At 46.2% G+C, this 244,509-nt stretch overlaps 6 protein-coding genes, 1 long non-coding RNA gene and 1 other non-coding gene across 21 annotated transcripts; 1 reads left to right on the top strand and 7 right to left on the bottom strand.

The window, feature by feature from the left end:
• Positions 1-12,986: 12,986 nt before the first annotated feature.
• Tpx2 (TPX2 microtubule nucleation factor) lies at positions 12,987-63,444 on the bottom strand. 7 transcript variants are annotated; one of them, XM_046433819.1, is made up of 18 exons: positions 63,321-63,444; positions 60,021-60,129; positions 50,361-50,536; positions 45,146-45,265; positions 42,239-42,365; positions 39,526-39,651; positions 38,336-38,461; positions 36,053-36,174; positions 34,587-34,738; positions 32,645-32,816; positions 30,266-30,407; positions 29,250-29,466; positions 22,407-22,502; positions 21,117-21,293; positions 20,424-20,570; positions 18,031-18,142; positions 17,191-17,378; positions 12,987-15,453 (listed from the first exon to the last, which is right to left on the bottom strand). In XM_046433819.1, the coding sequence occupies exons 3-18, from the start codon at positions 50,464-50,466 to the stop codon at positions 15,343-15,345; spliced, it is 2,241 nt and encodes a 746-aa protein (XP_046289775.1). In that variant the 5' UTR covers positions 50,467-50,536; positions 60,021-60,129; positions 63,321-63,444; the 3' UTR covers positions 12,987-15,342. The 7 variants fall into 7 exon arrangements, with proteins under 7 accessions (XP_046289775.1, XP_046289780.1, XP_046289778.1 ...); XM_046433824.1 differs by having other exon boundaries at positions 17,191-17,357; XM_046433822.1 differs by having other exon boundaries at positions 50,361-50,533.
• A 7,401-nt stretch (positions 63,445-70,845) lies between these two features.
• Positions 70,846-70,918, bottom strand: Trnag-acc (transfer RNA glycine (anticodon ACC)). The gene has a single exon. It is a non-coding gene; the product is annotated as a tRNA-Gly (tRNA).
• Positions 70,919-74,510: 3,592 nt separating this feature from the next.
• On the top strand, positions 74,511-127,265 carry Bcl2l1 (BCL2 like 1). 5 transcript variants are annotated; one of them, XM_046433170.2, is made up of 3 exons: positions 74,511-74,648; positions 76,061-76,736; positions 125,639-127,265. In XM_046433170.2, the coding sequence occupies exons 2-3, from the start codon at positions 76,173-76,175 to the stop codon at positions 125,774-125,776; spliced, it is 702 nt and encodes a 233-aa protein (XP_046289126.1). In that variant the 5' UTR covers positions 74,511-74,648; positions 76,061-76,172; the 3' UTR covers positions 125,777-127,265. The 5 variants fall into 5 exon arrangements, with proteins under 5 accessions (XP_046289126.1, XP_046289127.1, XP_046289125.1 ...); XM_046433171.2 differs by having other exon boundaries at positions 74,517-74,535; XM_046433169.2 differs by having other exon boundaries at positions 74,520-74,648; positions 76,043-76,736.
• LOC131423800 (uncharacterized) lies at positions 115,348-119,274 on the bottom strand. The gene is made up of 2 exons (XR_009225856.1): positions 119,120-119,274; positions 115,348-116,804 (listed from the first exon to the last, which is right to left on the bottom strand). It is a non-coding gene; the product is annotated as an uncharacterized LOC131423800 (long non-coding RNA).
• Positions 127,266-141,834: 14,569 nt separating the features above from the next.
• LOC124085278 (cytochrome c oxidase subunit 4 isoform 2, mitochondrial) lies at positions 141,835-150,095 on the bottom strand. Of its 2 annotated transcripts, none has more exons than XM_046432832.2 (5): positions 149,978-150,095; positions 148,845-148,979; positions 146,506-146,670; positions 144,020-144,151; positions 141,835-142,086 (listed from the first exon to the last, which is right to left on the bottom strand). In XM_046432832.2, the coding sequence occupies exons 2-5, from the start codon at positions 148,924-148,926 to the stop codon at positions 141,950-141,952; spliced, it is 516 nt and encodes a 171-aa protein (XP_046288788.1). In that variant the 5' UTR covers positions 148,927-148,979; positions 149,978-150,095; the 3' UTR covers positions 141,835-141,949. The 2 variants fall into 2 exon arrangements, with proteins under 2 accessions (XP_046288788.1, XP_046288786.1); XM_046432830.2 differs by having other exon boundaries at positions 148,845-148,926; positions 149,978-150,086.
• Positions 150,096-167,196: 17,101 nt separating this feature from the next.
• On the bottom strand, positions 167,197-168,383 carry Id1 (inhibitor of DNA binding 1). The gene is made up of 2 exons (XM_046433538.2): positions 167,858-168,383; positions 167,197-167,653 (listed from the first exon to the last, which is right to left on the bottom strand). The coding sequence occupies exons 1-2, from the start codon at positions 168,278-168,280 to the stop codon at positions 167,612-167,614; spliced, it is 465 nt and encodes a 154-aa protein (XP_046289494.1). The 5' UTR covers positions 168,281-168,383; the 3' UTR covers positions 167,197-167,611.
• A 26,152-nt stretch (positions 168,384-194,535) lies between these two features.
• Positions 194,536-238,806, bottom strand: Hm13 (histocompatibility minor 13). 3 transcript variants are annotated; one of them, XM_046433995.2, is made up of 13 exons: positions 238,512-238,806; positions 229,966-230,064; positions 223,814-223,896; positions 218,185-218,273; positions 215,244-215,329; positions 215,037-215,162; positions 214,275-214,332; positions 210,894-210,977; positions 205,407-205,443; positions 202,520-202,622; positions 198,001-198,086; positions 195,718-195,917; positions 194,536-194,952 (listed from the first exon to the last, which is right to left on the bottom strand). In XM_046433995.2, the coding sequence occupies exons 1-12, from the start codon at positions 238,692-238,694 to the stop codon at positions 195,767-195,769; spliced, it is 1,185 nt and encodes a 394-aa protein (XP_046289951.1). In that variant the 5' UTR covers positions 238,695-238,806; the 3' UTR covers positions 194,536-194,952; positions 195,718-195,766. The 3 variants fall into 3 exon arrangements, with proteins under 3 accessions (XP_046289951.1, XP_046289953.1, XP_046289952.1); XM_046433997.2 differs by having other exon boundaries at positions 195,771-195,917; XM_046433996.2 differs by lacking the exon at positions 195,718-195,917 and having other exon boundaries at positions 238,512-238,804.
• Mcts2 (MCTS family member 2) lies at positions 215,336-218,178 on the bottom strand. Its single transcript, XM_046433998.1, has one exon. It carries the CDS (start codon positions 216,818-216,820, stop codon positions 216,275-216,277), a length of 546 nt encoding a protein of 181 aa, XP_046289954.1. The 5' UTR covers positions 216,821-218,178; the 3' UTR covers positions 215,336-216,274.
• Positions 238,807-244,509: the final 5,703 nt, after the last annotated feature.

The raw sequence follows: 244,509 nt of genomic DNA, 5'->3' as shown, positions 1-244,509 counted from the left end.
AGGCAGGGGCACGGGCAGTGGAGGCGGGGACGGAGAAGAGGATCTCTTACACCAGGGGCCATGTAGCCCAGGCTGCCACCACCTGTCACTCTTGGCCCCCGTTCAGAGGACACGGCATTCTTCCCACGGCCTGGCTGGGGGGAGAATGGTGTGGAATAAGCAGGAAGAGAAAAGGGAGGGGGCCCCAGGGGGAGCAGCCCTTTCCCAGGCCTTGCCCAGTACCCCTGACTTGGTCAAGACCAGAGGGGGACCCTGGCAGGAAAGGGCAAAGGGCAAAACTACACCCAGGCCCAGCCCGACTCTGCCACCTGCCTGCTACAACTCCTAGGTCCCCCAGAATCTGAGGAAAGCCCGCAGGTCCAGGGACAATCACCCTGACCCAAGTACCACGCTCTGTGCCTCTGGCTCTGGACCTACTCGGACCATCTTTGGGTAAGAATTGTCTCGGGGTACCTGCTCGACATGTCCACAGGCCAGAAAGCTTTTTCCTTAGATAAAAGGGATGGTGAAGGCTGGCTGAGCGGCCATGGGAGCTGGTCAGTGCCCTGGGCCCCTCTCCTGTGCAGGTCCAGTTCTCTCTGATGCCCCACCTGAAAGAAGGAAGCTGGCAGAGTCTTTTCAAGGATGCTTTACTTCGGTGGGGACCTGAGGGACAGCCTGGTCTGAGGTGTTGGAGCTGGACAGGGAGAGCTGTGCTCTGAGGAGCCTTCCCTCGCCTGGGGGCTGCTACCCAGACTTCCTCTGCGGCACCCTGATCCCCAGGGTGGCAAACTGTCTGGCCACCCCACCCACACCGTGGCCTCGGCTCCCCCATCCAACAAAGGCAACAGCCACTGCCCCAGGTGGGAGAGGGAGGGAGAGCCAGGAGGGAGAAGGCCTGGCTCCTAGGCGGGGAGGAAATCCATGCCTGTGCAGGGGGTGGAGGAAGCCGTTCCTGAACCTCCATGTTTTGTTTCCGAGGTAGCACCGAGAGCAAGGTGCAGAGTGGCAGCAGGAGTGAGCCATGGCATGTGCAGAACGGCCGGGGGATGATACATGAGGTTTCCTTTATTTATTTTTTGGTACTTGGGATTGAACCCGGAGTGGGGGGACTTACCACTGAGCCACATCCTTTTTTTTATTTGCAGACAGGGTCTAAGTTGCTTAGAGCCTTGCTAAGTTCTGAGGCTGGCTTTGAACTTGCCGTCCTCCTGCCTCCGCCTCCTGAACCTCTGGGATTACAGGTGTGCGCCACTGCGCCAGCTTGTCAAAGGTTCTCGACATAAACTAGCAAAAACCAGAACTGGAGCCCCCTCTGCAGTGTCGACTCAGTGTGACCCTCCATTCCAGGCCTGGCCTCTGCTCCCACCCTTCTCTGTTCAGTTGACAGCCTGCCTCTTCCAGGAAGCCAAGTCACTAATGCCCACATAGCACCTGTCACAGGCCAGGCCACAGTGCTCTTGTGTAGATGAGCTTACGCGATCTTCATAACAACCCCATGAGGTAGGTGCTCTTACAGATGGGGAAATCGAGGCACATCTGTCTTTACGCATCATCTTGATAATAACTGGCAGTATTTGTTCCATTTTTCGGATGAGAACAAGGAGAGTTAAAGGAATGAGTGGCTCACCTAAAAAATCACTCAAAGAAGGGATGGCAGGGAGGTAGCTCCGTGGTAAAGCACTCACCTAGCACATGTGCAAGGTCCTGGGTTCAATGCCAGCTCTGCAAACACACACACACACACACACACACGGAGTTGAGGCAGGAATGTCTTATTTCAAAGCCTAAAGTCCTCTTTCCTCCCTAAACTTTCCCAGAATGTGCCTCCACCCCTCTCCCTGCTGGTCACCCGTGTGGAACTCATAGCTTTCTGAGGATGGAAATGCTTCCTGTCTGTGACTATGAGGGGACCTCCTAGCCTTCTGTTTGGTTGTTTCCACAGCAAGTTCTAGTTTAGCTCAAAATGTTGGATATGTCCCTGCAACCAACCCCTGTCAGTGCCCCAGGCTGATCCAGCGTGGGCTGACAATCTGGGCAGGGATGCTCACGTGTGTCCCCAGCACAGAGTGTGCCTGCCAATCACTGTTTGATAACTGTTAAATAACTGAGTGACCAGCGAGAAGCGGCCTTGGGTGGGATTACTGGGATTACTGTGCCGGCCACTGCTGATATCCCCTTGTTATTATTGTGGTTATCAATACCAGTCATGTACTGAGTGAGGACCACTAAGGGCCAGGCTGGACCGACTGCCAGATCCTCCTGAGGGACACTAGGGGCCAAGTGTCAAGAGCATTATCTATCTATCTATCTATCTATCTATCTTTCTCTCTCTCTCTCTATCTATCAGTACTAGGGATTGAACCCAGCAGTGCTCTACCACTGAGCTACATTCCTGGTCCTTTTTATTTATTTTTAATTTTTTGGTGCCAGGTAGCGAACCCAGGGGTGCTTAACCACTGAGCCACATCCCCAGCCCTTTTTATTTTTTTATTTTGAGACAGGGTCTCAGACACTGCTGAGGCTGGCTTTGAACTCTCGAGCCTCCTGCCTCAGTTTTCCGAGCTGCTGGGATTACAGGCATGCGCCACTATGTCTGACCTATTTTAATTTTCATTTTGAGGTGGGATCCCATTAAGTCACCCAGGCTGGCCTCAATCAAACTTGTGATCCTCCTGCCTCAACCCCCCTAGGAGCTTGGGTTGCAGGCAGGCGCCACCGCAGCCAGCTAGGAGCATTTTGAAGATGCTGAGACTGATGGATGCTAGAGAGGATAAATAGTTTGTCTCCAGAGTCACAGAGCTCAGTGAGTGACTTCAAATGACCCAGATTCAAATCCAGAGCTGCCTCTAAACAAGACCAAAAATCCAGGCTTAGATAACATAAGTGACTTTTTAAAAATTATTATTGTTTCTGTTTTGGTTCCCAAATGAAATTTAATTGAACTTTTACTAATATGGGCCAGATACTGGGGTAACAAGTGTCCTTTTAATCCTTACAAAACTGCTGAGTAGGGGTGAGTGGTGCTGTCCATGAAGCTCTGTGACCTGTAACTGTGATCTTGGACAAGGGCTTTTGAGGGTGTCCAGGTCTCTAGATGAGCATCTGCCCCAGGGGAAGGTTATAAAGCATTCTGAGCAGTGCAGGGGAGCATAGTATGTGCTTTATCAACATGAGCCATTTCATTCCCATTTCATAGATGCAGCAGGAAAACTGAGTCATAGTGCAAAGCCACAGTCAGGATTGAAACCATCTAACTAACCCAAGACTTGGCTCTGAACTGCTGTGCCCCATGGCCTCCTACTCACTAGGCAGCTGGGAGTGTTTAGCCAGCACGTGTGTGGAGTGCTGGGCATGGTGCCACAGGTACTAGGGGCTTGATAATGCTGTAGACGCCTCAGGTAGAGGGCTCAGCTGTGCCTGCCCGCTTCGCCCCAGTGCCTGCTGCTGGGATGGGAGGCCAGCCTGGCTCCCGATCCCCTGGATTGCCTGCTCCAGCCAGCTGCTCCATGGGAGTCCCCAAGCTGCTTCTCAGCACTCCCTTGGAGGCACAGGGGTGGGGCACCGGGAAACCTCCTCCACCCGGCTAGGGGCTGCCAGAGCCCCTGCCCACCCTTAGAAGGGGCTTCCCCGCCCTACACCAGCTGTGCAGACACTCTCTGCCTCTACAGGGGCAGGACAGGAAGTGGGGCAATGCCAGGACCAATTAAACCAGCCAGGGGAATTAAGGTCAGCAGGATGCAATTATGCCTGTTAGATTTAACAAGGCCAGAGGGAAGGTTTCTCCAGCCAGAGTTCGCGGCTCCTTAGGCCTCTTGCCCTGGGTAGCTCTGCCTTCCAAGAGCCCAGGCTCCCAGGCCCGTCCACCTCTGAGAATTAATCCGCAGCGGAGGGGTTAACTCCACCCGGGCACTGTTTCCTGGCTCCTAGGAGGAAATTGGTCCAGCCAAGAGGCTTTAAAAGGACCTGCTCAGAGGAGACATTCCCCCCCCCCTTTCCCTGCTCCCCTGTGATGGAAAATCCAAGGAGTTGAGCAACGACCTCTCGGACTCCAAAGAGAGCAGCCAACTCCCCTGCAACTTCCAGCCTGGTCCTGACCTGAGAGCCACTCGTGGGTGTCGTTGGCAAGTTCTGTTCTCTGGCCCTCTCCCACCTTGGGTCCCTGAGTGCAAAGTCCTGGCAGTACCTCTAGGGTCTCTGGAAAAGCCCTAGGTGAGGCTGTCGTCCCCTGGAGCAGCCCTGTCCTTGCTGCTAAGGCTGGTGGGCAGAGATCTGTGGACACTCTCTGTGGCACACTGGACACAGAATTCTCTGGAAGTCCAATGGACACACTGTCCTGTTCTAAAATTGTAGGATTTTATTTACTGAGTACTCTGGCCAGGACTAAACCAGCCACCTTGGAGACACAGAAATGAAGTTGGGGGAGGGCGACAGGATCACCATCTATTGCATTTTAGGTAAAAAAAAAAAAAAAAAAAAAAAAAAGATTGTGAAGTCCTTCATGGAATAGGGACTTCTCATTATTCAAAATATTTATAGAGGGGCTGGGGATGTGGCTCAAGCGGTAGCGCGCTCGCCTGGCATGTGTGCGGCGCGGGTTCGATCCTCAGCACCACATACAAACAATGATGTTGTATCTCTCGAAAACTAAAAAATAAATATTAAAAAAAATATCTCTCTTAAAAAAGATAATAATATATTTATAGAGATGTCTGGAGAGATGTAGGTACATATTAAGAAGTGTGGCAATGGAGAGGATTCCTATTCTTTATTTGCCTGGATTTTCCAGCTTATAAAAAATGACCCTTTATAACTATGATCAGATTAATAAATCAAAACATCAACAGGGACACATCAACAGGCAGAAAGATAAGAAGATATGAAATGCCAGGGGATTTCGGAAGCTGTCTTTGGAAGTGAGGGTCTGGAATGACTTCCCAGAGGAAGGTGAGGCCCAGGCCCCCAGAGAACTCAAATTCTCCCCCGAGGGCCACGTGCCTGAGCCCCACAGATCTTCTTTAAATGAAGACTGCTTGGAACGGGGCCCAGTATTATCTTTGTGGTCAGCATTTCAGGTGGTTTTCATGCAGGCCCAAATTTGAGAACTGCCAGGCCAGTGGCTGGAAAACCTCATGAGAGCCTTTGAAGAGGATCGGTTTTGAGGCAGTCTAGATAAGCCACAAGGGCGCAGCCTGTGGAGAGCTCCGAGGACACATATCCTAGTCAGGGCTGCCCTCCTCAGCCCAGGTGATACTGGAAACATCTGAGAGCATTTGCAGCTCCTGTAATCTGAACCCCTCCTGATCAGACCAATTAAGTCAGAGCATCTAGAGGTTGGTACAGATTTTTTAAAAGTTCCCCAGAGGATTCTGATATGTCTTCAGGGTTGAGAGCCACTGCTGAGCCTTTCCCAAGAGGGAAACCATGTTTTAGATTTCCCTTGAATACCCCCCTTGAGTCAGGATAAAGCGATGCCTATGGCAGGTGTTGCTTCTGACTGGTGTGGGCTATGTGCACCCTCCGGATAACTGACACTCTGCGAGCCCAGATGTCAACTCTGAACAGACAGGCCAGGTGTCATTTAGCTCTGTACCTCACAAAACTACGTGGTGCTACCGTAGTTGGTAGTTAAAACTGCTGACGTTATTGTGTATTTATTGTGCCAGTCACAGGTATGAGCTCCTTTAATCTTATGAGGCAGGTACCATAACCATTTCCATTTCCAAGGGGAAATCGAGGAGAAACTTACCCAAGGTTTCAGAAGTAAATAGGGTGGGGGGCAGAATTTCAACACAAACTGTCTGGCGCCAGAGCCCTCATGCTTAATTTCCACTCTAATACACAAAATATTGCCCACCAAAAAATAAATTCAAGGGGCTGGGTTGTGGCTCAGTGGTAAAGCGCTTGCCTAGAATGTGTGAGGCACTGGGTTCAAGTCTCAGCACAACATATAAATAAATAAAGGTCCAAAAACAACTAATAAAATATTTTAAAAAGAAAAAGAAATTCAAGAGTGAAGAATATTTAGACTATTGTCATCAACTTGGCTGCTCCAGGGCCTGACATTCAGTAGGTGCTTTGTAAATGTCGAAGAATTAATGTTCCTACTTTGGTAGAGCCTGGGACAAGGGAAAGCCAAGCCCAGCCCCTCCTTCACTCCCCCTGCTCCCCCACCCCAGCCCAACTTTGGTGGCACAAACAGCAAAGCTAAAAATAGCTCCCTAATGACGTCAGAGGAACAAGGTCATTTGAAAATTACCCAGAGCCACTGGACACCTCCCTATAGGATCAAGTAGCAGGAGGGTACCCCAGGCTGGTGCAGCTGTTCCAAGAACAGGAAACGTCCCAGGAGCAGACTTGGAAGCCCTGCTGAGCAAAGGCAGGGCAGCGGAGGGACACTCACATGCCCAAGAGTGGAAGCGAGACCAAGTGGGCAGCCCTGACACAGAAGTGAGAGCCATTTGACTTTATCTGCACTAAAGTCATTTCCATCCCAGGATCCTAGGAAATGGCTCCAGAAGCAGGGAAGGCCTGTTCTGTCTTGTTGCACAGGACACTTCCCGGCGTGCCATTCAGCTATTTATAAAACTCTGGGCCTGTTTGCTAAACTGGGTTACCATAGAACTAGGGGCTGCATGGTGAGCTAGGCGGTTGCTGGGAGGAAAGGGCCCTCCTGGGATGGTGAGGGGCATCCAAATAAAGGGCAAGGAGGGGGCTGGGGAATCTCCTCCGCCTGCAGTCTGCTTGGCACCCTGACCACCTCGGCTACCATTCAGGCCTGCCGAGGCTGTGGCTTAATTGACTGGCAGCTGCCACATCCCTGACAGGAACCTAAGCATCCGGCAGAGTAGAGGAGACGCCTGCTGTGCTGATGGCAGGTGACAGTGAGGAGAGGACCTGCAGCCTCGGGAGGCTTAGCTGGAGGCTCCCCCAGCAAGTTCAAGAGTTCAGAGAAGGCTCTAGCTCCCAGAGGCAGGCCCTACCCTCCTGGTGCTCCTGAGGATGCCCATCCCCTCCAGGGTACAAGCTGGTGTGGGAAAAGGGCTCTTGGTGCAGACAGACCTGGTCCAAATTCTGACCCTGTCACTTCTATCAGCGTGACTTTGGGAACTCTGAGCCTCAGTTTCCTCCTCATATGGCTTATTGCAAAGATATATGGAAAAACATCCTTCCTTCCACCTTCCTCCTGGGCAGTCTTGGCTGAAGAGACAAATACCTTCTCAGTGAACCCAGCAACAGGAAAAGACTGCACAAAGGTGATTTCCAGGGGGCCATCGTGGGGAGCAACATGCTGTCACTCTAGGTAGGCTCCTGACTGGTCCTGACACCATAGGCCACAGGAGAGAGTGGCTGCTGGCTCCTCAGCCCACGGGAACCTGAGTCAGGATTTGCAGATCCCTCTCCTGGCACAGTGGTCCCCACACTTGGCCATGCACGGCCATCCCCTGGAAGGTGTATTAAAACACACTGCTAAGCCCCACCCAAAGTGTCTGACTCAACAGGTCCAGATTAGGGGAGGGAATCTGATGCTCATGCTGTTGGCCCGTGGACCACTGAGGACCACTGTCCCAGAGAAAAGTCCCATTGCCCAAGATGCTGAGCTTCCATTTAGCTAATTTCCGAGGCCTCTGGACAGTAGACAGCAGCAGTGCTCAGGAACACTCAGAGCCAGTACAGCTGACATCCCAAGGCAAGAGATGCACACAAAGAGATGCCCCTGCCAACTCCTGCCCCACTCTGCCTGGCCAGCCGTGCCCCGTGCTGCTTTGTGCATTTGTGTTCTGTCACTGCAGGACACACCACCGCCTGAGAGAAAAGGGCCAGTGTGCTAATTAGAAAAGGGAGGCTGTCCTAAGCTCGGTGAGGTACAGCGTAGACATCGACCAGCAACCAACAGCAATGACATTTCTACAGGTTCAACTCAAAGCCATCCCTGTTTTTCTTCCTTGCTGGAACCCCCCTACAAAGTTATCCCTGTTCCTTTCAGCTGGCTGTGAACTAGCAGCTGCTGACCCTGTCCTGTCAGGTTGTTGGCTATGGGTAAACAGCAGGGGCTTCTGGCAACGCTTGGTGACACATACCCACTGATAATTAATACTGAATATGTGACTCAAGCATAGTCACACTGTTACACCAGCCAACAGAGGTGGTAAGTTACTATTGCCACCCACAGTTGGGGTCATTTTATAGCTGGGGAAAACTCCACCTAGCTGGAGGGTCCTTTCCAGAAACATTCGAGCCTGGCACAGTAACCCCAGCAATTCGGGAGACTTAGGACGGTCACAAGTTCACAGTCAGCCCGGGAAGCTTAGCAAGACCATTTCAAAATAAAAAATAAAAAAGGACTTGGGGTATGGCTCAGTATAGTAAAGCACCCCTGGGTTCAATGACCAGTAAGCCCCACCCCCCCCCAAAAAAAAGAAAAAAACACCATTCTAATCATTTTAACTTCTAACATGAGAAGATTTAAGCCCAGAGAATGCAACTGTCACACCCAAGGCCATAAAGCCAGAAGCAGCTCTCCCAATTCCCAGTCTAGGGTTTATTCCACTAAATCAGTCTGTGTTCCTCCTGAACTCTGTGCCAGTTATTCAAAAGCAATCCAGATCTCCTTGACCACGGACACTGTAGAAACTGAAAGGCAGCAGAGAGAAATAGAAAATGAGCTAGGAAAGGTTATCAGTTTTACTGTGACATCCTTCCAACAATAGAAAGACCACTTCAAAAAAAAAAAATCAATCTTAGAAAAAACTGCATCTTGGATGGAGAGGGGTATTTCTTTCTGCTAGTCTGTAAGAATTCATTGAACATTCTGTGCAGTCTTTAACCAGTTCCAAGGTCAAGAGAAACATAAGAAAATATGTGTGTGTGTCAGAGGACATTATTCAGGGATTAGTCCCCTGGAGTGATCTGGGCTAGATTTCCGCTTCCAGAACAACCCTTGGAAAATCCTCAACAAGATAGCACACTGGTTTCCAACATATTTGGTTGAAGTTCACATGGGAAAGAAGGGGCAGAACTTGCTAGAGGTGCCCTCTTGCAGGGATCGAGCAGCTGGCTATAGATGAAATATAAATATGAAAGTAAGGCTGCTGGGATTTAAACAAATTGCCTAGAAAAAAATGGAAGATGAAAAGAGCTTTATTAATTGTTCTGATTCAATCTTGCTTGACAGATGTGGAAACTGAGGCCCAGGAAAGGGGGATAACTTGTTCAAGTTTACCCAGCCTGTCAGCGACATGTGAGACTGTAGACTCCCACCCTCACTTTTCTGTATTTTTTTTTTTTTTGGCAGCACTGGGGATTGAACCCAAGGATGCTCTACCACTGAGCTACATCCCCAGCGCTTTTTTTTTTTTTCTTTTTTTTTTTTTTTTCATTTTAAGACATAGTCTTCCTAAGTGACTCAGGCTGGCCCCAAACTTGTGATCCTCCTGCTTCAGCCTAAGACTGACTGGGATTATAGGCCTGCATCACCATACCAGCCCCACCCTTGCTCTTCCCAAGACACACACAAGCCCAGCTAGAGTAAGTGGGACAACATACTTTCTCCTTTCAAATCTGACCTGGAGGGCCAAGGATATGGCTCAGTAGTAGAGTTTGCCTAGCAAGGATGAGGCCCTGAATTCGGTCCCCAGCACCCCCCACCCAAAAAAATTGGACATGAAGGTTCAGAGATAACAAATCCACTGGGTGAGCCTATTTGAAAATGTAGACTTGGAAGACTTTAAAATAACAGAACTACAATTTTCTCCAGAAAGGTTTTGCTAAGTGCCAATGTATTTTTTCACTGGGCACAGGTGCCAGTAATGCTAACATCACATCAGCCAGAAGGAACTCTCCATTTTGCAAGAGCATATGCCAGAATAATGTCATTGACTATGCTTTAGGGAGGGGTTTGTATTTCCTTTTGAGCATATATTTTAATTACAAAGCTGAACTGGTAATGGTTAGAACACAGCCATTTAAAATTTAGATACAGACATGACACATCAGGGGGATGCAAATACAGACAACTCTGCCCTATAAATAGGACCTAGAACAATCCTTTGCAAAACAAACATCTTCACAGGGGAGAAGTAAACTCAGAACAGAACAGTAGGCTGCTATTAAAATTGGCATTTACAAAGTATGCAATAATACAGGAAAAACGTGGTACTAAGTGAAAGAAAGCAGTACACAAATACATGTGTGTGTGTGTGTGTGTGTGTGTGTACAGAAGAGACACACAATGCATACAAACACAAGTTTTACATCAAACACCAGGCCATCTGTGTAATGCATGCGTGCCTGTGACAGAAGAACAGACTCCTCATCTTGCCTTGGCACCAGGGAAGTTTAAACAATGGGCCCCGAACTACATTTCTAGAAGTTAATGACCACTATTAAGTATTCTGACCCACTGAAATCTATTTCTCCCACCCTTTGCTCCTGAAAGAAGGCCGGAGATAACAATCATCACAAAAACAAGTTGGGCAGCAGTACATGGCCAAGACTCGTAGCACATTCACACACCTGCCTATAATGTTGCAGGTCAGCAGCCCCATAACTACATAGGCCTCTGTAGATCAGAGAGGCCAGATTTTATTTCCTTTGTCCAATTAAAAACATTTTAAGGGAGAAGGGCAATTGATGTCTTTAGAACAGGCTGTCTGCAAAATTATTCTTTCTAGCATTTCCTTAAGCAGATTAACCTGACTCTTCAACTACGTTTCTCTGTGAGAAAAGTCAGCATTTATGAAGCCTTTCAGGAAGCTGACGCCTTCAGCACAAAAGAGCCATGGTTTGACCTAAGCCCAGCCCTTTATTCTCTTACAAGAGAATGATAAAAACAAGCAGACATTTCCAATGTCAACAGCCTTCTCCACAGAGCTAGAAAAGAGTAGGTAGGCAAGAAGGCAAAGGAAATGAGGGGAGATGGGCTGGCCGCAGGCTTCTTTGTAGCAACTGCGCTGGCTTTAACTGGATAACAAATTGTCCTGGAATTCTTGGCATCAGAGCAAACATGTCGGCTCCCTGGTTACGCCTTCGTCACTGCTGAAAAGTACCACACACTTTAACCTTCCTGCTCTTTCCATAGGCCTGGGTTTGTCCCATCTCCAGGAAACTTTATATGTTGTCTAAACTGAGCATCCCAGCAGGCTGCAAGGCAGACAGCAACTCAAGATTCAGAATGCTGACCAATTCCTACCTGGATCCACACCATGCTGAAACTCAGCCTGCCTGTGTAGAAATCAGAGCCTGGCCACATGACTAACAGCTTTTTTAACTGCCACTCTCAGCAATGAGGAAGTTCCCCAGCAGACAAGATAACTCTGAGATGGCTTTCTTCAAGGGAACTGAAAAGAAAAATGACATCAGGATCTAACAGGATCCCAGGTTCAACCAGATACTCAAAATAAGCAAATGCCCACAGCTCAACTAAGCCAGGAGGGGTTGCTGACCTACCCTTGAGTCATTAGGGCTGCAAGTCACTAGCCTAGGACATCATGCAGAGGTCTACCTCCATGTCACTAGGTTCACATAAGAGGCTTCACACTTCAGTAAGGAGGCAGATACAAGCTTGAGGTAGCACCTGAACTACATCATTCAGATACATCACAAGTTGAAAAAAGGTAGAGAATAGAGTATAACACTATTTGCATATAGTAATAAAAGCAGAGGAGGTAGGAACACGTATATATAGAAACTGCAAGAGAACACAAGGATATGACAACTATCTCTGGGAAAGGCAATTGAACTGGGAGAAAAGGCTTTGGCTTCTTCTTCTTACCTATAGATGGACAGTATGCCTTTGTTTATTTTTATGTGGTGCTAAGGATAGAATCCAATGCCTCACACATCCAGGCAAGTGCTCTGCCACTGAGCTACAGCCTCAGGCCCTGCTTTATATCTTCTAAATTTTCAATCATGTGAATGTACAGAACCTTTCCAAGAACCAATTTTTAAAACATTTTAATGCAGAAGGCTATAATTCTCCCCACCCCAACCCTCCTGGAGACTAACTCCAAGAGTATTCAATCACTGAGCTCCATCCCCAGCCGTTTTTTTTGAGACAGGGTCTTGCTAACTTGCCCAGGCTGAACTCAAACTTGTGATCATTCTGCCTCAGCCTCCAGAGTTGCTGGAGTTATGGGTGTACATATACCTAGCTATAATCTTATTTTTCTCAAGGCAGGGGAAATTCTCTATAAATGTGTGTGCATGTAAACATTCTTGAATACAGAACTGTGAACAAGGGGTTACTTCCAGAGGATGGGAGTAGGTGAAGAAAGGAGACTTGCAGGTTTTATTTTATGTCTACTGGTGTGTTTCCAAGAGGCAGTACTACTTTTTTTTTTTTTAATTTTTTTTTTTAAAGAGAGAGAGAGAGAGAATTTTAATATTTAATTTATCAGCGGACACAACATCCTTGTTTGTATGTGGTGCTGAGGATCGAACCTGGGCCGCACGCATGCCAGGCGAGCGTGCTACCGCTTGAGCCACATCCCCAGCCCAGCAGTACTACTTTTGTAATATTTATTTAAAAAAAAAGAAAACCAAGCTGGTTGTGGTGGTGCACTCCTGTAATCCCAGCGGCTCAGGAGGCTGAGGCAGGAGGATTGCAAGCCTCAGCAAAAGCGAGGTGCTAATCAACTCAGTGATACCCTGTCTCTAAATAAAATACAGAATAGGGTTGGGGATGTGACTCAGTGGTCGAGTGCCCCTGAGTTCAATCCCTGGTACCAAAAAAGAGAAAACATTTTATGAAACACAACCTTGCTTCCAATGAGACTCCCTTAGCTCCCACATCACTCAGTTACTGAAGCACATGCCATCTGTGTTACAAGTACCTGTCCAGGTCTCCTTTCTATTAAAACATTGGAGCAATTGTAGTCTGTCCACCCCTCTGGCTCTACATAGTTACCACTCTGATGTGACTGTGCAGAGGAGATAATATAGAATGAAGCAAATGGGGTGGAAGGATCCCTTAAGTTAATCATTCTCAATAACACTTTTCCCAAAACTCTCAATTGAGGGCTGGATTTATTGTTACACCTGAAACAATCAAAATCAAAAAATGATTTTATATGAATAAAATATCAGATGGAAATACATGAATGACAGTGAATGGTTACAGGAGAACTGCAATTACAAGTAGAGAAAAAAAGTCAGGGTAGGATGGAACAGAAACAGGATCAAGAGATGGTTTCTCAAGTGAAGAAACGACAGAGGTGCCAGGAAAAAAGAAAGCTCCGAGAATCCCCCCCCCGCCGCCCCCAAATATAAGGACTGAGGTAGAACCAGATTTCTCACAGTTCAAGGGATGGAGGAGCTGCATTTGGGCTGATACCTGCATGCTCTCCTTAACTCCCTTCTCATTCTCCACATCCAGTCTGTTAGCAAAACTCAGCAGTTACAACCTCAAAATGCATCCAAGATCCAACCATTTCTGAAGAGCTTTCTACTGTCATGTGTAACTCATTAGAATAAAAAAAATAAAAGAAGAATCCAACCATTTCTTACCATCTTCACTGCTATCACCAGCTCTCACTCTCTCAGTTACAACCTCCCATGCTCCCCTCACCACCCCAGTTCATTCTCACATAGCAGAATGGGAACACCTCTCACCAGACAAAAGGGCCCAGTTATTCCCTTACTCTCTCCCTCCCATTTAAAATGTAAGCTCCATGTAGGCAAGATCTTTGTTTTTGCTCATTGCTATATTCAATGCCATGGTATATAGCACCCAATATTTGTTAAATGGACTAAGTAGTCATGCAACTGTATACTGCATATTTCTAGGAAATGAATCCAGGAATTGCATTTTGTACCAGTTTGTGGATATTCAGGTGGATGAGAGACCTGCAAATCACACTGTGAAAAACACTCTTGTTCAGTCACCCACTGCTGAATCTACAATGGCCTGCACAATAGGTTTACAAAAGTTCACTGAGAGAATAAAATGATGAATATAAAATAGGGCTAATATCACAAAGTGCTGAGGAACTGGTCTACACAGAACACTAATGTTTCTATATCTAATGGTGTGGAAGATAACTGACAGAGTAGATGCTCAAAAATAAATGAAATCTAAAAGAAAATGTATTATTTAACACAGACCCAAGCCAACTCTGTGAAAGCCACAAAAAAACATGGAAATGGAGAGATGGGGCTGGGTATGTGGCTCAGCGGTAGAGGAGGGCCTAACATGTGTGAGGCCCTGGGTTCTATCCCCAGCAGCGTGCACACACACAGAGAGTTCAAGGAACTGACATCTCTATTATAATAGTTTGTGAACAATAGTAACTCATATGTAATATAATTGCTCTCTTAGATTTTATACAAGTAACATTTTGGAGACACTAAGAAAGAAGGACCCTCCTTATCTGAGAAGGCCAAATGGTTAACAAAAAATTTCTAAAAGATTTTACTTGAGCTAAGTTTTAAAAGGAGGAATTTACAAGAGGAGAAGCAGCTCATTTAGGGAAAAAGGCACAGACTATGCAAAGGCATAACACACATGACTGGGTGATTACTGGGAGGGAGGTAGTAAAATGTGGAGGATATTCTGACATTAAGATAGAAAAAAGTTACAAAGCATTTTCCTTTAAGGACAGAGTCTATGTTCTTAAAAGTTCCTGGACCCACCTCTCCAATTACCCATTCCTCAGTAAGATTTGACCTCTAAAGGGACCTGACAGACTTAACATTAAATAACAAAATCAGGAAGGGTAGAACAAAACAGAATACGCTAGGCTAGGTCTTAAAATGCATGCGGCACCATTCCCTGTTATAATCAGCACTGATGAGAGAGACTGTGCCTATAGCAGCTCTGCTAGAAGCTTGCAAATGGTGCCATGTGGTTCCCTATGAATCCATGTGTTGTTCTACCTGCTCACTGGTGCATGACTCCTAAACTATAAATTCATTTTCATGCAGAGATGATGAAAAAAAATCTGATATAGATTATTCCTCATTTAAACCATGACTTAAACCCTATCTGAGGATTTAACTACTTTATTTTCTGATTAAAACACACACACACACACACACACACATATTTATATAAAAAGGAAGGGGATAAAGGGAAATAGAAATTGCACTGTGCTGACACAGACACCTAAAATCCTAGTCAGAGTTAAGTCCAATATTAAAGGTCAACTGATGGTTTAAAGGAAATAACTATAAGGAGTATGATGGAGACACAGATGAACCACGTCTCAGTGTTAGCCTCAAAAATGAATGAGAACAATTCTCAACAAAACTGGAGTCCACCGTTGTCAGGTATGCTCTGCTAGGCATGGGTAGGTAGGTCCATGCCTGGTGTGATATAAGGAGCAGCTCCTGTTGCCAAGCAGCATCTGCAGCTCACAGCAGAGTTCAGCAGTGGAATCGAGTGGAGAACTTAGGAGATACAGGCACTGTCAGAGGCTGGTCACTTGACTTTACCTCCACAGCCTGGTACTTGCGTATTGGATTTGCCTTGTGCACCTGCAGAGAAGAGAAAATAAGTTACCACTGAGAGAGATGTCAGAGAACTATGCTCACAGTTGTTTTTATTTTTCCTTTTAGAGAAAATGTTTGTACAGTCCTATAGATCCCAGTCATGAATTTAAAGGCACAGGGGGCAACACAGTAAAATGGAAAAGCGTATGAGCTTTGGAGCTTCTACAGGTCTTTCTTGGGTTCCCTTGCTTTCACTAACAATGTCAAATATATCTCCAGTATGATCTACAGGGTGTTATGGGGCTATAACTCAACTGCAACAGAAAAAAAGAGTCACAAATTAGAAATTTGCTATAATCTTAGGCTTACTTACTCATATTCACCAAAATGGACCAAAACAAAATACAAAAAGTAAAGAAAAAAACAATAATCAGAAAGGGCCACTGTAAAGGACATGGTCCCATCCATTCTTTTGGATATTCTACAATCAATCCTGATTCAAGCCAGATTAGCAGAGAGAGAACTGGCACTAACTGTGTTTAGAATGCAGTCTTCAACCTATTTTGAGAACTGCTGTAAGAAACAGTTCTGTAGTGGGGACAAACATAAGATGCAGGTACCAAGTATTGAAGAAAATCAAAGAAGTTGAGGGTGATTTTATGAGTGCATTGGGACTGAGAACTTGTTTTCTCATTCAATCAGCAAATAGTAATTTGGATGTCCCACGAGGCTATAGTCTCTTGAAGTTGTCCTTAGAGCCTTCCCATGGGCATAGTCATCTATGGGTATCTATTTCAACAGTTAGACATGTACTTGGTTTGGGGATACTGGATAGGGACTGTACCCAGGGCCTCACTCATGCCACAGTAAAGACACTGCAACTAAACTACACCACCAACGCTTTTTAAAAAAATCTTTGAGACAGACTCATTGAGTTGCCCAGGCTGGCCTTGAATTTGCAATCCTCTGCCTTAGCCTCCAGAGTAGCTGGGATTACAGAAATGTACCAATGAGTCTGGCTGACAATGGGATCCTTAAGGTGAATTATGATTTTTTGGTGGGGGAGATAATGAATATCTAAATCATTATGCTAGTGCGATTACCTACACCATGAGGATTACTTAGACCAACAAACACTGTAACTCCAAAAAGTCTGAGCCAAATATTAAGAGGAAAGAAAAATATATAGTTGCTACACAGTTTCCACATCCTTCCCTAAGTATTCTGGTCTGATTGTAAAATGTATTGTTTCTTGTTAAGCACAGAATAATAAAATAAATTAAAAAGTAAACAAAAAAGAATCCTAGGAAATACATCACTGTGTATGACTATATCATATGATGTCTTCTTCATGAAGCTCCCTGGAAGAAATTCTGTCTAATTACTATATGAAGGATAAATGTTTTTGCTTTTTTTTAATAAATATACTTCTTAATATATTCAATATATTCAAGTATGTTGAATATATATTTTTTATAAATATATTTTTGAATATATTTTTATATTTCAAAAAATTGGTTTTATATTAGTGTCATAACTAACAGGTTGGTTCCTAAAAAGGGCCAAAATTGTGGCTCATATTTAGACTACAATGTATACATCTTTTGCCTCATTCACACCTCAACCTCCTCCCCCCACCCTAAGTCTGGATGATTTCTCTTTTTTTTTACTTGTCTTTGAGATAGCCTTGCAGGCCACTGTAGATCCTGTTTAGAACAAGGTGAGGTAAGGTAAAACAAAACAGAGACAACCTTGGGTTAGTCAGTACTCATGCCCAGTTACCAATTCTTTCCGTAGCCTGGCCAGCTCCTCCTTCCTATGCTCTTCTTCCTGTTGCCTGGCCTCCTCCAGCTGCTGGATTTTCTGGGCTTCTACCTCAGCCATTCTCTTTTCCAGCTCCTGACGCTCCTTGGCTCTCTTCTCAGTGGCCAGCTGAAAAGGTTCCTGAACTAGAGAACCAGAAAGGCCCTCTGAGTACAGAAACAGAAAGAATATTGATGCATAAGAAGTACTTGCATGAACCCAGCCCCCCAGGATTGAGCCAAGTAGCAGAGACTCTAAGGAAGCCCTGCTAAAAGAAAGGCAGAGTAAACCACTTATATAAAAGTCTTAGAATTTTAAGAGTTGTAAGAGCCCCTGGAAATCATCTAGTGTAAATGGAATAAAAACAAGACCCACAAGGGTGAAGTAAGCTCAAAACTATATAGTGATTTTAAGATGGTGGTAGAAGAATCCCAATTTTCTAACACACCACCTAGTGCTTAAGAAATCAAATATTCTGTACCTAAGGCTTGGCTTCACCTAGAACTCCAGAAGGACACCCTAGACTCCCTCTCTCATTTACTTGCTACTCTTTGGTAGAGAGGGCCTGTAACTTACTAAAAGGCCAGCGGTTTCTAACAAGGCTCATGTTATACCAATCTGTCCCCAGCACATTCTGAAACTCAACAAGGTACTAGATTCAATAGAGGCAAAAGACTGGGTCTAAGGGAAGAAAAACCACCATCCTCTAAAACCCAACACTCTGGGTGAACCAAGTATTGTCTGATACAACTGAGTCTCACTTCCCCCAGGAAATCTTATAATTCTGCCCCAAACCCCCAAAAGTTCATAGAACACTACCAGCAACTGATTTTTTCTCTTTCTTGGGAACAAAGGGCTCCTGGGAGGTGATGGTATTCGGACGAGCCTTGAAGCAAGCTGCTTCTTTCTGTTGTTTCAGTTCTTCCTCCAGCTATTAGGAATAAAGACTGTCAGACAGGCAAGTGCACAACTTCCATGACCAACACATTAACTCAAGATCTAGTGTTTCTGAACTGCTTTGGCATTCCAGATAGAAGATGATGTGATCTAACCTCTAGTTATCTTCTCCCACCACCCAGAATCTAGAGTCCACTCAGAGAACTAGAAAATATCTTTAAGATATTTTTAAGGCCTATTTTAACATCACAAAAACTCTAAAAAACTAGATATTATATGCCTTCCGATGTGATTCATTAGATACCATGCAATAGCACTATAAAACATTCTCCTGGTCTGGGGATGTGACTCAGCAGTAAAGCACATGCCTGGTATATATGTGCAAAGCCCCGATTCAATCCCCAGCACCACACACACACACACACACAAAAAAAAAAAAAAAAACCACCAAAAAACAAACAAACCCTAGCCAGAATTAATCAAGCCTCTAGATCTATAGGAAACAGAGGAATACTTTAAATGCAATATATGAGCAAAATCCAGATTGTGGAAAAATCTACACAATCTAGTTCACTCAACAAATAAAATACAAAGAGACAAGTTCACCGATTGAGACGTAGAGATTTATCAAACAAGGGCTGGAGATGTGGCTCAAGCGGTAGCGTGCTCGCCTAGCATGCACGGGGCACTGGGTTCGATCCTCAGCACCACATAAAAATAAAATAAAGATGTGTCCACCGAAAAACTAAAAAATAAATACTAAAAAAATTCTCTCTCTGTGGTTGGGGTTGTGGCTCAGTGGTAACTCGCTTGCCTAGCATTCGTGACGCACTGGGTTCGATTCTCAGCAGCACATACAAATAAATAAAATAAAGGTCCATCAACAACTAAAAAATATTAAAAAAAAAAAAAAATTCTCTCTCTTTAAAAAAAAAAAAAAGGAGGGAGATTTATCAAACAAATACGTAATGTGGACCTTATTTTGATCTTGATTTGAACAAGTCAACTGTTTCAATTATGAAAAATTTAAGGATATTTGATTACTGACTATTTGTCTCTATATAGGAATCACTGTTAATCTTTTTTGATATTATTGTGTTTGTTTTAAGTAAGTCTTTATTTTTTTGTGTGATGCTGAATATCAAATCCAGGGGTTTGCACATGTTAGGCAAATACCCTATACAAATAAAGTCACACCCTTAACCCAGTCTTTATATTTTAAATATAAGCTCAAGTATTTTTGATGAACAGAGATTCAGTTCAAAGTAATGTTGTGTAGGTAACATATACAATGGAGGAGTAAATGGTAGAAGTACAGGTGAAATAAGATTTTCCATGTTTTAATCATTACAGAAGGTGTTAGGTTCATGAAAGTTTATTATATCATTATCACTTTACTTTTGTTAAGTATTTGAGAAACTTAAAAAAAAAAAATGATAGAAAATGCCCCACAAGACATCCTATGTCTTGGTCCTTAAGAAAGGGAGAGTTACTACTATTGCCAAAGCAGCAGTCCTTAGGTTTTCTACAAAACAATGCCAAAAGGTGGCCTGCACTCAGTCACAGAGCAATCAGATCTCTTGGGCTTCAAGAGGAGCGATTCCTACAAATAATGACTAGCCTAGAGCTCCTTTGGGGCAGAGTCCAGGATAAGTGATGGCATAAAAATACTGACGAACACAAAAATTTTTAAAAATGTTTTTCAACTGGGTAGAAATACATCCCAATTAAACAAGCCAATAACCAATCAATTGCTTTTAATTATTTTGTTATCTATAAAGAGCAAGTTTATCACACACCATGCTGAGAAAATAGCATATCATATTGAGAACTTTTTCTTGCATCCTGTTTCTTACCAAAGCAGTCAATAGAACAGAGTGAATACTTAATGAATGAGTCTAACAGATGGAGCTCTCAGACTCCTGACTCAAAAGAAGCCTGAGTTCTCACATTCCCAAGATGATCACTTAAAGCAGGGGTCAGAAAACTTCAGCCTAAAGGCCAAATCCAGCTTGCAAATGGTTTTGATCCAGCCCTTGAGCTAAGAATGTTTTTTACATTTTTCAAAGGATTGAAAACACAGGCACACAGTATGTGGTAGAGGCTCTTCTAACCCATAAAACCTAAAATAATTTCTATCTGGTCCTTTACAGAAAACGTGCTGAACCTTGATTTAGACAGAGTACACAGAAATAATCAAGTATGTTTTCCCAGATGATTTTCAGTATAGTTGGTCTGCCAGTCAAACCAACCAAACAGCCAACCAACCACCCATCAACCAACCAACATTTTGGCTGCTCTCCCCAGGCTCCCACCTGGTGCTTCCATATCTGTGCCTTAAGAGCACCTCTTTTGTCAGTCTCCAAGCAGAAAGGCTCAATCTGGGTCACGTTCTTCACCTTCTTTTCTGGCAGGCTAACGGTGTCAAAATGAGGCACAGGAAGTGCCTTAAACTTGGGCACCTAATGCAAAATAAAACATAAAATTTAAGATGAAGACCTCTTCGGTTAGAAGGCAAGAGCTCCTCCAAAATATGTGGAAGAACCTGAAAAGTTTGGATGGCTAGCCAGTTTTCTAAACAGCACATGGTCTTTCAGAGAAGAGTAATGAACCCAAAAGGAAATCTAGGTTTTCCTCCCAATATTGCCAATAACTGGCAGTATGCTCCCAATAACTAGGAGGAAGTCATTTAACCTCCTTCTGCCAAAAGGATTACTTAAGGGGCTGGGATTGTGGCTCAGTGGTAGAGCGCTCGCTTAGCATGGGCAGGACCTGGGTTCGATCTTCAGCACCACATAAAAATAAAGGCATTATGTTATGTCCATCTACACCAAGAAATTTTAAAAAAAAAGGATTACTTAAAATCATTTGCCCTGTTTTATTTCATAAAATTCTTAAGAGGGATCAAAGGAAAGTAGTGATTTTACAGTTAAAAGTACTACATAAGAGGTTATATTTGAGGGCTCAAAGAAAAGCAGTATCCTACTTGCAGAAAAGGAAACACCTACCTCCCCTTTCTGCAGTTCTTTTATTTTCTTCTCCTTCTGCAACTGTCGTTCTTTGTCCCGAGAATCAAAGGAGAAAGGGCACATTTCCACAGTTCTTGCCTCTGGGATTTGGGGCTTAAAAGGCACCCCATAATGTGGCACAGGTTGAGCTCTTATCACTGCCTGTTCATTCTCTTCCTAAGAGAAACTGCAGTTTAGAAACAAGACTCCTCATTCTCTCCTACCTCCTCAGCATGCAGTCAGAAGATACTATAGGGGTAAGCCATTAATGAAGGCAAGTCCCTCAACCTTAGATGTTTTAGCTTCCTATTTCTTTCCTTTCCTGTCTTTCTTTTTTTTAAATCTGAAGTTTTTCACAGGAATGTTATAAAAATTAAATGAGGTCAGACAGTATGAATAAAATGAAGATAAGAAATACATTAACCAGGTATGTACCTTAGCCTCTTCTTTGACCCAGCCTCCAGACTCCAATAAAACATGTGACTGGAGTTAATGTGACTGGGTTGCCAAACCCAGAATAGGACCAGTAAGTTGTTTGGGTTCAAGCTGGTAACATAAGATAACTGTGTATTTTAGTTTCAAATGAACTATAAAAAGGCTTATGCTTGAGATCTGCTATAAAATTACCCTAACTCTGGATATTTATAGATAAATGGGAGATGTAATAAGATACTAGTATGATCAATGACAGTTTATATATTACAATTTCATGAAACATCACTAAACAGTCACCTTTGTGACCCTTGGGTTAACAGAGATAGGACGAGGTGGATGTAACTGCAAGGCCAATGTGACTATTTAATATGAATTTAAAAGTCCCTCACTGAATAATGACTATAACTCAGGCAAATAAAATGCAGAGGTTGGCAATTTTTGATCCACTTTACAAAGACTGACTGACTTCAAAACTATAGAAGCAGACAAGCCTCCAATACCTAATTCTTCCCCACAGTTTCCATAAACTGTAACCTATTATCAGTGACAGTCAGAAGATTCATACATTACCAACTACTTTACTCTTGGATGAGCAAAAAAGATGATCAAATGTTAATACCATATTTAAAGATAACTTCAGACAAAAGTGGTTGTGTTATATCTCTTTTAGAATTAAGAAATGGTAAGGCTTAGGGGCTGAGGTTGTGGTAGAGCGCTTGCCTTGCATGTGTGAGGCACTGGGTTCGATCCTCAGTACCTCATAAATAAATAAAATAAAGATCTATTAAAAAAAATGGTAAGGCTTAGATTGACTATGCAGAAGGAAAAAGAATCCCCCTACTCCCAGGGAATTACCTCTTCCTCTTTGGTGGGTATTCGAATTCTGTTTTTCAATGCAAAAGCTGGTGACTTGGGGACAGTGATTGGAAGTACCTTCTTTTCAGGAACACCCTGGAAGGAACACATAACTCAGTTAAACATCCTGCAACAACCTCCGCTATGAAAGATTAAATCACTTTCTTAAAGAGAAGTTTATGTATCATGACAACAGATCTCTGCTCCTAGAACCTGTAGAAGTAAACACCGCCCCCAAAATCCACAGATGCTCAAATCCCGTATAAAAATGGTGTAGATTTGCATAAAACTTATACTTTCCTGTACTGTTTTTCTCTAGTTACTTATAATACCTAATATAATGTAAATGCTACGGAAAGTTGTTAGTCTGAATTGTTTAGGGAATAATGACAAGAAAACAAGTCTGTACATGTTTAGTACAAATGTAATTTTCCCCCCAATATTTTCCAACCACATTTGGTTGAATCTGCATAGGAACAAGGAGAGATGACTATATCTACAAAACTTCACTGCACTTATTTGTTTAGATGTTCATCCGCCTCAGCTAGACTATAAGTGCTTTCAAAGGTAAGGACTATTTTATTCCATCAACCCCTAGCATTTAACACAGACCTTGGCAAGGATAAGGCATTCAGTAAATATTTGTTAAATGAATGCTCTAAGAATGAATGCATGAGAATTTGTATGTTGGACTCTATGAAGATACCTTGGGAGACTTCTCCTTAATCCCAACAATGCTGCACCTGCTCAAAACATGTTTGGAATGTCTTTCTTGGAGTGGTTTTGAAAGCCACTTTTTGGACCATGCCAGACAGTTAGTTGCTCAATCTTTTATCTTTCATTTAACAAAATTATTTCTGCCTCTATTATCTTGGGCTACTCAGAGGTTTTTATTTAAAAAAAAAAAAAATTCTTTCTTATAGTTCTAAACACCTTTAGATTAGAACAGATTTATAAACCCTCTAGGTGACCACTGTGAAGGAATGCTCACTCTGCTATGAAATTTCTTATGTTTTCTAAAGAGTGCTATCACTAGCATAGTGAAATCCAGTTCAGCAGTCTTGTAATGAGAGTGGCAAGAATCCAAGAAATAATTTACATACAACAAAACCTGCTGTTACAATATCCAGCACAGGTGGACATGAGCACATCTTGACTGAATGCACCAAGGGCATGTGGAAGTAGAAAGAACAATGAGCCAGGCCCAGTTCTGCTTCCAGCCCATAAAACCAGGCACATCAAATAGCCTTCTAGGCCTGGAGAGGAGCAGGGCGAGGGGGTTCATAAAATAATTTAACTGAAATAAATATCCAAGGACTCCTTTAGTTCTAAAATAATCCCCCCTTTCCTGTTTCCTCCCTCTAATCCAACCAGTAGAGATCTACATTTTAAAAGAGGAGCAATGGAAATCTCTAATAGGTAGGCCATGACAGAGACATTATGAGTGAGATCAATCCTCACTAGTTGAGGGGAGGACATGGCTAAGAAAATCATCTTTGTAGCAACTATCCACCCACACCCCTTCTCTACTACAATAAAAACCAACTGGAGACTTGATTTGAAATAAAAGGAAATCAGACTTCCAGAAAAAAATGAAGATTTCTTGTTATTTTAAGTTTAAATCATAAGCTCCTTGAGGACTAGGATATTGCCATTTCCATTCCTTTGCACTTACAAGAAGACCTGGTAGTAACTGAACATATGTTGATTACTATTACTCTACATATTTGTTTACATGTTAGTCCACTCTACCAGTCTGCACAAGCTTTAAGAACAAGAAGGTCATGTCTTGAAATTCCCAGTATCTATGTCAGCTTGTACTGTACACATCTGGTTATCCTGTATTTGTAGGAGTTACTGATGGTCCTTGTTCTCAAGGGTTTCACACTTTAATGGAAAAAACACAATCAATAAGTAATAAATTAGCCAGGCTGGGTGACAGACATCTGTAATCCCAGCAACTTGGGTGGCTGAGGTAGGACGATCCCAAGTTCAAAGCCAGCCTCAGTAATTTAGCAAGGCCCTAAGCAATTTAGTGAGACCCTGTCTCAAAATAAAAAAGTAAAAAACAAAAAAACGACTGGAACTTGGCTCAGTGGTTATGCGCCCCTTGGTTAAATCCCCAATACCAAAAAAAAAAAAAGTCATAAAGTGAATATTTTCTAATTTTCACAAATGTTCTAAAGAAACCCAGCAGAATGTGGGGCTAAAGGCTACTCGGGGAACACACTCCCTCAATGGGAAGTTTGGGGAGGGTATCTCTTAAGAGGTGATGTGAGGTTAGAAGTGGGCAATGTAGGGGCTGGGGATGTGGCTCAAGCGGTAGCGCGCTCGCCTGGCATGTGTGTGCCCCGGGTTCGAGCCTCAGCACCACATACAAACAAAGATGTTGTGTCCGCCGAAAACTAAAAAAAAAAAATAAAATAAAAAAAAAAAAAAAAAAAAGAAGTGGGCAATGTAGGTGGACAGATGACACATTTAGGAAAAACAGCAAGGAAGGAGTTGGGGATGAACACTTGAAATGCAGGAAATGCCCCCAATTGCCCTGGAATAAGCTCTCAAGCCTGTCCCAAAGCAGTTAGGAAATTACTACAAAGCAACGTTATCCCAAGGAGTACACAAAGAAAGAAAGAAAAAACAAACAAACAAACAAACAAAAAAACCCTGCTAGTCTCCCTAAGTCATCCCTTAAATATCTCTGCTAAAATTACTCACTGGCCTCACTGATACCACATGTACCTCAGGAGCCCCAGCCCCCCATTAGATACAGGCACCAAGTTCCCATTTCACACCCTCATGCGCAAGGTTTTCATCACTCTGCCTCTGCCCCAAGAGCCCTTTCTTCATCTCTGCCTCAGGCCCACTGCTGCTCAAGCCCATCTCTCATCAGTCCTGTTGTCCTCTTGCCACCTTCAACCACAAGTGGAAAGCACAAGAAGCAGTGTTAAGGACACATGGAAATAGGACTTCAGCACTAGGGGCACATGGATGGGGCATGACAGCAGCAGGCAGACATGCTGAATCAGTCTCTTGAGAGGCAGATTTCTTCAGTTCTGTTCTAAGTCCAAGACCAGAAGTTAAGAGAGTTAATCTCAATTCTGCCACCAGCTTTTTAAAATGTTTCTCTGGGTGCAATCCCTTTGAAAGCCTCCCTTTCTGAAAAAATGAAGAGGATAGAAGAAAATACATCTCCTTCTATGCTTTGATTCTCTAGAAACAAAGACTTGAAATGAAATTCCTTAAATTTTAGAAGGGAGAGCAACAAGCAGCAAGTGTCAACCTGAAACCTGCATGTGCCAAAGTAAACAATGATAACAGTAAGTATTATAGAATAGAATAATATAGCATTTAAGGAAGTGATAGGCTTAAATCCTGGTACTGCTTATTAGACCCCTCTTACTGTTTTATCACTTTAAAAATAGAGATAAAAAGTCCACTTCTTAAAGCTATTATAAGAAATAAATAAGATAATCTACATTAAGCACTCGGGACAATATAAGCACTCAATAAAATGACAGCTATTACTATTAACACCTGACTGCTTACTGCAAGTCAGGCACACAGCTTGTCACCGCGGCTGCCTCTACACAGCATACAACAAATCAAAACTACAGGGCTGGGGCCCAGAAATCTGTTTCTGTAATAAGAGCCCCAGAGGGATTCTGAGAACCAGTTGAATTTGGTGAACATTTTCCTTCAGCACACATTAATTCAGTGCCACCTTATTGACTTACCTACTGCTTCACAGATCAGTTTATTCAGAATTCTCAAAATACATAACCTGGAGCAGTGCTACTCTCAGACTGCAATCAACATTTAATGAGCTTTAGTCACGCTTCCCCACTTACCACTCTGTCTTAGCTTCTCCAGAGCACAACAAACTTACAATAATCTCCTAATCAGAGTTTTCAAAAATGGATTTCAGGTACAACTGGTGATACAGACTGTAGGTAGGATGCAAACATTTTTGTTAAATAATCACATATGTCCTAAGAATTTTCTGTTTTAAAAGATATCATCAGGCTGGGGGTGTAGCTCAGTGGTACAGCACTTGCCTAGTATGTATGAGACTCTGGGTTTGATCCATAGCATGGTGGGGGAGGGGGTCTGAAAAACAAATAAAAGGTATCTTCCATTTTAAGACAAGAGGACTCTGGGGCCATACTATCTATCCTAGTTCTGCCACTGGCTAGTTATTTTATCTCTGCTTCCTCACTGCAAAATGGACTAACGCAAGTACCTACAGTATTCATCTCATAGGGTGACTGTGAGAAAATAAGTTATTATATAAAAGTAAAGAGCTTAGAAGGTCACCTTGCTAGAGCTATTTTTACTTATGTATTTATTGTTCTTGATCATAAACCATTTATTTATATCATGTCTATCTTTAAGAACCTAAAAGCACTTTATATAGTTTTTAATTAATATTAAAATCTAATTAAATGACAAATTAGATGCCTGTCTCTCCAAATTCGGTTGTGGAAATAAGGCACAGATATAAATTGATGTTTAGAAGCCCCACTTTCCAATTCACTAGGTGGGACTGCTGAAATTTAGGCCAAATCCTAGTTGGTATTTTGGGTCCAGGACAGCAAGGGCTTAGGGAGCCCCAATGATTTGGGAAGTCGGGGGAGGGGGAGCAGTGGGGCCTTTGATTTACAGGGAGAAGTGGCACATGTCTAAGTGCTAACTGGCTGCATAGTTCAGGCAAATCCTCCAAAATGGAAATGGGAGGGGCTACTTGGAAAGATGGCTCCCCCAGAACTTCTGTTTGTCTTATGCTTCTCTCAGGGAAAAACATGCAATCTTCTAGTGTTGTCCACATACATTCTATCAGCAGGGCGAACACCCTGGTTCTGGATAAACAGCCAATGTTTTCAGCAACTATTCCAAAAAGGGTTAGGACCAACTACAAATCAATGTGAGGTGCAAAATGTAGTATTTCCCGAATTTCCTGTTTTTCCTGAGGAAAAAATTATATTTTTTTCATATGTAAAAACAAAGTAAAGAGCTTAGAATAAAATCCTGTTATATAGTAAGCTTTATATTAAGTGTTAACTATTATTATGTTATTCAAGGGGAAAGGGGTAGGTTTTCCACTTATGTATTTGCTTAAAAGTTTCCTTTAAATTTACTTTAAAATGTTGGGGGCAGTGGCACATGCCTGTAATCCCAGCAACTTGGGAGGTTGAGGCAGGAGGATGGCAAGCAACTCAGCAAGACTGTCTCAAAATAAAAAAATAAAGGCGGGGGATGTAGCTCAGTTGTAAAGTACCCCGAGGTTCAACCTCCAGTACACAAATAAATAAATAAACATATACAAACACATACATATATACAAACATTGAAGCTACAAAGTGAATTGATTTTTAAAATATATAAAGCCAGTGTTGATATGTAAGGAACCAGGGTAAAGTAAAAACTGAGAACATGGCATGGGAATTAAAGAACAAAGCACACAGGAAAGGAAAGGCCAGGAGTTTGGAGGAGAAAAAGATGCCCCCCGCTCCCCCCGTACTGGGGATTAAACCCAGGGGCATTTACCACTGCGGCTTCACCCCCAGCCCCTATTTATTTATTTGTTTATTTGTTTGTTTGTTTGTTTAGAAATAAGGTCTATTAAATTTCTGAGGCTGACCTTAAAATTTAAATCCTCCTGCCTCAGAGTTGCTGGGATTACAGGTATACACCACCATGCCCAGCAAAAAAAGATGCTATTAAAAGCAAGGTACCAGATGACTGTCATGAAAGATTTGAGGATACAGTTTCTCTTTTCTGGGTCTCAATTTTCTAGTGTATAAAACAAATATGTTGAGCCCTTCAGGCTTAAGGTCCTGAGGTGTGCAGTCAACCTACCTTTGTCCTGTCATATTCAGGATCTTGTTTTCTAAGAAGTTAATGACAAAGAATGCACAACTCTTAGTGACTAATCACTATATGTAAGAGTTTGGCCTATGGTGTATGAGTTCATAACAAAGAAGCGGGGAAGACACTATAAATAGAAAAGAAGTCTCACATTTAAAAAGCTTTCAACTAAAAGAGGATATGGGGGATAGAACCATTTGTAAGCATAAACATAATTCTTGTAAGCCCTGGAAAACATAATCTCAGGTTGTTTTTGACTTAGTGCTAAGAAAATAGAATAAACAAAATTAGGTACCCAATGAAAGGTATAATACTTGTAGTTTCACTGAAAACCATGGTGACTCTAAAGCAAGTAAGAGAGAACAGTAAGCTAGGAGTGACGGCATGTGCCCCGCCCCTAGTTCCACCCTCTCAGGAGGTTGAAGCAAGATCACTTGAGCCAGGAATTCAAGCCTGGCTTAAGCAACATAGTAAGACCCAGTCTCAAAAAAAATAAATAATAGGATACATGTGGTTTATATGAAAATACTACACTATTCTATATGAGACTTTAGCATCTGCAGACCTGAGAATCTGTGGGGGTCCTGTAACCAATCCCCCATGGATACTGAGGGATGACTGTATATGAGAAGGGCAGAGAGCAGTGCCTGGCATATAGCACAAGCATTAACTATCACGGCAAACATAGCATTCCCTGAGCCTTCTGAATGAAAAAATTCTCTCCTCTGAATTCCTATAGTACTTTAAACTGTCATCTCTCTGAACACTTCTGCATTTTATATCATTTAAGTGCATATCGCTTCCTTTACTGGACTTTAAGTACTAAGAGCAAATTCTACTTCTGCTGCGTCTCTTTAAATTCCCAGCTCCTAATACAATGTCCTGCTCTCAGTACTCACTAGTACATTTGTGAATGGTTAGATATTCAGCTACAGGCAGAACACTTCGGCCAGCACACAAAGCCTCAACTGTTCTTACCACAACATCTTCCAAGATCTTGGTAGGACAAGGTCTGGAATGAAATTCAAAGCATTCATCCTCTGATTTTTTCTTTGGCTCTCGCTCCTGGATTCTTTTCTCAATTTCCAAATCAAAGCCAACAGGCTGAGTGGGTGGTTTCACAGGTGGTTTCTTGGGCAAGATAGGCCCACCTTCAAGAATTCTGGGATCTAGTTCACGTGCTTTGAATTTGTACCTGTGAGAGTTTAATGACAACCACAAATAAATAAACTACACAAACAACAAAGTGAAGCAAAAACAAAAAATAATCATCACTAAGATGACCAATCATACATGATAAAATTTCCATTCTCTCTCTAAAGTCATTATCTTTACTTCTCAAGTATAGAACAATGAGACAGTCTCAACATTTCCACTTTTAAGATTGGACTTCTCTTCAGAGAGGAGCTTCTCCTCCCTTAAAAAAGGCACAAATAGGAATAAAACAAATATATAGAAGATAAGTTCCAATGCTAACCTTATTAAGTTCCAGTTTGCTCCACTAATAATTGTAAAAATCTCTTAAGTAGCCACAAACAGGACATTTCTTAATTAGAATTGTAAGAAGCTCTCCCATTCCAACCTATGCATTAGATTTTTATCAGGACATCTGCATATTCCCACTTTCAGGACATTAATCATAGAGGCAGATACACAGCCTACAGAGCCTACAAAAGTTTCATGAAAAGAAAACAGCAACTATCACTCTTATAGAACAAAGAGAAAGCCAGGCGCAGTGGCGCAAGCCTGCAATTCCAGCAACTCAGGAGGGCAAAGCAGGAGGATCACAATTTACTGAGATCCTCAGCAACTTAATGAGACGCTTTCTCAAAAATAAAAATGAATAGGGATGTAGTTAAGTGTTTGTAAAGCACCCCTGGGTTCAATCCCTAGTATTAAAAAAGTTTTTTGTTTTTTTCCTTAATTTTTTAAGAACTGAGAGGAAAGCAGGCAGTCCTTGGAAGCTTTCCTCAGATACTGCCAGTGAGACTTACTGCTGCAGTTTCTCAAGCTCCTCAGCTTCCTGTTCCGCTGCACTTTTGCAGGTAACAGGCCTTGCCCGGTATTTGGTTTGTAGTAAGGGAGTTTGTGGGTCTCTGGACATCTTGGTCACAGATGATTTGGAGGGTAACACACCTATAAAGCAAGATTAGATATTCACTCGTTTCCTAAGATCTACTGTACCTACAAGTGCTGACTCAACTAGGAAGCCCAAAGATGAATAAAATCAGAGTGGCTAACCCTCCCCACTCAGCTCTGCTCTGTCAGACTATTTAACAAATACTCCCTTCTTACTATCACTATTTATTGAGGGGTAGCCTTTTGGTAAATTAAATTCCTGTCATCTTCTAAATCTAATATCCATTCAAATCTGATGGGTTTATTGGCAATCCACCAGGCTGCATTTTCTATTTCTGTCATTGACAATTAAGATTTCTTTAATCTAGCTTTAAAAATAAGACCTTTACAAAGCTCAAGAAATTAATCTCAATTTTATAAATTTCCCAAAACCATATATCAAAGCATCAGTAAAAAAAGAAGTGGAGAAAAAAAAAAAAAAAAAACTATGTCAAAGCATAACTACTAAGACAATCACCACCACTCATAGAAAATACTAATTTACCTGGCCAGAGACAATGCTGGCAATTCTCATAATTATTTAGAATGAGTCCTCTAATTTAGTTCTTATCACATAACAGGAGAAAATCAAAACCAAATCTATTTATTTTGGAAATAAGTCATGCTTCAATTATATATACAAGGAGGCCAGGGTTGTGGCTCAGTGGTAGAGCACTTGCCTAGCATGCATGAAGCACTGGGTTAAATAAAATAAAGGTCTTGTGCCCATCTACAACTTAAAAAAAAAAATTAAATACATATATTTTTCTAATTTATTTTTTAGTACAAGCATAATTATATCTGTATAAAGTAAAATGTGTATAAAATAGATTTTTGTTTCCATTTGCCACAACTAGAATTTTAAGAACAGGACATATCAGATTAAATCTTACAGTCATATATTATTTGAGAAGCCAAGTTTTATATTTAAATTTCCATGAGGATAAAAAAAAAATGATATTTTGCTGGGCGCAGTGGCATATGCCTATAACCCTACTCAGGAAACTGAGGCAAGAGGATCCCAATTTATTTTTTTTATGGGAAGGGAGGTACTGGGGATTGAACTGAGGAGCACTTAACTGAGCCACATCCCCAATCCTACTCTGTATTTTATTTACAGAGAGGGTCTCACTGAGTTGCTTTGCACCTCGCCGTTTCTGAAGCTGGTTTTGAAGTCGCTATCCTCCTGCCTCAGCCTCTCTCCACTGGGATTATAGGGGTGTGCCACCATGACAAGCGAGGATCTCAATTTCAAGGCTAGCCATAGCAACTTAATGAGACCCTGTCTCAAAACAAACAACAAAAAAAGGCTGGGTATATAACTTTGCGATAGAGCACTTGCCCAGCATAAGCAAGGATACATCCTCAGTAACAAACCCCCCAAAATCTTTTTTCATTATTCCTATAATATAAAATCTGACAAAATGAAAACATTAAGAAATGCTGTATGGTAAGGCACAGTGGAGCATGCCTGTAATCCCAGCAATTTGGGAGGGTGAGGCAGGAAGACTGCAAGTTCAAAGCCAGCCTTAGCAATTTAGCAAGGCCCTAAGCAATTTAGCAAGACCTTGTCTCAAAATAAAAAATAAAAAGAGACAGGAATGTAGCTCAGGGGTAAGGTGCTCCTGGGTTCAATCTCAAGTACCTCCTTAAAAAAAAGAAAGAAAAGAAACACTGTATGTACATAGCCAGATGTACAGACACATGCCTGTAATATCCAAGCAGCTCAGGAGGTTGAGGCAAGAGGATCACAAGTTCAAAGCCAGCCTTAGCAACTTAATGAGACCCTGTCTCAAATAAATAAATAAATAAATAAACTGGGGATGTGGCTCTGAGGATAAGTACCCTTTGGGTTGAATCCCTGGTACCAAAGAAGAAATGTTATATTTTATAAAGGAACTTTTGTGGTTACCTAATACAGTGCTAAACAATGCCTATGCAAGGATATAAAAATTTTAGAGAGCTCAAAAACAAAATGATCACATTCTGTTTTATCTAGAACACTAGCCCTAGTCTCTCATTGACAACTATTTTATAATACCTCCACTCTTCAGGCTTAGTTTAGAAATTATTTTCATAAAGATAGAAACTATTAGATTAGAACCCATTCATCAGTTCACCATCAAACCCAGAAACCCACCAGCATTTGAACTCACACTATTCACTCTTCATCCTCCTTTTAAAGAACAATCACTCCACTTATGTGAAGAATTCTAGGAGAAGGCTCCAGCCAGTTTTATTAGTAGAAAACTTACTAAAATCTTCCTTCTTGCTCCTCAAATGATATCTGTTAGGAGTTCGTTTATGGAAGGCTTCAACTTGCTGTGCAAGGGGCACATATGTAGAAGCTGCTTCATCAAATGTTCTCTTCTTTCCTTGGGAGAGGTTAAAAGGCTTTGTAATGGTACATCCCTTAAGCACATGAGCCTATGAAAAGAAAAGTTGTTCCACAAACAAAATGTTATAATAAAAGAGCACAGATCTACTATAAGGCATATATTCTGCACAAATAATAAAAGTATAAGCCTGACATGGTGGTGAACACCTGAAATCTCAGCAAACTCAGGAGGCTGAGGTAAGAAGGTTCCAAGTTTGAGGTGAACCTCGGCAACTTAGCAAGAACCTATCTCAAAACAAAAGGGCTAGGAAGGTAGCTCAGTATAGAGTGCCCCTGGGTTCGATCCCCAGAACTGCAAGAATGAATGAATAAATAAACTGTGTAATACCATTGAGCTACATTCCCAGCTCCCTTTTTGTTTTTTGGCTTTTTAAATTCGGGACAGGGTCTTACTAAGTTATGGAAGCTGGCCTTAAAACTGCAATCCTTCTCCTTAGTCTCCCAAGTAGCTGGCATTACACCCATGCACCACTGCACTAATCTCCCATTATTTAAAAAAAAAAAAAAAAAAAAAAAAAATCTAGCATTTAACAAATTATTATTATTATTATTATTATTATTATTATTATTATTGTGCAATAGTACTTAGTTTTCCCAAGCATGTGAGTATTTTGATTTAATCAAGACCAAACTTTCTTAGAATTCAATGGGGGAAAAAATGCTGCAAAGGCATCCTACCCAAACCCTTTAAAGTCAATTGACCAGGCTGTGGGTCTGCATCAGGTCAGGCAAATGACTGATGAAAAAGCCTACTCCTTAAATCATTAATTTTAATAAAACTAGTCTCTGACAGGAAGGAAAAATTAAGGATGTATCTTAAAAGGAACACAAATTCAGGGTTTAAGACTGCAAAAGACTGGTCTGGGGCTGTAGCGCTTGCCTAGCATGTGTGAGGCACTGAATTTGATCCTCAGCACCACATAAAAATAAACAAATAAAGGCATTCTGTCCATCTACAACTACCAAAAAAAAAAAACTGACCGACTTTAAAAACTGATGATGCTCTGGAGTGGTGGCTCAGTGGTAGAGCACTTGCCTGGCATGTGTGAGGCCGTGGGTTCAATCCTCAGCACCGCATATAAATAAAATTTTAAAATATCCATTTACAACTAAAAAATATTAAAACAACAACAACAACAACAACAAAAAAAAAAACTTATAATGCCAGGGGCTGGGGTTATAGCTCAGTGGTAGAGCGCTTGCCTTGCACTTGTGAGGTACTGGGTACGATCCTCAGCACCATATACAAATAAATAAATAAAGGCCCATCAATAACTAATAAAAATATTTAAAATAAATAACTAAAGATATTGTGTCCATCTTTAAAAAAAAGAGATAATTAATAATAATGATGCCAAGTACAAATGAGACTAGATTAGTTCTAGAATTTTTTGAATTATTATTATTTAACAAATATTTAATAAATAATTTTAATAAATAATAAATAATTTTATTTAATAGAATTTGAGTGATCTGCCCCAACCTCATTTTTTCCCATAACCTCTCTTATATTTTGTATAAAATTTTGCAAACGTAAGAGTCTGTCAAGAATTTTATGACAGTAAAAATGCCTATACCTTCAGTTTCTCAAACTGAATGTGCTTTATGCATCTTCTCAATTAAATTTTTAGAGCAACTTAGTAAGATAGTTCCCAGGAAGGAATGATTTATCCAAGGCCACACAGTTTACAAAAGATTTACTTAAATTCAAAATATATAATTCTCTGAATTGTACTACTGTAAAAAGTGACCACAAATGCTACACTTGAAGTCTGAACTGAATTAGTTTATCAACATACAGGAGATGAAGGATGCTTTCGAAGTTCAGATACAAAGTTTACTTCCTTATACTCCTCCTGGTTCTTAGGGTGCTGTTTGATTCGCTCATCTGTGCGGAAGTGGAAGTCAACTGATTTAGTTACTTGGCTCACTGATTTCTTCACAGGTTGCCCTAAGTGAGAAGCAGAGCAAAACAGAGATAACATTAAGAATAGAGAACATCGGGCTGGGGATGTGGCTCAAGCAGTAGCGCGCACGCCTGGCATGCGTGCGGCCCGGGTTCCATCCTCAGCACCACATACAAAGATGTTGTGTCCGCCAAAAAAAATAAAAAATAAAAAATAAATAAATATTAAAATTCTCTCTCTCTCTCTCTCTCTCTCTCTCTTTTAAAAAGAAAAAGAATAGAGAACATCAGTTGAGTGCAGTAGCTCCTGCTTATAATCCCAGCAACTCAGGAGACTGAGGCAAGAGAATCACAAAGCTGAGGACAGCCTTGGCAACTCAGCAAGAAACTGTCTCAAAATAAAAAATAAAAAGGGACTGGAGATATAGTTCAGTAGTAAAGCACTGCTGGGCTCGATCCCCATTACCCACCTCCCCTAACACAAAAAGAACAGAGAACATCATTAAATCCTCTTTTACTCTAACCCTTTTGGTATTCCTATTACCATGGATCTAACTGTTTACTATCTACATGTAACCTGGAACTGAAAACAGTCCTCAGGGACACTAACACATGTCATGTTTATTAAGTCCTACTGGGTTTCAAGCCCTTTGGTCAGATACAAGCAAAGGGAAGAATCCCATTTCCTAGGTATAATCATTACTCTGGAGAAAAAATTACTAGAATACTTTTGATAGGAAAAGCTATGGACTGATCTTTTTTGTGTGTGGGGTGCTAGAGACTGAACCTAGAACCCCACATATGCTAGTCAAGTGCTCTGCTACTAAGCTACACTATCACTCCCTATACAATGACTTTAAACGCAAACTTAGCATCCCTAAGAAGTAAACCTTATAAACTCCATGGGTGCTTTTTCAACCCAGTAAGCCGACTCATTAGTTTTGACTTAATAAATCTATGTCAAAATAAAGCAAAACTGTAACCTTTTCCCTCAGTTATACTTTTCCTCCACAGCTACAAGTGAAGTTGACTCAGCTCTTTTTGCCTTTACGATAAAAGGAAGAAACAACAAACTGGCCTGTATAGTTATTTTGCCTGTATAGTTATTTTGTCTCAATCCTAGTTCCTACTTTTTCTAATACAAAGAGGACTAGCACACCTAAGGAAGGGCCAATGCAGATAAAATGTTTTAGGGAATAATCATTGGGATATAAATGGAATTCATGTCCAGTCTTTTAATACACCCAGCCTTTAGTGATGACTACCAAGAACGCCTTTTTTTGCTTTAGAGACCTCAGAAAACCCTCAGATTATAAAAAGCACCCCTCAAAAATTAGTCTCAACCAGAGCCAAGCTGACCTGCTCCTGCAAGAGCAAGTTTCTTGTATTCTTCATTCTTTTTCCGCATCTCCACCACTTCCTGCTGCATTTTCATTCTCTTCTCCAACTCTTGCTCCTCAGTACTTTTTAAAACCTTCTGCCTAAAGGGAAATCATTAAAAGAGATGAGAGGAGAAAGAGGCCCAATGATTCACAAGAATTTAAAGGTATTATATAGACTGTTTTTAATCTATGATAAGTAAGTATCAAAATCCAAAAATATTATCTAATAAGCAGATATTGGCTTAATTAGATAACACTATAAAAAATATGCATACTTTTTCGGAAAAAATATAGCTAAAACAGACTATAAAAGATACTACAAAAGACTCACAAATCTGTGCAATGATTAGCTTTTATGCCATATAAAAAATTAAATTTAAAAATCCAGGGACGAGGTTGTGGCTCAGTGGTAGAGCGCTTGCCTAGCATGCATGAGGTACTGGGTTCGATCCCGGGTACCACATTAAAAAAATAAATAAATAAATAAATTAAATTAAATAAAGGTAGTGTGTCCATCTACAACTAAAAAAAAAAAAAAATTAAAAAAAAAAAATCCAGTAGAACAGTGAGGCTGTAGAGCATTTTGCATAGCACATGTGAGGCACGGGTTTGAACCTCAGTACCACATAAAAATAAATAAAACAGGGCTGGGGATATGGCTCAAGTGGTAGCGCGCTTGCCTGGCATGCGTGCAGCCCGGTTTCGATCCTCAGCACCACATACAAACAAAGATGTTGTGCCTGCCGAAAACTAAAAGATAAATATTAAAAAAAATAATAAAATAAAGGTATTGTGTCCATCTACAACTAAAAAAAAAACAAAAACAAAAAACAGTAGAATGGGAAAAAAAGAGGACTGGGGATGTAGCTCAGAGGTATAGTGCTTGCCTAGTATCTGCAAGATCTTGGGCTTGATTCCTAATACTGAAGAAAAAAAACAAGAATAGGGAAAATATTTACCAACAAATATAACAAAGAATATGTAAGTGTAATAGAGAAGACAGAAGTAAAGTCAACCGGGGTTCAAATCTCAACCCTGTCATTTCATTTCTTACCTATATGAATTAAAAAAAAACTATTTAGCCAGGTGCAGTGCCACATGCCTATAATCCCAGAGACTCAGGAGGCTGAGACAGTAGGATTAAAAGTCTAAGGCCAGGGGCTGGGGTTGTAGCTCAATGGTAGAGCGCTTGCCTTGTACATTTAGCATCACATAAAAATAAATAAATCAAACAAAGTTATTGTGTCCATCTACAACTAAGAAAAAATTTTTTAAAAAAGAAAGTCTGAGGCCAGCCTGGGCAACTTAGTGAGACTCTGTCTAAAAATAAAAAAATTAAAAGGACTAGGACTGGAAAATAGTGGTAGAGAGTGTCCCTGGGTTCAATTCCCAATAAAAGGAAGTAAGGAGCTGGGGATATAGCTCAGTTGGTAGAGTGCTTGCCTTGCATGCACAAAACCCTGGGTTCAATCCCCAGTATCCCAGTACCACCAAAAAAAAAAAAAAAAGGAAGTAAGGAAAAAAGAAAGGAAGGGAAAGGAGAGGGAGGACTAGAGGAAGGGAGGAAAAGAGGGGAGGGAAACAAGGCAAGCAGGCATGATTGAACTATGTCACAGCAAGTGAATAAAACAGAACCCAAGGGCTGGGGATGTGGCTCAGGCGGTAGCGCACTCGCTTGGCATGCGTGCGGCCCGGGTTCGATCCTAGGCACCACATACAAAGATGTTGTATCTGCCGAAAACTAAAAAAATTAATATTTAAAAAATTCTCTCTTTCTCTCTCTCTTTCTCTTTAAAAAAAAAAAAAAAAACGGAACCCAAAAGTTCTTTATTAACAGTTGTGAAAGTATGTGTATCTACTTAAAGGCCAAAGGGAGCTTTTAAAAATGAAAATTGTTGGGCTGGGGTTGTAGCTCAGTGATAAAGGACTTGCCTCACATGCGTGAGGCCCAGGGTTCGATTCTCAGCACCAAATAAAAATAAACATATTGTGTCCATCTACAACTTAAAAAAATTAAAACTGTTCAATGTATGTAGTCTGAATCTTTACCTTTTCCTTCTACATTTTAAATTTACTTTAATAGCATATTTTTCTCATTATTTAAAGTATAAGTACCCTCCAGAACACTAGTAACAATTCACTTTGCCCTGGTCACAACTTTAGAGGAGTTTCCTAAGCTCCAGGAGCACCAAATGGAATGAGGATGTACCTTTTTGTAAATGGAATCTATTTGCTCTAAAATTTAAATAGGGAAACTTACTTTATGAGTGGTGTGCAAGTCATAGTATGTCTGCCCTTGACTTTCTCTGGGGAAGATTCAGTCTTTTGAGAAGTATCTTGAGAACTGCCTCCTTCCTCTTCCTCTGGTTTCTTTTTGTTGATAGAACTTAAGTTCAGAAGGACACAAAATATATTCTCAATGTCCTAAAGCATATGCCACACCATCCTCCTCTCCAAATCTACCACGTGGCTTAAATTTTCTCATTTTTAAGATGGTAAGCATGTATCAACCACATAATTCTTTCAACTGTATCATCTGAACATATATACCAAAGGTTCCAGGGAATAAACTTTGAAAAAAATCAACAGAGGTCAAGGTAAAGGTTGACCAGCGGTGATTCAGTAGAGTAAGATGGGATTCTTTCTATCAGCTCATCATCAAATGAACAAATGGCAGACACCTAATCCCCTTCCTAATATCTATTCCATCTCTTTCTTATTAATAAAATCCCAATTTGGGAGGAATCACCAATATACCAAAGCTACTACAAGTAAGTGCTGAACTTGCTTTAATAGACTCCACTGCAACTAAGGGGTCAAGGTAGTAGTCTGGCAACTAAAATACAATTCAAAGGCTTCTGGGAAAGATTTCATTTTCCTTCCATTACTGTACTCCTTCTCTTGAAAATGGATGTGATACAGCAGCTACCTTGTGATAATGTGGCAAGAAGCAAAAGGAAAAAGCTGAGAAACAGAGCAGCCACCTTGAGCCACAAGTATGAAAAAAAAAAAAATGCTAAGAATCAGAGATGCTAGCCCTGGCATTATTTACCCACTAAACCAAAGCCAGAAGCAAACTACTTTGTAAAGCAAATAAATCACTATTATTTAAACATTTCAGCAGAATAGACCATGACTTGCAGCAAAATACATTCCTAACTGGTAAAAATAAGAACCAACACTATATATTCAGCTTGCTCTTAGATAGGGAATCAAACAGAAATAAAATCTGTGCCAAGGCAGATTTGAAATCCTCCAGAATGCAGATAACAATTTACCTCATCATGGTCACAGCTTTAAGCTTCCCCAGATCCAGGTGCACCAAACATATTGCGGATGTACATATTTTACTTGTACCCTATTCCCTCGGAAAGAAATTAACCTTACAGGTGGTAAACAAGGCACACACAGTATGTCTGTTCTCAGCAGTTAGACGCTCAGGCTACTTACACTTTCATTCTTTTGGAAGGTGGTATTTCACTGATTACGGGAGTGGCACATCTCTTTGCTTTCATTTGAACATGGCGTTTTTCTTTTTGCTCCAAATCCTTCTGAGCAGAGAGTCTAAGAGATCTTCTATGGTAGAGGAATTGACAAAATTTATAATGAATACAGCTGCTACAGACATAATGTTCTTCAGAAACATGAAAATTGTAAAAACTACAAAAGATTATAAAAAGCTTAGAATTATTATCTACATTCCAAAAATCTAACCTCTCTTAAGTTGCTGACAATTTTTGAAATTTAACAATAAGATTTTGGTACTTAAATAAATTTGTATTTATAAATTAAATCTCAATAAACCTGATTTTAAAAAAAAAATAGAGCAGGTACAGTTGAATGCACTGTTAAGTTTCTTAGGAGTCTGAGAGAGGGGGGCCATGGAACTCAGGAGTTCAAGACCAGCCAGGGTATATAGCAAGATTCTACTTCCTTTAAAAAAAATAAATAACTTGCCAGCAATCACGTATAATTCCCTCCTTTTATAGGTCAGAGTCAAAAGAAATGAAAAGGCTTGACTCTTTTAGTCAACATGTTAGTAATTTGCCATAGCTTGTTACCATAAGACTTAAAATTAGAGTAGAGCTTCTGGAAATTGACTAAGGTGTTTATTTTCTCCTTTTTCTTTTAGTAGACCAAACTAAACAGTGAACAAAACACAAATAAATACTTAAATAATTACAAAGTGAAGACTCATGAAATCACCACCTAGGATAAAAAACAGAACACTGACAATAGCTGCCATCTTGATTTTTACAGTAATCATCACTTCTTCTTTATCATGTTACCAAATAAGCATGCATTCCATAAATATGATATATTAGTTCTTAGGGAAAACAATAAACTTCATAAAATATAAAAATCAGACTACTACAAGTATAATTTTGTGTTTAATTTCACTCAGTGTTGTAGAATTCCATATATATATTAAGAGAAGTTAGATTTTTGGAATGTAGATAATAATTCTAAGTTTTTTATAATCTTTTGTAGTTTTTACAATTTTCATGTTTCTGAAGAACATTATGTCTTCAGCAGCTGTGCTCATTATAAATTTTGTCATACACACACACACACACACACACACACACACTTCAAAAGCCAATAGATGAATTAAAATACAAAACTAAAAATTATTTGAATGATGGCTAGGGTTGAGCTGAGTGGTAGACACTTGCCAACATGTGCAAGGCCCTGGGTTGAATCTCTGGCACAATAAATAAATAAGCAAACAAACAAATAATATTTGAATGATACAAATATAGGAAAGGAAAATCAGAACAACAACAAAAGATGAGATGTATAGAAAACAATAAGTACAAAGGCAGATCTAATTTAATTAAATTCATGATTATAATACAGAAATGGTAAAAGCAAATATAAACATTTAAAACAAAATGCGATTATCAGACTGGATTAAAAAGCAAGATCTCACTAAGTATTATCTATAAAAGATAAGCTTTAAAATCAAAATCAGGGGTGGGCATCAATGGTAGAGTGTTCACTTAGCATACATAAGGTCCTCAGTTTGATCCCAAACACCACAAATAAAAGTGACGATAATAAAATAAAAGTCAAAAACAGGTCAAAAGTTAAAGGATAGCAAGAAATCTACAAGCTAGGTGAAATAGCACATGACTAATCCCAGCTACTCAGGAGACTGAGGTAAGAGATTGCAAGTTCAAGGCCAGCCTTGGCAACTAAGTAAGACCTGTCTCAGAACAAAGAGAAACAGGCTAGGAATGTAACTCAGTACTAGAGCACTCGCCTAGCATGTGCACTCAAAGTTTTTCAATCCCAGTGGGGGGGCGGGGGGTATAAAGAAAAAGATACTATGCAAATATAACCATGAGAAAGCTTGAGAAACACTGAGGAATAAAAAAGAAACAGGGGCTGGGACTGATGCTCAGTGGTAGAGTGCTTGCCTAGCACATGTGAGATAATAGGTTTGATTCTCAGTACTGAATAAAAATAAATAAAGTTATAAAAAAGAGAGATAAAATAAATAAAAATGAAACCTTTAAAAAATATGACATCAGGAAGATGTAACAATTAAATGCATACAAAGCTTTTGGAACCAGATTGATCAGGATCTGAATTCTAGCTCTGAAATGACTTGCCTTGGGCAAGCAACTTAGTATGACTGAGCTCTATAAACTAAGCTTACAAGCTACAATTCATGTGTTAAATGAGGTAACATAAAGAGTGTAACACAGAGCTGGGGCCGTGGCTCAGCAGCAGAGTGCTTACATGTGAGGCACTGGGTTCAATCCTTAGCACTGCATACAAAAATAAACACATAAAATAAAGGCATGCTGTTCATCTACAACTATTAATTTAAAAAAAAAAAAAAAAGATTGTAACACAGTGGACACATAGGAAGTGATCTGCAGGGTTATTACTTTTTTGAAAATGATTATAAGCACAACTTTTTTTCTTTTTGGTACCAGGTATTGAACCCAGTGGTGCTTTACCACCAAACCACATCTCCAATCCTTCTTTTTTTAAATTTGAAGACAGTGTCTCCCTAAATTGCTTAGGGCCTTGCTAAGTTGCTGAGTGCCGAGGCTGGCCTTGAACTTGCAATCCTCTGCCTCAGCCTCCCAAGTTGCTGGGAAGTGCACCACCAGCAAAACCATAATTTTGAGCCCTAATACAGACTTACCTCTGAGGCTGGGTTGGAGTATTTCTTGATACGGCTCTCTCAGTTTCCAGGGAAGAACAAGCATTTGAAGGAATGGAATATTCCATAAGATTTTCCTTTTCAGCTTCTTTGTAATAAATGTTGTCAACTGTGGAAAACCAAAAAAATAGTTGGCACTCAAATCCAAAAGGCAATAGATTAGAAAAGATATAGACATATATAAGTATAGATATATATGACTTAATACAGAATTCTAGGTTGAAATCATACACACACACACACACACACACACACACACACACACCCTTCCTAAGCAACGGAACCCTTAGTTCTAGTGATATCTTATGTAGCAGTCTGTTTATAAAAGCTATTTTGCTGCCGGAAGTGGTAGCACATGCCGATAATTCCTGCAACTCCGGAGGCTGAGGTAGAAGAATTTCAAATTCTAGGTCAACCTCAGCAATTTAGCGAGACTCTGTCTCAAAATAAAAATTTTTAAAAAAATTTTTTTTCTAGTTATTGACAGACCTCCATTTCAATTCTGTGGTGCTGAGAATTGAACCCAGTGCCTCACACATGCCAGGCAAGTGCGCCACTGCTGAGCCACAGCCCCAGCCCATCAAAATAAAACATTTTTTAAAAGCTACTATTGTTAAAGCAGAAATAAAGTATGCAAGTTGGGTGCAGTGGCACAACTCTGTAATTCCAGGACCTCAGGAGGTTGAAAAAGGAGGACCAAAACTTTGATCTTGCTAAGCCAGCCACAATAACTTAGTAAGAACCTGCCTCAAAATACAAAGTTAGAAGGACTAGGGATATAATTCATTGGTAAAGCACCCTTGGATTCTTTTTTTAAAATATTTATTTATTCATTTATCTTAGTTTTAGGTAGACACAATATCTTCATTTTATTTTTATGTGGTGCTGAGGATCAAACCCAGTGCCTCGCACATGCTAGTTGAGTGCTCTATCTCTGAGCCAGAACCACAGCCTAGCACCCTTGGATTCTATTCCCAGTATTGAAAGGAAGGAAGGGAGGAAAGGAAGGAAGGAGGGAGGGAGGAAGGCAAGCAGGCAGGCAAAAGAGAAAAAGCAAAAGACACATGAATACCAGGCTGGGGTTGTGGCTCAGTGGTAGAGTATTTGCCTAGCATTGTGAAGCACAGGGTTCGATTCTTAGCACTGCATATAAATAAATAAAGATCCATTGACAACTAAAAAAATATAAAAAAAAAAACAAAACAGATGGATACCAAAGTTCAGGGTCCTTGTTCCTGAACTCAACAGATACCATCTATACCCACAATCAATTATTTGAAAGTCAGCCTAGCAGCACAGACTATGAACTAATCAAGTTCACTGAAAATATGGTTATATCTCTGATACAGCCCCTCTAGTTACAAAGTGACTGAGATCAGTTTCAGATTTACCCACAGGATAATTTTCAGATGTTCTAAATTGATTAAGTTGATAGGTGCACAGCTCTGAGTATGCTAAAAAACACTGAAATGTATTATTTTAAGTAGATGAATTACACGATAAGTGAACTATATCTCAACCGAGCCATTACTTTTTTTAAAAAATCATTTTCAAGAGGTTTTAGGGACTGGGGTTGTAGCTCAGTGGTAGAGCACTTGCTTAACACATGTGAGGCACTGGGTTCAATCCTACCACCACATAAAAATAAATTTTAAAAAAATAGACAGGTGCAGTGGCACACACCTGTAATCCCAGCAGCTTGGGAGGCTGAGACAGGAGGATAGCAAGTTCAAAGCCAGCCTCAGCAAAGGCAAGGCATTAAGCAACTCAGTGAGACCCTGTCTCTAAATAAAATATAAAATAGTGCTGGGGATGTGGCTCAGTGGTTGAGTGCCTCTGAGTTCAATCCCTACTACCCTAGAAAATAAATAAATAAATAAAGGTACTGTGTCCATCTACAACTAAAAAGAAAAACAGGTTTTAGGACCTCTGAATGCATGCTGCTCCTGTTCTGATCAAAGAGACAATATTGTATAGAGTTAGTAACCACCAGTTTAAATGTCAATCATCTTTTTTTTCCCCTTGGAATAGGTGATTGAACCCAGGGGCACTTTGCCTCTAAGCTACATCCCTAATCCTTTCTTTCTTTTCTCTTTTTTTTTTTAAATTTGGAGTCAGGATCTTGTTGTTACTAAGGCTGACCTCAAGCCTCAGCCTCCCAAATCACTGGGGTTACAGACATGTGCCACCACACCCAGCTCAATCATCTTTTAAAATCAATATGTAAGTCCAAGAATTCACATATAATGGTAAGCAGTACACTCTTCTCTTCTGCTGTTTTGTTTCCCAACCAGACCCAAGTTAGGTTTTGTCATAAAACAACAATATTTAGGCACATAGCAATAAAATTTTATATTAGCTCAAGTTCCAAGAAATAAAAAAAATAATAATTAGAACAAGATTAGTTTTATGATCATCAAGAAATTAACTAGCTCAGGGGCTGGGATTGTGGCTCAGTAGTAGAGTACTCGCCTAGCATGCATGAGGCACCGGGTTCAATCCCCGGAACCACATAAAAAAATAAAATAAAGGTATTGTGTCCATCAACAACCAAAAAAAATTTAAAAAAAATAAAAAAGAAGGGCTGGGATTGTGGCTCAGTGGTAGAGTGCTCACTTTGCATGTGTGAGACCCTGGGTTTGATCCTCAGCATCACATAAAAATAAATCAGTGAAATAAAGGTATTGTGTCAAACTACAACTAAAAAATAAATATTAAAAAAAAAAAAAAGAAAAAGAAAAAGAAAGAAAGAAAAGAAATTAACTAGCCCAGTTCACCAATAATAAATCAAGAGATATAGCATTTAGGTAATTTCCCAGGTCCTCAGGTTCCTAATACACTGTCCCACATTCTGTCAAAAAACTTTTTTCTAAAAATGTTCTTTATTACCTGGTCTCAAAGGTGTGTCATTAGCTTGCTGAAGATTAGCCTTTTTCACAGAAGTTTTGCTCTGAAAAAGCCCTCCTGTCCCATTCCCAGGATACTTGTTTTCCAAATTGGCCTTCTCATCTGCAAAAAAGCAAAGTCATCATCATCCAAACAATGAATAAAAGCAAAACAAATTTGCACCAGGTACTTAAAATAGGGAATAAAGCCCCTTCCAGTATCTTTCCAATTTGTTTAGGAAGAACAAGCAAAGTTCTAGCAATCAAAAGGAAGAGGAGGACTGGAAGAGTTAGGAGTACCTGGGCAAGTGGGCTACCACTGAGTTCAATCTCCAGAAGAAGGGAAAAAGAAAAAGGAAATGAATACACATTATATCAGAAACTCTGAAAACTATCACTAAAGAAGTGGCAACACTGAACAATGTACAATGAACAAAAGCAAAAGTGTGGAATCTGCGAATGTAAATAGCTCCTTATCTTTTGCTTGTTACACAGTCAGGGCCATACAAACATGACCTGGCCTTGTCTACTATCTAAATACATTATGTTCCTCTTAAAGTAAACTGTAGCCACCAGGAACTGTAGGACTTACAAGGGATATTGTATAGTCAGACCTGCTTCTACAACTGACAAGATGAGACATGCATGTGCAATGCATGCAAGTGAAGCAGAGCTAGCTTCTCTCTTAACTAAGATAGTTTTATCTTAGGTTCTGCTGTGCAAAATAGTGAAAAGTCTATTCTACCAACACCACACTGATAAAGCTGCAGGAATGCAGTGATCCCCAGCAATAACATCTCTGTGCCTGTATGCTCTGATTGCAAGTGTATAAAAAGACATGATTATCTGAAAGAAAAGTGGAAAGTAATATATTAAAATAAGAAAGTTCTGAAAGATTGTGGGATTAAGTTTTTTTCTGCCAAGTTGTATGTAATAGTATTGTTATGCTAGTATTTCTTTCATTCTTTTGTTTGTTTGTTTGTTTAAAGACAATCTTGGAAAAAGAAATCCTCAGGGGCTGGGGATATAGCTCAGGTGGTAGAGTACTTGCCTAGTAAACACAAGCCCCTGGGTTCAATCCCTAGCCCACCAAACAAAGAAAAAAGAAATCCTCAGACAGCCCAGGCATTTCCTCCAGGTTCCAGAGAAGCAAGGACATGGGGAAGACCCCTCTAGGATAGCTAGCCCTCTTATATACCCCTTCCTCCCAAAACATTTCCAACAGACCACTCCTCTCAGGATTCCCAATGGATACCACTAAAATCCTTTCCCAAGAGAATGGCAGATGCCATCACATTGGGACACTATACTTAATTGCCAAGTATGGCTGCAAAGGATTCATTTTTGTCCCTACCACATATTGATTTCTCCTTCAAGGAGGATGACGACATGAGAAAGAATAAAATGAAGGGGCCTCATCAACCACTGATCTCACATTATTATTTCAAAGTTAAGTAAAAACATAACCATGGGGCCAGGGCTGGGGCTGAATGTCAGAGTGCTTGCCTAGCATGTGTGAGGCACTGGGTTTAAAAAACTAAAAAAATAAAAGCATGTTGTCCATCTATGACTATTAAAAAAAATAAACATACTGTGGCCTGGCTTCAGACTATATGCCACATCACAGAACCAAATCAGGTAATTCTGTTATTGAGGACTGGGTCTTTAGGAGCAAAATCTTTCCACTTAAAAATGAATTGGGGGGCTGGGGATGTGGCTCAAGGGGTAGCGCTCGCCTGGCATGCGTGCGTCCCGGGTTCGATTCTCAGCAACACATACAAAGATGTTGTGTCCGCCGAAAAACTAAAAAATAAATATTAAAAAAAAAAAATTCTTAAAAAAAAAATGAATTGGGGGGTTGGGGTTGCGGCTCAGTGGTAGAGCACTTGCCTAGCATATGTGAGGCACTAGGTTCGATTCTCAGCACCACATATAAATAAATGAATAACATAAAGGTCCGTCAACATCCAAAAAAAATTTTTTTGTAAATGAATTGGGGGCTAGGGCTTGGGCTTAGTGGTAGAGCATTCGCCTGGAATGAGGTACTGGGTTTGATCCTCAGCACCACATAAAAACAGAATAAAGATATTGTGTCGGGCTGGGGATATGGCTCAAGGGGTAGCGCGCTTGCCTGGCATGCGTGCGTCCCGGGTTCGATCCTCAGCACCACAAACAAACAAAGATGTTGGGTCCGCTGAAAACTAAAAAATAAATATTAAAAAATTTAAAAAAAAAAAAAAAAAAAGATATTGTGTCCATCTACAAATTAAAAAAATACATATTTAAAAGAAAATGAATTAGGGCGGGCAGAGGGAATGTAATTATAAAAGGGCAACACCAGGCACAGTGGTACACACCTATAGTCCCGGCTACTCAGGAGGCTAAAATAGGGGGTTATCTCTTGAGCCCAAAAGTGTGAGGCTAGCCTGGGAAATAGTGAAATTCCATCTCAAAAAGTAAGTAAATAAACAAAGATAAAATAAGATAATAAAAAATAGCTGGGCATAGTGGCACATGTCTGCAATCTCCACAGCTTGGGAGGCTGAAGCAGGAGGATCTCAAATTCAAAGCCAGCCTCAGTAACTTAGTGAGGCCCTAAGTAACCCAATGAGACCGTCTCTAAATAAAATACAAAAAAAAGGGCTGGGGACATGGCTCAGCGGTTAAGCACCCCTTAGTTCACCCCCCAATACCCACCCCCAAAATGATAATGAAAAATAAAACAGGGCCAGGAATGAAGCTCAGTAATATAGTGTCCCTGGGTTTAATCCCCAATATTATAATCCCAATAACTTGAGAGGCTAAGGCACAAATCAATCATCACAAATTTTAACTCATCCCAATACAGCAAAAGAGGCGGGTACCGAGGGTGGGGGCAGGGGAGGGTGGGGGACTTGTGCAAAGGGTTGGGTGTAGTTTAATTGGTAGAGTGCTTGCTTGCATGGCATGCAAGAGGCCCTGGGTCCAATCCCCAGCATTGGTAAGAAAAAAATAAATAAAACATTTGGATCTTGACGACTGAGGTAGCAGAAACATGAACCTACACAAGTGATAAAATTGAAGAGAATTTAATACATATACACACACAAAAATGAAATAAAGTAAAATCGGGGAAATCTGAGTAAAATTGGCATATTATATCAATGTCAATATCCAAGTTGTAATATTATAGTCTATGTCAAATGATACAGAGCAAAATTTCTTTTCTTTTGGTACAGGGGATTGAACTTGGGCACCAAAACACTGAATCACATCCCCAGCCCTTTTTTGTATTTTTATTTAGAGACTTAGTGCCTTGCTTTTTGTTGAGGCTGGCTCTGAACCGGAGATCCTCCTGCCTCAGCCTCCCAGGCCACTGGGATTACAGGTATGTGCCACCGCGCCCTGCTTATAAGATTTCTTGTGGCTATCATCATTTCAGACATGTATGCCTCCTGGAGACTTACTGAACATTGTTTCCTCTGGATTTTCCTATACATCCTCAAAGCCTGAATATCTGTCATTTTTAATTACAAAATAACATTCATTTGTACTTACAGTCCATTCCCCAAATATTGGGCATTTTAATTACAGACAACCATTAAACAGTTTGATAATTAGGGGTGCACTCTCTCACAGTCAAAACTCTACAGAGAGGGCTAGAGTTGTAGCTCAGTGGTAAAGTGCTTGCCTCACATGCGTGAGGCACTGGTTTGAACTCCAGCACCACATATAAAATAAATAAATAAAATTATGCCCATCTACTATTAAAACAATATTAAAAAAAAATTGCAGAGAATTTTAGGTTCCCTGCAATGAGGGTAATTACAAAATTGTAACAATAATATAGTATTACTACAGTTAATTTTATGCAATTATGATTTTTAGTAGTTATAGATGGACAGAATGCTTTTGTTTATTTTTATGTGGTGCTAAGGATCAAACCCAGTGCCTTACTCACACATGCTAGGCAAGCGCTCTACAACTGAGCTACAGCCCCAGCCCCCTGCAGTTATAATTTAATGTCACATCTTTACATTTGTTTACATTTCTCTCAGCATATGGCACCATACATAGTCCATAAGAGTCTGTGTATGCTAAGTTTTGATACATTTTAACTTTTCATAATTGATTTGTACATATTTTATGGTACTAAATGACAAAATAAAATATTGTTTAAACAAATTTTAGGCATGCACAAGGAAGAGCAGGACTGGAAGAGTAGGAGTAGGGGCAAATGGGCTACCACTGAGTTCAATCTCCAGAAGAAGGGAAAAAGAAAAAGGAAATGAATACACATTATATCAGAAACTCTGAAAACTATCACTAAACAAGTGGCAACACTGAACAATGTACAATGAACAAAAGCAAAAGTGCGGAATCTGCAAGTGTGAATAGCTCCTTAGAAAAGCAGTGATACATGCTTGTAATCCCAACAATTCAGAAGGCTTGGGCAGGAGGACCTCAAGCTCAAGGGCAGCTTCAGCAACTTAGTAAGACCCCATCTCAAAATAAAAAAGGGCTTGGGATGTAGCTCAATGGTAGGATGACTTTCAGTTCATCCTCCCATGCCAAAATAAAATTTGTGCATTCATGGCATACTGAACTTTCTGAAACTTCTAAGCTCTGCAATTGGCAAGTTTTTTAAAATTATCACAAATCTTAAAAAAAAAAAAAAAAAAAAAACATGTATGACTGGATCCATACAGTTCAAACCCATGTAGGTCAAAAGTCAAATATATTTCTATCAAGTAAGGGATGACAAAGTATCTTGGTGCATAAAGGGGTTTGTATATTAAAATTGTCTTCTAATTCCTCTTTGTTTTTTCATTTTGTTTTGTTTTACCTTTTGCAGTACTAGGGACTGAACCCAGGGGAGCTCTCTACCACTGAGAAACATTTCCAGCCTCTTTTCTTTTGAGATAGGATCTCGCTAAATTGGTTAAGGCCTTGCTAAATTGTTAAGGCTGGCCTCAAACTTGCAATTCTCCTGCGTTAGCCTCCCTAGTCATTGGGATTACAGGTGTGTGCCACCATGCCTGGCTGGATATTATTTTGAGGCAAAGTCTTGCTAAATTGCCCAGCCAGGCTATCCTCAAACTTGCAATCATCCTGCCTCAGCCTCCTGAGTAGCTGGGATTATAGATGTACACCACTGCCCAGATAAATAACTCTATGTTTGAAAGGGACTCAGAGAAAATCAAGCCACTAATTGTAAAATGGCCAGAGAAAGCACTTACCAAACCATGAATCTATGTTTTCGGAATCTTCCTCATCATCCAAAGATGTAAAATTAATGAAGTCCGTAGGAGCATCAAAAGAATAAGTTGTTGTAACTTGTGACATTGTCCACCCTTAACGCAGAAGAGCAGGGTTTTTTTCAGTATTTGTATCACTTTTCTCAACAGGTCACCTTCTGAGGAAAGAAATGATTCAGAAATTTGGTTGCAACCAGAAGCAGTGGCACACGCCTGTAATCCCAGCGGCTCAGGAGGCTGAGATAGGAGGATCACGAGTTCGAAGTCAGCCTCAGCAATGGCGAGGCACAAAGCAACTGTGACACCCTGCCTCTAAATAAAATACAAAATAGGGCTGGGGATGTGGCTCAGTGTTTGAGTGCCCCAGAGTTCAATCCCTGTTACCCACCACCGCCAAAAAAAAAAAATTTGATTGCACATTAAACTAAGGCACTGATTCCCCAACAACTACTTTGGTTTTACTATTCAATTTTGCAATTCAGAAAATCATCTGGACAATATGCATTACTTTGTCAAATCAACCTAAAAATTAGTTGTTCTGGTTTTTGCTTTAGTAATTTGAACACACTCTTTTTTTTTTGGTTTTGTTTTTATTAAGGATTGAATCCAGGGGCACTCTGCCACTGAGCTATATTCCCTAACCCTTTTTATTTCTATTTTGGTTGCTGAGGTCTCACTAAGTTGCTGAGTCTGGCCTTGAACTTACAATCTTCCTGCCTCAGCCTCCCAAGTCACTGGGATTATAGTTGTATACCACTGTGCCTGGCTATGCCAGGTTGCTGAGAGCCACAGCAGGGTCGGAATGGCATGGCATTTTTGCCAGAATGGAGTGGCTGAGAGGTGATGCCAGCGAGCCATTGAGATAATGATGGTTATGTTAAGCTGTGTATTCAATTGTATATTAGACCCCTGCTGTCCCCCACTTTGGAGTTCTCCTTTGGAGTTCTCGCAGGATTCCTGGAGCGTTGAGTTGGTTGGGGAAGTGCCAGAGGAGGGATTTCCGGTTGGTGTGTGGTGTGTCAAGGGAGAAGGCCACGTGGGTGGCATTCGCAGGAGTTCAGAAATAAAGTTTGTTCCTGCTTGAGTGGCTCATGATTTGTGCCCAGCCAGACTGCGGCACCAGGTGTTTTATATATTTATTATTTTATTATTTTCCCTCAACCTTAACTTTTATATCTACCAAAAAAAAATCTTACCAAAGACCAATTCAAATCTCTGACATCTTTCCAAAATTTAAGCTTTGTTTTATATCTCTGATATAATACACACCACTCAATTTTTTTTAACACATTTATTTCTTTAGCTACTGGGGATTGAACCCAAGGGTTCTTTACTACTGAGCTATATTTTCATCCCTTTTAAATTTTGAGACAAGGTCTTGCTAAATTGCTAAGGGTCTGGCTAAATTGCTGAGGTTGGCCTCAAACTTGTGGTCCTCCTGCCTCAGCCTCCTGAGTCACTGGGATTACAGGTGTACACCACAATACCCTGCACATAACATTCAATTTTATATTAGTTAACCATGCAAATGTCTCTCCCAATAGACTGAAGTTCTTAAACACAGGAACAGATTTTATTTATTTATACCTCATCCATTTGTTAAGTAGCTTAACACAGTACTTTATACACAGTAAAAGCTAGATGCAGTTTCGCCAAATACAGATTTTCTTTCCTTAAAAATACATTCAAAAAATGTTCAGGCATTGTGGTGCACACCTATAATCCCAGCAACTTGGGAGGCTGAGGCAGAAGGATTGCAAGTTCAAGGGTAGCATGGTCAACTTAGTGAGATCCTGTCTCAAAATAAAAAATAAAAAGGGCTGAGGGTGTAGCTCAGCAGAAGAGTAGCCCTAGATTCAACCTCCAGTACTGCCACCACACACACACACACACACACACACACACAAACTTTCAAAAACAAGTAGGCCTCTCTAGTATTTTCTACATTTACATGCCAGTCATTATCACCCTGCCCACCTATTTCCAATAAATAAATGAGACGATATTTCAAATACTATGAAATATACTATCCTCAGATATTATCAGTGCCATCTGACCTACTGATACCTTTCCTTTTCTTGAGCACTTATTCTATTCAAAAGACCCTCAATGAAGAATTTCTCAGTGACTACAGTGGTTAAAACTGCCTTGCTACAAGAAGGACGTTTTCATGTTCTTGTGAACACGCTGGAAGACATGGGAAAATCTTGGATTCCCATGATCTTAATGCCTAATTGAGGTCACTGGGAACACTTCCCAGGCAGGAATGTAATGAACACAACTAAAGCTGGGGGAGGGAAGAAGCAGGAATGTAACAAGCAGCAATCCCACTTAGCCTTCTAAAATTCATGATTCCACCAAAGCATGCTGCTGAAAAACACCTGGAAAAATGTTCAAGTTTAACCCCTCACATCCTTTTATTCTCTCTTTTCTTTTAAAATTATGAAGCTATTCAGTTAGCTTCTTTAGAGGGCAGTTTCCATGTTTTTTCTTGATAGGTCTTGCCAAATACAGAAATTTATCTTATAAATACTTATGCATGTATAAGAAAGTTAATATAGCATTGTTCAAAAAGTTAAAAAAAAAAAAATACCAAATCCCACCAATAGGAGATTGGTAGAATAAATTATGACACAACTATATTATGAAGTATTAAATAACTTTAATATTAGGTAACTGCAGATGTGGCAATATGTATAGAATAGTTCTAAGAACAATTAAGTGAGAAATACAAGTGAAAAAGAGTGTGCCCTGAGGGCTGGGGTTGTAGCTCAGCCTGCCTCATACATGTGAGGCACTGGGTTTGATCCTCAGCATCACATAAAAATATTGTATCCATCTACAACTAAAAAAATATTTAAAAAGAGTGCGTCCCCATTGTTTTAAAGAGGAAAAAGGCAATCTATAATCATATAATACTTTTATATGTGGAAGAAGACAATGTTAATGGTAGTTGGGTCTGTGAAGAGAGCTGGGATATATGAATTTGGGAAAAAATTTCACTATATGAAAAGTTTCTTTGAATATGTTTCATTCGTGTAGTCAAATATTCAATATGCTTATTCATGCTCTTTGAATATGTTTTGTTATCAAATAAATGCATCATTTTTAGGGCTGGGGATACAGCTCAATTGGGAGAGTGTTTTCCTCCCATGCACAAGGCCCTGGGTTCAATCCCCAGCACCACAATAAATAAACGTATCATTTTCAGTTTAAAAAAAAGTTAAGTAGTATTTATTTACCCTTAAATCTACATTTGCAGTCCAGAAGGCATTGGACACTATTAGCAGTGTTTTACACTTATTAACTAACTAAATCCTCACAAAAATTCTACAAAGTAGGTACTATTATTATCTTCCATTTTGAACATTACCACAAAAGGTAAGGAAATTGAGACCCAGAGATTTACTACTTATTCAGTCACAGAACTAAGAAGTAGCAGAGCCAAGGTTTGAACCCCGATAGGCATTAAGGTTCTATTCTTATCCACTGCCTCACAAATTTATTTAAAAATAGATATTTAAGCTGGGTGCGGTGCTGCACACCTGTAATCCCAGCCAACATGGGAGGCTGATGCAAGAGGATTACAAATTCAAGGCCAGCCTCAGCAATTAGTAATGCCCTCAGCAATTTAATGAAGCCTATCTCAAAAAAAGATACTGGGGTTCAATCTCTAGTACCAAAAAAAAAAAAAAAAGATGAGTTCTAAAAAATTCTAAAATCTGGAGTCTCTTTCATGCACAGGGTTTTCCTATAATCATCCCTTCAGAAGAAGATAACCAAATCACACTAAACCATTAGAGAAAAACAAGGGCTAGGGATGTAGCTCAGTGGTAGAGCCCCTGCCTAGAATGCATAAGGCCCTGCGTTTGATATTTAGTGCTGCAAAAAAACAACAAACAAGCTGGGCATGGTGATACACTGAGGCAAGATGATGGCAAAGTTCAGAGCCAGCCTCAGCAACGTAGTGAAACCCTCTCTCAAAATAAAAAGGTCTAGAAACATGGCTCAGTGGTTAAGCACCTCTGGGTTCAATCTCTGGTACCAAAAAAACCAAAAACAAAGGCAAATAAATTCTGCTACATAAAAAAACTACACATCCCCAACAAATTATTCATAAGGAAAACTTTGGTAAACTACAAATTCTTTTCTAAATATACTAGGAAAGCTCTGAGTTGAAATCTTCCCACAGACAAAACATTATCCTTTAATTTCTCTTTATTCTAAGTGTATGCTTTTGCATAAAGTTTTTGCTCTATATAAGATGTAAGTTAGCCAGGTACAGTGGTGTTCACCTATAATTCCAGCTACTCAGGAGACTGAGGCAGGAGGATCAGCTAGGGAACTTAGCAAGGTCCTAGCTCAAAATAAAAAATAAAAAGAGATAAAGGTATAACTCAGAGGCATAAAGCTTGCTCTTTTTTTTTTTTAATTTTTTAATGTTTATTTTTTAGTTTTCGGTGGACACAACATCTTTGTTTGTATGTGGTGCTGAGGATCGAACCCGGGCTGCACGCATGCCAGGCGAGCGCGCTACCGCTTGAGGCACATCCCCAGTCCCATAAAGCTTGCTCTTGAGTTTGATCTCCAGTATGGCACAGAGGTGAGAACCTCTGAGTAGACATTGTAGAGTAAAAGGGACTATGGAGCTGGGCACAATGGCACACGCCTGTAATCCCAGTGGCGCAGGAGGATCGAAAATTCGAAGCCAGCCTCAGCGAAAGTGAGCCACTAAACAACTCAGTAAGACCCTGTCTCTAGGGCTGGGGATGTGGCTCAAGCGGTAGCGCGCTCGCCTGGCATGCGTGCGGCCCGGGTTCGATCCTCAACTAAAAAATAAATATAAAAAGTTCTCTCTTTAAAAAAAAAAAAAAAAAAGACCCTGTCTCTAAATAAAATACAAAACAGGGCTGGGGATGTGGATGTGGTTCAGAGGTGAGTGCCCCTGAGTTCAATCCCTAATACCAAAAAAGAGAGGGAAACCATTTAAGCAGGTTTTTCAAGCATCACAAAGGTTCTCCTCTGAGGTCTAGGACTGCACTTTATTAGTGGGGGATAAAGGGCGAGAGGTACAAACCCAAGTGTACTTAATCTTCAGTTAGGTGAAATTTTAAAACCAAAATATTATTTTCTTAACATGACCTCTTCTTTAAAAAGCTGCTTTTAGGGCTAGAGTTGTGGCTCAGCAGTAGAGCGCTCACTAGCACATGTGAGGCCCTGGGTTCGATCCTCAGCACCACATAAAAACAAATAAACAAAATAAAGGTATTGTGTACAACTAAAAAAATAAATATTAAAAAAAAAAAAAAAGCTGCTTTTAGCTGGGTGCAATTGCACACACATGTAAGTGACCAGGAATACTGAGGCGGAAGATTCCAAGTTCAAGGCCAGCCTCAGCAACTCATCAAGACCCTGCCTCAAAATAAAATTAAAAAAAAAAAAAAAAAAGGATTGGGGATATATAGCTCAGCAGTAAAGGGCCCCTGGCTTCAATCCCCAGTACTAAAAAAACAAAAACAAAAAAAAACAACAACACTTTGTTTAAACTATCTTTTGGTTTTGTGTAACCAATGAGTAAGACAATCCCTACTCCCTGAAAAATAGGAATAAACAAACATGAATTAAGAACCCTGATTCTCTTCAGTGACAACAAACAGCACAAATACATAAAGAAAACCAGCAGTAACTGCTGGGTCATGCCAGTTTCACCACACTACCTCTCCCATAAATAGTAAATATTAGAAGGTTAAAAACTTCAAATATTAAAGTCCTTAAGATCTAGCAGAAAATGGAACTAGCTGGAGCTAAAGACAACCATTTAAATGAGCCAAAAGCATGGTGGGAACTGGATGCCTTCCTGCACCCCTTAATCAAGATTGAATTTCTGTCAACAGGTCCCACTGAAAAAAAAAAAGAGAGACATGCGTCAACCACATTCCCCCAAACAAGCCAAGCTGCCAAGCAAGAGAAGAGAATTAGCTTCATATTTCAAAATTATCTGAATCTGCCACAGCTAAGACTCCTGCAAAACTAGAAATATTCTGAGTGGAGAAATAGTTATTAATGATGAATAATCCTGCAATTCACCTGAGGAAAAAAGCCCTATCCCACATGTTATGATCTAGTTAAGTTGTTTTAAAAACTGCCTACTAAATGCCAATCCATCATATCATACAGCTCACTTTTTCTTTCCAAAAAACAGACTTTAAGGAACTCACAGCCAAATGAGAAATAAAGACAAACAGGATACAGGATGATCCTTGTAATAACAGGGCAAAAATAGAGCACACTCAGGGAGTACAGAGAACAAGGTGAAGGAGGGTCAGTGAAGGCTTCCTGATGGAAGTGATACCTAAAGGACAAAGAGACCTGCAGAGTTCTACAGATTAAAAATGAATGTTGAGCCAAGCAAGGTAGTACACAGCTATAAACAAGGCTGAGGCAGGAGGATCTCAAGTTAATGGCCAAGGTAATCCCAGCTATAAAGAAGGCTAAGGCAAAAGGATCTCAAGTTCATGGCCAACTCATGCAACTTAACAAGACCCTGCCTCAAAATTTAAAAATTTTTAAAAAGGTGAGTAGGTTGAGGAGGTAGCTCAGTGAAACAATACTCCTGGATTCAAACCCCAGTGCTGTGAAAATAAATAAATAAATGTTTGACTTTTTCTGGGAGAAGAAATGGAAAGGAAAAACAAATAGGGACAAATACACGTGAAGAAGACTGCAGAAGAAGCAATTGTAACCTATTTCCATATTCATCTGAAATTAACCTCCCATTGCCTCCTGCCTCTCTTCACTCTCAAACCAAAAATAACTAGACTTGACAAGCTCTATAAATCAAAAAGTGCAGGACCAGAGGGGGTGGGGGAAAGCTGCAGAGGGTACATTCTAAGCAGGGCTGAAATAGTGGACTAGCAGCTCCTAGCAAAACAAAGACTTTTGGTATGACAGATGCTCCCAAACTATCCAGTTTGTGAGATGTGTCTCGCCTATTTCTATTAGAGGGAAAAGCATGAGGTAAGCAATTGGTAATGTAACAGAATAAACACAGTTAAGCCAAGACTTCGTTAGAAGTATAGTTAGTTAAGATAGTCCCATCCAGGCAGTGCCATTTCCCCAGGAACACCCTCTCCTACTTTCACAAGGGATAAGAGATCCTGTTACATTACTGCAAGCAAAAGAGAGCTGAGTTACATTCATTTTAACAAGAGAAAACACCTACATTTTTTTCCTTTACATAAAGAATTAACAAGAGTCAGTAAATTACAAGATAATCCAGCGTGCAATTTTAACTGCTATTCAAAGTCACAAACTAAGTCTGAAGAAAATTTAATGGACTCTGTGTTTCCACATTTATGTTTGCTAACCTCTATGTTGAAATCGGATCTGTTTACAGAAACAGATCTATGAAGCTTCCAAAATTGGGTCAATTTAAAATCCAATGACAATCCCTCACTGTCCAAACACTCAGAAGTCAGAACAGGACACATGGACACTTGTTCTAATTCATCACTGTCCAAAAACCTAAAGCAAATATATTTTTATATCATTTCTCTTTCAAAATTGTGAAATTCATATTATCCATTTTAAAGATTAGAAACTCAGTACTGCATTAATTTATGCATAGAACTCAACAATCTCAAACCACTCCTGAGCTGTAGGACCTATACAAAAATCAATGATGCTGTTTCATTTAGGTCAAATAATGACACTGATCTTTGCAGATACCAAAGGAAATCTTTGTAGCATTCCAAAGTATTGTAATAATTCTTTTTTTTTTTTTAATTTTTTTTTTTTAATATTTTATTTTTTAGTTATCGGCAGACACAACATCTTTGTTTGTATGTGGTGCTGAGGATCGAACCTGGGCCGCACGCATGCCAGGCGAGCGCGCTACCGCTTGAGCCACATCCCCAGCCCCGTATTGTAATAATTCAACAGTAAGAAGTTTCAAAAGTTTACAAGGGTTGACTGAGGGAGGCTGTAGGATGTTACAAGCATCAACAAATGTCAATATTATACTTAGCCTTGTAGAGATTTATATACTTCAAATAATATCTGGTTTAGGAAATACCCACAAGCAAAAAAAAAAAAAAAAAATCCAAGAATCTAACAAACATGTTTAACCTGGAGTAGCAGGGAGAAGTAAACTGATAGGACTGATTTTTTTTTTCCCCCTATTATAGTACTGGGGATTGAGCACAGGGGTACTTTACCACTGAGATATACCCCTAGCCCTTGCATTTATTTTTTGAGTTAGGATCTCAACTCAATTGCTAAGGCTGACCTCAAACTTGCTATCCTCCTGCCTCAGCTTCCTGAGTAGCTGGGATTACAGGCCTGTGCTATCACATAAATATAATTTCAATGTATTTTCAATTATATACATATATATAATATAGTTTCAATTATAGTTTGCAATTATAATTTTTATATTGTTTTGCTTTTTGTGCCATGCAAATGTCTTACCTATTTTAAAAATATATATGTATGCCTATATCAATATATACTGTTTTAGTAGATATGTAAATGAACATAATCTCATAAGGCAACTTGGTGTTATCATGAGTATAACTTGATTATACATTTGATATAGCAAAAGTCTTAAAAATAGCATTCTTAGTTGGGTGTTGTAGTACACGCCTATAATCCCAGAGGCTCAGGAGGCTTAGGCAGAAGGATCACAAGTTCACCTCAGTAAAAGCAAAGTGCTAAGCAACTCATGAGACCCTGTCTCTAAATAAAATTTAAAAATAGCATTCTTAGTGCTTGCCTAGCAATGGGCAAAACTCTGGGCTCAATCCCTAGTACTGAAAATAAAACAAAACCCAGCATTCTTATGTTGAATTTTGTTTTGGCATTTCTTTTTTTTTTTTGGTACCAGGGATTAAACTCAGGGGCACGAACAGTGAGTCATTTCCCCAGTCCTATTTTGTATTTTATTTAGAGACAGGGTCTCACAGAGTTGCTTTGCAACTCACCATTGCTGAGGCTGGCTTTGAATTTGCGATCTTCCTGCCTTAGCCTCCTGAGCCACTGGGATCATAGACGTGTGCCACTGAGCCAGGTTTGTTTTGGCTTTTTTGTTTGTTTGTTTTTTTAGTTGTAATTGGACACAATAGCTTTATTTTATTATTTTTATGTGGTGCTGAGGATTGAACCCAGTGCCTCGCACTAGCTAGGCGTGTGCTCTACTGCTGAACCCCAGCTCCAGCCACTTGTTTTGGCGTCTCTGAAAATTAAAAATAATTTGACCAGCAATTTCAGTGGGTGAATTACTATAGTAGAATCATATAATGGAATACCATATAACCATTAAAATTAGATTACAGAAAAATTTAGCATGGGTAAATAAAAATTCATGACCTAATTACTATGTAAATAAAAAGCAACAAAGGTTTTTAGTTTTTTATTATTTTCTAATTTTTAAAACAAAATATAGGCACAGGAAAAAAAATGAAATCTATCAAAATGATAGCTTTATTTTATCTAAGAGGTAGGAAAACGGGTGATTTTTCTTTGTTTTTACATATGACATAAGTTTCCTTTCAAAATGTTACCTTGTAAAGGCACCTATTTAAACATTATATATTAATGTTTCCCTTCTTTTTTAATGTTAACTCACTGTAAACACAACCTTACCTGTGGTTTAATGGGTCTGTCAATCCACTTGCCTACAGGCTTAACTCAAAAGTTGCAATATACTCTTTCCTGAAATCTTGAAGTCAGGAAGATATTTCTTGTTAAAAACCTGGAAGTAGTAGAAAGGTGATGAAAAAGACTCAAATTCTTTGTAGTAAAAAAGGTTAATGAACAATAGTAGGGGTCCATAAATAAAAGAACATGAATCATAACCAAAGGATGAGCCAGGTGCAATAACTTAACACACAGTAATCCCAGTGACTCTGGAGGCTGAGACAAGTGGGATCACAAGTTCAAGGCCAGACTCAGCAAGTTAAAGAGGCCCTAAGCAACTGAATGAGGCCCTGTCTCAAAAATAAAAAATAAATAAATAAAAAGGGCTAGGGAATGTAGCTCAATGTGAGTGCCCCTCAGTTAAATACCCAGTACCCTGCCCCCCACCAGAAAAGGTTGCTTCTGATCATGGACCTCCTAACATGCCAAACTGCTTAACAGATTGTTGTTGCATCACTGTAAAAGTATCCTTAGACTGCTTAGTGTATATTTGCTGTCTTCTGGTGTCTTTGTATTCCATAGTCTCACATTAAAGCAATATTTCCAAAGCCTGCCATTTAGGAACACTAACACCTAAAGGTGGTAGTGTGTGTACTTCTATTCAAACATCAGGCTCACTTAAAATATAAACAAACTTTTACTACCTTTCCTATTTATAATTTTATACCTTTTTCATTAATCTTTTAATTTCTTTCTACTTTACCAAGTTTTCCTTGACAAACAATATCAGAATCCCTTCCCAGTTATCTATCCCTTTTTTCACAAAATATTTAGGGCTGCTCATCTGTATGTCTCTGTATTAAATACAGATTTCTCCACAGAACTGCTTGGGCTGTTCAATTGCCCTATGGTCAATTCTGTTTCCCAACTTCAGCCATGGCAAAGAAAATGAAGTTTTTCAAAGGACATTTAAATTCCATTCCTTTCTTCTTCCCCAGCATGTCAAAAAAAGAGGGGGTGGGTAGGAAGGGAGATAGGGAGTAGAGAAGCCCAGAAAAAGTTGAAGGAAAAAATATATAGGCAACATAGAACTCTGAAATTCTTTCAGTATCTAAATGAAGAACTTTCCTGATAATACTTTCTCCTGGACAAGTTTAATTGCAACTGCAGGATAAATTACTTTTATGAAGGTTGGATTGTACACATTTAAGGATAATCGTGATCAAAATAATCCCATTTTATGTGATTAATTTGAAGGTTTAAACAAAACAACAACCCTATTTGAATACAATTCAGTTTTTCATATCTGTAATTTTGTAGTGATTTAGGCAGATCTTTCCTTTGTATTCAACAGATATTTAGTGGGTTATTCCTATGCACCAGTACTGCTCCAGTCCCTCAGTGCTGCTCTAGTCCCTGTCTAATCAAACTCCCTCTCAATGAGCCAATCTGCATCCCAGCTACTTCACAAAGCCACCCTTACCTGTTTTAAGCCTCACTGATCTCCCTCACCTCTAAACTGCCAGAACACTTATAATAACAAACAGTAGAGCACTCAGATGCTGTCTTGTCTTGTTGTCACTTGGCAATATGAATTAAATCTATTTGTCTCCGAGCATACCAGAAAGCTCTTGAATACACCAATCTAAGCACATAGTACACCCTCAATTAATTGGCTAAGTAGTAGCAGGGAGCCAAAAATAATTTGAACCAAAAATGACAAGTTAGGGATGGAGTTGCGGCTCAGTCATAGAGCTCTTGCCTTGTGTGAGGCACTGGGTTCAATCCTCAACAACACATAAAAATAAATAGATAAAAGAAAGGTATTGTGTCCATCTACAAATGGGGGGAAAAAAAAAAAAGAATGACAATACTGAGACACCCAAACCAACCAAAGGTACTCAAATTTAATTTGGGGGTGGCATGACATGTTGTGTAATACACTGAGGCCAATACACACAAGAATATTCTTATTGCAGCAGCAAATGTACCCCCCCCCAAAAAAAGCACTTCTATTTATTTTTAACATCTGATGAGTGAGAAAAATTCAATTCAAAGGCCATGGGATGTCAAAACAAGCTAAGCCTGAACCAGGAAGTACACCAATAGATGAACTTAAAAATCCTCTTCTAAGCAGGAATGGTTTGGGGAGTCTCTGCTACTAAACTACTTAGAAATTTTCACATCAGAAAAAGAAACCATATATCAAGAAACAGAGGTTAAGGTAGGAGGATCGCTAATTCAAGGCCAACCTCGGTAACACAAAGACCCTGCCTCAAAATAAAAAAATTAAAAAAAAAAAAAGTTTGGGGGTGTAAGCTCGAAAAAAAGCACCCCTGGGCTGAATCCCAGTACAAAGGAACGAGAGAGAAAGAAATAGAAAATAAAGGTTACGTCAATTCTTCAATATTATAACCTGGTTCCGGTTCCCTTTCCCCCTATACATTTATAAATGTTCTAACAAAGGAAATTAGAAAGGCAAAACTAGTAACTCGATACCAAGGAGGAGGGATAAGCAAATATGGATAACTTTAAGTTCCCAACAAGACGAATTCAAGTGACATTACACTCTCCCTCGATTATGTTTGCACACCCTTTTATCTTACACAATCTTTTTTTTTTTAGTTGCAGTTGGACACAACACCTTTATTCATTTTTATGTAGTGCCGAGGATCGAACCCAGGTCCTAGAACGTCCTAGGCGAGCGCTCAGCCGCGGAGCCAGAGCCAGAGCCAGAGCCAGAGGCCCAGCCAGAGCCCCAGCCCCAGCCCCAGCCCCAGCCCAATCGTCCTGAAATGTAGTGGCGTGCGACCACCTTTGTTTTCCTTCACCAAACACCTCATTTTTTGAGGGCGGAGCCGCTATTTCATCCGCTTCCCGAAACTTATACAGATCGTAGGCCTCGGTTTCCGTCTCTGTAAAGTGAAAAATAGCACCTAACTCACTGGTGCAAAAGTCAAGTGAAAAATCGCACGCGGATGGCTCGGTCCGCAAAACGCTTCCCACCCGTTGGCGCCGCAAGAACAATATCAGTGGTCGTTAACTTTGTGGTTGGCCGACAGCCTCCCGCAAATTCTTCTCCACCCGGTTTCCCAGGCCGCCTTCACCACAAAACCCTGTCACCAAAAGAAGGATGGCCCGAAGCCCCCGCCTAGGCGGCGCCCCAACCCCGCAACCGCCTCAGAGGCCGGCCCAGAGACGCGCACAGGGCTAAGGGTAGGGGGGCGACCTCTCAGACGTTCGAAAGTCGGGGAGAAGGGAAGCCCCCGCGCCCCAGCCGCTCGCAGTTCCCTTCCCACCGCTCACCTCGCTTCGCCTCCCCACGGTTCTGACAATCAAGCGCCGCCAGCCCGCCGCGGGGATCATTCAGTACCGTTGAAAATTTGAACCCAGGCAGCCTGGTCGAATGCACCAATCAGAGCTCCAAGAACGAGCCATCCCAGTCTCTCGATTGGCCCTTGAGAACGCAGCGACGCCGGAAGTCAGGAGGAGGGATGAGCAAACAACCGGCCTGAGAGGCTTCTGGGAAATATAGTCTCCAGCGCCCTTGTGAGCCCATAGGAACAACTCCTCTACTACAAAACCCGGAATGCTCTGCTCTAGCTACTTAGGAAAGGTGGTACCAACTAAGAAGTAGGGAGTCTGTTAAGATCACAGAAGGACGCTCATTCTGGACTTCCCCAACGTATTCAAGAAGAAAATGTTTTCCAATTTTATTTTTTAAAATTATTCGCTGTATTTGTGCGTTGTTTTGAGTATTTATGGGAATTCACTTCATTTCATTAGGCAGTTTCCTAAATGCAACATAAAATTTTCCCCAGCTTCCTTCCTCATCATGAAAGCATTTCTCAGCCTGTTTCTCCATTCCTACCCCTGATCTTAACTGGCTGAAAGTCGTGGTTTATTTGGTGATTCGTCTTCATTATCCAAATGCATCCTTGGCTTTGTTATTCCCGTGTTGTAAAGGAACAAACACAGGCCAAGAAATGTTGGGTAAATCTATCTAAAACCGCCATAAATGGAGATGGGATTTGAGTGGAGAATGTCTGTTCTTTTTATACATCATCAATTACAAAATAATGAGAACAACAAAAAGACCTATTTATAATAGCAACAAAAGCTACAATTTACCAAATTAACCTGAATTAAAACTATAAAACATGGTTGAATAGCCATTAAAAATTAAATGAAGGGGCTGGGTTTGTAGCTCAGTGGTAGAGCGCTCGTCTAGCACGTTGGAGGCCCTGGGTTCCATCTTCAGCACCACATAACAACAAATAAATAAAATAAAGATGTTGTGTCCAGTTATAACTAAAAAATAAATATTTAAAAAATTATAAAAATTAAATGAAGTTACATAATGGATGGAGAGATACTATTTTAAAGATGTTAAATCTCCAAATTAAAATTTCAAGGCAATTCTAATATAAATCCCAAGAAGTTTTGGCATGGAACTTTTTTGGGGAGGGGGGGTTGGGGGGGGGGTACTGCGTTTTGAACTCAGTGGCACACGACCACTGAACCACATCTCCAGCCCTATTTTGTAGTATTTTATTTACAGACAGGGTCTCACTGAGTTGCTTAGCTCCTTGCTGTTGCTGAGGCTAGCTTTGAACTCACCATCCTCCTACTTCAGCCTCCTGAGCCGCTAGAATTATAGGCGTGTCCACCAGGCCCAGCTGGAACTTCTTAATGATTATAAAGTAAATTTATATAGAGGAGGAAATGCACAAGAAGTGACATCTGAGCAGGGTATGTGAGCACACACCTGTAATCCCAGCAACTCCTGAGGCTTAGACATGAGGATGGCAAATTCAAGGCCAGCCTCAACAATTTAGCAAGACCCAATTTCAAAATTTAAAAATAACAATTATAAAAAGGTCTGGAGGTGCAGCTTAGTGGTAAAGCACCCCTGGGTTCAACCCCCAAATAAATAAAGTGGCATTTGAGTGTTGAAAAATGATAGGGGTACTAAATTAAATATGGCCTGAGGATGGCTCAGCACTGAAGTCTTTACATATGGAACTGGGACCTAGATAGTAGGTAAAGGAACTTAGGAGTACACTGTACTCTTAGAACAAACAGCTGTCTCAGTCAATGACAGCATCGGAACTTCAATAATTTGCAGGCATCCAACTGACTCAAATAAAGCAAAATATGACCTATAATCAATTAAACTATCTCTGTACCTCACTTTTTTGTTTTCAGTCCATAAATGCTTCCTGATCATGTTGCATGCTGGAGTTTTAAAACCTGTTCTGGTTCTGACAGCTACCCTTTCAAGAATCGCTTCCAGGGCATTACCACAAGCCCGTAATCCCAGCAGCTCAGGAGATTGAGGCAGAAGGATCGAGAGTTCAAAGGCACACTCAGCAGTTTAACAAGACCCTGTCTCTAAATAAAAAAATAGAAAGGGATGGGAATGTAACTCAGTGGTTAAGTGCCACTTGGTTCAATCCCAAATAACCCAAAAGAAAGAATGGTTCTTTGCTCAACTAAACTATTAAATTTGTCTAGGACTTTTCCTTTTAACAGGGGGAATTTTTTAAAATTTTTATTATTTGTATATTTATTTACAGCGCTAGAGATGGAACCCAGGGTCTTGCACATGCTAGGCAAGCACTTTATCACTGAACAACATTCTTAATCCTGACAAAGAGAGTTGACATACCAGATTTCACCATATTAATATATAAAAGTAGGGGCTGGGGTTGTGGCTCAGTGGTGGAGCACTCACCTAGCATGTGCAGGGCCCTGGGTTCAATACTCAGCACGACATAAAGATGAATAAATAAAATAAAGGTTAAAAAAAATAAAATATATATATATATACATACATACACATAGTCATTTTTATATGGTTTGTTTCATTCGGACCATGGAGGTGCAATCAACAAAAATTAGACAGGAAAATTCAACAGGAAAAAATATCTGAATTGGAGCTGGGGTTGTGGGGTTGTGGTAGAGTGCCTGCCTAGCATGCAGGAGGCACTGGGTTCAATCCTCCTAAATGTAAAGATATTGTGTCCACCTAAAACTTAAGAATAAATATTTAAAAATAAAAATTAAAAAAATAATAAATAAAAATATAGAATTGCTCTTAGTTTTTTGCTTTTTATGGCACTGTGGATCAAACCCAAGTGCTCACATATGCTAAGCGGATGCTCTACCACTAAGCAATAGCCCCAGCACTCGGGTTTGCTTAAGTGTCCTTGTGTTGTAGACATACTATACAGAGCTGGAGATGTAATTCAGTGGTAGAGTTCTTGCCTATCATGTGTGAAGCCCTGAGTTTAATCCCTAGCACATAATATATAGAAATGGTAGAGGTGAAATGTTTCTAGAATTTGCTTTCAGATAATTGGTAGAATGCAGTAGAAGGAAGTAGATGGGAGTTTAGATGAAAGAAGATGAGCCACAGTTGATAACTGCTGAAGCTAAGAGATAGGTTCATGATACAAAAGTATATTCATATACCCATGTATGTGTTTGAAATTTTCTTTTTTTAAATATTTTTTAGTTATAGTTGACACAATACCTTTATTTTACTTATTTATTTTATATGTGGTGCTGAGGATCGAACCCAGGGCCTCGCACATGCTAGGTGAGCACTCTACCGCTGAGCCAAAACCCCAGCCTCTTGAAATTTTCTACAATTAAAAAAATTTTTAAACCATTGTATTGCTATAGAAATTAAAGGGAAAAAAATCAGTAGAAGAGTTTAAGTGTCCAGAAATAGCCAGGGCCAGTGGCACACACTTGTAAGCCCGGCTACTCAGGAGGCTGAGGCAAGAGGATGGCCAGTTCAAGACCAACCTGGAAAACTTAGCTAAAATCAGTCTCAAAATAAAATTTTAAATTGTGTTGGGGATATGGCTTTGAAATAGAAAAATTGTTTAGCATGTAAAGGCTCTGGGTTCAGTCCCCATTACTGAAAAAATAAAAATCAAATGTATATGCCCTATGACCTAGGATTTCCAGGAGAGACTCATCCACACCCACACACAGGCACAGTTGCTGCAGCATTTACTGGGTGCCTACCAAGTGCCAGTCATTGTGCTAAAATCAGGGATCTGCAATGAAAAGAGACAAAATCCTGCTGGGCATGGTGGTGCATGCCTATGATCCCAGTTGCTTGGGAGGCTGAGGCAGGAGGATCATGAGTTCAAAGCCAGCCTCAGCAAAATCAAGGTGCTAAGCAAATCAGTGAGACCCTGTCTCTAAATAAAATACAAAATAGGGCTGGGGATGGGGCTCAGTGGTCAAGTGCCCCTGAGTTCAATTCCCGGTACCGAGAGAGAGAGAGAGAGAGAGAGAGAGAGAGAGAGAGAGAGAATCCTATCTTCATGGAGCTGATATCCTAGTGGAGAAGAAAAATATTAAACAAGGTAAATAAGTAAATAATGCTAGGTGCAGTGGTGCACCCTTGCAATCCCAGCAACTCAAGAAGCTGAGGCAGGAGAATCCCAAGTTCAAGGCCAGCCCCAGCAATTTAGTGAGACCTTGTCTCAAAATAAATAAATAAATAAATAAATAAATTAAACTAAAAAGGACTGAGGAATGTAGCTCAATGGTAGAACACCCCTGGGTTCAATCCCTGGTGTCTCAAAGATACCTCCCTGTCAGCCCAAATCCCTGGAACTCTTTAACTGCTGCTTAGTATTCCATTCTATGGCAGTCTTATGAAATATTCTCCTATTTATGAAAGCTTAGGGGATTTAGAGTTTTTCACAACAACTCCACGACACAACAAACTATTTTAATGGACTTCTCTTTTTTTAACATTTTTTTAGTTGTAGATGGACATGATATCTTTGTTTTATTTATTTTTTTATGTGGCACTGAGGATTGAACCCAGTGCCTCACACACGTGAGGCAAGCACTCAACCACTGAACTACAACCCCAGCCCCTTATTTCTACTCTTGTCCCCTCCCTCAGTCATGGTTGAAATTGCAACCGACTGGACCAGATGAGTCTGCTTTCTTCCAGCACTAAAATTTCTACTTTAGGGATTTGAGACCTCCTAGTGTGCTCCTGCAGACTGGGAACTTGAGCCTCAGCCTAGAATGTAATGGATGCAGAAGGAATGACAGGAGAGGAAGCTCTTGCCCAGGCCAACTTGTTGATTTGGAAGGACCTGGGAGTTCTTGCACACATCCTGGTTTCTTGGCATTACCTCATTCATTCATTTATTCATTCAGTTAACCATTCACTGAGGACCTTCTGCCTCACAGGCCCTATAAGCACAGCTCTGCTGCCCCTTCCTTCCTCGTATAAAACAATGTACCCCCCATCCCTGACTGAGCCTGCCTGCTATGTGGCCATGGTTGTATGATATATGTGTTCTGAAATTGGGGTACCCATAGCCTAGGAAGTCCCCTGCCCTCCCTTTGCCTCACTATTCTGTCTTCCTTCTCTTCTTGCCATTCATACTTTGGGGACTGGTCAGCAAATAGTTCTTCATTTATCACCTCCTAATCTGCTACATCATTTACTGTTTTTATTGTTTTGTAAAGCTAGGGATTGAACTCAGCACCTTGCACATGATATAGGTAAGTGGTGTACCACTGAGCTACATGCCCAGTCCTTATGGATTGTTTTCTAGTTAAAAAATGAATTGTTGATTGATATAAATTCATTATAAAATCACTTTTTAAATATGCAAGATAATACTCCATTTTTCCCGTGTGTATATGTGTGTGTGTGTGTGTATGTGTGTGTGAGTAATAATAGCTGCTACACCATGTACTGGGCACTTATTCGAAGTACTTTAAAACTATTAACTGGTTTTATTAAAATAACCCTGCAAGTAGGTAATGTCACCATAACCGTTTTATAGTTTGGGGAAATTGAGGCTCAGGAAGGTGGATAGCTTCTCCAAGATTATACAGTTTGTGTGTGACAAAATCAGAATTTGAACTCAAGAAAGCAAACTACAGAGGCCAACATCTATTACAATGTCACGTATGCAAGGTATGGTGGCACATGCCTATAATGCTAGCTACTGGGGAAGGATAGAAAGTTCAAGACCAGTGGTGGCAACTTAGTGAGACTCTTTCTCAAAATAAAAAAATAAAAAAGGATTGGAGGTGTAGTTCAGTGATAGAGTGCTTACCTAGCATTTGTGAGGCCCAGGGTTCAATCCCCAGCACCAATTAAGAAAAGAAAAGCAATTACCAATCCTTTAGTAACAACATTTCCACTATTGGCGTTTTACCATATTTCCTTCTGTTTTTATTTTTATTTTCTTTCTTTCTTTTCTTTTTTTTTTAATGTGGTGCTGGGGATTGATCCCAACGGTGATCTACCACTTAGCTACATCCGTAGCCCTTTCAACCCATTTTGCTTTTTTATTTTGAAACACAGTCTTTACCAGTCATTACCCAGGCTAGCCTCAAACTGTGGTTCTCTGCCTCAGTCTCTTGAGTAGCTGGAATTACAGACATTGCACCACCATGCTCAGTTCTTTCTAGTCTTCTAAAAACTGATTTTATTAGTTATAATACAAATATATATATGCTTATATATGCATAAATATATATACATAGACATGAAATGTATGAGATAAATAATAATGAGGCAAAAACGTGTACATATATACAATTCAATGTAATAAAAACATTCTACTCTTTCAAGATGGCAATTTCATCCTGTTACCTAGGTTCATACTGCACCCTCCCCTGTTAATATGCAATGGTTGTCTTAAATTTTTGAAGCTTTTCAATATCTGTCTTTTTTAGGGGGTTAGCATTATGGAGGCTTCATGGTATAAATATGATTGATTAAATCATTGGCCACTGAAGATCAACTTCACCTTCAGCCCACTCCTCCAGGGAGGCTAGGGGATGGGGCTACAAGTCCCAACCCTCTATTCCTGCCTTGGCCTGTCCTGGACAGACCCCATCCTAAAGCTATCAAGGGGCTGTCAACCATCAGTCAGCTCATTAGTATACGGAAAGACACCACTTTGAAAATTCCAAGGATGTTAGGAAACAGAGATGAAGACCCAAAATAAATTTTTGCAGTATTGGGCTGGGGATGTAGCTCAGCTGGTAGAGTGCTTGCCTCTCACACCACACACAAGGCCCCGAGTTCTAATCCCAGCACCACACAAAAACAAAACAAACAAACAACATTTATATATATATTATATATATATATGTGTGTGTGTGTGTGTGTGTATATATATATATATATGTATATGTGTGTGTGCGTGTGTGTATGTATATATATATATATATGGAAGAATCACAAGTCTATGATCTCTGGACAGAATTTATCTGCCCTCTGCTGGGCTCCAAAAGCACACTTAAGACTTACATAATCCTACTTCTCATTGAAATAATTGCCACACCACAGGTTTTAAAAATGTAAATCAGATCACATTCTACGCCAGTTTAAACCCTACCATGGAACAAAATAGCCTCTTTTTTTTTTTTTTTTTACCATGCTGGGAACAAATCAGGGCCTCATGCATGTTAGGCAAGGACTCTACCACTGAGCTATATACTCCCAACCTATGGAATAAAATAGAAAGTTCAAAATTGACCCAATATACTTAGGAATGTAGTTTCTGACAATGAAGGTATTTCAAGTCAGTAGGGAAAAGACGATGACAATATGATCATAACTTGATAGTCAGTTGGAAAAAAGTTTTTGATTTCTACCTCACATTTCATATTAAGAGAGTGTTCAGTGGATTTAAACGTAAAAGATGAAACCACATAAAAACTAGAAGAAACCGAGAGTGTTTTTTTATAATATTGAACTGGAGAATTTTTTTAATATTATTTTTTAGTTTTAGGTGGACAATATCTTTATTTTACATTTATGTGGTGCTGAGGATCGAACCCAGTGCCTCCCGCATGGTAGGCGAGCGCTCTACCACTGAGCCACAATCACAGCCCCGAGAATGTTTTTTGTTTTTTTTAAGTATGACGTAAAACCTAGAAAAACTGATAAATTAAGATACATAGAAAATAAAAGCTTTTTCCATGATAATAAATTGGGAAAGTATCTATTATTCATATGTAAAAAAATAAGTAATGAGAAAAAAGTTGAATAGGAAGACGAACTGAAAAAGGAGCAAACAATAAAAAATATAAATGAAGAATTCAAGATCCACCCTTCCAGAAGAACTAAAACATATGATATATTGCTTAAGCTCACTCGCAATAATAAAAGAAATGAAAAATAAAGGTGCCTCTCAGTTTTCACCTGATAGCAAGGATAAAAAAGTTTGATAACACAATGTATAGCTCAAGATGTGAGTTAATAAGCACTCTTATTTAATGATGAGAGAATAAATGGATACAGCTGGGTGTGGTGGCACAGGCTTACAATCCCAATAGCTTGGGAGGCTGAGGCAGGAGGATTGCAAGTTCTAAACCAGCCTCAGCAACAGCAAGGTACTAAGCAACTCAGTGAGACCCTGTCTCTAAAGAAAATACAAAATAGGGCTGGGGATGTGGTTCAGAGGCTGAGTGCTCCTGAGTTCAATCCCCAGTACCAATCAAAACAAGAAAAAAGCTACATGGAGTACTTTGTCAATATTCATCAAAATAAAACAAAAGCAACTAATGTTGGGCCATGATGGCCCATGACTATAATTTTAGCTACTCAGAAGGCTGAGGCAGGAGGATCGAAAGTTCAAGGCCAGCCTCAGCAATTTAGCAAGATCCTGTCTCAAAATAAAAAAAAATAAAAAGTACTGAAAATGTAACTCAGTGGTAAAGCACACCTGGGTTCAATCCTAGTACCTATAACACTACACATTGTGTTATCAACCTTTTTTATCCTTGCCAATCAGGTGAAAACTGACGTTCTCTAGTACAGGAATGGGCAATTAGATCACAATGTGTCCTTATAAAGTTATTATTTTTTGTGGTGCTGTGAATCAAACCCAGGGCCTTTCACATGCTAGGTATTCCCTCTGCCACAGAGCTACACTTCCAGTGCTAAAGCTAATTTTTATGAGGATCTGGGGGTATAGCACAGTAGCAAAAGAGCATGGTTGGGCTGGGGATATAGCTCAGTTGGTAAAGTGCTTGCCTGGCATGCACTAGGCCCTTGGTTCAATCCCCAGCACCACCAAAAAAAAAAAAAAAAAAAAGCTTAACATGCCTGAGATCCCTCGGGTTCAATCACCAACACCATAAACACACACACACAATTCTGAGGGGGTGGGGAGTGCATGCCTGTAATCCCAGCAGGAGGCTGAGGCAGGAGGATCATATGTTTGAAACAAGCCTCAGCAACTTAGCAAGACCCTAATCAACTTAGCAAAACCCATCTCAAAAAATAAAAGAAGGGTCAGGGATGTGGCTGTGTTGAGAACCCCTGCGTTCACTCCCTGGTACTAAAAAAGAAAAAAAAAAAAAAAAAGTTAAGCCATCTTCAAAATGTAGAGCCCAGTGTAAAAAGCAAAGTACAGAAGTGTTTATACCAGGCCACTGCTTGAATACAACTTTTATACACATGAATATTCTCTTGAACACACCTTGGGAATGCAAACCAAGAAATAGGATATGAGTGATGACCTATACCTATGTGATGGAAACTGGGGACTGAAAAGCAGGTGGAAGAGGACTTAATTTCCATTCCATGCTCTTTTTTATTTAGGTTTCTGTACTCTTCCTTTCCCAGGGCCTTGTGAATACTAAGCTGATACTCTGTTACTAAACTACACCCTGAGGATATATATTTAGAAAAAGGAAAAAGAAAGAAAGCTTATTGCTTTGCTGGCAAAGAAACACAGGAGACTCCAGTCCCAAAGGCTGTGTGATTTTGCCTATCCGCAGGAACAGGATATATCTTTTTTTTTTATCCTGTTCCTGCGGATAGGCAGAATCACAATATATCTTTTTCTTTTAGTTGTTGATGGACCTTTACTTATTTATATGCAGTGCTGAGAATCGAACCCAGTGCTTCATCGAACCCAGTACCTCGCACATACTAGGCACACATTCTACCACTCAGCTACAATCCCAGCCCCAGGATATATCTATTTTTAATCAACTAAATTAACATAAAATATTTTCACTGGGCAAGGTGGTGCACACCTGTAATCCCAGCTATCCAGGAGGCTGAGGCACGAGATTCACAATTTTGAGGCTAGACAGCAATTTAGGGAGACTCTGTTTCAAAATTTAAAATTTAAAATGAGTCCACACTCTTTTATATGATTTCTTTAGCACATGAGGTGATGCCAGCTATATCCTCTTTAAAAGTAATTTGAACCAGGTGCAGTGGTGCATGCCTATAATTCTAGTCATCTTGAAGCTGAGACAGGAGGATCACAAGTTCAAGCCAGCCTGGATAACTTAGTGAGAACATATCTCTAAAAAATAAAAAGATCTCAGGGTGTAGTTCAGTGGTAGGTTCAATCCCCAGTATTGTTAGAGAGAGAGAGAGAGAGAGAGAGAGAACGAACTGAACAAAACAAACAACAATAACAACAAAGCTTCAATTTTTAGAATCAATTTCAGTGCATTTCCAAGGTCAATTTTCCAACTTCTTCCCCACTATACTTGACCTCATTCTAGCCACACTGCTTCTGTTTCAGGTTTTGGAACAAGCCAACATCTTCCTAACTCACAATATTTGCACATGTGCTTCCCTCTGCCTAAATTGATGTTGCCTAGGCGCTTAACCATCCGTTGCATTTTCAACCTTGGGTTCAGGACTGGGGATGTAGCTCAGTGGTAGAATACTTGCCTAGCATCACAAGGAAACAAACAAATTCCTGGATTCAATCATCTTTGCAAAGAGGCCAGCCCTGGCCACCCTACATAAAAATTATTGAAAATGCCTCTCTCGGCAAGAAAAGTGGGGCTTACATCTTAGACCATCCACTCTAAAGAAGAGAAGACCCTCTCTCTTCACCATTTTCATTACAATACCCTAATTTACTTTTTTCATAGCATTAGTCACTATTTGCGATTATTCTACCTCTAGACAAGTTTTAGTGAAAGCGAGACCATGCCTTGATCCTAAAGCTCTATCTTCAGCAACCCAAACAATAACCATTTGCTGAATGAATTGATGCAGCATAGATTACGGACCATACACTGTTCTGCGGGATTTACTTAATCTTTGCAATCAGTAAAAGAGGCTGGTTCTATTACCCATTTATAGTTGAGGAAATAAAGATACAGTGCAGCTAAGAAACTTGCCCAATTAGCAGAGCTGGACTTCAGAGAAAAAAGTGTTTAGGCACAACGTGACCTTTTTTTTTTTTCTTTTGTATACAAACTATGGATGGATGAATTTGAACGAATGAATGGAAATGTGAATATAAACATTGATTCTTTGCGTCTCGGATTCCTTAGGCCTTCCGCAAGGGGGTGCTCTATCCCAGGTCTTGACGCCAATCATTTAAGGCGCGCGCTCCCTTTGCGTCTCGGGCTCGCGCGCGCCGCCTCGGCACCGGAAGTGACTGAGCTTGCAAGTTCCCCCCGGTCTCTTCAGGGGAAACTGAGGCCGGCTTGTTCGAGACAGACGGCGTGAGCAGTCCGCCAGGTAGGCCGACCGGGGTCCGCGGCTCGGAACTCGGCTGTGAAGAGCCCTCCCGTTTGGAAACCACCCGGCCGATGAAGGGGGATGTGGCCCCCCACGGCCCGCTGGGCTCGCAGGTGAGAGCGCCGCCTCCCCTGTGCGTGACAGGCGCTGCGCCCAATGGGAACTTTCGCCGTCCCGCTTCCGTGCCGACTGGACTCGCTGATTGGTTCTGATGGGGCGGGCCGCCGGGGGCGAGACCCCTCCTCCCAGAAAGGTCTAGGGGGCGCCCCTGAGGGAGGGCGGTTGCCTAGCAACGGGGCGGTGGCTCGGCGGGTACCCGGCCTAGCAAGCGCGAGAAGCCGCAAGGCGGTAGCCCACCCACCCTGGGCTCGGGAGAGGTGCTTCCCCCAGCCCCTGAGCCCTCCCTGGGGCTCCAGAAAGCCGCGTTGGGCCTGTCCCCAGGAAAACGTGGTCTCAGCTGTGGGGGGCCTAGAGCAGGCCTCGACCCCTCTTCCTGACCGGAGGAGAGGCCCAGCGCCTCCTCTTCACCCCGTCTTTGTGCAGGGCGCCGGCGGCCATTGTGTCCTGGCGGGGAATGGAGGACCTGGCAATCCCCCACCGCCACATCCAGGGCCTTTGGGGAATTCAAAGAAAACCAGCGACGTGTGGGGGGCGTCTCTGGCCTTCAGCCTCCCGGAAAGGCGCGGGGGTGGCCTTTCCAAAGTCAGATCGTAGATCCGAGGCAGATTTCCTCCCCCTGCGTCGTTCATCGAAACCTTGAGACCCATTGAGACGTCCCTTCAGGGTTTCGGAAGCCTCACCCAGGGCTGGTACTTAAATAGGAGGGGGAAAAAAAAAAAAAAAACTCCACCGAACCCATACCAGCCACCTCCGGGAGAGTTCTCCTGACTCCCAGTAGGAGGCGGAGAGCCAAGGGGCGTGCAAGAGCGAGGGGGCTGGGCTCCTGGGTGGCTGGAGGCCGCGGTTGCCGAGCGGAGAGGCTGTCCTCGATCCTGGCGATGCGAGGAGGAAGCCAGCGAGGGGGCAGGTTCCTGAGCTTCGCAATTCCTGTGTCGCCTTTTGGGCTCCCAGCCTACCAGGTCGCATGATCCCTCTGGCTGGAGCTGGTTTTTTTGCCAGCCGCCGTGAGGCCGGCTGAGTTACCGGCAACCCGGCCGCCACCTCCTCTCCCGACCTATGATACAAAAGATCTTCCGGGGGCTGCACCTGCCTGCTGTCGCCTGAGACGGATTTGAATGTAGGTGGTGCGGGAGGAGGGGGGTGCAGACTGCCCATGGGGGTGACTTTCCGAGGAAGGTATTTCGGAGAAAAGGGGGTGGCCGGGGTGAAAGAGACCGATGGGATGATTCAGAGCCTGCTGGTCCTTTCAATTTGACTTCATTGAAGTCTCTTGGAACCTGGACCCAGACCTTCACAAGAGCCACAAAGAAACCAGTTCGGGTACCTGGAGGGGGAATGAGATGTTGTAGGATAAATGACATGCATATTAATTTTTTTTTTCCTGAAGCTCTTTCTTTCTCTTCAGAACCTTATCTTGGCTTTGGATCTTAGAAGAGAATCACTAAGCTGAGACCAGACTCAGTGAGTGAGCAGGTGTTTTGGACAATGGACTGGTTGAGCCCATCTCTATTATAAAAATGTCTCAGAGCAACCGGGAGCTGGTGGTTGACTTTCTCTCCTACAAGCTTTCCCAGAAAGGATACAGCTGGAGTCAGTTTAGCGATGTGGAAGAGAACAGGACTGAAGCCCCAGAAGGGACTGAATCAGAGGTGGAGACCCCCAGTGCCATCAATGGCAACCCATCCTGGCATCTGGCGGACAGCCCTGCGGTAAATGGAGCCACTGGTCACAGCAGCAGTTTGGATGCCCGGGAGGTGATCCCCATGGCAGCAGTGAAGCAAGCATTGAGGGAGGCAGGCGACGAGTTTGAACTGCGGTACCGGCGGGCATTCAGTGACCTGACGTCCCAGCTCCACATCACCCCGGGGACAGCATATCAGAGCTTTGAACAGGTAGTGAACGAACTCTTCCGGGATGGGGTAAACTGGGGTCGCATTGTGGCCTTTTTCTCCTTCGGCGGGGCACTGTGCGTGGAAAGCGTAGACAAGGAGATGCAGGTATTGGTGAGTCGGATCGCAAGTTGGATGGCCACTTACCTGAATGACCACCTAGAGCCTTGGATCCAGGAGAACGGCGGCTGGGTAAGAACCACGCCCCTTGTGTGTCCCTTTTCTTTGAAGACCTCCAACAACCCTTTCCTCTATCTCTTTCTGCTTGTGTTGGTGATTGTGGGAGATGTTGATTGTTAGGAGAACTGCCTGGCTTCATTTCACCACAAGAGGTGAACTGTTTGGAAATCTGGATAACCCAGTTCCTGAAGGAACCGCACCTTTTCATTCTGGTCACCCATATGACCCCACTCTTTTATACTTGTGTTCCAGTTTCTTAGCAAAGACTAACATAGCCTATGTGTTCATTTGGCTCAAAAGCTTTGAGACTGAGGAGTTCATTTGGTGTTTCCTTCCCCTTGATCCAATGGTTCACCATGCAGAGGGGTGGTGAACATAGTGCCTAGAGGATCTGATGGCCCACAAGCCCCGTCATCCTTTATCCTGCAATGGTGTCAGTCCTATCCTGGCTTCCCTTCCCCAAATCAGGTTCCCTTTATTTCAGAGTTTGCATGCACAGTCCTCTTCTCAGACCACTTGACCAGGCAGGAGTTCCCGCTGGCTTGGATGGCTGAGGATCTTCTGATTTTAGGGCAGGGTAGACTGTGCCAGTTGTGTTTGTGCTGTGTCCCCGAGTTCATTTTACCTAAAGTGTGCAACTTTCTGCATGGTTGGCCTATTTGTAAAGCTCTTGCTGTGTCACACATAAGCCCCGGGACTTTGCACCTCACTGCTCAGGGTCGGTTGGGGAGCTCCAGCTGCTCTGCATTTACTTTCCGGCCAGAACCCAGAGGCCTCTTCATCAAGCACTATTTGCTGGCAAAGCAAGAACCTGGTTTGTGGGGCTCTGAAGAACATTAAGATGTGGTAACAGACTGGACCAGGGGTATAAGTCCTGGCCCTGTCACTTAACTGTGTTAACTGTGTGACTTTGGACAGGCTGGTTCACTTTTTTTTTTTTTTAAGTTATAGGTGGACACAATGTCTTTATTTTACTTTGTGTGGTGCTGAGGTTCTAACCCACTGCCTCACGCATGCTAGGCAAGCGCTTTACCTTTGAGCCACAAACCCAGCCCCTGGTTTACCTTCTTAAGCCTTAGTTTCTTCCACAGAAAATGTGGCAAGCTCTTCTTGTCTTGCAGAGTATTGTAAATCTTGGAGATAACATGAACACAGTAACTGATACCAGCAAGCTTCTTTTGGAATCCCCCTGCCCATCACCAAGTCAGCATGACACAGATGAGAGCTTCTTTTCTGGTGATCCCATGGGTGATTTTTACTCTTCTCTAGTGAACTCTGTCCTGTTTCCTTGCTTAAGCCCCCAGGCCCCCTAGGCCGGGAGATATGAGAGGTATTCTGTTCCTTTAGAATATTCAGAAAATCGACAGGCTGTAGAAAATAAGTCATCTATTGAAGGAGCTGAGGTGGAAGGGGCCTTGCACCCTGGACTCAGGAATGTCAAGAATGCGATTGTCCTAGGCCCTGCCTAGGGCGTGGCAGCACTTCACTTTACCACTGAGCAGGAGAACTCCTGGGTTTGCCCTGGAATCCACACCCTCTCTCATTTCCCATTTCTTTTCAACTTTATCAACTCTTCCCCACTGCCAGCTCTTGTAAAAGGCTAGGGGGGTGAAGTCAATGGAGGTCAGATGACTGTGGGTGGAGTTGGGGGAGATAAAATGGTGGGAGGCGGTGGTCTCTTTAAAGCTAAGGGTGACCAGACTTGAAAGCCAATCTGTAAATGAACTCCCTGGGAGGATAAATGATTAAATAGTTTGTGTAGTGACGTCCTCTCTTCCCTCCTGCTTTGATTCTCTTTTGGGGCAAATATTTGTTCAGCTGATTACAGGAGGGACAGGATTACAGCATTTCAGACACACCCTCTGAGGCATCTCCAGGTAGGGACTTGAGCCCTTTGCCCACTTTGCCTGGCTATTGTCTTTGGCCCCTGGTCCTAATACCAGGTGGGTTATCAGCTATCAACAAAAGGCAGTCTGGTAGAGGTGCCTGATCTGCCAGCCTGCCTCTGCAGAGGGCTACCCTAACAAGAGAATTGCCAGCTGCCCAGTGTTGCATGTGAAAGGAGGCTTAGACACAGCAGCTCTGGGCAAGTTCGTTAGGTTTCCACTGGATTGAAATTCCATCTTCCATCTCTGCTCAAGAATTATCAGAGCCCGTTGGACAACATACCACATGTCACTTCCTCTTGGTGAACAGAGGGGATGTGTGCAGAAGAGCCAGTTATGTCAGAACCATTTCTGGGCATGCCTTCCTCCCCTGAGGCTAGGGGGTGGAGAGAATATTTGACTCAGGATCCTTTGAGCCTGGGTAGAAGAGACCTGCCCACTTCCCTCTCAGGTGTTGTCCTGCTCCGAGCCGCACAGACTCCGCTGCTGCAGTGGCATCTCAGAACCTTCCTGGAGGCTGCAGCTGTGAGAGCCTTGAGTGTAGGAGTTACTGGGCCGTTCCACCCAGGGATATGCTCTAAATTTAGCATCCCTACAGGAAAAGGGGAAGGAAATTGGCCTTTATTGAGTACCTCTTATGCATTGTGTTAAATCCTTTACTTACGCAACCTATTTTTTGAGCATCTACTATAAGGCAGGCAGTGTGCTAGGTGCTGGCCATAAGCCAGACACGATTATCTTCTGTCATGGAAATGACATGCTCTTTTATATATTCCACACAGGAAACTTCCAAGATAGGTGTGTTCATTCCGGTTTACACACAAATCTCCTAGTGGCTTAGTGGCTGACCTCAGGTAGTCTCTCAGCCAGTCAACTATCTGAGACTTTATATCAAAATTGGCCTAACTCTGAAGCCTAAACACTTTCCATCCATCTCAGGTCCAGAGAGTAATAAAGTAACCTGGACAGATGGGCATAGAGAGCCAGAGATGCTGTTGGGTCAAAACATTTTTATGAAAGTGCTTATGCTGGGCTGTGGTCCTTGTATTGTTCAGGTAGCTGTGGGAAGGACAGTGCCTTTGTCACCAGTAGCAGGTTCCTACAAAGGTGTGGGTAGCCTCAGATTCCGGCACCAGTAAAACTCAGACATGGCAGGTGTCAAGTGGATATCAGTGTTTTCCCCCATCAAAATGGGCTTCTTGTTGGTTTTTTCATCCTTAAAGCCTTCACAGGCCCTGCCAATAGATGACAGTGGTGCATGTGCAGGGAGGTAGGTGGCTTAATTGCAGGGTGATGCTCCAAGGATTGGAATTTCAGCCTCTAGCCACCCTACCACCTGCCTGAGTCACTTGGAGAAATGCTAAACCTGTTGGTCTCTCTTGTCTGTCTCTCCCACCTGTAAAATGCAATAATGATAGCCAGCTGCCATAGCTTGACTCTAGTAAAGGATCTAGAATAAAAGCCCTTCCCCTACCTTAATTGAAGGGTAGAAGCACTTCTTTTAATGAATGGGCTTCCTCCCTCAGGGAACTGAACTTTGTCCCTGGAGTTATTCCTTAAGAAAAATAACCAGTTCCGGAAATATTCACTAGAATGTTGTATGGGCTTTCCATTGGGAAGGTGGGTGAGGATGGAAGTGGTCCAGGGTATTTTGGATAGCTGTCCTTGGAGAAACTCTTGAGTCTGATGGAAGCACCATGGCTAAGAGCATTAAGCACAGGTATGTGGGCAGAAAACATAACTTGGCCTTTCCCAGACTGCATGGCTGTGTGGTCTAGTTCTGTCTCTTCTTGCCTATTTGTTCTTCTTTGGCATGGATTTATGCTTCGTTGAAGCACCTCAGCTCCCTTTGCAAGTGTTGGCAATTCTGTGGTTTTCTTGGGGGAAACCCTATTAAGAAACCCCAAACATGGAAATTTTTAGTAATCTCATTCAGGTACCAAAATGAGGTACAAGTAACTTAGGGGCTCCCCCTTGGAACACCCACTTCTTCTGGGTGTACACTGTAGGTTGCTCTATGCCATCACAGGATTTTCCAGACTTCCTAGGAATAATTTCCCCAGTAGCCCAAAGGAGCCCTTCAGCTTCTGGTTGAAAATTACCCAGGTATTTTTTCATGGGGCCCCAGTAGAACCTGGAGGGTTTTCTTGGCTTTCTTAGGGGGCATCAACAGATTTGTTTGTGCTGCATGAAGCAGCAGTTGTTAGCTGACCCTTCCCTAGCAGATATCTGTCCTGAGGCCAGTGTGCTCAAGGTTCACCTCTATGCCCAACCTTCCTGGTTTTTCCAGCATCCCCAGCCTTCTGTCATGGGACTGTCTTTTTTAGCAATTGTGGTTTTGTCTGGGTTTAGTACTGCTTAAATAGATATGGGATAATTCCCAGTGTGCTGCTCTTCTACAGTAGCAGAATCTTCTACTGTCTTAATTTACCAAGGATTCTGTGCCCCACCTCAACCTCTACCCTAAGTTCATGGAGTCCTTCCCAATTCCCTCCATTTTCTTTGAGAGTCACACTGTCCTGGACCACCTTCTCAGCTGTCCCTGCAGCTCATAGTCTGTACCATTCCCACTTAGCCAACCTGAATCAGACAGTTCCACTGGATCTTTTTGTTTAGCCTGGGCAAGAGAAGACCCAGGAAAATATGTTGCTAGCTTCGCACACCTGTAATCCCAGCAAATTGGGTTGCTGAAGCAGGAGGATCACAAGTTCAAAGCAAGGCCCTACGCAACTTAGTAATAAGACCCTGTCTTAAAATTAAAAACAGTCTGGGGATATGGATCAGTGGTTAAGATCTCCTGGGTTCAATCCCAGGTACACACAAAAAAAGGGACTCCTCCTTTTTTTATTGGTATGATCCCCTGCAAAACTGGCATAAATGGAAAGAGGCTAATAATGGTAGAGTTTTTAAGTTAGCACAGAGAAGATATTTCTCACAACTCCTATCTCAGGGTTAGGAGCTTCCTAAGGGTGGAGTCCACATCTTGTCCATACTTGTTTCCTTAGTTCTGAGCACAGGTCTTGGGCATAGCAGGCACCTAATGAGATACTCAATTTCCAAAGATACAGATTTGTTGGATCAGAGTAACAGTTATGGCAAGGGCCCTTTTCCTAATCCTTCATTTGTTATTTGTTGTATACCAGGTTATCCTAAGTACTGGGGTATAGCAGTAAATAAAACTAAATTTCTATCCTCATGGAGCTCACAGTTTAGTGGGGAGAGACACAAAAAAATGCATAATTACATAACAATATTTCTGTCAATGATAGATTGTGTATACCATAGTAGCCCCATAAAATTATAAGGTGTAGTGACACTGAATTCATCTTAGTTTGTGTAAGTATACCCTGGTGTTCACACAGCAACCAAAGCTCCCATCCTTGTTAAGTGATGCATGACTATACATATATGTATCAGGTGATGGTTAAGTGCTCTGAAGCAAATAAGGCAGGTTGGGGCATAGGGTGTGCCTGACAAGGAAGGGTGGTGCTTCAAGTTTAAGTGACCAGGGCTAGGGTTTGTGGCTCAATGGTGGAATGCTTGAATAGCATGCCCAAGACCCTGGGTTTAATCCCCAGTAATGTCTAAAAAAATGACCAAAGAAGGTATAGGGGAATGAGAAATGGCTTTCCTCCACCCATCTAGGTTTGGCTGGGCTGTGAATTAAATTGATGTAAGAGAGATTAATAGGAAGGGAAAAACATGTTAATTAATTGCAATATGCATGGGAGTCTCACAAAATATGAGACTCAAAAGAAGGGCTAGATGATCGAAGCTTGCATAGTGTGCCCATCTACTGAGAGGAAGGAATAGGGTCTTGGGATTTGAGGTGGGCAGGGTGGCAATGGTGGGGAGAGTGGCAAGCCAAATTATGAGAAGGTGAGGGGGAAGGTCTACTGAGTAAAGGTTGTCTTGTGCGGACTCAAGGCTCGGGTAATAAACTGTTGTCTGAAGTGGCCCTCTTCCTGATATAGATACTTTTATTAACATAGATTTTTCTTGATAGATGTCAATGTCTTTGACAAAAGGACAATATTTCAGAACTACTCCTGTGCCTGCAGTTTCTCAAAATAACCAACTCAAAGTATGCCAAAGCTGGGTGGGTGGCACATGCCTGTAATCCCAGCTACTCAGGAGGCTAAGACAGGAGAATCACAAGTTAACACTAGCCTCAGCAACTTAATGAAGTCCTATAAGCAACTTAGCAAGACTCTATTTCAAAATAAAACTTAAAAAGAGCTGGGGATGAGGATGTAGCTCAGTGGTAAAGCCCCCCTAGTTTCAATTCAATCCCTAATATATGCATATGTATGAAGTATACTTTTCAGTTGGCATATTGTTGTTTCCCTACTGTTGTACTTGAGTAGTATGTGGGGTCCTAACAAAGGTATTATCTACAGGTGTTATTTAAACCTAGACTTGAAGGAAATGAAGTGGATGGCGTGGGTCCCTAGAGAAAGAGTATTTCAACAGAGGGAATGGTTTCAGGAGGGAATGTGCTTGTCATTTTCAAGAATGGGCAAAGAGAACAATGTCACTGGAGAAGAAACACCCAGAGGCTCTATGGTAGGAGGTGAGTTGAGGGTGGGGGAGGAGAGGGAGGTAGCAGGGAGTCAGGACACCCAGGACATTACAAGCCACAATGAAGCTTTGGCTTTGGCAGGAGAGAAAGGCAAAAGGTTTGGAGCAGGGGAGATAATGCTCTGAATTCTGCAAGGGTGACAACAAGCAGCCTAGTGAAGAGGCCCATGCAACTGCCAAGAAAAAAAAAACACCTAGTGGCTTTGACAGAGGAGGTAGAGGTGATAAGGAGGCACATAAAACAAGACTAGGCTTGCATGTGGTGTATTGATGGGTCCACCCAGCCATCTTGGAAGTTGTGTTTTTCAACCACTTGAAGATCCTAAAATCAGGGCTACATAAGCTAACTATTTTTCAGGAATACTTCTCTCAAATTTGACATCCTGATGAATGTTCCTTCGTCATTCTAGCGGTATTTCTGTCTGATAACTGTGGTTTGTCTGGGGCCAGGTTCCAGATCATCCGTGTCTAGCTAGCTGGGCAAACTCTTTTGACCTCCCTGAACTTTGGGGCCAGTAATAATACCTGCTTCACCGGGTGGTAATGAGGACCCAAAGAGATGTGCCAGAGATGTGTAGAGCCTGGTACCATGCTAGTGTCATAATTTTTATTATTTTTATCACAGAACTCTTATCAGAGACTGTTAACCAAATTTTTTTGTGGGGGAGGGGTAGTACTGGGAATTGAACCCAGAACCCAGGTGCACTTTCACTGAGCTACATCTCCAACCTTTTTTTTTTTTAATTACTTTTTTAGTTGTCAATAGATCTTTATTATTTATTTATTTATATGTGGTGCTAAGGATTGAACCCAGTGCCTCACACATGCTAGGCAAGCGCTGTACTACTGAGCCCCAGCCCCAGCCCTCCAACCTTTTTATTTAGAGCACAGGGCCTGGATAAGTTGCTGAGACTGACCTCAAACTTATCTTCCTGCCTTAGTCTCAAGTTGCTGGGATTACAGGAGTACAACACCATGCTTCACGCTGGATCTTGAACATCCATTCTTTTTTTAGTCATTGTGACACACAAACACATCCTCAGAACACACCTGACATGGGAGGAGGTGCATAGTGTTTATGTGCCATGGTGGTCCAGGCACTCTCTGGTCTTGGAGTTCAAATCCAAGTTCTGCTCTCAACTTTTCACTTCAGCCTCTAGGCACTAGTTTCCCCTCTGCAAGATGGAGGTCTTGAAGCGGATAGCCTAGGAATCCTGTTTCTCACTAGCCTCTGGCCTTGTGGCAGATTTCACTTAACATTAAGGCACTTTTCACATGAGTTATGTTTTAGGATGGTTGTTTCCTGCCAATAGATGCAGCATCTTCATTAACCCCATTGTGAGCTCCGCCTCAGCCTTGCACATTACCGCTTACAAAGCACTTGCATATCCACCTTGCCTTTTTAAGCCCTATAACTACCCCAAGAAATGAGCAGGAAGGATGTTACACCCATTTCACAGGAGGTGAGAGGGATGAAGTGAAAGGGAGTCCAACTGGTGTAAGGGATGAAGTAACTTCGCTATTCAGTTGCTCTGTGACCTGGACAAGTCTTTTAACTTATAAATGGCTATAACAGTAGCACAGTAGTACCTCCTCCTGAAGAGTCAGTGGGTTAATTCATGTCCAAAGGCTCTCAGAAAATAATTGTTGCTAGCAGCAGCACCATCATCTTCCCAGGCCGCTTCAGTCACTTGTCTGCCCTACCACTTCTAACATTGATTTTTGCAAATAGTGTTTCCATAGAAAGAAACTGCCTTTGGGACCTTCTGCTACTTGGTTTCATCCCTGATGAGACTCTCAGGCCAAACTTCCAGTGAGCTCCAAGCTACAGGGCTTTTTGGGCAGACTCCAGAGCTCCCCTCGGAACTAGAGGTTTTCTCTTGCTCTTCAGGAAATGCCATTGCAATGACTTCCATGGACTGCTTCCTGTCCCAGCCCAGCAGCCGAATTCCTGCCTTCAGGAGTGTGGAAACTGGAATAATGTCCCTAGAGGCTTCTCCAACTACTTTTTTTGGACACGGCCCTCCCTTTCCTCTTGTCATTTACTTTCTTTGCTCCCACCTCCTTCCCCCTCCACCTAGCTTCTCCCCTCTAGCCTATGATTCTCCCTTTAAGATCTGGAAAATGCCTTTCTGTTCAGTTTCGCTAGACTGTTCCCTTACCCCACCATAGGCAGTGGGGGTCAGTTGGAACTCCTGAGTTCCCTCCATGGCTTCATCATTCAAAAGCAGTGTCAGTCATGGACTCCCCATAGAGGGCATTAAACGTGTTACTTGGAGTGCCCTGTGTCATCCATTAACTGAGTTCCCCCAGGAGTTCCCACCCCACCTCTGCATAGGACAGAGATTGCTAGGAGTGATCTCTGAAGTTTGGTGGAGTAAGATGGAGCCTGCCACCCCTCCCCCAGCCACCTTTCTGGAGGAAGCTAGAAGGTTGAAACCTTGTTGGACAATCATCTGAGGAATGGAAGCTGGCCTGGGAGGGGATTGGAATGTACTCAACTATGCTTCAGATCCTTTGTTCCACTCTTGAAAGGGAAACATTCCCCTCCCTCCTCCCTGGCCACACACACGTGCCTTTGTTCCCCAAGTCAGAGTCAGGCAGGGCCAGGAACACGGTGTCCCTTTCAAGGAGCCTGACTCGCCTCCCTAGAGGCTAGCCACTGGTCAGTGTGACTGGGATTTTTGCCCAAGAGCCCCCAGCCTCATGTCCTTTGCACAGAGAGGCTGAAAATTTGGCTACAAACAGCTGCCCAGGCACTTCTGGAATTATTCCCTGGGATGCCCAGGTCCCAGGATTCAACAGTCCCTCCCTCTTATTCCTCTTGGTGATGAATATTATTGTTAACATTGCTATTAATAGCACCTAACTTTTATTGAGTGCTTAACTTTTATGCCATGCATTGTTCAAAGTGCTTTACATGTATTAATTGATTCCATTCTCACAGCGACACTCTGAAGTAAGGACTATTATTATCCCCTTCTCAAACATAAAGAAACTGCTGGTGGCAGTGGTACATGCCATAATCCCAGCCACTGGGGAGGCTGAGGCAGGAAGATCACACGTTCAAGGCCAGTTTAGAAGTCTCTGTCTCAAAATTTAAATAAAAAAAAAAAAAGTGGTATCTCATGTGAGCCCCTGGGTTCAATCCCCAGCACTGCCCAAAAAAACCCCTGAAGTACAGAGAAGTTAAGAATCACAACATAGTAGTATAGTTATTAGTGGCAAAGCCCAGGAGGGTAGCATCCAAGCTCCCACTTTTTTTCTTCCTTTATGGTACTGAGGATCAAACCAGACCTTGAATGTTCTATCAAGTATTGTAAACACCGAGTCACATCCCCAGCCTTTTTTTTTTTTTTTTTTTGAGACTGGAGTCTGTCCCTGAACTTTTGATCCTCCTGCCTCAGCCTCCAAGTTGCTGGAATTACAGGCATGCCCCACCATGCCTGGCTCCAAGCTTTCACTTTTAAACACTGCACTGTGTTCCCTCTGTCAGTTCACCAGTTTCTAGATGATTGTTGGCACATATCCAGTGTTCAGTACAGGACAGGCCTTTATTGACGTCATCTCTGTGCTATCCCAACAACCTTATCGTTACAAGACGCTGAGATTTGGGAGGGCTTGCAGTTAGCAGCAGGCAGAATCAGAATTTGAAACCAGACCTGTCTTACTCTAAAGCCTGTGCTTTTTATCTCTAATCATTAAAAATCTTATAGGGTAAGTGGTTATCTTCATTCCGTTGAGAAAACTGAGGCTCAGAAAAAGACCATATGCCCAGGCTTCAAGGCTAGTACTAAGAAGAACTGGGATTCAAACTTGGGATGTGTGGCTTCACAACTCTCTACCTCGTTAGTAGTCTTAGCATAGTGACAATTCCTTTTATGTGAATTGTAATGCTTTATAATTTACCAAATGCCTGTATATCCGTCATTTTCCAGCGAGGTAGGTGAGGATTCTGAAATGTTCACCCTCATTTCCAAGGAGGAAATCAAGGCAAGCGAGCTCGTCCACAATAAGTGGCAGCCTCAGAATCTGTGTTCTCTCTTTTTATCTGGTTGAACCAATGTTGCTTGCCTCCCTTAAGGGTTTTTTGTTTTTGTTTTTTTTGTACCAGGGATTGAACTTGGGGGTATTGAGTCACTGAGCCACACCCCAGCCCTATTTTGTATTTTATTTAGAGACAGGGTATCCCAGAGTTGCTTAGCACCTTGCTTTTGCTGAGGCTGGCTTTGAGCTCATGATCCTCCTACCTCAGCCTCTGGAGCTGCTGGGATTACAGGTGTGTGCCACCATGTCCTGGGAATTTTGGTTTTTTGATTACATCAGCAAATAATGACAAATGCCTTAAATCGTTAAATGATGTGATATCTTGGCTGTGGTGGTGAGTGGGACTGAATGCCATATCCCAGTGGTCTGTGTCAGTGCTACACACCTTGGGCCTGGCTAATGTCCCTTTGCCATCCAAATAAGTCTCTGTATTACCCATCTGCCCTCTTCATGTCCCAGGCATGCCAGGCAGGGTTTGTTGTAGTTATTGTGTGTGTGGTCAGCTTTCCATTGCTGTGACAAAAATACCTGAGGGAAACAATTTCAAAGGAGGAAAAATTCATGTTGGCTCATGGTTTCAGAGGTTTCAGTCCATTTGGCTCCATTGTTTCTGGGCCTGTGGTGAGGCAGAGCATCGTGGCCGGGAGCATATGGTAGAAAAAAGCTACTCATCTCATTGCCGCCTAGAAGCATAGAGCATATGAGAGAGGAAGGGGCCTGGGACAAAAAGTACCCTTCAAGAACACCTCCCACTGACCTACTTCCTCCAAGGAAGCTCCACCTCCTGAAGTTTGCACCACCTCCAAGTAGCCCTGTAAGTATGAATCAGTCTAGGGATCATTCCTATGATGAAGTTAGAGCCCTCATGATCAAGTCTCAAAGTCTCCGCCTCTGAACACTGCTACATTGGGGACCAGGTTTTTAACCTGTGAGTTTTGGGTGGACATTTCAGATCCAAACCATTAACAGTATGTATTCTTCACTATCGATACACACCTAGACAAAACCCTGGACTCTTAGTTGAAACAGCTTGACTTCTTCCTGGTGACATAAAACTAGGCAACTTAGTTTCCAGTTCTCATCCATAAGCCTAAGATGAGAGTGCCAACCTACCAGGGAAACAAGGCATAAATGAAAACATGAAATGCAGGGGGTTTTTTAGTAATAATAACAGGTATTATGTATTGAGTGCTTGCTTGCTTTGTGCCAGGGGCTGTGTTTATGCCCTTGATATAATCTTATTTGGTCCCCACGATTGCTCTGGTGTAAAGAAGGAGAATCCAGGGCTCAAAGAGGTAGAGCAGAGTATACACAAAGATGTGTCTGGTGTCAAAACATAGCTTTTTTTTTTTTAAAATAAAATTTTTTTAGTTGTAGATGGATGCAATACTTTTATTTATTTTTGTGTAGTGCTAAGGATGAAACCCAGTGCCTCACACATGCTAGACAAGTTCTTTTTTTTTTTAAAGAGAGAATTTTTTAATATTTATTTTTTAGTTTTCGGCGGACACAACATCTTTGTATGTGGTGCTGAGGACCGAACCCAGGCCACGTGCATGCCAGGTGAGCGCGCTACCGCTTGAGCCACATCCCCAGCCCGCTAGGCAGGTTCTCTACTGCTGAGGTACAACCCCAGCCCATCAAAACATATCTTTAAACCACTCTGTCCTTGCTTTTTGTGCAGGCCGGGACTAGATTATTTTTTACCCTGAGTACCTGACATGGGGCCCAGAGTTGGACAAGGGCTGGGCCAAGGTCTGCTCAGTAAACATGAGGAGTTGTTGCTATTAGATGCAGGCGAGGCTACAAAAATGAATCTCAGCCCCTAAGGAATCAAACTCATCTGAAGCAGTCGGAATAAACCTAAAAACTCTTGGTGAATGGCTTGTGCCATGTCTGTGGTATAGGCTCTAAAAGAAGAAGAGGTCAGACCCACTGGCTTATCCCACAGTGCCCTGGGCCCCTGCCAAATGGGCCCACTTCCACTTACCCTCTGAAGCCCGGGGCCTAAACCCTCAGCCTACATCATGTCCCTGAACCTTTTCCCTGGCCAGCTGCACTGCCACTCCAGATGCAGATGCTCTTCTGCACCAACAGTGGTAAGGGGGGGGAGGGTGTTGACTAATCCCAGCTTTCTCCGCAATGTAGCTTTGTACAATTCACACTGACACTTCAGTTTCCTCATCTGTAAAATGAAGATAATGGCAATTAATCTATTTTTCCTCTGCCCAGATCTCTCTTCCCCTAGATCCGATTAGGGCTGTCTCATCATTCAGGTCTCAAATATCACTTCCCCAGAGGCCACTCATGTTTACATGTTTACTGTCTGTCTCTTCCAGGAAAACATGAGCTCCCAGAGTAGAGGGGTTTTGTCTTGTTTTTCCCTTCATTCCCGGCGTCTAGCAGAGTGCTTGTCACAAATATTTGTTGATGTTATCTACATAGTCATTCACTCATCTAGGCTGCCACCTGGCATACAGTAGGCTCAGTCAGTGTTGGGCACCATCACCTGTTAGGAGGATGTGGAGTATGAAGGCTGTAAGGAGAAAGAAAGGATGCGAGGGCAGGCTTGTTGGGTGAAACCACCCAGACAGATCTGGAGGGTGGGTGTGTAGGAAGCACTTGTGAGATGGTGAGGAGGCACACTGACTGGAGATGAAGAGGATCTGGGCCTGCCGTAAAGCTGGTCAGGCAAAAGGGATGGCAGAGGAAGGGGAATGGGATGGCTAGTGGTAGAAGTAGGTCCAATAGGGAGAGGCCCAGAGCACCCACTGATGCAGTCAGGTCAGCAGTAACCCCTGGGAAGAAGAATCCCTTGTCAGCTGAGTTCCCCAGACTGAGCTGCAGGGAGATGAAAGCCAGAGGCACCTGTGACCTGCAGATCAGGAAGACTGCCCTAGTTGTTATCCTGGGGCTCAGAACCAGGTGCAGATTCAAAGGATTGATTGAAGCCTTTTGGTAACTCTGGCCTCAGCAGGATAAACATCACCTGTCTCCTGCCACCTGCTGTGATGATGCCAGGAAGGTGCCCTGGGCAGGCCCAAAGGGTCCTGACTTTCTAAGTGTCCTGGTGGACTGAGAAAATACCCTCCAAGAGGGGCCACTTCTTTCCTGCCCTACCACGCCCCCTCTGAAGGGCTCAGTTGACAATAAAGTATCTCCTGCCCAAGAGTTCCCACATGGTTTCTGCCCAAGTAAGGCAGAGGTGGAGTCGTTGACAGCTGGACTCAGCTGGGGGGGAGGGGTCAGTTTGGGAGCAGGTGCAGATTTCGGGGAGGGAGGAGCCTGAAGGGAAGTAGGGATCTTGGTAGGCTGCAAAATTTCCCTCCCCATCCCCCAGCCACAGCTGGCTTCTCCAGGAACCTGATGACCTAGTTACAATGCTTAGAAAAAGTTAGCTTAGCTTGCAGTTCAGGGCTATGCCAGTGTCTCCCCTCTGAAGCTTCTTGGGTCCAGAAGGTGCCCTGGCATTTCCCAAAGGGGGTTCCATGTGAAGGTCGTGTACCCTATCACATGTACAGGCTTCTTGCCTCCTTCTTTGGATCGCCTCCTCACCAATCCTAGGGAGAGAGGACTTCCCTAGTCCCCACTGTCTTCTGTTTCTCTCTGGGGGACTAGTGGGTGGCAAAGGAAGGCCACCAACTTCTTCCCTTTGGGTCATCAGAGAGGGAGAAACTTTCTTCTAGTATTTTTTTTTTTAGTGCATACCTTGCCACTCCCTCCTTGGGAGAAATTTTATCACTGTTAGAGTCAGGTACAGGGGCTGGGGTTGTGGCTCAGCGGTAGAGCGCTCGCGTCTCATGTGCGAGGCCCTGGGCAATCCTCAGCACCACATAAAAACAAATAAATAAAAAGTTGTGTCCAACTACAACAAAAAAATAAATATTAAAAAAAAAAAAAGTCAGGTACAAAATTTGACAAATTCCTTGGCAAATTGCTTAATCTCTCCTAGTCTTAGTTTCCTCATCTATAAAAAGCAAATAACATATAGTGCTTTTCTTGAAACACCAGTGAACATGAAAATCCCTTATAAGATGCATGGAGCATTGAGCATGGGCCCTAGTAATGCCTTAACCCTTACTGTTGTTACTATTATTACCAGATTGCAATCATAGGTGATCAGGTTGCTGTGTTACTGGAGTTACTCTCCAAGAACAAATTTTCAGACTGACAGAATATATGGACATCCTTTGGACCAGAGTATAGGGATCTGAAGACTCCTAAAGCTGGTGGTCTTAGCTCACAACCTTGTCCCCCAGCTCCTCCCCTAGGGCCTCAAGTCATAACTTATACAGTTTGACCAGTGTTATTGACTTCATTGTTTGTTTGTTGCCCAGTTGGAAGACTTAGTTAAATATTTAACATTTATAGAAACATGCCTAGCCATGGTAGGTAGCATATAGTAAGTGTTGGACACATTCAAGTAATTTAACAGGGCATATGAGAACTCGGGTTTTCTAAGATGGCCCCACTCCTTGTTTGCTGGAGTCTGTGAGCCTCTTGCCAAGCTCTGCCTGTTGCCTCATGTGTTGAGGAAAGATAACACCCGCCTTGCTCCATCGTGGGCTAGCAGGGAGGCGATAGATGAAAAAGCACTTTGAGAACCAGCAACCTTGGTCTTGCTGCTGTTCTTTCTTGATTAAGATCACAGCCGTGACTGTGTAATTCATTCATTCATATTCATTGAACCAACAAGCATTTTTAAAATATAAGCAACATCTTGGGCTGGGCTTGTGGCTCGGTGGTAGCTCCGAGAGCCCTTTCCTAGCATTTGTGAGGCACTGGGTTCAATCCTCAGCACAAAGCACCACGTAAAATAAATAAAGGCATTGTGTTCATCTACAACTAAAAAAAAATTCTTAAAAAAAAAAAAAAAAGCAATATCTTGTCCTGCTTCCTGAATGTGGACAATTTACTTCTCTCATTTGGCCTGGACATCTATAAAAGTGGGAATATTTTATGGATGGGTTGCTTCACAGGTTGTTGAGAGAAAACAAAGCAAGGGGCTGAGTTTATGGAGGATAGAAAGTGTCTTATTTACCATGATCAGCTACTGTTGGGCCTAGCACATGGTGACTGAGTGTTTAATGACCAAGTTAACAAACATTCCTAATGATGAATGGAGTATGTAAAGTGTCCTGTCAGTACCTAGTGCAGAGTGCTCACCAGATTCTTTCCTTTCTTCTCACTGTGAGACTCATTATTCACTGATTCAGCCATTGGTTGCCTTCTGCTTTGGATTAGTAAACAAAGTAGGACTCCAAATGTGACTCAAATAGGAAGTAGAAATGAGTATCACTCCTAATCCCAGGACATTCATGCCCACCTAGGCTGGACTCCAGAGTGGGCGCTCTGACCTACAAGGCTCTCCTTGACTTCCATTTTAACACTCTGGTTGGCCTCAGTGTTGCTTAAACATAAAACCCAGAGCACAGCAGGCCTCACCCTCTGATTCAGAACAAGAACAACCACACCTTGTTCTACCCATTCTCCATCGGCTAATCTGTGAGAAGAATTTTCCTTTGCTCACAGCACCCACATTCAGATGGAACCCTAGGGACTACCATGTCAGGGAAATTCCCAGGGAGTCACTCAGAAATGGCTCTTTCCTTTGGGGCAGAGTGCAGGGATGGAGCCCAAATCTAAGGCCCTTGGTCTCCTGGGACTGAGTCAAGCAGCAGGTGCAGGTATGAGGGTCGGGGCTAGTGGCTGAGTGGTGAAACTGAGAGGTTTGTAGGGTCAGAGGAGAGGTCAATACAGAGGAAACTGCCTGCTTGTCCATGCAGGTGGCTGGGCACCTGGGTTGAGAGGGATTCTGGGTCTGATTAGTGGTGGAAGGTGGCATTGCATATTAGCACCCCAAGCCTTAGAGAAACCTGTGGAACCCCAGAGCAGAGTCTGCAGTTGGCACCCAAGCCAGTCCTTTGAACCCTTCTCAGAGCCCTTCAGTGTGACAGGCTCCTCATGAGCTTCACAATACCTACTGCTGGAAAATATCCATGGACAGTGGCATAATAACCTGGTTTCATTTTGGGGGCCTCTGCTGTGTACTGGACGCTGTGCTGGAACTCTTTATGAGAAGGGGATGGTTTCATCATAGGAAGCATGGGCTCTGGGATCTGACGGTGTTGGGTTTGACCGGACATCATCACATACTCACTGTTGGCCTCTGGGCACTTATCTTCCCATCTCTGAGCCTCAGGGATGATACTATTACCTGCCTCCGGGTGTCTTGTTTTGTATGTGGTGCTGGGGATTGAACCCAGGGCCTTGAAAGCACTCTACCAACTGAGCTATATCCCCAGCCCTAATAGACAACTTTTATTGAGCATTTCTACTTCAATTTTATAGGTGTTAATTCATTAAATTCTCAAAATAGTATCATTGAAGTGAGTGCTTGTATTCCCATTTCACAGAGAAGTGAGACAGAGAGAAATTAACGAAGTTAATCAAAGATGAACCCAGATTGTCTGACTCCAATGCCTTTGTCCTGTCTGTGCATAGGAGGGGCCTAATACCTCTTGCTGCTATAACTGTTGTATTTAGTATTGTAGTTGTCTGTGGTTTGGGTCTCTCTGCTGAATTCTGAGCTCAGTGAGAACCAGAGACCCATCTTATTCACCTTGCATCCCCAGAGACCAACATAGTACTCATAGTACTCATAAATAATTGCTTAATAGCTGGGAATATTCCCTCTCTTCATTAATCAATCAGTAGCTCTCTATCGACCATTTCCTGTAGGCTAGCTTTGAGCTAAGTCCTGGGAGGAATGCAAAATACAACCGTGGCTCTGTAACCGGAAGATTGGGTGTGTGGGGGGGACCACATTCCAGAGCTCTGTGTCATTGGCAGAAACTTCCACACTGGAGGCAGAAACAATACAGGTGGCTTGGGGATGTTTTCCAAGCTGGGATTCTCACCCCTCCCAGAGTGGGCCACTCCCTCCCACTGCAGAACAGGTACCACCACACAAGTTTCCTACTCCTGCCTAGGGTAGGAATCACTCCAGTCTCATCCACTACATCCTCATCTTTCTTGCTCAGACCCAGTTCATAGGAGCTGGGAATGATCTTAGAAAACCACTCCTATCCCATTACTGGGCCAGAGTGGTCTTTTAAAGACCAACTTCAGATCTTATAACATTCTTGCTTACAACCCCACCTGTGGCCTCCTCCTGCACTTGGAATAAAAGCCAGAGTCCTTATCTAGGCCTACATGATCTGTTCTTTCCATCATGCTCTCCTTCACTCTGCCCAAGCTGCATAGGCTCCTTGCCTTTCCTGGATCCTGGCATTCTTGACCCTGTCTGAGGGATGTCTCTTTGAGATGTTCTCTCCACGTGGAATGTTCTGCTTCTGGTGTTTCCCTTCTTAGCCCACAGGGTACACCCTCTATGAGGCTCTCCTTGACTTCCATTTTAACACTCTGGTCTTTTACTTTTTATTTTTGTCATAGCAACAACTTCTATCTGAAATTTTAGTTTTGTTTTCTTGTTTTTCTTCTGTGTCTTGTATTGGAATATAAGCCCCATGATTTGTGTGTGTGTGTGTGTGTGTGTGTGTGTGCGCGCTGATTGAACCCAGGGCCTTGCACATGCTGAGCATGTGCTCTAGCCACACCCCCAGCAAACCCCATGGTCATAGGGGATTTGAATCTTTAGTGCCTACAGCTGTTCCTTGCAGGTAGTAAATATTCACTGAATAGTTTTGGAATGAATGATTTAATCAAATGAACAAAAATAAGACATGAGAAAACAGACCCAGAGCACAAAAGCTACTGAGAATTAATAGAGTTCCTTCAGATCTGCCTTTTGAACACTCATTAAATGCCAAACACTGTACTCAGTGATTTACATGTATTACTTTTGCCACTCATCCTTAACTGTTACAATGAGTTGTTCGGAATATCATTTCTTTATACCCACAACTATAGCATTAAGAAGAAAATTGGCCGGGTGCCTGCATGCTTGTAATCTGAGCAGTTTGGGAGTCTGAGGCAGGAGCATCCCAAGTTCTAATCCAGTCTCAGTGATTTAGTGAGGTCTGAAGCAATTTAGTGAGACCCTGTCTCAAAGTAAAAATTAAAAAGGGTTATGGATGTGGCTCAATGGTAAAGCACCCCTGGTCCAACCCCAGTACCAAAAAAAAAGGAAAAAAGAAAACTGGACCAACTCATTTTTTATTGGACCCTCACTTTGTTTTATAAAGAATTGGAAGTAATTTAGGAAAATTCATACAATCTAAACCATAAAATGGCCAAGGGAGTCAAGTACAAGGAAAATATGGATAAGAAGAACTGAGAATAAAGATTAAGTCACACAGTTGTACACCTCCTAGGACCTTTTGAATTGAGCAACGTTTTCCTACCATCCTGTATGATAACTAGCTACTGCGCAGGTTTGTTTGTTTAGGTACCAGGGATTGAACCCAGGGGCACTCAACCACTGAGCCACATCCCCAGCCCTTTTTATTTTTTATTTTGAAACAGGGTCTTGCTGAGTTGCTTGGGGCCTCATGATTTGTTTGGGTTTGATGGTACTAGAGATTGAACTCAGGGGTGCTCTACCATTGAGCTATATCCCCAGCCTTTTTATTTTGAGACAGGGTCTTATTAAGTTCCTGAGGCTGACTTTTAATTTGCAATCCTCCTGCCTCAGTCTCCCAAACCACTGGGATTATAGGTGTGCACCACCGCACCCAGCCTTTTATTTTCCAATTTTTTATGAGGCAGGCTTTTACTGTGTTAGGCAGGCTGATCTTGAACCTCTGAGCTCACATGATACTCTCACCTCAGCCTCCCAAATAGCTGGTATTACAGGAATGCGCCATCATGCTTAGCTTGCCCAGATTCTTGGAAAATGATGGATTTTGGCCAGGCATAGTGGCCCATGCCTATAATCCCAGTGCTCCTAGGGAGGCTAAGATAGGAAGATAACAAGTTCAAGGACCGCCTCAGCAACTTAGTGACTCAAAATTAATAAAAAATAAAGGTGTAGCTCTGTCCCGTCTGGCAGGACACATCAACGTGGGCAGCGAACCTAGATGAGGAGGAATGAAGGGACAAGAGACACGAAAGGTGACAGCAAGACAGGGGTCTGATCAAGCTGCAAACTTTTATTGTTCACACGGGGGTATTTATATGCTGGGGATGGGGAAGCTCTCTAATCAGCAATTGCTGGATGTGGGTGGTAAAACTGCCAGGTGCAAGATGTCTGATGATCCTGATAAAGATGTCTGATGATCCTGATAACCGCAGGATGTTCCAGGGAGATAGGTGGCTGCAGGATGTCTCCCAGGGGGCTGTCAGGCTATTTTTTGAAGGAGAATTTCCTTCTAGTCCCTGACATAGCTCAGTCATAGAGCTCCCCTAGGTTCAATCCCCAGTACCAAAATAAAAAGAAAATGGTGGGTTTTAGAAAATCTAATCATGTGACCTTGCGGTTGTCAAGGATTTGCTGGCTCCCTGCCTCATCAACTGGGTTCCTAGATTGTGACAGAATGATCTCCTCTTCCTATCTGCTTACAGAGAGGCCAATCCAGCAGGAAAGAGCCTAGATTCCCTCCTTAGTCCTTTCTGGACCCAAACAACATTGTTTCAAGGAAACTTTTCCCAGGTTTTTGTTTTGTTTTGTTTGGGTTTGATGGTACTAGGGTGCTCTACCATTGAGCTATATCCCCAGCCTTTTTATTTTGAGACAGGTCTTATTAAGTTGCCCAGGCTGGCCTCAAACTTGTGGTCCTCTTGCCTCAGTCTCCCAAATTGTTGGGATTATAGGCATTTGCCACCCGACCTCAGGTTTATTAATTTAGGTAGTGCCATTGAAGCCCCAATTCTGGTCTTCACATAGTTCCATTGAATTAGAGACAAAAGATGTAAGACTCATAGAAGGACATCTTGTGAAAGCTAACAAGAAATGATAAATGCCAAGTGAGCAGAGGTAAGATTTGCACTGAGACTTACAGAAGGGCTGGTGCACCCATCATAGAGGACCATGTAAACTAAGATGTGAGCATGGGCACAGAATCTCATGAAGAAACTCAGGGGTGGTCCAGTTTTGAGCATGTGTTGAAGAGTCTCTCTTACTAGGATAAAGCTAGAAGAGTTGGCTATAGTCAGATTTTAGTTAAGAGAAAGAGCCAGCTGGGAATTTGTGAAGCAAAGATTTTGCAGGTAGAGGAAAGGCAGGATTGACTTGACTTGGGTACAGGTGCTCAGCTCTGACACTGGTGGGCCCAGTCTGTGCCTTATTTCCCTTTGTATCATAGATAAAGATGATCTTTTAAATCCCTTATAGCTGGGCATGGTGGTGCATGCCTGTAATCCCAGCATCTCAGGAGGCTAAGGCAGGAGGATCGCAAATTAAGGGCCAGCCTCAGTAACTTAGCAAGACCTTGTCTCAAAATAAAAAATAAGAGGCTGGGGTGGTACCTCAGAGGTAGAACGCTTGCCTAGCATGTATGACCCTGGTGTCAATCCTTATAAAACTAAATAAACAGAAATATTGTGCCCATCTACAGCTAAAAATAAAAGAAAAAAAGAAAAAGGACTGGGGATGTAGCTCAGTGGTAAAGCACCCCTGAATTGAATCCCCAATACAAAAAAATAAAAAATAAAAATCTCCTGCAAAGATCCTAATGGAATAGTGATAACTACCATTTATTGAGCACCACTCCCATTCCATGCTTTCTGCATGCATTTTCTCATTGACTTCTTCTAACTAACCTGAGTGGTATGTGGTCAGTTGACCCTATTTTATTTTGCAGTGAGGAAACTAAGGTTCAGAGAGATGAAATTGCATGCTTAGAGTCCTGAAGTTTGTACATAGTAAAACCTGGGTTCAGACTGAAATTGGTCTGGCTCCAAAGCCAGTTTTCTTTCCAGTGCTCCATCTCTGGAATAAATGAAACATCATTAATTTTGGATGTGTTGAAAGCTGCTTAGCAAAACGATGTTGGGAAACACTTGGAATGAGGGTCTTGAAGGACACTTAATATCATCCTAAGTGAGAGAGCTCTTTCTGCTCAGCTGCAGGAGAATGCCTCCAGAGCCTAGGGTTACTGCAGGCCTTTGCCAGAGGCATGTTTGGACGTAGCCAGATGAGTATCCCCCAGTTTCCTGCTTTTACCATCTCAGCTGCTGGTCAGGAGGTTTGGGAAGGTGACATCATCTAGCTGAATCAGCTGCTGCTTCTAGACGTTACGGGAACTGAAAGTCATTGCCCCTTCCTTCCTACTCTTTAAGGCTTTTCAGAATGAGGCTGGGGTAGGGGTGTTTCACCTGTCTGCAGGGTTGTGGCTAGAAGGAGCAATGCTCCTGTCGTATGTGTGTGTGTGTGTGTGTGTGTGTGTGTGTGTGTGTGTGTGTTTGAACTGGAGATTGAACCCAGGACTTTGCTCATTCTTAGAGAAGTGCTCTGCTACCAGGCATGGTGGCACACACCTTTAATCCTAGCAACTCAAGAGGCTGAGGCAAGAGGATCCCAAGTTTGAGTGCAGTCTCAGCAACTTAGTGAGGCCCTAAGCAACTTAGTGAGACGCTGTCTCAAAATAAAAAATGAAAGGTTGGGAATATAGCTAATAGTAAAGTATGCTGGGTTCAAGATCTTAGTACCAAAAAAAAAAAAAAGGAAAAAAAGGAGGAAGAAATGCTCTGCCATGGAGGTACACCCCCAGCCCTTTTAAAAAATTTTGTTTTGAAACAGGATCTTGATAAGTTGCTCCGACTGGCCTTGAACTTGCTATCCTCCTGCCTCAGTCTGCCCCATAGCTGGGATTATAAGCATGTTCCACATACATGGCCTCACTGCTTTTAAAGACCTAAAAGATTCATTTTCATGGGAAAAGCTGTCCTCATGCCTTCTCAAGCTAATGGATCACTGTCCCTGAAGGGCTGGACGATTCACAGGAAAGTCCCCTGTCCCTCTCCTCCATCTTGCCATCTTCATTTAGCTCTGTGACCTTGGCAAGAACTCCTGACTCTCCTGATCTCCTGCCCAAGTTCTAGATTCAAACCCAGCACTGTAGAATGGGCAAAGAAAATGTTATTTGTGGACTTTCACCTTAAAACTTTCAGAGTCTGGTCCAGAAGCCAAAAAAACTGCTTACATTTCCGAGCAGAGCAGACCCCACACTGTGATCAATTGGAGATTCCCCCTTGACCCCGTGACCAAGGGGTGGGGAGAGTAAAGGAAGTAAGTTTTTTAAAAGAAAGTAGTAAAAAGATGGCTGAGTGCCCTAGAGGTAGGGACAACATACAATTGTCTTGCCTGTGACTTTGCCTTTCTTAACTACGCTATTTTCATGTGTAAAATATATGTCACAGGGTATATGACTCTGGTCACTGAAGTATATCATGAGATAACATGAAAAGCATGCATAGCTGGGCCTGGTGGCCTGCATGTGCCTGTACAATCAGCCTCTTGAGAGTATGAGACGAGAGGATCACTCAAGCTCATATGAGTTTTAAGACCAGCCTGGCAACGAGTCCAAATAAATAAATAAATACATAGGCATTCTGCAGAACACCCAATACCTTGGGAGTGCACCCAATACCCTGGGAGTACTCAGCATGGTAGCCCTGTTGATAGGTTCTCAAAAGAGGGACCAGCCATTGGATAAGCTTGGGCAAGGCCTGCTGAAAGACTGGCTTGGACCTGAACTTTGGAGCCTGTGTAGAATGATGCTGCTTTGGAAGCAGCCTATTCAAGCGGAAAGAGGGCAGACTTTGGAGGGTGGCAGTTTGCTGTGTCTTTTTTTTTTTTTTTTTTTTAAGTTGTAGATGGACACAATTTATTTATTTGTTTGTTTGTTTATTTATTCATTTTATGTGGTATTGAGAATCAAACCTAGTGCCTCACATGCTAGGCCAGTACTCTACCATTGAGCCACAACCCCAGCTCTTGCTGTATCATCTTTAACATGTGACTTTACCTCTTAGAACCTTGGTTTTCTTCTGTAAAATGTGGTTATTGCTAGAACTCACTTCACTAGCTTTTGGGAGGACTGAGGAGGTATTCTATTGATAAAACGGAAGCCACTCAAGAGAGTCCCCAGAACGTGCTGTTGCCATTTCAGGTCTGGTTTGGGCAACGGCTGGAAAACAGGATCTGAGAGGGCAGCATCTGCCATTGTGACTCACCTGGACAAGGAAACCACCTGCTCCCTGGTCTCCCTGCTCTGCCCTGGCCCCCCTGTGATTGGTTATCCGTATAGCAATCCGTGATCCTTCTCAAATGTAGGTCAGATCCTATCATTGCTTTGTTCAAAACCCTCTAAAGACTCTGTTTGTGGGAATAAAAGTCAAATTGTACAAAGTGCAGGGACCTCGTGGGGCAGCAGTGGCAAGGACAAAGACTTAGAAATAAGTGCCCTAGAGTTTGCTGAACCTGGACTTCAACTGCCCAGCTCATTCCCTCTTTCAGCACCGCCCTGCTCCAAGTCCCATGCTCCTGTGTGTGCGCTTATGTGTAGACACAGTGGATGACACAGTGATGATGCTGTGTGCTCAGGTCATTTCATAATAGAGAAGGACATTGACTACTGCCTTGGGGCTACCAAAGGACATCCAGGCTGAGAAAGCCAAGGACACTCCTTCCCCCACTGAGTCTGAGTCATTTCCTAAGGGATGTTGGCCATTCATTCATTTGTTCATTAACAAATATTTATTGAGTTCCTGCCATTTGTCAGGCTCTAAGCTAAATAGAGGTTGGGCATACTGTCTGAACAAACTGAAGTCCCACTTCTCAACAAATGGATATTCCAGGGAGGGAGAAGGATTCTAAGTAAATTAACATGTCAGGTAGTAGTTAATGCTATAGGAATAATACAGCAGGGTGGGGGCACAGCGATGGGAAAGGTTTCCTTTTTATTAGCTAGGGTAGTCAGGAAGGCTTCTTGATAAGGTGACATTGGATCTGATTGCAGTGGTGGCATGATTCATACAGATATCTGGGGAGGAGTGTTGCAGGTAGAGGGGGAAAAAGACTCCCAGACGTATTCAAGTACATCAAGGAGGCCAGGATGGCTGGAGTACAGGCTAAGCAAGAGGAGAATATGGAAATAAGTCTGAGAGGTGGCCATGGGACAGCCCTATAGAGCCATATCCAACCTTCTTTTATTCTAGCAGCAGTGGAAAGGAATAGAGGATTTTTAAAATAATATATATATATATGTGTATATGTGTATATATATATATATATATATATGTATATATATATATATATATATATAGTTGTAGTTGGACATAATACCTTTATTTTATTTATTTATTTTTATGTGGTGCTGAGGATCGAACCCAGGGCCTCACACGTGCGAGGTGAGCGTTCTACTGCTGAGCCATAACCCCAGCCCAGGAATAGAGGATTTTTGAGCCAAGAAATGGCAGACTTTGACTTAGGTTTTAGAAAAATCTCTCTGGTCACTGGAGAACAAATTATACAGGCAAGAGCAAGAGCAAGATACCAGTGAGAGGCTGGACAGATCACAGTGGAGGTTTATCCCAAGGTGGAGGTGTGATGGGAGGGGTGAGCAGTGGTCACAGTTTGATAGGCTGGATTTGTTGATGACTGCATGTGGGAGAAGGGGAAGAGAGAGAAAGAGAGATCCAGGTTTGTTTGTTTGTTTTTAATATTTATTTTGTAGTTTTCGGTGGACACAACATCTTTGTTTGTATGTGGTGCTGAGGATCGAACCCGGGCCGCACGCATGCCAGGCGAGCGCGCTACCGCTTGAGCCACATCCCCAGCCCCCCTTTTTTTTTTTTTTTTTTAATACCTTTATTTAATTTATTTATTTTTATGTAGTGCTGGGGGATTGAACCCAGAGCCTCCCATGTGCTAGGTGAGTGCTCCACCCCTGAGCTACTACCCCAGCACCAAGATCCAAGTTTTTGACTGGACCACCTGGAAGGAGCTAGCCACCATTTAATGAGAAAGAAAGACCAATAGCCAATGATGGTTAAAGTTCTGGTTTGCTTGTTGATTGACTTTGGGCAAATTTCAGTTTCCCCAAACATAAACCTTGTCTAGGCCATAGGCATTTGGGTGCTGTGAAAACTAAATGAGGGTAATTTGTGTGAAGAGCCTTGAGTAAGAGTTAACTCAAGCCATTCTTATTTTCACTGGAAGTCAGTGAGTCCCAGGGACTAACAGGCCTCTGAAAACAGGCAGCAGGTCGCACCCCACCTCCACCATCCCCTCAAGGATCCCACCTTCCAAGAGGCAGCTCAGACACCATCTGTCCAGCAGAGAAAAGCCACTGGGAGACAGCTTTCAGGAGCATTAGATAGATGAGCCCTTCCCAAGAAACCTAATCTTACTCTCAGCAGGTGCTAATCCCACCAGCCTCCCCTGGTATCTGCTCCCAGCCCACCCACTTCCTTCTCCACCCCCATCTTGCTAGGAGAACCCCTTTCCCTTCTCACCAGCTCTAAGCTGTCACCAGCAAGCTTCTTTACCAGAGGCCACCATCTATCTGATTGGGCCCAGCCCTTCACATGTATCAAGTCACCAAGGACTGCAGGTGCCACCTGTCCAGAGGGCACCCCACACACACACAGGTGCCAGTTCCTGGGCGTGTAGCTGGAGCCAGGCTGGAGCCAGCTGGAGCCAGGAACTCCCACTGTGCCCCAGCTGCTGCCTGCCCTCCCACCCACAGGCAGAGAAACAGGCTTAACCCTTCAGGTACCGCATGTGTAGTCAGTTACTGGTTGCAGTTCTGGCTCAGAGTATTGCATTGTTCCAATGCACCTTCTGCCCCTCTCCCATATACACACACACTGGGGATTGAACCCAGGACACTTTACCACTGAGCTACTCCCCAGCCCTTTTTTCTTTCTTTTTCCCTTTTTTGAGACAGACTCTCTCTCAGTTGCCAAGGCTGACCTGAGACTGGCATTCCTCCTGCCTCAGCCTCCCCAGTATCTGGGATTTTAGATGTGTGCCAGCATGCCCAGCTGCTTCTTCATCATCATCTTCTTTTTTAAAATAATTTTATCATGAATACAATGGAAAATATCTAATGCAAGTGTACAGTTTCAAGAATAGGAAAATAACTGTAAAGGCATCACTTAGTTTAAGAAATCAAACGTGAGTACCACAGAGCCCCCTTTGTGCCCCTCCCTAATCCCAGCCACCTCCGTACTCATTCTCCTGGGGAAAAAAAATTGAGGGGGGAGGAGTACCTGGGATTGAACCCAGGGGTGCTTAACCACTGAGCTACATCCCCAGCCCTTTTTTACATTTTAATTAGAGATGGGGTCTAGCTGAGTGGCTTAGGGCCTCACTAAATTGTTAAGGCTGGGTTTGAACTCTATCCTCCTGCCTCAGCCTCCCAAATCATTGGGATTACAAACATGAGCCACCACACTCAGCTCATTCTCCTGAATTTTGCGTTTATAACTCCCTTGCTTTTTTTTTTTTTTAACTACATAGATGTGTAGGGGAGGGAAAACTTTGCCTTTGCCCTCTGAGTCTATGAAATAAACTGGCAACAGATTCACAGGAGAAAAGGCATACAAATTTATTATATGCACAGGGACATGACATGGAAGAAAAGTGTACCAAATATCCTGTGAGATTAGAAACTTACATAAACTCTTCATAGGGGCAAGGGAGAGGAATTGTAAGCAATTTAGGAGAAAGTAAAATGATTTCTGAGAAAAGATGAATGGGCCCTTAGAAGAATCCACCGGTAGCCTGTGGCAAAATCTGTCTGGGAATGGTATCAATCTGCAGTCTCCTCTCTTGAGTTAATCTTTCCTGGTTGATGAGATGCCCTGGGAGGGTATTCATGACAGAGGTGAACCTTTGAAGGGTCTGTCTTTAGGCAGATAAGGGAAGTTCAGAGAAAGCCCCTCCCTGCATTTGCTGTTCCTCCAAGTGCCCTCAGTTTGAAGTAATCAGGATACCCAAGCAGCATATTTGGGGATGGTGTTTTTCTGGACTCCTTCCACATATACCCCTACATAATGCCAAATATTCTTCTGCATGCCTTTAGAATTATTTTAGGTAACATGCTGTGTATGTTTGTCTGCAGTTTGCTTTTCATCCAATGTTGTAAGATCTGTTCATGTTACATGTATAGCTGTGGCCCATTTTTTTAATATTTATTTTTTAATTTTTAGATGGACATAATATCTTTATTTTATATGTATGTGGTGCCGAGGCTCGAACCCAGTGCCTCACAGATGCTAGGAGAGCGCTCTACCACTGAGCCACAAGCCCAGCCCCTCTAGTCCATTTTTATCTGCTTTTGTCCTATGTCTCAAGTTATGTGTCCATTTTACTATCAGTGACTATTTGGGTTGTTGGCTTGTTTTACGATTTCAAACAATGCTATTGCAAAAGACTATGTCTCCCACACTTGTACCTGGTCAAGAATTTTTCCAGGGCCTTGTTTCCCAAACTTTAGCTGCCTGTCACCTGGAGGGCTTGGTTAAACCACAGATTACTGGGCTCCACCCCACAGTGTTTGATTCTGTGTCTGTTGGGGCCCTCTATGGTGCTAGGGATCTAACCTAGGGCAAGTGCTCTACTACTGAGCTAAATCCCCAGCCCAAACTGCTGCATTTCCAACAAGTTCTCAGATGCTGCTGCTGCTGCTGGCCCTGGGACCTCCCTTTCAGAACCATTTCTATAGGGGATAGACTCAGGAGTGGAAGTGCTTGATTAAAAGGTAATGCCAAGTTGTTTTTCTCCATTTATATGAATTTACACTGCCATAAGCAGCGTGAGTTTCCATTGCTTTACATCTTTGTGAGTATGTGATATAGTCAGACTTTTAAACTTTTGTGGAGCTTGTGGGAGTGAGATGGTACCTTGTGGTTTTAATTTGCATTTCTCAGATTACAAATGGGGCTGAGAATCTTAACATCTGTTGGTCATTCATGTTTCCTCTTTGTGAATACTTGTTCAGGTCTTTGCTCCATATTCTTTTGAATTGACTTTTTCTTAGTGATTTATAAGGATTCTTTATATATTCTGAATATTAATATTTCATCTGTATATGTTATAAGTATAGTGTGGTTTGTCTTTTAACTTTATATGAACTCTCTCTCTTTTTGTGGGGGGCAGTATTGGGGATTGAACCCCGGGGCCTCATGCAGGCTAGGAAGGCACTCTACCACTCTGCTACATCTCCAGCCCTTTTTATCTTGAGACAGGATCTCTCAGGATGCTCAGACTGGCACCAAACTTGTGATCATCCTCCTTGCCTCCCTGGTAGCTAGATATCAGGTGTGCACTACTGCGCCTGACATGATATCTCTTGATAGCTAGAATTTCTTTTAATGTAGTCTTTTCTTCTATGATTTGTACCTTTTATGTCTTGTTGAATAAATTCTTCCTTCCTTAACTGTGGTCCTAAAGATATTTGTCTATATTTTCTTGTATAAGTTTTGCCTTTCACGTTTAAGTCTTTAATAAGACCTGGAAATGACTCTTATGTCACCTTAGTGTTTTTGTTGGTGAAACACCTTTATTTCAGTAGGTTTTATCTGAATTATTTATGATGAGCTGTACATAGAGCCTATTATATACACTGCATTAATGTTTCATACTGAATGAAGGTGCCCTCTTTGGGAAAGAGTTTTGATCATAATTAAAACCCTTTTGAGATTTTTTTCAAATTTTAGACATAATAATGATATTGTGGTTTTGTGAGCTTTTTTTTTTTTTTTTTTTAATCTTTATTAAAGTTCCTTTCTTTTTAGAAATACATGCTGAGAGCCAGCCATGGTAGCACACACCTGTAATCCCAGGGATTCAGGAGGCTGAAGCAGGAGGATTGTAAATTCGAAGCCAGCCCGGGCAATTTAGCAAGACCCTGTCTCAAAAAAATAAAAAAGAGCTGGGAATGTGGCACAGTGGTTAAGCACCCCTGGGTTCAATCCCCAGTATCAAAAAAGGAAAGAAGAATGCTGAGATATCTGGGATTTGCTTCAAAATAATATGAGGGTGAGGGGAAGTGGTTGGAGAAAAGTTGAAACCAGACCGGCGCTGAATTGATAACTGTGATAGCAGAGTAATAGGTTCATTTTATCATTCTACTTTTGTACATGTTAAAATATTCTCATATAAAAATTGTAACATTTCCAAGGACTGTTTTTGGGGTTGCTTCTGAGTACAGTACCTTTTCTTCGGTTTTATTGGCCATGTGTATTTCTTTCAGAGCCAACTTAGTCTCCATCTACTTTTAAGAATCCGGGCAGAGTGGTCCAGCAGGAAGGGGTAGAGGGACTGAGGGAAGGAGTGGGTATCAGAACCTTGTTGTTGTTGTAGACAGATGTAACCTAGAGGACAGAGGGGCCTCAGCATGGATCCTGGGCTTTTCCTAGCTTAGCAGCATCCAAGGACAAAGGGTCAGAGATGGTAGCAGCCGGAATGCAGATGGTTCTACAGTAATAGTGATTTTGTTGTCTAGGATGCAAATACCAGAGTTGGCACTTTTCTCCAATATGGTATCAGCTCGCCAGTTTCTGTGGAGTCCCAGCCAGCTCTATGGGAGCATCCCTCCTTCTTTTCATTTTTAATTTTCTTGGAATAGTTAATATATTTCAATAGTTCAAAATTCAAAAAGGTCAAATGTCCCCCTATCTCCTAGTTTTCCAGTTCCCTGCCAGGGCACATAGACTCTAGGACACACATATTTTCCCTACCTTTTACACAAATGGTCATGCACTGTTTGCTCAGCTTCATTTTCTCACTCAACAGCATCTCTTGAGATCATGTATGAGTTGACTGATGTATGAGTCCACAGACGGCTTTCTTGTTCTTTTTATTTTATTTTTATTTTCATGGTGCTGTGGGGATAGAGCCCAGGGCCTTGCGTGTGTCCTAGGCAAGTGTTCATTGCTGTGTTCATTGCTGTTTTTTTTTTTTTTTCTTTTTTAAACCTCTGAGTCACTCCAGCTCTTCGTCCTTTTTTTTTTTTAATATTTATTTTTTCGTTTTAGGTGGACATAATATCTTTATTTTATTTTTATGTGGTGCTGAGAATCGAATCCAGTGCCTCACGCATGCTAGGCGAATGCACTACCACTTGAGCCACGTCCCCAGCCCAGTCCTTTTTTTTTTAAAAAATAGCTGCACAGTGTTCCATACAGGGCACTATCCCATATTCCATTTCACTTCTCATTGGTAGATATTTATTTTTCCCAGTCTTTTATAATTTTAATAGTGATACTCAGTGCATAGCTCTATTTGTCGTTTGACCCATGTGCAAATACAGTATAGCTGTGGGACATAGATCATTGGAAGTGGAATTGCTGAGTCAAAAGGTGATTTTAACAGGTATTGCCAGCCCACACGTGTGTCAGTGGCACCATTTTATAGGAGCATGGTCTTCTCTGAACACCCTCAGAGTAGTTTGGTACCTTGTGTTTGTTGAACATGTTCTAGTACCAAACCCTGGATACAAAATATACTTTCATGTATCATTTGAAATTGTCGCTTTGTGCCAGGTACAGGCACATTATCTAGTAATCCTTGCAGCCATCCAACAAGGAAGGTTTTTAGATGAGAAAACACTGAAGATCAGAAGGGTTAAATGGTGTACAGTGGTCACTGGCCCAGCTAGTAAGCAGAAAGCCAGGATTAAACCCAAGTTAATCCTCTAACACCTTAAGGAACATTCCTGAATGCCTCTCAGGAGGAATAGCTCATGGTTTTTGGGTCTAATGCAGATAAGTATGAATGGCCAGGAAACTATGGAATCCCCAGGAGGAACCCACATATGTCACATCTGAGGCCTGTTGTCTGGGCTCAGCTGCCAGCCTTCCTCCCCCAGAAAGTTTCTAAATCTCATTAGGGTTCTGTTGAGGATTTTCTCCACCCAGAGCCCTAGTTACTGCTGGGAGCCTTAAGTCATCTTTTGGCCATCAGAGGAGTCTTTAGAGATGGCCCAGCTCTGATCATAAATGACAGTTGCTGCCATTTATTGAATGTCTACCATGTGCAGAGTACTTCAAGGTCCATTGTGTAGTGTTTCTAATCCTGTCACAATGACCCTGCCTGGGAAACATGTTATTGTCCAGATTAGAAAGCCCAAAACAAGTTAAAGAATAGTCCTAAGGTCAAAGGACAATCCAAATCCAATCTGAAGCCCTGGTTGCTCACTAGTTCTCCCTCCCTCACTTGCTGTGACGTTCCTTGCCCTTCTCTGTCTCTTGTTCTCTTCTTTGTTGTTTGATGCTCCTTCTGGAGGGCATGCTTGCCTTCTCTGCCACAGACTTGACCCTTTTAGTGAGACCTGCAGCTTCCATTTACCTTTCTGTCCTTCCTCCAGCCCCAGTGCTCATCAAAGAGTGATGCCTGAGGATTGGAGGGTGATCTTCTGATGGCCCCCACTGATACCAACTCAGCAAGTACACATTTCCAAGTTGTGTGATGGGTGCTCACTGAACTCCTGTCACGTGCTTTAGACCTGTAATAATATATAGGCCCAGTTCATGGCAGCTTAGTTTATGAGACTGGAAAAGACCACAATGGTTAGAGAAGTTCAAAGGACTCCTTGAGTCTCTGGCCTATATATTATTATACTAGGAGATACATGGGGTCTTCCTCCTCCCCTGGAGGGAACTGAGGTCTTCTGTGCCATCCCTGCTCCACCTACATTTCTACAGTGAGGAGGACACTGGCTCCAATATCAACATATCTGAGTTTGAACCCCCATCTCCTCCATTTTGCGTTTGCAGGATCTTGAGCAAGTGAATTCACATCACCTTTGTGAACTTTTTCCTCATCTGAAAAATATGAATTTTAAACACATAAAGGCCTGGCACATTCAAGATATTCAATAAATAGCAGTGTTCTTTTTATTTACATCAGAAGGAGACTAGGGACCCATAGTCTATTCCAGTTTCTGTTACAGCTCTTGGAGCCTGTTATTCTCAAGGACTGGTGTGTGTGTGTGCATGTACCAGCAACACAGGGGAGGAGCAGGCCCTTTAGGAGGCCAGGGATATGCTAATGGGTGGACAGTGGAAGGGAAGCAAATGGTGCCAACAGCTTCCTACCTTGTTCTTTCCAGTGCACTTTGGGATCTTTGGTTTATATATGAAGACAGTGAGGTGAATGAAGTGACTTGCCTAGGGTAAGATAGTGAGTTAATTAATAGCAGTGCTGGGGGCTGGAGGTGTAGCTCAGGCAGAGCACTTGCTGAGCATGCAGGAGGCCCCAGATTCCACCCCCAACACTGTAAAAGTGGGCTGGGAGAATGCTAGGATTAAAACAGTCTCTGTCTCCTGACAGCATTCCTTTTCCTTATACTCTTTTGCTCCCTTATGAGGACAAAAGAGGACCAGGGATAAGATCATAGGCCTTTGAAGCTGAAGAGAAGACTTTAGACATCCTGTGGTCAATCCTCCATTCTTGTCATGTAAAACAGTGAGGCCCATAGGTGCTTAACTGAGATGACCTTAGCCTCCTAGAGGCACAACAGAGCCGGAGAGATCCAGTGTCTCCTGACTGTAAGGCCTGGGTTCTGTTCTGAATACCATGCAGCCTTTCAAAATGTTTTATTGATTTATTTATTTTTCATATGTGTGTGTGAAAAACTAAGCCCTTATTCCAAACGTCAGTGGTTTAATAAGAGCAACTAACGGTTCAGTTTGGGAAGTTTTTTTTCCAAACTAGTCAATTAATTTCTCTCTTTTCTTTTTAACTGTGGATTGAACCTGAAGGTGTTATACCATTGAGCTACATCCCCAGCCCCTTTTTAAGTTTTTTTTTAATTCGAGATAGTGTCTTGCTAAGTTGCTGAGGCTGGCCTGAAATTTGTGATCCTCCTGCCTCAACCTCCCTTAACCTCCCAAAAGAAGCAGGTGTCACCATACCTCTTCTTTTTCTTTTTCTTTTTCTTTTTTTTTTTTTTTTTTTGGTGGTGGCGATACTAGGCATTAAACCTAGGGCACATGCATGCTAGTCAGGCACTCTGCCACTTAGCCACATGTCCCTCCCTCCCTCATCCTTAATAAGAATAGTATACTGGAAGAAGAAGAAAAACACTTCGGTGGAGGGCCTTGGTAGAAGGAAGATTATAGTCTGAAATCCAGGGAGGTTTCCAGAGCCAGGAAATGCTTGGGAGACCAATCCTGGGTCCTGTCCCAGCCAGCTCATTACCATGTTCCCTGCTCACAACAGTCCTGCATGACGAGGGAGCCAGCTGCATCTAGAGAATACCAACGGCAATCCCTGGTATTTTTCTTTCATGCAACCAACCATGGAGATGTAGGTCAGGCGTTGCTGGCCTGTCGGTTACAGCAGCTCTAGCTTCACCCCCTGCACCTGCAGCCATATTCACACAGTCCCAGGGGATGGGCCTCTCTAAACAGGGATGGAATCTCCAAGGGTCCATGTGGGCGGAGCTGGCTGGACCTGGGGAGAGTATGAAAGAGAACATCTGGAAGGTGGGGACCAACAGGGTGGCTGTGCCCTGGTAGGACTGGTAACTGGATTGGTGGTGCTTCTGCTCAGCTTAGTCATCATCACTGACAAAAGAGACTGGGGAAGCCCAGTCCTCCCCCTGGGCTCAGCTGGGTCTCTAGACCTGCACCTGAACCCCCATGCCTGGCTGGTGTTTACGGGATTGAAGCTGCTGTCCTTTGGGACCAAGCCTGTTTTCATTTCTGCTCTCAGCTGTCTGGTCTCTGCGGACCTCACCTACAGGTTCATGCGTGCCCGTCCCCCACGATGCAGCCCCACGAGGCCCCTCCAGCCTGCCACACTCCTCTTTGGCCTTTGTTCTCTTCAGCAGTTCTACTAGCTTTGTCCTTGGCATAAGAGAGGGCTTCCTGGACCCTGAGCAGGCTCTATTGGTCCAACCAAGCCACACCTTCCCCAAGACTCAGTCTCTTTTTGCTGTGGTTCCAAGGTATGGGACAGTTCACCTGTGTGGCCACTTCAAACTTTGGCTGGCTCACTGTCCTGAACTTTCTCCTGCCCGGGGCCTCACATAGCTCCTCTTTAAAAGTTGGAGCAAGATCAGGATGTGTTCTGTTGATCTTTGTATACTTACAAATGGACAGTTTTTATTTTACTAGTCAATGTATCTTATGGTGATTTCTATCTATGGCAAATGATACTGTTTTCTATATATGGTAGTAGTAAATTGCCTTTTTGTGACATTTATTCACTTACCAAATAGTTACTGAGCATCTACTGTATGCCAAGCTCCATTTTAGCTATTTACCCGCCTTCGTGCTAGACGCTTTGGTGTCTGTCTTAAAAGGTGATTAGGAAAGGCCCTGAGGAGGGGGAATATGAGCAGAGCTGTGTCATAAAGCCTGAAGGAGTACACTTTGAAACAGTCTGTGGAAAAAACATTCCAGACACAGGAAAAAGTACAGAGGCCCCAGGGTGAAAAAGGTATGCTTGGCCATGTTTGAGAAGGAGCAGAGAGAGTATGGCTGGAACAGAGCAGGAGAGGAAGCCGCGGAAAATGAAGGTTTGTGTGCGTCATGCTAGGACTCCGTGGTTCTTTTCTTGAGTGAGATGGTTGGGCAGGTAGTAGAGGGTTCTGAGCAGATGGGAACCCTTCTAGCTGCTGTGTGATGAAGGGACCATGGGGTAGGCAAGAAGTGGGAGTCCAGTAAGGAGGTGCTACAAGACCAGTAGGAAATGACGTTGACTTGATCACATAATAGCAGTGGAGGTGGTGAGAAGTGCTAACGTTCTAGATAGATTTTGAATATAGGTCCACTGCAACTTATGACAGATGAGAGCTGGAGAGGATTTAAGGATTTGCAAAGTTTTGGGAAGGGAGAAAGATGCAGAAAGAACAGGTTTAAGTGCATCAATTGATAGAAAAATGTTAAGTAGGAGCTGGAGTTGTAGCTCAGTGGCAAAGCACTTGCCTAGCATGTGTGAGGCACTGGATTCGATCCTCAGCACCACATAAAAATAAACAAATAAAATAAAGGCATGCTGTCCATCTACAACTACAAAAATAATTCTAAAACAAAGAAAAATGTTAAGTGAGTAATAACAGGTAATAAATAAATAGATAAGGCAAAAACAGGAATGGCTGAAATTATGGATGGAGTGGACCAGATGGGTCTGTGCTTCCTCCAGCACTAAAGTTCTGCTTTAGTGAATTCAGACCTCTGTTCATGCGGAATGGGAACTTGAACCTCAGCCTAGAACGTGATTGATACTGAAGGAGTGACAAGAGGGGAGGCCCTTGGACCCAGGCTCACTTATTAATTTGGAAGAACTTGGGAAGTTCTTTTATACACCCTGACCTCCTGCCATCACCTCATTCAATCGGTCACTCTGTCTGTCATCTAGCACTTTCTGCCTCCTGGGCCTACACAGCCCTGCTGTCCCTTCTACTAACAAAGCAAGCTACCTATTCCCACCTGAGCCTGTCTACTTTGTGGCCCTGTGTGTACCTGGTAGTCAGGGCATGTGTGTGGTGAAAGTGAGTCAAGCCTGTATTCCCAGCAGCTTGGGAGGCTGATATGGGAGGATCACGAGTTCAAAGCCAGCCTCAGCAAAGGCAAGGCACTAAGCAACTCAGAGAGACCCTGTCTCTAAATAAAATACAAAATAGGGTGGGGGATGTGGCTCAGTGGTCCAGGGCCCGTGAGTTCAATCCATGATACCAAAAAAAAAAGGAAAGAAAGTGGGGCAGCCACAGCCTAAGCAGACCCCTGCTCCCCTGCTGTCCCTTTGCCTCACTGTCCGTCCAACCCCCTCCTTCGTCCTCCTCTTGCCATCCACCTTTCCTGGCCTGATGAGCAAATACTTTTTGCCTCCATGAGAGCAGAAGAAATAGTTTTGCCTCTTTCTTCTTCTAGGCCTCCATATTTATCAAACTGGAGAAAAATCCTTGAGTGACTCTTTGCCTGCCTTTTGTAGATAGAACACAGAAGACAACTCCCACAGTCTGAATCCAGTTCATCAGTAGACGCTTTCAGCTCCCTTCAGTAATCCTAGTAGTATAGGAGGCTGAGGCAGGAGGATCACAAGTTTGAGGTCAGCCTGGACAATTTAGCAAGACCCTGTTTCAAAAGCAGATAAATGAATAGGGAGCTGGGCATGGTGGTACATGTCTATATAATCCTATATAATCCCAGCAATTTGGGAGACTGAGGCAGGAGGATCACAAGTTTGAAGCCAGCCCAGGCAACTTAATAGAGATCATGTTTCAAAGTTTAAAAAAAAAAAAAGTTTTTTTAAAGACTGGGGATGTAGTTCAGTGGTAGGAGTATCCCTGGGGTCAATCCCCAGTAGAGCACCACCAAAAAAGAAAGAAAGAAAAAATCCTTTCAGCTCTATTAAATTCTGAATCTACTTCACTTCAGATTCTCTGGCACCATCGGGGTGAGCCACCATCCTGTTTTTCCTGGGTGGCTATATCAGCTTCTTACCAGACCTCTTGTCTCTGCCTTCCCAGCAGCCACAGGAACCTGTTAAACCAAAGTTAGTCATGTTCTTCTGCTTAGAACCCTGCAGCCATTCCACAAGTCCAAGGTCGTAAGTGGCCTTGTAGGCACCATCTGGCAGTGTCTCCAGACCTTACTGTGCATCTCTTCCTTCACCGGCTTCTACCACACTGGCCTCTTTCCTGTGTCTTCGAGCACCTCAGGCATGTTCCTGCCTGGGGGACTTTGCACTTTTTATTTCTACTCCCTTTTCTCAGAATTCTTGCAGCGCCTGATACCTCACTTCATTCAGGTGTCTGAATAAAGCCTCCTCAAGAAGTTGCCTCCTAGCAGGCATGATGGTGCATGCCTATAATCCCAGGGACTTGAGAGGTTGAGGCAGGAAGATTGCAAGTTCAAGGCCAGCCTCAGCAATTTGATGAGTCTGTCTCAAAATAAAAAGGATGGCAAAGTGCCCCTGGGTTCAACCCCCAGTACCACAAAAATAAAAAAAGTTTTCCTTCATCACAGATTCTAAGCCTCTTTCGTATTTCTCTCTGCCTCTTCTCACATTTATTCTTTTAACACTGTGACCATCTGACACATTTGTTTATTACTGCCTGCCTCCTCTCATAGATTATAAACTCATAGAGGTAGGGTTTTCATCTGATTTAATTACTACTCTATCCCCAGCACTTAGCCCAGTGCCTGGCACTTAGTGGGCACTTGATAAAGACCCAATGAATGCGTGAGTGTCCAGGGGTGAGGAGGGCAGCTTGTCTGACCTTCCTGCAGCTCCACAGGTTTAGCCTGGCTCATGAAGATGTCCTGTCTTAGAGAACTAACAGTGTCTCCAGTACGACTTGGCATTATGATTTTTTCCCAAGTTATGAGGGGCCCTCTTTGCAGGCACTGGCTGAGCACAGAGGAGCCTGCATTCAGCATTCCTTTGCTTTCTCCCCAGGAGGCACCTAGGAATCCAGGGGGCATGAGCTCCCCTATCCTCAGTCATCTCCAATTTCCAGGGTCCAAGAGTAGCAGATCTCAGGGCTGGGGATGTGGCTCAAGTGGTAGCGCGCTCGCCTGGCATGTGTGCCGCCCAAGTTCGATCCTCAGCACCACATACAAACAAAGATGTTGTGTCTGCCAAAAACTAAACAAAATAAATATTAAAAATTAAAAAAAAAAAAAAGAGTAGCAGATCTCAGTAAAAATTGAATGGGAAAAAGAGTGACAAAAGGAAGAACGTCGTGATTCTCTCCACCGGTCCCACTGCACTGGCAGTTTAATGTGCTGTGGAGCTTCACACATCCTCACCATAACCTGTGACCTCAGCCTCATCACACCTCTGAGTCTTAGTTTCCTTGTTGGTAAAATGGAGACAACACCTACTTAGAAGATTTTGAGAAATCAAGCAGTAAATATTAGCCCAGCAAATATTAGCTGTTATTTTTTTTGTTTATAGTTACAAAAAGCAGAGGTCCTATGAGAAGCATATTTTGGTTTTAGTACTGTGGATTGATCCCAGGGATGCTTTACCACTGAGTGCTTTCCCTAGCTTTTATATTTTTTATTTTTTAATTTTTTTATTTAGAAACAGAGTCTCACTAAATTGCTAAGGCTAGCCTGAAACTGTGATCCTCCTGCCTCAACCTCCTGAATTGCTGGGATTATGAGTGAATGCCACCGCACCCATCTGAGTCACTCATTTTTGGCTGTAAAAAAAAGAAGAGCTAACATTTATCAAGTGCTTACTATGGACCATTTAATTCTGCCAAGGCTGTGAAATAGATTCAGCTGTTCTCATTTTAGCCAAACACTGGGCTCAGAGAGTAAAGGGTCTGGCCCCTGGTCCAGCAGCCCAGACCTCCCAGAACTGGGTTTGGAAGCCACTCTGCTGACCCCAGGGATCAGGAGGCCTGAGGCCAGGCTCTGTGCTAATCCTCTGTGAGACCTTGCAGGGTGTCTCTTTACCTCATCTGGGTCTCGGTGTCCCGTTTGCTCAGGAAGGGGGTTAAACCGCAGATCACACATTCCATGTTCCATGTTCCACTTCAGGTGGGACAGTGAGTTGCTTCTAGGTCTCTAGTGGTGGTGGCAGCATTCTTCTGCAGTTTACCAGTGCTCTGGGCATTGCCTATAACCAGCACACCTCTGAATGTCCCTTCTCTCAGTGACAGCAGAGTACCCAGCCCCGCGGGCATCAGCTCAGGCATCTTGCAAGCCCGCACCTTGAGGGGGGGATTGCAGAGATGAAAAGGGAAGAAGACTAAAGGAGCTGGAATGTGGGAAATGCAGCCCTGCAGGAGCCCGCAGCACTGAGTTTTTGGTTACTTGGAGAGTGTATGTGCACATTCGCATGTGGTGGGGGGAGGAGAGCAGGAGGGAAGAGTGTTGCAGGGATTTGCACCCATCCCCAAATCCTCCAGAGCTCTTGCCCTCTGTGGAATTCCAAACATTTCCTATCAGATAAAGGTGGCTGAAAATACCCAGGACTTGTCTGGACTAGTTTGAAGCAGTGCTGGGGTGATGAGGTTGAGGCCACCAGGGCTGGCCCAGCAAGGCTGACCACTCAAAGGAGCTTGCCCTGACCACTCAAAGGGATGTGCCCGCTGCCCTCTTCCCCTGGATTCCTCAAGCCTGAGGGTGAGACTCAACAGGCTTGTAGGTGAAGAAGGATCAGAGCTTCCTGTGGCATGTCCTTCTGCTCTTGAGTGTTGCTTCTTACTGTAGACACTAGTTACTGGATCTTTTGGACACCCTTGAGACAGCCAGCCGGGCAGTGGGCAGTTGCTCATCTGTCCGTGAGAGAGTTCCTTTCATCTTCCTCCTCATGCCACAGCCCAGCAGGGTCCCTGTGAGGTACTGTCCTCCCAGACAGGGAATGGATTCTCCCCAAGCAAACTAGTGAGAGAGCTGGGACACAAAACCTCCTCCACTGACCATCTGCCAGTGCTCGTCCTCCACCACGTCCATCATTAAGTGGCTCCAGAAGAAGGGGCGGGCACACCCTTGGGTGGCAAGGAAGGAGAAGCTGCTTTGGACCACAGAGCCCAAGGAGCTAGGTGCAGTGGTGCACACCTGTAATCCAGTACCCTAGAGGCTGAGGCAGGAGTTAGACCCTGTCTCAAGATAAAAAGGGATAGGGGTGTAGCTCAGTGGTGGATTACTTGCCTAGCTTGCACAAGGTCCTGGGTTTGATCCCCTGTAACACAAAAGAAAAGGGGAAAAAGATCTCAGAAGGAAGCAGAAATTTAGGGAGAAGGTTGGCCCTAGTCTTTATATGTTGCTACCCCAATCCATCCTGCCTGTGGCCTTAGCACAATGCTTTTTTAGAACTTTCCAATAAACTTCCTGACCTCCTTGAAGAAGTGACCTATGGGTTGAAACCTGAGAGATACATGCCTAGGAGGTTGGCCGAGGAACTGGTGTGGGCAAAGTTCCTGGGATTGAGCAGACCATAATCTTGTGAGGAAACCAAGGACACCCTGAGGCCCTTCAGGCTGTGGAGAAGTCTTAGGACTCAAGCTGAGCCTGGCCTGATAGTGGAACCGTCATCGCTGGCATTGACATGATCTGTTGTGCCATGCGTAGCTCCAAGAGTTCTACACGTGTTGCCATTGACTCCTCAACAGGGTTCTTTTGAAGTTCATTTTTTATCTCATTTTTCAGGTGAGGTCCAAGGCCAAACATCTTGCGAGAGTTACTGGTTACCTGGCCACTTGGCACTCTGGCAGCTCACTTGGTGGGAGGAGGAGTTAATTAGCCCTGGTCCAGATCACACCTCCATTTCACAAAAGAGGAAACTGATACTCCTTGAGCGCCACAGAGCCTGGACCAGGGCCCCTAGCAAGGCTGGCAAAGCCGCTTCTGCCTGCCTGTGTTGCTTTCTTGGGCAACTCTTGGGAAAGAATTGCAGATGAGTAGCAAAGAGACCAGAACAGAGGCCCGTGGGCAGCGGTGGGGCGGGGGTTCAGCTCACTAAGAGGGAACAGCTGTCTGGTTTTGAGGAGCTCTCCAAAAGCAAAATGTTCCACCTAAAGGGAGTGAGCTTCCCATCGCCAGCGTATTGAACTGCCAAGGGCGGGGTCCACCTGGAGTGAAACAGACCTGGCTGTGTGATCTGAGCACCATCTTTCTGTGGGCTCCTCTCTGTGAAGTGAGGTATTAGGGAGGACATCTTGTGAAAGGCTTGTTTGTTGGGCAGGTGTGTTGGAAGGTCACTCTTGAGTCTGACTCTTTCAAGGGTGTGCGTTGGCCTTCAACCTGAGTACTAGAAGAGCAGAGGACTATGGCCATCACTTGTGAAAGGATATGGAATTCCCAGGGATGAAATGAGGCTCAGGAGGCACATGTGTCGGCCACCAGGAGCCGTGGAGGGCTTGGGCTCCACCATTGATGACCACTGTGACCTTGGGAGTGACTTTACCTCTCTACTGTGCCTTATCTGTACTGTAGAGAGTAAGACAGCAGTCGCCCATGGTCATTGCATTGTGTGAGTTATTATGCACAAAGCACTTGCTTAGTAAAATCCAGCTATTGTGTCACTGTCACTCCCAGGGCATGAGGTCGTGAACCCCATTGAGCATCTACCCCAATAAAAGCCTGTCTGAATGGTCTCCCGGCCTGGTTCTGAGCCGCGGAGGTGGAGGGCCCATGCTCGGCCTGATAGTTCTCTTGATTCCCCAGCGGGTGTTATCTCCTCCCAGCACAACCACTTCCTTTTCTGAGAAATGAGCGCATCTGTCAGGCTCATGGCTTCTTAGAACTAATGGTGGGGGAGGAGGCGGGGGAAGAGAGTCTGGCAGCTGAGGGGCAGAAAGGAGGAAGATTAATACAAAGTGTGCTGTGAGGTGCCTCCAGAGTCCCCAAGGCCCAAAGACTCAGGCCTCTCAGGACACTCCCTTGAGCCAGGAGCACCAAGGTCTCTGTGCTTCCCTGGGTGGCTTTTACCAGCTGGTCATACCACTATCACCTTGTGATATCAGGGCAAGAGAAACCAGGCTTCAGAAGTCCAAGGGCTGGCCATGGTGCCCACAGCGGGACTAGCTGGGCCGAGGTATTTCGCCCTGCACTCAGCACCGTCGCAGCCTCTCCCTGAACCCCCTCTCCAGGTTCTCCCATGCAGACTACGTTCCCCAGGGTAGAGGAGAGAGGCTTATTCCTCTCACATCATAGAGGCCAACAGCTCCCTGAGGAAAGCCAAGGGAAGTGGATTCCAACCACAAACCTCACCTCTTCCGAGTCTCCGCCTGCAGCGCCCTGCCAGGAGAGCGATAAGGCTCTCAGTCTGCCCCCCTTCCGTCCTCTCTCAGGGATCTCCTAACAAGGCCTGTTTGTCTACTCAGCAGGCATTTATCAGCTTCTCCCTCAAGGAAACTGAGACCAGGCACAGAAAGTGACTCTGCAAGTGACTCATGGCTTACCCGTGCAGGGCTATGAGAGGCCAGGCAAGGTATAGTCCTGATGTCCCTGGCACTTTCCCTGGCTGCTAAGAGCCCCTTCCTCTTCTCCACCTACCTCTTTCCTGAAATAACCAAGCAGGAAGGAAGCGGTGGGCCCAAGGTCTCCAGAGTCCCTCAAGAGGAAGGAAGAACCCGTCTGGCACAAGAACTTGTTCCCCACTGAAGCCAGGAAGGAAGGGTTTCACTTTCCCTCCTGGTTTTCGTCACATCCTTTCCCTCTACCCAGTTCCTCTCAGCTGGCTGGGCCACAGCATGTCATTCAGCTGGTAGCCTCGGGCCACTTTACCCACCTAGGGGGACCCAGAGGCATAGCCCTGGCCCAGAATATGGGGTTTACTGCCCAACATACAACATACCAGGGCTTAAAACTGGCTTCTTTCTTCATGTAACTGCTTTGGCCAAGTATCTCTGAGCCTCGGTTGACCTAAGCTCAGAATAAGGACCTCCTTCCCTCACAAAAGTATGCACCAGCCCATGGTAGAGACTGGAGAAGATTGCGCTGCCCTTTTGAAACCGAGCAAGCACTGCATCAAAGCTGGCAGCAAGGTGATTAGCCAGGTGACCAGCTCCCAGTGTGACCTTGAGCAGTCAAGATCATCAGCTGCGTGGAGTTAACAGTGAAACCCATGGGCAGCTTGTAGAGATGGCTGATGAACATGCACTAAGGGCCGAGAAAGAAGAATGCCCATGGGGCTCTGTGCTCAAGAAATGTCAGCAGCTGCTGCAGCTGCAGAGATTGGGTTTTCTGTGGGCAGACAACAGGGACTGAGGTGGCAAGATGGGACATCAGAATGAGTAGGAGAACAGAAGTAGGACAAATCCCAGTTCTGACTCTACCTAAGATAGGAGGCCTGAGTAAACTCTGGAGCCTCAGTTTTCCCCTTTGGAAATATGGTTCTTGAGAAATGTGCAAGGATTAAAAAAAAAAGCATTCATTTATTCAGCTACTGTAGGCTCATTTAGAATGTGGCTGCTGTGTCCCAGCTGTGGAGATACATTCTGGAGATACAGGGGACAAAATACACATGTCTAGTGGGGGAAGCAAGACCAAAAATCACCTGTCAAGTCAGGTCAAATGCTTTAGGTTAGTGCCTGGCAGATGGAAAACATTCCAATGTTCAAAAATATTAGCTTCCATAATAACTGTTATTTTATTCTTGTTTAGTAAGTGAGGACACTGGACCAGAGAGGTGAAATAACCTGTTCAAAGTCAAAATGCAAGGAAGAAGCATTGAGATGTGGGAGGTGAGAGAGAAGGATGACAGAAGACAGATCAGATTCAAGCAGGGACTGCAGGGACCAAACAGCCCCTGGCTGCATGGGTGGTTCCCTGGCACCTAAGCCCCTCCCTCTGGGTGTCATGCCAACCTTTTCACCTGATTCCTTCAGGGTCACAGGTAGCTGCCAAGGGACCTGTATCCTTCTGTCCTCTGCTCTGGGCAGAGATCTAGCTGAAGTCGGTCTGTGCCTGTGTGGGTGGGCAGATGCCAGAACTGGGTAGCCTTGGTCCCACCTGCCTGGCTCCGAGACTGACAGAGGAGGAGACCAGCAAAGAGACAGGAAGGTTCAAGTAGGGAAGCCCTTCCTCTCCTCCCCTCTGCAGGGCCTTAGTACACGCTGCCTTTGCTGGGATGCTCTCTCTCTCTCACCTAAAACAGTTTAATCCTTCCCTGGCTCCACCACTGTGTCATTCAGTTCTCAGTTCCAACCTCGCTCATTAGAGAGATCTTCCCTGACCACTCCACCTACCTCAGGTGCTGTCACCTCCCCCAACTAATTTTCTTCAAGACCCCATCATCTCTGAAATTATCTTGGGTTTTTCTTGTGCCCCTTTCTCTGCTTTCCACTAGGACATCATTTCTCCACTTTTTTTTTTTTTTTGTCTTATCAACCCCACCAATGAGAGTCTCTTTAGACATTTTTGTGCTAATTATCTACCCATGAAATTTTGAATGCCACATCCATACTGTGAATCTCTTTTTTGGAGATGGGGAAGTGGTACTGAGATTGAACCACTGAGCCACAGCCCCAGCCCTTTTAATTTTTTGAGACAGGGTCATGCTAATTTGCTGAAGCTAGCCTCAAACTTGTGATCCTCCTGTTACAGTCTCCCTAGTTGCTGGGATTTATGTATCTATATACTGTGGCCCTCTGGCGAGCCACAAATTGTTGTAACACCTAAGAATTTTTCACTCCAGACCATTGGAGCTAATCTCACTGCCATTGAAAATGGATTAGAGCATAAACTCGCGGCAGCCATGTTCGCTGCTGCATTTTCAGCCAGACTTGAAGCATAGTAGGTGCTCAATAAATATTTGTAGTATGAACAAAAGTCCAGTTACCCTGGGGTCACAAAGGAGATGTTTCTCCCAGAATTGGAGGAGAGGTGAGCAGGGAAGAGGCGACTCTGCAGTGGCGTTCCTGCCAGCTGACTGAGGAAGGGAGGTGGGAGGGTGACCAGTTCCAGGGCACAATGTTGGTAAAGGCACAAGGGCATGAAGCTCTCGGGAGTATCTATGTGGCCCCTCCACATGTGTGGTCAGGACTATTAGAGGCTTTGAAGTCAGAGGAAGGACCTTAAAAGTGGTGCTAGCCTGAGCTCTCCTGGGGATCACATCAGGAGAGCTGGCTGTAGGAAGCCATAATGGATAGGTGGATTGACCTTGCAGACTTAAGGGGTTTGCCTGGCTAGGAGTCCGTGACCCTCTTATGAAGGTCATTAACCATCACATGTCACAAATGGCCATGGATCCCCATGGAAGCTGTCAGTTCCAAAGAGAAACTTCTCCCGTTTTGCCGTAATCCAAGCTAAGGATACAGACAGGCCCTCGGGCCGGGGTCTCCTGGAAGCCTCTGTGACCTCAGAGACCTCCCTGAACCCCAGCCTTACCCCTGCCCACCGTGCCAGGCCTAGCTAAAATCAGTGGGAGCTACCTAGAAGCGGTGGGGCTTATCTCTGCATTCCCAGACCAGGGCTGCTCTGCAGTCCTGTTTATTTATCCAGAGCAGCCACCCACCCACTGAGAAAATGGCTGTGTTTGTTTCCAAGTGTGTCTGTGTGAACCATGGGCTAAATATACCCACACCACCGCCCCTCCAGCCCCCGCCCTGGAACAGCATGCCTCATTTTGCTCGTACTCTGCGAAAGCAGTCCCCAGAATCCACGCCCTTGGAAATCCTACCACCCCTCCCCAGGAGAAGGAGCTCCTGAAATGGGGATTGTCCTGGCCAGGACTGCATGAGTGGGGACTGGAGCCGGTCAGTGCCTTGTTTTCTGTGGCACTGAAATGAGAATGCTCCCTCTACTCTGGAATGACTGTTCCTGGACAGTGGACGCTTTGTGTCCTTGCAGGGATAGGGCCTGTTTACTCCAGCCCAAGCCCCAGAGCTGAAAATTTCCTGTGGCTGCCAGCCTCCTACTTCAGGAAAGTTCCCATCAAGAGAGTCAGGCCCCTCCCATTTTGGAACCAGTGTCCCTGGTTCCTTGTGGGACGTTTGGCCCCTTGGGATAAGCAGGGTCTTCTGGCCCTTGCCTCACTCCTGCTGGGTTCCCCCAGACTGGTACTCTCCCACATCGTGCAGAAGTTGTGGTGTCTTCATCTGGGCCTAAATAACTTGGGAGAAGAAAAATTTCAACTTCCATAGAGTTTTCTCATCTGCTAAAACCTATAGAGGCAGGTCAGGATGGAGAGGAAGACAGGGAGGCCTGGGCAGCCACTGCCCCTCCCCAGATCCTGGGCTCCACCTCAACCCCGCTTCCAGAGTCAGATGACTGACAGGACAAGTCTCCAACCCCTGACATAAGAAAAATGTCCTACTGTAGCTGCACTCCCTTTGATTTGCCTTTTTGTTTGAGGGATGCTGAGGAGGGAACCCAGGCCCTTAGGCGTGCTAGGCAAGCGCTCTCCCACTGAGCTACACCCCAGCCCGGGCACCCACCGTGTAACTGGGCAGCCCTACAGCCCAATTCCAGCTCTGTTGTTAACTCTCTGTTCCCTCCTGAAGTCTCACTCATGTCACTGTGATAGGGAGCTCACCTCTCTCTAAGGACTCTGATGATGGTGAAATGTAGTAACAATGCCTGGTACTTAGTAGACAAGTGACACGTTTGTTCTACTCATGAACAGTCACGCGCTGCTTAACAACAGGGAGACAGCCTGAGCAACGTGTTAGACATGTCATTGTTGTGAACATCGTAAAGTGTTCTTAGCAAACCTAGGTGGTTGCACAAGAGGAGGCAACGCAATCGAGGGAGGGGCGCAGTAAACAGGAGCTGTCTGAGGCTGCTGCTGGCCTGACGAGACTGACAGCTGTGCAGTAACCGTGGTCTTTATAAGTAGGAGGACACCTTAAGATAATGATAGTAAGGGTTGTGTAATAAATACACAAGCCAGTGACAGCCGTGTATTGTCACTATCAAGTCTTATGTGCTGTACGAAATTGTGCTTACTATACTCCTCTTGTGACTGTGAGCTCAGTGGGTTTGTGTGCATCAGCACCCCACAGACACATGAGGACACCTCGTGCCCTGGAATGGCAAGAACTCTGACCCCAGTCGGCCAGGCGAGAGGAAGTTTTCAGCTCACCGTAATGTTATGGGCCTACCATCGTTCATGTGTCATTGACCAAAACGTCACTATGCAGCGCATGATCTTTATCGAGCCCCAGCTCTGTGCCAGACACTGTTCTGAGCACTGGATGTACAGGAACAAGACAGGATGTCTGCCCTCATCAGGACACATCTAGTAGAGACAGGCTAGTATAGGAGTGCTCGCCCTGCTTGTACAAGTAATAGAACTTTTCTCACTCCTAAAAAAAAGATCCAGTACTGAGATGGGTTGCCACAGAACAAAGTCTGCCGACTGGCTATGAGACTTGCTGAGGGAAAAACAAAGCAAGGTTGGGAGTAGGCAGAGAGAGATGGAGTGGATGCTGTTTAGACAAGGTGGCCAGGAGAATCGGCAGAGGGGCCAGTGGGCCTGGGGTTAAAAGGGACAGGGCATAGAGGACAGAGGGCTCGCTAGGCCTTGCCAGCTGGGGTAAGCAGTGAGGACTTTATTCTAGGTGTGAAGAAGCCTTGAACGTGGCAATCTCTGAGGGACCGAGTGGAGTGGTCAGGTGGAGGGGCCCTGCCCACCTGCTTGCTTCCCCAGGGTCCTCTTGTCCACCTGGCTCAACTCATGGGCACTGCTGCCCCCCTAAGGGAATAATAAATGTTGAGGGTTCTTGCAGCCAGATCTGCAGCTCAGTGTGTGTGGCACTCTGCTAGGTACCAGGGATACAAAAATAAGTGGCACTGCTTTGAAAGTGCAGGGGAAAGCTGCTGGGGGTGGGCCTGGGGTAAGCACCAGTGTGCTGTGACCTGATGTGTGTTCTTAGCAACATGAGTGGGGACTGGAGCCAGTCAGTGCCTTGATCCCTGTGGCACTGAAATGAGAATGTCCCCTCTACCCTACAGAGAACATGGATGGAGGGGGTCATCAGTGGGGCAGATAGGTACCCCCGGCAGCACACTGATGGGTGGGTCCTGAGGCTAACTGGAGATGGCAGGCCCTGTGTGAGGGAGCAGCCGCTTGGCCAGCTGGGACTGGATGATGCTGTGGTGCCGGGGGAGAGCATGGTAGAGGCTAAGCAGGCCTCTGGAGCCAGCTAGTGGTCCATTCATTCTATAGCACACACTGACCACTTGGTCCTGGGGCTGGATACAGGTTTAGGTTCTGGTTCCACTGCTTGCTGACCAAGCTTGGTGACCCAAGCAGGGCTACCATGATCTGGCCCTTTGGCCCTGAGAACCCCAGCTTCCTGAGCTGTGCAGGGAGATCGGCACTGAAGGCCGTGGGAAAGGTGAAAAGCTGAGCTGGCCTGAAGCTCATTCTCAGAAGGAGCCCGGCAGGCCCTGCTCCCTGTGCTGGGTCATTACCCACAGCCCCCTCCTCCTGTCCTGTGCTTCCCGGGACTGAACTTCAGGGCAGAGGGCTATTGCTCACCTCCCTCTGGGCTCAGAATGACAACCCTAGGTGGGACGGTACGGGTCTCAGAGACCACATAAGGAAGCCTCCCTGCTAGCCCTGGTCTTTCCATCCTCCAACCTGCCCTGCCAGAGGCTCCCTCTAGAAGGAGAAGGGGCCTCTGGTGTGGCAGCCGAAGGGCGAGGCACAGCCCCACTCAGATTCGACCCAAGCTCCTCTGTGGCTTCCAGGCTGCATCACCTGGCTCTTTTGGCTGTGGGCGGGGAGGGGGTGCTGGCGACTGAACCAGAGATGCTCTACCCTGTGCCACATCCCCAACCCCTTTTTAACTTTTTTATTTTGAGGCAGGGTCTTGCTAAGTTGCTTAGGGCCTCAGCCTCCCATGTTGCTGGGGTCCTAGTTCTTTCTCTCCCTACCTGTGTCAGCAATAACCTGGGTTCACCATGCCCACCTGGGGGTCCGGGCAGCCCTTAACTAGCCCACAGCGGGCCCTGATGCTGCCATTTTCAAATCACAGGTACCATTGCATACAGATGGCACCTTCTCCCACCCAGCCACGTTAGGTCTGAGGATTTAAATGGTGCTTTCACTTCTCTTTCCTGCAGGACACTTTTGTGGAACTCTATGGGAATAACGCGGCAGCAGAGAGCCGGAAGGGCCAGGAGCGCTTCAACCGTTGGTTCCTGACGGGCATGACTGTGGCCGGCGTGGTTCTGCTGGGCTCGCTTTTCAGTCGGAAATGACCAGACACTGACCACCCACTCACCCTCCCTCCCACCCCACCCCACTCCACTGCGTCCCTCCGTCCAGCCACTATTGCCACCAGGAGAACCACTACATGCAGCCCATGCCCACCATCCATCCCTGGGTTGGGCCTAGACCTGGTCCTCTGCAGTTAGTTTTCTAGAATCTACCACGCTTCTGTGAGAGCCACTTTCCCCCATACCTCAGTTCTCTTGGCCTCAAAATCCACAAAATTTCCCTAAAATCTGTCCCATGAAGGCTGTCAGGGGGTGGGGGTGGCTGGGGGCAGGAGGGCCCTACCTAATTGGTAGAACCTTGCTACCCTTAGCCTCGGAGACTGCTTTCCTCGTAAGGAGCTAGAAAGTTTTTTGAACCTCTTCCCCAGAAAGAGACTAGATTGCCTTTGTTTTGATGTTTGTGGCCTCAGAGTTGATCATTTCCCACCCCCCTCTGGACCTGGGCCCCTATTCCTTCCATCTCTACCCCCAAGAGCCATTTAGAGGCCACTTTTGACTAATTAGCAATTCAGGTTGCTTGGGATAAAGAAGCTGATCAGGACTTCCTCCCACCTCTGGCCTGGCCCCAGTCCCCTCCTGGTCTGAATGTTCTCCAGAGGCCTCTGCTAGAGGCTAGTCTCACCTAGGAGGGAGGGGGCTCCAGCTGCAGGAAGTACCCCATGCTAAAGCTGGGTGGCCCTTGCGGTTTAGCACCACCCTAATCCCCTCCCTGTCTCCCATGACTATGACTGAGGGACCAACTGGGCCCAAGACAGGTGCCCCAGAGCTGTTCATGGCCTCAGCTGCCCCACTTCCTGCGAGATCAGCCTGTGGCATCTTTGCCTTGGGCTGCTGCCTATCGGGTCTGGGGTTCAGGAACCTCAGCCCAGAGGTAAAGGGGAGCTATAGGGAGCAGCTGTAGGAGCCCTGGGGTCTTCCCTACCTCGGGCAGGAAGGAGAGCCTGGTGCACGGGCCAGGGGGCGGGGGATGACTGGAGGGGCCTGTCCTGCCTGGCCAGGCAGATATCTGCCCCACTCTGTCCAGCCTGGGCAGCAGGGCTGCCAAGGTCCAAGTGGCCTGGCCAGGAGCCCCTCAGGCCTCCCTCTCTCTCTCCTCTGTTCCACCCTTGGCCTGTTTCATCCCAGGGGGTCCCAGCACAGCACTGGCCACCCCGGGCTCTCTGCTGTACATATTCCAGACTAGTTTTTATTCCTTGTGAAGATGATATACTATTTTTGTTAAGCGTGTCTGTATTTATGTGTGAGGAGCTGCTGGCTTGCTGTGCGTGTGCACGTGGAGAGCTGGTGCCCGGAGATTGGCAGCCTGATGCTCCCTCCCCTGCCCTGGTCCAGGGAAGCTGTCCTAGGGGTCTTGGCTCCTGAGGGGCACCTGTCCCCCCTCCCACCCCCACTTGTTCCAGCTCTTTGAAATAGTTTGTGTGAAGGTGAAAGTGCAGTTCAGTAATAAACTGTGTTGACTCAGTGAACCAAAGGCTTGCGTGTGCTTGGGATGGGGAGGGAAGGAGCTACTGGGCAGGCAGAGGCTGTAGGAGAGCCAGTTACTGGACCTGGCTGCTCTGCCCTCAGAGAGAGAGAGATCCCTTCCTCCCTCTGGGCCTGAATCGCTTCACCTGTACATTATAGTGTTTTTACTGAGCACCTACTATGTGCCGGGCACTGTGAACAGGACAGACATAGCCCCTGCCCTCAGGAGCTGACATTGTAGTGGGAGAAACATCAAATAGCCACTCAGCAAGTGAGAACTGAGCATTGATCTGATGCTCCCTCCCCTCCCCTGGCACAGTACTAGGTACTGGGGATCCTTGCCTTTTTTAAGTGCCGATTCTAGTGGGAGAGACACCCACATATCAGCACTGTTCTGGTTTCTGTAGAGCAGTGGGTGGTCATGAGGAAGCCATTGCATTCTCCTGGCATGAAGGACTTGGGGAAGGATGGAAGAAGCAGTCAGTCTTGAGGTAAATTTTTTTTTTTTTTTTTGTACCAGGGATTGAACTCAGGGGCACTTGTCCACTGAGCCCCATACCCAGCCCTATTTTGTATTTAGAGACAGGGTCTCACTGAGTTGCTTAGTGCCTTGCTGTTGCTGAGGCTGGCTTTGAACTCTGATCCTCCTGCCTCAGCCTCCCCAGCCGCTGGGATTACAGGCAAGTGCCACCACACCCGGCTCCCACCCCTTTTTTTATTTTGAAACTGGGTCTTGCTTAGTTGCTTAGGGCCTTGCTAATTTGCTGAGGCTAGCCTTAAACTTGTGATCCTCTTGCCTCAGCCTCCCAAGCCACTGGGATTACAGGTGTGTGCCACCACACCTGGTTTGAGGTAACATTTTAACATTTTTAAGGTAGATTCTCAGGATTTCTCTGGGAGGCAGAAGACAGGGCGGGCTCCCTGGAGGAAGTGATATGAGAGCAAGGACATAAAGTAAGTAACAGAAGGGGGGACGCAGGAGAGTCGGTCCTGGCCAAGCAGCAGCAGATGTGCAGGATGCGCAGGGCCTTCTGCCCCGAGAGGCATGAGGTCCGGGACTGAACTTGGCCCTGAGGGCAGTGCCAGCTGAGAAGGGTGGTCAGAAGAGGTAAGAGACCTGTGCCCTGCTGCTGTCCCAAGGGTCCCCCTGGCTGCTGTGTGGAGAACGTCCTGGAGGGGAGCAGAGTGGAAACCCTGGTTTGGTTGAAGCTTCCGTTCTGAGAGTGGCAAGATGTGTCCCAGGTCACCGTGCTTAGTCTTGTGTGGCTGGACAAGTCCCCTAACCTCTTCATGCTCCAGTTTCTCCTCTACAAAATGGGTGTGCATCCCTCAGGATTGCTTTCAGGATGGACTGAGATGACCCGGTGGGGTGGGGGCCCGGAGGCGGGGTGGGGTCGGGATGATCCTGCCACGGGGCAGGCGGGCCCTCCAGGAGGAGGAAGGAGGTCCTGCGCTCCAAGGCCCATGTGGCTGCGGCCCAAGGTCCCGAGGCTCTGGGAATGGTCAGGGAGTCCAGGGCGGCTGCTCCAGCTCCAGGGAGTGACCTGCCTCCCGCCGCCGCCTCGCCCTCTTTCAGGAGCGGGCCCGACTGCCCCCTGGTGGCCACGGGATGCTACCCTAAGCCACCCGCAACCCAAGCCGCTGAGTGCCCATCTCGGGCCGCCTGCTTTTCCCAGTGTCCTCCAGAGTCCTCCTGCTCCTCAAAGGACAGATTCAGAGCTTGCCTCAGCTTTCCTAAGGCTCAGAGTCGCCATTCTTGATTCAAGGCTAAAGCCTCCAGCCTCCCACCAGCCTCTCCCCGCATGAGGTGTTCCCGGATCCTACCCCTACGCTGTCACTCAGCGTCTCTCCCCAGATTTTCGATATGCTTCCAGAAACGTCTTTTCACCTACAGGGAAATACACACATCCGATTATATTTTTATCCCTCCCTTCCTTTTTAAATAAATGGTAACATTAGACACACTTTGCCTTGCTAGTCCTGGCACGTCATGTCTTGTAGAAGTGTCTGTTTTCATACATAATTCTCATCAGGCAGCCCCAACAATTATCAGCTCGTAACAACTTCATTCTTTTTTCCAGTTGTATAAGTATTCCACAAAATTTTTTAGCCAGATCTCTCAGTGATTCCCAGCCATGTATATGCCATCACACGTGAAAAAATGTTGGAATTGCACACTGAGGGAAAGTTGGAAGGGATGTGGGCTGTACATGTGGTGAGTCTTGGGAAAAAATTCATTCCATTTTTGTATATTACATATTTATGATGAAAGAAGTGAAATGACACATTTCATAAGAAAGATATGAAATATTAATTTTATTAAAACATCCAGATAACATATTTCTAAAATTGTTTCTTAAGAAACTTGATTTGAGGCTGGGGTTGTGGCTCAGTGGTAGAGTGCTTGCCTCACATGTATGAGGCACTGGGTTCAATCCTCAGCACCACATAAAAATAAGTAAATAAAAGTATTGTGTCCATCTACAACTAAGAAAATATTTAAAAAGAAAGAAAGAAACTTGATTTTGAGCTAGGTATGGTAGCAGACTACTGGGATAGCTGGCTGTCCTGGACAAGTGACTCTTGGTACCTGAGTTTATCTATCTCTGTAATCCCAGCAACTCCAAAGGCTGAGGCAGGGGGATCTCAAGTTCAAAGCCAGCCTCAGCAAAAGTGAGGTGCTAAGCAACTCCGTGAGACTCTGTCTCCAAAGAAAATATAAAATAGGGATGGGATGTGACTCAGTGGGTGAGTGAGAAAAAGAAAGAAAGAAACTAACTTGATTCTGAGTTGGGCACAGTGGTACACACCTGTAATCCCAACTCCCAGCTACACAAGAGGCCAAGGCAGAAGGATTCCAAGTTCAAGGTCAAACTGGGGAATTTAGGAAGATCCTGTCTCAAAAATAATATTAAAAGGGCTGGGGGTGTAGCTCAGTGGTAGAGCACCCCTGGGTTTAATCCCCAGTACAAAAAGGAAGGAAGGAGGATAAAGGCAGATGACATATCAGATACTTAGGGGACAGCTTCAAAGTCCTATGTCAGGGTCTTTTCTGTTTTTTTCTCTTTTCTGTCCTCCCTCCCTCCCTTCCTTCAATGCGGGGGGGGGGGGGGGGGGGAAATCTAACCCTAACCCTTGTGCAGGCTAGTCAGTGCTCTCACCACTGCACTACACCCCTAGTCCTGCTTGTGCAATTTTGTAAAAAACAAGCTGTAAAAACCCATTTGAGCCCATGTGGTGGTGCACACCTGCAATTCCAGTGGCTCAGGAGGCTGAGGCTGGAGGATGGCAAGTTCAAAGCCAGCCTCAGCAACTTATCGAGGCCCTGTCTCAAAATAGAACATAATAAAGGGCTGGGGATGTAGCTCGGTGGTTACATGCCCCTGAGTTCAGTCCCTGGTACCAAAAACAATCAAAAGAACCCATTTGATCATGATCAGTTTATATCATGATCAAATTCATCTTACAATGTCCAACTCTCCATTTTTCTATCTCTACCTGTCATAGTCTTTGTTATAGGCAAAAATAACAAGAACTTTTTTAAATTTCTTTTTTAAGAGAGAATTTTAATATTTATTTTTTAGTTTTTGGTGGACACAGCATCTTTGTTTGCATGTGGTGCTGAGGATTGAACCTGGGCCACATGCATGCCAGGCGAGCGCGCTACCGCTTGAGCCACACCCCCAGCCCTAAATAACAAGAACTTTTATTAATATATAGAAAATAGTAGAAATAAACATATATGACCTATATAAATTTATGTCGTGATTTTAATAAATATTCATGCACAAATGTTGGAATTCTGGGCATATGGAATATTTATTCCCTTCTAAATTATTTAAGCCATCTTATTTCAGTAGGTTCACACATGAATAATTAGCTGGAATAATTTCATTATAAAGGGTTTTGTGAATTCATAAGGAATATAAATAGGTATATTACAAAGTTTTAACAAGACAATCTTAAAATTTGAAGAAGGCAGGCTGGGCTGTAGCTCAGTGCTAGAACATGTGCCAAGCATTATCTAGACCCTGGGTTCAATGCACAGCACTAGAAAAAAATTAAAATTAAAAATTAAATTAAAATAAACAGATGGGCACAGTGGTGCACACCTGTAATCCCAGTGTTTGAGAGGCTGAGGCAGGAAGATTGCAAGTTCCAAGCCAGCCTCAGTAACTTAGTAAGGCCCTAAGCAACTCAGCAAGACCTTGTCTCAAAATAAAATACAAAAAGGACTGGGAATATTGCTCAGTGGTTAGCACCCCAGGGTTCAACCCCTGGTACCAAATAAATAAATAAATTGAATAATTCATTCTTAAATCACTAAGATACCAAGAATATGGACAAGAAGTAGTTCTAGAGCCAGGTAGGGTGGTTCACACCTGTAATCCCAGCCGCTCAGGAGGCTAAGGCAGAAGGATCTCAAGTTCAAGGCCGGCCAGCCTCAGAATTTAGCAAGAACCTGTATCGAAATAAAAAATAAAAGGAGTTTTAGCAGAAGAGCTACAATCCCTAGTTACACACACACACACACACACACACACACACACACACCTGTGGTTCTGGAGCCAGGCATGGTGGTGCTTGCCTATAATCCCAACTACTTGGGAGACTGAGGCAGGAGGATCACAAGTCCAAGACCAGACTCAGAGACTTAACCAGACCCTAACTCAGAATAAAATTACAAGGGCAAAGGATGTACCTTGGTGGTACAGCACTTGCCTACCTTATTCAAGATCTTGGACTCAATCCCCAGCACTGCAATAATAATAAAATTATAATAAAGATAAAACCTTGTGTGCTGGGGTCATGGCTCAGCTGTAGAGCGCTCGCCTCGCATGTGTGAGACCCTGGGTTCGACCCCCAGCACCACATAAAAATAAATAAGTGAAATAAAGGTAATGGGTCCAACTACAACTAAAAAATAAATATTCAAAAAAAAAGATAAAATCTTAAATTGCAAGCCATTTATGTGGTGAAGCATCCCTCGGCTGCTATTGGCTGTCCCTTACCTGGGCTAGGAGCCAAGCTCCCTGGGCTCCTGGAAAGCAAACAGTGGAGGGTAGGTGGCCACCATATGGCCATGCTCCACAGTTAACTGCTGCTCCAGAAGGGAGGACCCGGCTTGGCCATCCTCTGCTTATCCCTGTCCAGCAGCGGGGTCCAGAGGCAGGAAGGCCAGGTGGTGTTTAGAAGCAGGATTCTGAGAGCAGACTGTTGGGATAGCTGGCTGTCCTGGACAAGTGACTCTTGGTACCTGAGTTTCTTTACCCCAAACTGGGGGTGGTAATCATCCTATCTCAGGGGGTGACTGTGCAGATTCAATGCTTCTGTCGCACAGTACTTACCAAGGGCTCTGGCGCTGTGAGGGCTCCATCAATTGTGTCAGGCCGAGCTGTCAAACCACTGCCAAGCTCTCAGGGCTCTATATGGAGCCTCCCAACACACAGCCTCCAGTCAGATTCAGGTGGGAGTGGTGAGAGGTGAGGCAGGAAGGACAGGAAGCCGGGTGCTATGCGGAGAATGTTGAAGGACCCCCAAAGGCTCTGTGTTCAATGTGTGGTCCCCAGGATAGAGCTGTTGGGGGGACGGGCTTTAGGTGGGGCCTGGTGGTAGGTCCTGGGTCTTGGAAGTGTGCCCTGAAGGGGACTATAGGATCCCAGTCTTCCTCCTTCCTTTTTGCTCCTTCTTTTTTCCTGGTGGATGGGGTGAGTGGTGTTTGTTCTGCAGCCCTGGGGATTGGACCAAGGATGCTCTACCCCCGAGCTACATCCCAGCCCTTTTAAATTTTTTTTTTAAATTTTATTTTGGGACAGTCTCTCTAAATTGCCCAGGCTGGTCTTGAATGTGCAATCCTCCTGCCTCAGTCTCCAGAGTAGCAGGGATTATAGGCACTCGCCAAACCACCAGGGTTGGCAGATGTTTTATAAAATAACTGATCTGAACTCTTTGAAAAGTATCAAGGTCATGGGAGAAAGAGACTGAAGAATGGTCAGATCAAATGAGGCTAAAGAGGCATGATGATTTAACACCATGTGGGATCCTGGATTAGATTTTGAATAATGTGAACAGCAAAATGACTTGTGTAGGAAAACAGAAGAAATCTAATAACTTCCCTTCTTTTTTAAAAATATTTATTTTTAGTTGTACCTTTATTTATTTTTATGTGGTGCTGAGGATTGAACTCAGGGCCCTGCACGTGCTAGGCGAACGCTCTACTGCTGAGCCACAACCCCAGCCCATAACCTCCTTTCTTCAGTTAATAGTCAATAGTAATGTGCCAAGGTTGATGTCTTACTTTTTTTTTTCCCATACCAAGGATTGAACCCAAAGACACTGAACCACTGAGCCACATCACTAGTCCTTGTTTTTCCTTTTTTTTTTTTTTTTTTTTTTGAGACAGGGTCTCCTTTAGTTGCTTAGGGTCTCCATAAATTGCTGAGGCTGGCCTTGAACTTTTGATCCTCCTGACTCAGCCTCCTGAGTGTCTGGGATCACAGGTTTGAGGCACCACACACAACGCAGTGAGTGGTTTTGTTCCACCACAAATTCCTGCCATGTTGTGCTGGATGGACACAGGCCCAAAGCAATGGAGCCAGTCAGTCATGGACTGGAACCTCTAAAACTGTGAGCCAAAATAAACTTTTTATCTTTAAAGAATAATTATCTCAGATATGTCATCGTAGTGATGGAAAACTGACACACAACACAGGGTGTGACAATGAGTAAGTTACCATTTCAATCCAGGGGATCCTTGGATCACCCCAAGGGATTCTTCAAAAGAACTGTGGACTCCCCTGTCATCCCAGCAGCTCAGGAGGCTGAGGCAGGAGGGTCACCAATTCAAAGCCAGCCTCAGCAACTTAGCCAGGCCCTGAGCAATTTAGTGACAACTTGTCTCTAAATGAAATATAAAAATGTCTGGGGACGTGGCTCAGTGGTTAGGTGCCCCTGGGTTCAATCCCTGGTACCAAAAAAAAAAGAAAAAAAGGAAAGAAAGAAAGAGAGCTGGGGCTGGGGCTCAGTGGCAGAGCGCTCGCCTCATTGAACCCATGCATACGGCACTGGGTTCAGTCCTCAGCACCACGCAAATGTGAAATAAAGATATGTGTCCACCTAAAACTGAAAAATAAATACTTTTTAAAAAAGAAAGAACTGCAGGATGCTCCTCAGAATTATATCACCAAGGGACACTAACAAGAGCACCAAGGCATTCAACCCCCTCGCTCCGTCCCTTGTTGGCCCAGGGTTGCCAACTTCTCCTTGGCATATGGCACGTCCTGTGGAGGAAAGTGTAACCCTGCAGTCAGACACGGGCACCTGCGCCCTTGGATAGAATGGTTCACCAAGTCTGCACATGACCTCTGAGGGTGTGCCAAGGGCACATGGCTGGGCCACCAACACAGCTGCCACAACGTGCGACAACTTGGTGGCACACCAGCTGGGACACACTGCTGGAGAGAGGAGCAGCTAGCAGTCCCCCAGTTTTGCTTCTTTCTCTGAACTGTGCTGCAGCAGACAAGCCCGTGCATCCATCCTGCGGACACCTGCTGGCGCAGCCACAGGATGGGTCCCCAGGAGTACAACTGCTAAGCCAAAAGGGATCTGCATTTGTCATTTTGATGGATCCAGTCAAATCTGGCTCTGGCGTCCTGTGAAAGTGCCCGTCTCCTGCATTCCTGCCAGCCTCTGTGTTAAACACTCCTTGATCTTTGTCAATCTGGTAGATGAAAAAAAAAAAAAAAAAAACAGTCCTGGGACTTTAAAATTTCATGTTTAAAATTCTAATTGAGGCTGACATCTTCTCACGTGGTTGAGAGCCCTCTGCACTCCTAATAAGTTAATGAATCTGCACAGTGACCGGTGAAAGCTGCTAATGGTACACAAAGAACACCAGGCACCTCGTGCCTTCTGAAAAAAGAACACAGCACACCCAGGCATGGCCAGGCTGACAATTAAAAATGAGCTGGATGCAGTGGCGCACGCTTGGAATCCCCCAGCAACTTGGGAAGCTGAAGTAGCAGGATCTTAAGTCTGAGGCCAGCCTCAGCTACTTAGTGAGACCCTGTCTCTAAATCAAAAATACAAAGGGCTGGTGAGGATGCAGCTCAGAGGTGGAACAGTCCTGGGCTCAATCCCTAGTACAGAAAAAGAAAGAAAAATAAAGAAGCCATGGTGTCGGGCACCCTGGCGCACGCCTGTCATCCCAGAGGCTTGGGAGGCTGAGGCAGGAGGATCACAAGTTCAAGGGCAACCTGGGCAATTCAGGGAGATCCTGTCTCAAAAAGTAAATAAATGCTGAGAATGTCTGTCAATGGTAGAGTGGCCCTGAATTCAATCCCGGTACTGGAAAAACAAGAATAGAAAATACAGCCTGGAGATGTGGCTCAGTGGTGAGCACTTGCCTAGCATGTGTGACATCATGGGTTCCACCCTAGCACTAAAAAAAAAAAAAAAAAGGTATTCTTGAGTAATCAAGGGGAATTCAAGATATTATCACATTATCAGATGAAGGCATACTAAGAGATCTGTCGTCAAAAGACCCATTCTCTATTCTTTCTTTCTGTATATTTGAAATTTTCCATAACAAGTTTTTGTTTTGTTTTTCTCTAATCTCCCTGGTTATGACCTTTGCTCACACTTCTCTCTCTCTCTCTCTCTCTCTCTCTCTCTCTCTCTCTCTCTCTCTGCTGGGGATTGAACCCAGAGCCCTGCATGCTAGGTAAGCACCCTACCATTGAGGTACACCCCACTGCCCCAAAGCTATTTTTCTATTCCAATCCAATGCTTCCAAGTAAACATCACTATGAAGATCAGATTCTTCTTTCATTCTTTTTTTTTCTAAATATTTTTTAATTTATTCATTTATTTTTAATCATTTTTTAATAAATGACAGCAGAATGCATTACAATTCATATTACACATATAGAGCACAATTTTTCATATCTCTGGTTGTATATAAAGTAGGTTGACACCAATTCGTGTCTTCATACATGTACTTTGGATAATGATGTCTATCACATTCCACCATCATTGCTAACCCCCTGCCACCCCTCTGCCCTATCTAGAATTCCTCTATTCCTCCCATGCTCCCCCTCCCTACCCCACTATGACTCAGACTCCTTATATCAGAGAAAACATTCGGCATTTGTTTTTCTGGGATTGGCTAACTTCACTTAGCATTATCTTCTCCAGCTCCATCCATTTACCTGCAAATGCCATGATTTTATTCTCTTTTATTGCTCCTTCATTCATTTTGAGTTTGTATCTGCGTTCACTAGTTTTGAGTCATTGTGTGTGGTGTTTTGTGTCCATTATTTCCAACGGGTCCGATTTCTTCAGGTCAAATATGCTTATTTAAATGTCAAGATTTTGAATTTTAGTCAATAACCAATTTAATATGGTCAATTTTCATTCCTGTTAACTTGATTTGATGTTTCAATCTATTTATCTTTTGGAACTGCAGATTAAACCCAGGGGAGTGAAAGTGCAGATCTATAATCCCAGCAATTTAGGAGGCTGAGTCAGGAGGATGGCAAGTTCAAAACCAGCCTGGGCAATTTAAAGAATAAAAGAAAAGAAAAAAATAAAAAGAGCTGGGGACGCAGCTCAATTGTAGAGTGCTTTCTTTTCTTTTTGGTGCTGGGAATTGAACCTAGGGCCTTGTACATACAAGGCAGGCACTCTACGACCTGAGCTACATCTCCAGCCAATTATAGGGTGCTTTCTTAGTCTATGTAGGACCCTGGGTTTAGTCCCGAGCACAATAAAAAAAAAATGATAATCAGTTTTATTTATTTATTTACTTATTTATTTATCTTTATGTGGTGCTGAGGATCGAACCCAGCGCTTCGCACATGCTAGGCAAGCACTCTATTACTGAGCCACAACCCCAGCCCATAATTATCTTTTAAAAACCCTGTCAACTCGATATTATGGTGACTCTCTCTGCACATCTGTGATAGGCTTTATTATTTGCTTGTATCTGGCTGCTTTCCTCACGCTTGTCATGAATCCTCCACAGGGAAGCTATTTCTCTGCCCGTTAATATTGGGCTTGAGGGCTGGGGATGTGGCTCAAGCGGTAGCGCTCTCACCTGGCATGCGTGCGGCCCGGGTTCGATCCTCAGCACCACATACAAAGATGTTGTGTCCACTGAAAACTAAAAAATAAATATTAAAATTCTCTCTCAAAAAAAAAAAATATTGGGCTTGACCTTGAGCGACAGACCATATTGTCTAAAGATGACCACAAAAATATTCCCATTTCACAAGCATCTCAAGTCTTGTGATCCTGATGTCCTCTACTAAGCAGTGGGATCCATGTCGTCTTCCCCTTGAACCTGGGTGGACCTCTGGGAGTGCCTGACCTACGGGGCTCAGGGAAGTCATGCTATGTGTCTTCTGAGGTTAGAATATAAAAAGGCAATGTCTCTCCTCCTGGCTTTCTTTGGACACTTGCTCTTGGAACCCAACCACCACCATGCTTTGAGGGAGCCCAAAGTAGCCCCTACAGAGAGACCACTGGATGCCACACGAGGTATTCCTACTGAACTCACTTCCAGCTGAGGTCCCCTATGTCAGCCCGCGTCAACCACCCTATGTCAGCCCGCGTCAACCACCCAATGTGTAAGTGAAACACCCCCAGACAGTTCTGGCACGGCCTTTGAGTGTTTCCAGATGAAGCCCCACTTAGCAGACCTAAGTGGTCTCCACCGTACCCCATCAGAACTCCTGACCCACAGAATCTCTGAGCAGAACAAAATGGTTGTTTCGTGCTCTTCCGTGTGTTCTGGGGTGGTCTGTAACACAGCCACCCTCACTAGAGCGCTGTGGTTGGTGGATTTACTGCTACTTCTCTGTGCGCCAGTCTAAGCCTGGACATGGAGAGGGTCCCCACTCGTCCCTCTGCCTCCTCAAAGTCTTCTGCCATGAGAAGAACATGCCCTAGGTGTCCGCTGGTCCCACACCATGGAGACACAGGGAAAAAGCCTGAAGCCAACTACAGGCTGAATCATGTCCTGTCAAATTCCTACACTGGAATTCTAACCTCCAGGACCTGGGAATGTGACTGTTTTGGGGGAATAGAGCCTTTGAAGAGGTGAGTAAATTCCATTGAGACCATTGAGGAAGTCCCTGATCCAATCTTTAGTACTGAAAAAAAAAGTACTATGAAGGTACTAAGATGAAAGAATGTGAACTGGCTGGGGATGTGGCTCAAGTGGTAGCGCGCTCGCCTGGCATGCGTGCGGCCCAGGTTCGATCCTCAGCACCACATACAAACAAAGATGTTGTGTCCTCCGGAAACTTTTAATAAATAAATATTTTAAAATTTTAAAAAAAGAATGTGAACTAACCTTCAAAGAAGAGTAGATATGATCAGGGGAGGGAGAAGGGAAGTGAAAGGGAAGGTATGGGAATGAGATTGATCAAGTTGTTTTGTGCATGTACAAATATGGTACAATGAATCCATTGTGTATAATTATAATGCACCAATTTAAAGAGTAGATATAAAATACCATTATGCAGAAGCAAGACCTACATAGAAAACACTTAGGGGCTGGAGTGTAGCTCAGTGGTAGAGCACTCGCCAGGCATGCACAGGCCCTGGGCGCAGTCCCTAGTTATGCAAAAGAACTTGAAACAAAACACCCAGGTTGGAACACATTTCTGAATATTTCTGTAGCTTCTGCCTCATTACCTTCTGACTCTCATGTCCACCCAACAGGCTGGGAGAGCTGGCAGGAAGGTCCCCTACTGCTCTCTTCTCTGTGTCCCTGCCATCTCTCCACTCAAGGCAGATAGAGCCTGGGGCCAAGAAAGCTGCTTTCTCAGATAAATTAATGTTCAAGGTTTCCCATACTTTTTTCCCAATGTCCTCCAGATCCATCTTCCTGTCCTTTCTCTGCTTTCCTCCGAACTCATCTCTTTGACAGAGGCACCAAACCTCCAGGACCTGGATGGTCTCTTGCTCCCCACCTTCCCTGGTTCATCTCTTCCTTTTCCTCTTGGTGTGACAGCTCCACGGACTCCCTTTATTTCTTATGCCATGATCCTCACTACCACAGGGTCTTTGCATATGATTTTTCTCTCCACCTGGAATGCTGTCTCCTACCCCTCACCCAGTTTACATCCAAGCTCTTTTTTTTTTTTTTTTTTTTTTTTAATACCAGGGACTGAACCCAGGGATGCTGAACTACTGAGCCACATCCCCAGCCCTTTTTTATTTTTTATATTTAGACAGGATGTCATTAAATTACTTAGGACCTCACTAATTTGCTGAGGCTGTCCTGGAACTTATGATCCTCTTGCCTCAGCGTCCCAAGTTGCTGGGATTACAGGGGTGCACCACTGCCCCTGGGTCATCTTTCACATTTCAGGAAAGAGGACACTTCCTCCACACCCCGTCAGTTCCTCAATTGGTTAGTCCAAGTACCATGAACCTCCACTTAGCACACAGTTGTGCTACAATTTATTAAAGCCACCCTCTGGTTGATGTCTCTTTTCCCATTTCAGACTTTCATATTCACAAGGACTGGAAGTCATGAGACTGGACTGAGGTCTCCTTCACTCCATCCCCAGATCCTGGGACACAGTGGGTACATAATCATCAATGAATATTGATCAAATGAATGTTGCCACAACTGCTCTGCCAAGTCCTTCCCTTGGCATCTAGTGTGTCCAAGGGCTGTGCTTCTCAGATCTGTCTTCAAAAGATTGATTGTAGGACCACCCCGGCTGCCGAGGCTAGGACCCCTTGGGCAGCTCCCCGTCAAGGACTGAGCCCTGCGGGGTCACGGGGACGGGGCAGTTGGGCCCAATGCCACACTCCTCTGATGGGCAGCACGGGCTCTGGGGCTCCCTGTTGACCTCCCCAAGACTTCCTCGGTAGTTGTACAAGGTATCAACTGGCGGCGTCTCAGCTCCGGATTCACCCTTCAGTTCCTGCTCCACCTACCGGGGACGAGGCCGCGAGCACGTCTCCTCTACAGGGAGATGCTGAGCTTTGCCGGTAGAGGGCGCTGCAGGGCGCTGCGAAGGACGGGCGGCGTGTGTGTGTGTGTGTGTGTGTGTGTGTGTGTGTGTGTGTTCATTCTAAAATTCATCTAACCCCCCACGAGCCCAATGTGCCTCTTAAGCCTCTTGTTGGGGACCACCCTCCTGCCATCCTCCTGACACACATACTTTGGGCTTTGCCTGCACAAACGTGCCCTGATTCCACCTATCCACCCACCAGCCTCAGCCCCACCCCTGGCGCACCTCCCACCAACCTGTGGGCTGCAAACCACAGGTCTCCTGGGAGGTCTAGATCCCAGGGTGGGGAGGGCAAATTGATCCTTCCTTGGTACACCTAAGGTACCTTTTAAAGTTCTCTGTAAAGGGTCACCTTCTTTTTTGGCCGGTGAAGTACCAAGGATTGATCTCAGGGGCACTCGACCACTGAGCCACAGCCTTGTTTTGTACTTTATTTAGAGACAGCGTCTCACTGAGTCACTTAGGGCCTCATTTTTTACTGAGGCTGGCTTTGAACTCGCGATCCTCTTGTCTCGGCCTCCGGAGCCGCTGGGATTACAGGCCTGCACCACCGGGCCTGGCCTGAGAGTCACCCTCTTGTGTGAGCTGCATGATGCTTTGTATTAAGCAGCCTCTGTTTGGGTGGCTCTGTGGTTCCTGCCTCCTGATTGGATTGGGACAGATAGAGATGCCCCGCAGTCTGAGGCTAGTTTCAGACTAGAACCACGGTCTGAAGGTTCTCCCCACCTACTGCCACCCCCCTGTCCTTGTCCCTCACGGGCACTGCCTCCCACAAATCTCCTCGCATGGTTGATATGGGCATTTGTTCCTCAGAGGCCCCAACCTGACACAGCTCCCATCACACCAGGGAGAGGATCCCTGGGCCTCTGTGGGCTCCGCTCTTTGCCCCAAGACCAGCGCCCCCCACCTGGCCTCCTCTCCCAGGGTGCTCCTGTCAGGGCAGCCTCCTCGAAGGTCCACAAACACACAAGCCCACCTCAGGGGTGTGGCCCTCCCTCTGTCTCCCCTTCCTTCCTTCCTATGGAACCTGGAGCCTCCACTGTGCACTGCTGCACCCTCAGGGTCTGAATGAGTACCCAGGACATGGCCAGGGGCCAGGTGTGGTGAATCCCTTAATCCCAGCGGCATAGGAGGTTAAGACTGGAGGATTGCAAGTTTGAGGCTAGCCTCAGCAACCTAGAGAAGCCCTCAGCAACTTAGCGAGACTCTGCCTCAGAATAAAAAATAAAAAGGACTCGGGTCATGGCTCAGTGGTTAAGCACCCCTGGGTTAAATTCCTGGTACCAAAAAAAAAAAAAAAAAAGGACCCAGTATACAGTCGGTGCTCAATAAACATTTACTGACTGAGTGCACACCCCTGCCTTTGCCATCCCCTCTCCCTAGAATGTCTTCCCTTCTTCCTGCCTTTCCCGGTCCGGCCAGAGCCCCTGCTCCTCCAGGAAGCCCTCCCTGATCGCCAGGCTCTGGGCCCTCGAGGGGGCTTGTTCTCATCTCTCCGCACCTGAGTTTAGGCGCCAGGTACAGGCAGGTGGAGGCTCGAGGTGGAAGAGAAGAGGCCAGCTTTATTGGAGCTCAGGGGAGGGGCAGGAGGGGCGCTGGAGGCTGTGGCCAGGGGCCGCTGCAGGGGCAGAGACCTGACAGGCAGGGCAGGCAGGCCTCACTTCCTCCACTCCTTTTTCTCGTAGTCCCACCGCGAGGCCAGGCCTTGCACCGGGTTGCCCTTCATGTCCAGGATGCGCTGAAGCTGCTGGGCCTTCCACTCGTCCGTCAGGGTGACAGGCTTCACAGGGAACACTGTGGAGAGGGTACAGGGCAGGACAGCCGTGGCTCAGGATCCAGCTGTCCCAGGGCTCCTCCAAGCCCCAGCCCCAGCCCCAGGGTCGGGGGCCCTGCTCTGAGGACCTCCCTCTTCCTATCTGGCCCCCACCAGCATCACTCCAGGGACCTCCAGGTTCTAATCCCAGCCTTGCCTTTGACCCACAGTAGGAACTGGGTCAGGTCCTTCCCCAGCCTGAGCCTCTGGGTCCTCACCTACCTCTGTAGCCAATGGTAGTAGGCGCACTGATTTGAAGACCACTGAATCCAAATCCCAGCTATACCACTCCCTTGCTGTGTGGCCTTGAATAAGTCAATAAGTCACCTCACCTCTCTGAGCCTCAGATTCCTTACCTGTTCAAAAACAGGTCCTATCCTCAAGGGTTGTGGGGATCCAGTGAGTTAGTATTTGTAAAACTACGGGCACAAGTGTGGGTCAGGAGGTCCTGGGGCCACACTCCCAACCTTCTCTCTGGCCCAGCTGCCTCTACAGCCCACCTAGGCTGCCTGGCCTCCATCCCTGGTGCTTCCATCCCAGGGAGGGGAAGGAAAGGCATTGTCTTCACTGGCACCTATTATGTGCCACATTGGCCACACCAGACAGTCCCAGAGGCGGTCTCATTTCACCTTCATGCAGGCCGGGAATTCCCATCACACCGTCACACAGGAAACCAGGCCAGGCCACTGGGTGGATGCCAGGCTTCCTCAATGTCCTCACCCTTTTGTCCAGAGCAATGGCTTCAGGCCTGGGAGAGCCTCGGAACCAGCCAGGGGGCTGTTCTACGAGGAGTACAGGCTGCGGGTGGAGCCCAGTGTTGGAGCCCAGTACGGGCGAGGCCTGGGGTCAGCTTCCCAGTACCACAAAGAGAAGGAAGGAGAGAGGGACCAGGACAGGGAGAGCGGGTTCCACCCCGAGAGTCCGACTCAGTAGATCTGGAGGGGGCTGGGAACGCACATGTCCAGCAAGGTTGCCGGTGGGGCTGTCCGTCCAGGGACATTCAGAGAACCATTCTTCTGAGATAATAAAACCTCAGCTGGACACATGAGACCCAACAAAAGACTACATATCCCAGCTTCCCTTGTAGTTAGGCAGGATCATGTGAACACCTCTAGCCAATAGGATGCAAGGAGAGGTGGCAGGAGTTGAGCAGCCATCTTGTGTGTCAAGATGGAAGCTACATGTTAAAGATGGCAGAGAAACTAGTCAGAAGGAGCCTGCTTTGTGGAGTCCCAATACTCACCTGGATTGTTTCTTTTTTCTTTTTCTTTCTTTCTTTCTTTCTTTTTTCCCCTAATTGAGCCCAGGGACCATTTACCACTAAGCTCCATTCCCCCAGCCCCTTTTATTTTTTTATTTTGAGACAGGGTCTTATTAAGTCATTGAGGGTCTTGCTCAGCTTCTTGCTGAGGCTGGCCTTGAACTTGCGATCCTCCTATCTCAGCCTCCCAAGTCTCTGGGATTACAGGTGTGCACCCCAAAACCAGCCTCTGAATTATATCTTTAGCCTCATTTTGTGATAAAGGAATAAACCTCTATACTGCTTAAGTTCTTATGCTGGGGATCTTTGTTACAGCAGCTGAAACAACATACTGGAATCTACATGGTTAATACACAGAAAATCAGTAACAACACCCTCATGACCATGTGGCAAGCACTGGCCCAAGTCCCTCTCATTAATCCTCACAAGAACACTGAGACATGGGCGTTATTATTCCCATTGTACAGATGAGGAACCTGAGGCCTTTAGAGGTAGAGTCCCTACATTTCATCCAGGGCAGCCACGTTCTGTCCTTCACCCTCCACCTCTTTGGAGACTTTTCAAGTTTTCAGGTGAGTCACAACATGCCTTCCGTAAGGGTTTGGCCAGTGGCCATGGCCACACGGGCACGGCCCACATTTGCAGCCACTCACCGTAAACACGCTGCCACCAAATCAGCAGGGCTGTCAACCCAATGAAGAAGAAGACGCAGCCCATCACCGTCTTCCACTCATTGGAGCGCCGGTTCATCTCCGCGAAGGTCTGGTGGTACTGGAGCCGGTACACTGGGAGCAAGTGGGGTGCAGGGAAGGGGTCCCATTTCAAAGACCCTGAGCCAAGAGTTGACCTCCCCCTTCCTCCAGCAAATGCCATTCATCTGGAAAATCCCCCTCTCCCCTCCCAGTACTGGAGATGGAATCCAGGGGCATTCTACCACCACTAAGCCACATCCCAGGCCCTTTTATTTTTATTTTTTATTTTGAGACAGGGCCTCACTAAGTTACTTAGAGCCTTGGTAAGTTGCTGAGTCTGGCTTTGAACTAGCGATCCTCCTGACTCAGCCCCCAGAGCCGCTGGGATTACAGGTGTGCGCCACCACACAGCAAATGCTTATTGAGATTGTACTACATGCAAAGTGTGGCCAAGAAGTGGTGATGGAGCACTGAATAAGCTGGTTGAAAATTTCTGCCTCTGTGGAGCTTGGCGCCGGACACAAATGGCAAATCTTCAGACAGACTGTGGGCAAGGGCTACTTCAGTTAGAGTGGTCAGAGAAGGTCTCTCAGAGGAGGTGACACTGGAGCGGAGGCTTGAAGAAATCAAAGGGAGTGGAGTAAGAACCAGCAGCTAGTGCAAAGGCCCTGAGGCAGGAAGGGGTGAGTGAAGGGGATTGTGGCTGCAGTAGGATGAACTACAGAAGAGAAAGTGTTGCAATCCGGTGTCAGCAGCAGCCAGATCACCCAGGACCTTGCCAGCCACAGACAGGAGTTTGGATTTCATTCTGAGTTGGGGAGGACAGACTGTAGGAAAGGAGGTGACAAAGCTGTGGTTTTATTTAACCCAACTTTTATCAGGACCGACCCTCGCTTCCCTCACACTGAAGAATGTTTTTATTCTCTACTTTCTTATTTACTGCTTATCCTTCCTACTTGACTCTAAGCTTCAGGGGGACAAGGACCCACTCTTCACTCTTAGATCCCAGCACCTGGAACAGCGGTTGACGGAGAGGAGATTCTTTTTATATGTATATTTTAAATGTATTTAAAACTCAGAACTTTTATTTTTGCTTAACCTGTCTTCTACCAGTTGTGAAGTAGCCACGGGTAGGTATCTCGACATAGGATCTAGCCTAGTTGTCAGGAGGTGGGCAAGTTGGGACCGAGCCAGCTGCCCGCAGGGACACCTGAGCTCTTAGGCCCAGGGTGCTGTCGGGTGAAAGAAGAGAGTGCACAGGAGAGCAGGGGGGCTCCAGGAACTCCTCTTTTCTTTTTCTTTTGCAGAGCTGAGGAGGGAACCCAGGGCCCCCCACACACTAGGCAAGACACTCCCAGCCCCAGGAACTACTTCTGCATAACGCAGGTTCTTTCTGGGAAAAAAGCATTCAAAGACCTGACCTCAGGGCGACTTTAGGAAGGAGGCTGACCCCTCTTCCTGTGCTCTCTCTCCTTCTCTCTTTCCTTCCCTCCCTTGTGGCTGTGCGGCCTCAGCCAGGGACTCCACCACCCTGAGCCTCTCTCCTCAAGGGTGAGCTGGTGAGAGGACCTGCCTTCCCAGCTGGCTGCACCCTGAGTGTGCAGCAGGTGCTCTGTGCTTTAGGATGGGCGAGGAATGTCGGTTTCTGAAATGGAAAGAGGGAGGGAGGGAGGGAGGGGAAAAGAAGGAGAGAGAGATCTGAGAGGACTGGGAAAAGAACTGAGGGGAGAGAACCGGAAATGTGAGGTTTCAGGGCAAGAATGGAGCGGCCTTGCTACCAGCCACGTGCCCAGTGCCCGGCTCGTAGTAGGTGGTCAGTAAGACACCGATGAGTCGGGGGTGGTGACCCACAAGGAATCCCAGCAGCTCGGAAGGCTGAAGCAGGAGGATCACCAGTTCAAAGCCAGCCTCAGCAACTTAGTGAGACCCTGAGCAACTCAGCGAGATCTCATCTTGAAATCAAATACAGACTAGGGCTGGGGATGTGGCTCAGTGGTTGAGCGCCCTGAGTTCAATCCCTGGTACTAAAGAAAAAGTTGATGTGTGAAGATGAATTGAGCAGCAAGTTCTTGAGCCTTGAAAAGCTGGGGGTCAGGTGAGCTCCTCCATTTGTGGAATGACACTAAGAAACTCCGAATATCAAAGGGTCGGTGGCAGGGCACTGTGTGGGCAGGACCTGCCCCCTGCCTCCTGGGATCCGGCCCCAGTCCCAGTCCCAGTCTTCCCCCCCCCCCGTCCCTTCCCCCACCCCATCAATGACGCCCTTCCCCCACGCTGCTCCACTCACTACCTGGAAGCACCCTCCAGGATCCCATCTCTCTCTCCTGTCCCCAGTGCCGCCTACCGTCAGGCTGCACCTGAAGGTTGAGTGAACACCTGGCTGCCGCCAGCGCTGGGGCCTCCCCCACCCGGCCTCCCTCCCTGGCTGGCCCCTCCCTGACACCTACAGGCCACCTTCTCGGCGTGGCTCAGCTGGGTCCAGCTGCCCTTCTCCTTCTCCTTCAGGGCCCGCTGCTCGGCGTTGAGCTGGGTGCAGAAGGGCTCGTCGGGCATGGGGTAGGAGCGCTGGGCGAAGTAGTTGGTGTAGGGGGTCATCTTCCCCTGGGCGCGGGCTGCGGTACAGGGAGGGACAGTGCCAGTCGGCCCCGGGACTCCCATCTCTAACCATGATGTTAATAAGAAGGGCCGCACTTACTGAGCAAAAGTCTGGATAAGGCCTTTGGATGGGTCAGTTCACTGGCTCCTAAGGGCTCTGAGCCGAGGATGGGGTCATCTTTCTCTTTTTGGCAGTACAGGGGACTGAACCCAGGGCTGCTCTGCCACAGAGCTACATCCCCAGCCTGTGTTGATTGAAGCCAGGGCCTTGTGCATGGGAGGCAAGCACTCTACCAACTGAGCCATCTCCCCAACTCCTTTATTATTTTTCCTTGGGGGTGGGGATGTTCTGAGGATTTAACCCAGGGGTGTTCAACCACTGAGCCACATCCCCAGCCCTTTTTTTATATTTTATTTAGAGACAGGGTTTTGCTGAGTTGCTAAGTGCCTTGCTAAATTGTTGAGGCTGGCTTTGAACCCGCAATCTTCCTGCCTCAGCCTCCCCAGCCATTAGGATTACAGACGTGTGCCACAGTGTCTGGTCCTTCCTTTTTCTTTTCTTTTTTTCTTTGTTTTTCTTCCTCTTCTTTTTTGTTTTGTGGTACCAGGGATTGAACTCAAAAGTACTTGGCCACTGAGCCACATCCCCAGTCCTATTTTGTATTTTATTTAGAGACAGGGTCTCACTGAATTGCTTAGAGCCTTGATTTTACTGAGGCTGGCTTTGAACTTGAGATCCTCCTGCCTCAGCCTCCGGAGCTGCTGGGATTACAGGCTTGCGCCACTGTGCCCAGCTCCTTTTTTCTTTTTTGAGACAGGGTCTCCCTAAATTGCCCAGGCTGGCCTTGAACTTGTGATCCTCCTGCCTCAGCCTCCCAAATTGCTGGGATTAGAGGCATTTGCCTCCACTCCCGGCTGGGGTTATCTCCATTTTGCAGATGAATAAACTGAGCAGCTACGTGACTCACTGAAATGCACAAAGCAAGAAGGAGCAGGGCCCAGGCTGCAGTTCAGGCCCTCTGGCCCCGAGTCCTGCATTCTCTGGGAAGACCGGAGCCCAATTTATGTCAGGCAGAGGCCCTGGCTGGGCAAAGGCTCAGAGGCAGGAACCTGCTAGATATGAAACTACAAAGTGAAGAACACGTGCCCTGGGGAGGAGTCAAGGGCACGCATTCGGAATCAGCTGGGTTTGAAACCCAGTTTGATCCATCCCAACTCCAACAAGCCCCTTGACTTTGCTGTGCTCAAATCCTCATCTGGAAAGTGGGATATTGAGGGTCCAGATGGTGCCCGACTCTCTGCAGAGGCTCGGCTCACTGTACCGAGTCACAGAGGTGGGTTTTTCTACTAGCCTCCTTTCCCAGAAGCTCCCTCAATGGCTAAGCCCCCAGGGCTCCTTGTAGGGATGCAGAATAAGGCTGGGCACCAGGGATGGTCTTGATAAAGAATCTTCTGTTCATTGACACTGGCAACGCCCACAGGAGTGACTTGTGTCACCTTAAGGGGATAGTGTTGGAGCTGCCTTGGACAAGGAGTCCTGGCTCTTCTGAGGTACTGGGGCTCAATTTATTCATCCAAGAAATGGAGTTAGCACAGCATCCACCTCACACAGTTGTTGTGACGTGACGTCTAATTGCCTTAATCTATATAAAATGCTTATCTCAGCTTGGGGACCTACTAAGGCCTCAATACATGTTTGTTATTATTCTCCTGAGGTCAGAAAGTTTCTTCTGCTAGGTGGCTGAAGTCTCTCTTGCTTTAAGACTCTTTCTTCTTAGGCCGGGGTTGTGATTCAGTGGTAGAGCACTTGCCTAGTATGCACGAGGCACTGGGTTCGATCCTTAGCACCACATGAAATTAAAATAAAAGATATTGTGTCCACCTAAAACTAAAAACTAAATAATTTTTTTTTAAAAAAGAGACACTTCCTTCTGACTAGGACTGATTTCAAGGCCTTGGAAAGGAGGGTCAGATGTAGCATCCTTTCTCTCCAAAGGCTTAGGGGCCTGAGGGTCGGGCCCTAAATAAGGGAGATGCATCTACTTATCTCAGAGGCTCCATTTTCTGGAGGAACTTGGCTCAGGACAAAGGCATGGGATCCAGGAAAGTGGATTGGGGCCAGGTCCAGGGCCACAAGGGAGGAAGCGGGCAGACTGTCCCTAACTCTGGGACAGAGCGGGTGGGATCTTACCAGGGCCTCCTGGGCTGTGTGTCCCTCGAGTTCCAAGTCCTCCTCTTCTCAGCACAGAGCTCCAGGCAGCTCGGGAGAGCATCTGGGCAGGTACAGAAGAGTTCTCCCCCTGCTCTTGCCCCAGGGCCCAGGAAACTGTTGTAGTGAAAGTCTGAGCGCTCCAAGTCACCCTTATGCCCCTGACCCTTCTAATTTTGTATATTATCCCAGGGGAGGGGATGATACACTGGAGGGTCCTGGACCTGCGGATCCCTCGAGGGCACTGAGAAGTAAGGAGTCCTATCTAACCACCTATGTCTGAACAGTATGGGCCTGGGGCCTGGGTTCTGGTGCCAGCCAGTTGCTCAGCCTGGCCAGACTGGGGACGCCACCTCAACTGTCTGCCCCCAGGGGAAACTGGGTGGGAGTCCAGGTAGGGAAAGGGCAGATCCTGAGGCTCTTCCCCACAGGGCCATCTATGGAGGCCTCAGCACAGATGGCCCCGGGAGGGGGGCCCTTCCCCCTAATTGCCTGCCTACGTGCACAGGAGCTGGCTGGGCTGGATCTGGTGGGGGAGGGGACAGGCTGAGCCCCACCCCCACCCCTGGAGGGAGTCTCAGGGTCTGGCATCCCATGGGGGTGGGGAACAGCTTTAGAGGACAGAGACTAAACCAGGTCAGCAGGAGGGGGGTGGTGGGCACATCTGGGGAGAAGAAAAAAGCATTCCACTTCTGGAAAGAGAAAGGGAGGGGTTCCCCCACATCTGGAGAGAAGAAGTGGGCATCCCATCTCTGAAGAAAGAAAGGGGTGCCCCAGAACTAGAGAGCGGCAGGGGGCACATCGTATGTGATAAGTGGGAGGGGCGCCCCCACAGCTGGAAAGGAAGGACTGGGGTCTATCGGGTCAGTGATCTAAGGGGTCAGGGATCAATGGTGGGAGAGCTCCGCGCATGGGGAGCTGCAGCCGGGAATCTGCAAGTGGGGGAAGGGGGCGCGCCCCAGGTATGGACAGAGGGTAGCCCCCCAGGAGACCCCGACCCTCCTCTGGGGCAGGGACCACAGGGGCCTGGCCGGGCGGGGAAAACAGGGTCCGAGCCGTATCCCCCCGCACCTGCTGGGGCGGGCTGGGGCAGCCAGGATCTCCCGCCCTCTCACCTCGCAGCTGGCAGCGGCGGTGGAGCGCGACCCGGTCTCCCAGTGAGTAACGGAGAATGGGCTGCGAGGGGACCCGAGTCGGGCGCCGCCCCCGGCCCGCCCCGCGCTGCCTGCGCCGCCCCCGCGTGGGAACGTCCTGTCTTGCCCGGCCAGAGTCCCTGGGGGCGCCGGCCCAAGCCTGCAGGGAGGGACCGGAGGGCGCCGTCGTGTTAATTTCTCCACCCTCCCGGCTGCTACCTCTGGGGACCCTCAGTGGCAGCGTCCCCGCCCTCTGCACTGAACTGTCCCAAGAGCAAGATGCCCCTGTATCCACTGTTCCTTGCTCGTCCTTCTAGAATGCTCTCCTCACGGGAGTCTTGCCAGCCTCTCAGCCCAGTTCAATGCCTTCCACTACAGAAAGCGTCAATCACCGGGCACCTGGGACCTGTCCCGTGGTGTACTCCCTCTCCCCGACTCTATTCCAGTGCGAGGTTGTTGAAAAGCCTGTTCAAATGTTAGCAGTGTGACCTCTCAACAAATGGCCTAACCTTTCTGAGCTCCTGTTTTCTTTTCTGTGAAATGAGACATTATAATGATAGTTCCCTCCTCATTTTTTTTTTTAACCTCATCTGACTGTGGTAAAGACTGAATCCATTAATACAGAAGCCTCAGGTGGCAGTGGTGGTGGCATATGCCTATAATCCCAGAGACTTGGAGGCTGAGGTAGGAGGATACCAAGTTTGAGGCCAACCTGGGCAACTTAGACCCTGGGTCAACATTAAATAATAATAAGAACTGGGGATGTAGCTCAGTGGTAGAGCACCCCTGGGTTCAATTCCCAGTACTGAAATGAATAAATAAATAAATAAATAGTTAAAAGGGGGTGGGGCTGGGGATGTAAGGCCCTGGGTTCAATCTCCAATGCAGCAAGGAAAAAAAAAAAAAGAAGAAGAAGAAGAATCATTTAGTCCTACTGTGGGCCAGGCTTGCTAACCACTGGAATGTGATGATGAACAAGGGGAGAAAAGATATTTATTGAAGCATGGTGTGTGCTTATAATCCTGGCTACTCAGGAGGCTGAGGCAGGAGGATGACAAGTTCAAGGCCAGCCTGGGCAACACAGTCAGACCCCCATATAAGGGAGGAAAAAAAACTGTAAAAAGTTATTTGAGATCCGCTACAGCTGGCATTTGTTACCAAACTAAATGGATCAGATTCAAACCCAGTTTCTGCCCTGAAAAGCTTACAGTCCAGTTCCAAGCAGAGAAGAAAAGGCCCAGAGTCAGAAAAACACAGGGTGTGTTCACAGGACAGAGGAGAAGGCATCTTGGCCAGGACATCATGGGCAAGAGGGTGACAGGGAGGATAGGATGAACCACCAAGCAGGACCTCCCATGATAAGGGTCTTGGTTTTATTCAAAAGATTATGAGAGGCAACCCAAGGCAGGCAGGGAGACGTGGTTAAACAGAGCAGAGCACGAGCACAGTCAGCGTGGCCTCATGTTGTCTACCCTGGTGGACCGATGGTGAGGCTGGTGGGTCCCCACTAGGACTGGGGGCCATAGTTTTCAGGTATCCAGGTTCTGGGCCCTCGCCCATTCAAGGATTTCAGTAGCCCAGGGAGGGTCCTGTTCCAGCCAGTTTCTGGAGGAAAGTTTAGTCCCCGGGGACAGATGAGCCTAGAAGGCAAGGAGGACTCAGGGGAAGACGGTAGAAAGAATCTCAAGTGGGCAGGCTGCACATCACCTTCTTCTGGACCAGGGCGGAGGCAGACCCAACAGCCCTGAGAGTGGCCCTTCGGGGTTCGGCGCCCTCTGGTGTTCACTCCTGGGAGCTGCTCCTCTTCCCTCCACCAAGGTCATTCCAGATTTGAGCGACCCCGGAGGAAGCCTTACCTCTTGAGCCGGGACCAGCCGTCTCTTGTCCTAGAGTCAGAGGGGAGCCACCTCACGGAGCCTGGAGGAGAGCACGCCCTGAATCTGGTCAGTGTCCGGGGCGGCCTGTGCGTGGCTCTACTGCTGCCACGCCAAGTGGCCAAGCGGCTCCGTTTCTGGGCCTCAGTTTCCCGTCTTTCCTGGGCCTCCCAAGGGGAGGCATTTGGGGACCTCGACCCTTGGTTCTCCCCGCGCTTTCCCACCCCCGCCTCTGTGGGAACTCCAAGCTTCAGAAGTGGAGTGATGCTGATAAGGAACATCTGTGCGGGAAGTCGCCCCAGGGGCCAAAGGCGATGGGGTGAAAACAGACCCCAGGCAGCTCACGGTGGACTCGGGGCGACCCCCCCCCCACCCCGTGCAGGCGATGGTGGAGCATCCTCTGGAGATCCTGACCCTGGGAGTAGACGGACTCGGCCCTGAAACTCTGGTGAGCACAGAGCAGGGAGGACTCCAGATGGCTCATTACAGGCCACTCATCGCGATGGGCGCTACTGGTGAGTCCTGTGGGGCTACAGGCTGAACTGTGGGAACAGCACGCATGGGAGGTGAAAGGGCTATGTCCTTTTCCTGTAGGCTCTGCGGTTCGGACCCCCAGGGGACGCCCTGTACAAAGGGGCATATCGCACTCAGTCAGCAGCTCCCGAGAGCACGAGATTCTACCCAGACACCAAGTCCTGACAGCATGACCGCCACCCAGGCACTCAGCTTCATGAAGGACCCCACTCCAGCCTGCCAAGTCAGAGGGGATGCCGAGGAAGATCTAGGTATCACGCAGGACCTGAGGCGAAAATAGGAAGAGGTGTCGTCCAAACAAGCGTCGCAGACGGGACCTCCAGGGCCTCGGGTGTCCCAGCAGCTGGTTGAACTGCGGAAGGTGGTCCAGTTCAGGAGGGGCGGGGCCCGAGCGCGAGGGGAGGAGCCGAGAGCAGACTGCCCTGCACGATGGTAGGGTGGGAGGAGATGCAAGTGGACGGAGCTTACACTGAGGGGCGGGGCTACACTGTGGGGCGGGGCCGGGGCCTACCAATCGAGTTGCTAAGGAAGCAAGGTCAGTTGGCAGGGAGGCGGGGCCAGCTGGTGGGCTGGGGCTCCTCCACTCGCGAATGTACCTGCGGGATACCCGTCGGAGGTGCTGGGAGGAAGAACGTGGCATGAAGACCTGCAGATGAAACCGGGCTTTGTGGCAAGAATAGCCTCAGCTACTGAGGAGGCTGAGGCAGGAGGATCACCAGAACCAAGAGTTCGAGGCCAGCCTGGGTAACATGGAGAGACCTCGCCTCTTAAATTAAAAAAAAAGAAAAGAAAAAACTGGACAAACAAGCTGGCTCAGAACCAGGACGCCAAACTCAGGCCTGGGCACTTGTCTTGTTTTCCTTCTGCTTCTCCTAGTGTGTGTGTGTGTGTGTGTGTGTGTGGTGTGTGGTGGTGGTGGTATTAGGGATCAACCCAGGGTTGCTCCCATCCCCAGCCCTTTTTATTTTTATTCTGAGGCAGGGTCTTGCCAAGTTGCCCAGACTGGCCTCAAGCTTGCCATCCTCCTGGCTCAGCCTCCTCAGTCCTGAGTAAGTGCGGTATCTATCTCCTTTAGGACACCACTGGCTCATGGCCATGGGCATAGGGGTTGGCTCCCAGATGTGAAAAGAATGCCTTACGACATCCTTGAGTCTTTTTTTTCCCCAGTATTGGGGGTTGAACCCAAGCGTGCTCTGTCACCCTTGAGCTATATCCCAGTCCTGTTTATTTTATTTTTGAGATAGGGTTTCTCTAAATTGCAAGAGCTGGCTTTGAACTTGTGATCTTCCTGCCTCAGTCTCCCAAGTCACTGGGATTACAGGCGTGTGCTACCGCACTGGACATCCTTGGGCCTGTATTAGCACCCAGTGGCCTCCCAATAAATTCTTTAGCCTGACATCCACAGTTCCCCTGCCAGACCTTCCAAACTCAGCTCCTGCATCAACCTCTCCTCCTTTCCCATGATGCCTAGCCATGCTAGCCTTCACTGCTTAGGACCTGCCCTAGCACAGCCTCTCTACCACTCTTCCCCCTGCTGAAATGCTCTTGTCTCATCAAAACATACATTCCCACCACCTGTTTCCATATGGGAACGCTGTGCTGTAGCAACTGACCTGGCCTTTCACCTATCGTCTTAAGCTATGTTTTACAAACTAGTATATCAGTAATTGTAGCAAATCGTATTTTCTTTCCTTTCCTTTTTTTTGGGGAGGAGGATGCTGGGAATCCAACTCAGGGTCTCACACACATGCACACTAGGCGAGCACCCTACCACTGAGCTACATCCCCAGCTCAGCAAATCGTATTTTTCAACAAAGATAACCTCTCCTGGGTGTGGTGGCACATGCCTGTAATCCCATTTACTCAGGGGACTGAGACAGTAAAATCTCAAATTGGAGGTCAGCATAGGCCATTTAGCAAGACCCTTCCTTAACATATTAATTAATTAATTAATTAATTAAGAAAAGGTGGGAGGATGCAGTTCAGTGGTAGAGTGGTTGTTTAGAAAGCACAAAGTCCTGAGTTTGTTCCAACATCTATAATAAGTGAGTAATAAATAACTTTAAAAATGTCTCCAATTCCACATGCTCATTTTACGATGTGACTTTGACACTTTTGCTATCAAGTGATGGGATCTGTGTTCCCCTTCTTTGAACCTGGGTCTATCTTTGTGATAGTAAAATATGGTGGAAGTAAAACTGAGTGACCTCTGAAACTGGGTCATAAAAATACCAGGTGCTCTCTTGGGACACACTTGGAATCCAGCTTTTGCTGTGAGGAAGTCACACTAGTCCATGTGGAGAGACCTGGGGAGGTCACGAGTAGGTGTCTTGACAGGCACCCAGCTAAGGGGCCAGCCTACCGCCAGCACCAACTTACAGACACATACATTGCTGTGATTTGAATGTGCCTCCCCAAAAGCATGTGTTAGAAACAATCCCCAAAGCAGTGGTGCTGGGAAGGAGAGCCCCATGACAGGTGGTAGGCCACAAGGGCTAAGTCAATGAGCTAGGGAGTGGGGTTCTTATAATAGAAAAGTTTCTTCCTCTCCTGCTCCTTCTTGCCCGCTTTGCCTTTCTGTCTTCTGCCATGGGATGAGGCAGCAAAAGGCCCTCAGCAGATGCTAGTCTTTCCCATTTGGAGTTTCTGGCCTATAGACTGTGAGCCAATAAATTGTCATTTCTTATAAATCATCCAGTCTGTGGTATTCTATTATAGCAGCACAAAGTGGACTAAGACATACATCTTTTTTTTTTTAAAGAAAGAGACAGAGAGAGAGAGAGAGAGAGAGAGAGAGAGAGAATTTCAATATTTATTTTTCAGTTTTCGGCAGACACAACATCTTTGTTTGTATGTGGTACTGAGGATCGAACCCGGGCCGCATGCATGCCAGGCGAGCGTGCTACCGCTTGAGCCACATCCCCAGCCCAAGACATACATCTTGAGACAATTCCAGACCCAGGCCCTCAAGTCCTTCCTAGCCATCTGGTCTTTCCAGCTGATGCCCCACACATCATGGAGCAGAGACAAGCCATCCCTGTTGTGCCCTTTCTGAATCTCTGACCACAGAATCCATGGCATCAAAGTTGTTTTATACACAGTTTACAGGAGGTTTGTCATGCACCATAGTAACTAGACCAGTAAGAGTTGTTCTGATTTCAGTACGCTGACTCCTCCTCAGGCCCTCAGTTGTCATAACTTGGGCAAAGAAGATCATGCATATATATATATATATATATATATATATATATATATATATATATATATATAATTTTTAGATATACATGACAATAGAGTGTATTTTAACGTGTTAAACATATGTGAGGCATAACTTTAAAAAATTCTAACTAGGACCCCACTCTTGTAGTTGTACACGGGGTGGAGTTACACTGGTCATGTATTCATATGTGAACATAGGAAAGTTATGTCCAGTTCATTCTACGGTCTTTCCTATTCCCATCCCCCTCCCTTCCCTTCTTTCCCCCTTGGCAAAGAAGATCAAGTTATATATTGACACCCCAAACCCCACTATTGTCCTTCAAATTCCATTCAGATGTCATCTTTGTGTGTGTGTGTGTGTGGTACTGGGGATGGAATCCAGAGGCGCTCTGCTGCTGAGCTACATCCCCAGCCCTTTTAATTTTTTATTTTGAGACAGGGTCTCACTAAGTTGCTGAGGCTGGCCTCCAACTTGTGATCCTCCTGCCCTGCCTCCCGAGTAGCTGGGATTACAGATATGCACCACCATGCCCAGCAGAGGCCCTCCCTTTCTCATATAAACATTTAATACTATAAAATTCTCTCAGCTCTATTTTTCTAATGAAATTTCCATGGGTCGTTTAGAAGTCAGTTGTTTAGTTTCCAAACATTTGAGGAGTTTCCAGATTTTGTTCAGTTCCTGATTTCTATTTTAATTCCATAATGATCAGAGAACATGTCACTTAAAATTTAAAATGTTAAGTGTAAGAGGCCCCTAATAGGCCCATTTAGGTGAATGTTCTATGTGCACTTTAAAAGGATGTGCTTTGTGTTTGTGGATCTCTCTCCCCCCTTTCTCTTTTTTTCCCTTTTTTGTAGAGCTGGGGATTGAACCCAGGGATGCTTTACCACTGAGCTACACCCTATGTAAACATTTATTTATTATTTATTTATTTTTGTTTTATTTTATTTTGAGACAGGGTATTCCTAAATTGCCGAGGCTGATTTTCAACATTCAATCCTCCTGCCTCAGCCTCCCCGGTCTCTGGGATAACAGGTGTGCTGCCAGCATGTCTGACTTGGGTGGAGTTCTCTATAAATGTCTGCTAGGTCAAGTTGGTGGACAGTGTTCAAGTTTTTCACGGTTTTCAAATTTTGTATCAGTTATTGAAAGAAGATTGTTGACATCCACAAGTATAACTGTGACTTTCTTTTCCCCTTCAGATTTATCCATTTTTTTGTTTTTTATATTTAGGAGTTTTATTAAGAAGGACATATGCACACAGGATTGCTCTGTTTTCTTGGTGAATTAACCTGTGTTATGCTCGAATTCGGGATCCCCAAAAGTCCACCAGAGACCAAGATTGATGTAAACAGCAAAGAGGTGTTTATTGCGAGCTAGCTCGGTCCTCTGCGCACACACAGCAACTGGTGACGCTGAGAGGCCCAGAGCCTAGGGTTTGTGGCAGTTTTATACACTCTTTGGGGAAGGGAAGGACTTCACAAACATCATAGCATCTCTTAGCAAATCATCACACACCATGGGAAAATCATAAAACAACTCTAAAACATGATTAGCACATTCACTGGAGGGAAAAAGTTCGGTAGGGGTGATTGGTCAGTACAAGAGGCGGATTCCTTTGAACTGATTGGTTTAGGCCACAAGGGGTGTACGTGCTGAACTACATGGTTTCCCAACATGTTATCAACCACCACAAACTACTGGGAGGATCATCTGGCATCCCAGGTATTTCCCTGTCTCATGCTGATTGGTGGCTGCTAGGGGGTTGCTATGGGTCCTCACCTAGGCTGACTGAGTCAGGGACACCTTGTATAGCTGATCTCTCCTGTTGTTTGTAGATAAACAACTCAGCAGGGTGGGTATGTGCCTAGGAGTGCTCTGTGGGTCTTTCCAAGGACAAGGGTCATGCCCCCTTCCTTGGACAGGCTTTGCTCTGAGGTAGAGGCTGATTTTTCACCTGCAGTTTTATCCCTGGTGACTTTTTCTTGTTCTGAAGTCACTTCTGTTACTAATATAGTTGCTCCAACTTTCTTTTCCTTCTTTTCTTTTTCTTCCAGGGCTAGGGATTGAATCCAGGGCCTTGCACATGGTAAGTGCTCTATCACTGAGTTTTACATCCCCAGCCCTTTTTATATTTTATTTAGAGACAGGGACTTGCTAAGTTGCTGAGGCTGGCTTTGAACTCGCCATCCTCCTGCCTCCGTCTCCTGAGAGGCTGGGGTTACAGGCATGTACCCAGATAATAATCAGTTTTATTTTCCAGCCTTTGCTGTCTATTTGGGTTTGCTTGGAGCAAGGCTGACGGGGCGGGGCCTTGGGCAGTGGTCTGTGGGGTGGTTCAGTACTCCCACCCTTTATTGTCTTTCTTTGGGTGTATACTACACAGGCACAACTCGAGATTCAGTCTAGAACTTGTATTGGGTCACACATAGAATTGGAGGATTCCTGGGCTGGGGATGTAGCTCAGTGGTAGAACTATGGGGATTCAGTCCCCAGGACCACCAAAAAGAAGGAGGTGAAAGAGGAAGAGAAAGAAAAAGAAATCTCACATGCTTCAATTCATAGAGGTCCATTTTCCTGGGTCTCTGACCAGAATATTAGGCTTTTTGGCTCCCCCTCCCCCAGGAATTAAACCCAGGGATGCTTAACCACTGAACCATATCCCCAGCCCTTTTTTAAATATTTTATTTAGAGATAGGGTCTCACTAAGTTGCTTAGGTTCTCACTAAGTTGCTGAGGGTGGCTTTGAACTTGGGATCCTCCTGCCTCAGCTTCCAGTGCCGCTGAAATATATTAGGCTCTTCTTTTGGAGATATTTTGGTGCCGGCTTTCCAGAGTAGGTGATTTCTGCTGTCAAGCACATAGTTTCTCCATTCAAATTACCCCGAGTCACATAAAGCCGGAGGGACTGGGAGTTTGGCTCAGTGGCAGAGCCCTTGCTTGGCATGTGTGACACCTGGGCTCCCATCCCCAGCACCACTGGGGAGGGGTTGGCGGGCAGGGTGGGAAAGGCCAGAAGATAAAAGAAGAAATTAGGAAATTCACCAGGAAACTCCCCATTGCAGTACTATGTACTGGTTGTTCTTCAAATACTAGTCTCTAGCCAGCCGATCTGCCCTCTCCTGTTTGTTTTTCTGACTTCTTCCTTAAGCAGTTGCTTTGTGAATCTGTCTAGAGGTTTTTGTCGTAGTCAGTGGGAGAGACAGGTCTAGAGAGATGACTCCAGCCTCCCCTCTGGTAGCTCTTTTATTTGTAAGATCTTTTTTTTTTTTCCAAGATAATTTTAGACTCACAGAAGTTATAAAGATTGTACAGAGTTCCTGTATGCCCTTCACCCAGCTTCCCTTTTTGTCAAAATCCCACATAATGACAGGATACTCTTCTGAAATGCTGGGCATGGTGGCCCACACCTGTAATCCCAGTGACTCAGGAGGCTGAGGCAGGAGGATCCAAAGTTCAAAGTCAGCCTCAGCCATTTAGTGAGACCCTTAGTGAGCAACTAAGAGAGACTCTGTCTAAATAAATAAATGGACTAGGGATGTGACTCAGTGGTTAAGGGTCCCTGGGTTCAATCCCTGGTACCAAAAAAAAAAAGTAAGAGATCAACCTTGGTACATCACTATTGACTATTTAAAAAAATTTTTTTTAGTTACAGATGGACATAATACCTTTACTTCATTTATTCATTTTATGTGGTGCTGAGAATCGAACCCAGTGCCTCACACATGTTAGGCAAGCACTCTACCACTGAGCCACAACCCCAGCCCTACTATTGACAATTAATTAAAATTAACTAAAGAAGGGAAATTATGCCAAGTGCAGTGGTGCATTCCTGTATTCCCCGTGGTTCCAGAGGCTGAGACAGGAGGGATGAAGTTTCAAAGCCAGCCTCAGCAAAAGTGAGGTGCTAAGAAACTCAGTGAGACCCTGTCTCTAAATAAAATACCAAATAGGCCTGGGGATGTGGCTCAGTGCTTGAGTGCCCCTGAATTCAACCCCTGGTACTTGTTCCCCAAAAGAAATTATTAGATTTCCTCTGTTTTCCTACTCATGTCATTTTGCTGTTCACGTTGTTCATAATCTAATCCAGGATCCCACATGGTGTTAAGTTATCATGTCTCTTTAGCCTCATTTGATCTGACCATTCTTCAGTCTTTCTTTTCCATGACCTTGATACTTTCAAAGAGTTCAGATCAGTTATATAAAACATCTGCCAACCCTGGTGCTTTGATGAGCACCTATAATCCCTGATACTCTGAAGACTGAGGCTGGAGGATTGCAAATTCAAGGCCAGCGTGGGCAATTTAGAAAGACTTTGTCTCAAAATAAAATTTTAAAAAATTATAAAAAGGCTGGGGATGTAGTGCAGAGGCAGAGCGCCCCTGGGTTTAACCCCTGTACTGCAGCAAAACAAAACAAATCCAAACAACCAGCCAACTGAAATAACCCACTTACCATGTCAGCCAGGAAGCAAAAAGGAAAGAGGATGAGTGGGGTCCCACGACCCCCAGCATGGGAAAAAGAAGGAGAAGGACAAGGAGGAGGAGGAGAAATTATTGATTGACACAAAGTTCTGGATAGAGATCATCGCATCCCATAAGGGAAGTTGGGGATTTTATCCAGGCGGGCATACAGGGATTGCAGAAGAACTACTCTTCTATTTATCAGCATGGCTGGTACTTAAGTGTGTGCTTTGTTACTGTCTTTATAGATATCAGTTATATCTAGTCTTGTAGGTATGACACATTTCACAATTAAGAAAAATTTTTTTTCTTTTTTTTTTTCTCCAAGAATTTAACCTGGCTGCATGTGGTAGCTCATGTCTGTAGTTCCAGTAGCTCCGAAGTCTGAGGTAGGAGGATCATGGGTTCAAAAGCCAGCTTCAGCAACTTAGTGAGGTCCTAAGCAACTTAGGAAGACTCTGCCTCAGAAGAAAAATATAAAAAAGGGCCAGGGATGTGGTTCAGTGGTTAAGCACCCATGGGTTCAATCCCTGGAGGGAGAGAGAAACATAGAGGAGAATTTAGCCTAAGATTTTTTATGGGCGAGGGAAGGAGGCTTAAAAGGGTTGTCACACAGCAAGAAAAAGAAACAGAATGGCAGGAAGGGGCGCTAAGGGAGGCCATGATCAGACTGGGTGCTGAGGGTGGAGATCTCTGGATTCCTGGCCTGCTGTGTACATCTACACTAACACATAGTCATCCACCTGTCTCAGAAACACCCGGGCTTCTACTTCCTAAACGATCTCAGCTGCAGATCCCACAAGGTCCACTAGAGGCCGCCAGGGTACCGAACTGGTTGGGGTTTTTGCCCGCGCGAGCACAGCCCGGAATCATCCCGGAAGGGGGCGCCCGTGGCCTGAGGATGGTCGCAGCCCGCACAGAGCGGGTGTGTGCAGCTGCGTGAGCGTCCCAGCTGCTGGCGGGTAGAGGGGGTCTCGGTCGTCCTTCAGAGGTTTCTTAAATCCCCAAAAACGAACAGCTCCCATAGACATGATTCTTCTCTGTCTTCAGATGATTCATCGGTCTTCTGGGGCTCTGTCCTTGAATTTGGGCCCTGCTCCCTCCCCCCACTTTTTTTTTAATTTTTTTTTTTAAAGAGAGAGAAAGAGGAATTTTAATATTTATTTTTTAGTTTTCGGCGGACACAACATCTTTGTACGTGGTGCTGAGGATCGAACCCGGGCCGCATGCATGCCGGGCGAGCCTGCTACCGCTTGAGCCACATCCCCAGCCCCCCCCCACACACACACACACACATTTTTTTGTTTGTTTGACAGTATTGTGGAGTCGAACCCAGGGCCTCACCCATGCAAGCTTTGTATCACTGAGCTACCTCCTCGGCCCTGTTTTTTGTTTGCTTGATACTGGGAATAATAAACCCAGGGGGCCTTACCATCGAATGACATCCCACCCTTCCCCTCATTTTTTTTATTTCATTTTCAGATAGGGTCTCCTTAAGCTGCTGAAGCTGGTCTTGAACGTGCATCCTACCAAATCGCTGGAATTACAACCAGCCCAGCATGGTTTGGTTTGGTTTGAGGTACTGGGGATTGAACTCAGAAGGGTTCTATCACCAAGCCCTTTAAAATTTTTTTTTTTTTTATAACTAAAGAAAAAAAAATAGTCTCATTAAGTTGCCCAGCTGGATTTGAACCTGTGATCCTCCTGCCTCAGCCTTCCCAGCAGTTGGGATTACAAGTATACACCACTGTGCAAGGTCTTCCTTTCCTCTTATATGTTAGACTTTAGGTTTTGTGGGGCCTCAAACAGGAACACAACTGTTTTCAAATTTTACAACAAACACACAAAACAACAACAACAGCCTAGCAACATGGGGCACCTGTGTAATCCCAGCAGTTTGGGAGGCTGAGGCAGGAAGATCAGCCAGCCTCAATTTAGCAAGGCCCTAAGGGACTTAGAGAGACCCTGTTTCCAAAACTGAAAAGGGCTGGGGATGTGGCTCAGTGGTTCAGCCCCTGGGTTCAAACCTGGTACAAGAAAAAAAAAAAAAAAGAAAAAGAAAGAAAAGAACCACCTGTGAACACAAAGTTTAGTGCTCTTCCCACATGAGGAGCTTGGAAGTTTAAGCTTCAGTAATTTCAGAGTAAATGCACCTCTGGTTATACATGTATTTTTTTGCTGTCTGTTTCCCACTAAGAATAAAGTTCCAGGAGGGAAGGATTTTCTTTTCTAAATTGTTAGCTCCACCTTCATTCCTAGCATGTGGTTGGAGCTTTCTAACTGTTCAATGAACCAGCTGGGACTAGTACAGTTTTCCAGGTGGAAGCAACAGCCGTTTACCTGAGGCTCAGTGGGCATGGTTTGGAGATGATATTGCTGAAACTTCAGAAAAGTGGGTTGACCATGCATTTCAAAGCTGGGGAGTCTGAGGGCCAGGGAGTGAAGCAAGTGCCCAATCAGAAGTGGTACTGGGTCTGCCTTCCCTTGCTCCCTCTTGGCCCATAGCCACCATCTTCCCCTAACCGCCCCTTGCACAAGCTCTGATGCAACAGTGTACCGGCCTGGGGCACCCCTCTTGGGGGCAGCGCTGGGAAGGAGGTTTTGCAAGAGTTGGGGTGGTAGGCAGGAAGTAGGACCAGCCAGGGCTGGTCAGGGAGATAAGGACTCCCTGCCCCGCCCTTCAGATAGCTCCTCCAGGCCTCTGGTTTCCTCTTCTCTTCCCTTTCCCGGAAAGCAGTTCCTGGACCCTGGCCCCAGCCTCACCCAACTCCTGGCCTTGCCCTTGTGACTCACCTCCTTTCACTGTGGCAGCCAGATTGGGATCCAAGGCCCGCCTGCCACTCAGGAACCCTGCTGTGTGACTCTGGGCATTGGGGAACCCTATCTGGTTTGGCAGTTCCTGGTGTTCAGTAGCAGTGACTGGCATGAAGAAGAGTTCTAAGGCCGAGCCTTCATCTGAGGAGGCAAAATGTGGGGTGATCCAGGGGCAGCCTCCCCCAGCAAGCCAAAATTGAGGTCCGAATGAATCCCATTGGCAGGTACAAGGTTGGTGTTTGTGTCGGAAGCATCCTGGACCCTGGGTTGGGGGAAGGGTATTTCTAGAAATCAGGGCTTGGCTAGAGGATCCCTCAGCCTCCAGTATCAGAATCTGGCCTTTCCACAGCATTTTCTTTGTTCGCACCTGCTTCCAGACATTGCCTTGCTGTATGACCAGTTCTCTCAGAACTGGGTCACATAGGATCCCACCTGGACTTCTTGGAAATGGAGGCTGATGGACCATCCTTCCAGGCTCCAGTTAGAGATTTAAAATTGAGATGCCAAAATATGGTCATAAAAGCTGTGATATGTCTATGTCCTGAAGATACATAGTTAAAAATATATGCATATGTATGTGCATATGTACATATTGTATGTGTGTGTGTGTACGGTGACCAGGTATGATTATAATTATAATTGGAAATAAGATGAAAAGGCTAAATTGGACGTCCTTTAGGAATATGAAGTCTCTTATAAACCTGGTTCCGAACAATCTGATTTCTGGAAAAGTCAAAGTCCCAGTGTGTTCATAGGTGAGTTCCTCCTCTTCTCTGATGCCTCTCTTTTGTCATCTGAATGGGAGTAGCCATGGGCCCCACAACAGATAGGCTGCTTACCCTTAGTAAGGTCCCCAAACATTCTATACCAACATCTACTAAGTGCCTGCGTGAGCCAGACAGGACTCTAAACTCTTTTTTTGTGGTACTGAGGATGGAATCAGCACCTCACATAGGCTAGGCAAGGGCTCTACCACTGAACTACAGCCCCAGCTCCTTGTTTTGAGAAGGGGTGTCACTCAAGAGATCAACCCTCCTGCTTCAGCCTCCCCAGTAGCTGAGCCTAACAGGGACCGCCACCTGCCCATCTTAAGGGTGATAATTTTTTTTTTTTGTACTGGGGATTGAACCCAGGGGCATCCTGTCACAGAGCTAATACCCAGTCCTTTTGAGACAGGGACTCCCTAAATTGCTGAGGCTGGCCCAACTTGCCATCCTCCTTCCTCAGCCTCCAGAGTTGCTAGGATTATAGGAGTGCCACCACAGGCCTGGTTGGGGAGGAGGAGGTTGTGGTAAGCTTTTTGAAAAATATTTTTTAGTTGTAGATGGACCATGATACCTTTATTTATCTTTATGTGGTGCTGAGGATTGAACCCAGTGCTTCATCCACAGGCAAACACAATAGCACTGAGCCACGACCCCTGCCCCTGGGTAAGCTTTTTATGTGCATCAGGTCAATTGCTCCTGGAAGCCCAGTTTCTGAAACACATTTTCCAGATGTGAACTGGGAGCTCATCAAGTGACAAACATCAACGCTGACACAGGCTGCCTTCTAATTTCCTCCCTATTAAAAGGTTAACCTCTTATCATTACTGTTATTAGATTGAGCGTATAAGAGCATGTAAGAGTTAAGATTGTGAGGATTAAATGAAATGATATTTTAAAGAGCTTACTTAGTATAGCACCCAGCAGATAATAAACACTCTATAGATGTTAAATAAAAGAACTTAAGAGCCACGCGTGTTGGCTGCTCAGTGGCTGAGGCAAGAAGGATGGCAAGTTCAAGGCCAGCCTGCAAAACTTAGGGAGACACTGTATGAAAGGGACTGGGCATGTGTCTCAGTGGTAGGACTCCCCTGGGTTCAATCCCCAGCACGGGGTGGGGGGGGGCGGTAGGAGAAGGAGAAGGGCAGGTCCAGCGCCCAAGGAACTTTGTCCTAGAGTTTCTCCGTGTCTTCACCCCAGCTGCTTGCCAGCCCCGTCCAGGAGGGGTTAAGGCGTTAATGATTTCCAAAGGAGCAGGGTTTTGTGAGCTCGCGAGGGCGCGCGCACGCAGATACACACACACACACACACACACACACACACGGCCTCTGTCCCCTCCCTCCCTCTGCGAGGCCGGGAGCCTCTTATGCAAGCCGCCGGCGCCCGCGTTCCCAGGCCCGGCTGCAGCTGCGGGCGGAGGGCAGGGCGGGGGCGGCGCGCTGTTTGTCTAGCGCGGCGGTGCCAAAGACTGCGAGCCCCAGACAGCCAGGCGCCTCCGTACACCTGGGGATGCTCAGGTTAAATAGCTCCGCATTCCTCGGGCCCAGCTGATGGAAACGCTCCCAGGCCGCCGCCGAGTCGGCCTCCAGATGGGCTGGGCCCGGGCCAAAGGGGAAGAGAGGGAAACGTGGAATCCAGAGTGGGCCTGAATGGCGGGGGAGGTAGCCGAGGCCCTGCGGCAGCCCCTTCCTCCCCTGGACCCAGGCCCTGCATGTAGGAGTGCGCGCAGGGGACACGCCCACGTCCCCGTGGGTGGGCTTGCGGGCGGGAGTGAGGGGGAGCCCACACAAGGGAGGCAGTGGGTGTCCACGTGTGCCTCTGAGGACACTCCAAGGACACACAATTAGTAATTTATAACTGTCAAAACAGTACGTGCCAAGCACTGTGCTCAGTTTTACTTGATTTCATTTATTCTGGACAATTTTATAAAACAGCAACGGTCAGAGAGTGGGTAGCAAGGGACTTAATTTACCTACAAAAACCATTTTCTTTGATGAAGTCCATAAAATTTTTGTGGGTGGTACTTGACTTAACGTTAGTGCTCAATCACTACTACTTTTAAATTTTATTTTTGCTCATCCTCTTCCGGAGCTGGTATCTTTTGTTGTAAAACTGCAGTCACAGTCCTACCTTTAGCTCCACAGGGATCCCTGAAATCCTTTATGTAAATGGTGGAGTCAGGCCTCTGGTTCCAGGTGCTGTTTAATCTATTTTGTTCATGGACATAATGTGTCTGTAGTCCTTACCCTCCCTGGGACAAGTTATTCGCCCTTTCTGGGAACTCTTTCTCTTTGTATAACAGGAAAGTTGACCTGATGGGAATATTGGAGAATTGGTGTCCCCAAGCTCAAAAATTGCCCAGGGATTGGGTACTTGGATTTCTGAGTAAGGGTTTGCCCAAACGCAGCTGCCCCTATCCTACCCTAGACGTGAAGAGGCCCAGGAATGCCAAGCGATTTATAGTTACACACACACACACACACACACACACGCCCCCAACACACGATCCCATCCATCAACCCAGACCCATGCAGAGATGCCCAACATGCATTTAGGCAGAACATACAAGCACAAACAGCTGGAGGTTGCACACTTATCTGCAGAACACATGTGCTTGCATTTACCCTTCCACACCCCCCAAACACAACCTTACTTACACCCCCAGGCCTGTACATGAGCAGATGACCCAACCTCATAGAGAAGACTACCAGTTTACTCATGTCACATATACAAGCCCAGACACTTATGCACCCCACCCCCTCCCCCCCAGAGCACAAACCCACATGTCCAGGCAGATAGGCCTTTGCCAATGACACCTTTTTCCTGCTCAGGAGCTAGGGACATGTCTCGCCCACTCCTTCTCAGAGCCCACAGTAGCCCCAGGGCAGTGTTGGTTTGAGCTGCTGGCACAGCCAGGCCAGGGTGAGGGGGCTGAGTCCCAACACGGAGCAGGTGGCCCAGCAGCTGTGCACAGGCTGGCCTTGCCAACTTGATCACCCACTTGGACAAGCTGGGAGCCCCAGGGCAGATTGCTGGCGCCCAGGGAGAAGTGGCCTGCTGGGGGAGGCACCTCCTACTGGGGAATAGGGAAAAAGAAGCTTCTGCTTCAGACAAATTATGACCCCTGGGCAAGTCCCTTTCCACCGAGTCTCACTTCCAACATCTTGGCTGAGACAGATGGTCCAGTGACCTGGTTCTCTAACTTGAATGGCTTCAACACTCCCCACCCTGAGGGGGCCTCCACAGGTTCATCTGCATTTTAACAACCTCCCCAGGTGATCCAGATGGCCCAGTGACCACTTTGAGAGAAACCCTAGAGGTCTAGAGGATTTAATTTTATGACACTAGGGAGAAGGGAAATGGCCAGGGATGGTTAAGAATAGACTTTAAAGACACAGGAAACACTCATTCAGGTCGGTAACAGTGACAGTCCAGATGTGGCCCTCCAGTCCCCCTCCTCTGAGCACCAGCTGTGAAAAGGGTCAGAGGTCAACCCACAGCCCCTCCCCTCAATCCAAGAAATCATTGCAACTTTACCACCATCTAAAGTATTTGTTTAATAACAAAACCAAAAAACAAAAAACAAAAACACCCCCACAGAACTATTGTAAAACAATATTCTCAGTCGGTGATCATTGTAATATACAATACAAAGCAATTTCCTCAGAAATCTGAGAAGCACCAAACGTGACCATTTTTTAAAATGTCTGCTTTTCAAAAAATAGAAACACACGGGGGAACCCCCCAAAGTCTCTGGCGGCCGGTAGATGTTGAGAGAGGCCTCCCCTCGTCAGTCTCCCAGCCCTGGGCCGGATCTGCAAAGGCCCGAAGGCCGCCAATCCGTCTTGCTTCCCCCAGTTCCCGCGAGGCTCCTGGGGGGAACCGAGAGCACTTTTTCCTCTTGCCTCCTGGAGGGCTGGGGTCCACCGATTCCTGCGGGCGGCGCTTCAGCGACACAAGATACGATCGTCCGCTGGAACACATGCTGCCTGTGAAAAGGATAGAAAAGGGGATGAGATCCGGCAGGTTGGAGGGGACAAGGCTGCAAGCGCAGCAGGCGCTCTCTCTTCTCTGGGCATTTCGGCAATGCCCGGTGCCCGAAAGGAAGGGGCGGACGTCGTACAAATCCCCCCTCCCCTTGCCTCACTTCCCAGTCGTGAGAGGACAATCTGGTACTCCAACTCGGCGCTCACCTCGGCCGCCAAGGCGCTGATTTCGCCGTTCAGGGTGCTGAGCGGAGCTCTGACCGGCAGCCCTCGGCCCCCGGGGGTCCCGACTTCGGATTCCGAGTTCAGCTCCAACTGCAGATCCCTGATGTAGTCGATGACGTGCTGAAGGATCTCTACTTTGCTCACTTTGCGGTTCTGGGGCAGGGTGGGCACCAGCTCCTTGAGGCGCGAATAACAGCCGTTCATGTCGTAGAGCAGCACGTTCACCTGCTGCTCGTCCAGCAGGGCTGGCAGGCGCGCCCCGGCGCCGCTGGCGCAGCGCGAGATGGCCACGCTCTGCTCGGACAGGCAGCGCACCACCTCGCCCGCGCCGCCTGCCGTCTTGCCGGCCTTCAGGGTGCAACTGGGACCCGCAGCGGCCGCGGCACTGCCACTGGCAACCTTCATGATTCTCGAGACTGGATAAGACGAGAGGTGAAGGGGAAAGGGAAGAAGACCCTGGGTACTGGGAGCTGCGGAGATAAGAAGACGGTAGTAGAATGTGGGACGTGGGCTCCAGAGCCCGACTTTTATAGGGACGCCGCGCCCCCCCCAGGGGTGGGCCCAGAACGTTCAAAAGCAGCCAATGGCGATCAGGGGGCGGGGCCTCGCGCACTCTCGAGTCCCGCCCCCTGCCCAACTAGTGCACCCTCGCATTAGTGGAGGTTAATGGAAAAGCGACCGAATCCCAGAACAGGGAAAGAGAGGCACTGGCCAAGTGGCTGTTGGAGGTGAGGGCTGTCTTGGGCTCTTCTGGAAGGAGACAAGGAGGCAAAATCGGTATTGCCGAAAACGAAAAGACCACAGGATTTAGTTTTCCTCGTTTTCTCACCTCTCTAGCTCCATTTTACAGATGAGAGAAACTGAGACCTGGGCGGAGAAGTGGCTGGCTCTCGGTCGCCCAGAGTGTCCAGGACTAACTCAAGGTTTCCAGATCCTCTTGGAAGATTGCCTCTCGGACCCCGATCTCCAAATTTCAGGACAGAATTTTTAAGTGGAATCTCTTGGTTTTTGTTTTTCCGTCCTCCCCACCCCCACTCCCGGCCCTTATTGGGGACTGAATCAATGGACATTCTTCCACTGAGCCACACCCCAGCCCTTTTATTTTGGAGACAGGGTCTCGTTAAGTTGCCCAGGATGGACTCAAACTTGGGGTCCTCCTAGCTCAGCTTCCCGAAGAGCCGGGATTGTTAAAGGCGTGCGCCGCTCCGCGCGGCTAAAGTGGGCGCAACTTCACTCTCAATTCCCAGGGCTGGTCTTTCCCAATTCCCAGAGATTATGGCTGCTAATGTTTCTACCACCAGAACGGCCTACCCAGGTTCCTTGAGGTGGGTGGGGGCAGTTAATTCGGGGAAGTCCTCCTGAGTTGAGGATGATGCTTCTGGACCTAAACTAGATGGAAGGAACGTGGTGGAGTGGACCTGCATTCCCCCGGGTCCTACCCTGAATGTGCAGTCCCTGCAAAACCCACCAAATTTACAGCAACTAGCGATTTTTAATTTTTCTCCCTTTATTAGCTAGCTTTTCTTCCCCCCTTAAAACCTCGAAGCCGGGTCTCCCTCCCACAGCGCGGCAGCTGCGGAGATCCAGTCTCCCCCTCCCCTTCCCCGGCCGGTCTGTGTCAGCGTCTGAACAAGCGGCTCAGACCGTTAGACGCCAGGCGCGTGACGTCACCCATTCATAAAACCCGGACGGGCTGTCAGGCTGGCGCCGCGCGGGCGGTCGCCATGGAGACGACAAACTGGGCTGGAGCGTTCCCTGCTCCCCCCCGCGAGTCACCTGCAGACCCTGAACGGGAGGCCTGGGAATGTGTTCCTCGTGGGTGCGGTCGCTGGGCAAGGGTCACCTTACCTCCCCGCCCCACACCTGCGAGGCTCCCCCACCCAGCCTCCCAGCTTGGCCCGCTTGGGAGTTTTTCTCTTGGCCTCACCACCCCAACCCCCGCTCTCCGCTTGAGTCTGGGGAAGGAGGCCTGACTCCAGCTGCTGTGGATGACCATTTATTGGGTTCTCGCGTGGGACCTGCACTGGGTAAAGAGCTTGCCATTATCATCTTCTGTAGTCCTCTCCACAACTCCAAGGACTAGAGTTATTTGGTGGTTTTTGTTGTATTTTGTTTTTAACTACAAAGGAGACTTAAAAAAAACCTCCCCAAAGCCTTAGCTGCTGTGATGGCTGCATTGTTGTAACAAGGACACATTATTGTCATGCAGCCCCTTCTTGCCTAGGGCAGGCAGTCGGACTCCAGAGTCCTAGGCTTGTCTCAGCAGGGACACTAAGGCTCAGGATAGTCACTCCAGCCACCCCATAAGCAGGAGTAAATTACGGAATTCACCTAGGGGAGGGTGGCATTATAGTCCCTCCTCTCCCAAGTAACTAATTCAGCAGTTATCAGCAGGTTCCCTTTTCCCACAGATGTTTGGGGAGAGAACATCAAATAAATCAATCCTCTGCCCCTACATCAGGAAATCAGGAAAACTGATCAGTAAGACCAGCTTCAAAGGAGAGAGACATCATCAATTAAATAGCTGGACTCCTTGCCCACTTACCACACACCCCACTACTCTCCGAACTCGTGAGGGAGACAGCACCGTGCTCCTTAGAAGAACTGGAAGATTGGTGGTCAACTAGAGGAAATGGAAGCATTCATTCATTACCGCGGGTTTGCTCCTTGACCCTGAAATTCCACTTGCTGCAGTCAATTCCAAAGAAATCACGGGGACAGGCATAAAGATGGCTGCTCAGGCATGTTCACTGCTGTATGCAAATGGGTTAACTTCAAATGACCTAAATGCACGCGAGATAGTGGCGTTCTTCGAACTATGAATGGAGCATCAATGCTTGGCCTGATGCAGGTGGGAGGTGTGGCTCTGAGAGAGCTGGCCTGGGGTGCAGCGCAGTGGTAGAGCTCTTGCTTGGCCTAGCATGTGTGAGGCCCTGGGTTCAGTCCCCAGTGCTGCAAAAAGTAAAACTAAAATAGCCAAAAAAGATATACACTAAAAAACTCATAGGGTTTCCATTGCAGAGAGGGGTGAGAGGGAGAAGCCAACCAGTGTGAAGTAGGAATTTTGCATACTCGCAGGAGCTGGGGTGGTCATGCACACACGCTGAAGTTTGTGTAGGGTCTCATGTATGCAGAGCATGTGCCCTACCACTGAACTGCTCCTCCAAATCCTTGTCTTTACATAAGTCCCCACCTCACCACTGGGGATTAAACCCAGGGGCATTGGACCACTGAGCTACTTCCCCAGCCCTTCTTATTTACTTATTTTTATTTTGAAACATATATTGCCCAGCCTGGCCTGGAAGGTGCCATGCTCCTGCCTCAACTTCCTGAGTAGCTGGGTTAGAGGTGTGGGCCACTGCACCCAGCCGACATAGGTATGTCATTCTTTTCTTAAAGAGCTTTATTAAAGTGTAAAGGACAAACTACACATATTTAAAGCATGTAATCTGATAAATTTTGACATATACACACACCTAGGAAACATCAACAAAATTAACATATGCTCTGCCACCTCCCTGACCCCAGAGTTTCCTTCTGCCCTTTAACCCTTCCCTCCTACCTCTAACACCCACTATCCAGCCAAATACAGGTTTTCTCCATGGATTCATTTGCATTTTCTAGAATTTTGTATATATGGAATCATGCAGTATGTAATCTTTTGTTGCTCTTTTACCCAGCATAACTATTCATAACCATTCATCTATGTTCATTCCTTTTTATTGCTGAATAATATTACACCAAATGGCTGTATATCACCATAGGTTTATCTATTCACCCATTGAAGGACGTTAGGATTGTTTATTTATTTGTTTATTTTGTGGTACTGGGGATTAAACCCAGGGCCTCCTAATGTGGGAGGATTACAAATTCAAGGCCAGACTCTATAACTGCAATTTAGCAAGACTGAGTCTCAAAATTAAAAACACAAAAAACTGGGAATGGCCAGGCCAGGTGGCACATGCTTGTAATCACAGGGGCTGTGGAGGCTGAGGCAGAAGGATCCTGAGTTCAAAGCCAGCTCAGCAAAAAGTGAGGCCCTAAGCAACTTAGTGAGACCCTGTCTCTAAATAAAATACAACATAGGACTAGGGATATGGCTTAGTGGTCAAGTGCCCCCAAATTCAATCCACGGTATCCCCCTAAAACAAAACAAAACAAAACGGCTGGGAATATAGCTCAAAACAAAATAAACAACAACAAAAACCGAAAGAGTAGAAGTTTTAAATTTTAATGAAGTCCAATTTATTAAATTTTTTCATGGGAGCTAGAGATGTAACTCAGTTGGAAGAGTAGCTTCAAATGCACAAGGCCCTGGGTTCAATCCCCAACACTCCCCCCACCCCCACCCCCACACAAAATCATGGAATCATACTTTTATTGTCATGTCTAAGAAATTCATGCTTAATCCTAAATCTCAAAGATTCTCTCCTGTATTTTCAGATGTTTTGTGGCCGTAGGTTTCCCTGTAGGTCTGTGATCCTTTACACGTGAATACACTGTTAAACAGAAGCACCTTCAGGGGCTGGATGGTTGAGTGAGTGCTTAGCATACAGTAAGCATTGGGTTAGAAGCACAGCACAGAAAGAGAGATGGGGAGGGAGAGAGGGAAAGAGAAAGAAAAAAAGAAGGAAAGAAAGGAAGAAGGAAATAAGAATATTCATGCACTACTTTGTGTAATAAGTCAACTCTAAGTGTTTATTATACCTCACTCTGGGCCTGACTGCTGGTGTGGATGAGGTAGAAGGCTAAGGATACTTTTGCAGACAAATAGGAGAAAAAGAAGTCAAAAGACAATTAGAATCCCCTAGGGAAGCACAATTAACATGCAGGAGGAGCCAGACACGGTGGCACACACCTGAAATCCCAATAGCTTGGGAGGTTGAGGCAGGAGGATCACCAGTTCAAAGCCAGCCTCAGCAAAAGCAAGGCAATAAGCAACTCAGTGAGACCCTGTCTCTAAATAAAATACAAAAAAGGGCTGGGGATGTGGCTTAATGGCCTAGAGTCCCTGAGTTCAATCCTCGGTACCAAATAAATAAATAAATAAAAACATTCATGAGCATCTACTGCCTGCCTGACTTGTGCAAGCCACATGGGCCACAGAAAGGAATTCTTCTCACACAAGGACCACAGGATGAAAGTTTCCTCCTCCTAGCTACCTTAGAAACAAAGAAAGAACCAGGTGCACGGCCTGTATTCCCAGCAGCTTGGAAGGCGAATGCAGGAGGATTGTGAGTTCAAAGCCAGCCTCAGCAATTTATCGAGGCCCTAAATAACTCAGCAAGACCCTGCCTCAAAATAAAAATACAAAAAAGAGCTGTGGGTGTGACTCAGTGGTGAAGTGCCCTTGGATTCAATCCTTGGTACCAAATCAAGGGAATAGACACTCCCGCCTCCTTAGGTTCCTGGGCGGAGTTGCCCAGTGCCTGCAGGGGCTTGGCACCCAGCAGATAAATGGCAGAGTCATAGCAGGTGTCCAGTTCTAGGCCAGCACCCTGCACCCAGTGTTTTCAGTTTTTTTGTTTGTTTGTTTGTTTGTTTTTTGCAGTACTAGGGATTGAATCCAAAGCCTCATGCTAGGTAGGTGCTCTGTCCTGTGCCCTTTTTATTTTATTTTTGAGACAATGACTTGGTAAATTGAACTTGTGATCTTCCTGCGTCAGCCTCCTGAATAGCTGGATAGCTGGAGTGACCTGAGTGTGCTAACATACCTGGCTGCTTCCAAGGTTTTTTTTTGAGACAAGATCACACTCGATTGTTTACAGCCTTGCTAAATTGCTGAGGCTGGCTTTGAACCTGTGATCCTCCTGCCTCAGCCTCCCGAGCTGCTGACATTACAAGCGTGCACCACCACACCCAGCTGCTTCCAGGGTGTTTAAGGGAGCCTTGCTAGATAGACTTACAGCCTCTGAACCTTTCTCTTCACTGCACCCCCCTCAAAGTTCCCTACTGAAATAATGACACCCCAACATACACACGCATCTTAGGTCTGTGAAAAGTTGCCTTTATTTTGGTCCAGAATGTTGTCAGTGTTCCCATGTGCTCATTTTTATCTCTTACTTTTTTTTGGGGGGGGGGAGTGCTGGAAATCGAACCCTGGGGGCACTTTACCACTGAGCTACATCCCCAGCCCTTTTTAATTTTTTGGAGCGGGGAGCTACCTGGGATTGAACTCAGGGGCTCCACCACTGAGCCACATCCCCAGCCCTATTTTATGTTTTATTTAGAGACAGGGTCTCACTGAGTTGCTTAGTACCCTGCTGTTGCTGAGGCTGGCTTTGAACTCCCGATCCTCCTGCCTCAGCCTCTCCAACTGCTGGGATTCCAGGCTTCCCAATCACTGGGATTATAGGTGTGCGCCACCACAGCAGCTATCTCTTACATTTTTAAGGACTGAAAGAAGTTTAAATAAAGAGTGTTTACCTGTTGTCCCCTGGGCATTTTTCTGCTTTCTTCTTGGTGGTGTGACTCTAGGGAGGCTTTTCCTTCCGGTTCCATGTGCCAGGTCCGCTCAGGAAAACAGAGCCCACTTCTGGCCGCCAGCGGGGTTGGGAGGTCTCCTTTAGCGCAGCCCCAGTTCCCAGCCCAGGTGCATGCTCGGCCCTAGAGCTATCTCCCTCCCCTAGGCCACTGGATCTCTCACTGCCCCTGGAGGGCTCTGTTTGCTCATCTGTGCAGTGGAGCACACAGTGGGCATGAGAGTGAGATAAGCCAGGCCAGAGCTGGGTGCAGCACTCGTAAGGACTGGAGTGCCTTTTGCTTTTTTGTGTTTTGAAGACCAGCCCTATATTGCCCAGGCTGGTCTTGAACGCCTGGGCTCAGGCAGTCCTCCTGCTTTGGCCTCCCCAGTAGCAGGGTCCCTGGGTCTCCAGGCGCGCCCCGTGCCCGGCTGGGGAAGGCCTTTGCTTGATGGTCCGTGCCCTGGGCTGCCCTCCTGGGCTTCCTCTGGCTTCCAGGGCTTGAGGCAAATGGCTCAGATTGACAAAGTGCTCACTCAGTGTCGGGCATTCTTCCAACTATTAACCCAGGCCGGGAGCTCAGGAGGGCGGGGACCACAGCTGTCCTGTTCAGTGCTGTCACTCAGAGCCCAGTGCAGTGCCTGGCACATGGTGGGGGGAACCTCAGTGAATATTTATTGAATGCGAATCAGCCCATGGACCAGGTAGTAATGTCACTTCTCTTTAGGGCTGAGGCCTCTGAGGGCCAAAGAGGCTGAATGGCTTGCTCATGATCACCCAGCCTGAAGGTGGCGTTGAACCCAGGCGGCCTGGCTGGGGGGGGGGCGGGGCTGCAGAGCACATCTCGGCCGACGCTGGTTCTCCAGCGTGTTGCCCAGAGCCTTGGCCTTGCAAGCTCCAGGGTAGGCCTGTCCTGTGCGCCACGTGACCCACTCTGGCCCTGGCCCGGCAGCTGCTCCCCAGATGTGCCCACAGTGCAGTCTTCCAGCCGCCAGGCCGGCGCCTCTGGGCTGGGACTGCCTGAGCTGCGGGGGAGAGACCTTTGGCTCTGGTGTCCCTGTCACACCCCCCCACACTTGTAACAGGAGACCACAGGCGCCCCCCACCCAGAGCCTCCTGCCCAGCCAACACTGAATCTCTGCCCATTTCACTGGGAATAAAATCCAAACTCCTCCCGCTGCCTGCAGCCCCTGCCCACCACCACCAACCACGTCTCCTGCCCCTCCCTTTCTCTCACCAGCCACTTGGCTTCCTTTACTGAACCAGCTGGTCCGGCCCCAGGGCCCTTGCCCTTGCTGCTTCCTCTGTCTACAACACTGTCCACCAGCTCATTCTTCAGGTCCTAGGTCAAATGTCCCTCCTCAGATGCCTTCTCAGAACCCCTTTCTTTCACATTCCCCTGGCGTTCAAATTACACATTTAACTTATTACCCTCTGAAATAATCTTACTTTTCTGGTATATTGTTTATTCCTTATACCATCCCTTTCCTCCCAGGCTGTGAACTCTAAGAAAGCATGTCTCCTTTGGTTGAAGCTATGACTAGAGCTGAAGGAGGGCCTGGCCCAGAGAAGGTATGCGACTTGTTCAAAGTCACACAGTATAGCATTTGGACTGGAGTAATAGTTAGAGTAATATCTGCTGAGTAATGAATTATTGCCTATGGTTCTCAGTTTCCTTGTGTGCAAAATGGGGACAAAATTTTTTTTTTCAATATGAGGACTGAATTCAGGGGTACTCTACCACTGAGCAACATCTCCAGTCCTTTTTTTATTTTTTATTTTGAGACAGGGTCTTGCTAAATTGCCTAAGCTGGCCTGGAACTTGCAATCCTCCTGCCTCAGTGTCCTGAGTTCCTGGGATTATAGGCGTGCATCACTGCACTGGGCTAAAATGGGGTCAAAATTTGAACTTAACTCTCGGTGTTATGACGCTTCAGTACTTAGTATGAGGGAAGCACGTGAAAATGGGAACAGGGTAGACAATTTCTTTCTTTTTCTTTTCTTTTTTTTTGGGGGGGATAGCGGGAATTGACCTCAGGGGCACTTGACCACTGAGTCCCATCCCCAGCCCTATTTTGTATTTGATTTAGAGACAGGGTCTCACTGAGTTGCTTAGGGCCTTGCTAAGTTGCTGAGGCTGGTTCTCAACTCCTGATCCTCCTGCCTCAGCCTCCCAGGCCGCTGGGATTACAGGGGTGCACCACTGCACCTGCTGAGGTCACATCTTTCTAACCTTCAAATTCAGCAGGGGACTCGGGACATGAAGAGTGTGGGGTCTTTAATCTCTCTATCCTTAAGGGGCTCTAAAGCTTCTGCTAAGTCTTCTACTCTGGACCTCAGTTTCCCTATCTGCCAAATGGGGACCTGAGCTGGCCTCTATCCTAGGGTTCTATTCTGGGTTCCTGGGTCCTCAGGAGTGTGAGGAACCAGGCCTGGATCCACCTTTTTCCCTCCATCCTGTTTTCCAAAGAGGCTCTAGAACAATGGACAGGAGGCTGGAGCCTGGCAGTCTGGCCCCTCCCAGGGTCCCCTGCAGATGGAGGGGTGGAGCCTTCCTGTGGCTGGAAAAAAAAGGCCCCTGCTGCCCTGGTGTCCAGTGGCCTTGGCGAGAGGCAGAGTAAACCCGGGAGCTCCCATCTTGGGTTACTCAGTTCAGGCCAAACCTGCAGGGCTGAACAGACATGCTGCTGCACACCCACAGAGCAGCACCCAAATGCACACTCCACACAAGCGACACATCCAGCGTGACAGCACACACCACCGACACACAAAACCAACAGCGCAACCTGCCAGAACATGCAACACGATATACCATCATCTACGACAACGCATCACCCTTGACACACACAACCAAAACACCAAAACCCCAACAGCCATCTCCAAAAAATAGAGAGCAAGGGGTCACTGCAAAGCTCATGACAGAAACACACTCAACACATAACAATCCAGACCACACACAACACAGGTCCATACACACCAGATACACCAACACAACACGCACCTCCCCAGTATTGCTCACACCAAAACTGCAGCCAAGCCAAGATACTGACGGACATGCCCAGAACTGGAGAGAGGCTAGGCCTGCTCCCTCTGGTGCCCACCCCGCACACACCCTGCCCACCCCGGCCCAGTTTGAAGTCTCCTGCTGCATCTCACTGTCCAGGCCTTTGATCTCCTCATCTGCACCCACCACTAAGCTCCTGTGCCTCCCTGGGCGCGTGCACATGCAATCCAGAATTCTGCAGGAGCCCCAGGGACACAGAACCACACCTACCCAGGCCTCTGGAGTCTCACGCCCACGCATGCAGGCCTGGGCCCTGCCAGGGCTGAGGTGTGGGAGCTGGTCAGACCCTGGCAGTCAGGGAGGCAGCAGTGCCCCAAGGCCAGTTAGCCACACCCCAAGGCAAAGCTCAGTAAAGACCACTGCTCCAGCTGCAAGGGCCCTTCTGGACCACTGCGGTGAGACCAGTGGTTCTGGGAAGACTGGACAAGAGATCCCCGGCTGGGATGCCCAGTGGTTTTCCCATAGGCCCACTGAGGGACAGAGAGAGGTCCCAGAGGTTCTATCCTAGGAAGCAGTACCTTCCCGGCCCCTCCCTGCATGGCCCTCCTTTGACTCACCCACGTCCCATACACCTGCTCCCCCTCCCACTGCCTGAGGGCCCAGAACCCGGGAACCAGCTGAGGTCGAGTCTCTCAGAAGCTGCCAAACCCAGGGCAACCCCTACCCTCCCTGTTCAACCCAACCCTGAGTACTCTGTCATCAGGGGGCGGCACTTCCAGCCACACCCTCACCTCAGGCCACAAGCACAGCTATACTCCTCAACTACTGTGATGACTGAGGACAACCTCTTCTTACATTCTCTTTTAAAAATTATTATTATTATTACTATTATTATTATTATTACAGGGAATTGCCCATGGGCGCTTAACCAATGAGCCACATTTTATATTTCATTTGGAGACAGGGTCTCACTAATTTACTTAGGGTCTCGCTAAGTTGCTGAGGCTGGCTTTGAACTCAAAATCCTCCCGCCTCAGCCTCCAAGCCTCTGGGATTGCAGGTGTGTGCCACCCCGTCCTGGCTATCATTTTTATTTTACTGAGGCAAAAGCAATGAAGTTCTGGTTAAAAGGAAGTTAAGACATCCAGAAACATTTAAGAAAGAAAGGGACCCTTCTCCTTAGGAAGCAGCAGAGTGGGGTCTCTCAGAGGGACAAAAAACCCTGGTTCACGTTCCTGCTTCACTATTTGCAAACTGTGTGACTGACGTCATGTCACCTCTTCTTGTCTCAATTTCTTCATCTGTGAAAGTGGGGCCGGTGGGAACTCCCATCTCTGAGGGTTAAACAAGTCCCACGAAGAGCTCAGAACTGCTCCTGGCAGTCGGCATTCGGTACACGCAAGTTGGTATTACTCTTGTGACTATTCTCTAGGAGATCACTAATTTTACATAATTGGGATATGCTCTACCACTGAATTACAGAACTTTATCAATAAGGGCTGGAGGTGTGGCTAAGAGGTAGAGCACTTGCTAAGCATACGGGAGGCCCCAGCACACACCACACACACACAGACACACACACACACACAAAGTAATAAATAAAATAGAGCCATTAAATGCCAGTCATTCATTCCATAGGCAAATCACAGACACTCACTTTCTGCTAGGTTCCCAGAGGAAAGAACAGAACCTGGGTTCATGCTTTTAGGAAACCACTTTCAGGTGGGGGTGATCAAATGGGAATAAATTCCACCAAGTGATTGCTTCCTGGTGCCTGTATCTACATGCTGGGGACAGGGACACACAGGCACTGTCAGAGGGTGGACTGCAGCTATCCCAAGGGGGGCCCTTTGTAGGAATTGGGAAGAAGAGCGTTCATGAATGAATATGTAACAATGAATACCACGATTATGTATACTTTTAATGCACCAATAAAAATAGAGAAAAGAAAGAAGGCCCCCCCACCCCCCCAAAATAAAAAAAATATAAAATAGGGCTGGGGATGTGGCTCAGTGGCTGAATGTCCCTGAGTTCAATCCCCGGTACCAAAAAAAAAAAATAAATAAAAAGAGAAGGCATGTAGTAATTCCTAGCTGATGTGCCTCCTCACAGCCTGTTCAATGGCCCTGCAAATGTGGTTCCTGTCTGAGAGCTCTCTGCCTGGTGTGACAGCCAGACTATCATGGGGCAGACAGTCCCCCGCCCCCACCAAGTTCCCAGGGCAGTGATAGGGAATCACAAGGGGCTACACACAGGAGAGTGGCCCAGAAAGACTGTCCCTCAGCTAGAGAGGTCTTCCTGGCAGAGGAGGCCGCAGCCCATGAAAAAGGGCCAGAGAAGTGAGGCAGGTGCTCCTGAGCCCTAACGTTGGTGTGCCGGGGATGTCTGCAGGGGACAATTGCCACAGCCCTCGGAAAAAAAACTTTAAAGTCTGATAGTTGAAGACATTGGTGAGGATGTGGGAAAGTAAGAACTCTCATCCACTGCTGGTGGGTGTGTAAACTGGTATGATCACTTGGAGCTCAGTGTGGCAATATTAAGTAAAAGTGAACATTAGAACACCCTATGACCCAGCAGTTCACTCCCACGGACATTCGCTCAGAGTTCTGCACTTAAGACACAGCAGATGCAGGCAGACTGGAGCCTGGCAGTCGCTTCTACAGCATTAACAAATGGAAAACCACCTCCTTGACCAAGGACAGGAGAATGGAGAAATAAAATGACGATGGCCGAGTTTGCAGCATTTAACAGGAATGAGCTAGATATGTGCGCATTCTGCTAGGTGCGTGCAGGAATGGGTTGCTTAGGAAAACTGCAGAATGATTTTTTTTTTCTTTATTTTTGGTACTGGGGATTGAAATCAGGAGTGCTCTTCCACTAAGCTACATCCCATCCCTTTTTTATTTTGAAACAGGGTCTCCTTAAGTTGCTGAAGCTGGCCTCAATTGTGATCCTCCTGCCTCAGCCTCTGGAGTCTCTGGGATTATAGGCCTGGGCCACTGGGCTCTGCAGATTTTTCTTTCTTTTCTTTTCTTTTTCTTTTTTTAAGAAAATCATTCACGAGCAATGTTATTACGTTTTTGTGCAGTAAAAGGATAGAGTTGGACTAGGCGAGGTGGCCACACCAGAAATCCCAGCGACTCAGTAATCCCAGCGACTCAGGAGGCTGAGGCAGAAGCATCACCCATTCGAGGGGAGCCGCAGCAATTTAGCAAGAATATGTTTCAAAATAATGAAAAGTTCTGGGTGGTAGTGCGCTTTCGGTTCAATCCCCAGCAGGGGAGGGTGGGCGGAGAAAAAGTTGGGCAAGCAAGGAGGGCAAGGGGCATCAGGCAGAAGGGCCCAGGAGGTTGCAAGTTTGGGGGCTCGTGATGGAGGGAACGCCGGAGCGTGTAGAGAGCTGGGGTCAGCGGCAGGAGGGCAGGAGGGCGCGCTGCTCCGTCCAGGGAGGCGACAGGGGCGCGATGACGCCCTTTGCCCCGGCAGCCCCCGGCGCGACTCTGGTCCTAGCTGGGCGAGGAGAGGCCGGCACCAGGCTTTGTTCGGGGCGCACCTCCTGAAAAGCATTCCCGGGCACCGCGCCCCGCCCCTGGGGGACGCTGGCGGCGGGATCCGCCGCGCCAGGCAGCAGCCCGCGGCAGATGGGCCGCCCCTGCTTCCCGCGCTCCGCCCGTGGGAACCCGCCTGGTGGGCGGGGGCGGGGCGCCGGGAGCCGCCCCGGGGGAGCGCACAGATGGGCGGGGCCGGGGGCGGCAGATGGGTGCGAGGCCGGCCCGGGGCCGCGAGACCCAGGCGAAGGGCAGATGTTCGCGGCCAGATGTTCGCGGGGGGCGGGGGCGGAAGCCTGGGAAAACCCGGCTGCTTTCCTGCCATCCTCCCGGCAGCTGCGAGGAAGGTGCGGCCGCGGCGGCCACCGCCCGGGCGGGCACCTGGGAGGGGAGCCCAGGACCGGGTCGCAGGGCTGCCCAGGTGGAAGCTTTGTACCTGAGCGCGTCCCCACCACATCAGCCGTCCCTCCCTCTAGCCGGAAAGTACTAGATAGCCATCTCAGGAATCCGCCCACGTGACCACCTCCCACCCCTGGTATCAGCAGTACGTGGCCCGAGGAGGTAGCCTGCGCACCTGCTGCACCGCCGTCTCTGTCCCCAAAGCAGCAGGATGCTGACTGACACTTATTAAGCACTTACCAGAGCCCCCAAGCGCTCTATAATCTCTTTGAATTCTCACCACGGCTGCCCTGTGTAAGTTTAACCTCCAATACCAGGAACATGGTAGGCGACTCCTTGAAGGTCACAACAAGTAATAGACTGAGCTGTAGTTGGAGTCTAGGATTTGCAAAGCCTGTGGTTTCCTGGACACCACACCCCCTTTAGTTTCCTGTATGCAAGATGCTTTTACAAACCTTATTCCTTCCTTGAATCAATAAGTTTTCTGCAGGGGCCTATTCCAACAGCTCTGGACCTGATGTTATATTGAACAGAATCAACAGGAATCTTGTCCTGTGAGATTGGAATGGGTATAGTGTGTGTGTGTGTGTGTGTGTGTGTCCCCTCATCTGGTGCTATGAAGAAAGACAAGTCTGGAAAGTAGGAGAGCTGGATTGGGAGTGGGTTGCAATCCTTTTTTTCTTTCAAAAAATGTTAATTTTAAATGTTTTTATTAGTGCATTAAAGTTATGCATAATAGTGGGTTCATTTTGACATAATAAACATGTATGGAATATAATCTGCTCCATTTCAGTCCCCAGTGCTTCCTTTTCCCCTTCCCTCCTCCCTCATTTTTGCTTTGACAAAATTTGGCTAAGTTGCTGAGGCTGGCCTGGAACTTGGGATCCTTGGGCCTTAGCCTTGAGTTTCTGGAATTACAGGTGTGCACCACCACCATGCCCTGCCTAGTTGCATTCTTAAATGAAGTGTTGGGTGGAGGTCAGCAAAGCCTCCCCAGAAAGGTGATATTTCAATAAAGAACTTGTTTCCTCAGCTTTTTTTGGGTGTGTGGGGGGCAGGTATTGGAGATTAAACCTAAGGCACTCTATCAATGTGCTATGCCCCCAGTCATTTCTTTAAATATATTTTGTGTTTTTAGCTGTAGTTGGACACAATACCTTTATTTTACTTATCTTTATGTGGTGCTGAGGATTGAACCCAGGGCCTCACATGTGCTAGGCGATCACTCTACTGCTGAGCCACAGCCCCAGCCCATCCCCCAAGTCATTTTTATTTTTTATCTTGAGATATAGTGTTACTAAATTACCCAGGCTAACCTGGAACTTGAGATCCTCCTGCTTTAGCATCCCATATAGCTGGGATTACAAGTGAACACTCTGCACGCAGCATATTATTATTTTGTAGTACTTGGGATCAAACCCCGGGCCTCCCGCATACTCACAAGCCTTTGCCACTGATCTACATTCCCAGCCTTCCCTCAGCTACTGAGGAAAGGAAACATTCCAGCAGAAGTCACAGCCAGTGCAAAGGTCCTAAGGCAGAGGTGTGCTTGCCTGGGGTGTGGAAGAAGTCAGTGTGACTGTAGCTGAATGAGCAAGGTCAGGGAAATATCAGGGGTGGGTGGGGCAGGGCAGGGATGTGAGCCCATGTAGGCGACAGTGAGAATTTGGTCCTTTACTCTGAGTGAGATAGGAGTCATAGGGGTTGTGTTTGGTACCAAATTGAATCCAGGGGCACTTTACCACTGAGCCACATTCCTAGCACCCCCCCCGCCCCCACCCTTTTTTCTAAAATTTTGAGACAGGGTCTTGCTAAGTTGCTTAGGGCCTCACTAATTTCAGAGGCTGTTCTTGAATTTGTGATCCTCTTGCCTCAGCCTCCCAAGTTGCTGGGATGACAGGGGTGTGCTACGGCAGGCTGCTTCTTCTTTTTTTGCAGTACTCGGGATTGAACCCAGGGCCTTTCACAGGCTAGACAAGCCCTCCAGTACTTAGCTACATCCCTTGCTCATCTTTTTTTTTTTTTATAGTTGTAGATGGACAGAATGCCCTTGTTTGTTAATTTCCATGTGGTGCTGAGGATCGAACCCAGTGCCTCACACATTCTAGGCAAGTGCTCTACCACTGAGCTACAGCCCCAGCCCTCCCTTGCCCATCTTTAAATTTTCATTTTATTGGAAGACAGGGTCTCCTTAAGTTGCCAAGGCTGGCCTGGAACTTGCTGTCCTTCTGCCACAGCCTCTCCAGTAACTGCAGTCACACGCGTGGGCCACTAGAGCAGATCAGTTTCTTAAAGCTCCTGGGTGGAGTTCAAAGTTGGGGGAATTGATGGTGTTTTGTTTTTTTTTTTGGAAAAGAATCCGCAGTTTCTAACACATTGCCAAAGGGTCTGGGAGGGATATCCGAAGCATTCACAGCAGCTGTGTTCGTAAGAGCAACCGATTAGAAACAAACTAAATGTGCACCACAAGGAAAAAGGCTAAATAAACTATGAAATTCCTTGCGGCCCTGGGAAATCCAGAGACAGCACTTTCACTTTCAGGCATTTATCCTAAGAATAGACTCAAACGTGAGAAGTGATTTATGTACAGGAAAAGCGGCCAATTGGAAAAACAACAACCCTGTGTGTCCACCCACCAGAGCATTGGTTGAATAAAGGTCGTTCCTCATAGGAGGGCCTTCTGCGCAGCTGCAAGAGGGAATGAGAAATCGCTGGGTGTGTGGCCAGAAGTCACAGTCCTGGCTGCCAGGGAGGCTGAGGTGGGAAGATCCACCACCTGGGAGTTTGAGGCCAGACCAGCCTGAATGATATCAGGAAATCCATCTCAAAAAAAAAAAAGGAGGAAAGAAAAAAAATGCGGTAGGAGATGAGGAAGGTCACTGTTATCCGAGGGACATAAGTGAAAGCAAAGGAAGTTGCAGGGCAGGGTGCCTAGAAAGCCACCACTTAGGTTTAAGGAAGAAAAAATGCCAGGCTCCGTGATCCAAGCCAGTCAATGGGATCCATGCAATCCCAGCTACTCGCCTGGGAAATTTAGCGAGATAATGGTGGTAGAGGGCCCCTGGGTTCAATCCCTAGGAACAGAACAAACATATAAACCAACCCCTTATTAGGTTTTAACTTTAATTTTCAATTTGTTCTTTCTAGATGCAAACCCCTTATTATTATTACTTTCAATTTTTGTTTTTGCAGGGCTGGGGAGGGAACCCCAGGCCTCCTGGATGCCAGGCTCTACCACCGCCCTACCTCGCCAGCCCGGGAATTCCTATGGACCCCACTCTGCATTTGTCTGGCAGTTCGCAGTTCCCTGCCCTCAGTCACCACCACGCAGGCGCACGTCCACACCACACACCCGGCCGGTCACCCTGTAACTCTGGTACCGTTGCCTATAGTTTGCAGATGAGGAAACTGATAGAGCTGAACTCTCAGGCGACAACGGCTCCCAGGCCCAGGGTGCAGGACAGGGGGCTGAGAGGAAGGGGCTCCTCTCCTCCAGCCCTCCCTCCTTCCCTGGGAAAATCCAACAGGTGGTGGGGCCGCAGGCACTGGGCCATTGTGCAGGCCGCAGGGTCAGGAGGGCCCAGTGTGTGTCTGGGAGAAGATGGATGCTTTCATTACCATGTGAATCCTGGGAAAGCGCACTGGGCTGGAGGTGGGTGGGCGTGGGCGGGCAGGGGACCACACAGCGGCTAGAGGGGTCCGGAGGAATCCTGAGGGCCCTTTAAAAAACCCCAGATAATGGGATTTCCCCTCCTGTTTAATTTCTTATTTTAGGTCATTTCCATCCGGTGGGGCTTAAAACAGACGCAGACTGAAATCAAAAAATTTTTGAAGGACAACAACAACAAAAAAAACCCTTTTGTTTTTTTCTCAGTTGCAACTTTCCCACCGATGGATGGAGCTGTGCTCTGGGGCCTGCACAGAAGCACTGAGCCTTTCCCAGCGTTGGCAGAAAGCAGCATCTCTGTGGGACACTCCCACCTTGTTCTTCCCCACTAGCTCTTCCTTCTCTATAATATGTCCTAGATAAATCCAGAATGATTAGTTGCTAAACAGATTTGCAGAAGCTGGTTTTAAGCTTAAAAACCAAAGGTGTCATCAATTTAGCCAGAGCAGAAAAGATTCTGGTATTTGGAAAGGAGGCAGGAAGAGAGAGAATTAGTCAGGATAACAATAACCAGTGACTGTGTCCCCATCTTACAGATGATGAAACTGAGGTTCGGAGTCAACTGACTGAAGCCGCACAGGGAGAGAAGGAAGTCAGAATTCCAGGACCTGATTCTTGGACTCCAGAGTCTGTGCTCTTTCTGGAATTCTTCCATGAGGCCAAAAGAGAGGAAGGTTCAAGGAGAAAGAAGGAGACACCAAGGCTAGGAGCAGGAGCCACCCAGGCAGAGGGGAGCAGAGACCAAAAAATCTGACTCACACTTGAGCAGAAAGGTCAGAGTGCACAAATTCACAAACATGAACAAGCAAAGCTGCTCAAACCCTTTATAAACTCCAATACTCCCCCAGTTAGACATGGTCTCTCTTCCTCACATACACACCAATGCAGCCATTTGCTCACAGACATTCTCACAAATATGCACTCCTAAACACACTACCACACTTAAACGATAGGAGTCCTTAGTTTGGACTGAGCTTCTGCACCAGGCCTAAAGCGCCAAACCAAAGTGGAGTCACTCATGCTGAAGGTCCACATCATCAAGTCCAAACTAAGCTGTTGATCTGACTTTCCAAGTAAAAGATAAATCCCCAAACAGGTCAGTCATACTGGCTTGATAAGGAAGACCCCCCTCCTTTTTTTTGTTACTGGGGGTTGAACTAAGGGGTGCTCTACCACTGAGCTTTTTATTTTTTGAGACAGGTCTCTCTGAGTTGCTGAGGCTGGTGTCAGATTTGCAGTCCTCCTGCCTCAGCCTCTGCAGTACTTGGGATCACAGGTGTGCACTGCTGTGCTTGGCAAGAAAGGCCCCTTTGGGGGCTGGGTTGTGGCTCACTGGTGGCACACTTGCCTAGCATGTGTGAGGCACTGCGTTTAGTCCTCAGCACCACCGAAAAATAAATACACAAAATAAAGGCATTGTGTCTATCTACAACTAAAAAAAATTGTTTTTAATTGTGAAAAAAGAAAGTCCCCTGGCTGTAACCTTACCATAAATAATTTCGAAACGCTCAGTCCAGCGTCTGTTATTCTGCTTCCTTCAGCCCTTCTCTGTGGATGAAGCCAGGCTCCTGTGCTTAGTTCATGGGAACACTCACTGAATTACAGAATGATGTGCAGCCCAATTCTAGAGTCACAAATAAAAGTCAGCAAAGGGCTGGTGTAGCTGAGCATTTTGCCAGAGGCTCTGGGTTCCATTCCCAGTACCTGGCTTGTGAGTGTGGGGTGGGGAGGAGGGGGAGTCAGTTAAGACCTTTATGCCCAGGCAGTGGCCCACGCCTATAATCCCAGGGGCTTGGGAGGCTGAGGCAGGAGGATCACAAGTTTCAGGCCATCCTCAGCAACTTAAAGAGGCCTTAAACAATTTAGTGAGACCCTGTCCTAAAAATCAAAAATAAAAAGGACTGGAGATGTAGCTCGGTGGTAAAGGGTCTTTGGGTTCAAGCTCCAATATTTTAAAAACAAAAACAAACTTTAAATTTTTTGTAACCAAGTAGAAACACATCTACAACACAGCCCTACAGATTTCAGATTTCAGTACCCTTTCACTCACCCACATACTAGTCCAAACCCAAACACTTGCCAACTTGCACAGATTCTCATAAGAATACATTCTCCATTCTCTCTCTCTCTCTCTCTCTCTCTCTCTCTCTCTCACACACACACACACACACACACACACACAGGCTCTCATAATCACCTAGGGGACCTGTCAAAGCAGAAAGGACCTGGGTCAGGCAGCAAGGGCTAGCCCTTTCTCCCAACTCCAACCTAGGCATCTGGCTCTTTAGCCTTGCTCCCGGGGTTTTCTCTTCTCCTGGATCTGTGACACTGTGGCTCTCAGGCTTCTACACCCCCACCCCACTAAGCCCTGGGTTCCTCTGAGACAGAATGGGCACCCAGCTCCTAGAGCCAGCCAGGCCGCGTGCCTGAGGAGCACAGGCACCTGGAGGCTTTGAATGTAAAACCTAGGGGCCTAGTCCCCACCTGTACTCCCCAGCCAGGGACACTGGGCTGGACCACTCCACAGCCTTGGAGTGGCAGGAGGAAGCAGTAGGAGGGGCCCATCTCCCACGGAAGACTGTAGCTGGCTCACCTCAGAGGCAGGTGTCTGCCTTCCCATGCAGATGTCTGTTTGTCCCACCTGTCCTTCCTTAAAATGACAAAGGTTGACTGCTCTCTGGGTATTAGATAGGATGACAAAGGCTGCTTACATGGGAAGGAGGTAGTTGGCTGGGGAAACGAAACAGGTGTCAAAACAATATGCAATGCAGGTCTGATTTGGGTTAAAAAATATGTAATAAGCAGAGAGACAATTGAAAAACATTGATGGCAGGAATTCCTGGGTGGCAGGAAGGTGTTTATTTATCCCACTCCCCAACTTTTTTTGTACTGAGTCACAAATGAAAGTCAGCAAAGGGCTGGTGTAGCTCAGTGGCAGAGCACTTGGCCAGAGGCTCCGGGTTCCATTCCCAGTACCGGAATGTGTGGGGTGGGGAGGACTGGGAGTCAATTAAGACTTTATGCCTAGGCAGTGGCCCACGCCTGTAATCCCAGTGGCTTTAACCCAAGGACAATTTACTACTGAACTACATATCCAGCCCTGTTTATTTATTTATTTTTTAAAATTTTTGATCGCTTCTCGGCCTTTTGGCTAAGATCAAGTGTAAAATTTTTGAGACAGGGTCTCACTACATTGCTGAGGCAGACCTGAAACTTGCAATCCTCCTGTCTCAGCCTTCTGCCTGTGCCATCCTCTGGGTTTGGGAAGGCTCTTGATTGCTGCGTGACCTTGGGCAGGTCCCTTCTTCTCTTGGCCTTTATTTTCTTATCTGTGTAATGAAGACTGAGCATATTGTGAGGGAAGGGTTATGTGAGGGTGAAGGAGGTAAAGCTGGGCACAGTGGTGCACGCTTGCAACCCCACTTACTCAGGAGGCTGAGGCAGGAGGATCACAAGTTCAAGGCCAGCCTGGGCAATTTAAGGAGACCCTGTCTCAAAATTAAAAAATAAAACTAAAAAGGGCTGGGGATGTTATTCATTGGTAGAGCACCTCTGGTTTCAATTCCCAGTACCCATTCCCCCCCCCCCCCACGGAATGTAAGGTCTATAAACACTTGAAGCAGGGCACGGTGTCCCGTGTCTGTCATCCCAGAGACTCAGGAGGCTGAAACAAGAGGATTGCAAGTTCAAAGGCAACCTCAGTAACTTAGCCAGACCCTGTCCCAAAATATAAAGGGTTGGGGATATAGCAGTGATTAAGCAACCTTGGGTTCAATCCCTGGTTAAAAAAAAAAAAAAAGTTAGGGCCTTGGTCTCAGGCATACTAGGGAAATGCTACCCCTCAGCCTTTTAAAAATGAATGTACCCAGGGCCTTATCTGTGGCCGGTATTTATACCATTATACCATCACAGAACTACACTCCCAGTTCTGCTTGGGTTTTTTTTTTTTTTTTTTTTGGCTCCAAGGATTGCACCCAGGGGTGCTTAGCCACTGAGCTATGTGCCACATCTCCAGTCCTTTTTAAACATTTTTTATTTTGAGACACTGTCTCATTAAGTTGCTTAGGGCTTCGCTAAATTGCTGAGGCTGGCTTTGAACTTGCAGTCTTCTTGCCCCAGCCTCCCTAGCAACTGGGATGACAGGAGTGCAAGGTCACGCCTGGCTCCAGGGCATTTCAGGTGGCAGTGGTGCAGGATGAATCATCCCTGAGGAAGAGGAAATCGGTAAGTGGAGTCAGGATATGGGTTTATGACACCACCCTGCTACGGAGGAGCAGCTGGATGACCTTGAGTCCACACTAGCCTGCTTTCAGTCCTTGGTCTCTCCAGTTCACCGTCCTCTTGGGCCCCTCCCTGCCTTTTATCACTTGGAGCAGTAGCATCACTGGCCTGAAGCCCTATTCCTGGTTTACTGACTCCATTTCTTTCTCTTTGGGGGCAGGTGGTACTGGGGATTGAACTCAGGGACTTTACCATTGAGCTATATCCCCAGCCTGTTTTATTTTTTATGAATCTTGCTAAGTTGCTCTGGCCTTGCTAAATTGCCCAGGTTGGCCTTGAACTTGTGATCCTCCTGCCTCAGTCTCCCAAATGGCTGGGGCTACAGGTGTAAGCCACTGTGCCTGGCACCTTCTCCATTTCTAGAGAGGATGCTGGGCACGGTGGTGCCTGCCTGAAATCCAGACTTGGGAGGGGAGGTAGGAGGACTGTAAATTCCAGGCCCACAAAGGCAATTTATGGAGACCCCATCTCAAAATAAAAAAAGGCCTGGGGAGCAGCTTGGAGCGGAGCGCTTGCCCAGCATGGGCGAGGCCCTGGTTCATCCAGAGCACGGAGGGAAGAGGACTGTGCCTCTCTCCTGTTCACGGTACTGTCTTGGCTGCCCATTGCCATCAGCATAGAACCTGGGCTCCCGGGCCTGGCCCTTGGGATCTGCTCACCTGACATCTCCTCTATTGCGTTTCTGGCTTCTCTCCCTTCCTCCTGCCTCTCCTTGGGGCCAAGTGCCTCCTCTTGGTGGAAGTGAGGAAAGGCAAGTGAGGGAGGTGAGTTTTCTCCCCTCTGCTCCTTGTATTTAACTGGAGTCCATTGAATTTGCATTCAAATCTCCTCTTTGCCATTTCCTTGCTGTTTGTGATCCTGGGCAGGTCTCAGACCCTCTCCGAGTTTCATATGCCTCCTTTCCTCCTTATGCCATATGCAGATAATACTTTTCTCCCCTAAGGCTAAATTCATTTTTATTGCAATTGTGCTGTTTTTTTTTTTTTGGTACCATTGGCACTTAACCACTGAGCCATATCCCCAGCCCTTTTAAAAATATATTTTTTATTTAGAGACAAATCTTGCTGAGTTGCTTAGGGCCTTGCTAAACTGCTGAGGCTGGTTTTGAACTCATGATCCTCCTGTCTCAGCCTCCCTAGTCTCTAGGATTACAGGTGTGGCCACTGCCTCTGGCAATTGTGTTGTTTTTTTGAGAACAGATTCATCTGGCTCAAAATCTTAAAAATACAAAATATATAAAAGTTTGTATTCACAGAAAATATTTCCTAAGATACCCAATTCCTCTGCCTTCAAATTTACCAAATTGTGTCTCTTTTTTCATACCTTTAAGACTCTTCCATACATACCATCTGCTGAGGACATACTGTAGGTGCTGTCCTTGGATCACTGTTCAGTCCTCATACCCACCTCATACCCAAGGTGGAGGAGGAAAATGAAACTCAGTAGACAGGAAGCCACACCGTTGGCAAGCATTAGCACCAAGCAAAGCAAATGTGTCCATTTGTGAAGGGCCCACTAATATGCTTGGACTCAGGATTGTCCCAGACCTTTATATTCATTTATTTAACAAATACTGAATGCCTGCATGTTTCATGTTTCGGGCACTGAGCCGGGTGTTACATCGTGGAGAGGAAAACACGTGGGTTTAGCCCTCCCAGACTTTACATCCCAGTGGAGACAGCCCTGGCGGAGGGAGGTACATTTGTTCTCCTTCTTCCAGGTAAGAAACCAAGAACGGAAGGGAAAGAAATTGCCCTGAAGTCACACTGTGATACGAGCTGAGATTAGCAGTCCCATTTTACAGGTTTGAAAACCGAGTCACAAGAGGCAAAATACTTGTTCCAGGAAACCGGCTAGGGCGCGCAGGGCTCGGACTGGACCGCTCCCAGCCGGCCAGTCCCAGCGCGCCCTGGTGGCCGGGGCCCGCCCCGGCCCCGCCCCTCTCTCCCTCCCGCGCGCCTTCCTGGCCGCCTGGCTGCAGTTTCCTGCTTGCGTCGCTGGGCGGGCGGCTGGCCCATCTGGCGGCCCCCACTGGGCGTGCGGGGAGGCGGCCCAGACTCGCTGGAGCCAGGCGCCGGCCGGGGGCCCCCTGCCCGCGCGGAGAGCCCAGGTGTGGCCGCGGCGGGGGCGGGAGGTGGTGCTTTCCTTCCCGCTCGCTCGGCCCTTCCTGACGAGCCCGGCAGGATGCAGCCTCCGCCTCCCTCGACTGTGCCTGGGATCCTGCGGGGAGTCACACGGGGTAGGGGCGGGAAGAGAGCAGACTCCACCTGGGATGTTCACTTTGTGACTCTGTAGGTCTTGCTGTCTTGGGATAAATATTTATTAAATAAATTAAATATTTATTTTTTAGGTGTAGATGGACACAACACAATGCCTTTATTTTTATGTGGTGCTGAGGATGGAACCCGGGTCCCGCCAGTGCTAGGCGAGCACCCCCCCCCCCCCAAAGGGCTAGTTTTACCCCTTGGTGCAGGGACAGCTGAGCTTTATTTGGGAGTGGGGTCTGAACCCAGGATCTCTGGACCACTAAACCTCAGCCCTGTATATCTTGAGACAGGGTCTTGTTCTTGGTAAGTGGTTGAGGCTGGCCTTGAACTCGTGATCCTCCTGCCTCGGCCTCCAGTCTTTGGGGTTACAGGCTAGAGCCACCGCGCGGGGCCACACACCAGGACTCTGATCTTTGGGTTGCACAGGTTTTTGCTTTGCTGCTCGGGATGGGACAGGATCAGGGCAATCCGAGGCATCACTCCTGTGCTGTCATAACATCACCCTTCAGGGTGAGTGGGCATCTGATCTTCTTGTACCCTGCTGTTCCCAACCACTTGATTGGTGTCTTACATTCCTGCTAGTGGGCCCCATAGAGGGCTCAAGGCTTTCCCCCCGGAGAAGATGGACTCGCCTAGAGAGGAGATTTTTACTCCTTCACAGCTGGGGAAACAGGACAGCGTGCGAGGCTCTCAGTCACATTGTGGGAGCCAGCCCTGCACTCTAGGTTGCACCCCATGTCCCCGTCCACCAAACCAAGAAGAGATCCAGGAAATCCAGAATTCGAATTTATGTCAAATGTCACCATGGTCAGCTGTCATGGTCATGGAAACCAGGCACCCTGGGCTCAAATGCTCCCTTGGTACTTAAGGCCTCTTTGCCTCCTTCCCCGCATCTGTAAAAAACAGTAAGGCTAGGCACGGGGGAGGGGGGGGCCGCACCGTGATACCAGTGAGGCTGAGGCAGGAGGATTGCAAGTTCAAAGTCAGCCTCAGCAAGTTAGTGAGACCCTGTCTCTAAATTTAGAAAAAGGTAATCCCCATGACCACAAATGAAAAAATAAGTAAATAAAAAAAGGGCTGGAGGGCTGTGGCCCAGTGGTAGAACGTTTGCCTAGCATGTGTGAGGCCTGGGGTTCAATCCTCAGCACCACATAAAGATAATAAAATAAAATAAAGGTATTATGTCCATCTACAACTAAAAAAAAAAAAAAAGGGCTGTGGTAAAGAATCCCTGGGTTCAATCGCCAGTACCAAGCGGGTGGGCGGCAGGTATCTTAAGAGTTACTACAATGATTAAATATTTTAAGATGCTAGCATAATGCTAGTCCCATGTGAAACTGCTGCATACCAAGCCTGTACTGGGGCTCTCCGTGGGGCTGGAGCCCCCTTGTACTGTGGTCAGGGGAGACTGAGGCAGACCGGGACACAAATCAGGGCAGTAGAGTAGCTTCTCAAGAATCTGCCCCCACCCCAGGGAGAGGCTGGCACCAGACCCACCTTGGCCCTGCCCAGCCACCCACCCTTGCCGCCCAGAGTGCAGACCCAATCCGTGCCCGGCCTGGTGCCATTTTTCCATGGGACTCGGGCGGTGGCGGTTCACATCTGGAGTCTAGACTCGGAGGCTCTGCAGGCTGGGCCTACCGCCCGGGCTGGGCCCTGCTGCCCGCTGTTTGCTCAGCTGAAGCTGGTTAATTGGAACTGGAGTGGCCTCTGCGGTGCCGGCTGGCCGGGCGGCCCTGCCGAGGTCTGTGGAACATCTGGCCAGGCCAGGACGGTCATTAGGTGGCAGGCGCCCGGCGCCACTGCCACCTCAGCCTCCGCCGGGGGCTGGCGGTGACTCAATGAGGCCTTTGTGGGCCTTGGGCCACAGAGCCAACCACGCTGTGTGCCTGGGCTGCCTGCCCCATCTGCCGCCCTCAGAGGGGCTTTGTTCCAGGACCACACGGCCTCCCTCTGGAGGCAGCTGGAATCTGCAGAGATCCAGAAGTCCCTGAAAGGACCCCCTGGCTAGAAGCCTGAGATTTCCTTCCCTTTTCATAGTATCCTGGGCCCAGAGAAGTTGGGTGGCTCGCTCAGAGGGGCCCAGTGTAATAGCTACAGAGACTTGGTCCCAGGGGTCTGGAAAGCAGTGGAACAGTCCTTAGAACTCTCAATTCCCACCTGGATTGCTCGAGGCCAAATCCCTGTCTGTGGACAGGCTTCCTCCATTCCCTCATTTGCATGCTGGGCTGACAACAGCACCTACAGCCTAAGACTGTGACAATGAGATGCCTGGTCATCGGTCTCACTTCTGAGGCGTTAGTCACACTTGTCTTTTGGAAGCCTGTTATTTTTAGCCTGTGAACCTGGAGCTTGGGCCAGGGAGAACAATGGCCACAGCCTTCTGTCTCTGTGGCCCCACCCAGCGACCCCTTCCTAGGCACTTGGATGAAGGCCGTGTCACTTCTTGCCAGGTCCACTGGGGGCTCTCATGCAGGACAGGGGTTAGGGAAACTCTGGTCCTGGTATTTATAGCTCCTGGGCCTAGATGGCCTAGGAGACACTGAGTCCCTCTCCACTCCAGCCTCTCTAAAGGACAGGCCTTTGTGTTGTAACTGGCTGCTTTTTTGGGGAAGAACCCAGAATGGGCAGAATGGGAGAGATGGGGCCTTGAACTCCACGGCAGCCTAGAGTGTGGGTCACCAGCTGAAGTCATATGGACGTTGGGGCCAGGGGAGCTGGCAGGCTGGCTTTATCAGGTTGGCCTCTGGTTCTTTCCCTACCATTCACCAAGGCGAGTGACTGCCCAGCACCCTTACTGCCCCAAGTATCCAGAAGCAGGTGATGAGGAAAACCTGTGGCTCAGGAGGGCTTATGGCCCCCCCTGCTGGCCACAGGGTGTTCTTGGGGTGCTAAACTGACCCAGCACCGGAGCGGGCACTCAGAAGAGCGCTTGCAGAAGTTTCTGGGTGGGCAGATGAGACTTAGTAAACCCAGCACAAGGCACTGGGTGCATGTGCAGAGGACCCTTACAGAAGCACAGCGTCCACCCTGGCCATGGGATGAGTTTTTAATGTAAGGCAAAGTCAGTCCACAATACAAAAATCTAAAAATCACACCCAGTTTTCCCACCTGGTTCCGGGGGAGGGAGGAAGCTGGGGGTTGGTTTCCTTTGCCTGCAGGGGATGAGGAGAGCAGAGGAGGGCCAGAGAAGGGGGGAGAGGGAAACAGAGGCCACAGAGACCTAGCTGGAGGGATCCTGCTGCCCCCGTCCCAGTCCCTGGAGCAGTGTCCTGAACCCTCTCCCATGCACGCCTGTCAGCCCATCTCCCTGGCTGGTCTGGCCCTGACGGGGTCGGGTACCAGTTGCATCATTTCTCCTTCTTCTCTAGTCCCTTCGATGCTGATGCCTCTGTGGCCTCTTTGGATTCTGTCACTGCTGCTGGATCCTTAGGATTTGACTCCTCATAACTGATTAGAAAACAAGACAATAAAAACACATTCAGCGGAGGTGGAGACAGAACTTTGCTGCCCCCCCCACCCTTGCCATCCCAGGAAGCCCCTGGGCACGTAAGGATCATCAGCTCTGTATCACTGCCCAGTATCTGCCAGTACCTGGCCCCAGCCCCAAGGTGCCCTCCCCAGACTCTGCCTTCTCTGTACCCTCGTGGTGCCAAGAGGCAGCAAGAACAGCAGCAAGTAGGAGAGGTTGGGCATGAGCTTAGATGGATCATCTTTAAGCTTCCTGAACCTTCTGCTAAAGAGTGTGTGTGTGGGGAAAGACAGCCAACTTGAGCCGATGGGAGATGGGCTGCCTCTCAGGACGCATGGCAGGAGCCCAACAGCTCAGCCTCAGGGGTGTGAGTGGTGGAGACTGTTCTTGAAGATGGACACCTTGGCTTAACTCTTACTGTGGACTTCACTTATTGAGCAACTGTGTACATGCCAAGGACAATACACATGTTTCCTCACCAGATTAACCTTGTGAGGCAGGAATGTGCCCACTTACAGATGAAGAAAGAAAGGTTCTGAAAGCAGCAGCATTGTGGCTCGGGTTGTGCACACAGTGAGTGGTCACAGCATCCACCACTATCTGACAAGGGCCACTCATGTCCACCCTCTCACATGAGCCCCATAATATTGGTGAATACTCCAAAGTTCTGGGGCTCCCTGCTCCCCAAAGGGCTGGGTGTGCAGAGTGCTGGTGGCCGTGGAGAGCTAGAGTGTGTGCCCTACCTTGGGCTGGGGCAGTGGGGGGAGCGGGCAGGTGGGCACCCGCTGGGCATTACATGGCGCTGGGATTCTGCGGGCGCCGGCGACGAGAGCCAGCTAGCTTCTGCTGCATGGAGTCGGCCAGGCTGGCAGGGGAGCCCGAGACCGTGGGGAAGTGGGTGAGCCTCGGGGTATGAGGCAGGATTTCCGCAGAGGACTCGTAGCTGTGTGAAGAGACAGAGACAGAGAGAGAGAGAGAACAAGAGATGGAGAGGGAAAGCTCAGGGAGACAGACTGCGTTTCCAAGGGGCAAGGAGCACAACCATTTTATTTTTATCTGCTCTGCACTTTCAGACTTTGTGAAAAGAGGCCAGTTTTACTTGGAGAACAAGGACAGGCGTACCTCTACAAGGACAGGTGCTCACGCAGCTGAGCAGAAGAGCAAGAATGCCCTGGTTGTGCCATGTGCTGCTGCCGAGGTCTCTCTCAGACAAAAACCAAGGCTGGCAGTGTCGCTGGGTGTGCTTAGCATGTGTGAGGCTTGACCCCCAGCACCAGGAAACCACAAAAACACACGTGCAAAAAAATCAAGACGCAGAATGCCACCATAATCGAGACATATTTGCATCTCAGATCACAGGTGTTTCTGAATGTACGCGAGAGCTGGCCTCTGGTGGCTGGGGCAGGAGGATGTTCTCCCTCTCATAGCCATGGAATTCTGAACCATGTTTAAACCAAATTTTGAAACAATTTAAAAATAAACGAGCCAGGTGACATGGCCCATGCTATAATCCCAGCTACTTGGGATGCTGGGGAAGGGGGATTGCCAAGTTTGAGGCCAGCCTCAGCTACTTAGCAAGACCCTGTCTCAAAGGACTGGGAATGTAGCTTGGTGGTGAAACAGCCTGAGTGATCCCCAGTATGACCACCGCCACACACACGGGGGGCGGGGGGGGAAGAACAATAATAATAAAAGAAAAAAATAAAGCAAAAAGTGCAAAGTCAGGGGGAGAGTGGAAAGGACATAAAAAGAGAGCAGGGCTGGGGTGTGGCTCAGCGGAAGGTCTAGTAGCGCAGGGCCCTGGGTTCAACCCCCAGCACCACAGAAAAAAGAAAAAGAGGAGAGGAGAGGAGAGGACAGGATGGAGAGAGAGAAAGACCCCCTGTCTTTCACCTTTCCCCAAGGACCTCCTGGGTGAGCGGGGGCAGAGGCGGGGCAGGCTGCCTGGACACCAGAGCACTGAGGAACACAAAGGGAGGTACCTCCTGGCCTGGCTGGGCAGAGTTCTGGCTGCTGAGAGCCTAACAGGACTGAGCTAGGGAGGTGACCCAGGGGGTGGGGTGGTAGGGCCTGAAGCTGGATGAGTGAGGTGCTGAACTCTGGGATCAGGTGCCATGCCTCATCCCAAAGGTTCCCCAAATCTGTCCTCAAGTTCATTTCCCCACCCAACTTGCCTCAGAGATCACAGGGCTTTGCCAGGCCAGGAGGATACGAACGCAGGCTGGGAGCTGGGATTCCAGGCAGGACAGGGAGGGCAGAGGCAGGTACGGGGGAGGGGTGAGTCACAGGCTGCCCTGCGGGCAGCCAGGTGCACAGGAGGCCCTGGCAGGCGCTTGAGGGGCAACTTGGAGACCAGGCAGGTGGAGCTGGGTGGAAGCCCCCGAGTGGGCAGCTTAATCGCAGCTGGCAGCTATTTCTAGGTCCCTGGCAGGTGGGGTCGGTCGTGCTAGGGAGCGGACACCTGCTGGAGTCACGCAGGCCTTGGGGTAGGGGGTGGGGCTGTGCATGAAGTGTGGCAAATGTGGATGTGGCCCTGGGGAAGGGGTATGTGAGTGAGACAGGCTGAGATGGGGAGCGAGCAGTGAGCTGTGCAGTGAAGGCCACGGAGGCGGCTAACAGGGACCAACACGCGACTCTGAACAGAGGGCACTTTCTCCCACACATCCCATCTCACTGCTCACGTGTGAAAACTGATGCTGGGGGAGGAGAAAGACTCGCTTCAAGTCATCTGATGGCAAAGCCAGGCTGAGAACCCGGGACTCTGGGCTGTGGTTGGGGAGAAACCAACACTAGTGTTCCCTTCTTAAGACCAGTTGCCATGAGGCCACGAGGCCTCACCCTCCTAGGCTCCTGGCCCAGGCAAAGGCTTCCACTGGTGTCCATAGCCATAGCTCAGGTGCTGGAAGACAATGAGAGTGGAGCAGGTGGAGAGGGAACAGTGGTCCCTGGAGATGGGTACCGCCACCCCCTTAGCCACCCGAAGGTGCACCTGGGTCCAACTGAATGTCTGCCCCACCCAGCCTTACCTGAACATTTCTGTCACTTCTCCTTTGGCCAGCGCCACCAGGACGGGAAAGCCAATGCAGGCAGGTACCAGGTACAGGAGAGCAGGCTGTGAGAGAGAGGCTGGTCAGGCAGTGCTGGGCAGGGCACCTGCTCAGGGCCATGCCCCGCACCCCAACCCTCTCCTGGGCTTAATTGTGGGACAGTTCTCCCAGGCTTGTAGAGCAAGGCAGTGGTTGGACCTGAACCCAGGGTTCCTAGACTCCTAGACCAGAGCTGATCCTCACTTGGAGGGACTGCAGCAAACACAGACACTCAAGGATGCAGGGCTTCAAGGGGTCTCAGGAGTCTGGCTGGCAGTGTGAACCACTCAAACACCAGATTCCAAACTGCAGCTGCCCGGGCACTCTCATTCTCAGAGGCCTTGCTGCCCAGGCTTAGGGTAGGTGGCTCGAATTGCAGCAAATGCTCTGGGGGATGCTTCTGTAATGGGGACGATGATGACATAGCTGCTATGCTTTCGGAGTTTGCTGCAGCTTGTATGAAGGTGACCCAGCGGTCACTGGCTCCCCAGGATTTACCCCCAGGCAATCTGGCCCCAAAAGTCTGTGCTGAGACTCCTGGTAAAGCTGGGTTAAGAGAAAGGACAAGTATGCTAAGAGCCCCTCAGGGCATCCCCATGCCCAGTGAAGGCCCTCAGCTGACCTCCCTGGCATGTCTCAGCCCATCTCCAGAGCCCAGGCATGCTGGCCTTTCCCCTGCAGCACCTGAAAGGTAGACATGGATCCACAGTTCACCCTTCCCCAGTGCTGGCCAGGTGTGAAGGCCCCAGGAAATGCGGCTCTTGCTTCCTTTTCTACCCTCACTTGACCCTGCCTGCTCTGGCCAGTCCCAGGACCTTTGTGTGTACTGTCTCTGCGGCTTGGAGGTTGTTTCCACCTTTGTCCAGGTTCTTCTTCCTTCAGCCCTCAGCTGATAGTACCTCTCCTCCCCGGGGAGCGTGCACTCACAAGGCAACAGGTCTCCTTAATGCAGGCTCCCAGAGCCCTCTAACTCTCACCCTTAGGGCATTTACTGGTCAATCTATGGTCCTGAGCCCTTGCTGACTGGTGTCTCCCTCCCCTGAGGGACTGTGGCCTGGGTCAGTGCGGGCCCAGCTGTCTTGTTCACTGCTGCGTACCAATCAGCCAATCAGGGCCTGATAAATACTAGTGACCGGCTTCTTCATGGGTGTTCATGAAGTTAGGGTGTCTCGGAGATACCATCCTTGGTGCAGAGCAGCCGGCAGTCAGGGAACACAGGGCTCTCTCTTCCCTTTGCACTCTCCAGTCAGATCTTCAGATCATTTCTTGGCACCTGCCCAGGTGGGCTGTGAACTACATCTTATGGAGATTATCCTTGAATCTATTAACACCCTAAGTCTTAGGATCTGGTTTTTACAGATGATGTTACTGAAGCTCAGGAGGAAATGACCTGCCCAAAGGTCATATAGATGTGTTAGCTTGGATTTGACTCTGGACAGCTGTGCTTCTTCCACTGGCATTAGATCTTTGCTGTGTACTAGATTTCGAGCCAAGGGTAATAAACAAAAACCAAAACAAAACAATAACAAAATGACAAAGGTCCACATTAAAATCTGTAAGAAGAGCTGGGGCTGTAGCTCAGTGGGAGAGCGCTTGCCTCGCATGTGTGAGGCACTGGGTTCCATCCTGAGCACTACATAAAAACAGAATAAAGGTATTGTGTCCATCTACAACTTAAACAAACAAACAAACAAACAAATCACACGACTGTAAGAAGCAGCCAAGTGGTACACAGAGAAAGATTTATGCTGGCTCAGCAGCACACACCTGTAAATCCCAGTAGCTCAGGAGGCTGAGGCAGGAGGATTTTGAGTTCAAAGCCAGCCTCAGCAATTAGCAAGACTAATTGAAGGACCCATTCAAAATCACAGTTGGGGGCTGGGGTTGTGGCTCAGTGGTAAAGCACTTGCCTGGCATGTGTGAGGCCCTGGGTTCAATCCTCAGCACTGCATATAAATAAATAAATAAATAAATAAATAAACAATCCATTTACAACTAAAAAACGTTAAAAAAAAAAAAAAATCACAGTTGGCCAGGATTTGGACCTAGGTTCCTCTGCCTCTAAGACCAGTGCGTTCTATTTACCAAAGCCAGACTGGGCAGAGAGGGTTTCTAGGGCAAGGAGGTAGAAAGTTGGCTCTTCCCTTGCAGGCAGCTTCACCTGGGAACTGGCAGTCACTGAGAGGTTTCAGGGGCCAATGGGAAGGGCTCCTTTGGGAAGCAGTAGGTTCACTATTATCAGAGGGATACAGTCTGTACTATTTATTTTCCTCTCAAGGACTCAGGGAACTTCACCAGTCAGTGCCAAGGAGAAGATGGGCTGTAAAGCTCAGGGCAATGAGCTAGGGCAGGCTCCTGGCTTTCCACTGGCTTTGCTATGTCACCATGGCTAAACTGCTTCCTTTTCCGGGCTTGTCTCTCCCTCTGCGCAATGACATTAGACTCAAACATATCCACAGGCCTTCCTGAGGAGGCTGCTGGCTTTCTGGCTTGAAGCAAGATTCTGAAAGAGGATAAGCTGAACTTCTCACAGAGGACACCAATTGCTTGCTAGAGCAATGCTGGCACCAGGACTACCTGTGTCTTAGAGAGGGAAGACTTCATGGAACAGGCTTTCCTGGTGTCCTTGATGCCCTTCCCAAGAAGCATTTTAAGGGTGATGCCTACTTGGATGATTGGGCAGAAGGGCTGAGCAGCAGCTGGAGTATAGCACAGGTCTGGGGCCAGGGACCAGAGTCTAGGGCTTTGTAGGGGCCCAGCTCAACTTGCTGTGTGACTTGGGGAAGTCTCCCTTCCTCCTAGGGTTGCAATTTCCCCACAAAGGAGAGAACCATCTCTTACTCCTGCTCCCTACATGTGTGAGAGCTTGGAATGGATCCTTCTTTCAGTTAAGACAGCCAGAAGGCAAGCCTGCCACCTGGTGGCTGCCAAGGGAATAGTTCTGAGGCTAGGAACTAGAGCAGAGACCTCCAAAAGGCCTTTGAACTAGTCACCCAACCCAGATCTACTCACTCTGTGATCCCCTTGCCAAGTGCATGTCATTCTAAATTGGCCCCTGAGGCCATCTGGAGCAGAACTGAGTGCAAGGTGGTTCTGCAAGGGTTCTTGGTATCTCCACCTATGGGCTAAGGGACTTCTTTAAGGGTTTAGCAGAGTGCCTGACAGTGATCAATAAAAAGCTTCTGTAGTAATTCAAAGGCAGTTTTTCTGTGTCTGAGTCATGGGGAGGGGGAAAAGGAAAGGCAACACTAGTACAATAGTACCCACCCCCATGCCCCATTGTGAATGCCTGAAAGCATGGTAACACTGAACCCTGTCTGTAACCCCCGATGGCTAGTGACTAATGGGTGGGTGGTGCATACAGTGTGCATACATCCCTTGAAAAAGGGATGGTTCTTATGGGATGGTGAGAGATTTCATTATGATACTCAGAACTGCATGCAATTTAAAACTTATTATTATAAGTTATTTTTATAATTTTTCATTTAATGTTTTTGAGCTCCGGGTAAGTGAAACCACAGCAAAAGTCTGTAGGAGGGTGAGGGGAGACTACTGTGATGTGTCTCTAGGGAGTTCAATTATATTAACTCATCCTCAAACCACCCCAAGGTGGCTATTTTTCTATCTTTTCTGGTTTTATGAATGAATGAGGAAAACCAAGCATAACAGCCAACCTGCCCACAGTCTCAGAGTCGACTGTCTGGATTCCCAGCAGAGCTCCCTTAGCCTGTTGTGCACAGCCTTTCCTAGTGCCAGGGCAGAGCCTGGGCATGCAAGTTGATCCAGGCTTGAATCCTGGCTCCACTACACACATACTCAGTGCGGTACCTGAGCTCTAGTTTCTCATCTGTTCTTAGGGGACCCTCATGAGCTCAGAGCCTGCACGTGGGATGCCAAACAAATACGAGCTCCTCCTGTTGCCAACAGAGAGGAGGCAATCACATATTCTGTTTCCTTCCCAGTCCTCATGCTATGCTGCTTCACTCTGGTAGAAGGAGGACGAAGAGCCTTGGCTAACTCGGGGAGGAGATGGAGGGGAAGCCTCAGCACCTTACATCTCATCTGTGTGGACACCAGAATGGACACCCAACACCCACCCAATCCTGTCCTTCTCCGCCTGCCTCCACTACAGAGCTTCAGAAGCACAGTCTTCTTCCCACATGCTCCTGCTCCCAGGGTGGCCATGTGATACTGATCTAAAGGCCTCTGAGAAGTGAGCAGAAAGTTGTGGGCTGTGGGAAAGTTCCTGCGCTCCTGACAATGTGGGCAGTATGACTGCTAGGCCTTCTCTTCTTCCTTGCCCCTGGAGCGCGAGTGTTGCCTGGAGCATGGCAGCTACCTTGCAACCACCAGTGAAAGGTCAAGAGAATCACAAACGGGATTGCTGATACCACTGGCAGTACCTGCCTCTGGACCGCTTGTACCTGTGACAGATAAGCCCTCTGTAAGTCTTGCTCACCTGGGCGTGCTTGAAGATGTGCATGATGAAGATGGTGAGGCCCAGGCCGAAGATGTAGGCTGCGAAGCTGGTGTAGAAGTAGGTATGGGTGTTCTTCTTCAAGCTTCCAGGAAGGCATGGGAAGAAAGAGGGAGTTAGTGCAGGAACTGGAGTGGCAGTATCCCTTCCAAGGAGGGAGCTGGGGGAGACCCTGTAAGTTGTGGGGCTGGCAAAGCTCCGCGCTGCACTCACTACTGCCCCCAGCTTCATATCTCTGAACAAGTCACTTTCTTTCTTTCAATCTCAGTTTACTTATCTGCAAAATAGGAAAACCAAGAGCCTGTCTCCTTGGTGTTGTAAATATCAAATACAAGAACTCTGAACAGTGGCTGTAAGTTTAGTCAGCATAAAAAATCATCTAGAAAGCTGGGAAGGAAGAAAGGGGAAAAAAAAGTAGGGCTCTAGATCCAGTCCCCAGGGAGGGTGACCTTTTTTTGGGTACTAGGATTTAACCCGGGGTGCCTTATCACTGAGCTACATCCCTAGTCCTTTTTTTTTTTTGGTTGTTGTTGACAGATCTTTATTTTTTATTTATTTATATGTGTGCTGAGAATCGAACCCAGCACCTCACTCATGCCAGGCAAGTGCGCTACCACTGAGCCACAACCCCAGCTGCATCCCTAGTCCTTTTAAAATTTTGAGACAGGGTCTGGCTAAATTGTGGAGGCTGGTCTTGAATTTACAGTCCTCGTGCCCATAGCCCCCTCAGCTGCTGGTATTACAGGGGTCTGCTGCCACACCCAGCAGGGAGGGTGATCTGATGAGCTTAGGGCGAGGCCATGGGATCTACATTTTGAAAACAACCCAGGCGAATCTGATACAAGTGGATCCTTTTAATTTTGGGGGGTAGGTAGTGCTGGGGATTAAGCCAAGGGTCACACTCATGCTAGGCAGCCACTCTCCCACCAAACTACATCCCCATCCCGAGTTCAAGCTTTGAGAAATAATAAGACAAACTTCACAGGCAAGTTATTGCTTTTCAGTGCAGTGGATGCTACGGTTCAGCAACCTTTTTGTGGGTGCTAAACAGATGCTGGCTGCACGCCAGTGGCTTCCTGGAGGTGATTCATCCAAGGTTCCCTTCAGAACACACCAGTCATATTCAACCTGGCATTGCCATTACCTGACTTCCCTTTACAATGCCAGCTACATAACCTCTGTGTGTCCTCAGCTCCTGGAACAGTGCCCACCAAGTACTAGAGGCTCAGGTTAACATCTGTGGAACGAATGGATACTTCTGACTCCCCTTTCCTTGCCCTGGTTGCTTCTAAAGTCTTGAGCTACAAGTACACTGACACGATCCTGTTATGAGCGATGGGGTACAAGTGACTCCCTTTGGGAACACCGCACTGATTCTGGAACCACTCTGAGGGGCTTGCTTACCCTGAGGGCTCATGGTGGGAAGGAATTCTGCCTTTGAGGGTGTTGGCAGCTGAATGTGTCTGCAGCAAATGAGCCAAGGGACTTCTGTGGGTTTCTCTTTGTCTTAACTCAGAACAGCCAGGAATAGAACTGGCTGGTCCAGATGCACTTCTACTTACCACCTGGCCAGAGCCCTTCAAAGGTAGGCTGTCAGCCTGTGTGTTTCAGAGGCCCACTCAAACTAAATTTTCTTTCTTTTAGTATCAAGGATTGAACCCAGGGCACTCAACCACTGAGCCACATCCCCAGCCCATTTTTATATTTTAATTAAAGACAGGGTCTCACCGCGTTGCTTAGGGCATCACTAAGTTGCTGAGGCTGGCTTTGAACTCACAATTCTCCTGCCTCAGCCTCCCGAGCTTTAGGATTATAGGCGTGTCCCATTGCACCTGGCCTCTGAATAGAATTTCAATGATGCTGGCATTGAAATTGCCATTACTACTGTCAACACTAGTACTGTTTTTGCAGTTACTAGGTGTGAGGAGATGAAAAATTCACAAGCTACCTCAAAATTGAGTGCATACACATAGGCCCTAGCTGGGAGGATTGAGCATAAAATGACGGCACAGTCACATGCACCTACTGCTGGCAGGAGGCCCAGCTACCCAGGTGATTTTGCTCCAACGTGACCTTTTGTTTTAGGTGGTGACCCAGGTTGCCCCTTTTCTCTTGTGTTTTATTTTTCTTTTTCCCCTTGATACTAGGAATGGAACCCAAGGGCGCTCTACCACTGAGCTACATCCCCAGCCATTTTTATGTTGAGGAAGGGTCTAAGTTGATGAGGTGGGCCCTGAACTTGCAATCCTCTTGCCTTGGCTTCCTGAGTTGCTGGAATTACAGGCGGCATCACTGAGCCTAGCCCATGTGTTCACTTTCTACCTTACACAGAAAAGAATCTCAGTAAGCAGAGGGCAGGGAACACCTTCAGCAGCTGGGACATGATGACCTGACCCCAGGCTGATAAATGAAGCTGAGGACAATGATGATGACCATAGCTGACCTCCCCCAGAGCCACCGAGGTCATCCTGTGCCTAGCACTCCCCTCTCCATTATCAGGGTAATTTTAAGGTAGATACTCTTGTTTTTCACTCACTTAAGGATAAGAAACCTGAGGCTCATAAAAGTCAGGCCACTTGCCAAGGGCACACGGTAAGAAAGCACTACAAGTACCACCAGGACTTTTTTAGGTCTCGTGGCTTATGATTCTCAACTTAAAACCAAAGCAAACCGAACAAAAAACTTTTGGCCGTGGGCTCTTGGCATGCTTACAACTTCGGAATGTAGATGAAATCGGAACTGCTCTGGCTGCTGTGGGGGTGGAGGGTCTGGTCCCCTCAGGTCCCCTCAGGTCCCTCCTCAGGGCTCTGGAAAGCCGCTGGAGAATCCTGGGAGAACCCTAGTGCACAGCAGGCCCTCCCGCGCTTACCTGATGTCAAAACGCAGCAGCAAGGCGATGAAGATCCCTGCGGGAGAGAGCCAGAGTTAGAGGGGAGCATGGGTGGAGGCTGCGAGCTAACAGGAGACTGGGCTTGGTCCCCAACCTGAAATTCCCAGTCATGGAGCAATTACTGGGGGTCAAATGAGTGGCTGATGCTGCAAGTGCCAGTGGAAATTCCATTTTTCAACCTAGAATAATAAGTCAAGTCCTGGGATTTTGCTTTGGCCCGGGACTACAATGACTGAGCATCTCAGCACCACACTATGTCACACTGGGTCTCTTGTCCCAATGTTTACTGACCACCTATTAAGCACCAGGCACAATGGCTAAGCTCTCAGAGTTCAGCCAAAGGAGCAGAGGGGAGACATGCTGTGACATACTTCAAATAGTGATAAAAGTTAGTGAGGCTTCTAACTGTGAAGGGGTGCTTCCTGTGTCACGGGGAAATGTGCTGTGATGAACCCAGCCTGCTGGTAGAAGAGGGGGATAAAGGAGGGCTTCTTGGAAATGACCCGTCAGGAGAGGAGACTGTGTGTGTGAAGACCCCAGGAAAGAGGGCTTGGCAGGGGAGTGGGTAGGGACTGGAGGGCCAGTAAGGCTGGCAGCAGATGCAGGCTTGGGCCAGCCGTGCAAGGCACCAGGCTCTATGGGGATGAGCTAGGTCTACACCCTGAGCAGGAGACACACTAAAAGAGTTCTAGGGAGGAGAAAATCTAAAACAGATTTTGAAAAAGACTCCTGTGCAGCTGCCTGGCAGGAAGCGGGAGAGGGGAGCAGGAAGCTGACAATCAGGAGGCTCTGCAGAGCTCAGGAGAGGAGGGCAGTTCTGCCCACCCTCCGCATTCCTACTCACTGTTCAAAACCACACTCCCACCCAGAGGCCGCTAAGTCCCTGAGACATGGTCAGCTGCTCCAGTCATTACACTCACATCGCAGCATGTGTGTGTCTGTCTCTTTCACTGGTCTTCAGGATCATACAGGGCAGAGGCTGAGTCTCATTTAGCTAAGGGTAAGTTCTCAAGATAATCAGAAGCACCAAGTGACAACAAATGACTGTGTGTGCATTTTGCAGTGCTGGAGATTGAACCCTGGGCTTTGTGCGTGCTAGGCAAGTGCTCTACCACTGAGCTACACCCACACTCCCACAGGATTACTTCAGAAGAGGGAAATGAGCTGGGTGTGGGACTCATGCCATTCCAGTGGCTTGGGAGGCTGAGGTAGGAGAATCAAAAGTTCAAGGCCAGCCTCTGCAACTTAGTGAGACCCTGTCTCAAAATAAAAAATAAAAAGGGCTGGGGATATTATTCAGTGGTTAAGCCCCCAAGGCTTCAATCTCTAGTACCCATGAATAAAGAAATGAAAGAGAGAAATAAGTCATTCCACAGTGAAGCCTCTGTGAGGAGGAAGGTGGTGGACAGAGACCAATGCTGCTTTCTGAACAGAGGCAACACTCTGCGCCTCCTGGTGGCCGAATTCTACAAATGTTTCCTATGTAACAGAGGGTCCAGAGCTCTGGGCTAGGGTTTTTTTTTTTTTTTAAATACTGGGGATTGAATGCAGGGGTACTTTACCACCAAGCTACATCTCCAGCCATTTAAAATTTATTTATTTACTTTATGTGTTCTAAATAAATACATGAGAGCAGAATGCATTTAAATTTTTTTAAAAAAATATTTTTTAGTTGTCAATGGAATCTTTTTTTTTTAATATTTTATTTTTTTGGTTTTAGGTGGACACAATATCTTTTTTTTTTTTTTTTAATATTTATTTTTTAGTTTTCGGCAGACACAACATCTTTGTATGTGGTGCTGAGGATTGAACCCGGGCCGCCCGCATGCCAGGCGAGCGCGCTACCGCTTGAGCCACATCCCTAGCCCCAATAGGACACAATATCTTTATTTTTATTTTTATGTGGTGCTGAGAACCAGTGCTTCACGCATGCCAGGTGAGCGCACTACCACTTGAGCCACATCCCCAGGCCCATTATTTTATTTCTTTATCTATTGATATGTGGTGCTAAGGATCAAACCCAGTTCCTCACATAGGCTAGGCAAATGCTCTACCATTGAACTACAACCCCAGCACAGTAGAATGCATTTTGACACATCATACATAAATGGAGCATAACTTCTCTTTCATCTGGCTGTCCATGATGTAGAGTTACACAGATCATGTAATCATATGTGCACATAGGGTAACAATATCCATTCATTCTACTATCCTTCCTACACCCATGCCCCCTCCTCTCCCTACACTCCCTTCTGTCTAGTGCAAAATACTTCCATTATCCCCATCGCCTTATTGTGCCCAGCTGTTTAAATTTTTTTTTTTTTTTTTTAATTTGAGACAGCATCTCAGAAAGTTGCTTAGGGCCTTGCTTATTTATTGAGGTTGGCCTTGAACTTGCAATTCTCTTGCTTTGACCTCCTGAGTCTCTGGGCTTACACAGAGAGTGGAACTTTCATTCCTAACAGTCCATCTGGTCTTCAAAACAAAGCTCTCCTGGGACTGTGAGGGCGTGATCAAGTTACATTTATTGTGGCTGCTGAAAGATTGGTAGATATATATGGATTTGGGAGGGATAGACACGCAGATGTCCTGTTTGCCTTAAACCCAGGACTGTGACCAACAAGGACTGGGGAATTCTGTGGGGGGTGCCTGTGACAGATCATCCTCCGGTGAGCCAAATGGTTCAACGGATGGCATTTCTTCTGTCTGGTGGAGTGGCTTTCTCCTGGTTACGGGGGGAGCCAGTCACCCCTCCTCATAGCACTGCAAATTACAGAAATCCTTGAGTTCCAGCTCATACCCTCAGACCCTCATGGCCATGGCAGGTGGAACCAACTCTCTGAACTTCAGTTTTCCTGTCTTTACAATGGACCTCATGGGGCTGCCAGGAGCAGTGAAGACGACAGACAGACAGCACCTGCCTCGGTGCTCGATGCACAGCAGGTGCTTGACAATTGGCAGCTGTCATGATTATTCTATAGTTATTGTTATCACTATCAAAAGTACAGTTTTGGGGGGCTGAGGTTGTGGCTCAGTGGTTGAGCGCTTGCCTAGGATGTGCAAAAGCCCTGGGTTCCATCCTCAGCGCCACATAAAAATAAATAAAGGTATTGTGTCCAACAACAACTAAAAAATAATTTAAAAAATAAAAAGTACAGTTCTGGGGCTGGGGCTGTGGCTCCGTGGCAGAGTGCTTGCCTGGCATGTGTGAGGCACTGAGTTCCATCCTCAGCACCACATACAAAAATAAGCAAATACAAGAAGTCATGCTGTCCATCTACAACTAAAAGAAAAAAAAAAAAAATTAAAAAAAGAAAAAGTACAGTTCCAATGGTATAACTTTTTTGTTGTTGTTGTATTATAATTTTATTTTATTTTTGGTTCCAGGGATTGAACCCTGGGGTGCTTAACCACTGAGCCACATCCCCAGGTCATTCATTCATATATATATGAGTGTGTGTGTGTGTACACACATGTATACACAGATATTTTTTTCCCCCTGGGGATTAAACCCAGGGCCTTGTGCATGCAAGGCAAGCACTCTATTAACTGAACTATATCCTCAGCCCTATATTTTATTCTGATACAGCGTCTGCTGAGTTTTTAGGGCCTTGATAAGTTGCCAAGGCTGGCTTTGAACTTGAGATTCTCCTGCCTCAGCCTCGAGTGCTGCTGGGATTACAGGCGTTCGCCACGGTGCCCAGCTGCTGCATTATAATTATAGACATCAGTGAGACTCATTGTTACGAATCTGTACATGCTCATGATTTAACAATATAATTTGGTTAATACTGTTCCCCAGTATTTCCCCTCACCCTACCTGGGTTCCCTTCCTCTTACTCTACAGGTCTTTTCATAACAATCACCCCCATCTTTCTTTTTCTTTATCCTCTCTAGTTTCCATATATGAGAGAAAACCTGATCTTTGACTTTTTAAGTTTGGCTTACAAACATGATAATTTCTAATAGTCCCTTCATTTCTAAGTGTTTTCTCACTGGTGAAACAGGGCAAGCCTCTGCTTCACATATCTGTCACGAGATGAAAGAATTGTAAACAGAATTACATACCACATCCTCAGTTATTAGAACTGTTATTACTTCCTACAATGGGAAAGAAGTTGGCTTTTTATTTTTTCCATGTGTTATTCTTTTTAGCTGGCTTCCAATCTTCTGACTTCTGACCCTCTTCAGTTCTGAGCCTGATACTAGGGAAACCAGTAAGGCCACTGGTGCTCACTCTGCTGTCACTCAGCCCAGGTCTGTAGACAAACTGCCTCCAGAGATCAGCGCCTTCAGCAGCCCTGAGTGGGAGTGTGGCTCTGGCCTGGGAATTTGAAATGCTGGTGCCCCAGGGTGAGGCAAGCTGATGATGTGAGGGATGCATGTCTGTGCTTGGAACTATGGACAAGGCCCCTATGTCATATCCCATGGGAACACTGACCAGCACCCACATGTAGAGAGAGACAGGGCTCAAACGCTAGTTTGTACAACAAAGTACACGGGGGCCTACATCTCTATGCATGCAGGTGCTCTCTCTGAGGCTTCTCAGAACAGGGGGCGGTGGAGCAAGGGGACTTTGACAGTTCTAGGACATCTGTAATCCTTGGAAACACTGGGAATGTGTATGCACAAGAGGCGTCAAGTTCTTTTAAGATTGTCATAGGATGGGCTTTTTCCCAGAGTGTATCTTAATCTGTATTAGTCTTTCATTGTACATTTATTCTTTTTTCTTGGCAGTACTGGAATGGGACTGAACCCAAGGGGTTATACATGTTAGGAAAGTGCTCTACCATTGAGCTCATCCCCAGTCTTATTTTGGTAGTTCTTGAGTTATCAACTGGACCAGAGCTCCATGGGGATAGCATTTCTCTCTTTTTATTTTGTACTGGGGATTGAACTGAGAGGTACTTTACCACCACTGAGCCACACCCCAGTCCTTTTCATTTTTTATTTTATTTTGTTTTTTAAAGAGAGAGAGAGAGGGGAGAGAATTTTAATATTTATTTTTTAGTTTTCGGTGGACACAACATCTTTGTTTTGTATGTGGTGCTGAGGATCGAACCCGGCCGCACGCATGCCAGGCGAGCACGCTACCGCTTGAGCCACATCCCCAGCCCTCATTTTTTATTTTGAGACAGGGCTGCTTAGAGCCTTGCTAAGTTGCAGAAGCTGGCCTCAAACTTGTGATCCTCCTGCCTAAGCCTCCAGAGTTGCTGGGATTACAGGTGTGCACCGTAGTGTTTGGCCCTCTATAAGGACAGTTTTGCTTGCTGTTGTCTGCCCAGGGCTCTGCTCAGGGCTTGGCACATGATTCATACTCCAAAATGTGTGCTGAGGTGGAATCCTTCATTAAACCCTGGGCTGACCTTTTTCTCACTCCCTTTCCCAAAGAGTACAGCTGTATTTCACAGTACTCCTCCTTGTTCTAGAGAACCCTTGCACCACAGCCCACGCCCCAGAAGTCACCTGGAATGACGATATCTCCGAGTCCCAGCATAGCAAAGTTGTCTGCTTCAAGGCCCTTCTCCAGCAGGTCCTGGGGAAACACCACTGCAGGGAGAGAGAGGGGAGGAGTTGGCTGGAGCCCAGCTTACCCAGACTCCCCACCCCGACCCCTGCTGTATGAAATGCACACATCTGTGTTTCTCGGGGGCAGGGGGCTGATGATCGCAGGCCTGCTGGCAACAGCTCCATCTGGAATCACAGCTGGTTAGAGTGGGGAGAAATCTGGGGTCAACTAAGCTGAGGGTTTAATGCCTTTGTTGACCACACAGTTCTGACATCCATAGGTTTTCCATCTGACAACAGGAGTGTGGACAGATGGCGGTACTTGTTCTGAAGCAGTGTGAACCTGGGCTATGGACTCTTTATGTACCAAGGGAGAAAAGGCCATGCCACTGCAAATTCTTTGATTAAAGTCCCTTACTTAGAATCCTGCTGCAGCTGTTAGCAGGGAAGTGGTTACAAGTGGGCTTTAGGACCGGCGCCTGGCTCTGCTGTCTTGTTGCACAGGTTACTCGGCTGCCTTAGTTTTCTTACTTGGAAGCACTCCCACGGGGTGGTACTGAGGGTTAGATAACCTGAACCACAGTACTGGCTGCTATGCCATGTCTTCTAACCCGTCCCCGATTTTGTATCTTCCTGGTGGTGGTTTGAATGTGGTGTATGACTATGCCAAAGAGGACAATCCTGTTTCCAGAATTCCTGCCTTTCTTTGTGTCTAGGGGTGTTTACATGGCTCAGCTCTGGGCAACACTATGCACACGGAGGTGCCCTGGGGCTCGTGCTAAAATGCCGAGATATCCCCTGTCTATGTCTCCCTTGTTGAATGGGACTCGAACCCATTTAGTATGACCTTCAGCATATGTGCTGTTTTTTTTGGGTACCAGGACATGAACACTGAGCTACACTGCCAGCCCTATTTTGTATTTTATTTTATTTTTGGTGCTGGGGATTATACCCGTGGTGCTTAAACACTTAAGCCACATCCCCAGCCCTTTTTAAATATTTTATTTGGAGACAGGGTCTCACTGAATTGCTTAGGGCCTCACTAAGTTGCTGAGGTTAGCTTTGAACTAGCAATCCTCCTGCTTCAGTCTCCCGAGCCTCTGGGATTATAGGCTTGTACCACTGTGCTGGGCTTTTGTATTTTATTTAGAGACAGGGTCTCATTGAGTTGCTTAGCGCCTCGCCATTGCTGAGGCTGGCTTTGATCCTCTTGCCTCAGCCTCCCAAGCAGCATCACCGCACCTGGTCCTGCCTCAGCCTCCCAAGCAGCACCACCTTCTGGGTAGCATGTGTGCTTTGCTATTGTTGTTGAAGATGGGGTCTTGCTGTGTTGCTCATGCTGGCCCCGAACTCTTGGGCTAATGTGATTTTCCCGCTTCAGCCTCTGCAATAGTTGGTACTACAGGTGCTATCATGCTTGACCAGCATTAATCATTCAGCTCTTGAGCCTCATTTCTAGAAGACAAGATCTAGGCCAGGTGCAGTGGTACATGCTTATAATTCCAGCTATTTAGGAAGCTAAGGCAGGAGCATTGTTAAGTTCAAGGCTGGCCTGGTAAACTCAGCAAGACCCTGTCTCAAAATAAAAAATAAAAAGGGCTCAGTGGTAGAGCACCTCTGGGTTTGATTCCCAGTACTGCAAAAACAAACAAACCAACAAACTTTAAGACAACAGATCTCCCCAATCTAGAAAATCAGATTCCAAGCACCAGAAACTAAATATGAACGTGTCACTTCCCTGTTCAGAGCCTTACAATGGCTCGTCCACTGCTTAATGGGCAGTGTCAAGTTCTTAGGCAGGAAATCTTGGCTTCTCCAAATCTGGCTTGTCTCCCTCTTTCCAGTCCCTTTCTTGCGGCCCTGCTGAACTCAGTTGCACTTCCTCTGTGCCTCTGTAGTTCTTTGCTCCCAGGGTGTCCCACGCGTTTTCCTGCTTCTAGCCCTTTGCTGAAGTGGTAGACTCTTCTCAAATACCCATGCTACCCTTGAATCCTTGGTAAATGAGCATTTCTTCTTTGAGACCCAGGAAAGGTACTCCTGACATCCTGGCTGGGATCGCCAGGCTCCCCCATCCCTGGGCTCACCTATCGTAGCTTGTGGGGCATGAATTTCATGTGGTTTGTCCAGTATCTGTGTCCTTACTTTAGAGAACAGTCCTCCCTTCCCTGATAAACTTAGTTCTGGAGGCTGCCAAGTCATACTCTGACTCCTGGCCTTGGGGAGGACAGTAAACCAGGCCTGGGGAATGTTGACCACCTTCCTGATACTATCTTCTCCTTCCTTGCTATCTTGTCTGACTGGTTCTGGCCCCCTTTGAGCCTCGTGACCCTGGAGGGTGATTTATGGTTAGTCTAGGGCTGAGACTCCAAGCTAATAGCGCTTTTCCTATCTCCCTTTCTAAAGCCCAATTTGGACTTGGGTCTGTCCAAATCCCAATATTGGTCAATAAAACATGAAGGAGGCTGAAAGGGGGATTTGAGGAGAAAGACTCCTTCCCTGATGGGACACAGTTTCCCCTTTGCGCCTCTGGACGTGGCCTGTGAGAAGCCAATGCCAGGAACTGTCATTCCATCTAGGGACCATGAAGGACTGAGCCAAGTGACAAGTGGACGGAGATTGGTGGGTTGGGTGAACCAAAATAACCCTGGCTCTTGGTGACTCCACTGAGGGTCATTAACCCACCCCTGACATTTCCTAGACCTGGGCTTGCTGTAGTATAACCAAATTTCCCCCTTCTTTAACGCTGCCAATAGTTGGGACTCCCCTAACCCTTTTCTTTTTAGCTGTGTTGGGGATTAAATCCAGGGTCTTGTGCATGCTTGGCAAGTGCTCTATCATTGGGCTACCCCCCTCACCCCCACACCTATTTGGACTCGGGTCTGTCTAAATCCCAATAATGGTCAGTGAAACATGAAGGAGGCTGAAAGGGGGATTTGGGGAGAAATACTTATGAACAATGGTTATGCTGAAGAACAAAACTAAGGCTGTGTAAGATGTGAGATGGGGAATACTGCTCTCAGTTCTCAGCACAGAGGTCTCCTGTTCTGGAAAGCCCCTGTCTGCCCCCCAACAGGCTGTTCCCCACTCCTGCTCATTTACCACTACACTGCATCATTACCAAGCAGCCCAAGGTCAGGGCCTGGGCAGAAGGCTGCTACTCATGAACACAGCCAAGAGAATCCACGAAGAAAAGGAAACCAGGCTGGAGAGACCCATGAGATCTTGGAGGAGGAAAAGGTATGTGAGGAGGAGATAAGGGAGAAGTATTGACCAAAACAGGGACCATAAGCCAACTGGGGAGGGCAGGGTGTGTTCCCCACTGTGGGGTTGATCACTTACATTTTATTGGCGCCTCAAATGACTTGGCCACAGTCACCATAACGTTGGTACCGAACACCTGGAGGAAGAAGAGAGGAGTCTGAAGGGAAGTGAGGGGCTAGATGGGAAAGAACAGTTGTCCTTGGACTTCTGGATGTGCTGCTGCCTGACATGTATGGGGAGTGGGACAGGCGGCTGGCAGGCCCAGAGCAGATCTGAGGTTGAGCAAGGTGGCCACTCATCCTGGTTCTGAGCAACAAAAAGAACTTCAAAGGTGACTGCCCCAGCCAGGTAGCCTGTCTGTTCAGGGTTCTGTCCCTTCTGAGAGATAAAAACCCTGGGCACAACCCACCCCATGGGAGAAGAGACCACCTGGGTCCAGGGAAAGTGTGCTTGAGCTGGGTTGACCTCAGTCCCTCAGTGGGGCCTCATAGAGTGAGTGTGGTAAGTCTTGAAGCCCAGGGCTGGTGTGCAGCCAGAGCACAGCCGGCCTGTCCTCTAGGTCAGGGACCTTGATGGACCCATTCTACCGCCCTTGTCTGAACATCCCTGAGCCTCAACTTGGTTTTTTACAGAGATGTGGGATTAAGTTATGCTTCTGCCAGGGCCATGAGGGTGGGTGAATGTCCCCAGGCACTGAATGCGATCTTACAGTTTGCCCCCGAGAGGACCAGCTCTGGGGTACTGACTTTCATCAGACAACTGCCATTTGGGCCAGAGAGACAGAGGAATAGGGAGGTAGGAGGTTAAAGCTGGAAATCCTCGGTGTCTCTGCTGACTCACCCAGAAGACGTCGTAGATGAAGAGTCCACCCAGCAGGATGCAACCGGTGCTGACGTTGTTCAGGTGCAGAAGTTCCACCCCATTAAGGGAGAAGGCCAGGCCAAAAAGATTGTTGGCAATCCAGTGCTGGGGAAAGGAAGGGGTGAGACCAGATTGCTGTGCCCCCATCACCCCAGCCTCCCTTTTTGCTCAGGTCTAACTACTTACCTTCCGCAGCAGGTACCAGACGCCAACGATGCTGCTCAGGCCCAGGCACACCAGGTCCTTAGTGTCAAACTCATAGTTGACGATCTCTGGGCAGAGAAGCCAGGTAAGTCCACTCCCCAGGGCGGGACTGTCCCTCCCACATGTCAGCCTCTGGACTGAGGAGGGCATGGCTGTGGGCACTGTCAGAGGCCCACAGGCCCAGGGGCTCAGCCGAGGCTGCCCCAGACTGGTGAGAATATTATGATGGGGAGAGCTCACTGGAGCCTCCCCTAGTCCCCCAAATTTTCTAGAGAAGGTTAAAGAGACCTAGAGAGAGTACGGATTTAATACAGGTTCAGTGGGAAGTGGTCCTTGGTGCTGGAAGCACAGGCTCTGCCACTGGTAGCTAGGTAACCTTAGGGAAAAGCAGTTCCCTCTCTGAGCTTCATCTGTGAAAAAAGGCAATAGCACCTCCCTCATAGGGCTGCTATGGGAGTGAGTCTGTCCTTACAATGTCCTTAGCACAGTGCGGGGTACACAGCAAGTACTCAATGCCAGCTGTTACTGGTCTTTAGCAAGGTCCTAGTACATTCTGGAAACTCTACTTTTCTACCAAAGAAATCAAGGTTATTGGCACCCCTAATTCATTAGCAGAGGAAGAAGAAGGAAAGAGATGGAGGACTGGAGAAAAGGCAGGAGGGAGTTCCTGTTGCTGCTCTTGTGGGGAGCCCCCGGTAGACATCCGGATGTCAGACCCATTCTCAGTTGCTTCCAAGCTTCCTAATGAGGAAGCCCAGAGAGGTGGTGAAGGTTGGCCAGGGTCTCAGGGTGCAGTCACTCCTTCCAGATTCAAGTGCAGCAGATTGCTGCTTGTCCCCCAATTTCTGTTTTCTCCTCTGTGGTAAGAGCACCCTAGTTTTTTTGTTTTTGAGGCATCTGTTGAATTTATTCAGCATAACCACAGAGGCATTGTCACCATGCTGTCACAAACAGACACAAAACACAAATACGACACAATATCCATATTTAGCACAAGTGGATTCTTCTAAGGCTCATTTATATGTCTTCATGTGCCACAGGCCATCATTTAAATAATGGATATTTTCAATGCCGATTCCTTTGTTGACTTTCTCGATATCTTCTGCAGACATCTTCATGACTCCGACACACAGAGCGTGCTGTTTTCCTTCTGCCATGACCGCAACAATTGTATCTTCCGCGGCGGGATAAAGCTTTGCGCCAGAAGAAGTTAAACCCGGGCACATGATATTTGCGCCACTGAGCACAAATTTGATGGCTCCTTTATCAACCTGCTGGTGTGGCAGGATGAAAGGGTATTTGTGAAGTAATCTTAAGGTTGGGTAAAAAGGCCCTTTTCTTTGTCTAAAAAATAGTAACTCTCCATTTACCGTAAGGATTTCCATATGCTCATGGCATCGGACTATTTTGACGGGATCTTTCTTCGGCATGATTTGATTAAGCCATGGCTCGATACCTGGAAATTGCTCTATCAGTTGGTTCTTGATGCCCTTAATAACTGAAGTTTTCAACTGGATGCAGTTGGATACATTTTCCTTTTCGTCAAATTTCTTGAACATGATCCAAGGCGAAGGAAGTGGTGCCGACTGGGGTGGGCAGCAACGAGAAAAAATGAGATGCGGCCAATGTCCGATGATCTCCGTGATCCAGGAAGGCCGGTGCGGATGGTAGCGGCCGTTGTCGCTAACCGGAAGACGGGTCAGCCGGCCGCGCTTTACGGCCCCGTAAAATGGACTACTTCCGCTGCTCTGAACCCCACGTCAGCGCTCGGCCGGATGTTCTTCCCACTAGCGATCCATTCCAGTGGGGGCAGCGGAAAGGGCAGGGCGTGGGCAGGAAGGAGTGACGGAGCAGCCGGTCAGGTGGCCGGAAGACTCTAGGGGCGCGGCTGGTGGTTCCTAACTGGACACGCTGCTGATGGTTCCTAACTGGACATGAGGCTGACCCGCTCAGGTCATGTTCTCCACCTTTCTCCAACACCCTCTGTAGCTAAATGAGCCGACGACAGGGATGCCTATCCTTCCCTCTGGCTGCAGTGTGAACTGATGGTAGACATCTCGGACCCAGGGGGGTCACCACTGAGTATGGCAGAGCTTGAGACAGATGGGGCTTGAGACCCTACAGACTCTACGGGGCAAGCTTAGCTTTTTAAAAGAAAACCCCATCAATCATTTATTTGGCACAGATGCACTAGAGATGCAGAGAGGGATCACAACATCGCTGCGCTCTAGGGACAAAGCAGGATACGCTAGGCACCAAGTGATACCTTCTGCAAGCTTAGAATTTCGGGGGACGAGAAAGAAAGAGAAGAGGGAGATCTTCCATTTGGTTAAGCCATTGATGATCTTGCTGTATTTGAACCCAGGCTGTAAATAACCTGTTAATCCCAGCCTCTCTTAAGGTCCCCATGGTTTTCATTAAAACAAACAAACATACAAAAAAAAACAAAACAAAAAACAACCCCCCCCCAAAAAAAAAACTGTGGAGTCTCCTTTTCCAAAATTTTAGGTGTGACCGTAATCACACTAAAAATAGACCCTATAAAATGGTCACAACAGAGGGGTTTTACTGAGTGCTTATGTGAGCCAGGCAGTGTGCTGGGTGCTTTCCACTCATTTATTCCTATTCCTAATAATTGTGCCTATGAGGAAGGTGCTAAATTATCAATTTTACTTCATAAATGGCAGGGGAAAACAAAACAAAAAATCCCCAACAAAATCACCCGGTGCTCAGGGAGGTAAGGCATTCACCTAGAGTCCCATGCCTAGGTGGTGGCAGAGCAGGGATATGAACTAAGCCATGAGATTCCACAGCCAGCCTCTTCCATCACTTATACTACTGAAGAACCCAATATTGGAAAGACAAAGGGGAGTGGAAGGGAAGACACCCAAGACATACCACAGGGAAAGTGGGTGGCACTGACCTTCCTTGTTTTCCCCAGAGCCCTGTGTGAAGAGCAGCTGAAACTGTCGATTTGGGAAGCTGGCTGGAAAAAACTTATTCATGAAGGGGCTGGAAGGAAAGACAAAGCTGGTCGGCAAACACAGCCCCCATGGGCGACCACGGCTCTCATAACCCCCACCAAGACCCATTTAAAGCTCTATCTCCTGGCACCCTCACAGCTGCCCTGCCAGGTTGGTGCTATTGTTCTCACTCTATAGATGAGAAAACCCAAGTTCTTAGAGGGTAACTTGCCCAGGGTCACATAGGGAGATAACGTCTGAGCCGAGATTCAAACCTAGGTGTCTGAACTCTTAGTAACTTCTATATCGCCTCTTTATTTTACCACACACAGATACAGAGTTTAGGCAGACAGACTTTTGTGTAAAACAGTTTTTAGATGAGTCAGGGATTCCCAAGTCTGGCCCACACACCACCTATATGAGAGCCCCTTGTCAAGAAGCTCATTCCTGGGCTCCTTTCTAGACCTACCAAGTCGGATGACCTGATAGTCACCCCACCCCACTCCAGAATTTGCTATCCTACTTTCCAGCAACAGGCTGAGTTTTACAAATACAGCTGGAATTGATCAGCCAGATGAATCATAGCCCCCAGGGCAGGATTACCCCCATATTCACTTCTTCCATGAGGCCTCACTTGTTCAAGACCAGCCTGGCCTCATGATTACCCAGTATGCCCCACTTCCTGGCCAGGCAGGGAACAGATGTTATTTTCCACACCATCTTCGGAGCAAGATAGCCTACAAAGGCCTCTTGGCCCAGCCTGGTCTTGGGATTGGTAATACTGTGGAGCGGCTACCAGCCTTGGCAACCCAGGCCTGAACCCTGCTTTGCCACACACCAGCAGTGTGGTCCTGGGAGAACCACTTCAGTGGCAGAGTCTTCTTGGGCTTCAGTCTCCTCACCTGTACGTAAGATCATAATACTACCTGTCTCAAATGGTTGTGTGACGATAGAAAGCAGGTAGATGAGCGGTTTAGCCCAGCCCTGAGTCTTGCAGCAGGGATGTTGAAGAACTGTGAACTTCTGTCATGGTGCACTCTTCTAGAGCCTCAGCTTGAAAGCATGTGACATCAGATCAAGTTGGTAATGAGGAAGGCAAATCCCAACTAACAAGTAAGCTGAGGAAGGCAGGAGGTGCCCAGGTCACAGTGGTAAAGGCAGGGATAAGGGAGCTCTCTTTTTAATAGCTTGCTGGCTTGAAGAAGGATGTGGATTCAAGAGTCATCTCTGGGCCTGTTTCCCCACTTGCCAAACTGCTGATCCTTCAAAGCCTACCAGGGCTTAGGTGTGAATATGAGAGGCCTTGTAAAAAGTGATGTGGTGGGCACGGCCTGGGGTCAGGAGGCAGCTTCCATAGCACAGTTTTGGGGTGGGAGGCAGAAGCTGGGATGGAGAGACTAGAAGCTACTTTCAGCTCAGTTTGCAGAAATTACTTTTGGGGAAGTCTAAAATCAGGGTGTGTGTGGTAGGTGTGGGTAGGGAGGTGACCTGAGGAGCTAAGACCTTCACCTCTTCTTTGGGACTGGCCTCTTCTTTGGGAGGTTAGTTCTCCACTTGTCAACCAGGAGAGTAGGGATGGTTAAGAACACGGGTGCTGGAGTGACACTTCGTAGATTCAAGTCTCAGTTTTCATAATAGTTGTGTGAACTTCTCTTTCCTCATTGGAAACACTACAACAATAGCTTTCTCATAGAAATATTAAAAGAATTAAGTGAATGCTGGGGATTGAATCCAGGATCTGATTCATGCTAATCAAGTGCTCTACCATTGAGGAATACCACTGGCCCCTTAGACTCAGGTCTTTGTTACTGAGCAAAGATGGGCTGCCGGGCATGGTGGCACATGCCTATAATCCCAGCTATTCGTGATTGAGACAGGAGGATTGAGAGGATTTATTTTAAAAAAATAAAAAGGGCTGGGATGTAGCTCAGTGGTAGAATCCTCCGGGTTCAATCCCAAGTACTGTATAACACAAGGGAAGTCACATGATCTTGCTGGTGTGAGTCTATAAACTTGAGGGTAGGGGCCCAGGTTATCATTTCTGACCCATCCGGGCTAGCCATGGTGTCTGGAGACACGTGGTAAATGCTTGCTGAACAACTCTGAATGCACTTTCGTAGAAGGCACAGATTCTTTCTTGTCTTTGATGGCTCACATTAAACCTAAAGGTCACTGCTTCCTGCTAAGAAACCACATCCTGGTGCCCTTATCTGGGAGTGGAAGGTAAGGGTTAGTGAAACTGATGATGTGGCTTGTTCCTCCTGGGGTGGCAGATTTGGGCCTTCTGTTCTCCCAGAGTTAGCTGCTTGGGATATAAGCTCAGTCAGCGGTGACAAGAAATAAGCCCAAGTTCCCTTGCCAGGAGGATGTCTGGGATTTGGCTAGGGCTTGAGTTTTGGTGACTATAGATGACTGAAGGCAGGCTGTGGTCCCTGCCTTTCCCCAGGACAGGGAGCTGTGGTTTGTTCTTGGAGGCCTGAGATGGGTGGAGGGATCCTGAAGGAAGCACAGCCTGGGCTGCCATGGCTTGGGGCTCAGCTCTGCTCAGTCTTTCCGCAGACCTCTCCTTTCCAACTCTCAGCACAACATAGGTCCGCCCTCCTTAAGCCTCCCTTTCCCTCATTTTTGCCCAAACTGAAGAGAATATTGGCTTTGGAGTCAGACAGACCAGAGCTCAAAACCTAACTCTGCTCTTATCAGCTGCAAATCCTGGTGGTCATACACCCCCTTCTGAGCTCCATTTCCGTCTTGAACTTTTGCACCTTATGAGAGTCCCGAGGAAGCTCATGTGACTTTCTTTGAGGAAAGTATTTAAGAAAATTCAACTTAATTGAAGAACAGTCAATTGAATCTTTGTATCAACTCTCTAAAAAATATGATTAATTGTATTTCCCCTTTTTATTAAAAATTATTTTCAAAAAAATTTCACTGGATTTCTTTTCCATATACATTTTACAATAACATTTTCATTCATTGGACAGTCTTTGGTTCCTATCAGATTTTTCAGTGGACAGTTCTGACCCTGAATGGTGAGCACACTTCTACCCGCAGCCATCCGTTATTTTAAAAGATCTAATTTTCCCAGGTCAAATTTTGTTGCTCTAAGTTTTATTAAGAAAATGATTTTTCTGTTAGTTTCTAGTCATTAACAAATTTTACAATGTGCAGTTTTAGCAAAGCTGATGGTTTTTTCTTTTCTTTTTAGTGGTACTGAGGATTGGATCCAGGGCTTCATGCACTCTACCACTGAGCTATACCCTAGCCCTTTTAAATTTTGAGATAGGATCTTGCCAAGTTGCCGAGGCTAGCCTCGAACTTGCAATCCTCCTGCTCATTCTGAGTAACTGGGATTATAGGCATATGCCACCGCACCTGGCTCTGTTGGTTTTTCTATTGACAATATCCATCACTGACAATAGTGAATTGATTAGAAGACAGAGAAACAATTGTTTCTTGGCTAATCTGTAAGAAATCTGGGACAGTGTCTCTCAGTTACTGTTCTAAACGAAAAAAAAAATGTCTTTGGTGTCAAAATGATAAAGGTTCTAAACACCCTGCTTGGGAAGTTGAATAGAGAAATGACCTTTCTTGCAGGGCTGCTGAGATAAAGTGAAATAATTCCTCAGCACACAGTGTAGCAGTAGCTTTCAAGATATATTGGCTTCCTTCTCTGTGTAGTGATAGTTGGGTTGTGGGGAGAACTGGGGTGTCAAGCCTTTTACAGATGGTAGGGTGGGATGAGCTAGACTTGCAGGGAGGGTCTTCATCAGTGTGGAAAAGAAGGGGACCCTGTGCCTGGAATGATGGCTTCCCACCCGTTCCCCAGGTTCATCATGACTACAGAGGTCTGTCCTGACAATGCTAGGTTCTCTGGACCTTGGTTTTTCAGGATGGGGAATGGGACCAGAGATCTCCCGAGTTGGCTAGAAGCAGAGTTTTTGGGTAAAGGGTCAGTGAAGTAAAGACAATACTGACTTCAGTCTCAAAACCATAGCTGAAGAACCAGCTATGTAACCTTGGGCCAGCTTCTCTACTCCCCGAGTGCTGCCTGGCACTGAGCCCTAGGCAAGCCACACACAGCGTGGCTACTCTGATCCTTCCTGCACCTCTGTGAGGACAGTCTATGGTCTCTATTTTATAGGTGGAAAAACTCATGCTCAGAGACTTGAGTAACTTAAGAAAATTACAAAGCTGGCAGAGCCAGGCCTTGGTCCCAGGGTGCCTCTGGAGCCTACGTTCTGACCGCCACTGTCCTGTCAGCATTCCTGGAGAGTAAGGCCACGCCCAGCTGGGTGTCCATTGTCTACAGAGGCAGAGCTGCTCTTTCTCTTGACTACTCTGGGAACATCCTGACAGTGAACCCTCAATAGGCATGGTCCTTCTGGCTCCTGGCCTGGTCTCTCTTCGGCACCTCTTCCAGTCCTCCTACCCTTGAAATCTTAGTTCAAGTTGACTTCCTTTCTTCTGGGAACTTTTCCTGGTCTGCTGCCACTGCTCAGTCTTACCAATGGTTTTCAGCCTGAAGCTGTACAAGTTCCACTTGTTGAGTGGAACAAGGCTGCCACAGGTCTGCAGTGCACAGGCTAGCCCTGCACAGGGAGAACGCCAATGGGAGTTCCCTGCCCTGAGAACACTGGTTCAGATCACTCACCCACAGAACTGTCATGAGCAGGTGGTCTGAGCAGGGAGGTGGTGGCAGAAAGATGGGTTCTGGGGCCACACAGATCTGAGTTTGAATCCTGGCGCTGTTGCTTATCAGCTGTATCACCAGAACAGTTTTTTTTTTTCCTTTCCTGGTACTGGGATTGAACCTAGTGGTGCTTTACCACTGAGCTATATCCCTAGTCCTTTTTCAGCCTCCTGAGTCACTTGGAATCCAGGTGTGCTTCACCACACCTGGACAGAGCAAAGTTCTTAACCTCTCTGAGCCTCTGTTTCCCTGACTAACCTAGGATTAAAAGAAAGAGCTAAACGCAAGTTTCTCTGGTACGTTAACACAGATAGTAACAAAGTTAACAGTTATTGAACATATTAAGTGCGAGAAACCAAGCTAAAAGCTTTCCACATGACCCCAGAAGGAAGGTGTTATTATCTTCTACCACAATGGTGAGGAAATTGAGGCCAGAGAGATTAAATAACTTGCCCAAGGTCATTGGGTATTAAGTGGCAGAGTCTGGATTTAAAGTCAGGTAGTCAGATTCCAGAGCTTGCCCCCCTAATCTCTCCCCATACTGCTTCTCTCATGAAAAAAGACAATGCCTCAAGATGCTTGGCAGGCCACAGCACCTGGCGTTACTCATCTCAGTACTCTTGACAACACCAGGATGTTACTGCTCACAAATAACCTTCCCAACAACAGTGGCAGTGAGAAACATCCACGGTTACTTTTATAGGTCCCTATAAAGACACTGTAGCCCAGACATGTTACAGTTCTAGTCCTAGGTCACCTTTAGTGACACAAGGGAAAGATTCCCTTGGGTTTTTGGGCCAAACCCGGCTCTGAATGACACCAAAGGTCATGTTCATATCCAAAACCCTGTTCTGGCTCCTGTGAAAGCTGCTTCATATGCTGCAGAGATGCCTTCTGACCTGATGGTGTGGGACAACGCCAGGATTCCCAGCACGAAGAAATACATGGACAGCAAGAGGTTGATGTACTCCTGGGAGAATATCTGAGGCAGAAATACAAAAAGAAACAGGAAGTTAGGATGCCTGTGGCCACAAGGAAACTATATATAGAGTCCCAGCTTCTCTTCTGGAGGTTGGTCTCATGCCCCTGGAGTCAGGGGACAGTTGGGAAGAAACCTCAGACAAAATCAGGGCACTCCTATTTTCTATGGCTGTGAGAAAAAAGGGTGGGACTCCAAGCCCCATCCTGTACCTCCCAAAGGAGTCTAGAGGCATGTGCCCGTGACTGCATTATCTGGAAACAGGCAATTATCGTTTGTGTCCAGAGTCTTGCAGACGCATGGATGGGGAGCCCAAGGCACAGAAATCTGAGAGCTGTTGGAGCTGCAGTACTTGCTCTTCCATATCTCCTCTTCCTGCCCCCAAATCCCAGGAGCCCTTACGGAGTGGCCATTACAGCCACCATCATGCTAGCTGCAAAGTATCTGGGTGCCCTGCCCCACTCTCCATGTCCACTCCACCGATAACTCCTCCTGATAACTGTGGTGGGAGGTTGGGACAGCAGGCCCTGATAGCCGCATCCTGGCCACCTTATCGTCAGGTGAAATAAGACATATTCTCTGTCAAATGTTCTAAACTCAAGTGTCACGTGTTAAGTCTGGGCCTTGGCTATGTCATGTTCCTCCACACTTGCTGTATCCTTGCTGAATTTGCTACTGTGATGGTCTAACTGCGAGGGAATGATGTGCTCATCTGCAAGGGCAGGGACACTGACCCTCTGCTCTCAAGTAAGGCTGTGATGGAATGTGTTTAAATGCCAACTTGATCACAGCAGTCCCCTGGTTAAATCCTTGCAGTGGCTTCCCAATGTTCCCAGAAGCTGGAGGCCCACACCCTTGCACTGGCCTCTCCTGGTGACCACTGTGGACCTCACCGCTCCTCTTCTATGTGCCCCAGTCACACTGGCTTTTGCAGTGTGATGGCTGTGTTACACCACCACCCACAGGTCACTTGGGCATGTACTCCTGGGCTGCTCTCTTTTCCCTTCACCTCGCTAGCCCTATTCATCCTTCCTCAGCCCAAGTTTTCCTTAGGTAGTCCCCCCAGTAATTCTGTGGACATTTACTGGTTTACCACGCTGGGCAGGACATTGTGCTGAACACTAGGAATATAGCTAGCAATAAGGTGAAGTGCCTGCTTGGAGTTCACCTGCCAGCAAGGGAGAAAGAATCTCAAAAGAAACAATGATCTATAAAGTACTGTTAGGTGTGCTGGCGCTAAGGAAAGCAAAGCAGGGCAAGGGTTTAAGCAAAGGGGCTGTTATAGTTTGGATATTAAGTGTCCCCCTGAGAAGCTCATGGTGGTGTAAACATGATACCCAATGCAGCAATGTTCAGAGGTGGAATGATTAGTTTATGAGAGCTATAACCTCATCAATGGGTTAATCCATTCGATGGATCAATTTGAGTGGAATACTGGGTAGCAACTGTGTGGGGAGTGGGGCTGGAGGAAGCAGCTCACTGGGGATGTACCCTGGGGATTATATTTTCTCACTGGCTCTCTGTGCTCTCTCCATTCCTGGTTGCCGTGTGCCCTGCTGCCATGATGTTCTGCCTCACCTCAGGTCCAGAGCAATGGAGTTGGCTGACCATGGACTGAACCTCTGAAAATGTGAGACCCAAATAAACTTCTCTTCCTCTAAGTTATCTTGTTGGGTATTTTGGTCACAGTGATGAAAAACTGACTGAAATAGGGTGAGAGCTGCTACTTCAGACAGTGGCCATGGAAAGCCTTCAGAAGGGAGGACACTAGAATAGAACCCTCAGAGCGGGAGGAGGCTGTGGAGATGCTCAGGGAAGAGCACCCGAGGCAGAGGGAAGGGCAGGTAAAAAGATCCTGAGGTGGGTGCTTGTTTGTGTGTGTAGGGAACAGTAAGGGCCTGTAAGCCTGGGGCAAGGGAACAAGGGAGCGTCAGGAGGTGAGGCTAGGGAGATAGGAGGGAGCCAGACCCTGCGGTACCATGAAAGATTTCAGATTCACCTAAGTGAGATCGGTCAGCACTGGAGGGCTTTTGCAGTGTGATGGCTGTGCCACATTACCACCCACAGGTCACTTGGGCATGTGCTGGGACATGATCTGATGGTCTGACAGGATTCCTCTGTTGCTATGCAGAACAGAGACCCTGAAGGACAGGAGTGGAAGCAGAGAGCCCAGTGGGTGAGGAGGGCCCTGCAAATCCAGCAAAGGGAATACAGTGACCTGCATTGGGGGACGTGGAGTAAAGTGATGAACAGCAAAAGACTCCAAATCTGTTCTGGAATCAGGATCGCAAGAAGTGCACAGGGACTGGATATGAAGGATGAGAGGAGCAGGGACAAGGACTCCTGGGGTTTTTGGCCAAGCAGCTAGGTGGACAGAGGTGCTCTTGTCTTAGATGGAGGTTTGGGCAGGAGCAGGGTTCACCCTAGGCGGGTTCTTCTGTGCTTTCCTGCCTCTGGGGACCTTGTCTTTACACCCCTTCTCAGAGGTTTAACTTCATATTTCTCTATGTCACTGGTGTCTGTCTCCACTACTCAACAAGATGCTCCTTGAAGGCAGGGGGGGTTGACTTTTTTCTTGCTACGGTGGTGTCCCAGGCACAGGGCCCAATGTAGCAGGCACTCAATAAATGCAGAAGGACTGAGCGGATGAGCAGTCCAGTGCCAGGCAGCATGAGTACTACTGTAGAGGAGGTACCTGGATTAGGCCTCATCTGTGGAGATGTTCTGTGCCTCACGCAGTGTTCGTCCAATGTGGGCTCCGAGGAAAAAAGCTTGCTCAGGCCACACTCGTGAGCTGGCTACTTTGACTGTGTGGCTATGGGAATTGAGCACTAAGATGCACTTTGCTTTGTGCTTTGGCTGCCAGAAAGTTAGAGCCATAACTGTGGTCCATTTCTGGCAAGAATACAAGTCTTTAAGCCACAGGGTCTGGGTAATGTCCTCACCCAAGACTTGTTTTTTCCTATTTCAACTTTTTTCTTCACCCCTTTGTTTTTCTCATGCCATTGGATTTTATTTTTATAAGCTGCCTAAAAGCAATTGGGTAAATGAGAGGAGATCAAGTAAATGCTATCATGTTGAGAAATGCTGTTGTGTTTTCAAACTTCATATTTTCCTAATGCTTCAACATCCCCACACACAGGCAGTGAGCACCCCACCCAGGTAACAGAGGCAGCAGTGTGATAAGGCTGGTCCCTACACAAGTTCCCCTTACTTCCCTCCCCAGACTGTGCCCTCGTGACATTTAAACACACCAATGACAATGATCCCCTCATGCCTGTGTTCTCTGCACTGATCTCCAGTGCAGGCACCTGCCCAGGGGTCCTTCTTCTCACCTGCACAGTTAAATCTGCTCCCTGGGACTTCTCCCCCATGGGTCCCTGTGTGCTGTGTGGTGCCTCCTTCTCTAGGGCTTCTGAGTATAATAGATCCTGTACTTCCACTCGCCTCTCTGAGCATTGAGTTCCTTGGCTGTGTTGGAATGATCCTTAAAGACTCTGCAAGGGGGAGTTCCCCATTTATCACACAGTTGGGGACAAGAGGGAACATTCTAAACCAGGCAGTAAGTCCTTCAGAAAGGCATATGAAATGAAAGGATCTACTACACTCACAGATTGGAGAGAGGGAGACTCTTGGGCAAGTGCCTTTATGGGGTCAAGGTAGAGCACACAAACAAAAGACTGGAGGGGATTTCCCTGGTATGTCTGAATATCTCGACATCAAGGTCAGGGGGGAGGGCTGGAGTGGGAAGTGGTGACAGAGACCAGCCTTAACTACACCTGGTCACCTGGACAGGATGCTTTGAGCTTGACTATGGGGATGCTGTCATTTCAGGAAAAATTCTAATGTCTAATGCAGTTTCAAATGCCAGTACAGCAATGAGAAGTGGGAGGAAGAAGTGGAGTAAGAGCCCTGTGGTAGGTGCTTCTGCTGTTAAACCAACCAGCCAACTAGCTATCAGGTTGAGATTCCTGAGGAGCCTGGTGGCTGCCCTGTCCGCAACTGCCTTTCAGAAATCTCCCCGTGGACACTGCAGAGGCAGGGGGTAGAGGTGGGACTGTGAAAGGGAGCTTCCCGCCCAGAGAGGAGGGTAGGCTGAGCAATGGCAGTCCTGCCTTAAAAAATGGTTCACACCCTCGGCTGTCAGATACTCCTTTTGGAGGGATCTGGCCTAAGGAAAGAATCCTAAATCCTAAATATATTAGGCGGTCTTGAGGCAAGGGACTTGGTGTCTTCCTGAACTGAGCACAACAGAGACTTGAGAAATCTGCCAAAAGCAAAGTCAGAAGCAACAGGCCCGCTGTGCCCAGAGCCACAGAGATCTCTGAGGCAGAGGGAGAGGAAAGGAAGCAGAGGGAGACACACTGCACAGCTCTACTTACAGCAGCTCGACTCACTCAGACACAAACACACCACACATTAGACACACTAGAGCAGGCACTTCTGGTGGAGACGGAGATGAAGGTGGGAAATGGAGGCGGACATTAGGGGTGAAGTAGGGGAACAAACAAGATGGGGCACCTGAGGGTGGTATGCCGTGAACCAAGGCATTTGATAAGATATTCACCTGAGATCCAGGAAAAAAAAAAGGGGCGGGGTGGGGGGAATCAGCAAATAGCCAATGCTCTTTGGTACATCCTTATTTTTCAGAATAAAAATCAGAATGACATTTTCTGTTTGAAGTGATGGGGGTATTGTAAGTCAACTGTGATGTATCTGCCTGTAGGCATATTCTGAAACCGTTAAAAACAGTAGTTATGATTGAACAATGAGATAGTGATGCAACAGGAAACAGGAATGAAAAATTAGGCATTTGCTTCATTTACAGAATAGCAAAACCCAAAAACGTGAATGCTACCTAACGCAGTGGACAGCACAGGGAAGCTAGCACGCTTGTAACTGCCAGTAGGAGTGGAAAACTGCCCCTTTGGAGGGCAATTTGGTACTCTCTCTCTAATTATAAAACAAGCCTCTGCTTGACCTGGGAATACTGCAGACATACTTGAAGAAAATTCGTGCATGTGCCAAATACTTCATGCCAAAATATGTGCAGGAAGACGTTCATAGCAGCACTACTCTGATATTCTAACAGTGGACACACATCCTAAGGGGTATATCATATAACAGAACCACGGGCAGCTTAAAAAGAATCAGGTGGATTGGACTGTGTTGATATAAAAATACTTTCATGGTAAGAGCTATAGATTTGATAAATATACTAAAAATATTTTAAAAAATATAATCCTAGATCTATGCATAACAGAGCCACAATAAACTAATATTGAGGAGAGGATTATGGCTCATTTGTATTTTCTTCCCTCAAGCTGAAATTCTTTTTTTCTTTAAGGTGCCGAGGATAAAACAAACCTAGGCCTTGGGCATGTTAGGCAAGCACTCTACCAGTGAGCCCACCTCCAGCCCCAGAAAATAGTACAATTATATATATTAAAAAAAAAAAAAGTTTCAAGGAGAGTTTGCAGTAACATGAGAAAATGCTCATGATGTTATCAATGTGAGGTGAGAAAAGCAGCTACAGACTGAATACACCACGTGGTCACAGCCATGGAGAAACCATGCACGGGAAGAACGCGGAAGGACACACCTCCAAAGGGAAACTGTGACTGTCTCTGGAAGTGGGGTTTTGGATGATTGCTGTTTCCCCCTTTTTACTTTTCTGTGTATTCCAGGTTTGCAACACTGAGCCTGTGTAACTTTTATTGGGAAAATAAACCTCGATAAATTAAAAAAAAAAAAAAGGCGATTAGTATGGTAGAGGTAATGTCAGAGACACAAGCTATACCCCAGCCCAACACATACAGTACAATAAAACCAAATTGGTATCATGAAACAGAACAAAAAAACTACATGGAGAAAAGAAATAGACTGGCAGGAAAGGTCCCAAACATGGACAATAGCTGTCTCTGGGTAGTGGGTCTACACGTAAATCTTTAATTTCTCCCTGCTCTTTATTTTCTAGAATCAAACATGCATGGCTCCTGTGATGAGAAAAATAAAACAAAAGAAAATAAAGTTATTTAAACCAAATGACAACACAGGTGGCAAACAACTTACTTTGAAAAAGAGGTAGAGCCCCAAGAGTGTGCAGCTGGCGATGATGGGGAAGCGGGCGGCATCCCGGCTGGTGATGGTTTCAGGCATGTCCGAGGCATTCTGGAGGAGAGAAGAGAGGCAGCACTGAGTGGAGCTCTGGTCTGTCTGTCCTCTGTGGCTGGCTGCTGATGGAATTCGGTGTTCCAACAACTCATCTGGTGCCCTCAAGGCTTTTGCTTATGCTAGTCCTGCTGCCAGGGAGGCTGCCTGACTCCCCCTGGGCAAGATAATCTGATCCCCTCATTTTCCCATTGAGGACATCTGGACTGTGGGGAAGACCATCCAGAAGAACCCAGGGCATGTGTGGCATGTCTGAGGAGAAGAGCTATGGCAGAGGCAGTTAAAGCATGTGACAACTGAGAAGGGATAGGGGGTTAGAAGAGAGAGAGAGAGGAAAAAAAAAAAAGGAAACAGGGCTGGGGATACAGCGCTTGCCTAGCGTGCAGGAGGCCCTGGGTTCAATCCCCAGCACCACAAAGGTGTGGGGTGGGGGGAACCCAAAAAATGAACCACTGGAAGAACTGAATATGGTTAAAAAAAACACACAAAAAAAACACTATTACATTTATAAACGGCAGATGCTACTGTTGGCAAGAATGTGATGTAGGCAAAGGGACCGCTGAATGATATTTACATGAAAAATAACTGAATGCAATCAAACTGACAGTGGAGTAACAGTGTAACATAGGATTTAAATTAGCTTCATAGAATTAATGCCAAAAGACTTTTCCTCACCGTCCTCAAAGGCCCAGCAAACACTTGCTGCCATGAAGCCCTTCCAGATTCCCCCACTGGGATAAGCCAACCCCCAACTATTTCATATCATAACCACCAAAATCCTAGCAAAGGCAAAACAGACACCCATGCCAAGGTGAAATTCTTTCCATAGCAGCCATAGGCTCTTCACAGTGTTCAGTATTCCACCGTTACCATGTCCATCTCGTGAAGAAGGCACCAGCATTCCTGGGAAAAGGGATGCCATTCAGCTGTGGAATCTTGCCAAGACTTTGGCTCAGTGCTGGCTCTTAAAAACCAACAGGAGGGCTGGGTTTGTGGCTCAGTGGCAGAGAGCTTGCTTTGCACATGTGAGGCACTGGGTTCGATCCTCAGCACCACATAAAAATACGTAAACAAAATAGAGATATTGTGTTCATCTATAACTAAAAAATAATAAAAAAATATATATACATGTTAAAAAAAAAAAAAAAACCCACAATAGGAAAAGTTGCACTGAGAGGGGAGCTACTGGAGGGGGATTCTGGCTCAAGGAGGTTCTTCTGCCCCAAGGTGGAAGACTGCAGAAGGGGAATGAGATGGGAGTACAGGGTAGCAGCCCAGGAAACCATCACTAGGAGAGGTGTGTTGCATCATTGGCTTGAGTACACACCTATCCAGCCTTTTGGGGAGGGCAATCTGGCAGAATATGTCAAATCATAATTTGCACATGCCCAAGGAAATAAAAAGATTCACAGACAGGAACTACAAATGACTTTTTAATCATAGAAAAAAAAAAAGTTCATTTTTCACTTTTTTCCACCCCCTGAAGTGCTGGGGATCAAACCTAGGACCACACACATGCTAGGAAAGCTCTCTACCACTGAGCTACATTCCCAGCCCTTCACTCTTGAATTTGAGATTCTCCTGCTTCAGCCTCCAGAGCTGCTGGGGTTACAGGTGAGCATCACTATGCCCAGCTCCCACCTCTCCCTCTCAATAAGAGAACCTGAAATTGAAGTACACTGACATTCCATTTTTCCTCATAATGGAAAAAAATCCACATTTTTGGTCTTCTGTAGAGATGACTTGGCAACACATGTCAAAACCAAACCACAAATGCGCGGACCCTTTAATCAAGCAAATATATTTCTGAGAATTTTTTTTACAGATGAAACTCTTATACCAGCAAAATGATGCCTATGAAGTACATCCAAGGTATTCCTGGCTGTTAATCGGTTGCTGGTGACTGAAGCAAGTCATCTGCATTCTGAGTACCAATTTGCTCATCTGTCAAACAGGAGGACACCCTCTTAACTTACTTCAAAAAAGAGCAAAGAGGCTTAAACCAAATGAGATGTGTAATGCCAAAGAGGTGGGCAAACTGTAAAGTACTGTGATCACAGGAGGCTGTGATTACTAGCGAAAGGTGAGTGAGGAGCCCCTTTGCAAACTGCTGTGTGTAGGCTGGGCAGCAGGCCCTCCCCTCTGGAGAGGGGAGCTCTGTGTGAATCACTCTCCAGCAGCTTCACTGGTGGGGGTGGGGAGGGTGAGCAATACCATTACCTAGAGGCCCAGTTTCCTTCCTTCCCTCTTTTCTACCAGGCTTTTTTTTTTTTTTTTTTAATTTCTTTCTTTCCTAGTTTTTGGTGGTACTGGGGATTGAGCCCAGGGCTTTACATATGCTAGGCAAGTGTTTCACCAATGAGTTACACTCCAAGCCCTTTTATTTTAGTTTTTTTTTTTTTTTTTTGGTACTGGGGATTGAACCCAGGGTTGCTTAATCATTGAGCCACATTCCAGGGTCTTTTTTTATGTTTTATTTTGAGAGAGGGTCTCACCAAGTCCTTAGGGCCTCACTAATTTGCTGAGGCTGGCCTTGAACTTGCAATTCTATTGCCTCAGCCTCCCAAATTGCTGGGATTACAGGCATGTGTCACCACGCCCAGCCCTTTTATTTTATTTTTAGGCAGAATCTCTAGGTGCCCTGGCTGGCCTTGAACTTGTGGACCTGCTGCCTCAGCTTCAGAGCAGCTGGGATTACATGCATGAGACACACCATACCTGGCTTAATTTCTGCTTTTTTGGCAGCAGTTTGTGGTGGGACTTGGGCAAATGCCTCAGCCTCTCTGTGCACCTCCACAAATTGAATAGATTCCTTTGTGACAGCAGAGTAGGTACAAAATAAACCAGACAGCTCCTGACCTTGGAGTTCCCAGGAAGACAGGCCAAGACCTTGACAGGTAAATAGTACAGTGACATAAAACAAAACAAACATGTATACTGATGTGTGATGTGATTCATGGTATGAGTGCAAAGTGGTTAAAGGAGGGCTGAGGTCAGAAGTCCCACCAGGACTCCAACTGCACTCCTTCCCAGCTGTGGGACCTTGGAAGGTGATTTTTCTCTCAGAGCCTCAATTCCTCAGTTGTAAAATGAGTTGTGAGGATTCCCATTTCTGCATAGGAAGTACTTGAGTAATCATTCAAGTTGTATACACTATTTTTAAAAAAAATTTTTTTTTTTTTAAGTTGTGGATGGACACAATATTTTTATTTATATATTTTTATGTGGTGCTGAGGATTGAACCTAGTGCCTCACTCATGCAAGGCAAGTGCTCTGCCAATGAGCTACAACCCCAGCCCCAAGCTGCATACACTATTCATATCACTTTTATGAATGAGGGAATCATGAGTATACAGGGAAATAAAGGAGTGTCAGTGGTGCCAGAGCAGATGCAGCTTGAAAGCTAGGTATGCAGTAGAACTGACTGAGTTGAGGAGTTTGCTTTGTGCACAAGGAAATGAAGCACTTATCAAGCAGAGACCTGCATATACAGAGGCCCAGGGCTGGGAAATACACAAGGGCTTTTGTAACTTCACCTATAAACCACTGTTAAGGCTCATCTTCACAGATTCCTTCCAATTCAGCCAATACCTGGAGAGGAAGAGGCTTAACGTTATTTGATGACAAACTAAGGTGTGCAGATGCTCCACCTATCAGAGAAATCTGGTCTCCTCTGTGGGTGACTGTTATAAATATCTCATGCTGCAATGGTGAGTCAGAATGGGAGACATCAAATCTGACCAGCAATATTACTAATAAGGATAACGTTTATTGAGAACTTTCGGTGTGCCAAGCGGTGTTTTACATGACCTCATCCTCACAAAACAGGTACATTTTACAAGTGAGGAAAATTTGCTTAGTGTAACACAGATGGCAGGCAGCAGAGCCAGGATTCAAACTGTGGTGGTCTGTTTCTAGAACCCAGGCTCTTGGCTACCATTTACTAGACGACCTCTCTCTTTCCTCTCTGGAAAAGCCTGCTGGAAAGTTGTGATAAGAAGCAGCTCAGGAAGCCTGTGACCTTCCTAAGGAACAGAATCCTGAAGGTAAAAATTAGCTAATCCTTTCTGCCCTTTTTTCTTGTGGTACAAAGGATTGAACCCAGGGGTACTCTACCCCTGAGCTACATTCCAGCCCCTTTTAAAGTTTCATTTTGAGACAAGGTCTGGCTAATAATGGGAAATAATAAATATATAAAGATATTAATTTCAGCATGGTTTGTAACAGCCAAAGACTCAAACAACCTAGATGACCACAGACCTCCTAAGCCAATGTTCTCCAATTTGGGTGTGTATCAGAATCATGGGGGTGGGGGGGAAGCTCTGTTAAAACACCCCCTGTTGGGCCCACCTTGAGTTTCTAATTCTGAATCTTATTTCTCACAAGATCCCAGGTGATGCTGGTGCTGCAGGTCCAGGGACTACCCTTTGAGACCAGTGCTATAAACAAAATGAGAGGTGCAGGTGGGATACCACAGCTGTTAAAGAAGAACATGAAACTGGATGTGGTGGTGCACGCCTGTAATCCCAGCAATTTGAGGCTGAGGCAGGATTGTAAATTCAAGGCTAGCCTCAGCAACTCAGCCTCTCAACTCAGATTTGAGACCCTGTCTCAAAAAGAAAATAAAAAAGTCTGGGATGTAGCTCAGTGGTAAAGTGTTCCAGGGTTCAATCCTCAGCACAACAAAAACAATAATAATAACAACAGCAAAAAAAAAAAAAAAAGAGAGAGAGAGAGAGAACATGACCATAACATACTGACATGATTAGATCTCCAAAATATATTCAGTGAAGAAAGCAAGGTGCAGAAAAGACTGCACACATAATAAAATATAACAGTTACATAACAAAATGGGGACACATGCTTACTTACTGTACAGTCTCCCTGGAAGGATATTTAAGAAACAGGTGACAGGGGCTGCTTCTAGGGAGGGAAACTGGGCAGCTGGGGTGGAAGGAAACTCATTGTGCACCTCTGGATATCTTCTAAATTTTGTACCAGGGACAAACATTATCTGCCCTTCCTAACATGAAAGGATGAGGTAGATCTGATGTAGAAAAATGACTAACATATACTGATAAAGAAAAAGAAATCAAATTGCAAAGCAATACTTATAATGCCGTTGTTATAAAAATAAACCTACCATGTATATATACACAAGCACATACTTATGTTTGAATATACACAGAGAAAGTTCTTGGAGGTGGGCTGGGGAGGTAGCTTAGTGGTAGTGCATGTACTTAGCAAATTCCAGGCCTTAGTTTCCTTCCCCAGCACCATAAATAAAAATAAATAAATAAATAAATAAAAATGCTCTGGAAGGTTACACTTCAAACAGCTAAGTGGGCTACTTCCAAGGAATAGTACTGAGGAAGCTTTTCCATTATGTTTCTGTACTGCTTGAGGGTTTTTTTTTTTTTTTTTTTAAAACAAGTTTATAGTTATTTTTGTCACTACCAAGTTTAAGCACTGCCATGGGATTCTGATCCTCAGAAAGGCTATGTTCCCTGGGTATCTTGTCTTGGCATCCACGTCCCTCTCCTGGCCTCAGGTCACACTTTTCATTGTCCCTGCTCTGTCTACTGAATTCTCACCTACTTCTGTAAAGTCAACTGCAGCCTCCCCTAGGAGACACATGAGGGCTCAATCTAGTTGACTCAGCACACACCTGTGCATTAATGGTGACTGAGGTCTGTGAGGAAGGCTCGGCACTCCTGCGACCTGGTTCAGAGCAGATGCCTTGTCCTGTTAGTTGAGGGGCTGCTTTGTTCTACAGGCCAAGGCTGCTGAACCAGCTGCTTGGACAGAATTTGCTCCCCTCAGGAACACAGGTCTTGGACAGGGGCGTGCACAGCCCTTCTCTGCAAACCCTGCAGTTGCTGGTATTACCGTCACAGACCCTTGTAGGCCACTTCTTCACAGCACTCCTGCATCTCCACCTTCTTCCTGGGATTTCACAGTGTGCCCTGGACACACAGACCCCAGGGCAAGTCTGTCTTCATATGTCCTCTCTTAGGTGGCTTTATGATCTAACATGAGTGGAAACCCAAAACTCTTGGGCCCCCACACTAACTCTTCTCCCTCCTTGCCAAATGACCAAGGAAATGATGCAGGGTGAAAAAGTGACTCTCCCCAGGCCAAAATGCTACTTGTGTGAGACTTTAGAGGCACCTGTATCCAAAGATAGTGTCCTGATCTGAGACTAGGCACACCTGGTTCTGCCCCTATGAGGTACAGTGATCTTAACAAGTCATTCTTTTGACCCTTGATTTTTCTGTACAGTGGGAATAAAACTAGCTCTATCTGCCACACTGAGGTCTCTGAGTATTGAAGTGGGTAAAGATTTTATAACTTTAGAGCATCCTGGTTATTGGAGGGAGAGGCCATCAGTGAATGGTCAGGCCCCATTTGTAAATTTCATAGTTTTCCAGCCCTGCAGGAGATGTTTTGGAGAGGCAATTAGACAAAAGCACTTTAATCCACACTCTCCGCTCCAGCCACACCAGACCTTCTGTGCTTCTGTAACTGCTTTGTCTCTTCCAGGCTTCCTACCTCTCACTTTCCTCTGTTAGAATGCCCTCTCCTGGCTGGAATTCTACCTCTCTATCAATGCTTGGGCCTCCCTCCACACAAAGCCTCCATGCCCTGCTCCAGACATGCGTGCACAGCCTTTCTCTTTCTCTGCAAACCCTGCGGTTGCTGGTATTACCGTCACAGACCTAGTTGTCCTTCCCTCATCCACACTCCTGAACTCCTTGGTGACACTGCTCGACCTACACATCCCTGCAGCATCGCTCCACTGTAGACAATGGCAGAAGTTCGGGAAACACTGTTTCCTGGAGGTGTTTTTGGAAGAGACGAGCGATCCCTGTGCAGAAGGTGCTAAGGAGAAGTGTTCAGACAGTTTGGGAGCTACTCAGATCAAGCTGCTCAGCCTCCTGCCACACTGCCCTTTGGGTCCTTTGTCTTGGTCTATTTCTGAACTTCTCTCTGTACCAAGGGTTTGCTAACAGGCCTGGTATTGAGGATAAGGCCACCTGAACTCTGCTTAGCAAAGGCAGAATAGAAAGAAAAACAGGGTCACACTGAGTCTCTCAACCTAAGCCCTAACAGTTCTCCTTTGCATCTGACCACAGAGAGCCAGTGGTGGGTTCTCTGTTCTTGGGAAAAAAGGCGGCAGCCTTCAGTCACTGCTTAAATTGGGCAGTGTTTTGAGAACCTGAGCCAGAGCAGTTTCAAAAGTGGCAGCTCCTTTGTGGGCCTGCTTCCGCTTGGGTCCATCTTCAGGTCTGGTGGGGGAGGAGCAGTGGGGATGCTTGTAGATTAAGAGGCTGTTAAGGAGGAGAGAGGGTGCCAGGAAGTCAGAAGCCATTGATTCCAGGGACTAGAGAGGGCTTAATATAGGGAAGAAGTGGGGGTGGGGAGGGTGGGAGAGAGGAAGGAAGGAGGAGGAAAGTGCTAGAGTCCTCTTGGGTATCCAATGGGACCAATATTAAGGAAGGCCAAGAACTGGCCAGTTCCTCAGCAGGTAGGCCCAACTGGATGGAGGGACTGTCTTAGGGGAGATGGGGAGACAGGGAGAAAGGATGCTTTGAGGTAGGGTCAGGGGCTGGGTGGGAACAGAGTAAAAGGACTGGGTTTTAGATAAAGACAAATTTGAGTGGTAGTTAGAGGAAGCCAACAAAAGAAGTGGTCTAAGCCTGGTTAAAAAGTAGAGGCATCAAGGTGCCAGGTCTGAAGAGCTGGCTGGAACTGGTTCCAGAAAGTAAAGCAATAGTCTAGATGCTAAAATGGAGCTATTTCCTGGGTTCATTTTTTCATGGCAGGGGCTAGGGCCTGGTCGGAGAGCTTCATGTAAGTGCCCACATGATATTATTTCATTGAGAAAGGAGACAGAGCCTAGATATGGGTCTGGATGCTAGAATTAGCCCTGGGGTGGGTAAGGCAGGGCTCCTGATAGAGGGATGACTAGAGATGGTACCACTTAATCCTCAGGACTATTACTACTCATTAGGTACAGATTGGGGTTGACCCAGAGCCCTGGATGGGGTGACTGTTCCAGCTGGGATGAGTATATGTTGCTGCTGACTAGCGACAACAGAAGATGGGGCTGGGCCCAGAGCGAACAATCAGCGCCGGAGCGGCGGTGTGAGGGTCGGCTGACCGTGGCTGCCGCATGATGCAGACAGAGAGGGATGTGTCAGGATCTAAGCAGGGGGAGAAATCAGCTCCCCTCTGAGGAAGGTTGGGTAGAGGGTCGGTGCCCAGATCCGAGGACGCCGCCAAAGGCCAGCCCCGGAATGTGGGCGCGGGTGGAAGGGACGGTGGTGATAAACCCTGGGGCCGGTTAGTGACCCCGGCGAGGAGTTCCTCCAAGAAAGGGTCGGATGGGAAGGGTCCATGCCAGCCATGAGGGTGGGAAGGCCCGGATTAGCTGCCGAACCTACCTTGCCGCGGGCACAGCGCACCGAGCGCAGGGCGCCAAAGAAGATGGGCAGCAGCGCCATGAGCAGGAGGCTGCCGTAGGCCAGCGCGATGCCCTCGGGCGTGGAGGGCGGCCGCGTCGTGCCGTTGGCTGGGCCGCCTGACTCGGCGCTGCCGTTGTGCGGGTCGCTGAGGGCCGAGTCCATGGCGAGGCTGCGCTCGGGCTCTCACTCCAGCTCCGGCCGCTGCAGCAGGAACGCAGACGGAGGGACGGGCGCTGCGGGGAAAGCCACGTTCCCCTAAAGAAACAGGAAGTGACGTGCCCCGCTAGCCGTTCGGCGCCGCGCGCGCGCCCCGACGCCCACGCGCGCGCGCCCTCGTCTCCCCGCCCGCTCGCCCTCTAGCGGCGGCGGCCGGCTCAGAGGCCGGTTGCTGAGCAACCGGATGGCGGCGGGGAAGGGAACGCTGGACCACTGCAGTCCTCGTCCATCCTGAGAGAGACCTAAGCACTCATTTCCTAGTTCCAGTGGATTTCTTCAATCCCACACTGTTCTGTTCTCCACAAACCTTCGTCTCCAACTAAAAAACTTGTTTATTTATGTGTGCATTCATCCAATATTCCGTTGTTTATTAATTTCTTAAATATTTACTGGGTCCCACAAAATGCCAGACACTCTCCTAGGATCTGGAGACACTGATGGGAACAATACAGGCAAAAGCTCGTCCCTATTATCATGAATCTTGCATTTTAGTGAAGTGGTGTGTGTGTGTGTGTGTGTGTGTGTGTGTGTTAGTGTTAGGAAGAGAAGAAGTGAAATAAATAAAATAGAAAGTCTGAAATATAACCTTTGAAGATGGAGCTGGGTGAGGCCCTCGCCTGTAATCCCAGCGGCTTGGGAGGCTGAAGTAGGAGGATTCGCGAGTTCAAAGACAGCCTCAGTAACCTAGCGGCACCCTGTCTCTAAATAAAATATAAAAAGGCTGCGGATGGAGCTTGGTGGTTAAGACCCTCTGGGTTCAGTACCTGGTACCAAGTAAATAAATAAACAAAGATGCCATGTATAATTATGTATGGTAGCATGTAAATGCAGATAAATAATCTGGAGAAAAATAAAGTAAAAATGAGAGTGGGTAGGGCTTTCCAATGTATTAAGTACCTACCATGTGCTAGGAAATAATAATCCCCTACAGTTTATAAGCTTATATAGTTCAAAGCATCATGGCTCTTATCACAATTAGAAGAAATTACTTATTTAAGTTATTTTTAATAGTGGTTCTTAAAATAGAAAATATATGCTCGAAGTGAAAATTCAAAAGTACACAAAGATAAGAAAGACTCCTTCCCTTTTTTAGGTTCCTGCCTTACCTTCCTGAAGGCAATGGGCCTTAATAGTCTCTTGTGTATCATTCTAGAACCGTTCTGTGCATTTACAAGCAATTTGCTGATCCTTTTATTTAACAAATCAGTATCGCGTATCTAGCACACAGTAGTGCTTTGCCGAACTCTAGGAACTGTAGGGCTATTCATGAGATAAACATGGACCTGTGCAGTGAGTAACATAAGGACACCATCTTAGGTTGGTGCTCAAAGGAGATCTGACACCTAAAGGGGAAGGGTGGAGCCGGCCAATGTAAAGATGCGTATGAGGGTCCTCAGGTGAGGAAGGGTGCTATGAGTTAGAGGAACCAAAGGATGTTTGGAGGAAAGGGGAAAGAGCCGATGGTGACAACAAGGTCAGATTGGCCAGTGTGAATCATGGTGCACTGGGCCTGGTTGACTGGCATGGATTTTATTCTAAGAGTAATGTGAAGATAGTCTAGCATGTCATGCAGGGAAATTATATATTTTTGGATTTGGAATGTCCCCCAAAGTCTCATTTATTGAATGCTTGGTCCCCAGTACAGCCAGTTTCCAATATAGGGCTTTGGGAAGTGAGTGGATCCTAGCACTCTGATCCCAACAATGGCTCAATCCACGGGTGAATTTGGAGCTGGATGGCCTATTGGAGGTGGTGAAGACTGTAGGAGGTGGGACCTTATTGAAAGGACTTGTTCCTTGGGGGTAAACTACATCTCGTCCTCCTCTCCCCCATTCTTCCTGGCTGCCATGAGGCGAGCAGCTTTCCTCTGCTACACCTCTGTCTTCCAAGATGTTCTGCTTCTTCTCATCCCTAAAAGCATTAGAGCCAGCTGATGTGGTTGGAAACACTGAAACTGTGAGTCAAAGTAAACTTGCTCTTCTAAGTTGATTTCCTGAGGGATTTCGTTATAGTGCTACAAAGCCGACTAGCACAACATCCTTACTTTTATTTGGTAATTATTTAATATCTGTCTTCTCTGCTAGATTTTATGCTCCATGGAGGCAGACAGACGCCAGGTCTCTAGCATCCATTGATAAACTTCCAGCACCTGAAATCATGCTTGGCTCTTAGTGGGCACTTGCTGAATGAATGAATAAACATATCATCTTAATTATTTTTTCTTTTTCTTTTTTGGTTCTGGGGGTTGAACTCAGGGGTGCTTTATTGCTGAGATACATCTTCAGCCCTTTTTAAATGTTTTAATTCTGGGACAGAGTCTCTATAAAGTGCTTAGGGCCTTGCTAAATTGCCAATTCTGGCTTCAAACTCGTGAGTCTCCTGTCTCAGCTTTTCGAGATTGCAGGCGTGCGCCACCATGCCCGGCTCTTTTGATTGTCGAAACAAATTGACATAAATAGGAAATTCCTGAGGCCTCTGATTATGCTACTGCTGCTCTACCTAAGGGAATGTGGTGAAAGAAGGTGGAGGAAAAACCGGAGAAACCTGCGGCCCGAAGAGACCTGCCACTGGAGAAACCCTGGTCCAAGCAGTGGAGAAGAAAGTTGCCCTCGGGTACCTGACAGCAAGTCAGCCTGGAACTCGGAAGGGAAGATACACTACTGAAAAGGCTCAACACAGTCAGCTGCCAAAGGGAAATATTTACAGAGCTCAGATGGATTATTATAGAGCAGGCAAAAAAGAGGGCACTTAGAACTGAGCCATTAAGTTGAGGCAGTAACTTGATAATCAGTACAGATGGTGTAAAATCCCGTGGCCTAAACCAGGCTGGCAAGGCAGTGTGCGTCAGGCACCGTAGCAGTAACTTTATGCATCTTCATCTGTAGGAGATGATTGGTCCCAATTTATAGATGAGAAAACTGAGCCTCGGAGAGGCAAAGTTGCCTGCCCAGGTCACAAAATCAGCAAAGGAGGAGCAGAACCTTGAACTGGTCTGTAGGCCTCCAAGCCTCTGCTTTTTCCAACATTCCAGCTACACAGAGGCTAAGGAGTTTGGACCCAAGAGAGTAATGCTGATCTGGGCCGGGTGGTGTGGTTTCAGTTTTGCGATAAGATGGACATGGCTTGAATGGAAGAGTGGAAGGCAGTCTGCCTTGTGCATTCATATGTTATGGTTTGTTTCTGAAATATCCTCCCACCAAAATTCATGTTTTGAAGCTTGGTCCCAGGGCAGCAGTGTTCAGAGTTGGTACCTTGGGGAGTGATTGGATCATGAGAGTTCTAACCTCATCAATGCATTAATCCATTGATGAATTCATAGCTTACCAGGCTATTTGGATGGAGGTGGTAGACAATTTAGGAAGTGCGTCTAACAGGAGGAAGTAGGTCCCTGGGGATGGGCCCTGGAAGGGGATATTTTGTCCCTCTCTTCCCTCTCGCTGTGTTTTGACCTCCATGAAGTAAGCAGCTTTGCTTTCCTTGCCATGATGTCATGCACCATAGCAGTAACTTTATGCATCTTCATCTGTAGGAGATGATTGGTCTCTCACCACAGGCTCAGAAACAATGGAGCCCAAATGACCATGGATTGAAACCTCTGAGACCACGAGCCAAAGTAAATCTTTCCTTCTTTAAGTTGATTTTCTCAGAGTTCTTTTTTGTTGTTGTTACAGTGATGGAAAACTGACTAGCACATTCAGTAATTCAGGTCATAGAATCTGCCCAGGAGTCAGACTCAAGAGTCTCCTCATCCGAGAGCAGAGAACTGAAAGTTGGAGACGCTTCTGCTTCCTGCTGGGCTGCGCCCTTAATTTGGTTTAGCCTGGAGCAGATCTGGCACCTCTCCTTAGACTTCAAGGCAGGAGACTGCGCACATGACCCAGGGAATCAAGGAGTTGACCTGGGTTCCGAAAGCTACCGTGGAGGCTTCTGTGTGGAGGGCTGGTTTGCTGGCTTGGAGCCCACTTGTCTTGATATTCCCTGGAGATGGGAAGGAGGCAGTCGGAGCATGGGTGCTCTAAGGTGAAGTCTCCACATGGGATTACTTTCTTGGAAGAAATCTGAGCTGAGGTCAAGAATAAAACCTGTTAAGGTCTGGGATAGCTAAAGTACCAAACATTGTTCCAAAGTAAGATCCAGCTTCTATTTTCCCACTTATTGCTGTGGCCAGTACCATGGATGGATATCAGACTTTCCATTTTTTCCCTCATATATGTTCACACACACACACACTTGCATGTACTATTACATACTTGAATTGTTCCTGTAACGACAAACAAGGATCATCAGTGGATGCTAAAACCATTGGAACAAAGGTTGTTGAGGAACCTGATATTCATGCAGCCTCAGTGCCACCCCATAGATGGCTTACAAGTTATGAAGAGAAAAAGTTTTCCTACGATGAAGTGATCTGTGGACACTTCCTTAAACAGATGATCAAGCTTAGCAGCATCGATAATGGGACAAAATGATAAGATTCAATGGGTCGTGGGGACTACGTCACCTGCATAGTGCTAGACACGCCAGACCCTGTTAACCTGAGTTCTACTAATGGGAAAGATGAAGAAAAGTCCAAAAAATCCACATTGCAGCCTATTATACAAGGCAATTAGCTGGAACTTAAAAAAAAATGTTACTGATTTGAAAGACAAACAAATCCAAAGCAAACAAAACCCCCTAGACCCAGGTATGGTAGTGCATGCTTATAATCCCAGCAACTCAGGAGGTTGAGGCTAGAGGATCATAAGTTTGAGGCCAGCCTGGGCAGCTTAGTGAGACCCTGTTTCAAAAAAAAAAAAAAAAAAAATTAAAAGGGCTGGGGATGGGGCTCAGTGGTAAAGTGGCCCTGAGTTCAAGTTTCAATCCCTAGTACTACCAAAACAAGCAAGCAAGCAAGCAAGCTAAAACAAACCACAGATTATTCTAGATGAGAAGAATTGAAGAGAAGTGAAAATCAAATGTATCTCCCTTGATTAAATTATGAATCACAACATATTTTTAAGTATTTATTTTTTAGTTTTTGGCGGACACAACATCTTTGTTTGTATGTGGTGCTGAGGATCGAACCTGGGCCGCACGCATGCCAGGCGAGCGCGCTACCGCTTGAGCCACTTCCCCAGCCCCACAACATATTTTTTAATGCTATAAAGAAAAACTTCAGACAAGTAGGGAAATGTGAATATGGATTGTTTGTTAAATAATATTATTGGAGCCAGGGTTGTGGCTCAGTGGTAGAGTGCTTGCCTAGCAGGTGTGAGGCACCGGGTTCAATCCCCAGCACAGCATACAAATAATAGTAAATAAAATAAAGTTATAAAAATGATATCATTGCATCAGTGGACAATCTCTTGTGGATAGTAATCTGTGGTTCTGTAGGACCTTGTGGTCCAAGGTGAGGTCCCCAGGCTAGCTGCATGACCTCATCCGGCTGCCTGAGAAATAGAGGATCTCAGGCTCCACTGGAGACCTGCCTTGTCTCCCTGTGACTTATGTGCACACTCAGTTTGAGCAGTGCAGACACAGGAGAACTCCTCATTTGAAATGCCATGTTCTTGATCCTTGTGAGAGAATCTGCTAGAAAGCAGTAAAACTCTGCATAAGTGTTTGCGGTTCTTGCTGCCAAGGCCTTAGGGCCTTTAAATGTATGTGCTCAATAAATATTTGCATACAAATGGATGAATATACTATTCCCTCCTCCTAGTATTCTCCACCCTCCCACAGCCTTTCAGGCCCCCATCCCCAGCAGGATGGAAATGGCAGTACC

This window comes from Marmota monax, unplaced genomic scaffold (genome assembly GCF_021218885.2).
Source record: "Marmota monax isolate L192 unplaced genomic scaffold, Marmota_monax_Labrador192_F-V1.1 WCK01_AAM20220418_F8-fsc00014, whole genome shotgun sequence".
Lineage (NCBI taxonomy): Eukaryota > Metazoa > Chordata > Mammalia > Rodentia > Sciuridae > Marmota > Marmota monax.
This window is presented reverse-complemented; position numbering and strand designations above follow the sequence as displayed.

Bases quoted from the DNA above. Each gene is read 5' to 3' on its own strand.
- Tpx2 (XM_046433819.1), bottom strand. From the start codon at position 50,466: ATGTCACAAGTTACAACAACTTATTCTTTTGATGCTCCTACGGACTTC. The intron at 42,366-45,145 runs GTAATAAAGAAC...GGTTTTCCACAG, and splicing joins TGACACACCTTTGAGACCAG to TTGACAACATTTATTACAAA. The intron at 30,408-32,644 runs GTAAGTTTTCTA...CTTGCTTTATAG, and splicing joins GAGCAAGAAGGAAGATTTTA to GTGTGTTACCCTCCAAATCA.
- Bcl2l1 (XM_046433170.2), top strand. From the start codon at position 76,173: ATGTCTCAGAGCAACCGGGAGCTGGTGGTTGACTTTCTCTCCTACAAG. The intron at 76,737-125,638 runs GTAAGAACCACG...TCTTTCCTGCAG, and splicing joins TCCAGGAGAACGGCGGCTGG to GACACTTTTGTGGAACTCTA.
- LOC124085278 (XM_046432832.2), bottom strand. From the start codon at position 148,926: ATGCTCTCCCGAGCTGCCTGGAGCTCTGTGCTGAGAAGAGGAGGACTT. The intron at 146,671-148,844 runs GTAAGATCCCAC...CCTGTACCGCAG, and splicing joins ACACAGCCCAGGAGGCCCTG to CCCGCGCCCAGGGGAAGATG. The intron at 144,152-146,505 runs GTAGGTGTCAGG...ACTTGCTCCCAG, and splicing joins CCACGCCGAGAAGGTGGCCT to TGTACCGGCTCCAGTACCAC.
- Id1 (XM_046433538.2), bottom strand. From the start codon at position 168,280: ATGAAGGTTGCCAGTGGCAGTGCCGCGGCCGCTGCGGGTCCCAGTTGC. The intron at 167,654-167,857 runs GTGAGCGCCGAG...TCCTTTTCACAG, and splicing joins TCAGCGCCTTGGCGGCCGAG to GCAGCATGTGTTCCAGCGGA.
- Mcts2 (XM_046433998.1), bottom strand. From the start codon at position 216,820: ATGTTCAAGAAATTTGACGAAAAGGAAAATGTATCCAACTGCATCCAG.
- Hm13 (XM_046433997.2), bottom strand. From the start codon at position 238,694: ATGGACTCGGCCCTCAGCGACCCGCACAACGGCAGCGCCGAGTCAGGC. The intron at 223,897-229,965 runs GTAAGTTGTTTG...TTTCTGCCTCAG, and splicing joins GGCTCTACCTCTTTTTCAAA to ATATTCTCCCAGGAGTACAT. The intron at 202,623-205,406 runs GTAAGCGCGGGA...CCTTCCTGGAAG, and splicing joins CTGCTGCGTTTTGACATCAG to CTTGAAGAAGAACACCCATA.